The sequence below is a fragment of the Capricornis sumatraensis genome, chromosome 18, assembly GCF_032405125.1.
Source record: "Capricornis sumatraensis isolate serow.1 chromosome 18, serow.2, whole genome shotgun sequence".
Taxonomy (NCBI): domain Eukaryota; kingdom Metazoa; phylum Chordata; class Mammalia; order Artiodactyla; family Bovidae; genus Capricornis; species Capricornis sumatraensis.
In genome coordinates, this window is record NC_091086.1 from 45672420 (window position 1) to 45916212 (window position 243793).

Below are 243793 nucleotides of genomic sequence, written 5' to 3' on the forward strand. Positions count from 1 at the left end.
TTCAGCATCAGTCTTTCTAATGAATGTTCAGGGTTGATTTCCTTTAGGATTGATCTCCTTGCTGTCCAAAGATCTGTCCAGAGTTTTCTTCAGCACTGCAATTCAAAAGCATTAATTTTCGGCACTCAGCCTTCTTTATGGTCCAACTCTCACATCCATACATACAGGACTACTAGAGAAACCTCTGCTTTGACTCTACAGACCTTTGTAGGCAAAGTAATGTCTCTGCTTTTTAATACACTGTCTAGGTTTGTCATAGCTTTTCTTCCAAGAAGCAAGCGTCTTTTAATTTCATGGCTGCAGTCACCTTCTGCAGTGATTTTCAGAGCCCAAGATAATAAAGTCTGTCACCGTTTCCATTTTTTCCCCATCTATTTGTGATGGGATCGGATGCCATGATCTTCATTTTTGAGTGTTGAGTTTTACGCCAGCTTTTCACTCTCCTCTTTCACCTTTATCAAGAGGCTCTTTATTTTGTCTTTTTTTTTTTTTTTTTTGATTTTGATTTTTATTTTTATTTTTATTTTTTTTTTCACTTTTTTTTTTATTAAATTTTAAAATCTTTAATTCTTACATGTGTTCCCAAACATGAAACCCCCTCCCACCTCCCTCCCCATAACATCTCTGTGGGTGATCCCCATGCACCAGCCCCAAGCAAGCTGTATCCTGCGTCAGACATAGACTGGCGATTCAATTCTTACATGATAGTATACATGATAGAATGCCATTCTCCCAAATCATTTATTTTGTCTTTGCTTTCTGGCCATTAGGGGGATGTCATCTGTGTATCTTAGGTTATTGATATTTCTCTTGGCAATCTTGATTCCAACTTGTGATATTACATTTATATATGTGATAAAATGTATTATATCTTATTTTATTCCCCAACCAGCAGGTCATATCAGTTCACTAATTGGTTTGTTGATAGAACCAGACTCTGGCAGTGACTTGGTGAGTCTAACTTTGTAAGAATTCCATAATCTTAGATTTGAAGATCATGATGAAGGGTTTGTTGAGGTTCTCTGTTAACTTGTTCACACTACCAATTACTAAAGGAAATTTTATGAAGTCTATCATGAACAGCCATTTTTGAAGCAATTATTAACACCTGATTAATTGGGAGGAAAATCTGTCTCTACTCAACAGCCTTCAAATACCACCTGCATTGGCTATATTTCGAAAAACATTTCAGAATGGAATCCAGCCTTTCTAACTCTCACTGAGCTTGCTAGTTTCTACGTGACTTCTCCTTGGGGCTCCTCTTTCTGATAATTATCACTGTAAGATATTTGGTCAACATGTGTAGTACTTTTGTTCAGTTCAGTTCAGTTGCTCAGTTGTGTCCAACTCTTTGCAACCCCATGAATCACAGCACGCCAGGCCTCCCTGTTCATCACCAACTCCCAGAGTTCACTCAGACTCACGTCCATCGAGTCAGTGATGCCATCAAGCCATCTCATCCTCTGTCGTCCCCTTCTCCTCCTGCCCCCAAGCCCTCCCAGCATCAAAGTCTTTTCCAATGAGTCAACTCTTTGCATGAGTTGGCCAAAGTACTGGAGTTTCAGCTTCAGCATCATTCCTTCCAAAGAAATCCCAGGGCTGATCTCCTTCAGAATGGACTGGTTGGATCTCCTTGCAGTCCAAGGGACTCTCAAGAGTCTCTCCAACACCACAGTTCAAAAGCATCGATTCTTTGGCTCTCAGCCTTCTTCACAGTCCAACTCTCACATCCATACATGACCATTGGAAAAACCATAGCCTTGACTAGACGGACTTTAGTCAGCAATGTAATGTCTCTGCTTTTGAATATGCTATCTAGGTTGGTCATAACTTTTCTTCCAAGGAGTAAGTGTAGTACTTAAGACTAATTAAAGTTGGGGAAAGTGAATGATGAAGTAACCATCCCAGGGCAACTATTGTTTCCTTCTCCATTCTAGTTGTTCTATTTCACTGTGAGCATTTTCCCCAACCAGCAAAAGTGCCGATCAGATCCCAAAGTGATTTAGAACTCATCAATAGCCTTAGCTATTCAATATAAAACTTACAGTATCTGGGCTCTCTAGATGCATTACTGATGAGTTAACCTCAGTAGACATGGAATATAACCAACTTTGCTTTCAAAATTGATGTGACTTTAAGAATGTAAAGACCTTTATTGGAGAAACTTAATCTCTAATATATTAAAATAGTGTGCACATTGCAGAGATGTATATTGTGAATAAAATAATTATGCTCAAAAACATTATGAAGACCATGAAGTCAGTCCTCGTTGATGCCTTTTCTCTTTCATTCATGAATTACAAGTGAATAAATCTTAAACTAATAAGGTAGAGATGGAAGAAAGCTCAGACTTATCACACCAGTGTGGCCCAGGAATCCAACAACACATTATAAGGATCATGCACCATAATCAAATGGAATTGATCACTGGGATGCAGTAATAGTTCAATATATCTAAATCATTTAATGTGATACATCACATTAACAGAATAAAGGATGAAAATCACAATTGTCTCAATAAATGTCATAAAAGCATTTGACAAAATTTAACCCTCTTCATGACAAATACCCTCAACAAACAAGAAAAGTAGGAAAGTACATCAGTATAAAACAATCCATGTATGAAAAGTCCATAGCTAACATCATAGTCAGAGGTGAAAAACTGAAAGCTTTTCTTTTAAGATCAGGAGAGAAGGCAGGAAGGCCCATTTCTCACCACTTCTATTCAACCTAGTATTGGAGATTCTAGGTGGAGCAGTTAGGCAAGAAAAACAACAAACTACCTAAAAAGGACATCAGGGAAACAGTCTCATTCACAGTAGCACTAAAAAGAATAAAATACTTAGGAATAAATTTAAGCAAGAAGGTGAAAGACTTGTATACAGAAAACTACAAAACACTGATGAAAAAAATTAAAGAACACACAAACAAATGGAAAGATAGCCCATGTTTATGGTGGGTTGGAAGATTTAATATTATTAGTGTCCATACTACCCAAATCAATCCAATCCCTATCAAAATCCCAATAGCATTTTTTAGATAAATAGGAAAAAAAAGTTCTGTGATTCACATGGAACCAGAAAAAGACCATGAATATCCAGATAAATCTTGAGAAAGAAGAAAGAATCTGAAGGCACCAACTTGTTGACTTAAAATTATATTACAAAAGTACAGTGATAAAACATAAAGATAGGCATGTATACCAGTGAAACTGAATAGAAAGCCCAGAAACAAATTCACACATATGTGGTCACTGGTCTTTAACAAGACTTCCAAGAGTACACGATGGGGAAGGGATATTCTCTTCAGCAAATAGTTCTGGGATATCTGGATATTCAAATGCCAAAGAATGAAACTGAGCCCTTATCTTACAGCATACACAAAAATCAATTTAAAATGGATTAAAAACTTAAATTTAACACCTGAAACTGTAAAACTCCTAGAAGAACACATAGAGGGACAGCTTCATGACATTGGTCTTTTCAATAATTTCATGAATATGACACCAAAAATAAACAAATGATACCGTATATCAAACTAAATGCTTCTGCACAGCAAAGGAAACAATACAATGAAAAAGGAGCCTATGGATTGGAAGAAAATATTCTCATATCGGATAAGGAATTAATATCTAAAATTTGTAAGGAACTCCTACAATTCAGTAGCAAAAAAACAAAACAACAAAAAACTAATAATTAAAAATGGGCTAATGATTTGAATAGACATGCTGTTGGAGATGTGGTTTCAATCCCTGGGTTAGGAAGATCCTCTGGAGGAGGATATGGCAACCCACTCCAGTATTCTTGCCTGGAAAATCCCCATGGACAGAGAGGAGCCTGGTGGGCTACAGTCTATAGAGTCGCAAAGAATCGGACACAACTGAACGACTAACCACATACATACACACGTGCTGTGGTGATCCTAAAGGCTGTTTCTTGTATTTTTTATACTGTTTTAGAAAGTAGAAGTTTCTAAGCAGAGAAATTAATTTTGTTTGACATATTAAGCTTTTATTTATTGCTTTATTCAGTCAGGAAATATTTGTTGTGAGCCTGCCATGACCCAGACATTCAGCAAAGTTTTGGAGACACAAAAGTGAAGTGAGACCTCTGTCTCTCAGATGTTCATAATGGTCAAGGCAAACTTGTTTTGAGTTGCAATAATGCAGTAATAATGGTATATACAAAGTAGAGTAGATGCATAGATGAAGCGATGGAAATACTCAAGCAGAGTTAAGAAAACCCTCTATTATATAGTGTACCACAAAAAGGCACTTACAGGGTGCATTTGTTAGGAACAGGCAACCACCAAAGATGTGTCCAACCCTGAGGTTCTAAGAGCTTTGTAAAGTGGGGACTTCTTCTCTGAATCAGAAAGGAAGGCAGCTATTTAGTGTGCAGGTGACATATATTAGGTATTGTCCCCTTTTTCTTAGCATGAATCTATCAGAGGAGCAGACACTGAAGAGTGACATTCCTAGTCTTTGCTTTTTTCATTATAATCCTCCAGGCAACTGGATGCTCCAGCAATAGATGTCAGAAAAAAAAAAGAAACAACCAGATAAGTATTTCGTTGCACTCAGAGTCTGTGCTCTGATACCAGCTTAATGTTTATGAAATCAATTTTCTCTACCTGTCAGATCATGTTAATGTGAGAACTAGCTTTTCATAACTTATCCTATTTGTTCCTGGGTGATTTGATAGGGCTGATATTTTATCAGGAATACAAAGAGATTGAGTGCTACTCTCCTAATATATTCATTACTTGCCTCATCATGCTGGTAAGTAATATGCATATGGTAATTTGAGAAACACAGTGTTCCCATTGCTCTTTTTCATTCTCAGAAATCTCTCTGTCTTTTGCAAATACTCAAAAAAAAAATCAAAGGCAAGATTATTTCAAAATTGAATTTTACATTCCTCCTCTTCTCACTTTCTGGTGCCCACACAACACGTAGAGTACATTCTTTTCTGTTTTGACCGGTGGTTTTAGACTGTGCAACCTCTTCTGCTAATAGTCTTACTGTAGAATGTTTCAGGGAGAAGGCAATGGCAACCCACTCCAGTACTCTTGCCTGGAAAATCCCATGGATGGAGGAGCCTGGTAGTGAAGTGAGCGACTTCACTTTAGCTTTTCACTTTCATGCATTGGAGAAGGAAATGGCAACCCACTCCAGTGTTCTTGCCTGGAGAATCCCAGGGATGGCGGAGCCTGGTGGGCTGCTGTTTATGGGACTGCACAGAGTCAGACACGACTGAAGTGACTTAGCAGCAGCAGCAGCAGCAGAATGTTTCAGAATAACTCAATGAAGACTCATTCACTTGTTGATATACAAATATATATGTTAAGTACCCGGACTTTCCTGGTGGCTCAGACAGTAAAGAATTCACCTGCAGTGTAGAAGACCTGGATTCAATCTCTGGGTTGGGAAGATTCCCTGGAGAAGGGAATGGCAACCCCTTCAGTATTCTTGCTCAGAGAATTTCATGGAAAGAAGAGCCTGATGGGCTACAGTCCATGGGGCCACAAAGAACTGGACATGACTGAGCAACCAACACACATGTTAAGTGTCCACTGTGTGCCTGACACTATACTAGGTCTTAAACAAAGAACAATGAAAAAGATGGAAGCATCTGATTCAGGGGCTGTTTTTATCTTTTTTCAAGCTTTTCCAAAACTGTGTCATCATGACAAAAGCAAACATGAAATAGATGCCTTAAATAGAAGTGGATTAATAATGAATGAGCTAACTCAAAAGCTCTCCAGAACACATATTTCAATCAACAGCCTTAAGTAAATTGATAATCTGGAATCAGATCATCACTGGGCCCATGGATTTGGGGAAGAAAGCCCCATTTTAAACCTGGAATATTGAAAGTAGATACATAGATCAGTTTACTTGGAGAGAAGTGAATAATAAGGGTGTTTTACTGAGAGTAGCACTTAATTTATGTGTATTTAAACTGTCAAAATGTTTTAGTTCTTTATGGTCACTAATTCTCTTATTTATTTACTTAACAAATATTGATTTGCTACTGTGGATAAGTTAGTTGTTATAAGCACTAGGAAGAAAGGGCCCTGTGGGCTTCCCTGGTGGCTCAGACACTAAAGAATATGCCTGCAGTACAGAAGACCCAGGTTCGATCCCTCATCAGGAAGATCCTCTGGAGAAGGGAATGGCAACCCATTCCATTATTCTTACCTAGAGAATTCCATGGATGGAGGAGCCTGGAGGGGCTATAGTCCATGGAGTCACAAAGAGTCATATACAACTAACACATTGTCTTTCACTCACTTTCATCTTCAAGTTTATATTGGATGAAAAAAAAATGAAAACAAATAAATAGACTAAAAAATATGCCAGATATTAGAAACTTACAGCATGTGCTATGAAGAAAACAAATGGTATGTTAATATGAGTGTGTTTAAAAGAGTGAAAGTGAAAGTGAAGTCGCTCAGTTGTGTCCGACTCTTTGCGACCGCATGGACTGTAGCCTACCAGGTTTCTCCATCCATGGGATTTTCTAGGCAAGAGTACTGAAGTGGGTTACCATTTCCTTTTCCAGGGGATTCTTCCCAACCCAGAAATCGAACCCAGGTCTCTTACATTGCAGGCAGACACTTTACCCTCTGAGCCACCAGGGAAACTTGTAGAAAGGTACTTTACATAAAGTGTTTAAACCAATCATGTAAATGGAAGGAAAAGAATTTCAAGCAGAAAACAGAATATTTACTTGCTGTTTACAGAAAAGGCTCTGTCTGGACAAAAACAGTATACAATTATCTAAATCAAGGATTGGCAGATCTCACCTGTCATCTGTTTCTTTAAAAAAATAATTTAGTCTTGTTTTTGTAAATAAGGTATTTTGAGAACACGGTCGTGCCTACTCTTTTATGTATTGTCGGTGGTCCTTTTCATACAACAGATGAACTTTATCATTGCAGAAAAGACCCCATGGCCCACAAAGCCAAAAATATTTATCTGCTTCTTTTAGAGAATAAGTTTGCCAACCCCTCATCTTATACACCAGTTTGAATAATCATTACATTTGTGATCTTTTAAAAATTCTATTGTCTTTAACTCTATGAGATCAAACCAACAGTTTACAGAAACCCTGCTAAAATGCACCTAGTGAGGACAGTTGACATTTATTGAGTGAAATTACATCCCAGGCATTATTTTAAGCACTCTATGTGAATTGCATTACACTTAACGCTCACAACAGCCCTACATGGTGGGTATGATTATCACTCCAGGTTATAGGAAAGGCAACTGAGACACAGAAAAGTTAAGTGACTCACTTGATATCACACAGCAGTTAAAAGGTGGCATCAAGATTCAAAACCAGACAGCCTGGGCCATAAACCCTGTCCTAACCCACATTTGTGACTTAATATCTTGAAGCTGCACCACCATAACAAACCCCATGGCTTAAAACTGTCTATCCCTAATTTGCACAAGTAAGCCAACATCTTGCTCCAAATAATTTAGAACTTGCTTTAGAGCCAAATTTTACAGCTATTCCTTGCTTAGCATCAGAATGTAAAGAAGGTTTCTAAGTGATTTCCTTTCAAGCTTCATTGAGAAGCATTGAGTAAATAATTCTTTTAGGAATGCCTGTACTGGAAATCCAGACTATTTCTCTAATTACCCAATTATGCTCATGACTCAATTTAACAGGTGATTCTGCAATTTTCTCTCTTGATCTGGCTGTAAGAGGTACCATTAGAGCTATTGTCACTTCCCTTTTCTCCCCATCTCCTAAGGATCCAGTGTAACTTAAGCATCCCCTCCCTGGATTTCTGGGTGACTTCCACTAAATTCCTAGATATCCTTAGTACAGCCATGTGTGAACTCACCTGGAAAGCTATATCAGAAAGCCCAAATTTTGTGATGTTCAGTTCAACCTAGGCTAGCAGCCATACCCCTGAGTCTCTATGTGCTGATCTCTGTGAAAGATGTCTGTGTCTCTGTATGATTTTGTTGACAGCCTATTTACTTCTGAAGAGATTTCCCATAAGTTTGTATAAGCTTCCAAAACTCGCTCAAACTGAAACACATACACACCCAATGAAAACACTAAACTTTAGCAAATTGATAGGGGCTTCCCTTGTAGCTCAGTTGGAGAAGGAAATGGCAACCCACTCCAGCATCCTTGCCTGGAAAATCTCATGGACAGAGGTGCCTGGTGAGCTGCAGTCCATAGGATCACAAAGAGTCAGGCATGACTGAGCGACTAACACTTACCTACTTACCTACTTACCAAATTGACATTTTCTCCAAGTCCAAGTCTGGGCTGTGAGTTACCGAGTAACCACATAGTGCTGAACAGTACCTTGTCACATAGATGCCATGATCTTCATCCTTATGGAGTAGTGGAGATAGGTCCAGTAAAGATAAAATGAATAGACAACGTAGTGAGTGTTATGGTAGACAAAGTATAGGATGATAGTGGGGTTCAAAGTCATGGTACCCAACAAGGAGTTGAGGGCAGAAGGCATGGTCAAGGAAGGCTCCCTAAAAGATAAAATTTAGAAGGTAAAATTTGTCAGAATTGAATATAGAAGGGAGAGTACTGGAAATTAAGGAGTCATGAGTGACATCTGGTTTTATCACCAGCACTTTGTTGAATTATTAGCCTTCTCTCTTTTCACACACCTTATGTAGTGTTTCATTGATGCTAATGTGTTTCAATATGTCAAAAGAATCAATCCAGCCTCACTTTGCTAGTAAACAACTGTGGGCTTTTGGACAAAATCCTGAGCTTTACTTGGCCCAGGTCTTTTCACCTTCATAATGATACTGACTATTTTTCTGGGCTCCAAAATCACTGCAGATGGTGATTGCAGCCATGAAATTAAAAGACGCTTACTCCTTGGAAGGAAAGTTATGACCAACCTAGAAAGCATATTAAAAAGCAGAAACATTATTTTGCCAACAAAGGTCCATCTAGTCAAGGCTATAGTTTTTCCAGTGGTCATGTATGGATGTGAGAGTTGGGCTATAAAGAAAGCTGAGCACCAAAGAATTGATGCTTTTTAACTACAGTGTTGGAGAAGACTCTTGAGAGTCCCTTGGACTGCAAGGAGATCCAACCAGTCCATCCTAAAGAAGATCAGTCCTGGGTGTTCGTTGGAAGGACTGATGTCGAAGCTGAAATTCCAATACTTTGGCCACCTGATGCAAAGAGCTGACTCATTTGAAAAGACCCTGATGCTGGGAAAGATTGAGGGCAAGAGGAGAAGGGGATGACAGAGGATGAGATGGTTAGATGGCATCACTGACTCAAGGGACATGAGTTTAAGCAAGCTCCGAGAGTTGGTGTTGGACAGGGAAGCCTGGTGTGCTGCAATTCATGGGGTTGCAAAGAGTCAGACACGACTGAGCAGCTGAATTGATCCGAGTGGCTAGAACTCTCCTTTAAATAAAAATTAACAAGACCTCATAGCAGGGAACTCAGAAAAGCATCACTGACTTCTTACAGGACATAGCAACTTTCCCACTGGAAGGGGCAGAGATGCTGACCTAGAACAGGACATGTGCTGGGTCCCCATCTGTCCAGGGGACCAAATCCTGTCCATTTCAAGTATTTTCACTGATCAAAAGTGCAATCAGACTTTATATGGGTGCAGAAAAGAAGTATGAACTGGTCACAGAAAAGGTGTTTAAATGAGCACACCAGATCACATGGATACAAACCATCTGGATTATTTTCTCAGGGCTTCTGTGGCAAAGTGTCACAACCAGCTGGCTTAAAAGAACAGAAATGTATTTTCTCACAAGTTATGGAGGCTGTAAGTTGGGAACAAAGATTTCCCTGGAGCCTTGCTCCCTCTGAGACTCTGGGGAGATGCTTACCTTGTTTCTTCTTGACTTCCAGTGGTGACCGGCAGGCCCTGGTGTCTCTTGGCTTATAACTGCATCCCTTCTGTCCCTGCCTCAGTCATCACAGGTCATTTTCCTTGTACATCTCTGCTTCTTACCCGTGTGCGAAGTAATTAACTAATCACATCACCCATGACCCAGTTTTCAAATCAGTTCACATTTTGAGGTATTGGGGGACTTTAACATCTCTTTTGAGGGGACATGATTCAACCCAGTATACCATCCAAACAAATGACATTGTGAGAAGGTTCCATTTGCATCTAATGTTGTGACTGGGCTTCCCAGGTGGCCCTAGAAGTAAAGAACCCACCTGTCAATGCAGGAGACGTAAGAGATTCAGGTTCGATCCCTGGATCGGAAAGACCCCCTGGAGGAGGGCACAGCAACCCACTCCAGTGTTCTTGTCTGGAGAACCCCATGGACAGAGGGGTCTGGTGGGCTATACTCCAAGCGATGACAAAGAATTAGACATGACTGAAGCAACTTAGCATGCACACACGCACGTTGTGACCAGGCTCCTGACTTTACATGATGTTAGAGCTAAAAATCCACTTCTGTCTGAAAAGTGAGCCCAGACTCCATGGCCAGTGCTTGCCCCTTCAGAAGCATGTGTGACGTGTTCTCAAGTGATGGGATGCCAATAAGGCAATGATCGAAGGGCAGACTGGAGCTTGCAGTGGGCAGGGTTGCTCAGAATTCATGACTCACCTCCTGTAGCTTGCCCTTGCCACCCTCTCACTTACCCTCTCAGTTCTTCCCCCTCCACCTTGCTCATTCTCTCTGCTTTGCTGGGAAACAACAGCTGATTTGAATCTAGCCATTTTGATTTGGTGGCAAGTGAACAGTAAACCAGATTAAGCCAAATGAAGCAAACCCAATGACTGTTGCAAGCAAGTTGTCCAATTATTGCTTTTTTTTTTTTTTTTTTTTTGCAGTGAGGGCAAAAGGCAGTAAGGGCCTTATATATCATAAGGCAAATACTAATTTGCCTGAATCAGCTTGCCAAAGGGTAATCAGCAAACGGGTTGGTGCTCATCAGAGCTGCACAGACTGGTCTTTGAGGAGGTCAGAGCCAGGAATAAACCCTACCAGAAACTCCCAGTGACTCTAGTAAGTTCCCTGCCTTCTGCATGCTGAAGCAAAGGTCCAACCTTCACCTGACTTGTAGCCTGCCTAGGGTAAGGCACTGGGCTTCTTGGCGGATTTCTGGTGCCACAGGCTCTCTTCTCTCTCTCCCTGGGTGAGGATCGGCTTCTCTGGGAGCGATGGAAAAGTGAAAATGTGTTTGCAGAATCTGTCCCTCACTCTCACCCCACTGCTTGACATTTTACCTGCCTCTGAGGTAGGTCAAGGAGTTAAACCATAACTGTTACTGACAGAGAATAGAAGGTGAGGGAACAGGAAGAAAAGAAAAGGGAAATATGTTTCAAAGGGGAAAAAAATTCGCAGTGGGTAAAATGACCAAGACATCATTTTATGATGTAATGATCTCTGAATGATAGAGGGAGTGGATTTGGCCCAGATACTGGAATATTTCCAGATTTCAGGGCCTCCTCCTGTCTTGAGCCCCAGTTCCACATTTGGCATGGTTAATCCCTTGACCTTTGTGGAAATCCTCCCTGACGTCAGTGGACTAGAGGCCTGGAATGGAAAGGAAGGGGTTTGTCAGAGCTGCATGAATCCACATGGCTCATCTCCTGACAGGAAAGCTCAGTGGAGAACAGGACTCTCACTATTTAGAAACTGGACTAGGATTCCTATCCAGAGGATACAATTTGCCATCGCCTTTGTGGTTTGTACAGTGCATGCATTAAGTTGCTTTGGTCATGTCTGATTCTTTGCAGCCAATGGACTGTAGCCTGCCAGGCTCGTCTGTCCTTGGGGATTCTCCAGGCAAGAGTACTGGAGTGAGTTGCCATGCCCTCCTCCAGGGGATCTTCCTGACCCAGGGTATGAACCTGCACCTCTTAACATCTCCTGCATTGGCAAGCAGGTTCTTTACCACTAACACCACCTGGGAAACCAGTTTGTATGGCCAGTGGCGCAAATCAAGAACACTAAGGAGAGAACATTTTTCTCTTGATGCCTAAGTGCCACTCACAATTGTTTGGAGTTCTCTTAATTGGCATCCCAGGTCTCATCTAACTATTGTTGTAACACACATGTATTGACATAAAAGCTGCTTACATTTCCACCACCAACATCCAAAAAGATGAGGCACCATCTATTTTTTTTCCCCTACGAGTTTCTGGCTATAGGGCGTTGTATTCATTAACAACTGGCTCTGTTCCTTTTGCAGTCTGGAGGCCCTGTTTCAGGTCACCAGTGATTTGGAACACTGGGTCCTTGGAAGTGAAGTTAAGAGAAAGGAAGAGAACATGAGGAAGGGACCAAAAGTAGAGCCAGATTTGAAGGTTTAGCCTGAAAGTTTTACTTAGAGAGCCAGTTATATCTAAAACTCCGACTTCCCAGCCATCAGATAGTTGACAGACAAGTTAAAAGTAAGGACGAGATTAATTATCAAGGCTCTCGGTTGGGAGTGGGGAGAGGAGGAAGGGGATAAATGCTTTCATGTTCGTCACTGTTTACTCAAAAAGAGTGTCATAATAATGGAGGTTGATGAACATGAAAGGATAGCTATTAGTTTTGCAAGTAAGTAGGGGAAATTACACACTAACATTTCTTTTAAATATTTTTATTATATAATTTACATGCCATCAAGTTTATCCCTTTAAAGCCTACAACTTAGTGGTTTTCAGTATATTTACAGTTGTGCAACCCTCATTACAACCTAGTTTTAAAACTTTTCATCAACCACAGAAGGAACTTAGTACACATTAGCAGTCATTCCCCTTTTCCCTTTTTTCCCTACCCCTGCCCCTGGCAACCACTAATCTATTTTCAGTTTCTGTGGATTGGCTTTTTCTGGACAGTTCATATAAATGGAATCATGCTATATGTGGCCTTTCAAGACTGGCTTCTCTCACTCATGATATTGATTTTGAGGTTTGTCCAAGTCGTAGCATATGACAGTACTTCATTCCTTTTTGTTGTTGAATAGGATTCCATTGGAGATGATATACCACATTTTACTTGTCCACTTATCAGTTGATGGACAACACACTTGTGTTTTACTTACAACAGCAAATTGCCACAGTCTCAACGATTTGAGTTGAACAGCTTTTTGCTGAAGGTAGGAGTTAATAAAATAGCTCCTGATCTTAATATGTTAGATTTAAGAGATGAGGTTACTAAGGGATTTAATATTTAGTTTTGATAGCAAAAAAATGATTTATATTCAGGTTTGTGGCAATGTTTGCAAGATAACCTAATGATATTTGTGTAATAAGGTCGTGATATTTGTATTTGTGCTTTTCAGTTATCTCAGTAGAGTGGATCTGTATAGAGAAGTGTTCACTCATCCCTTCTAATGAAATAATTTTAGAATGCTTGAAATCTCTTTACTTCATCCACATGAAATACAGCACCTGCCTTTGTGTTCAGCCAACAAGTGCACAGCTGAGTTTAAGGCCAAGCTCCATAGCTGGTCTGCCAGGAATCTACTGGTTGTACTGTCCTATTGTACTAGTTTTTGTCTTTTCTCTGCTTCTGACTCAGGTGTGAATGAGGAAGCAGGGGAAGGAGGAGCAAGAGGCAGCAAATAAGGTTCCACAGATCTGGAAGTTTGCCTGGGATTCATATTCAAGCAGTTCTTTCTCAAGGTGTCAAAACTCTTCTTACATGGGGAGTAGTGGCCAGACTGCAGGCTCTGGAATATAGGCATGGCCATTTCATATCTTTGTTGGGCAGGTATTTAGTCTGTCTTTCTTGTTCTCATCAGCAAAGTGAAGATAATAATGGTTCTTAGTTCTCAGGATGCTTTGAGGATTCCCATGATTCCTGGCACATAGGAAACTGTTAACCATGAATACTACTAGCATGTATTCACTACTTGCTATTTCCCGGACACTGTGCATGGAATCTTCACGGCAATCTAAAAAGGTAGTGAAGGGTATTCCCACTTTGCAGATGAAGAAATTGAGATTTAAGGAAATGTAAATATATCTTCCTCAAGGTCAGTTGGTTTAAAAATGGCACAAGTCACTTTTATATACCTTTCGGTCTGATTCAGATTCTTTACATGTCCATTACACCAGAGTGCTTATGTGCAATGAATCATGCTAGCCAATATGCTGACAACTGGAAGTTAGCTATAACAACATACACATTTGTTTTAATAAAAATGAATAATGAATGCAATTGGGCCACTTTGGAAAATAATGTGACCAAAACCCATAAGGAGAAATGAGCAGTAAAAGACTAAAACGAAGCTGATAGAACAAACATAGGGCTTAAAGGACCTCAAAGTAAGGCATATCATCTGGCAAGATCTACATCCTCTCAACTCAGGAGAACCAGACCCTGTGGTTTATGGGAATTAAAAGAACATTGCACGTGGTACTTGGGTTAAAGAAGGTAACTGACTCATTTCCATTAGCTAGGGAATTAGTAGTCTCTCGTGCCTGTGTTAATGTTCCAGTTGTCAACTTAATGGTTTAAGGTGTTTCCATTGCCATCACCACTCACCTACCAGCAGCACTTTTAAATTAGCCTTGAGAGCTAAAGAGTAAACAGAGCACAGTTTATCATTGTCAAGTTCAACTACCTAAAAAAGGCAATATCTGATAGTGAAGCAAACAACTAGACTGCAAAGCACAAGTGTCAGCATTGACACAGCATTGATGCATTTACAGCTCCATGAGGGTCATTATCTGCGTTGCCCCAGGAGTCCAGGGGAAGAAAGTTCAAGGGTCAGAAACAAATGATATTTAGATGATCCCCAACTAGCTGGAAACCTTAAGCAGACTTTCCTTCTAACATTCCCTTCTGAACAGCCTTCCTGATTACACAGTGAGAAATAAGAACAGTTTTGGATACTAATCCTAAATAATCCCAAGTTTTGGATTCTAACTCTAGGAAATATTTATTCTCTCATATTTCTGGTTAAAAAGATGTTCTCAATTCAGATTACCACAATTATAGCAATCTGCTCTTTTAATTAAAAGAGTGTGTTCTTTCCCCACTTATAGTATTAGTGGCTTCAAATGCATAAAGAACCTTTTTTAAACCAATTCATGAGGGTTTAGACATCAGGACAAAGGTAACATTTTAAGAATGTTCTTATGTTGCAATCAATTGGGGATTATTTTCTAAATCAATTTCTTGAGAATTCTGGCTAAGGCCTTTTCACCATTGGAAGATTTTTTTTTTAATTGTCCATTTAATTAGGAGTGTAACCCTGGCTTGTAGATGCTACAAGATTTTCTGGGAGGGTGGATTTACATGTGTGGTCTCTGAGCTAGAAAAAGCAGAAAGTCCTTTGGTTCAGGTCCACTTCTGGTGGCTACCTCTTTCAACCCATGGTTGCCCCAGTCAAGATGACCACTGGTAGATTTATGCAGACTCACATTTGGGCCATGGCTATTCATCGGACTAGATCAGCCTATTTTTCGGCGATTGTAATTTGGTGCTGTCAGGCTTATAAAATCCAGCTCTAAACTCTGCCCTTCCCTGCTAGTCTATCAAGACAATCTGGACTTTGGTTCTTTGTAAACTATCGATAGTTCTCTTTATTTTGTTATTGTTGTTCACTTGCTAAGTCGTGTCCGACTCTTTGTGACCCCGTGGACTGAAGCACCGTGCCACGCTTCCCTGTTCTCCACTATCTCTCAGTCTGCTTACGTTCATGTCCGTTAAGTCAGTGATGCCATCTATCCATCTCATCAGCAGCAGCCCTCTTCTTTTTCATTCTATCTTTCCCAGCATCAGGATCTCTTTATTTACTCTACACTTATTCCCGAAAGGATTTAAAAGAACCTTGGTTAGGTATGGCTCTGCTGTCCTGTGACCTGGGGCATGTTACAACAGTCATAAAAATTCTCACTTTTCACAGTGTTGCAGGGACTTCATGAACCTTCTCTTGAGAAAGTGATTACCTTCAGGATACAAATTGACTTTCCGCTTCTGATAAAACTGGCAGATGGAAAATAGCTTGGGCAATAAGGGCACTAGACAAATGCAAGGGTCACCCTGTTAGTCAATGGACTAGAGTTTCAATGAAGAGTTCCAAAGAACAGCAAGGAGAGATAAGAAAGCCTTCCTCAGTGATCAGTGCAAACAAATAGAGGAAAACAACAGAATGGGAAAGACTAGAGATCTCCTCAAGAAAATTAGAGTACCAAGGGAACATTTCATGCACAGATGGGCACAATAAAGGACAGAAATGATATGGACCTAACAGAAGCAGAAGATATTAAGAGGTGGCAAGAGTACACAGAACTATACAAACAGATCTTTATGACCAGATAACCATGATGGTATGATCACTCACCTAGAGCCAGACATCCTGGAACGCGAAGTCAAAGGCCTTAGGAACCATCACTATGGACAAAGCTAGTGGAGGTGACGGAACTGAGTTGAGCTGTTTCAAATCCTAAAAGATGAATCTGTTAAAGTGCTGCACTTATTATGCCAGCAAATTTGGAAAACTCAGCAATGACCACAGAACTGGAAAAGGTCAGTTTTCATTCCTATCTCAAAGAAAGGCAATGCCAAAAAATCTTCAAACTACCACGCAGTTTCACTCATCTCACATGCTAGCAAAGTAATGCTCAAAATTCTCCAAGACAGGCTTCAACAGTATGTCAACCATGAACTTCCAGATGTTCAAGCTGGATTTAGGAAAGGCAGAGGAACCAGAGATCAAATTGCCAACATCCATTGGATCATGACAAAAGCAAGAGAGTTCCAGAAAAACATCTATTTCTGCTTTATTGACTACATCAAAACCTTTGACTGTGTAGATCACAACAAACTGTGGAAAATTCTGAAAGAGATGGGAATACCAGACCACCTGACCTGCTTCTTGAGAAATCTGTATGCAGGTCAGGAAGCAACAATTAGAACTGGACATGGAACAACAGACTGATTCCAAATTGGGACAGGAGTATGTCAAGGCTCCATATTGTCACCCTGCTTATTTAACTTAAATGCCGAGTACATCATGCAAAAATGCCAGGCTGGATGAAGCACAAGGTGGAACTAAGATTTCCGGGAGAAATATCAATAACTTCAGATATGCAAATGACACCACCCTTATGGCAGAAAGCAAAGAACTAAAGAGCCTCTTGATGAAAGTGAAAGAAAAGAATGAAAAAGTTGGCTTAAAACTCAACATTCAGAAAACTAAGATCTTGGTATCCAGTCCCATCACTTCATGGCAAATAGATAGGGCAACAATGGCAACAGTGGCAGACTTTATTTTCTTGGGCTCAAAAATCACTGCAGAAGGTGACTGAAGACACTTGCTCATTGGAAGAAAATCTATTACCAACCTAGACAGCATATTAAAAAGCAGAAACATTACTTTGCCAACAAATGTCTGTCTAGTTAAAGCTACAGTTTTTCCAGCAGTCATATATGTATGTGAGAGTTGGACTATAAAAAGAATTGATACTTTTGAACTGTGGTCTTGGAAAAGATTCTTGAGAGTCCCTTGGACTGCAAGGATATCCAACCAGTCCATCCTAAAGGGAATCAGTCCTTCATTGGAAGGACTGATGCTGAAGCTGAAACTCCAATACTTTGATCACCTGATGCAAAGAAGTGACTCATTAGGAAAGACCCTGATGCTGGGAAGGATTGAAGGCAGGAGGAGAAGGGGATAACAGAGGATGAGATGGTTGGATGGCATCACTAACTCGATGGACTGAGTTTGAGTAAGCTCTGAGCGTCAGTGATGGACAGGGAAGCCTGGCGTGCTGCAGTCCATGGGGTCGCAAAGAGTCAGACATGACTGAGTGACTGAACTGAACTTAAGTGAGAGTTTCAATGTGTTGGTTCAACACAGTGGGGTTTGGAAACATCAAGACAAGGAGGTCAGGGTGGATATCCTGCCAAGGATCCATACAGGGAACATCTTGGAAAGAAATGAATTGAGGAACTTGTCCTAAATATGAGTAGCTGGGAAGGTCTTTAAATATTCCCAAAAGATGATTGCAGGAATATCTAAAGTCTGGAGAAGGGATGACAGTGAAGTGAAAATTGCTCAGTTGTATCTAACTCTTTGCAGAGTCAGACCATGGAATTCTCTAGGCCAGATACTGGAGTGGGTAGCCATTCCCTTCTCCAGGGGATCTTCCCAACCCAGACGTCAAACCCAGGTCTCCCACATTGCAGTCGGATTCTTTACCAGCTGAGCCACCAGGGAAGCTGGGGATGATAGACTACAGCTTCAATGGCAAGACTTCAGTCTCCAGAACCATAGTATAGTTGGAAGTTCCTTTACTTATCTTCTGGGCCTGATCCAAGCCATTAACCCATCTAGAGTTTCATATGGTCTCCGCTTAAGCATCCACAGTGATGAGGAGTTGGTCTCCTATCACAGGGGCTCATTTCATCTTTGGAGCATAATAGTCATTATTTAGAATGCATTCGTTTTAGTCCAGGGCTTCTGCCTTATAATATGGCCCATTCATTATGGTTCTGCTCAATAATGGACAAGTGGAATATCCAGGGAGATGCTTCACTATCCTATTATTGAACTTGAATCTGTTGTTCAGTTGCTAAGCCATATCAGACTTTGCGACCCCATGGGCATGCCCATGGACTATAGCGTGCTAGGCTCCTCTGTCCTCCACTATCTCCCAGAGTTTGCTCAAACTCATGCCCCTTGAGTCGGTGATGATATTTAACCATCTCATCCTCTGCCACCCTTTTCTCCTTTTGCCTTCAATCTTTCCCAGCAACAGGGTCTGCTCTTCACATCTGGTAATCAAAATATTGGAGCTTCAGCATCAGTCCTTCCAATGAATATTCAGGACTGATTTCCTTTAGGATTGACTGGTTTGATCTCCTTACTTTCCAAGGGACTCTCAAGAGTCTTCTTCAACATCAAAGTTCAGAAGCATTAATTCTTCATTGCTCAACCTTTATGATCCAACTCTCACATCCGTACATTACTTCTGGAAAAACCATAGCTTTGACTAGACAGACCTTTGTAGGCAAAGTGATGTCTTTGCTTTTTAATTCACTATCTAGATTGGTCATAACTTTCCTTCCAAGGAACAAGCATCTTTTAATTTCATGGCTGCAGTCACCATCCACAGAGAGCAGTGATTTGGGAATTTGAATCTACCGCTATGTAATTTCCTCCAGTTAGAGGATTTTTCTTCTTGTGCCTTTGAATACACTTCCTCAATGATCATAGCAGCCCTAAATGGTTTCCCAAACAACACACAAATCCCCTGAGTATTGGCACATCTTCCTACTCACAACTTCTCCTCATCTTCTGTGTCTACTATATCTCTTCCTCTCCTCTGATATCTGCACCCAACTCTCTTATGATTCTTTTGGAATCTAAGCATGGACTCAAAGCAGAAGACAGAGACTTCTAGTGGAAAGAGCAAAGGAACTTGCTTTGAGCCCTGGCAAATTTCTCTGAAGCTGTAAATATTCTTATTTAGCTGATGGGGTAGGAAGGGTATTATGATAGAATATAAATGAATGTTCATTATAAATTGCAATGTATTGTAAAGGCCTGAAGACTTTAACATTAAATTCGAAAAGACCTCAAGCATCATGTAGTCCCAGCTCCTCATTTTACACTGGAATACATTAAACAGAGAAGAAAACTGATCTTTCCACGGACCACAGGAACCATTAGAGGCAGGGCTAAAGCAGAACCCATGTTTTGTCACTCACAGTCCCTTGCTCCCTCTACTGCCCCTCTGTTGAACAATGAGGGAAATCAGTGAAATCACTCATGCACAGACCCTAAACAGTACCCAGCATGTATTAGGTACTTGATTGCTGGTGGCTGAAGAAATAGTCTAGGAAACAAATGAATGAATAAATGACTAGTACTTGTTTCTGAGGACATTTTATCGTTTCCTCCAAATGTGTTTATGTTTTTAATCAGTTTTGAAGTAGGTGTCTATTAAGGAGCATGGTTATCAAAAGGCACTTGTAAAGATTAAATGAGACAATGCATTAAAGTGCTGAAAAGCTGTGTCTGGCAGTCAATAAATGTTAAGTCATTATTATCGTCCTCTGCTTTCTAGCCATTTTCTAAGTAAGATTAGGCTGACACTGTAAGGACTCACCAATCTGAAAATCACTGCAGTCTACTAACAAAAGGAATTTTGCAATTGCAAAAGTATTACTGCTGTTTCTCAGTTCTTATCCTATTCTTTTAACTAGGCTATCCATGCCCACCCCTTGTGTTTAGCATCCAGAAAGACACAACGTGCTACATTCTTTCACTTCCTCCTCTGAACTTGTGTTTATTCAGCCCCTGGCCTTTGGGCTCTGTCTCCCATTCCAGCCAGCACTTGTCAGTTGGACCTGACAATTTGGCTTTGCACTGTGTGAACCTTAGCACTCTTGCTCTCTCTCTCTTTCCATTATCAACCTAAGTCAAGGTTTTGGAATTTCCCTTTGGTATGGTCCACTCCTGGGCATCTCAGTAGTTCTCCTCCTTCTAAATAAGACCCATCCCCTTGACCCAAATTGGTGTGTTTTCCTCTCCATATGCTGGACTCCCCAACCTCCAGGATCTAATGCCTGATGATTGGAGGTGGAGCTGATGTAATAATAAAAGAAATAAACTGCACAATAAATGTAATGTCCTTGAATCATTCCAAAACCATCTCTCTGCAACACCCTTGTCCATCAAAAATTTATCTTCCACTCCTGATGCCAAAAACACTGGGGACTGCTGTATTCCGATCAGGTTCTCTCCACATTGTAGCATTTGTTATTAATACTGATTTTTTTTTTATACTGAGAACTGAGAATTAGAATTTTAGGCTCTGTATATTTCTGTGTTTCAGGAAAGGGAAAAAATGTTGCCAAGGTTTTGTTTTTTTTTTTTTAATTATTATTATTTCTATGTTAACCAAACTAGCTTTTCCACCTCTTTTCATCAGTTGCCTCTGGTCTCCCAGATTGATGATGCTCAGATTCAACCTACCCTGGAAGAGTGATTCCTGGGGTTATTTTCCCTTCCAGGGCTTCATTCACATATCTACAAATTGTCATAGTGATCTCTATCAAGTTGCCAAAATGCTTGAAACTTCTTTCTGAAAATCTGAAAGTATCTGAGAATTTGACAAAAAGACTAAACTTCAGCCAATGTCAGTACAAAAAAAGAGCTTGGATAAATTCATCAGTTAGGGCTATACCCGAAGCTCTGATATGGACAGAAATATTATCTGTTTAATCTCTGTGTCTTATGATGAATTATCATTTAACATCTTCTCCTTTGTCAATGATATGTCCATCCCCTTTATACTCCAGAATATAAGTTCCTTTGTCACCTGGATTTGATCTGTTTATAATCGCAGCTCTGTCTTCAGCATCTAAAGTGTTTGGCAAACAGCAGGCAGCCAATCAGTGTTGCTGAATACTTAAAGAATGAATGAGAAGCAGGATAGCCTTGTGGTTGGACCACAGCCTTTGACATCATCTCAGCTCTATTTTTGGTTATGCCACTTACCATCTTTGAGACCTCTCTGAATTTCAGTTTCTTCATCAATAAAATGGGATGATGATATCTCTACCTCATTGGTTTGGGGAGAATTAAACAAGGTAATGCATATAAAGCTCAGCACAGTAGCTGGCATATTTTCAGAACTTGATAAATGTTGGCTGTTATGCCTGCTTTTTTCAGTGAAAATCCTGAATGTTGAAGCTTATTAGAGGTAATTGAACTAATTTGACATGACTAATACTGATGACTGTGCTAAAGACAAATTAGTTTAATTCATCTGTCAGCCAGATTTTCTTTAAAGAGCCAGGTTGACAAAACATGTATTGGTCACACCCAGCGTGTTTTAAAGTAGTATCCTAGGCTTTCAGGAATGGGCAGAATATGGAGATATATATGACACAGCCTCTCTTCTCAAGAATATAAAATCTAGAAGACTTACTGTGTGTGGTACTATGCTGAGTTTACATATATATGAGGTATTTATACCACCCACATCATCTGAGTTACTCTCAGTGCTTTGCAGAAAATTATTCTGTGACACTCAGCTTCTCCTTTGAATACTTTCAGTGACAAGAAACCTACCACCTCTTGAGCCAGCTCATCCTATTTGGGAACAGTCATCACCTTTAGAAAGAGCTTCTTGAAAACTAGCACAAATCTGTTGTTGCTCAGTTGCTCAGTCATGTCTGACTCTTTGCAGCCCCATGGACTGCAGCATGCTAGGCTTCCCTGTCCTTCATTATCTCCCAGAGTTTACTCAAACTCATGTCCATTGAGTCGGTGACGCCTTCTAACCATCTCATCCTCCTCTGCCCTCTCCTCCTTTGCTTTTAATTTTTCCCAGCATCAGGGTCTTTTCCAATGACTTAGCTCTTCACATCAGGTGCCAAAGTTTTGGAGCTTCAGCTTCAGCATGAATCCTTCCAATGAATATTCAGGATTGATTCCTTTAGGGCTGACTGGTTTGATCTCCTTGCAGTCCAAGGGACTCTCAAGAGTCTTTTAAAGCACCATAATTTGAAAGCATCAATTCTTTGATGATCTTCCTTCTTTATGGTCCAACTCTCACACCTGTACATGACTACTGGAAAAACCATAGCTTTGACTAGACAGACCTTTGTTGGCAATGTGATATCTTTGCTTTTTAATATGCTGTCTAGGTTTGTCATAGCTTTCCTTCAAAGGAGCAAGCATCTTTTTATTTCATGGCACAAATCTACCCCCCTACAATTTTTACACATTGATCTAACTCCTGAATTCTGGAAACAACCAGAATAAATCTAATAGTTCCTTTCATATCAGAAGTCAGCAGAATAATGATGACAGGCCAAATTCAGTCCACCATTTATTTTTGTAAACAAAGTTTTATTTTAACACAGTCAAGCCTATTCATTTACATATTGTCCACAACTGCTTTTGCACAATAAAGCAGTTGTAACAGAGAATGTATGGCCATCTAGGCCAAAAATACTTACTATTTGGTCCTTAAATAAAAATTGTTCAACTACTGCTCTATATGACAGACTTCAAGCACTTAGAGTCAATTAACATGTCTCCTGGAGAAGGCAATGGCACCCCACTCCAGTACTCTTGCCTGGAAAATCCCATGGATGGAGGAGCCTGGTAGGCTGCCGTCCATGGGGTCGCTACAAGTCGGACACGACTGAGCGACTTCACTTTCACTTTTCACTTTCATGCATTGGAGAAGGAAATGGCAACCCACTCCAGTATTCTTGCCTAGAGAATCCCAGGGATGGGGCAGCCTGGTGGGCTGCCGTCTATGGGGTCACACAGAGTCAGACACGACTGAAGCGACTTAGCAGCAGCAGCAGCAACATGTCTCCTCTTAAGGTGGGAAGCCCAGAACTGAGCCTAGAACTGTAAATGGAGACAGAATTAAGTGGCACTATCACCTTTCTTCTGGTCACCGTACTTCCAATTATGTGGTCAGGTCAGTCTTTGACACACGATACTGGAGCCTATAAAGGACTAAATCTCTGAGATTTCCACCCCAGAAGCTTCTGGTAAGTCATGCCTCCCCATCCTGCACTGGTGAAGCCTAGTGTTGAACATTGTTCACAAAACTTTAATCTTTGTCCAAAATAATCAGAAAACAATTCAGCATATATTCAAGGGCTGTAGCAGTCAGGGTCAGAAAGGAAAAAGATGACATAATAGAATGTTATAATTTACATACTGGTGGGCAGAGTTGAGAAAACTAATAAGGGAATTTGTCACCAGCCTCTGCCTCGAGAGAAATGGGCAGGGAGAGGTCTTTCCAGGACCCACTGAGACATGGAACCATGGAAAGGGGATGTCCACCTGGAACTGTGACCACAGCGACAGAGACACTGCTGGAACCAAGCTAGGAAGAAGGCAGGAGTGTTGGGAGATAGGTACCCTGATGTGTTCTTCTCCCATTCTCTGCCTGCTGTGGGTGGGAACCAAACAGAGCTGAACAACAAGAGTCACAAGAGAGGAGCCAGCCCACAGGGAGCAGAAGCAGGAGGAGGTGTGGGCGAAGAGTGACAAGGGCTAAATGGTGTGTGTGCATGCATGCTAAGTCGCTTCAGTCATGTCTGACTCTGTGCAACTCTATGGGCTGTAGTCCACTAACCTCCTCTGTCCATGAGATTTTTCAGGCAAGAATACTGGAGTGGGTTGCCATACCCTTCTCCAGGAAATGGTGTGCCAGGCATTTTTTCATTCTGAATGAATAAATAGATGAATGAATGAAGTGAGTCCAAGACCACTCAATCTGTGATTGTTGAACTGCAAAAGTGAGTGAAAAGACTACAATGTCCTTTATATTCTCTTGTCCCAGAATCTTGACTGAATTTCCACCCCCCAGTGCAGCCCTCCTGGGCTCCACTCCTGCACCCTCTCCAGCCCCTGCTGACCCCTCAGGGCTTCCCACCAAAGGGTAAAAAGAGCTTTGATTTAATTTGGGAGGTAACAGAGTAGAGCAGCAGTTGTTCTAAACAGAGTTGCAACATTATCAAGGAGAGGGCTTTAAGTCTTGGAATCATTCCCAAAATCAAAAATACACTCTAGAATGTCCATAATTTTAAAATGAAAAATTCAGTATCACTGTATCCTATGGAGAAAAATGGACGGCTTCTGAGAAAGCTGCCCTGGACAGTTACATGATGAGCACTCATTTGCAGATGCCTTGGGACTGGCCATTTTATGCTCAGATGGCCTCATCACATCATAGGCTTTTATTGCAAAGATATCTGGATTTTCTGTCTGTTCCTCTATTTCTGTTTTATAGATAAGTTCATTTGTATCTATTTTTATTCCACATATAAGTGATATCATATGATATCTGCCTTTGTCTGATGTGCTTCAGTTTACAGTTACCAGGGGGTAAGTAGGAGTGAGGGATAAATTGGAAGATTGGGACTGACATATATACACTAATAATATATATAAAACAGATAACTAATAAGGACCTACTGTATAGCAGACAGAATGCTACTCAATACTCTGTAAAGGCCTATATGGAAAAAGAAAGTAAAAAAGAGTGGGTGTAATATATGTATAGGGCTTCCCTGGTGGCTCAGTGATAAAGAACCCGCCTGCAAATGCAGGAGACATGATGTCTATCCCTGAGTCAGGAAAATCCTATGAGTAGGGAATGGCTACCCACTCCAGTATTCTTGCCTGGGAAACCCCATGGACAGAGGAACTTGGCAGGCTACAGTCCATAGCGTTGCTAAAGAGTAAGACACGACTCAGTGACTAAACAACAATGTGTGTATAACTGATTCACTTTGTTGTACACATGAAACTAAATAACATTGTAAATCAACTACACTTCAATATAAATGTTTAAAAAAAGGATGTCTGGTCTGTCCATTCATTAGGCCAGTAACAATGATGTTGAGAGAGTAGGGTATCTGAGAGAGATTCAAGATGCATAAAGCTGCTGGTAGGAACCCACAGCTGCCGACTGTCCAATTCCTCCTCCAGGGGTTAAGTCAACATGGAGAATACTCAGCACTGGATTCCTCAAACAATAATCCCCAGAAGTCTGGATTCTGAAGACATAGAAATTATTTTTAAGTATTATTTATTCTGCTACTCTGGTTAGATTGTTTTTGCATGGGGTGTGCAAGAGAAAATTGAGCACTAAATTAGGAACTGTTCATGTGTTTGTGTGTGTGTGTGTGTGAGCACAGGCATACACATGCGCTCAGTTATGTCTGACTCTTTGTGACTGCATGGACTGTAGCCCACTAGGCTCCTCTGTCCACGGAATTCTCCAGGCAAGAATACTGAAGTAGGGGATCTTCCCAATCCTGGAGATCGAACCTGAGTCTCCTGCGTCTCCTGCATTGGAAGATGGATTCTTTACCACTGTGCCACCTGGGAAGGGGCTTGTTTATCTATATGCATTTAGCAGCCTATTTTGTATTCAAGTCCTGAAATCTTTTTTTTTTTTTCCTAAATCAGATCTATACTATTATTTATCTGTTTTATTTATCTGTTTGACCACACTGGGTCTTAATTGCAGCATGTGAGATCTAGTTCCACAACCAGGAATTGAACCAAGGCCCCCTGATTTGGGGAACACAGAGTCTTAGCCACTGGACCACCAGGGAAGCCCCTCAGATCTGCTCTATTAGCAATTGTCACTTTATGCCTCATGAAGCCTGGCCAATTAGTCCCCAGAGTTTAAAACATCTTAGACAAAATCTAGAGCCAGATATACTGGAAGGAATGAGATAGGAATCACGATTCCGGATGGCCACAGCCCAGCTGATAGAAGCCCACACCCAATAGCCCGGGGAACAACATGGTTACAACCAAAAATTACTCACATTTCGAAAAGCAGGCTTCTGCCAATGCTCATATGAACCCATAAGAAAGAATCCAACTTGAGCTTTGAGTTGGAGTGGCCAGGTTCCCAGTTCAGTTATGTCTATGACAGGATATGTCAATAAATTTCATTTAGGATCTCCAGGGCCAGATTTGCAAAATCGAATCCCAATTAGGATAACTGACAACATATGACAAAGATCTGTAGATTAGGTAATGGTACTATATCAGTGATTTTTACTATTTGGTAGAGAATATGCCTGCCAATGCAGGAGACACAGGGGATGCAGATTCGATCCCTGGGTTGGGAAGATCCCCTGGAGGAGGAAATGGCAACACACTCACATATTCTTGCCTGGAAAATTCCATGGACAGAGGAGTTTGGCAGGCTACAGTCCATGGGGTCACAAAGAGTCAAACACAACTGAGCATGCATGTACTGTTAGTATCAGTATTAATTTTCTGATTTTAATTAATTACATTACAGTTATGTAAGAGAATGCCCCTGCTCTTAGGAAAACATACTGAAATACTGAAGGGTAAAGAGACATCATGACTTATTCTCAAATGATTCAGTAAAAATAATCACTTGTGTATACAGAAAAGAATAGACCAAATGTCACAAAATATTACCAATTAGGGGATCTGGGTAAAGGATATATAATTTTTTAAATATTTTTTCAAGTTATCTATAAGTTTTAAAATTACTTCATAATAAGGAGAAGGAAATGGCAACCCACTCCAGTATTCTTGCCTGGAGAATCCCATAAGCAGAGGAGCCTGGCTAGCTACAGTCCATGGGGTTGCAAGAATCGGACATGATTTAGTGACTAAACCACCACCACCAAGGTTGCTAGAGGGCTTCCATAGAGTCTCAGATGGTAAAGAATCTGCCTGCAATGCAGGTGACCTGGGTTCGATACCTGGGTCTGGAAGATCCCCTGGGAAAGGGAATGACCACCCACTCCAGTATTCTTGCCTGGAGGATTTTCCATGGATAGAGGAGCCTAGTGGACTACAGTCCATGGGGTCTGTAGTTGAACATGACTGAGCGACTAAGGTTGCTAGAAAACTAATTTTTTTAAAAAAAAGCTAGAGTTGGCTTATGCCATCACTTAAGTGCAGTAATTTCAGTCTTGCTATTGCTGCAAAGTGAGTCAGAAATTGCATCTCCTGTTTCGTCATCTTTGAGTTAAAATGAGTCATTTCCTCTTTCAGCTAAAGAACGCTTCTGTTCATGGAGGCAAATGCTAAGGATGCTTTCCAAGTGAACCCTGAGGTAAGGGGAACTTGACACGTGCCCCTCTGTCACACCACCCATCTGTCCTGCTGTCGCTTCATCCAAGCTCAAGCAGGGACTTTTCTCTCTGGGCTCACAGATAGAATAATTCCAAAGCTGTCAATATCCACGTTGTTGCATTCTGCTGTTCTCAAAGACCTTTTTCAACTCCCTACCCTGTCCTACCCAGAAAACCCTTCTCTGTTTTTCTCAAAGAAAATACCATACCTGTTAACACATGATATCTCCTCAGGGTGCAGTTATGGGAGATTTTAATTTTCTCTGTATAGTTTTCTGAACTTGAGAGAATTTCAACAATGACTGTTTTATTCTTTGTTTAATATAAATGTATTTATTTAAATTGGAGGCTAATTACTTTACAATATTGTATTGGTTTTGCCGTACATCAACATGAATCCACCACGGGTGTACATGTGTTCCCCATCTCTCCCACCTCTCTCCCCATCCCATCCCTCTGGGTCATCCCAGTGCACTAGCCCCAAGCATCCTATATCATGCATGTAACCTGGACTGGTGATTCATTTCACATATGATATTATACATGTTTCAATGCCATTCTCCCAAATTATCCCACCCTCGCCCTCTCCCACAGAGTCCAAAAGACTGTTCTATACATCTGTGTCTCTTTTGCTGTCTCGCATACAAGGTTATCGTTACCATCTTTCTAAATACCATATATATGCATTAGTATACTGTATTGGTGTTTTTCTTTCTGGCTTACTTCACTCTGTATAATAGGCTCCAGTTTCATCCACTTCATTAGAACTGATTCAAATGTATTCTTTTTAATGGCTGAGTAATACTCCATTGTGTATATGTACCACAGCTTTCTTATCCATTCATCTGCTGATGGACATCTAGGTTGCTTCCATGTCCTCGCTATTATAAACAGTGCTGCGATGAATATTGGGGTACACGTGTCTCTTTCAATTCTGATTTCCTCGGTGTGTATGCCCAGCAGTGGGATTGCTGGATCATAAGGTAGCTCTATTTCCAGTGTTTTAAGGAATCTCCACACTGTTCTCCATCGTGGCTATACAAGTTTACATTCCCACCAACAGTGTAAGAGGGTTCCCTTTTCTCCACACCCTCTCCAGCATTTATTGCTTGTAGACTTTTGGATAGCAGCCATTCTGACTGGCATGAAATGGTACCTCATTGTGGTTTTGATTTGCATTTCTCTGATAATGAGTGATGTTGAGCATCTTTTCATGTGTTTGTTAGCCACTTGTATGTCTTCTTTGGAGAAATGCCTGTTTAGTTCTTTGGTCCATTTTTGATTGGGTCGTTTATTTTTCTGGAATTGAGCTACAGGAGTTGCTTGTATATTTTTGAGATTAATTATTTGTCAGTTGCTTCATTTGCTATTATTTTCTCCATTCTGAAGTCTGTCTTTTCACCTTGCTTATAGTTTCCTTTGTTGTGCAGAAGCTTTTAAGTTTAATTAGGTCCCATTTGTTTACTTTTGCTCTTATTTCCAATATTCTGGAAGGTGGGTCATAGAGGATCCTGCTGTCATTTATGTCAGAGAGTGTTTTGCATATGCTCTCCTCGAGGAGTTTTATAGTTTCTGGTCTTACGTTTAGATCTTTAATCCATTTTGAGTTTATTTTTGTGTATGGTGTTAGAAAGTGTTCTAGTTTCATTCTTTTACAAGTGATTGACCAGTTTTCCCAGCACCACTTGTTAAAGAGATTGTCTTTTCTCCATTGTATATTCTTGCCTCCTTTGTCCATAGGTGCATGGATTTATCTCTGGGCTTTCTATTTTGTTCCATTGATCTATATTTCTGTCTTTGTGCCAGTACCATACTGTCTTGATGACTGTGGCTTTGTAGTAGAGCCTGAAGTCAGGCAGGTTGATTCCTCCAGTTCCATTCTTCTTTATCAAGATTGCTTTGGCTATTTGAGGTTTTTTGTATTTCATACAAATTGTGAAATTATTTGTTCTAGCTCTGAGAAAAATACCGTTGGTAGCTTGATAGGGATTGCATTGAATCTATAGATTGCTTTGGGTAGCATACTAATTTTCACTATATTGATTCTTCTGATCCATAAACACGGTATATTTCTCCATCTATTAATGTCCTTTTTGATTTCTTTCACCAGTGTTTTAGTTTCTTATATATAGGTCTTTTGTTTCTTTAGGTAGGTATGTTCCTAAGTATTTTATTCTTTTCGTTCCAAAGGTGAATGGAATTGTTTCCTTAATTTCTCTTTCTGTTTTCTCATTATTAGTGTATAGGAATGCAAGGGATTCCTGTGTGTTGATTTTATATCCTGCAACTTTACTATATTCATTGATTATCTCTAGTAATTTTCTGATGGAGTCTTTAGAGTTTTCTATGTACAGGATCATGTCATCTGCAAACAGTGAGAGTTTTACTTCTTCTTTTCCAATTTGGATTCCTTTTATTTCTTTTTCTGCTCTGATTGCTGTGGCCAAAACTTCCAAAACTCTGTTGAATAGTAGTGGTGAAAGTGGGCACCCTTGTCTTGTTCCTGACTCTAGGGGAAATGCTTTCAAATTTTCACCATTTAGGATAATGTTTGCTGTGGGTTTGTCATATATAGCTTTTATTATGCTGAGGTATGTTCCTTCTATTCCTGCTTTCTGGAGAGTTTTTATCATACATGGATGTTGAATTTTGTCAAAGGCTTTCTCTGCATCTATTGAGATAATCATATGGCTTTTATTTTTCAATTTGTTAATGTGGTGTATTACATTGATTGATTTGCAGATATTGAAGAATCCTTGCATCCCTGGGATAAAGCCCACTTGGTCATGATGTATGATCTTTCTGATGTGTTGTTGGATTCTGATTGCTAGAATTTTGTTAAGGATTTTTGCGACTCTGTTCATCAGTGATATTGGCCAGTAGTTTTCATTTTTTGTGGCATCTTTGTCAGGTTTTGGTATTAGGGTGATGGTGGCCTCATAGAATGAGTTTGGAAGTTTATCTTCCTCTGAAATTTTCTGGAAGAGTTTGAGTAGGATAGGTGTTAGCTCTTCTCTAAATTTTTGGTAGAATTCAGCTGCGAAACCATCTGGACCTGGACTTTTGTTTGCTGGAAGATTTCTGATTACAATTTCAATTTCCATGCTTGTGATGTGTCTGTTAAGATTTTCTATTTCTTCCTGGTTCAGTTTTGGAAAGTTGTACTTTTCTAAGAATTTGTCCATTTGTTCCAAGTTGTCCATTTTACTGGCATATAATTGCTGATAGTAGTCTGTTATGATCCTTTGTATTTCTGTGTTGTCTGTTGTGATCTCTCCATTTTCATTTCTAATTTTATTGATTTGATTTTTCTCTCTTTGTTCCTTGATGAGTCTGGCTAATGGTTTGTCAATTTTATTTATCCTTTCAAAGAACCAGTATTTGGCTTTGTTGATTTTTGCTATGGTCTCTTTTGATTCTTTTGCATTTATTTCTGCCCTAATTTTTAAGATTTCTTTCCTTCTAGTAGCCCTGGGGTTCTTCATTTCTTCTTTTTCTAGTTGTTTTAGTTGTAGAGTTAGGTTATTTATTTGACTTTGCTCTTGTTTCTTGAGGTATGCCTGTATTGCTATGAACTTTCCCCTTAGCACTGCTTTTACAGTGTCCCACAAGTTTTACTCCTTGGAAGAAAATTTATGACCAACCTAGATAGCATATTCAAAAGCAGAGACATTACTTTGCCAACTAAGGTCCGTCTAGTCAAGGCTATGGTTTTTCCAGTAGTCATGTATGGATGTGAGAGTTGGACTGTGAAGAAGGCTGAGCACCAAAGAATTGATGCTTTTGAAGTGTGGTGTTGGAGAAGACTCTTGAGAGTCCCTTGGACTGCAAGGAGATCCAACCAGTCCATTCTGAAGGAGGTCAACCCTGGGATTTCTTTGGAAGGAATGATGCTAAAGCTGAAACTCCAGTACTTTGGCCACCTCATGTGAAGAGTTGACTCATTGGAAAAGACTCTGATGCTGGGAAGGATTGGGGGCAGGAGGAGAAGGGGACGACAGAGGATGAGATGACTGGATGGCATCACTGACTCGATGGACGTGAATCTGAGTGAACTCCAGGAGTTGGTGATGGACAGGGAGGCCTGGCATGCTGCAATTCATGGGGTCACAAAGAGTCGGACACGACTGAGTGACTGAACTGAACTGAACTGAACAGGTTTTGAGTTGCTGTGTTTTCATTTTCATTCGTTTCTATGCACGTTTTGATTTGTTCTGTGATTTGTTGGTTATTCAGCAGCGTGTTGTTCAGCCTCCATATGTTGAAATTTTTAATAGTTTTTCTCCTGCAATTGAGATCTAATCTTACTGCATTGTAGTCAGAAAAGATGCATGGATTGATTCCAATTTTTTTTTAATTTACCAAGGTTAGATTTATGGCCCAGGATGTGATCTATCCTGGAGAAGGTTCCGTGTGCACTTGAGAAAAAAGGTGAAATTCATTGTTTGGGGGTGAAATGTCCTATAGATATCAATTAGATCTAACTGGTCTATTGTATCATTTAAAGTTTGTGTTTCCTTGTTAATTTTCTGTTTAGTTGATCTATCCATAGGTGTGAGTGGGATATTAAAGTCTCTCACTATTATTGTGTTATTGTTAATTTCCCCTTTCATGCTTGTTAGCATTTGTCTTACATATTGTGGTGCTCCTATGTTGGGTGCATATATATTTATAATTGTTATATCTTCTTCTTGCATTGATCCTTTGATCACTATGTAGTGTCCTTCTTTGTCTCTTTTCACAGCCTTTGTTTTAAGTCTATTTTATCTGATATGAGTATTGCTACTCCTGCTTTCTTTTGGTCTCTATTTCCATGGAATATCTTTTTCCAGCCCTTCATTTTCAGTCTGTATGTGTCCCTTGTTTTGAGGTGGGTCTCTTATAGACAACATATATAGGGGTCTTGTTTTTGTATCCATTCAGCCAGTCTTTGTCTTTTGGTTGGGGCATTCAACCCATTTACGTTTAAGGTAATTATTGTTAAGTATGATACGTTGTCATTTACTTTATTGTTTTGGGTTCGAGTTTATACACCCTTGTTGTGTTTCATGTCTAGAGAAGATCCTTTAGCATTTGTTGGAGAGCTGGTTTGGTGGTGCTGAATTCTCTCCGCTTTTGCTTGTCTGTAAAGCTTTTGATTTCTCCTTCATATTTGAATGAGATCCTTGATGGGTACAATAATCTGGGCTGTAGGTTATTTTCTTTCATCACTTTAAGTATGTCTTGCCATTCCCTCCTGGCCTGAAGAGTTTCTATTGAAAGATCAGCTGTTATCCTTATGGGAATCCCCTTGTGTGTTATTTATTGTTTTTCCCTTGGTGCTTTTAATATTTTTCTTTGTGTTTGATCTTTGTTAATTTGATTAATATGTGTCTTGGGGTGTTTTGCCTTGGGTTTATCCTGTTTAGGACTATCTGCGTTTCTTGGACTTGGGTGATTATTTCCTTTCCCATTTTAGGGAAGTTTTCAACTATTATCTCCTCAAGTATTTTCTCATCGTCTTTCTTTTTGTCTTCTTCTGGGACTCCTATGATTCAAATGTTGGGGCATTTAACATTGTCCTGGAGGTTTCTGAGATTGTCCTCATTTCTTTTAATTCATTTTTCTTTTTTCCTCTCTGATTCATTTATTTTACCATTCTATCTTCTAATTCAATTCACTAATCCTATCTTCTGGCTCTGTTATTCTACTATTTGTTGCCTCCAGAGTGTTTTTGATCTCATTTATTGCATTATTCATTATAAATTGACTCTTTTTTATTTCTTCTAGGTCTTTGTTAAACCTTTCTTGCATCTTCTCAGTCCTTGTCTCCAGGCTATTTATCTGTGATTCCATTTTGATTTCAAGATTTTGGATCATTTTCACTATCATTATTTGGAATTCTTTATCAGGTAGATTCCCTATCTCTTCCTCTTTGGTTTCGTGGGCATCTATCCTGTTCCTTTTCCTGCTGGGTATTCCTCTATCTCTTCATCTTGTTTATATTGCTGAGTTTGGGGTGGTCTTTCTGTATTCTGGCAGTTTGTGGAGTTCTCTTTATTGTGGAGTTTCCTCGCTGTGGGTAGGGTTGTACAGGTGGCTTGTCAAGGTTTCTTGGTTAGGGAAGCTTGTGTCGGTGTTCTGGTGGGTAGAGCTGGATTTCTTCTCTCCGGAGTGCAATGAAGTGTCCAGTAATGAGTTATGAGATGTCAGTGGTTTTGGAGTGACTTTGGGCAGCCTGTATATTGGAGCTCAGGGCTGTGGTCCTGTGTTGCTGGAGAATTTGCATGGTATGTCTTTCTCTGGAACTTGTTGGCCCTTGGGTGGTGGTTGGTTTCAGTGTAGGTGTGGAGGCGTTTGATGAGCTCCTGTCAATTAACGTTTCCTGGAGTCAGGAGTTCTCTGGTGTTCTCAGGGTTTGAACTTAAGCCTCCTGCTTCTGGGTTTCAGTCTAATTTTTACAGTAGTCTCAAGACTTCTCCTTTTATACAGCACTGTTGACAAAACATCTAGGTTAAAGATGAAAAGTTTCTCCACAGTGAGAGACACACAGAGAGGCTCACAGAGTTACATGGAGAAGAGAAGAGGGAGGAGGGAGTTAGAGGTGATGAGGATGAGATGAGGTAGAATCAAAAGAGGAGACAGCAAGCTAGCCAGTAATCACTTCCTTATGTGCACTCCACAACTGGACCACTCAGAGATGTTCACAGAGTTATACAGGGGAAAGAAGAGGGAGGAAGGAGACAGAGGTGACCAGGAGGATAAAAAGAGGGAATCAAAAGGGGAGAGACAGATCCAGCCAGTAATCAGTTCCCTAAGGTTCTCCACCATCTGGAACACACAGAGATTCACAGAGTTGGGTAGAGAAGAGAGGGGGTAGGGAGGAGACACAGGAGACCTGGTGGAGAAAAAGGAGAGTCCAAAGGGGGAGAGAGCAGTCAAGCCAGTAATCTCGCTCCCAAGTAAAAATGGGTACTGAAGATTGGGTTCTTAAAAGTACAAAATTGATAACAAATACCAAAGAGCAAAGATTAAAAATCTTGAATGGTGCTTTAAGAAAAGAGTTGATGCATATATAGTATCTGATGCAGTGCCTCAAAGTCACACCAGGAGTGTTCAGAGTCTCCAGTAGAGGGGTGGGTTGACGGTGGCCTGCTGCAGAGTCGGGGGCACTGAGTGCAGCAGTGCCTGTGTGGGACCTTTGGAAGGAGCTTGTCTCTCTTTTAATCTTTTATATTTTTTCCTACCTCCTTTCGAAGACAATGGGCTGCTTTTCTGGGTGCCTGATGTCCTCTGACAGCATTCAGAAGTTGTTTTGTGGAATTTATTCAGTGTTCAAATGTTCTTTTGGTGAATTTGGGGGGGGGGAAAGTGATCTCCCTGTCCAATTCCTCCGCCATCTTAGGACCACCCCTGACTGTTTTATTCTTATAAAATCAGAAAAAAAGAAGTTTCATGTTTGCTTTTATTTTCCCAAGAAGCTCTGCATAAAATTTTTTTTAATATTTATTTATTTGGCTGCACCTGGTTCTTCTTGCAGCATGTGAATTCTTAGTTGCAGCATGTGGGATCAAGTTCCCCTGCCAGAGATTGAACCCAGGCATCCTGTGTTGAGAGCGCAGAGTCTTAGCCTTTGGACCACCAGGGAAGTCCCTTTGCATAAATTCTTGCCATGGCTTTCTGTCCCCCTTTCAGCCCCTGAATATTGTAACAGCTGCATGTCCTCTCCCTCCCAACTCACTAACAGTCCTTATGGAAAGACTGATATATGCTGGGCTCTGCAACTCCCCCATCCACTACCCACAGGGAAAGTCACTTCATGGCCCCATGACCCACTGGCGCCAGGCACAATCTGCTAACTTGGATCTCACAAGTTGCTGGTTCCCTCTCCTCACCTACAATATCCTCTTGCCATTCTGAAGTTGGAGTCGGATAGAAGTACTTACCTCACATGTTCCCTCTTCATGCCAACTCACATACCATGCTCCAATTCCATCTCCCTAAGATACCAGGCCCAGCTGGTATCTGATAATACTTCATGACCTGATAAATAGGTCATGAAGTATTATGAGTCCATTTGACAGATGGAGGAACCAAATCTCCCTCTGTATACACTACAGTAAAATGGAACCTAGACCCTTGGAGACCAGTTTGACCTGGTCAACCTGTGTCACCCTGAGGATGCACTCTATCGTTCAGAGGAAGTTAAGGACTCATGAAAATATGAAACTGACAGTAGGTGTTGTGAGAGGGCATCAGAGAGGAGACACACTGAAACCATAATCACAGAACACTAGTCAACCTGATTACACGGACCACAGCCTTGTCTAACTCAATGAAACTAAGCCATGCCATTTGGGGCCACCCAAGATGGGTGGGTCATGGTGGAGAGGTCTGACAGAAAGTGGTCCACTGGAGAAGGGAATGGCAAGCCACTTCAGTATTCTTGCCTTGAGAACCCCATGAACAGTATGAAAAGGCAAAATGATAGGATATTGAAAGAGGAACTCCCCAAGTCAGTAGGTGCCCAATATGCTACTGGAGATCAGTGGAGAAATAACTCCAGAAAGAATATGGGATGGAGCCAAATCAAAAACAATACCCAGTTGTGGATGTGACTGGTGATAGAAGCAAGGTCCAATGCTGTAAAGAGCAATATTGCATAGGAGCCTGGAATGTCAAGTCCATGAATCAAGGCAAATTGGCAGTGGTCAAACAAGAGATGGCAAGAGTGAACATCGACATTCTAGAAATCAGAGAACTAAAATGGACTGGAATGGTGAATTTAACTCAGATGACCATTATATCAACTGCTGTGGGCAGGATTGCCTTAGAATAAATGGAGTAGCCATCATGGTCAACAAAAGAGTCCAAAATGCAGTACTTGGATGCAATCTCAAAACTGACAGAATGATCTCTGTTCGTTTCCAAGGCAAACCATTCAATATCACAGTAATCCAAGTCTATGCCCCAATCAGTAATGCTGTAGAAGCTGAAGTTGAACGGGTCTATGAAGACCTACAAGACCTTTTAGAACTAACATCCAAAAAAATATATCCTTTTCATTATAGGGGACTGGAATGCAAAAGTAGGAAGTCAAGAAACACCTGGGGTAACAGTAAAATTTGGCCTTGGAATCCAGAATGAAGCAGAGCAAAGGCTAATAGAGTTTTGCCAAGAGAACACACTGGTCATAGCAAACACCCTCTTCCAACAACACAAGAGAGGACTCTACACATGGACATCACCAGATGGTCAACACCAAAATCAGATTGATTATATTCTTTGCAGCCAAAGATGGAGAAGCTCTATAGAGTCAGCAAAAACAAGACCAGGAGCTGACTGTGGCTCAGATCATGAACTCCTTATTACCAAATTCTGACTTAAATTGAAGAAAGTAGGGAAAACCACTAGACCATTCAGGTATGACCTAAATCAAATCCCTTATGATTATACAGTAGAAGTGAGAAATAATTTAAGGGACTAGATTTGATAGATAGAGTGCTTGATGAACTATGGACGGGGGTTCATGACATTGTACAGGAGACAGGGATCAAGACCATCCCCATGGAAAAGAAATGCAAAAGAGAAAAATGGCTGTCTGAGGAGGCTTTACAAATAGCTGTGAAAAGAAGAGAAGTGAAAAACAAAGGAGAAAAGGAAAGATATAAGCATCTGAATGCAGAGTTCCAAAGAATAGCAAGAAGAGATAAGAAAGCCTTCCTCAGGGATCAATGCAAAGAAATAGAGGAAAAGAACAGAATGGGAAAGACTAGAGATCTCTTAAAGAAAATCAGAGATACCAAGGGAACATTTCATGCAAGGATGGGCTTGATAAAGGACAGAAATGGTATGGACCTAACAGAAGCAGAAGATATTAAGAAGAGGTGGCAAGAATACACAGAAGAACTGTACAAAAAAGATCTTCATGACCCAGATAATCACGATAGTGTGATCACTCACCTAGAGCCAGACATCCTGGAATGTGAAGTCAAGTGGGCCTTAGAAAGCATCACTATGAACAAAGCTAGTGGAAGTGATGAAATTCCAGTTGAGCTATTACAAATCCTGAAAAATGATGCTGTGAAAATGCTGTGCTCAATATGCCAGCAAATTTGGAAAACTCAGCAGTGGCCACAGGACTGGAAAAGGTCAGTTTTCATTCCAATCCCAAAGAAAGGCAATGCCATAAATGCTCAAACTACCGCACAATTGCACTCATCTCACACACTAGTAAAGTAATGCTAAAAATTCTCCAAGCCAGGCTTCAGCAGTACATGAACCATGAACTTCCTGATGTTCAAGCTGGTTTTAGAAAAGGCAGAGGAACCAGAGATCAAATTGCCAACATCTACTGTATCATCGAAAAAGCAAGAGAGTTCCAGAAAAACATCTATTTCTGCTTTATTGACTATGCCAAAGCCTTTGACTGTGTGGATCATGATATCAGTGGAAAATTCTGAAAGAGATGGGAATTCCAGACCACCTGACCTGCCTCTTAAGAAACCTACATGCAGATCAGGAAGCAACAGTTAGAACTGGACATGGAACAACAGACTGTTTCCAAATAGGAAAGGAGTGCGTCAAGGCTGTATATTGTCACCCTGCTTATTTAACTTATATGCAGAGTATATCATGAGAAACACTGGGCTGGAAGAAGTACAAGCTGGAATCAAGATTGCTGGGAGAAATATCAATAACCTCAGATATGCAGATGACACCACCCTGATGGCAGAAAGTGAAGAGAAACTAAAAAGCGTCTTGATGAAAGTGAAAGAGGAGAGTGAAAAAGTTGGCTTAAAGCTCAACATTCAGAAAACGAAGATCATGGCACCTGGTCCCATCACTTCTTGGGAAATATATGGGGAAACAATGGAAACAATGTCAGACTTTATTTTGGGGGGGCTCCAAAATCACTACAGATGGTGATTGCAGCCATGAAATTAAAATATGCTTACTCCTTGGAAGGAAAGTTATGACCAACCTAGATAGCATATTCAAAAGCAGACATTACTTTGGCAACAAAGGCCCGTCTAATCAAGGCTATGGTTTTTCCAGTAGTCATGTATGGATGTGAGAGTTCGACTGTGAAGAAACCTGAGCACCAAAGAATTGTTGCTTTTGAACTGTGGTGTTGAAATAGACTCTTGTGAGTCACTTGGACTGCAAGGAGATCCAAGCAATCCATCCTAAAGGAGATCAGTCCTGTGCGTTCATTGGAAGGACTGATGCTAAGGCTGAAACTCCAATACTTTGGCCACCTCATGCGAAGAGTTGACTCATTGGAAAAGACTCTGATGCTGGGAGGAATTGGGAGCAGGAGGAGAAGGGGACGACAGAGGATGAGATGGCTGGATGGCATCACCGACTTGATGGCCATGAGTTTGGGTGAACCCCAGGAGTTGGTGATGGACAGGGAGGCCTGGCGTGCTGCAATTCATGGGGTCACAAAGAGTCAGACATGACTGATCAATTGAACTGAACTGAAGTCATGAATAGATGAGAATTCTGGCCAAAATTATTCTATGATATCCTAAATCTATCCCAGGATACTTACTAGCCTTCCATCATTGAAAATGATGATCTTTTGAGGACCGCTGATGCTTCCCTGAAAGCTCAGGTGGATAAGAATCTTCTTGCAATGTAGGAGACCCTGGTTCGATTCCTGGGTTGGGAAGATCCACTGGGAGAAGGGACAGGCTACCCACTCCAGTATTCTTGGGTTTCCCTTATGGGTCAGCTGGTAAAGAATCTGCCTGCAATGTGGGATATCTGGGTTCAATCCCTGGGTTGGGAAGATCCCCTGGAGAAGGGAAAGGCTACCCACTCTAGTATTTGGCCTAGAGAATCCCATGGACTGTATAGTTCATTGGGTTGCAAAGTCATTCAGACACAACTAAATGACTCTCACAATCTGATGCTTCAGTGTGAAGAATCCAGCCTGGACTTTCCCTCTAGGCCAGAGTTTCTTACTTTTAACACTGCTGATGCTCTGGAACAGATAATTCTTTGTTGTGGGGCTCTTTTGTGCATTGTAGCATGCTTGGCAGCACCCCTTGATTCCACCCACCAAATGGCAATATTCTTCCCTTCACCCCACTTGTAATGATCAACCATGTCTTCAGATGTTGACTAAGGTTCCAGAGAGGACAAATTCCACCCCCTCAAGTAGTGACAATAAAATCACATTTCCAGACATTGCCAAATGTCCCCTGGGTTGGAGGAAGCAAAATCCTCCAACCAGTGCCCATCGGGGGAAAAGCCCTGCTCTTAGTTACCTTGGCCTAGCAAGAACTTATATTTTTCATGCAAGTAGATTGAAATCAATAGTGTTCAGAGAGTAGACATCAGCAAGGACTCGGAGAAGGAGATGCCATGAGTTGTCAAAATGCTTCTGCACAACAAGACCCTGTGGCTGAAAGTCCAGGAATACTTGGTAACATTACAACTGGTGAGTCAACCCAGCCAGACTGCAGGCTTCTCAGTTTCTGCTTCCGAAGCTTCTGCTCCTTGATGCCGAATGCCTCGTGAGATTTGGTTGAGTAAAAGACAAACGAGAGAAGGAAGGATAACACTGCACACTTGAGCAACCCTTACCTTTGGGAGGTCCAGAAAAACACAGTGTGATCTGAGGTGGGGTGGGGAGGGGAGGGCATTGGTGACTCTTCTTTGTTTATATGTATGTGCGTGCATGCTAAGTCACTTCAGTCACATCTGACTCTTTGTGACTGTATGGACTGTAGCTCAGCAGGCTCCTTTGTCCACGGGATTCTGCAGACAAGAATACTGGAGAGGGTTGCCATGCCCTCCTCCAGGGGATCTTCCCAACCCAGGGATCAAACACAAGTCTCTTACACCTCCTGAATTGGTATACAAGTTCTTTACCACTGAGCCACCTGGGAAGCCTGTTTGTAAATATAAAGTGCATCCACCCCTCATTATCGTCACCCTTTACCCAACCTAGTTAGTATTTGACATGAAAGTGTTGGCTTCTGATGCCAGTAGGTATCTGAAAACACAGGCAAGAACTTGAGAGCTGTCCCCTGATTGTCCAAGAGAAACTGAAATGCTGCTCAGTTTCAGGGTGAAAGGAACATCCAAAAAAGCAATGTTCAGAAAAGAATTCAGAAGGAAATAAAAAGGGGGATTGGAATTAAGAGTAGAATTCCAATTCCTGTCTGTGACCCCACTGCAAGGGCCACAGTCCATTTTGTGGCCTTCAGTATGGTTTCTGGTCTTTTCAAACTATTAACCCTTCAAGCCTGTCCCCACGGCAGTGATCTCTCCCTAAGAACCTTTCTCTGACACCTCCCCACCGAGGGTGGAACAGAATGCCACTCTGACGGGCATGCCAGGTTCTTTTGCAAGATCTTGGCATCCTTTGGGCTCTGCCCATTCCAACCCTTCCACCTCCAGTTCTTTCCCAGGCTCCCATCTACACAGCTTTAACCTTAACTCTCTCCAGGCTTTAAGAGACTAGCAGGAACTGCAGAGCAGCCCAGGGCACCGGGGAGGATATGCCTGTCCATAGCATATACTTTGAAGTGAATCTAAAGCTCTAAACCTGTCATCTTTTCACCTACCGGGCTTGCATGCCAGAGTCCTTCAAATGCCTGTCATTTGAGCCTCTGCATTGACTAAAGTATGGCATTGTGGAAAACCTACGCATTTACCTAATAGGAGTAAGATTTTAATTTACTGGTAAGAATTTTGATTTACAATGTTGTGTTAATTTCTGCTGTTTAGCAAAGTGATTTATATATATATATTCTTTTTATATTATTTTTCATTAGGGCTTATCATAGGATGTTGAATATAGTTCCATGTGCTATATAGTAGAACCTTGTTGTTTATCCATTCTATATATAATAGCTTACATCCGCTAACCCCAACCTTCCACTCCATCCTTCCCCCAAGCCCCTCTCCTTGGCAACCACAAGTCTGTTTTCTGTGTCCAGGAGGCTGTTTCTGATTTGCTGATAGGTTCATTTGTGTCATATTTTAGATTCCACATATAAATGATATCATATGATATTTGTCTTTCTCTTTCTGACTTACTTCATTTAGTATGATCATCTCTAGTTGCATCCATGTTACTGCAAATGGCATTATCTCATTCTTTTTAGTGACTGAGTAGCAGTCCATTGTACACTTGTGTTACATGATTTTTTTATTTTATTTTTATGTATTTATTTATTTACTTATTTTTGGCTGTGCTGGGTCTTTGTTGCTACATGCAGGCTTTCTCTAGTTGCGGCGAGTGGGGGCTACTCTTTGTTGCAGTGTGCAGGCTTCTCATTGCAATGGCTTCTCTTGCTATGGAGCACAGGCTTTAGAGCTCAGACTCAGTAGTTGTGGCACATAGGCTTATTAGTTGCCCCGCGGGCATTGTGGGATCTTCCTGGACTAGGGATTGAACTCACATCCCCAGGCTCGGCAGGCAGATTCTTTACTACTGGACCACCAGGGAAGTCCTGTACCACATCTTCTTTATCCATCATCTGCAGAACACATTAATTGTGATGAGAGTAGAAGGACTGAAATGATTGAGGTATTGAGCTCCACACCTGCACAGTTCAATACACTAGCCACTGGCTTCATGCAGCCATTTTAATGTAAGTTTGTTAAGATTAAATAGTATTAAAAACTCAGTTCCTTAGTCACACTGGCCACCTTTTTCAAACATTCGACAATCACATATGGCTGTGGCTGCCACATTGGAAAGAGAATACATAGATCTTTTCCATCATTGTAGAAAGTCTTGTGCCACTTTCCTTTCAGATTTGCTAGTACTGCCAGTGTAGAGTTCTGGGAACCAGAGGGAGCCTGAAATCACCAGCTGTGTAGGGAAGGACAAAAAAGAGTCAGAGAGAGAACAGAAGGTCAAAGAGAAAGCAAAAATTCACCAAAGGCCGACTGCATTTGCTTTGCCAAGGGTCCAGCCCTGAGCAAACGTGCATCCACCCTACCACAAAGCTCTTGGTGTTGACACCAGCAAATAATGCGAGACTGGCATGGGCTTTGGGCCCTATTGCCTCTACCGTATGGACCCCTGGGGTCTGTGGTTCCTTGTGAACCAAGAGACCCTGTCCTGAATCCTGAACTGAGAGTGTCACAGGAGTCACCAGGTCCCAGCCAAAGGGAGATCATCACCAGGTAGCACACAGCAGCCCCTCAGTATCCAAGAGTCCTAAAGCAAGGATGTTTGAGAGTTCCCAAATCAAGACCTTCAGGGAGACAGGAGTACCTTCTCCATCCAGACTTAGACCTCTGCTCATAGACTCTGAGGGACATGGAGGATCCTTATTGACTACTGGGACTCATTAAAAGTGAAAATCCAGTAATTACTCTGCATAGCTGTCTTTGGACACGTGCACACACTGGCAAAGGAAATATGGAATCCAATTGGTTGTTTTGCCTGTATATAAATGGCACTGGCAGTCCCATGGACTACTTTCATAATCTCCATTCATCTCATCCTCACAATAATGGACTGAGGAAAGACAGACAGATGGGTGCCTCTGAACCCTCTCTATTAGAAGAAATTCATCTCAGAAAGAGGAAGAGATGGTCTGACTGAGAAAGAGCAGAACCAGCTCTAGACACCACTTTCTGCTGCTTGCATCACATCTCAGGTGATTGGGGTCACTTTGTACCTGTCCAGATCTGTAACTGTGTCAGCTCCAAAAGACGTGGACTCCACCTGGACCATGCTGCAGCCTCAGTTCACATCTAGTCCCAAGCCCCAACCATCTCATGGGCTCTTTGTTACCAAATAACCCTCCATGCATGAGGTGTGCTCCATCATGTCTGACTCTTTGTGGCCCCATAGTCTGTACCCCTCCAGGCTCCTCTGTCCATGGGGATTCTCCAGGTAAGAATACTGGAATGGGTTGCCATTTCCTATCACAGGGGAATATTTCTGACCCAGGAATCAAACCCCCATCTCCTGCATTGGCAGGCAGACTCTTTATCAACTAATCCTTCAGAACAGCCAAACCAAGGGCTAGACTGAGAACACCGAAGGAACTTTTCCTTGAAGACCCTCCCAGAAAATATCAGAGGAAATGGTGCTCAAGGCAGCCCAGGCACCAGAGCTGTTGACTCTGTTTTCCTGTGCCTGAGACACAGGAAGATACAGTTCTTTTGGCTCCTGAGACTTTGAGTCCATGGTTCGAGACCCTGAAACATGCAGGTGGCTTTTGTTTGCTAGAGAAGAATCCAGAAAACTGAACCAGATGAGTTTATTTATAGGACTTCCAATAGTTGGTACCAAATATTTGTGATTTTTCTCAAATTTGAGAAAATGTCTCATGATGTGGGAATCATTTATATACCAGGCTAAATGACCAGTGGATTCCATATTTCCTTTGCCAGAGCATGCACATTCAAACAACAGATTAAAAGACAAGAGTAATTACTGGATTTTTACTTCTAATGAGTCCCAGCACTAAATATGCCATTGTCCAGAGAACTGAAAAAAAAAATCAAAATGATAATCAAACATATAAAGCAATAGTGAAGAAAGGATTACTTTCAGTTCAGTTCAGTTCAGTCACTCAGTCGTGTCCAACTCTTTGCAACCCCATGAATCGCAGCACGCCAGGCCTCCCTGTCCACCATCAACTCCCGGAGTTCACTCAGATTCACGTCTATCGAGTCAGTGATGCCATCCAGCCATCTCATCCTCTGTCGTCCCCTTCTCCTCCTGCCCCCAATCCCTCCCAGCATCAGAGTATTTTTCAATGAGTCAACTCTTTGCATGAGATGGCCAAAGTACTGGAGTTTCAGCTTTAGCATCATGCCTTCCAAAGAACACCCAGGACTGATCTCCTTTAGAATGAACTGATTGGATCTCCTTGCAGTCCAAAGGACTCTCAAGAGTCTTCTCCAACACTGCAGTTCAAAAGCATCAATTCTTTGGCACTCAGCCTCTTCACAGTCCAACTCTCACATCCATACATGACCACAGGAAAAACCATAGCCTTGACTAGACGGACTGTAGTCAGCAAAGTAATGTCTCTGCTTTTGAATATGCTATCTAGGTTGGTCATAAATTTTCTTCCAAGGAGTAAGCATCTTTTAATTTCATGGCTGCAGTCACCATCTGCAGTGATTTTGGAGCCCCCCAAAATAAAGTCTGACACTGTTTCCATTGTTTCCCCATCTACTTCCCATGAAGTGATGGGACCAGATGCCATGATCTTCGTTTTCTGAATGTTGAGCTTTAAGCCAACTTTTTCACTCTCCTCTTTCACTTTCATCAAGAGGCTTTTGAGTTCCTCTTCACTTTCTGCCATAAGGGTGGTGTCATCTGCATATCTGAGGTTATTGATATTTCTCCCGGCAATCTTGATTCCAGCTTGTGTTTCTTCCAGTCCAGAGTTTCTCATGATATACTCTGCATAGAAGTTAAATAAGCAGGGTGACAGTATACAGCCTTGACGTACCCCATGCCCAAGATAAGAGAAACCCAAGTAAGACGATAGGTGTTGCAAGAGGGCATCAGAGGGCAGACACACTGAAACCATACTCACAGAAAACTAGTCAATCTAATCACACTAGGACCACAGCCTTGTCTAACTCAATGAAACTAAGCCATGCCCGCGGGGCAACCCAAGACGGGCGGGTCATGGTGGAGAGGTCTGACAGAATGTGGTCCACTGGAGAAGGGAATGGCAAACCACTTCAGTATTCTTGCCTTGAGAACCCCATGAACAGTATGAACAGTATGAAAAGGATTACTTTAAATGTGCCCAAATAACACAATACTCCTGGCCACATGCTACTTTGTCTCTTCTCTTCATAGCATCATCCTAATAGTTCTCAGCCAATGTCAACCTTTTCCACCTGTAAGCCACTTGTGTTGAAAACATACCCATATCACCAATTAGACCACTGAGCTGTCCATGCCAACATTTGCTGAAATTTTCCCCCAAGGCCAGATGCCTGGCTAAAACAGGGCTAAATAATGAGCATATAACACTCATCAAAGAAGTCCTGAGAAAACCAGTCCCAGCTTTTCTTCAGCAACTCACAGTAACATCAAGGACCCAGACTCTTTCCATCCGGGGAGACTTTTCCTCCCCACTCTCTCTTTTGGCCAGGGAGGAAGAACATCTTCACCAGTAGATTCCAGAAGATTTCTGCCATGTCTCAGTGGCCAGAACTGGGTGGGATAACCACTCTTAAACCAATCACAGACAAATGAAAAGTGAGATTACCATGGTTCCTATAGACTGATACCTCTTCTTTCTCTGGAACTGGATGGCTAATAGATGACAAAACTGAGCTCTGTGTGTGAAAACAAAGGGGAAATGGTTGCTGGAGAAGCAACCAGGAGCATCCGCCATGCCCAGTTATATGAAGGGCTGTGAATAGAGAAGCAAGTGGGGCTTTCTCTTCCTCATCCCTCAGGCGCTGCCCCAGGGAAGCCCCAACCTTCTTGAGAAGGTTAAATCTGCTCACTGTTGGCTCTCATGGCCCCTGTGGAGTCCTTTTAATACTTGTGTCATTTACACTAAAATGTTTTACTAGCTTTTCTCTTCTCTACCAGCCTGAGTACTAGGAGGATTGCTTTAGCACAAGGCTATATTCTCAGGACGCTGCTTGTGTCTGGTGCGTCAGAGATGCTCAGTGGACATTTGAAGGTGGATGGTTGGGTGGATGAATGGATGGATGGATGGACTGATGGTTCAATGGATGAATGGATTGTTGTTCCAGTCACTAAACTAGGTTCACCTTGAAGCTTTCTGAAAATGCATTAGAAGAGGGTGAATCCTGGTTCCCATTCTCCTCCCTTTTTCTCACAATGAGTCTTCTCTGGGAGTACTTTTCGCTGTCCCTGCAGATCCAGCCAGCTCAGGTCCTTAGCTGTTACATCTTTGATTGGACAGGTGGCTTTTTTTATCGAGAGAGGTCTCCTGAGGGAAGATGAGTAAAAAGAAAAGAATAAAACAGAGTAAATATGAGCCAGTAAGAGAGACAAGTAATTATCCTGCTGGGTAAGTATCCTTGATGCTCTGAATGAAGAAGTTTGAAAGAACATATTGTACAAGAGTGAGAACACGTGATTAAATCATGTAGAGACAAGATGTGCTGGTACGAGAGGGAGCAAGGTGAGGGGAGCAAGAGACTGGCACCGGAAATAGTTTCAGGATATGCTGAGATGCTCAGATTTCTGGCTGTAGGCTTAACCCTTGAACACTTCAGCTGCCCTTCTTCTTAACCATCCTTTGGACTTTCAGATGCTCCTATCTTTTTCACTTTCTTTCCCTCTTTTCCATACTTCAACGTTCCAGTTCCTCTTGCTTTTCATGCCAAGGATGCCCAGAAGCTGAAGGGCCAGGGTAAAACAAGTACCCAGTTTTCCTTAGAGAACCCAAATGAACTTCTTGAACTCTATTTTAATAAGATGACCTCACCATTCTTTGAAGCTCTACAAAAGGAGTTTTTCCATGAAACTGCCTGTCATCCACTTGTTAGAAGTTTAATGGCAAATAATGGCTAGTTGCCCCTGGGAATTTTAAATAACACTAAGATGGACATAGTTCTGAAAAACAGAGCAAGTTCTTAAAAACAATGTGAGCAGGACCTCAGAAACTATTGAAACCCCTCTTTCTTGCCCAAGTTCTTAAAAACAATGTGAGCAGGACCTCAGAAACTATTGAAACCCCTCTTTCTTGCCCAAGTTCTTAAAAACAATGTGAGCAGGACCTCAGAAACTATTGAAACCCCTCTTTCTTGCCCAAGAGATGGGTCATGTGCTCAGACTCACACACTGATTAACACTAGGAAGCTGGCTGTCAACAGCTGAAAATTTTGCCACAACACAGAGAGACAGTTTCTGTACCCCACCCTCGAGGGAACTTCATCCATGTATTTACACCCTAAAATGCCAGGTTTTCATGAAGAGATTGTTTATATGGTGTTAACAGTTTTATTGAAATGTTCTCCCTCAATTATGAAAGTAGTAACTTTTTATTTTATTTAAGTATTTTAGTAATATTTTATTACTGAAATAATATTTTATAATTTTAGAATCTTCCTCCCAGAGATAACCCCTGCAGATATATTGGGTGCATATATTTAAGTATATTCCCAGTTTTTCTTCTGTGCACATGTGGAAACACACATATTGTTAGAATTAAGGTCAAACGCATCCAATTTCTGTACCCAGTTATCTTCTTTCTTCCACTTATTTGCATATAATTAAAGTTCTGTAACATTATTTTAAAGATTAAATAATATTTTGCTGTATATCTATACCATGATTTTTCCTGGTGGCTCAGATTGTAAAGAAACTGCTTGCAATGCAGGAGAACCTGGGTTCGATCGCTTGGTCAGGAAAATCCCCTGCAGGAGGAAATGACAAGCCACTCCAGTATTCTTGCCTTGAGAATCCCAGGGATAAAGGAACCTGGTGGGCTACAGTCTACAGTGTCACAGAAGAGTAGGACACGACTGAGAAACTAACACCACACATGATCTAGTTAAATAAGCCATTATGATTTAATATTTAGATATTTCCTAATATTCTTTTTTATAAATAGCATGAGAGGATTTGTGTCTGTGTGTATAAAAAATTGTTTTTTCATATCTCTGTTCATTTGTGATGAATTTCTAGAAGTATATTTTGTAAGTCAAAGTATATCTACATTCTTAAGGCTTTTAACACATATTACCAGAAAAATTGCACCAGTTTACTCTCAGAAGGAAAGGCACCAGTTCTGCCTCTACTGTTGAACAGCCAGAAGCACTTGCAAACTCAGTGATCCATCTTGAAATCTCATGGGGTTGGTGGAAAAGATAAAATATTTTATAAGAGAATACTTTGAAAATTTTAAATCCAATTAAAACACACATTGTTATTATTATCGATTTTTTAGACCAGCCAAGACAGACAAAGCATTACCTCTCTCAACAACATATGCCAATGACTTGGAGCCGATTAGAGAGTAAAATCCTTCCCAATTTTCCTCTAAATGCAACCAACACCAAGTACATTTCGTTCATTCAAAACCATTTACTGAGTACCTTTTATCCATTGAGTTTTGTATTAAGTATGAGGAATATAGAAGAAAAAACCATGAACACAGTTCTTGATACCCATGAAATACTGGTCTGGGTGGGTTCAGGAAGAATGATAAATCAAGATTCATAATCAGTGCTTGATAGTGTCCAGTACTGGTGCTCTGTGGACTTTGCATCCCCCACTTTGGGGAGACCCAAGGAGATCCCTGCCTCAAGACAGGAAAGCTGAAATTGAAGATGAGGAGGCAGCTGGGCTTTCAAGTGGGCAGCCATGTATCAACCTTTATTGCTTCTGAAACAGCATGGAGAAATCACATTTTCCCCTCAGCCCTATGCCTACATAGAAAGGGAGCCACTTCAGTGGGGGGAAGACTCTAACAAGCCACGTGATGAAAAGGCTGAGGCCCCCCCAACCCTGACTCCCACAAGGCATACTTTGAGGAACACACAATATTTATAATTTCTCTAGAAATCATCCTGGTATTTTAGTCAATGAAACATACAAGCTGAAGAAGAACAACATGGCTTGGGGTTTAGAGCAGAGTAGAAGGAAGATAAAGGGGCAAGTCAAGGCAGCTGGCAGGGAGAGGAACTCTGGAGAGGAAGACGGAAATGTTTCCTAGGGGATTTGGCCAACTGTCTGGAACATGAAATGTGGTTCCTATCTACCCATAGAATCCTTGCTCCTGTTAACCCGTGAAGTGACATGGAGCTAAGTGTGGTGTCCAGAAGGGTAAGTAGGGAGAAGGAAGATGGCGTGGTGGTTGGTCAGCATATAAGTGCTCCTGAAGACTGCTTCTAAGCAGGAAACTCATCTACTGAACTCCACCAGGTATTAAAATGAACATTATCTGCTGCTATTCCCAGCCTGACTCACTGGCCCCACTTGAGCTCCGTGTGCTTGGCACTGGCACAGAGCTTGAAGGCAAAGGTGGGGATTATAATGGGTTTCTGAGCAATCAAGGACATTCAAAAAGGCATTCCAGACATCTAGGTGCAGATCAGACCCTCTGCTGAGGCACTCCCATGAAAAGCATCCATCACTACTTATATTTTGGCTTGTAAATAAGTTGGTAATTGACAAAACTGGAGGCATCAGCAAACCAACAAACTTCCCTTCCAAATTATATTTTTCTTGTCATGTATTAAAATTAATCTCTGTCTCTGAAGCTGAGTTGAGAAGCCTAGGATGGGACATCTACCTGACCAGGGATGAAAAAACAAGATCATTATGGATAACATTCCAAGAAGAGTGTTTACAAAGATAAGGAGAAATTAACTAAGTTTTTAGATGCTGACTTCCTAATCTTTTTTTTTTTTCCCCCCTTGGTAGTCTCAGAGAGAGTTGTCTGCAAGACACACCAACTACATGTTATACAAAAAAAGTGATGTTATTATTGTAAAGCAGTGAGTCAACAGTGATATACTGGGTTCCACCAGGCCAATGTCATGGCAGCCAAATATGCAGATATTTGCATCAGTTCTGTTCAGTCACTCAGTCATGTCCAACTCTTTGTGACCCCATGGACTGTAGCACGCCAGACTTCCTGTCCATCACCAACTCCCAGAGCTTGCTCAAACTCATGTCCATTGAGTTGGCGATGCCATCCAACCATCTCATCCTCTGTCATCCCCTTCTCCTACTGCCTTCAGTCTTTCCCAGCATCAGGGTTTTTTCCAATGAGTCAGTTTTTCACATCAGGTGGCCAAAGTATTGGAGCTTCAGCTTCAGCATTGGTCCGCCAATGAATATTCAGGACTAATTTCCTTTAGGATAGACTGGTTTGATCTCCCTGAAGTCCAAGGGATTCTCAAGAGTCTTCTCCAACACCACAGTACAAAAGCATCAATTCTTCAGCCCTCAGCTTTCTTTATAGTCCAATTCTCATACCCATACGTGACTACTGGAAAAACCATAGCTTTGACTAGACAGACCTTTGTTGGCAAAGTAATGTCTCTGCTTTTTAGTATGCTGTCTAGGTTGGTCATAGCTTTTCTTCCAAGGAGCAAGCATCTTTTAATTTCTGATTTTAGAGCCCCCAAAAATAAAGTCTCTCACTGTTTCCTTTGGTTCCTCATCTATTTGCTATGAAGTAATGGGACCTGATACCTTGACCTTAGTTTTCTGAATGTTGAGTTTTAAGTCAACTTTTTCACTCTCCTCTTTCACTTTCATCAAGAAGCTTTTTAGTTCTTCTTCACTTTCTGTCATATTTGCATAAGCCCACTCTGTTTCCATATGCAAATACATTGCACAGAAACCTAGCAACCAATTGGGAGTTAGGTCTACTGTTTGTCAATGTGCACTAATGGGGTTGTGGACTTATTAAGAAATCTATGGAGGGATTCTTTTATAATTGACAATAGCACTTTCCTTTCAAGATATTCAGCATATTTTATCTGTTTTTTTCTAAGTGCAATTGTCTTACTTTGCACTACAGAAGTGTATCACTAGTCAAGCTCACTTATCCAGCAACTACCTCTCCACTGACTCTGTCACCCATCTTCTCTCCTACATTTCAAATTGATGAACCTGAACAACTTTTTTGGAGGAATCCATAAGGTACCAGAATATATCCCTCAATGATAGGGAATGCCTGTTGATTAATGGGAAGAATGTGTTCTAGAGCTCAAGGTCAAGTGCTCTTTCAGTGGCTCTGTGAATCAAAATAATAAATCATATATGGCTTTGTAAAAGTAGTCAGTCAGCCATCCAACAGGGGATGTTGAACACCTGTGGACACATATGAATGTGACAGTGTAGTGGGTGGGGTTGAACATGCAGAGGAAGCAAGGCAGAGGTTAGTCCGAGACTTTGATGGTGACGTTCAAGACACAGCGGTGACCTTGAGCCAGAGGTCAAAGGCTTCTTTCCTATTTACAGCTCTTCTCCTCAGTTAAATATGGTAATTACCATCTAAGCTAAGTTGCGCTTATTGTCTTTGGATTATCCCTGGATAAGTTATGCTATGTAAGACTAGTCATTATAACACCCAACCTCTGTTTGTCTCAGAAGCTTAATGACCAGAAGTTTGTTTGACACCCAAGTCCCAGTCCAATGGGCGTCAGCAGAAGATGCAGGATTCTTCTATCTGTCAGCTCTACTAAGCCCTTAAGAATGAAGTCTCCAATTTCATTTTTCTCTGGGTAGTAATGGATCAGAGAGAGAATATGTGAATATCTTATGAGACCAGGACTAGAAGAGAAGTACATCTGCCCATATCACAGGCCCCAACTCCTTCACTTGATTCTAACTACAGGGGAGTCAATGAACCAAACTTTAACTCTCTGCCCAAAGGAAAAGGAGAACCAAATTCTGGTGAACACTAGAAGTGTTTGCTACTCCTGTGGTGTCCCAGCATTCTAACTAACTGAGAAAAGGAAAAAGCAGGAATTAGAGAGGAAAAACGCTTTTGCCACATTCTTAAGAATTTCTTCTTAGACATTGTAACTTCCTCAGATGTGTACACAGCCTGCTGTCAGTGCTCTAAAGAGTCTCCCATCAGGCACTAGGCAAAAACACTTCATCTCTCCAGGCCTTAGTTGCCCAGCGTGTAAAAGGGAGACATTAGATCAAAATCTTTTCAAGTCTTTTGGCCTCTTTTGTATCCAAAATGCCCTGCTTCTAGAACTCCTGCTGTTCATTTCCTCCTGAGACAAATAAACAGGGTGCCAGAGAGGTAATGCTAGTTGATCAACAGTGCATTTTTTATTTTATTTTAACTTCTCACTCCCCAAGCCCACCTTTCTAGAAATTAAAATATACATAGTAGACAAGTTTATTACCAATATGAGTGATTATATTTATGGCAAAGTTGTTTTGTGTCTGGATGAACGGTATATTCACAGACACATATGTAACACATACAGAGATCCCTCTGTGAAAAAACAATCTTGCTTGAACAGTCTGGCAAAACATATGTTCTCCTTCTACTGCTCTTGCCCTTGATTAGTCAGTTCTGCAATGATAACAAAATGGTGTTTTCTCAGTAGCTTACAACACGTTTCCTTTTTGCCCACTCTACATAAGGACTGTGGCTTAGCTGCAGGTTGGCCATGGCTCTGCTGGGATGGGCTGGACTGAGCTGGCTTATCTGGGCTCCACCTGTTTTCTCATTCTGAAACCCAGATGGAGGAAGGAGGCACCATGTGGAAAACCTGAGAACAAGAGCAGGAAGGCCTCAGTCAATAAACACAGTAGCTTGCAGTTGTATTTAAGGCTTCTGTTCAGATACAATAAAAACAATCACAACCCTTCCCTCTCCGTTGACCAGAGCTTTTCACGTGGTCAAGTCCAAAGTCATAGAGATGAGAAGTGCAACTCCACCCACACACATGGCGTGCAGGTGATGCCTTAAAGAATGACTCACAATGGAAGAGTTGTGAGTTTAGATTTTCTTCAATGACATTGCTGAGGACTATAACCCAGGAGACAGCCTCTCGGGGAGAGAACTCTTCCGAAGACGTATAAGAGGAGAAAGTTTATATATGAATTTTGGCTGGGAAAAATACATGCAATTCAGCATACAGCTTGCAAAATATTGCTGCTGAAATACACACACTGCTATGTATAAAACAGATAACTAACAAGGACCTACGGTATAGCACAAGGAACTCTACTGGACATCTTGTAATTACCTATAATGAAAAAGAATCTAAATAAGAATATATATGTTGTTCAGTTGCTTAGTCATGTCCAACTCTTTGTGACCCCATAGACTGCAGCACGCCAGGCTTCCCTGTCCTTCACCATCTCTCGGAAAGCTTGCTCAAACTCATGTGCATTGAGTCGGTGATGCCATCCAACCATCTCACCCTCTGTTGTCCCCTTCTCCTCGTGCCTTCAATCTTTCCCAGCATCAGTGTCTTTCCTGGTGAGTCGGCTGTTTGCATCAGGTGGCCAGAGTACTGGAGTTTCAGCTTCAGCATCAGTCCTTCCAATGTATATTCAGGACTGATTTCCTTTAGGATTGATTGGTTTGATCTCCTTGCAGTCCAAGGGACTCTTAAGAGTCTTCTCCAACACCGCAGTTCAAAAACATCAGTTCTTTGGTGCTTAGCCTTCTTTATTGTCCAACGCTCACATCCATACATGACTACTGGAAAAACCATAGCTTTGACTATATGGACCTTTATTGGCAAATTAATGTCTCTACTTTGCAATATGCTGTCTAGGTTGTCACTGCTTCCACTGTTTCCCCATCTATTTGCCATGAAGTGATGGGACTAGATGCCATGATCTTCATTTTTTGAATGTTGAGTTTTAAGCCAGCTTTTTCACTCTCCTCTTTCACTTTCATCAAGAGGCTCTTTAGTTCCTCTTTGCTTTCTGCCATAAGGGTGGTGTCATCTGTATATCTGAGGTTATTACATTTCTTTATCTTTTATATATATGATATATATAAATATATAATATAATTTTTTAAATTATATATAAAATATATAATTATATAATAATATTATATATATATATATATAATCACCTTGCTGTACACCTGAAACTAATACAGCATTGTAAATCAACTATATTTCAATAATAATTGAAAAAATTACTGCTGGTCATAATGAATGGATATCTCAAGTTGCTCTTCTATGTGTGGGAAGATGCAAGAACCTGTATTCATTAAAACCCACCCTGAGCTATACACTAGTGGTAAAGTACCTATCTGCCAGTGCAGGAGACATAAGAGATGTGGGTTTGATCCCCTGTGTTGGTCCTGGAGGAGGGCATGGCAACCTACTCCAGGACTCTTGCGTGGAGAATCTCATGGACAGACGAACTTGGTGGGCTACAGTCCATAGGGTCGCAAATAGTCAGACATGACTGAAGTGACTTAGCATGCATGCACATATGAGCTATACATCTAACTGTCCAAGGGGCTGTTTTTCCAAAGCTGACTGCCTCGTCCTGTTTTCCATCCTGAGTTCTTCTCAAGGTGCACTGTCGGTCATTCACCAACTGTGGCTGGCTACTTCATCTTTGTAGAATTGAGTGCCAAGCAGGCTCTTTGTTCTTCTTCGTTCACACAAGAGTGTGTCCACTGCCAATGGATGAGGGTATAGAACCCTCTGACTGGGAGGGAGCACAGAGGTAGGGACTATAATCCAGTCAGCTCACATCCCCATCGCCTCCACTGAAATACTAACTGTAACATTGCTAATGGAGAGGAAGCCACTCTACCTTAGTTCTGCTGCTGTGGGAAGTTCTTGGGTGGGAGAGAGTTAGGAGGGAGAAGCGGTCAACAGTGGGGGGATGGAGAAAATTTAACAAATATTTGTATAGTCCTCCCTGTAGACTGGGCACTGTTTAAGCCCATTGCAAATACTAACTCATTGAATCTTCATCATAGCTCTAAGGAAGGTTGATCCTTTCTGTATTCCCATTTTAGAGAGACTATGGCACAGAGAATTTAAGCAAGTAAACTGTGATCACACATCTAGTAACTGACAACAAGATTCCAACTCAGATAATTGGTTCCAAAATCTTTCCACTTAAATATTCTGAAAGAAAGAGGGATAGGAAGATTCTAGCACCATGGATTAATTGGTTGCTGATATGCTGTGATTTTAGGGCAGCAGTGAAACCAGTTCCCTCTGGAATGGACAGACATAGTTTCAGTAAGACGTGACATGTTTTCCAGAACATACACAGGACTGAACATTCTGAGACCAGTGGGGTTTAAGCCACTGTCCTAAGCACTATCATGCATGATCTCTTCTCTCGCAGATCTTACAGCCTAGTGGAGAAACAGACACCATCAACAACAACAACAAATAATACTAATATGGAAAAATATCATAGGTCAGATGATGGTATATGCTGTAGAGAACAGTGGAGCAAGGCAGGGGATGAGGAAAGTGGAGCAGTGCTGAAGAGGGTTTGAAGACTAGTCAACAAAGGTCTTGCTGATAAGGTGTCAGCAAGCAATGGCCTGAAGGAGGTGAGGGAGATAAATATTTAATGAATGAATGAACGAATATTCAAGCATATTTAGTCTTCCCAGTGAGACATCAAACAAGTTATCTTGTTACTCGGCCTTAGCCAGGCTGCCTGGCTCCCTGACATAATTCAAACTGATCTTCCGGTTGAATCCCACACCTCTTCCTGTCATGTGGTTGTTTCTGGCTTCGCCAATGAATCTCCTTCAGGGTGGAAGAGGATACAACCATGATTTTCTCTTTAAATGACTGGGGGTTTAGGGTTTTTTTCTGGGAATATGCAGGGATCGTGTGGTAGTAAATGCTCATCTGTTCTGGGCTGGGAGTGGGAGGAAGGGGACTGATTTGGGCTGTTTTTACTAATCTGTGTGGGCCTTCCCAGGTGGCTCAGTGGGTAATGAATCTGCCTGCAATGCAGGAGACACCAGTTCAATCCCTGAGTCAGGAAGATCCCCTTGATGCGGTCATGGTAACCCACTCCAATATTCTTGTCTGGGGGATCCCAAGAACAGAGGAGCCTTCTGGGCTACAATCCATAAGGTCACAAAGAGTCAGACACGACTCTGCAGACATGACTGACTGAGCACACACGCACGCACTAGTTTATGTGCTTGCACGTGCACATTACACAGAACTGAGCATATTTTGATGGGGAAGTGAGCCAGATGTGAAAACAGCTAACAGATTTACTGAGAAATGGGGGAATGGAGGAAATGGGAAAGTGTGAAGCTTTTGGAAATGTGCAGAGATTAATTCTAACTGATATCAAGAATGCAGAGAGGTGTTTTCCAGCTCTCTAAGAATGAGAGCAATCAGACCAAGAGGAACCAGGACCTTGAAACCAATCAGTCCTCCAAGAAGAACAGGAGAGTGGACAGACAGTGAAAAGAACAGCCAGAAGGCAGATAGCTGACCAGCTGAGCTGCAAGGAGGCAGTATGTGGGAATTCTGCCAGAAAGATGGACTGGTCACACACCGTGGATGACTGGGGCTGGCAGAATGTGGGATGCAGGCCAGCCCTAGGAGTCACTGGTCCATTATCTGTGACTCTCCATGCCCACTGATCTGGGCACTGAGCAGAGAATCAGTCTGAAGGGCCTGATTTTGGGAGAACTAGGGTCTTGACTACTGACCAGGCAGGATCCCGGCACCAGAAATGGAATAGGACCCAATGCGAGCCTTCCCTGGGCTTCTCTCATGGATGGGCATTCACCCCAGAACTTCCTGGTAGAGTTCAAGTGGCTCCCCACTGTGGAGAGCTGTGGGCAAGGTGGCCGGGCAGGTCAGGGCATGCTCCAGGCTGAGTGGATAGACCCAGGCTGAAAAGGTTCTATCAGAGAACCCCAGGAGACCGTGGGAGGCACACAAACAAGGGTCAAGGTGAGCCGAGTTCTTAGGTTATGGTTACAGGGTGTTTTGTTTGGTTTGATTTTGGTTTCTGTACCCTAGTAAGAAAACTAACCTGTTAAGCAATTGGAGGTCTCGCTAACCTTAGATTGCAGATGTCAACAGGAAATAGGAAAATAATAACCCCGCAGCCTCAACTGACAGGGGCAGCAATGAGGGGAGTCTGACCAGGGCTCTGAGGAGAGCAGGGTTCAGTCAGCACAGACAGGAAGGAAGATGAGAGGAAAGGGAAGAAGGAAGGGAGCTGGGATCCATGACGTCTCCCCCAGAGAAAAAGCTGTCTGCAAACTGGCATTAAGCTGGCCTGAAAGTTTTGACTACTCCTAAGCCCTCCTCTTACTTGTGGGGACTCCGAGCCCAGGGAGGTGGCGTTAGGGGTGTGCTGCTTCAGTGCTTAACAACTGCTCTCCCAGCAGAAGGAAAGAAGAAGAAAAAAATTCTGATTTTGCCAATTCCCATCATATAAGTGTGGGAATTTATACAATGGCTGCTCTCTCTGACTGATTTCAAGCTACCAACCTGAAGCCCACTGGCTTACAGCATTTCTCAAAATGTAACAGTTGCTTTCTGGTGTGAACCTCCACCCCTGACGGAGAATCCCTTAGACCTCATAGCCCTTCTCATAAGAAACACTCAGTTCAGTGCAGTCCTTTTAGGAAAGTGCCCTTTCCAGGCCCAGAGGATGAAGGAAGATGCAATCCTATCTCCTAACCAGTATCTGCCTTCCCTAGTCCTTTGTGCTAGAACTGAGGCTTCAGAAGGATCATCTAAATGTTTGTTTAAATGCCGGTTCTGGTACCAACTGGCAATCAGATAAATAATCCCTGGAGATCTCATGCACAGAGTAGTGATTATAGATAACCATGTATTATAATGGAGAAGGTAGTGGCACCCCACTCCGGTACTCTTGTCTGGAAAATCCCGTGGATAGAGGAGCCTGGTGGGCTGCAGTCCATGGGGTCTCGAAGAGTTGGACACGACTGAGAGACTTCACTTTCACTTTTCACTTTCATGCATTGGAGAAGGAAATGGCAACTCACTCCAGTGTTCTTGCCTGGAGAATCCCAGGGATAGAGGAGCCTGGTGGACTGCCATCTATGGGGTCACACAGTCGTTCACGACTGAAGTGACTTAGCACTAGCAGTTTGTATTATAATGTTCAGAGTTCCTAAGAGACTAGATTTTAATCATTCCCGTCACAGGAAAGAAATGATTGGTTTGTGACTTGATAGAGGTTTTAGCTAATGCTGCACAATTATGCCGTGCCCTACTAAGTCACTTCAGTCATTTCCAACTCTGCAACCCCGTGGACTGCAACCTGCCAGGCTCCTCTGACCTTGGGTTTCTCCAGGCAAGAGTACTGGAGTGGATTGCTGTGCCCTCCTCTACAGAATCTTCCCAACTCAGGAATCAAACCCACGTCTGTTACTTCTTCTACCTTGGCAGGCAGGTTCTTTACCACTAGTGCCACCTAGGAAGCCTGCTACACAATTATATTCCAAGACAATTTTTTAATTTACAAAAGTACCCCTTCCTAGGTCTCACCCTCCAAAAATGTCAACCCATTATACCTGGGATAAGCAGTGGTGCCCAGGAGAGACTCCAGAAGCAGTGCCCAAGAACATCCACTGCTCTTGAAGGACCAGCCCTAGAGTCCAGCAGCACCCTGAATCAGAGCAGGGTTTGGGAACGGGGTGGGGGTTGCTGAAAGAACCCTTTACTAGAAAGAGAGATGCTTTAGATGGCTCAGAACCCGTGGTCCCAAAGTCCTCTGACCTATCCACCAAGCCATGGCCGGTTGGGTTCTGTGCACTGGAGCTTCTTGAAGGTAGGGTCCACTGCTCCTTTGCAGCCATCAGAAGTGAGAAGCTTAACAACCTCAGATCGTGGAGCCCAACTGCAGAGTTCCTTTCCCTCCATCCACTGCTTGCTGGCTGCATGACCTTAGGCAACTCATGGAGTGTTTCTCGGCCCCAGGTCCTCATTTGTGAAAGGGCCTGGCATGTAGTGCATTCTACGTGAGGGTTAGTCAATTTTATCACCATGCAGTTCTGAGCACACTGGGGGCTTTTAAGATAAGGTTGGTGGTTTAAACCACTTACCCCCATGAACTTCTGTTTCCTCACCTTTTACTTGAGAGCAGTGAGTAGTGGTGGGAACAAAATAGCTTTCCTGGCCACTGCACAGGATTATTCTGAGAATAAACTAAGACTGTGAGGTGAAAGTGCTTTAAAATCTATAGATCACCATGTAAATGTTTTGTCATTTTGTCTTTGAGGTTGTTAATTTGAGGCAGGACTCCCAGTCTACTGAGTGGGTTCCCATTTCTGCTGTGCTGCCTGCACTGTGTGATGGTGGGCAGAGCCTCTCTGAGAATTGGTTTCCTCTCCCATCCAGGGGAGCCTCCCAACAGAGGCATAATATGTGTTAGGTGGCATTAGTGGTTCCTGGCCCTGGCTTTATATTAAAATCATCTGGAGGGCTTTGTTAAAATGTCCACGTGCTTGCGGATCCAATTCTGAATCGATCAGAATTTCTTGGGACAAGATGTAGAAGTTGGTCCTTTTAATAAGCTCCCTTTGTTGTTCAGTTGCTAAGTCATGTCTGACTCTGTGATGTCATGGACTGCAGCACACCAGGCTTCCCTGTCCTTCACCATCTGCTGGAGTTTTCTCAAACTCACGTCCATTGAGTCAGTGATGCCATCCAACCATCTCATCCTCTGTTGTCCACTCCTCCTTCTTCCCTCGGTCTCTCCCAGCATCAGGGTCCTTTCCAATGAGTCAGCTCTTCGCATCAGGTAGCCAAACTATCAGAGCTTCAGCTTCAGCATCAGTCCTTCCAATGAGTATTCAAGGTTGATTTCCTTTAGGATTGACGGGTTTGACCTCCTTGCAGTCCAAGGGACTCTCAAGAGTCTTCTGCAGCACCACAGTTGGAAAGCGTCAATTCTTTGGCGCTCAGTCTTCTTTATGGTCCAACTCTCACATCCATAAATGGCTTCATGGTTCTAATGTGAATCTAATGGCCCCCTACATGGTCCTAATGTGAGTCCTGGATTGAAAACCACTGAAATCTGTGGAACAACTCTGTAAACTGCAAAACATAAAGTACAATTTGTGGATTTTTTTTTTTATTGTTGTTAGTTGATGATCTTGTGAGGAACTAGTTCCTCTGAAAGTCAGCCCAAAGGGCATTTTCCACCATCTGCCTGAAGACTGCACTGACTGGGGAGAATTGAAACTCACTCAGTTCGTGTTCTTGCCTTCAAGCCAAGGAGGCTAAATGAAAACAAGCCTCTCTCAAATCAAAGATCCTGCTGGGATGTTGGGGCCAGTGAGTGGTGTTGGTTTAATTGGATTTGGAAGCCATGCCACCAGCCGTGGGGAAGCATTCAGAATTCTGTTTTATTAAAGTGACTCCTGTGCAAAGGCACATGTATCACCCTGTGCATTTACCCAATCAGGTTAAGGGCCAGAAGGTCTTTCTATGTGCATCCCCAGATGTGATTCCAACCCCTAACTTGGCTCCAGTTGGCATAGTTGCAATCTCTACCCATTGTCTGCCTCTTTCAGCACATGGCCATGCCATGCCCCACACACCCCCTCTGCTTAGATGCCTCTTTACAGACAGAGTCTTCGAGATGTTCTGAGATTCACAAGAGAGGAGGGAGGGGGTGGCTGGAATCAGAGGTGGACATTTTTTACTAGTCTCTCTAATATTTCTAGTAACATCTATACCACCATGATATTCTAACTAAACTGCTGGGTTCAACTGGGATGGTCATTTTATATAGAAGTGATTCCCTTATGGAAGGTGCCAGATGTTCCCCACCAAAGGGTATCTCAGGACAAGGGATGAGATGGCCACCTGTTTGAGAAGCAATAAAATGGAAACTTGATCACTGCAGAGATTAAAAAATAATAACAATAATGGGTGACATATGAGCAAGAGTCTGGCTTGGAAAGCTCACAGACTAATGTGTGAGTCTGATTTCTGGGCCATGGGCTGATAAACTTCATTGCTGTGGGCACACGTTTGCATTGAACCCAGGAAGAGCTGGAAGCTTCATATCCTCACACCCTTGGGCCAGGGCTGCATCTCCAACATTCAATGTCTGCATTTAAGAGCAGCTGCCATGTGGTCCTGAAAATTTCTTCAGGTTCCCCTGTCAAAGACAGGATGCTAAATTCACTCCAAATCCAGAGTTTGTTAATACTACCACAGGACCACTTCCTCTGTGTGCAGAATTTCCTCCTCTATCTTAGATTCTTGTTCTGCTTTTCCAACTTTAAGCCTTCAGTGATACACTTATTCTACAGATATTGACTATTGATTTGGACACATTTTACTTTCTTCAGTTACAAAATTACTGCTGACAATGCCTGCACCCATGAAATTAAAAGATGCTTGCTCCTTGGAAGGAAAGCTATGATGAACCTAGATGACATATTAAAAAGCAAAGACATCACTTTGCTGATGACGGTCCATATAGCCAAAGCTATGGTTTTTCCAGTAGTCACGTATGGCTGTGAGAGTTGGACCATAAAGAAGGCTTCAGTCCAGTTCAGTCTCTCAGTCCTCTCTGACTCTTTGTGACCCCATGAATCACAGCACACCAGGCTTCCCTGTCCATCACCAATTCCTGGAGTTCACTCAAATTCATGTCCATCGAGTCGGTGATGCCATCCAGCCATCTCATCCTCTGTTGTCCCCTTCTCCTCCTGCCTCCAATCCCTCCCAGCATCAGAGTCTTTTCCAATGAGTCAACTCTTCACATGAGGTGGTCAAACTATTGAAGTTTCAGCTTTAGCATCAGTCTTCCAATGAACACCCAGGACTGATCTCCTTTAGGATGGACTGGTTGGATCTCCTTGCAGTCCAAGGGGCTCTCAAGAGTCTTCTCCAACATCACAGTTCAAAAGCATCAATTCTTTGGCACTCAGCTTTCTTCACAGTCCAATTCTCACGTCCATACATGACTACTGGAAAAACCATAGCCTTGACTAGATGAACCTTTGTTGACAAAGTAATGTCTCTGCTTTTCAATATGCTATCTAGGTTGGTCATAACTTTCCTTCCAAGGAGTAAACATCTTTTAATTTCATGGCTGCAGTCACCATCTGCAGTGATTTTGGAGCCCAAAAAAATAAAGTCTCACACTGTTTCCATTGTTTCCCCATCTATTTCCCATGAAGTGATGGGACCAGATGCCATGATCTTCGTTTTCTGAATGTTGAGTGTTAAGCCAACTTTTTCACTCTCTTCTTTCACTTTCATCAAGAGGCTTTTTAGTTCCTCTTCACTTTCTGCCACAAGGGTGGTGTCATCTGCATATCTGAGGTTATTGATATTTCTCCCAGCAATCTTGATTCCAGCTTGTGCTTCTTTCAGCCCAGCATTTCTCATGAGGTACTCTGCATAGAAGTTAAATAAGCAGGGTGACAATACTTGACGTACTCCTTTTCCTATTTGGAACCAGTCTGTTGTTCCACGTCCAGTTCTAACTGTTGCTTCCTGACCTGCATATAGGTTTCTCAAGAAGAGGTCATGTGGTCTGGTATTCCCATCTCTTTCAGAGTCTTCCACAGTTTCTTGTGAAGTCCTTCCACACAGTCAAGGACTTTGGCATAGTCTTAGCGCCAATAAATTGATGCTTTCAAGTTGTAGGGCTGGAGAAGGCTCTTGAGAGTCCCTTGGACAGCAAGGAGATCAAACCTGTCAATCCTAAAGAAAATCAACCCTGTATATTTATTAGAAGGATGGTTTTGAAGCTGAAGCTCCAAGATTTTGGCTGCCTGATGCAAAGAGATGACTCATTGGAAAAGACCCTGATGCTGGGAAGGATTGAAGGTAGGAGGAAAAGGGGGCAACAGAGGATGAGATGGTTAGATAGCATCACTGACTCAATGGATGTGAATTGGAACAAACTCTGGGAGATAGTGAAGGACAGGGTAGCCTGGTGTGCTGCCGTCAATCCATGGGGTTGCAAAGAGTCAGATACAACTTAGCAACAACAGCAGCAACAACAGAGCTTGTATAATGGCCCTAATCTTGAGCCTGGTATGAAATAGCTAAACCCTCCTGATGCTTGCTCCTCCCACCCTGAGCAGATTATCTCCTCTGTTTTCCAAACTAAATGTTGGCATTCGATATTAGAAACAAAAGCCAGATTCCTAGAAATCAAAAAGTACTGTGGGGTTCTCACCATGTTCTGTTAGCCTCAGGCCATCAAACAGGTAGAGCTCAGGCAGGTAAGGAGACCCAGAGTGTAGAGGACCTGACCCAGCAGACCCCAAAGGAAGCAACAAACACAGTTCCTAACATTTCAGACCATGAATGGATGTATTTAAAATTTATTGCAAGAAATGAGATGGTTTGCATTTTTAGGACAAGACAGGCATTTGAAACTTAATTTGCATTTATAATCAAGATGTATGGCAGGCGGTATCCTAACCATTAAAGGCAGAGAACAAAAAGTTGGGAAAGAACATAAAGCAGGTATAAGGTATGTGGGTCTCCTCTGCCATCAGAATCTTGATAAGTCTTAGCAAAATTCAGTTTATCAAAAACTGGAAACCTCAAATGTCCATCAAGAGTAAAATGAGGAAATAAATGGTCTTTCTTTCAGTGTAATATGAAGATGAATGACGTGAACTAAAAATGAATTTTTAGTAAAACTCCATGTAACAACAAAGATGAATCATACAAAAATGTGAAATGAAAGAAGCCAGACACGCACAGTCAAAATATGCATATTGTATGATTCTGTTTCTATAAAGTCCAAAAGTAAGCAGAACTCATCTTCAGTGTTAGAAGTCAGAAAACTGGTTCCTCTTGGAAAGGGTTGGGTAGAGACTGGGAGGAGGCACTGGTGGAATTTCTAGGATGCTATTAGTGTTCTGTTTCTTGACCTGGTTGTAACATAGACGTGTCCATCTTGTGATAATTCATTGAGCAGAATACTTGTGATTTGTGCATTTCACATTTGTGACAGTCCTTCAAGAAATGCAAATCTTGGATGGAGCCCTGCTTGTCTGTGGTAATTAAGCTTGTAAGAGTTAGGTAGGTCCTCCGAACCCCTGCCCTCCATGCTAGGCCCATTTCAAGAGTCAGGGGAGCTCAGCCAAAAATCTGAGTAGAACATCAGAGCAACAATGGCAAATGAGGCAAGACAAGGTGAGAACTGTGTTTGCCTCGGAAGCACCTGACACCCGGTCTTGGGAACAAGTCCCACAAAAGTGTAGCACTGAGATTTCTGGCGTTTGGGTTGGTCAGGGGCCAGATGAACTAGAATATGCAGATAGAGTCTACCTAGGGTAGAGAGTGAAAGCTCAGGTCTGTTATTTTTAACTCTCAGGAGACCCTCCTCCCCCAGCCTTCTCTCCTATGAAATGCTCTCCCTGCTGTGGACAGTGGAATCTGCCCAAGCTACGGGACCATGGCTCTGATTTTGCATCAGGGAGAGTGGGTCTTGTTTCTCAGAAGAGCAAGTGGCCAGGGCAAAAATTGCCAGACTGGGGACTTCCCAGTTGGTCCAGTGGTTAAGAATCTGCCTTCCAATCCAGAGGATAAAGGTTCCATCCCTGGTTAGGGAACTAAGATCCCCTGTGCTGCAGGGCAACTAAGCCCATGCACCCAAATAAATAAACATTAAGGAACAAAAAACTGCCAGACTGCTTTCTCAAGTTTTGCCCTGTGTAGATGAGACTTGGCTTAATGGGAAAGGTGAGGAAGGGGCGCTTTCCAGGCTTAGCATTGATGCACAGAATGAGAAGAAAGGGGAGGGTGGCGTTCTACCACAGTGGGACATACACTGTGACAATGGATATTAGGTAACGGGTGGAACATAAAGATAATAGAATCTTTAAGGATTTGAAAGCAAGGAAGCCAAAGCAGTTTGTCATGGGCAAGGCATGAGGGTGCTGACTTGCTACAGACCTGCTTTTCCATTTTCATTCTTGAATTTTTAAACCACAGTCACATTCAGAGAGCTATTGAGGAATGAGGCCAAGATCATTGTCCTCTGGTGGCGGTATGAGGTTCACTTTTTCCTAGTTGAACTGCCAACATTTGGAGCCATTTACCACTATAACCATCACTGCAAGCAGTCTGTAGACACTCTGGATGTTCCAGCCCAAGTTGGAGTGAATAATCTTGATCAAGATCCTGCTTGCAATGGGGAAGTGAACTCAAACAAAAAAGTTTTATTTAAGTTACTTACACTTTTTCATTGAAGTATAGTTGGTTTACAAATGTGTTAGTTTCTGGTGTACAACAAAGTGATTCAGATTTTAGATCTGAATATAATATCTGATCCAAACATTCAAATATTTTTGGGAGGGTTCTCTTCCATTATAGGTTATTATATGATATTGAATATAGTTCCCTGTACTGTATAATAAGACCTTGTTGTTTATTTTATATATAGGAATGTATATCTGTTTATCCCAAACGGTTAATTTATCCCTTTCCCACTCACTTTCCCCTTCGGTAACCATAAGTTTGTTTTCTATGTCTGTGAGCCTATTTCTTTCTGTAAATATGTTCATTTGTATCATCTTTTAGATTCCACATGTAAATAATATTATATGCTATTTGTCTTTCTTTCTCTGACTTACTTCACTTAGTATGAGAATCTCTAGGTCCATCCATGTTACTGCAAATGGCATTATTTCTGTCGTTTTTATGGCTGAGTAATATTCCATTGTGTATATATACCAGATCTTCTTTGTCTATTCATCTGTCCATGGACACTTAGATTGCTTGCATGTCTTGTCTATTGAATATAGTGTTACAGTGACATTCGGGTATATGTACTTAGATAAATGCCAAGGAGTGAGATTGCTGAATCATATGGTAACTCTGTTTTTAGCATGAGACAAAATTTATCCCCAGCCTAGTGTTCACCATTCATAAAAAAAATGGTCCATGCACAGTGGGAGATGTGCCTAGTGCAGGAAGAGACCACAGTAGGTGATCAGGTTAACATTCAGCATAGCACCCGTAGAAGTGGGAAGTTGGGATTATCTTTCTCTCTGAAGGTTTATTTACTCCAGCACTGTGTTTGCCCTGCTGGAGAGTAAGATGCAGAGTAAATTGGGAATCATTATTGAAACACAGTAATGGGACCGCAATGAGAGTGTCCAGTTCCCAGACACGGCGGTTTCAAGAAAGCAGAAAGTGCACATGGCTACTTACCAGATTCCAGGATATCTTAGGAATAAAATGCTTCCTGAAAGCACTTTTATTGGAAAATGTTATTTAGAAGAGTTTCAAGTTTATTTTAGAACTTTTTCAGTCAGTGGGTAGCACACCCATCCCAGGCCAAGCTGAGATCACAAGATGTGCAGGACAAAGAACTCTTTCAGGCCTCAGTGGACCCAGTGAAACTGGATTAGGGCAAACAACAGTGTTTAAGATCCTCGGAGGCAGGCATGGCCACTCTGCTGTCTCTCTGCTTCATAATTTCTCAACTTCTACCCTTTCTGCTGCTTTCTTTTTCCTGTTCCATTTTCCAGTTTCAATCCCCAACATAAAACCCCGAACCTGTATCATCACTGAGAATTCTATTTCCAAGTATGTCTCAAGGGGCATGATAGCAGGTGGAAAGAACTTCAAGAAGTTGTTTGTTAGGTGATGTCTGGCTGGCAGATGGAGATCCACCCTCTGACCAGGACGAGTTGGCAAAGCCTGGTCTTTTCAAGGCTCATCAAGCAGCATTCAGTATTTTCGAACATCCCTGGATGGGCAGCCTTGCTCCTGCATGCCCTTCCCCCAATTTAAAAAAAAAATGTAAAATTTAAAAGGAAAATGTAAGTCATGGGCTTCCAAGAATTTATACTTACTTCATCAAATCTATTGTTTTCCAAGAGTTGTTTGGAGTCCAAAAAGGCTAATGAGTCTTTTCCAAATGTCTTTCAAAATCCTTTCTTCTTAAAAGGACATTTAGAGGCTTTGAAAATTGTTCCAAGGGTAAAAATAATATTAATAATAAATTTCTCAAAACTCTCAACCCCTGTAGGTTCAAAATTTGCTTAATTCTTCAAATGCAAAGGACTTTGAATTGTTACTGGGAATTGTCATTTCTTGTTTATGAGGCTTTTCCAAAGGGTATGAGTCATCACATGGAAGTCCACTAGAGTTCACTACATGGCTCACAGCCTTGCCCATGACCTGGGACTCTTTGAGAGTCTTCTGAAGCAGAACCTTCAAGAGAGCCTTCCCCCTCTTTCTTGGTGGCATCCATGGGGCCAGGTGGGAGTTAAACTGAAAGCATCAACTTTTCAGCCTGCCTTATTTTTGGCTAGTAGATCCAAGTCCTCCCAGAACAGTTCTATTGTAGGGCATGCAATCTGTATCACATAAAACAGGTGATCTATTATTGGGTGGCTTCACTGGTGGCTCAGACAGTAAAGAATCCACCTGCAATGCAGGAGACAAGGTTCCAACCCTGGGTCAGGAAGATCCCCTGGAGAAGGGAATGGCTACCCACTCCAGTATTCTTGCCTGAGAAATCCCGTGAACAGAGGAGCCTGGCAAGCTACAGTCCATGGGGTTTCAAAGTCAGGTACGACTGAGCAACTAACCCTGTGGGGTGCAAAGAGAACAATTTTTCCTTAGGGTGTGTGCAAAGGAGCCCTTTGTGCTCAGCTGACCTTGAACGTTGTCTTCGGATGACCTCTGGTGGTGGAATTTTTCCCAGCATATGCACAGCTGTGTTTCTGAGCCAAGCTATCCTTGTTACATTTTCCTACATTCCTTTCCTCCTGTTTTGTTATTCACATTCAGCAAGGAGCAAGAATCAGTTGCAAACACTCAGAATAAAGTGGTGCATGTGCCTCACCAGACTTTTGGTGTTTCAAAAACTTGCCTGTGCCTTCTCTTTCAGTGAACCTCTGATATATTTCCTGTGGAAAGAGGAAGGAGCCAACATGAAGGAAAACGCAGCATCCAGAGTGCTTTTCATTCTGCTACTCTTTCTCTACGCCAGCCTTCTGAATGGTAAGTAAGAGGCTGTCCTGTTCTCTTTCACTTCCTGGGTTATTTGTACAAGAGGAGGGGAGAATCCATCCCAGTCCTTTTGCAGCACAGTTACAGGAAATGAAAATGTCCATGGCATTTGCTTCTCTTCAATTATTTACAATATTATGGGGATTAAAATGAAGGCAAAAATTAATGCAAAACTGGATGCAGTTAATGCCACATCCTGTCACCATGCTCTGACTTCCATCCTCATTCTGGGAGTGCAGAGAAACAACCCTGCCAGGGACATATCACAATTTCTGTCCAGGTTCTGTCCCTTACTGGCTGTGCAAGCTTGAGCCAGTTAACTTAGTTCCCGGGATTTACACACTTTCAAAGTGAGGATAATGGTGTTTCCTCCACCTCAGATGAAAAGTTGTGTGAGAAAAATCTTTGAAAACCTGTTAAGAGATCTAAGGGGATTGCTGTTACCTGGTGGAACACAGGAACACTCAAATCTGCTATGCGGGAAATGAAATTCACAAGTAGACTAGCACATGCGAGCCTATGTGTGTACATTTCAGTGTGTCTACCCCAGTCTATTTGTAAGTGTGTATACTTGGGTGTGTCTCTGTATCTATTAGCTTCCCTGTACGTACCTGGTGGAAGATGCTCCTCTGTGTGTACCTATATGCATACCCATTTGTGGGTGCATATTTCTGCATATGTATCTATGTGTGGACCAGTATCTACTTCTGTAAGCATGCAGCTGCGTATATTGTTCCTCTGATCTGTGGGTGTGTTTCTGATATGAGCTCTTCTGTCTGAGCACGTGTGTGTTGGGGGTGGGGAGTACCTCTGTGGCTGTCCCTGTGTTTGTGTGCATTTTACAGGGAAAGTGAGACCGTCCATTCACTGTAACCATCTCTTCTAAAGTGGGTAAAAGAAACATTTGACTAATTACAGTTTCACAGCTTTACCTTCCTCTCTTGAGTTTTCTCAAGGTACTGTTAATAACCAGTGAAATGTGAGAGAGAGAAGCTTTCAGAAAGAGAAAAAGGAATGTGGAGATTGGTACAATCCATATGGAAACTTTAAGTATTCAACTAAGCCCCAAATAATCAACAGTTGCCTTAATTGGCTTCTAAATATGCTCATTATTGAGCTGTAAACTGTGTGTGTTTTTAAAATATAAGCTCTTCCTTCCACCTCACACACTCCTCCCTAGCCACAAGAAAAATCAAACAAAAAATCACTTCACCCTGTAAAATTGTGCTGAAGAAATATTCCCCGGAGGTCAACCAACGTTCCAAAATGGGCGGAGCTAAGCCCAGACTGGCTGGCATGAACGGTTTTCAGGGGATCTAGGAGCTGGCTGGGCTCCAGCTGACTCAGCCCGGGGACCTTGGCCCAGCCTTGTATCCCATCATCCCATTCCATTCAGTTCTTTCTGGCCAGTTTTGCCTAGTGCCCTCCTTCCCACCCATGTCCTCCTCTGAACTCGTTCTTCCTGATGCTGCTTTGCTAGCAGTTATAGCTCAGAAGCCAGCCTGAGGGATGAAGGACCAGTGTGGTGGAAAACAGACAAGCCCCCAAGGTTCAAGGATCACCTCCTGGAAGCGCCCCTCTCTGCTCTGGATTTCCTGAATGAAACACCACGTGGGGTTACATGGCTGGGGATACAGGGACTCTTTCCCTCCCTGGACCCGACAGATAAGGAACAGAAGAGGGGCTTCGGTGGCTAGGCAACTCGAAAACTCCATCCACATTGGGTTTTCCACACCACCTTTTTCAGCCCCACTAGCTTCCAGCTGGGACTAGATAATGATGGTAGCTCCTAACCAGGAGAACAGCTACCCACTCAGCCTCCTCTAGGAGCTCCCATGCCTCCTACCCCCAAAAAGAGCCAAGAATTACAAAAGAACCCTTTGCTGTCTCACCACATAAAGACCCAGGGAGAGAGGGGAAAATATATACAAAAAGGGGACTGAAAACCCAGCTTCAGAAGTGGAGACAGGGAGGATGGGAGCCACACTGTGAGACTGAATCATAGGTCAAAGCTGAACAGAATCAAGGAAGAGTGAAGCAGAAAAGGAAGGGATGGAGAGGATGGGGGGAGAAGCAGCTAGAGGGGGAGCACGGGTGACACAGTGAAAGAGCAAAAGAGCAGAGAATTGGGTTCACTATGTGGGAGTGGCAGAAAGATGGGGGTCAGTGAGCAGAAGACAGAGGTCCAGGGAGCATCGGATCAGCAAATGATCACAGGATGCTTGTGTCTCAAGGCGAATTCTTTTTAAATGATCACCCTGGTGCTGTGGACACATATCTGCTCCACAGACACCTTGGGATTCTGGAAGGGCCAGATCCTGCTCAATCCATGTGTATCCCTTGCACCCTTGCTGCGCACCATTGGTGAAATGTTACAGTTAGTCACCGATCCCGGGTTGCTGGTATCTGCATCTCGCAGTACGTGCACACACACTCACATACACACACACCCCATCACAAAGCTCTCTCTCTCTGAATCCTGCCAACTTCAGGGCAGCCCACAGAAGAATGTTGCAGGATGCTGACATCTTGGCACTTCTGAGTCCTACCTCCCACCCCTAGGCCTACTCTCCCTGAGACCTCATCACTGGCCTGGCCCCATCTACCTGCTTCTGTCACCAAAAGAATGGTCAAAGATTTGAACAGACCTTAATGTTGACTCCAGTACCTTCTGGCAACAGAATGGTCACAGAGTTGAATGGACCTTAATATTGACTCCGGTGCCTTCTTTTTCTAGGACAGTCACCTCCTGAAAAACCCAAGCTCATTAAATGTCGGTCTCCTGGAAAGGAAACGTTCACCTGCTGGTGGGACCCCGGGGCAGATGGAGGACTTCCTACCAATTACACGCTGACTTACCACAAGGAAGGGTAAAATGTTCTCTTCTCTCCTAGCAAAACAAACCCCACATGGGTATCCTCGCCCTCCAGGCCATAGGACCACTGACCCTGGGTTAATTTCCGTGCATCCCTGAATGGACACTGATAACCTCCCACTACTGGGGGCAGGGACTCTAACGTCCATGTCCACATCCTCCTCCTAATGTCCCAGCCGGGCTCCCTCATGTCCATAAACTCCACCACCAATGAGGTGACACCAATCCATCCGTGTTACCATCACCTGTCGTAAGCTTGAGTTGTACCCCAAAGTCACATGTAAGTGTTTCCCAAGTTAATTATGGGTGCTTATCTATCAACCTTGTGCCAGTTGTCATTTTTTTTATAATCATTGCTTTTGTAATCTAAGAGTATTATTATGTAATCCTTGACAACTGTGGTACATTAGCTGTTTGAACTTGTTTCACATGCAAGAAAATAACAAGCCCTACAAGGAAAGGAAGATGAGGTTTTTCCTTAGGAAATCCAAGGACCCATGATCTCCCAGATTGGGTATTGGGAGCTAAAAAATTGCAGTGCAAACTCAACAGGGCCATCTCTGGGCAAGGAGTTTGTCACAGTTACAGTGAGACCCTCCTGGAAATCCAGGGATGGCTTTATATCCTTCCCAGTGAAGAAAACATTTACTTAAGGAACAGCTGGCCTGCCTCCCAGTGACTGCACTTAGTGGTACACGAAGCTGACATCCCCTGTGAGACCCAAAGGGGTGTCAGACACACAGCCCACAGGAGCTCAAAGCGGCAGCATGGTGAAACAAGCCTGCTCACCTGTGTGACAAGTCTTGCGTGGAGCCCCCAGGTCTAAATGTGAGCAGCCTGAGGAGCCTCTGGGACCTGAAGTACCTCCTTTCAGAGTCAGTCTCCTCTGTGGCTACCTGAGTGTAATTGGAAATATACTGCAGTTTGTATCCCTTCAGCTTTTTTAGTCACATGTAATTCAACACATTTGTGCAATAACTGCTGCCTTGGGCATGCCCGCCTCCACACCACCCTGGTTTGTATGATGCAAGAGAAAGTCCTAAGATGACCCAATGGTAATTTCCTGAGGATGGCGGTGCCTTGGCCACGGAAAACTCAAGTGTATATTGGCAGGGGGCGTATAGTACAAAGTCCACAACAATCTGTAGACAGGAAGGGTTGGTGAGAAACAGAGTCACTGGGGCTCTGATGTGACTTCTCCCCCCCTTCTCCAGCACTTCCTCCCTGAGTCACTCCTCGCTGACATGGACAGGGTCGAGAAGCTTGGGGAACCCTTCTCCAGCTCTGTTTTTCACCTGTCCCTCCAAATTCAGTTATATTGACATACTAGGCTCTTTACACCACTTTTTCAAAAAAAACTAGACTCTCTATACCACCTTCTTGGTGGTGGTAGTTTAGTTGCTAAGTTATGTCTGACTCTTGTGACCCCATAGACTATAACCCACCAGGCTCCTCTGTCCATGGGATTCTCCAGGCAAGAATACTGGAGTGGGTTGCCATTTCCTTCTCCAGGGGATCTTCCTGACCCAGGGATCAAGCCCATGTCTCCTGTATTGCAGGCAGATTCTTTACCACTGAGCCAGCGAGGAAGCTCCATACCACTTTCTTACTGACTCCTAATATGTTACTTGTTGCAGAGAAACACTCATCCATGAATGTCCAGACTACAAAACCGGGGGCCCCAACTCCTGCTACTTTAGCAAGAAGTACACCTCCATATGGAAGATGTATGTCATCACAGTAAGCGCCATCAACCAGATGGGAATCAGTTCCTCAGATCCACTTTATGTGGACGTGACTTACATAGGTAAGGGGATGTGTGAAAGGTGAAGAATGTGTTAATTTGATATGAATCTACCGAGAGTTAAACTCAGTTTAAGTCTCCTTGTCTTAGGGATGGATCCCCGAAAGGAAAGATGAAAAAATTCACAATATCCTCACCAACTGAGTGTTTTAAACCCGTTTGTATTCTTGACAGTAAGACAGTAAAGATCCTTGTGCCTTCCCTTGACCCTTCTTCCCACTCCCTTGCACCCAGCAGCAATGTTCTATTTAGCTTCCCTTGTCAGTCCTTCTCTCCAGCCCATCCCCTGCAACCAATGTCCCCTTCCCCCTTGGCAAGCTGGGGTCTCCTTTCTGAGATTTCTCCCCCTGAAACACACTGCTTCGTGGAGTAGCAACTCTTAGAAGACATTCATCTGCTTCTCCACCCACAGGAATTTCTCCAGCTACTTTGCCCCAAATTCAGTTCTCAATATGCATATGTTCCTCAGCAACTGGAGTATTCTTCTCAAAATAAACTATACTTGGGGAGTAAATAGAGCTACTTGAACAGAAGGCTGAAGTGCAAGATCACAACCATGAGGTTTGGAGAACTCATGAGTAAAGTAAAACAAAAATCTGTCCAAGAGCTGCTTCTTGCTTTGCATGAGCAACACTGAGCTTCAGGGCAATGAGGCATAACTGCAGTGGCCTCTGTGGTTTGGTTGTTGTTGCTGAGTCTCTCAGTCGTGTCTGACTCTTTGTGACCCCACGGACTGTATCACACCAGGCTTCCCTGTCCTTCACTATCTCCTGGAGTTTGCTCAAACTCATGTCCATTGAGTCGGTGATGCCATCCAACCATCTCATCATCTGTTGCCCACTTCTGCTCCTGCCCTCAGTCTCTCCCACATCAGGATCTTTTCCAATGAGTTGGCTCTTCACATCAGGCGGCCAAAGTATTGGAGCTTCAGCTTCAGCATCAGTCATTCCAGTGAATATTCAGGGTTGATTTCCTTTAGGATTGACTGATTTGATCTCCTGACAGTCCAAGGGACTCTCAACAGTCTTCTCTAGTACCAAAGTTCAAGGGCATCTTCGGCTTTTGGTTGAGTAGCGATGACAAAGGGAATCTTAGGACAAGAGATGACTTGGCCAGGACTGGATTCAGCCTTCCTATTAGGTTGCCTAAGGAGTAGCTAATTAGGTTCAAGGTCACCAAAGTCTTCCTGACTTACCTAGCACCAACAGACAAAGAAAATCAGGCTAAGGCTCTCAAGTATTGGGCTATATATCATCCTATTGGCATGTTATCAGTGGTTGATCCTTAAAAACTAGAAAAGCTTCTAACATCAGCTAGTACGCATTTCAATACTATCTCTTCCCCCCATCCAGCAAGTGATTACAGTGAGCCTGGGGGTGGAAATAGAATTTAATCTTAGCTTAAGAAAATCAAAAAGTACCACTTACAAATAGGAATAAAATAAATTCCATTCATATCAATAGACTTAAGACATGAAGCCTTTAAAAAGCTAAATGCCAAATAATTCCATTTCCTTAGGCTCTTTCTTATTTTTTTACTGAAGTGTAATTGCTTTACAGGGAGAAGGCAATGGCACCCCGCTCCAGTACTCTTGCCTGGAAAATCCCATGCTTTACAGCGGTGTGCTAGTTTCTGCTGAGTGAATCAGCAATAATTATACATGTATCTCCCGCATCTTGAGCCTCCTCCCACCCCCACCCCACCTCTCTGCATCATCACCGAGCACCAAGCCAAGCACTCCCACTGCCTATGTTTTACACATGGTGGTGTGTATGTCAGTGCAACTCTCTCAATTTGTTCCACCCTCTCCTTACCCCGCTGTGTTCACAAGTCCATTCTCTATGTCTGCATCCCTATTCCTGCCCTGAAAAGAGGTTCACCAGCACCATTTTCCTAGATTCTATATATTTGTATTAACATTCAGTATTTGCTTTTCTTTTCTCTACAGATTCTAGATTCACCCACATCACTACGAGTGATGCAATTTCATTCTTTTTCATGGCTGAGTAATATCCCATTGTAAATATGTATAACCTCTTTATCCATTCATCTGCTGATGAACATTTATGTTGCTTCTGTGTACTGGCTTCAGTGAACCTTGGGGTACATGTACCTTTTTGAATTATGGTTTTCTCAGGGTATATGCCTGGTAGTGGAATTGCTCAGTCATACACTAGCTCTATTTTTAGTTTTTTTCACAGGCTCTTTTTAAAATTGCCTTGCCATCAAATAATCTGCCCTAAAATATTTAATATTTGAGGTCAAAACAGTGAGCAAAAGAAGTTCTGTAATGTACTGAGGCAACTGCCATGAGAAAATTTGCATGCATGCTCAGTCATGTCTGTCTCTTTGTGACTCCATGAACTGCAAAACACCAGGTTTCCTTCACTATCTCCCAGAGTTTGCTCAAATTCATATCCATTGAGTAGGTGATGCCATTCAGCCATCTCATTTTCTGTCACCTGCTTCTCCTCCTGTCCTCAATCTTTCCCAGCATCAAGGTCTTCCAATTAGTTTGCTCTTTGCATCAGGTGGCTAAACAGTATTGGAGATTCAGCTTAGCATCAGTCTTCCAATAAATTTGTTGTTGTTCAGTTGCTCAGTAGTGTCCAACTCTTTACAACCTCATGAACGTAGCCTGCCCGGCTTCTCTGTCCTTCACTATCTGCTGGAGCTTGATCAAACTCTTCTCCATTGAGTCCATGATGCCATCTAACCATCTCGTCCTCTGTTATCCCCTTCTCCTCCTGCCTTCAATCTTTCCCAGCGTCAGGGTCTTTTCCAGTGAGTCAGTTCTTCTCATCACATAGCCAAAGAATTAGAGCTTCAGCCTCAACATTATCCTCCCAATGAATATTCAGGATTGATTTCCTTTAGAATTGACTGATTTGATCTCCTTGCAGTCCAAGGGACTCTCAAGAATCTTTTCCAAAAAGATTCAAAAGCATCAATTCAAAAGTTCAAAAGCATCAATTCTTAGGCGCTCAACCTTTTTATGGTCCAGCACTCACATCCACACATGACTACTAGAAAAACTTTTTCCACTGCTGTGGCCACTGCTGAGTTTTCCCAATTTGCTAGCATATTGAGTGAAGCCCTTTCACAGCATCATCTTCCAGGATTTGAAATAGCTCAACTGTTTGTAGGGATGCTTCCTAAGGCCCACTTGACTTCACATTCCAGGATGTCTGGCTCTAGGTGAGTGTTCACACCGTCATGGTTATCTGAGTCTTTAAGATCTTTCACATCTCTCCTTGCTATTCTTTGGAACTCTGCATTCAGATGGGTTCTGTTCAGTTCAGTCACTCAGTCGTGTCTGATTCTTTGTGACCCCATGGACTGCAACATGCCAGACCTCCCTGTCCATCACCAACTCCCAAAGTTTACTCAGACTCATGTCCGTTGAGTCCGTGATGCCATCCAACCATCTCATCCTCTGTCGTCCCCTTCTCCTCCTGCCTTCAATCTTTCCCAACATCAGAGTCAAATGGGTATATCTTTCCTTTTCTCCTTTGTCTTTCACTTCTCATCTCTTCTTTTCTCAACTATTTGTAAGGCCTCCTCAGACAACCATTTTGCATTTTTACCTTTGTTTTTCTTGGGGATGGTTTTGATCACCGCCTCCTGTACAGTGTTACAAATCTCTGTCCATGGTTCTTCAGGCTCTTCAACTATCAGAGCTAATCCTTGAATCTATTTCTCACTTCCACTGTTAAATTATAAAGGATTTTATTTAGGACATACCTAAATGGCCTAGTGGTTTTCCCGACTTTCTTCAATTTAAGTCTGAATTTTGTAATAAGGAGTTCATGATCTGAGCCGCAGTCAGCTCCCAGTCTTGTTTTTGCTGACGGTATAGAGCTTGTCCATCTTCAGCTGCAAAGAATATAATCAACCTGATTTTGGTATTGACCATCTGGCGATGTCCATGTCTAGAGTTGTCTCCTGTGTTGTTGGAAGAGGTTGTTTGCTACGACAAGTGTGTTCTCTTGACAAAACACTGTAAGCCTTTGCCCTGCTTCATTCCGTATTCCAAGGCCAAACTTGCCTGTTATTCCAGGTATTTATTGACTTCCTAGTTTTGCATTCCAGTCTCCTATGATGAAAAGGACATCTTTTGGGGATGTTAGTTCTGGAAGCTCTTGTAGGTTTTCATAGAGCCATTCAACTTCAGCTTCTTTGGCATTAGTATTTGGGGCATAAATTTGGATTACTGTGATATTGAATGGTTTGCCTCAGAAACGAAGAGAGATCATTCTGTCATTTTTGAGATTGCATCCAAGTACTGCATTTCAGACTCTTTTGTTGACTATGAGGGTTACTCCATTTCTTCTAAGAGATTCTTACCCACAGTAGTAGATATAATGGTCATCTGAATTAAATTCACCCATTCCAATCCATTTTAGTTCACTGATTCTTAAAATGTTGATGTTCACGCTTGCCATCTTCTGTTTGACCAGTTCCAATTTACTTTGACTCATGGACCTAACATTCCAGGTTCCTATGCAATATTTCTCTTCACAGTATTGAACTTTACTTTCATCACCAGACACATCTACAGCTAGTCATTGTTTCCACTTTGGCTCAGCCTCTTCATTCCTTCTGGAGCTATTTCTCTGCTCTTCTCCAATAGCATATTGGGCACCTAGCAACCTGGGGAGTTTGTCTTTCAGTATCATGTCTCTTTGCCTTTTCACACTCTTCATGGGAATAGTAAGGGTTGATTTCCCTTAGAATTGACTAATTTGATCTCTGTACTATTCAAGGGAATCTCAAGAGTCTTCTTCAGAACCACAGTTCAAAAGCATCAGTTCTTCAGCCCTCAGCCTTCTTCTCACATCCAAACATGACTACTAGAAAAACCATAGCTTTGACTGTAAGGACCTCTGTTGGCAAAGTAATGCCTCTGCTTTTTATATGCTGTCTAATTTGGCATAGCTTGTCTTCCAAGGAGCAAGTGTCTTTTAATTTAATGGCTGAAGTCACCATCTGCAGTGATTTTTGAGCCCAAGAAAATAAAGTCTCTCACTGTTTCCATTGTTCCCCATCTATTTGCCATGAAGTGATGGGACCAGATGCCTTGATCTTCGTTTTTTTGAATGTTGAGTTTTAAGCCAGCTTTTTCAGTCTCCTCTTTCACCTTCATCAAGAGGCTCTTTAGTTCCTCTTCACTTTCTACCATTAGGATAGTGTTGTCTACATATTTGAGGTTATTGATATTTCTCCCAGCAATCTTGATTCCAGCTGAAGCTTGATCCAGCCCGGCATTTCACATAATGTGTTCATTTGAAAAGACCCTGATGCTGGGAAAGATTTAGGGCATGAGGAGAAGGGGACAACAGAGGATGAGATGGTTGGATGGCATTACTAACTCAATGGACATGAGTTTAAGTAAACTCCAGGAATTGGTGATGGACAGGGAGGCCTGGCATGCTGTGGTTCATGGGGTCTCAAAGAGTCAGACACAACTGAGCGACTGAACTGAACTGAACTGACCTCTACATTTAAGTTAAATAAGCAAGGTGACAATATACAGCCTTGACGTACTCCTTTCCTAATTTGGAATCAGTCTGTTATTCCATGTTCTAACTGTTGCTTCTTGACCTGCATACAGGTTTCTCAGGAGGCAGATAAAATTTTCTGGTATTCCCATCACTTAAGAATTTTCCACAGTTTGTTATGATTCACATGGTCAAAGGCTTTAGCATAGTCAGTGAAGCAGATCTTTTCAAAATTATTAAAGTGTTCTTAGAATTCTCATTAACCCTGCTGCTTACAGTATTGGTGAGGGGCCACAGAAGTTCATTGAGAACTTACATTTAACCACAGTAAAGTCTATAAGCTTGAATCTCATCAAGTGATAACCTGCAGTACAGAATATTGGTACATATCTCAGAAATATTTAAGTCTGCTGAAAACACTTGAAAGCAATGATTCTCAACTGGGTGCTCTTTTGCCTCGCACAGGATTTTTGGCAATAGCAGGAAAGATTTTTGATTGTTGCAACACAGAGAGGGAACATATCTAATGGAGGAGAACCCAGGGATGATGCTAACATCCTACAGTGTTCAGAACAGCCCCTACCACAAAGAATTTTCTTGTCCAAAATACACATAATGCTGAGGTTGAGAAAGTTTGCTTTCAAGGATTCATCTTGAACATTTTACTTGCACTTTTATACAAAGATGTTTTGATCAGAGGCATTTCTCAATCTTGTGTTCAGCTTAAAACTTATAATAACTGATGTTTATTTAGTAAATCCAGATAAAACCATCTTTCTTAGGTATTTCTGTAGTAATCTACAAGGATTAGGATTAGTGGCAAATTTTCTCAAGTTCATTTTTCAGACAGGTTACAATGCCAAGTCCACTAGAGTTACACTCACTCTTCTCTCACCTGGAATTGAGATTGATTTGAGGAGGTAAGAAATGAATGGAGAAAATGCGACTGGCCAGCAAGACTGAAATTAGGGTAAGGCAAACCAGCACCCTAGGCCCGTCACTCTTTTAAATTAATCTTAGTCAAGTATAGTTGATTTAGAATGTTGTGTTCATTTCTGCTGTACAGCAAAGTGATTCAGGGTGCTGGTTTGCCTTACTGTAATTTCAGTCTTGATGGCCAGTTTTTTATATATATATATATATATATATATATATATATATACACACACACAGTTTTCTAATATTCTTTTCCATTATAGTTTGTCACAGGATATTGTATGTAGTTCCGTGTGCTATACGCTAGGACCTTGCTGCTTATCCATTCAATATGAGTTTGCATCTGCTCACCCCAAACTCCCAATGCATCCATCCCTCATTCTTTTTTCCCCTTGCCAACCACAAGTCTGTTCTCCATGTCTGTGATTCTGTTTTGTAGATAAGTTCACCTGTGTCATATTTTAGATTCCACATACAAGTGATACCAAATGGTGTTTGTCTTTTTCTTTCTAACTTACTTCAGTTAGTATAAGCTTTAGGTCCATTCATGTTGCCACAAATGGCATTCTTTCTTTCTTTTTTAATGGGTAAGTAGTATTCCACTGAGTGTGTGTGTGTGTGTATGTGTATGTTTATGCTGTGCTTAGTCGCTCAGTCATGTCCAACTCTTTGCGACCCCATGGACTGTACCCACCAGCTCCTCTGTCCATGGGATTCTCCAGGCAAGAATGCTGCAGTGGGTTGCCATTTACTTCTCTCTCTCTCTCTCTCTCTCTATATATATATATATATATATATGTGTGTGTGTGTGTGTGTGTTTACATAAATTTATACATATTTATTCTGCATTTATTTATATCTTATATAAATTTATATCTTTATATAATATATATGTATATAAATTTATACATATATAATCACATCTTCTTTCCCCATTTATCTGTCAATGGACATTTAGGTTACTTTTATGTCTTGGCTATTGTGAATACTGCTGCTATGAATATAGAAGTGTATGTATCTTTTTGAATTATAGTTTTATCTGGATATATGCCCAGAGTAGAATTGCTAAATCATATGACAATTCTATTTTTAGATTTTTGAGGCACCTCCATGCTGTTTTCCATAGTGACTTGCACCAACTTACATTCCCACCAACAGTGTAGGAGGGTTCCCTTTTTGCCATACTCTCTCCAGCATTTGTTATTTATACATTTTTTAAATTACGGCCATTCTGACTGGTGTGAGGTGATACCTCATTGTAGTTTGATTTGCATTTCTCTAATAGTTACTGATGTTGAGCATCTTTTCATGTGCCTCTTGGTCATCTGTATGTCTTCTTCAGAGAAATGTCTATTTAGGTCTTTTGCCCATTTTTCAATTGGTTTTTGGTTTTGTTTTTGTTTTTCTTATTAAGTTGTATTAGTTGTTTGTATATGATAGAAATTAAGCCCTTGTTGGTTACACCATTTGCAAATATTTTCTCCCATTCTGTAGGTTGTCTTTTCAATTTGTTTATGGAACCCTTTGCTTTGCAAAAGCTTGTAAGTTTGATTAGGTCTCATTTGTTTAGTTTTGCTTTTATTTTTATTTTCTCGGTACATGCTAGTGGTAAAGAACCCATCTGCCAATGCAGGTTAGATGTAAGAGACTCGGGTTGAATCCCTGGGTCAGGAAGATCCCCTGAAGGAGGGCATGGCAACCCACTCCAGTATTCGTACCAAGAGAATTCAAAGGACAGAGAAGCCTGGAGGGCTGCAGTCCATAGTGTCTCACAGAGTTGGACACACCTAAAGCAACTTAGCATGCATGCATGCAGACTGACCTAAGAAAGCTTTGATATGATTTACATCAGAGAATGTTTTGCCTATGTTCTCTTCTAAGAGTTTTATGGTGTCTGTCTTATATTTAAGTCTTTAAGCCATTTTGAGTTTATTTTTGTGTATGGTGCAAGGGAGTGTTCTAACTTCATTGATTTACATGCAGCTGTCCAGCTTTTCAGAATGTGGTCCACTGGAGAAGGGAATGGCAAACCACTTCAGTATTCTTGCCTTGAGAACCCCATGAACAGTATGAAAAGGCAAAATGATAGGACACTGAAAGAGGAACTCCCCAGGTCAGTAGGTGCCCAATATGCTACTGGAGATCAGTGGAGAAATAACTCCAGAAAGAATGAAGGGATGGAGCCAAAGCAAAAACAATACCCAGCTGTGGATGTGACTGGAGATAGAAGCAAGGTCCAATGCTGTAAAGAACAATATTGCATAGGAACCTGGAATGTGAGGTCCATGAATCAAGGCAAATTGGAAGTGGTCAAACAAGACATGGCAAGAGTGAACGTCGACATTCTAGGAATCAGCAAACTAAAATGGACTGGAATGGGTGAATTTAACTCAGATGACCATTATATCTACTACTGTGGGCAGGACTCCCTCAGAAGAAGTGGAGTAGCCATCATGGTCAACAAAAGAATCTGAAATGCAGTAGTTGGATGCAATCTCAAAACGACGGAATGATCTCTGTTCGTCTCCAAGGCAAACCATTCAATATCACAGTAATCCAAGTCTGTGCCCCAACCAGTAATGCTGAAGGAGCTGAAGTTGAACGGGTCTATGAAGACCTACAAGACTTCTTAGAACTAACACCCAAAAAAAGATGTCCTTTTCATTATAGGGGACTGGAATGCAAAAGTAGGAAGTCAAGAAACACCTGGAGTAACAGGCAAATTTGGCCGTGAAATGCAGAATGAAGCAAGGCAAAGACTAATAGAGTTTTGCCAAGAAAATGCACTGGTCATAGCAAACACCCTCTTCCAACAACACAAGAGAAGACTCTACACGTGGATATCACCAGATGGTCAACACCAAAATCAGATTGATTATATTCTTTGCAGCCAAAGTTGGAGAAGCTCTATACAGTCAACAAAAACAAGACCAGGAGCTGACTGTGGCTCAGATCATGAACTCCTTATTACCAAATTCAGACTGAAATTGAAGAAAGTAGGGAAAACTGCTAGACCATTCAGGTATGACCTAAATCAAATCCCTTATGATTATACAGTGGAAGTGAGAAATAGATTTAAGGGCCTAGATCTGATAGATAGAGTGCCTGATGAACTACGGAATGAGGTTCGTGACATTGTAGAGGAGACAGGGATCAAGACTATCCCTATGGAAAAGAAATGCAAAAAGGCAAGATGGCTGTCTGGAGAGGCCTTACAAATACCTGTGAAAAGAAGAGATGTGAAAAGCAAAGGAGAAAAGGAAAGATATAAGCATCTGAATGCAGAGTTCCAAAGAATAGCAAGAAGAGATAAGAAAGCCTTCTTCAGCGATCAATGCAAAGAAATAGAGGAAAAGAACAGAATGGGAAGGACTAGAGGTCTCTTCAAGAAAATTAGAGATACCAAGGGAACATTTCAGGCAAAGATGGGCTCAATAAGGGACAGAAATGGTATGGGCCTAACAGAAGTAGAAGATATTAAGAAGAGGTGGCAAGAATACACAGAAGAACTGTACAAAAAAGATCTTCACGACCCAGATAATCACGATGGTGTGATCACTCATCTAGATGCAGACATCCTGGAATGTGAAGTCAAGTGGGCCTTAGAAAGCATCACTACGAACAAAGGTAGTGGAGGTGATGGAATTCCAGTTGAGCTATTTCAAATCCTGAAAGATGATGCTGTGAAAGTGCTGCACTCAATATGCCAGCAAGTTTGGAAAACTCAGCAGTGGCCACAGAAAACTCAGCAGTGGCCACAGAAAACTCAGCAGTGGCCACAGGACTGGAAAATGTCAGTTTTCATTCTAATCCCAAAGAAAGGCTATGCCAAAGAATGTTCAAACTACTGCACAATTGCACTCATCTCACATGCTAGTAAAGTAATGCTCAAAATTCTGCAAGCCAGGCTTCAGCAACACATGAACCATGAACTTCCTGATGTTCAAGATGGTTTTAGAAAAGGCAGAGGAACCAGAGATCAAAGTGCCAACATCTGCTGGATCCTGGAAAAAGCAAGAGAGTTCCAGAAAAACATCTATTTCTGCTTTATTAACTATGCCAAAGCCTTTGACTGTGTTCCACAATAAACTGTGGAAAACTCTGAAAGAGATGGGAATACCAGACCACATGACCTGCCTCTTGAGAAATCTGTATGCAAGTCAGGAAGCAACAGTTAGAACTGGACATGGAACAACAGACTGGTTCCAAATAGGAAAAGGAGTACGTCAAGGCTGTATATTGTCACCCTGCTTATTTAACTTCTATGCAGAGTACCTCATGAGAAATGCTGGGCTGGAAGAAGCACAAGCTGGAATCAAGAGGGCTGGGAGAAATAGCAATAACCTCAGATATACAGATGACACCACCCTTATGGCAGAAAGTGAAGAGGAACTAAAAATCCTCTTGATGAAAGTGAAAGAGGAGAGTGAAAAATTTGGCTTAAAGCTCAACAATCAGTGATGGTCCCATCACTTCATGGGAAATAGACGGGGAAACATCAGAAACAGTGTCAGACTTCATTTTGGGGGGCTCCAAAATCACTGCAGATGGTGACTGCAGCCATGAAATTAAAAGATGCTTACTCCTTGGAAGAAAAGTTATGACCAACCTAGAGAGCATATTCAAAAGCAGAGACATTACTTTGCCGACTAAGGTCCGTCTAGTCAAGGCTATGGTTTTTCCAGTAGTCATGCATGGATGTGAGAATTGGACTGTGAACAAGGCTGAGCGCTGAAGAATTGATGCTTTTGAACTGTGGTGTTGGAGAAGACTCTTGAGAGTCCCTTGGACTGCAAGGAGATCCAACCAGTCCATTCTGAAGGAGATCAGCCCCGGGTGTTCTTTGGAAGGAATGATGCTAAAGCTGAAACTCCAGTACTTTGGCCACCTCATCCGAAGAGTTGACTCAGTGGAAAAGACTCTGATGCTGGGAGGGATTGGGGGCAGGAGGAGAAGGGGCCGAAGGAGGATGAGATGGCTGGATGGCATCACTGACTCGATGGACGTGAGTCTGATTGAACTCCGGGTGTTGGTGATGGACAGGGAGGCCTGATGTGCTGCAATTCATGGGGTCGCAAAGAGTCGGACACGACTAAGTGACTGAACTGAACTGACCTGTCCATCTTTTCCAACACCACCTCCTGCAGAAATTATTTTTTCTCCATTATTCATTCTTGTCTCCCTTGTCAAACATTAATTGATCGTGGGTGTGTGGATTTATTTCTGAGCTCTCTCTTCTAGTCCATTGATGCGTATGTCTGTTTTTGTGTCAAGACAATGCTGGTTTCATTACTGTAGCTCTTTAGTATTTTCTGAAGTCTGGGAGAGTCATGCCTCCACCTTTTTTCCTTTTCCTCAGAATTGCTTGGGCAATTTTATAGTCCTTTTGGCTTTTATAGTTCTATATAAATTTTAGGATTATTTGTTCTACTTATGTGAAAAGTCTCAAGGGTAATTTGATAAGGATTGCATTAAATCTGTAGATTGCTTTGGCTAGTATGGCCTAGGCACTGCAGTCTTAAGGAGGAACTCACAGACCTGTACTTGAAGAAACCAGGGTGTAAGTGCTGCCTTCATTTTTTATTTTATTGTGGTAAAATACCTATAACATAGAGCTCACTGTTTTAACCATTTTAAAGTGTGCCATTCAGTGGTATTAGTTCATTCACAATGTTATGCAACAATCACCACAATCTAGTTCCAGAACTCTTTCATCACTCAAACTAAAAGCTTCCTACCCACTCAGCAGTTTCTCTGGATTCCCCTCCATGGCCCTAGCCCCAGAGCAACTACTAATATGCATTATGTCTCTATAGATTTGTCTATTCTGAATATTTCATATACATGGAATCATATACTATTTGGCCCTTTGTGTCTGGCATCTTTCACTAAGCATTATGTTCTCAAGGTTCATCTGTGCTGTAGCTGTAGCAAGACTTTCTTCCTTTTGGCTGAACAATGGAACATTATAAGGATATCATTTATCCATTCATCAGTTGATGGACATTTGGGTTGCTTCACCTACTGGCTCTTGTAAATAGTACTGTTATGAACATTCATAAATGAGTTCTTGTTCTAACACCTGCTATCAGTTTTTCTGGGTATATATTTAGGAGTGACATTGCTGGGTGACATGATAATTTCATGTTTAACTTTTTGAGCACCTGTCAGACTTTTCCACAGTGGCTACACCATGTTACATTCCCACCAGCAATGTATGAAGGTTCCAAAGTCTCCAACATTCTTGCCAACACTTGTTAATTTTCATTTTTTCAATCCTAGCCATTCTAGTGGGTATGAAGTGATATGCCATTGTGGTTTTGATTTGTGTTTCCTGAATGACTAATGACTTTGAGCACCAACAGGTGCTTCTTGGCTATTTTTGCCACCTTAAATGTTGCACCCTATGTGACTCATTTGCTTCAGCCTAATCCCAACTCTGCTGATCAGCACCTGACATCAAATACAAAGTGGCTCATAAACATGGAGGGAAAAGGTAGACAGATCTGCCTCTTAAGTCTTATAGTTCTGGATTCAAATATCCCTATTTGACTAAAGATGGAGTTTCTTTCATATCTGCAGTTGAACCAGAGCCTCCTGTGAACCTGACTTTGGAATTAAAACATCCAGAAGATAGAAAACCATATCTATGGATAAAATGGTCTCCACCCACCCTGACTGATGTTAAATCTGGTTGGTTCAGTATCCAGTACGAAATTCGATTAAAACCTGAGAAAGCAACTGATTGGGAGGTGAGTCAGTTGGAAACTTTTTGGAGGAACTGTGTCCTTTGGCAAAGATGAAGACCCCAACTGAGAACCGGTCATGCCTCCTAATTATTAGGCTGGCATATTTTCTTCCTAATACTGATGTGATCCTCACATATGTGGAAAGGCTTTCTCCCTACATCCATCCATCCATCTCCCTGCATCTCCTGGGATGGATAGGGACTCAAAATCATAGCTCTCCCAGGACTAGATCCTTGCAATTGAACAGCCTTTTCTGCAAGGTTTCCAACCCACCTCTCTCAGGATATCTTAGATCGAAACGTCTATGAGAGTTCTTAAGTGGCACTAAGTTGGAGGAAAAAAATCTCAATGTAATCAGTCCATGGTTAATGGCTTTTTTATTTACTTTTAAATTCTTCATTGTAAAGAAATAGTAAAATAAATTATAGACATTATAATAATCTATTCTTAAATATTTTAGTTGCTGTTGTTATTTAGTCACTAAGTTGTGTCTGACTCTTTTGCAACCCCATGGACTGTAACCTACCAGGCACCTCTGCCCATGGTATTTTCCAAGCAAGAATACTGGAGTGTGTTGCCATCTCTTTCTCCAGGAGATCTTCCCAACCTAGGGACTGAACCCACATCTTCTGCATTGGCAGGCAGATTCTTTACCACTAAGCCACCAGTGAAGGGATATTGCCAAACATAGCCAAAAATAATATGATCACATGTAGAAAATTAATTGAAATTAATTGAAATTCCTTAATATCATCTTTTGTAATTTTTTAATATCATTTAATGGCTAGTCCATATTTTAATTCCCCCAACTACTTCAAAAATATTTCAGTAGCTAGTTTGTCTTAACTAGAATCCACTTCAAGATCACATACTGGCTGACTCATGTACCTATTCAATCTCAACATGCTAAGGAGACCAAGCCACTTGTCTCAAAGAATGTCCCACCTTCTGCATCTGTCTGATTAGTTCTTTATAAGGTCAAGGTCATTTAGCCAGTTTCTCTGTCCACACATTTCCTGTAATCAGACATTAAAAGACTTGATTAGATTCCAGTTGAACAATTTTTGGCGAGGAAATTTCAGAGGTGATGTTATATGCTTCACATTGCATCATATCAGGAGACAAACCCATTCTGATCAACCTACCATAAATGATGCTAAAACTGGTTGCTGGACTGGGGAGGTCACATCCTGATCCCTTGATTGTAAAGTCATGTTTGATTTATGCACAACTGCTTCAGTGTTCATAAATGCCCAGTTCTCTTTCACCTAGGGGCTTCACACCCATGAATAATCCTTGAGTCAATTATTTTATTAGGTTTGGAAAATAACAAATTTCCAATTTTGTTAAGTAGGCATCTTCTATAATGTAGAATTCAGAAGGTAAGGTGTAGGGAGCAGTATAGTTGTCTTTCTGAAATAGTGTTCCAAATGGAAAAGTAGAAAACCTGTTGTTTTTTGTGTGAGCAGTGTTTAACAGGAGGAAGGGATGGATGGAGAGGGTGAAATGGTATGAGCAGGGTATGTAGTGTGATCATCTGGCCTGACTTCTTTGTTAATGTATCTCCTAAAGGAAAAGTTTCTTCACAACACAAGTCAGAGTGACTTCTGTTTTCCTTGGCCCTCCCTAGACTCATTTTGCTCCAAAGCAGACTCAGCTTAAGATTTTCAACTTATATCCAGGACAGAAATACCTTGTGCAGATTCGCTGCAAGCCAGACCATGGATACTGGAGTGAGTGGAGCCCAGAGAGCTCCATCCAGATACCTAATGGTAAGTGTCTTGAAATTCCCCAAGGAAAAGGGAATTCTGCCTGCAATCTGCCATTGTTTTATTGCTAAATATTTTTAAACGGAATGGGTTTAGAAAACTTGTATGTTGTAACTACTAACAGGGAAACTATTTTGAGTCTTAAGCTGAAGAATGAGTAGAGGTGGATTTATCATCTCTCCACTCAATACAGAGACGTCTGGAAGTATAGCATCTTTCCCTGGGCCACTGTGAGTGAGGATCAGTTTCTATTAATAGGATAGGATACATCTGCAGACATGAGCTTGGAGTGTCTCCAAGGGCTTGATGGTGAATTATTCTGCCCTCCACATCTGCCCAATCCCTATCATTCAAGGTCATCATCTAGAATTTGCAAGGTGCTATCCCACCTGACTGCAAGGAGATCCAACCAATCCATTCTAAGGAAGATCAGTCCTGGGTGTTCTTTGGAAGGAATGATGCTAAAGCTGAAACTCCAGTACTTTGGCCACCTCATGCAAAGAGTTGACTCAGTGGAAAAGACTCTGATGCTGGGAGGGATTGGGGGCAGGAGGAGAAGGGGGCAACAGAGAAGAGATGGCTGGATGGCATCACCGACTCGATGGATGTGAGTTTGAGTGAACTCCAGAAGTTGGTGATGGACAGGGAGGCCTGGTGTGCTGCAGTTCATGGGGTCACGAGTCAGACACGACTGAGTGACTGAACTGAACTGAACTGAACCGATCCCACCTGAAAGGCATGTACTGATTTTCAGTCCTTGATGACAATTACATGTTTATCTCATTCAAGGAACAGTGTGTAGAAGGCATCCAATTCTTCAAGTGCCATTAAACGTAGTGGCTGGTTTTCTACAAAGGAATGGTTCGTCTTTCATTTCTAAAGTACTTTACAAAGTCTTTACCTAGTTTGGTCCTCCCAACCATCTCAGGTATTCAGAAAGAATAGAATTGCCATTAGCAACTGCAAGAGAGGAAACTGAAGCTCAGTGGAGTTAGAAGTCTTGCCCAGAACCACATGGCAAAGCCTAGCTCTTGTGACTACTGGCCTGACCAAAATATCAGGGTTTGCACTGGCATAGTGAACATGGCACTGAACTACAGGCCATAAGACTGTGTATCCAGTCCTAGCTCTTCCTAAATAAAAGCACAGGGTCTAGAAGCAGAAGGCCTGGGTTCAAATCCCAGATGGCAACTTTATGACAACCTGCCTCTGAATATACCACTCCTTGAGCCTCAGTTCCTCACCTTTACATACAGCAATGTATGCAAAGCAATGTATGTAAAGAGCTTAACATCATATGGCTTTTACTAGGAACTTAATAAATGTTAGCTTGTTGTTATTTTTACTGTAACTGACCATGTCCTCATGGATTTCCTCTGTAAGTATCACCTAAAATGATATTTTAAAGCACTTTGAAATTTTTAAAATACTGTAAAATATACGCTGCATATTAAAATTTAATAATATTGGGGGAAAAACTAAATCCATCATTAACGCTACTCTGTTTGGATTGCTCTTCAAATCAAAAAAGGTATAGAGGGGCAAGGGACGTATGTTCAAAAGTCTCATTTTCTTTGTTTGTTTTAAACAATGCTGTGTGTAATCAAAGCTTTCTGGCTGTTTGTTTTTAGACTTCCCAGTGAAGGATACAAGCATGTGGATCTTTGTGGCTGTCCTTTCTGCTGTCATCTGTTTGATTATGGTCTGGGCAGTGGTTTTGAAGGGCTATAGGTATTTCACTCTACCCTCCTCTCAGTCATGGTTGTCAGGGATAATGGCCAAAAAAGACAATATAGAAATGATAGAAACCTACAGATTATTCGAGCACCTCGTTTTAGCCATTAGTGGCCATGTGTTCACCATGAAAAAGCTTTTATCAGTGCTAGCAAAAGTACAATAGACTCATTTGAAGCTGATGTTCTTTCCATCAAATGGAGGCTGACAGTTGCGAAATAGTAAAATCTGGCAAGAGTAGCAAACAATCCACTAGTCATTTCAGAATCAGTCAGAGTTAACTAGCCAGAGTTCATTTCAATGTTGGCCTTTATGGCTCAGATGGTAAAGAATCTGCCTGCAATGCAGGAGACCCAGGTTCAGTCCCATAATTGGGAAGATCCCCTGGAGAAGGAAGTGGCTACCCACTCCAGTATTCTTCCCTGGAGAATTCCATGAACAGAAGAGCCTGGCAGGCTACAGTCCATGGGGTCGCGAAAAGTCAGACACTACTCTTTGTCAAACACTTAACACTCTATAGTTATTCATTGTTGTCACCTTAGTAGTTTCATGTAGCCTCAGAACTCCTAACCTCTACCTACCATAGTCCATGTAGCAGCCATTTGGAGATAAGGCTAATCTTTCAAAAATTACAAAGTGGTAATATGTACCATTTCTCTTATCTCATAAATCATTTTATAGCATGGTGACCTGCATTCTCCCACCAGTTCCAGGGCCAAAAATAAAAGGATTTGATATTCATCTGCTGGAGGTAAGTGCCAGGGTGGAGACTGTCTTGTGACTTGCCGCTGTGTACTTGTCATCTTTACACATGTGCACACCAACCGCATCAGTGCAGTCTGGCTAGCTTGGCCATCCATGGCTGGCTGTCCCTCCCTTTCAGCAGGGGTGTTCACAGAAAGATGTGAGAGGCATGAGGGTAGTTACTGTCAGTAAGTGTCAGAGGGCGATGAAAGAAAGCCAAGAAAACATCAGCACACAGGAATGCTTGTTAGGTTTATCAGATCTGTTCATAAGCCCTGTCATAAACATTTTATACAAATAATCAGTTGACAAAGTGGGTGAATATGTGATGAATACAAAAGAGTGACCTTCCACCAGCCCCTCTTCCATCAGACTTTGGTGTAAGCTCTAACTTGAATGTTCTCTACATAAGGCCATAGTAACAGCATATCTTACTGCAATTTTTTGCTCAGTTTGGAGTGCTCAGCTAACACTGGCTCAGTACAAGGGAGCTGGTATTTGCCAGAGCCCAACAAATTCAAGTGGGAATTAAATTTAAGTGTTTCGAATAAAAAGAGGGGTTAGAACATTTTACATTTCTCTGCAGGTTGAAGTACATATTAATAGTTTTAATTTGACCTTCAGCTTAACATGGAGGTATATAAAAGCAGTTACCTACTCATTATGTCACTTGACATCAGCCTCTGTGAGGCCAAAAGCACAAGATTGTGAAAAGTCAGTCCCAGGGAATTTATTCTGATGGAGTTCACTTTGATTGCAGATATCACAGCCTTCTCGCCTTGTGTCTGTGTTTTAATAGAAGGGCAAGTCCGAAGAACTTCTGAGAGCTCTGGAAAGCCAAGACTTCCTTCCCACTTCTGACTGCGAGGATTTGCTGATGGAATTCATAGAGGTAGATGACAGTGAGGACCAACACCTGATGCCACACCCCTCCAAAGAACACATGGAGCAAGGCGTGAAGCCCATGCACCTGGATCCTGACACTGATTCTGGCCGGGGCAGCTGTGACAGCCCTTCGCTCTTGTCTGAAAAGTGTGATGAACCTCAGGCCTATCCCTCCAAGTTCCACATTCCTAAGGGCCCTGAGAAGCTGGAGAATCCCGAAACAAATCTTACATGTCTCCAGGCCCCTCAGAGCACAAGCGGGGAAGGCAAAATCCCCTATTTTTTGGCCAACGGACCCAAATCTTCCACATGGCCTTTCCCGCAGCCCCCCAGCCTGTACAGCTCCAGATATTCTTACCACAACATTGCTGACGTGTGTGAGCTGGCCCTGGGCATGGCAGGCACCGCAGCCACTCTGCTGGACCAAACAGGCCAACATGCTTTAAAACCCTCAAAAACCATTGAGACTGGCAGGGAAGGAAAGACAGCCAAACAGAGGGAGTCAGAAGGCTACAGTTCCAAGCCTGACCAAGACACAGCATGCCCACTGCCCCAAGACAAAACCCCCTTGTTCTCTGCTAAATCCTTGGAATATGTGGAGATCCACAAGGTCAGCCAAGATGGAGTGCTAGCTCTGTTCCCAAAACAAAATGAGAAGGTTGACGCCCCTGAAACCAGCAAGGAGTACTCAAAGGTGTCCCGGGTGACAGATAGCAACATCCTGGTGTTGATACCGGATCTGCAAGCGCAAAATCTGACTCTGTTAGAAGAATCAGCCAAGAAGGCCCCGCCAGCCCTGCCATAGAATCCAGCCAAGGCCAACCTGGCTGTCTCCCCCACAACCCCAGGCAACTGCAGACTCCAGTTGGGTTGGGGACTGGGTCCCACAGGTTTTATGCACTCTTGCAGTGAGAGTTATGGAAAGATGGGTTGAATTGTGATTTTCTTTCAGGTAACACTACAGAGTACGTGAAATGCACTCTACCAGAGAGGGCTCAAGAACAGGGTTAGAATGACACTACCCAACTCCCAGTTCACTCTTCATTCTCTATTTTCAACCAGTTGCCTCTTTTTCCAACAGCTGATTCCAGAACAAATCATTCCATCTTGTGTGATTTGTAGATTTACTTTTTTGCTATTAGTTATCAGATTATATGTTCAATGATATAAAAGCACATTGCCTAGTATTCTTGAGAGACAGTGCCAATAGGTATATTCTCTGGAAAAGGCCTTCATGGTTTCATATGTGACAGAAGGGTATAAGTCAGTCAAAATTGTTTACCATGAGAAGATGGTAGATAGGAGAGAAATGCCATGAAAACCACTCTTGAAGACCAGTTGCTTAACCTTTGCACTCCTCTTTAATTTTATTAGGATTAACAAAATACAATGCACTTAAAAAGTTTCATTCTAGAACACCTGACAAATTGTTTCCATCTGTTCCTATTACCTTAATGACACATGGCCAATATGCAAGTAAACAGGATGCCTCCAGTTTTTTCTTAAAATAGTTTGAATTTATTAAGCATGGATTTTACCCTTAAATTGTATTTCATTCTGAAACTTCTAGAGAATAGGGTTTTAGAAAGTGATATTTTCTTACACAGGAGGCAAATGAGTTTCATGTGGTGAATCCTTCTAAAATGTTTTCCTCTTTCATTTCAGCATGATAGATAATTTATTACACACCCTAGTCTTCTGTTAGTGGGGAAAAAAAGTCCCAAAAGACTAACTTTAATTTAAAATATAATCATAGCAGGATGCTCACAGAAGTACTGCCTTACTGTATATACAAAGTCTACTTTAATATAAACCCGTAGGTTTAACAATGTATTTTTGAAGACTATTTTTCTATCACTTAAGTAAAATAAAAGACTATTTTCTATCTTCCCAGTACAGCCTGTTTACGTATTCAGCAGGTATAGTATTTATATGAGGTTATAATGAGTATTTTCAGTACACGGTGATATATACAGTCCCTGTTTGTGGAATAAAATGCCATACCAAGCCAAAGCCCACTGAGGAATAGGAAGTGGATGAGAAAATTCGATTTCCAGCACAGTGTAGTATAGTTTTTCCAATTCTTTTTATCTCCAGGATACTTTAAACACCAATCAAGAAACTAGAGATTTAGGACTCTCCACAGACTGAAAATACTTCTCTTGTAATTTAGGGCCACTCTGGGGGTTCTGCTCTTGGGGTGAAAATTTTCACTTCTCTGTGAAATTTTTGCTTCTCTGGGTGAAAATTTATAAAGATGAAAAAGGAGAGTAGAAACATCTAACATACTGCCTTAGAGAGAGGGTTGTTGTTTCATTTTTCTGAGCAATCTTGGGCAAATCCATTTGTGTGTTCACTTCTTAAGCTGGAACACAAAGAATCTGAGCTCCCTCTGTGAGTTAAATATTCCAGCCCAATAAGTCCATGTCGACAGAAACGGGACTTAGAGGTTGGCTGATGTGTGAAAGTGAACACACTGCCCGAGCTCCCAGAAATGCAAAAGTAACATGTCTGAGGCTCTATTCTTCTAATACGCACACAACTGGTTAAGAGTGAGGGAGCTGTTGGGGAAGATTGTCCAAGTTTATTCAGTCCCCTAGATCCCTGCTACTCAAAATACGGTCTGAGGACCAGCCACACCCGCATCTATGGGCACTGCCTGAAAATGCAGAATCTCTGTCCTCCCCACCCCCACCCACCAGAATCTGCATTTTGCTAAGATCCCCAGATGATTCAAGTGCACAGCGAAGTTTGAGAAGCATTGCCCTAGCAGATCATTTCCACTAAAGCTGATTTTAGTGCCTGGAGTAGTTCTTTCCTGGAAAGTACAGGTCGAATCTGTTTGACTTGCAGTGAACAGTACTGTCATAAAAAGGTATCATTTTTTAAAATCTATTAGTGGTTTGAGATTCACATAATGGAAGAAAATGATCTGCAAAAGCACATACAACTTCTAAGAGGGTCAGGGAATATACCCCACCTTGAGAAGCATTGACCAAAAACTCGGCCCTTCAAAGCCAGCACAGACCAAATCTTTCTCAGAATAGTCCCATCTCCTCCAAGGCGTGTATGAACCACTCTGATAGTATGAGAATTCAAAAATAGTCTTTTGATGTATAATTTGGCATGTATGAAAAAAACTGTCATGGCTGAAGACTCAAACTAAATTCTTAAAAAAACACCAATTAGTAAGTAGATTACTGTCAATCGTTAACTAAAGCCAAGGCTATAATTCTCAGTCACTTAGCACTCTTTAATGAATTGAGGGGTTTGTTTGTTTTTTTTTCCATGGTCTAGTCTATTTTCCATCAAGGAGTCCTCTAGTTGAGTGGAAGTATGCAAATTAAGGGTCAGGAGACCCAGCTTCTAGTGCTAATTATGTTAGCTTAGCTCAATTCCGTTCTCTGGGTCTCAGTTTGCTCTGAATGAAATGCTAGGCCAAATAATCTATAATGTCCTTTTAAACTGTGAATCCTTAATTTCATGATTCACTCAATAGTGTCCAGCAAAGATGATTAACCAATGCCTTGTATCATAATTAAGCTAACAAATAATTGCCCTTCATCATAGAAACACGTCCTCTTCAGTGATGTGCTCATTTTGTTTCACTTTTTTTTTCTTTTTTTTTAGTTGGAGGACAGTTGCTCTACAGTATTGTGTTGGCCTCTGCCATACATCTACATGAATCAGCCACAGGTTTAAATCATCAGTGCCAACTAATCTTAACATATTGTACATGCATTTTACAAATTACATAGATATAGAATCATAGTCTAAGATAATGTGCAAATATGTGTATAGAGGGAAGCAGAGATTTTTTTAAAAGACATTGAAAGAGGCTTTTAGGGACAAAATGCCTTTCTTATACTGGGCTGCTGATTCTGGTTTGCGGTTTTGCTGTTGTTGTTGTTGTTGTCTTCTTATGGATTATGAGCCACCATTGCACAGTTGGTGTTAAAAGCCTCAAGCTCTGATTTGTAAAAAGTCATATTTTTATAAATAAACACTTCAAGCTACAAAGCACATGGAAATAGGATAGCCAGTGGGTGATTTATGGACGCTTATAACTCAAAGAGCAAAATCTTCTCTAGTAAGTTTAGCAAAGAGCAAAATCTTCTCTAGTCAGTTTACAAGGCAGCTCAGATGAGCACAAGTCATAATCAGTCACGTCACTGACATGTAACTGACTCTGCATTCTCCTAAGTGCCTAAGGCCAATCCCAACTGGATTGGTCCAAAGTTGGTCAATCCCTTACCATCTGTACAAGATGAAGGAGTTTGACTCTGTCCTATAGTGACCCAGCTCAAAGGGAGAATCTGATGAGCAAGCAGAGGCACCTGAGCTCCAGGGTACAGTTTAGCTGGGGAAGGTCTGTCCCCCAACCTTCTCCAGGCTGCCTGCTTCTGCCCATCACTTTCAAAAAGATGTGATCCAGCCAGTCGTAATTTTGTTATCTCTTTAGAGGAGACATGAAAGAATCAGATTTGTACACATTTTACAAAGTGCCTTTTTTTTATTTTTCTGAAGTTTTCTCTTCACAAGAAAAGTGTATTGTTTGGACAGTAAATTTTACATTTTAAGTAAATGAATGAAAAAGCCAGAAAGGAATCATTAAATGGTCTAACGTCCAATCAGCAACCGTTGAGTGGATTTTGATTTATTGTTTAATTAAATTAGCACACAGCTGATGTGAATAGTGTAACTTATTCTGATAAGAAATTGACTCTGGCTAAGATTTTGGAATAAGTCTGCCACCCTGTTACTTGAGACTCTCAATTTAAAAACACATTAATGCACTTTCAATGGCTTTGAATTGCATGCCAGGGCCTGAAAAGGGCAACACGTGTACCATGGAACTTGGCACACATGCAGAAAGACATAAAAGCCTCTGAATTATGGTCGTGAGATTGCTGATGTAGATTTGCCATTGATGAAAGCCTCTAGTGAACCAATTTCTTTTTCTGCCTTTTCAGCCCATGCATCATTAACATAGTTGCTAGGGTAGTGGGCTGAGCACTCAATTTCCGGCTGTCAGTAAACAGGCTGTGTGATTTTAGCAAGTCCTTTAAAAGCTAATCTCTGGTTCCCTCATCTGTTAAATGAGTGGCTTGGCCTAAGATGTTTCTAAGACCCCTTCTGGCTCTAACAGTCTTTGATGTACATGATCTGAGTAAAATCCAGGGTTTCAGTAAATGGTCCAGGGACAGTGCAGGAGAATATTGCTGATGATCCCTTAGCCTAAAGCAGTGGACAGTGTGGCTGTAACAATGCTGAAGAGAAAAACAGTTCTACTCCTGCAAGTCTCATAGATTTCATTTAACATCCTTTGCTCCTCCTCCTCTTCTTAGCTGTCCACCTTGTAGGCTTTTAATGCTCTCACTTAGGGCCTCCATTTCTCCTGAAAGTTCGTTATGTACAGTAGCAACCGTAGGATTTGCAAGAAACTAGATTATTCATAAACAATGACTTTGGCCTGAGTCAAACAATAAATTGGCCACATAGATATCAAGGCCCAAGTTGAAGATCACAACTTATCTTATTTATGGAGCCACGGGCTTAGAGATTCTAGCTCAATTCATCCATTCATTCATTTGTTCAAAGGCCATTAATAAATCCAAGCTACAATGAAGACTGTTGTGGAGGTCTTAAGCAGAAACTTAAAAATGCAAAATGATTGCTCAAGAGTTTTATAACCTAACCAGAAATTCTATTTATAGTTATGGCCTGGACGTATTTCATGACCAGTGTACATATCATCTGCAAATCAAATAGTTCTCTCGCTAGATTTGTGTATTTCAAGGTGATTTTGGCTCTGAGATCTTCACATAGTTACCTATTTCAGTAAAAGGAAACAGATAGAAAATTAGAGTGTGGGGGACTTTCCGGGTGGTCCAGTGGCTGGAACTTCGCACTTCCAATGCAGGGGGCCCAGGTTCTACCCCTGGTCATGGAACTAAGATCCCACATGCCGCAGGGCAACTAAGCCATATGCCACTTGGAAATCCTGCATGCCACAGCTAAGACCTGGCACAGCCAAATTTTAAAAATAAATAAAAATAAAGTATGTTTTTAAAAGAAAGAAAAATAGGATGTTTCTAAATGTCTGGACATCTCAGGATTACACAGAATGCCAAAAGTAACCTGCTAAACTCGGATTTTTTTGGACATAGTGACTCTGCTCAGTGTTCTGAGTTTATGGCTAAGAGATGTACATATGCCCATGACTCTTTTGTCCACATTGATTCTTTTGATTTATGCTCTAATTTCATGTCAGGAAGCACTGAGATATGTAAAGTGGGAAAACGTACACTGTTTATGTGGTTGTGGTCAATGAAAAGAGAGACCTTTAACCATAGTCTGGTAGTTAACTTTTTACCTGCTGCTGATAGAAAGAAAAAAACAACTCTAAAAACTTTAGCTACTTAAGTAGTAATATAAAAACCAGTAGTTTCATATTATGCTCAACGCACACTTCACCTGCATACATTTCATAATCGAATCTGAGTTTTCCATGCAAATTTCACATATCCTAAGGAGGTGGGGAAATCTTGTTATATTACCTGAAATTGAAAATTTGTATGGCAAAGAGTCTCCTGAACAACAATTTGTTTTATGAAATTCCTGATAAAATGATTTTGAAGTTTTAAAAGTAAATATTTCCCTTCTTATCCTAATGTCCTTCTTTCAAAGCTGCTTATTTAGAAATGATGTCACATCTCCCACTTTGACTATTTTCAGTGACATACTTGTGTATTTGCCGTGTGATAATCCTGACTTTAACTGTTCTATGATTTTATATTATATTGGTTTATGTGGTTCAAAAACTCTGTGACACATTGAGATATATAATCCTATTGTGAAACTCACTGTGTACTACAAAGGAAAAAAAATTATTTCATGAGTTAGAATCTATCCATATATATTTCAATGTGATTGTTTCTATATCTGGAAAACAAGACTGAAAAAAAATGTAATCATATCTTTCTGTTGAAACCGTGAATGTGCTAATTTTTTTTCTTAATCTTTACTAGAAGTAGTATGAGTTGCCATTGTACAGCTGATCTGGGGTAAGTGTTTAAAGTACAATCCAACAATTGTTTAAAAGTCAAGTCAACCCCTCGACTTTGCTTCATGTGACCTCTGATACTTCTGGGGTGTTTTTTGCATAATGAGGCTTGCTTTTCTGCTTGATCAGTCATTTCAAACAATTTTTGTGTCTCATGCAGAAACCAAAGCAACCTAGAACTGGCTGTTAGGGATCTATGTCTTCTGTAAAGCCATATTGAAGTGAAGACTACAGGATAGCCAAAGGTTCAATATTTTCAAAGCTACCACTACCTCTGCTTTTTCTCTTCTCCTAAAAAATGCCAAACAAAATTCTTTAACATTGCATAGGAAATTAGAAGTGATTGTTACAAGTTGCTAGGGTCTTGTTTTTTACATGAAAATACACCTCCTAAATTCATCAGTTTGTAAGTTTATGCTAGGTTTCCTCAATAACCATTTTTACATTTTATAAAAACTGACTGATGAATAAGGGCCAGAAAGAATACATAGTAAGTCACCAGGTGAAAGCCAACAAAATTATAGATGCAGATTTTTCCCTAACCAGGAGTCACCACAACATGGTTACCCAAAGCCATGAGGGGGATATTTCTCACAGTTTGATTTCCCTAAAGCCCCTAAAAATAAATTTTTCCTTATTTTATTTTAACCATCAAAGATATTATGGTATGGGAAAAATCAGGCATATATCAGAAATAACCTTGTTTTGATTTTAAAAACTCATTTCTACATGAACTAATTACAATGCCTATTTTTTTTAGTCTTAAACAATTATAGACTATAATCATCTGATGTATCTTGCATCTTTAGTTCTGTAAATCTTTAGTTATTGCACCTTGTGCTTTCTGTTGCCCATGGATTTATTAATTTGTCTCTTCCCATTTTGAGAGGACATCATGGATAGCTAAATCCATATCAAGAGGATGGGAGATGCTGCTAACTGCTATTACCAGAACATCTTCACTTTTTACTCCATGCCAAAAACGATGCTTGCCAAACAAAATCATCCCAGTATAATATTATCATTATATTTCTACTCATGTTATTGAAAATTCCCAGCTCAGTGCCTGGCTCAATAAATGTTTATTCTCCTTGCCTCCCCTTCCTCTATTTATTTTTATTTGATATGTAAATGAAAAAAATAACACATGCCTGGCTGAAACAATATTCTTGATGGATTTTTGCTGCAAAAGGATTTGTAATCCAGAAACTATTTATATAAATTAGACCAAAACAATTTTCCTCCTTCTCTTCACCCTTCTGTATGATTGCAAAGTATAATTTCCCTCCTTTACCCCCATCCCTCACACAAGAAGCTGCTAAAAATAAAAATAAAAATGAGATGGAACCAAGAACCCAGGGATAGATCAGAAAAGCTCATTTAAGTATTATAAAATAAAGGAAAAATCAAGCCATTTGAAAAATAGAATGCTTTTGAACAGTATGATTCATCCATATTACTAACAACATCTCTTCTGACCAAATTCATTGGATTAAGTGTAAAATGCTAATCTTTTAATGGATCTAGATCTAGAAATCTTTACCTGCTGCTTATGCTTGTGTTGCAGAATTATGGGATGGTGTGGGGTTTGCTTTACAAATTCTTCTCTGACTCCTAAATTCTCTATGGCCATGTCTTACCAGGAAATAAGAAATTTCTTACACGAATATCATTCCTTAAAACTTGGCTTCTGTCAAAGACTGACTCCCCCATGCTTACATTGGTGCCATCTGCCTTTAATTATTGGACACACATTTACTTTGAAGCTGGAAAAATTGGAGTGTCAGTCACCAGACACAGCATTCACATAATAATGAGTTGGAGAAGTACTGTGTAGCTAATTTTCCAAAATGACATGCTTTCCTAAAAGGAAACAGAAATTATATGTTGCCACATCTTTCCAGAACCATATCTGAAACCTTAACCCCACCAAACTCTACAACTGACTAATCAACTTTTACACATTCTAAATCACCCCTATTTTGAGGGACTGTGAGATATAATACCTATTTAGCAGAAATCTTGATGTCTTGGGGTTGGAAGATAGGGCAGGATTATAGGAAATGGGGGCTTCCCTGGTAGCTCAGCTGGTAAAGAATCTGCCCGCAATGCAGGAGACCCTGGTTCAATTCCTGGGTCAGGAAGACCCTCTGGAGAAGGGATAGGCTACCCACTCTAGTACTGTTGGGCTTTCCTGGTGACTCAGACAATAAACAATCTGCCTGCAATACGGGAGACCTGGGTTCAGCCCCTCAGTTGGAAAGATCCCCTGAAGGAAGGCTTGGCAACCCACTCCAGTATTCTTGCCTGGAGAATCCCCATGGACAGAGTTGCTTGGCAGGCTACAGTCCATGGGTCACAAAGAGCTGGACATGACTGAGCAACTAAGCACAGCGCAGCACATAGGAAATGGAGTTATTGAAAAACCTCCAAACCTTATCCGTTAGGGAAGCAGATTCTCACAGTTTTATCCTTCTGAAGAGTACAGAAGAGATTAAACCCATTCTTGATATTGTAAAGCATAGTCTACATTGGAGTCTTGACACTTAAATTGGAATTATTTTGCCCATAACCTCACCTACTCCTGCTGCCTTTACAAGTGTTAAGCAATTTTGTCTTAAGATCAGTTTCACACTAAAACTTATACTTACCAATGAACTTGAAACACAGGTACTTTTATGAATGTGATAAAATATTTTTTAAGTAAATCTAGAGGATGTTAGTCAAATGCTACTTAGGTTGTCAGTTGGGGGAACACTGGTATAAGCTAAGGGAGCTCAGGAATTTTTATTACTGTATTTATAAATGTGTTTGAAAGAATTTGTAAATGTCACAGGTACATTTTTAAGGTGATACACATTTGCTCCATAAATTATTAAAAATTAATGAAATAAGTTTCAATGACATTTGGCAGTAGTTTTGCTTCAAGTGATCAATATTGATATTGTTACTGAACTATGTAATCTCATGATACATTTTTCAATACTTTTTCATAGCAACTGCTTTTGCAATGGTACCAATGCTTAATTTAAATTGAATCAATAAATTTCTTCCTAAGCAATGATTTCTGGAGGGTCTTTTACTATGTATGTGAAACATATTTAATGAATAATATAAGCTTGGGAGGTTTTAAATTTGTTTCAAAAAAACTTTATTAGGACATATTTTTTAAAAAGAAGGAATAATATCAGCAATCTAAGCCTCTCTGGAAATAAAAAACGCAGACACATGCTAAAATATTTGGCTTAGAACACTCATCCAAGGCTTTTTTTCCAGGCATGCATTCTTGACCTCCTCTTTCAACATATTCCCTGATTTTATTTTCCTATTAATTCTAAATCAAAACTGACATCTTGCTTCCAACCCAGCTAAATTCTACATCTTCTCTTTCCACTGCCCTCAAGTTCCTGAGTCTTTAGCCATTTGCCAGACTCGAGCTTTAAAAATGCAAACATGTTTGGAAGCACTCAGAAATTCCTTGGGCCTTCTGGGAACAACCAAGACCAATGAAGATGAGGGGTTCCAAATCTAATAAACCAGCTCTCCCAAGTGAGGCTTAAGCCACAAATCTCAGTGCCAATGATATACATTTTCTTTTGTTTACTTCTTTCTATCCCATGTCTTCACTTAAAACTCCAGCTGTGATTGACTTTTCCATTTATAATCTTTTGTCTTTTGCACCAAATATGCCATACACATGAAAATTATAGAGGATGATATAACAAAGATCTCCACTTACCAACACCCAAATTTCACAAATATTACCTCTTTACCAGACATTTTCTTTTTAATAAATGAAATACAATGGATGCAGAAAATGACATCCCTCAATAACCAAATTCTCTATCTTCCTTCTCCAGTGGTAACCATAATCCTGCAGTTGTATATCCATTCTGGCCATTTAAACAATGCCTTTACTTCATACATATGTGTCTATAAACAACATGTACAGTTATTCTCATATTTATGAATTTAACATACATAATAACATATATCATCATGCACTTTTTTTTCATTCAGCTTTGGGTTATGGAGATCCAAATAGATTCAATGGATTGGTTCTTTTCTCCTGCTTTTATGTGTCTATAAACAACATGTACAGTTATTCTCATATTTATGAATTTAACATACATAATAACATATATCATCATGCACTTTTTTTTCATTCAGCTTTGGGTTATGGAGATCCAAATAGATTCAATGGATTGGTTCTTTTTTCCTGCTTTTTATTTTATATTAGAGTGTGGCTGATTAACAATATTATGATAGTTTCAGGCAGACAGCAAAGGGACTCAGCCATACAAAAAAATAAATGCATTCTGCCCCAAACTCCCCCTCAATTCAGGCTGCCACATAACATTGAGAAGTTTCCTGTGCTATGCAGCAGGACCTTGTTAGTTATCCATTTTAAGTATAGCAGTATGTACACGTGATCCCAAACTCCCTAATTATCCCCTCCCCTCATCCTTCCCCCTGACAACCGCAGCTTTGTTCTCTAAGTCTATGAGTCTCTTTCTGTTTTGTAAGTAAGCTCATTTGCATCATTTCTTTTAGATTCTCCTCTGTCTGACTGCCTTCACTCAGTGCTCTCTGCTGCATGTAGTTGTGTACATGTCTAAAATTAATTTGTTAATCCTTGTGTTGATCAACTTTCCATTTCCACTACTATACGTGACTTGTAATGAACATTCTTACCCGTCTCATATTTTAAGTATTTTCAAGACTTTCTCCAGGATGTACGTCTAGAGGTAAATTACTGGATCATATGAGACACATATCTTAATATTTTCTCAGTATCTATAAATTTCTTTCCAATGCAGTTGTACCAATGTCTACCCCAGTCAGCAGTGTAGGAGTTCCCTCCTTAATGATTACCTAGTATTGTCAGATATTTAATTTTTGACAATTTGATGATCATAAAGTAACTTGTTATTGTTGTTTTCATTTTCATTGTCCTAATGAATCCATTCTGGATCTGAATAACTCATCCCTGATCTGCTTTTATGCCATCTTTGTCATCTTCTGAGTCTCTACATAAGCTTTCAGTCCTACATCTGGGTGTCTCTTCCAGTCCAATGATCTGCTTATCTATTCTTGATCCAGTGTCCCCCTCTTATAGCTTAGTTTTATGCAGCCTTTTTACCCAGTAATCAATTCCTACACCTCCCTATCTTCTTCAGAATTATTCTGGCAATTCTGGGCCATTTGTTTATCATATGAATTTTAAGCCTATCAACTTTCCAAAGCACTTCTGTGAGGAATTAAATTATTGTTAATAAAATTTATGTATTAATTCTTACAGAAGTCACATCTTTATAACACTGTGTCTTCTTAATCATCATCATGAAATATCACTTCATTTACTTTTGTATTTAATAAAGCTTTACACTATTCTTCATTAATGTCTACATGTGTTTTACTATATTCATTCCTAGGCACCATAATATTTTGTTGCTTTTGTAAATCATATCTTTTTAAAAATTATCTTATTCTAAGTGTTTGTTGCTTATATATAGAAACCACTGAATTTTTATATTGATCCTATATCCTGAAACCTTCAGTTCAGTTCAGTTCAGTCACTCAGTCATGTCCGTCTGTTTGCAACCCCATGAATCACAGCACACCAGGCCTCCTTGTCCATCACCAACTCCCAGAATTCACTCAGACTCACGTCCATCGAGTCGGTGATGCCATCCAGCCATCTCATCCTCGGTCGTCCCCTTCTCCTCCTGCCCCTAATCCCTCCCAGCATCAGAGTCTTTTCCAATGAGTCAACTCTTCGCATGAGGTGTCCAAAGTACTGGAGTTTCAGCTTCAGCATCATTCCTTCTGAAGAAATCCCAGGGCTGATCTCCTTCAGAATGGACTGGTTGGATCTCCTTGTAGTCCAAGGGACTCTCAAGAGTCTTCTCCAACACCACAGTTCAAAAGCATCAATTCTTCAGCTCTCAGCCTTCTTCACAGTCCAACTCTCACATCCATACATGACCACTAGAAAAACCATAGCCTTGACTAGATGGACCTTTGTTGCCAAAGTAATGTCTCTGCTTTTGAATATACTATCTAGGTTGGTCATAACTTTTCTTCCAAGGAGTAAGCGTCTTTTAATTTCATGGCTGTAGTCACCATCTGCAGTGATTTTGGAGCCCCCAAAAATAAAGTCTGACACTGTTTCCACTGTTTCCCCATCTACTTCCCATGAAGTGATGGGACCAGATGCCATGATCTTTGTTTTCTGAATGTTGAGCTTTAAGCCAACTTTTTCACTCTCCTCTTTCATTTTCATCAAGAGGCTTTTTAGTTCCTCTTCACTTTCTGCCATAAGGGTGGTATCATCTGCATATCTGAGGTTATTGATATTTCTCCTGGCAATCTTGAGTCCAGCTTGTGTTTCTTCCCGTCCAGCATTTCTCATGATGTACTCTGCATATAAGTTAAATAAGCAGGGTGACAACATACACCCTCGACATACTCCTTTTCCTATTTGGAACCAGTCTGTTGTTCCATGTCTAGTTCTAACTGTTGCTTCCTGACCTGCATATAGGTTTCTCAAGAAGAGGTCATGTGGTCTGGTATTCCCATCTCTTTCAGAGTTTTCCAGTTTATTGTGGAACACAGTCCAAGGCTTTGGCATAGTCAATAAAGCAGAAATAGATGTTTTTCTGGAACTCTCTTGCTTTTTCCATGATCCAGTGGATGTTGGCAATTTGATCTCTGGTTCCTCTGCCTTGTCTAAAACCAGCTTGAACATCAGGAAGTACACGGTTCATGTATTGCTGAAGCTTGGCTTGGAGAATTTTGAGCATTACTTTACTAGCACTTGAGATGCGTGCAATTGTGTGGTAGTTTGAGCATTCTTTGGCATTGCCTTTCTTTGGGATTGGAATGAAAACTGACCTTTTCCAGTCCTGTGGCCACGCTGAGCTTTCCAAATTTGCTGGCATATTGAGCACAGCACTTTCACAGCATCATCTTTCAGGATTCGAAACAGCTCAACTGGAATTCCATCACCTCCACCACCTTTGTTCATAGTGATGCTTTCTAAGGCCCACTTGACTTCACATTCCAGGATGTCTGGCTCTAGGTGAGTGATCACACCATCGTGATTATCTGGGTCATGAGTCTCTTTTTTGTACAGTTCTTCTGTGTATTCTTGCCACCTCTTCTTAATATCTTCTGCTTCTGTTAGGTCTATACCATTTCTGTCCTTTATCGAGCCCATCTTTGCATGAAATGTTCCCTTGGTATCTCTGATTTTCTTGAAGAGATCTCTAGTCTTTCCCATTCTGTTGTTTTCCTCTATTTCTTTGCATTGATCGCTGAAGAAGGCTTTCTTATCTCTTCTTGCTATTCTTTGGAACTCTGCATTCAGATGCTTATATCTTTCCTTTTCTCCTTTGCTTTTCACATCTCTTCTTTTCACAGCTATCTGTAAGGCCTCCGCAGACAGCCATTTTGCTTTTTTGCATTTCTTTTCCATGGGGATGGTCTTGATCCCTGTCTCCTGTACAATGTCGCGAACCTCATTCCATAGTTCATCAGGCACTCTATCTATCAGATCTAGGCCCTTAAATCTATTTCTCACTTCTACTGTATAATCATAAGGGATTTGATTTAGGTCGTACCTGAATGGTCTAGTGGTTTTCCCTACTTTCTTCAATTTCAGTCTGAATTTGGTAATAAGGAGTTCATGATCTGAGCCACAGTCAGCTCCTGGTCTTGTTTTTGTTGACTGTATAGAGCTTCTCCATCTTTGGCTGCAAAGAATATAATCAGTCTGATTTTGGTGTTGACCATCTGGTGATATCCATGTGTAGAGTCTTCTCTTGTGTTGTTGGAAGAGGGTGTTTGCTATGACCAGTGCATTTTCTTGGCAAAACTCTATTAGTCTTTGCCTTGCTTCATTCTGCATTTCACGGCTAAATTTGCCTGTTACTCCAGGTGTTTCTTGACTTCCTACTTTTGCATTCCAGTCCCCTATAATGAAAAGGACATCTTTTTTGGGTGTTAGTTCTAAAAGGTCTTGTAAGTCTTCATAGAACCGTTCAACTTCAGCTTCTTCAGCGTTACTGATTGAGGCATAGACTTGGATTACTGTGATATTGAATGATTTGCCTTGGAAATGAACAGAGATTATTCTGTCGTTTTTGAGATTGCATCCAAGTACTCCATTTCAGACTCTCTTGTTGACCATGATGGCTACTCCATTTCTTCTGAGGGATTCCTGCCCACAGTAGTAGATATAATGGTCATCTGAGTTAAATTCACCCATTCCGGTCCATTTTAGTTTGCTGATTCCTAGAATGTCAACGTTCACTCTTGCCATCTCTTGTTTGACCACTTCCAATTTGCCTTGATTCATGGACCTGACATTCCAAGTTCCTATGCAATATTGCTCTTTACAGCATAGGCCCTTGCTTCTATCTCCAGTCACATCCACAGCTGTGCATTGTTTTCGCTTTGGCTCCATCCCTTCATTCTTTCTGGAGTTATTTCTCCACTGATCTCCAGTAGCATATTGGGGACCTACTGACCTGGGGAGTTCCTCTTTCACTATCCTATCATTTTGCCTTTTCATACTGTTCATGGGGTTCTCAAAGCAAAAATACTGAAGTGGTTTGCCATTCCCTTCTCCAGCGGACCACATTCTGTCAGACCTCTCCAGCATGACCCACCCATCTTGGGTTTCCCTGCGGGCATGGCTTAGTTTCATTGAGTTCAACAAGGCTGTGGTCCTAGTGTGATTAGATTGACTAATTTTCTGTGAGTATGGTTTCAATGTGTCTGCCCTCTGATGCCCTCTTTCAACACCTACCATCTTACTTGAGTTTCTCTTACCTTGGGCATGGGGTATCTCTTCACGGCTGCTTCAGCAAAGCACAGCCGCTGCTCCTTACCTTGGATGAGGGGTATCTCCTCACCACTACCCTTCCTGACCTTCAACGTGGGATAGCTCCTCTAGGCCCTCCTGTGCCCACGAAGCCACCACTCCTTGGACGTGGTGTGGCTCCTCCCGGTCACTACCCCTGGCCTCGGGGGCAGGGTTGCTCCTCCCAGCCGCCTTATTGAATTCCAATTATTACTCCTTTCAATTTGTAGGTTTTCTTGGATTTTCCATTTTTACAACTACATCATCAGAAAGTAATAACTGTGTTTTCTCCTTTCCTTACCCTGAAAAATTGTATTTCTTTTTCCTAACCTATTTCTTGGGGTTGGATTACCAGTACAGAAATGAATAGAAAGAGAATAATGGACATTCCTTCTTGATCCTGACATTAAAGAAAGTGCTACTAAAATTTCACCATTAAGTGCAATATCCATTTTTGCAGATACTTTTGGCCATGTTAAGGAAGCTCCTTTCTATTCCTTGTTTGCTAATAATAATTTTTATCTTAAATTGCTGCTGAAGGCTCTCTCAAATTTTTTTCTACATAAGGCTTCCCTGGTGGCTCAGCTGGTAAAGAATCCTCTTGCAATGCAGGAGACCTGGGTTCAATCCCTGGGTTGGGAAGATCCCTTGGAAGAGGGTATGGCTACCCGCTCCAGTATTCTAACCTGGAGAATTCCGTTAATTGTATAGTCCATGGGGTCACAAAGAGTTGGACACAACTGAGCAACTTTTACTTCACTTAACTTCACTGAAACAACTGTCTTTTCTCTGTTAGTTAATATGCAAATTATTATAGAGAATTTATTTAGAGAAAACATTTCAGTGTTAAATTACCCTCACATTCTTGGAATGAATTCTACTTGGTCATGATGCATTTTTTGCAAACTTTGCTGCCTCAGTTTGCTAACATTTTATTTAAGAATTTTGCATTTATGAGAGTCATCTTTTGTGCTGCTTAAGATATAATTTTCTGAGGTATTTAGTAAATAAGTTAAAATCTTGTAGGATTATGGAAATTCTTCTTTCTCCTTGTAATTCTGTCATTTTTTGCTTTATATATTTGGAGGCCATTATTAGGTATATATACATTCAAATATTCAGTCTTCCTAACAAATTATACCTTTCATCCTCCTCTTAACACTCCCTCAATTAAGTGGTCTGTCAGTCATTCGACCATATGCATTGTTGAACACGATGAGCCTTGTGTGCCAAGCATGGTGCTAGGATTTAGGAAGCATTAGAAACATGCTTTCTGCTCTCCGCTCTCCTGGGGACCATAATCTAATGCGAAGGCTGAGGTAAGTATTGTGTCCCCAAGTCTTACCAGACTGACTTTAAAAAATATTAACTCTAGTAATTCCACATGAGCCTTGCTCAAAGAGTTCATCCTAATAATTAAATTGAAGGACTTTGCACCTTTTTTCAAGAAAATCAGTGTTGCCTGAAACTCTAAGGGTTACCATGTCTGAGCCTCATTTCCATGCAGTTCTTCTTCCCGACACACCTGCCAACTCTGCCCCTCAGTCTCAACACCTGCACACACCCTCATTCAGAGTCCATTCACTATGAACAGAGTATCTGTCATTGGAGGTTTCATGTAAATTGGATTTTTTCCGAAATTCTTCCAAAACGTTTCCCTTTCCTTCAATCTGGCACTCCTAAATGAGGAGAGGGAAAAGATCACTTTGGAAAAGCTGTTATCTTACAGACCCTGCTGTTACTGGCAGAAGAATTGGGATCAAAGAGCAAAGTTCACTCAAGATTTAACTGATAAATCATTAGTAAACCTGTGTACAAATTTAAAAGACCCTATAATTATTAACATGACAACAGAATTTCCATGTTTCCTCATTTCTCAATTATCTTTTTCAAGAAGAAATTTCAACATTTTCCTAACTGATGAAATATATTCTGTATCTTAAAAGTAATTCACTATGTGGAAACTATAGATGGCAAGTCCCTTGACTGATGTCCTGATACTCCTATTTACCAGTCATGGGAAGTTCCTCATCTTCTCTGGTCTTATATAAAATGAAGAAAATTATACCTGATCTGCTTAAAGAGAGAACAAAAAGAACCAGAGCAAATGTCTCTTAACATCCTTTATAATTCAATGATAATTTCTATATAATATTCATTTTACCTCTGAACCTAGAAGAAGATCTTAGAGTGTTATTTCAAGTGCCTCCTACATCTGAAAATGTAGTCATGTCCAACTCTTTGTGACCACAAAGACTGTAGCCCACCAGGCTCCTCTGCCCATGGGCTTCCCCAGACAAGAATACTGGAGTGGGATGGAATACTCAGGGATCCAACCCGGGTCTCTTGCTTTACAGGCAGAGTCTTCACTGTCTGAGCCACTCCTAGATCTGAAGGGAACCTAATGTTTCCTCCTCATCCTAGTTTTCAGATTCAGTGGCTATCACTCTTGCTATAAAAGTCAAAAGACCCAACATTTTGGAAAACAGTTTTGTGTCATGTTAGTTAAATGACAAGTCGATGTCATTTCACTGGAGTGCATTTAAAACATATATACATTTTGACCTAGAAATTTCTCTTCAGGCATTTATCCAAAGTAAAAAAAAAAAAAAAAAACAGTTATTCTAGTGCACAAAGTTCTATGCCCTAGGATGCTGGAGAAAATATAGCTGTCCATCTATAGGAACTCACTAAGTAAAATATATGGAGACTTCCAGCTTCTCCAACATGTAAAGGGCTTGGAAGATGTCACTCTCATTTTTACAAGAAACTGAAAACCAATGGCTTTTCTTGAACGCATTGGAGAAGTGAGATTGCAGAGAGAAATGTCACTCTGAAATCTAGAAATACAGGCAAGTCTTCAAAGTCACAGTCAAGACCTTCTTAATCTGAAGCCACAACTGGTAGAAACACAAAACAGCAATGTTGAAAAATTGCTAGAGGCTGAGTGTGGACTAGCATGAGAGTGAGAAACTCCCTGTTTGCCAGAGTTTTAAGAGGATCCTTAATTTTCTGGGCATCACCTACAGTACAGAAACACCACTAGATTTTTATGGTGAAGGTCCCTTTGGCTGGGGAAAAAGTGAATATGTTAGTTGCTCAGTCGTATCTGACTCTTTGCAACCTCATGGTCTGTATCTCACCAGGCTCCTCTGTCCATGGGATTCTCTAGGCAGGAATACTGGAGTGGATTACCATGACCTTCTCTAAGGGATCTTCCTGACCCAGGTATTGAACCCAGGTCTCCCACATTGCAGGCAGATTCTTTACTGTCTGAGCCACCAGGGAAGCCCTTGGCTGGGGAAGAAGAGTAATCATCACGAGATATGCACAGAGACTTCACCTTAACACAGATCTGTTCTCCAGGGCATACTCTGCAGGAGCCCTGTATCAGTTGGCAAAGTGCTCCAGCCACCCCTATGCTTCCTACCTCACCTAAGGGAGAAAATAAAGAACATAGTGAAAAGGAATAAGGGCTTCAAGGAAACAGACTGGGAAAACTGAAGCCAGGGAAGGGAGTAGAGGGCAGATTTTTTTTATTTTTTTAGTTTATACTTACTGAAAATTCATAGATAAATACTTGTGACGATCACCCAGCTCAGAGACATAGGTCCACTAAAAGACTGAGATCCAATCATAAGATTTTAGGGCTCCAGTTTCCTAGTGGCTCAAATGGTAAAGAATCTGCTTGCAATGCAGGAGACCAGGTTTTGATCCCTGGGTCAGGAAGATCCTCTGGAGAAGGGAATGGCTACCCATTCCAGTATGCTTTCCTGGAGAGTTCCATGGCCAGGGAAGCCTGGAGGGCTACAGCACACGGGGTGGCAAAAAGTCAGACATGACTGAGCGACAAATGTAATAACAGAGGATTATAGCTGAAAGAGCTGCCTTGGCTCTATTTAAAGAGAAGGAAGCCCTAAAATCACAGGGGACAAAACAAGGACACTAGAGCAATTTGAATCCTCTGGCACGTACAGCTACAGAAAACAAACACATCCCAGCTTCTACCAGATTAACATAAAACCTCACAGTAAAAACTTGTTTACCTCAGGTCCTGTGACCTAATACAGCACGTCTATCTTTCATTTAAAAGTTTCCAGGGATGCTAAAATGATAGAGGAAAAAAATAATCTGAAGAGACAAATTGAGCATCAGAATCAGACTCAACTATGACGCCAATATTGGAGTTATCAGACAACTTTAAAATAATTATGATTAATATGTTCAATGTCCTAATGGGAAAGGCAGACACTATGTAATATCAGATGGGTAAAGAAAGCAGATAGAAACTGCAAGAAAGAATTGAAAGGAAATGCTAGAAATGAAAAATGCATAACAACAAAAATTTTAAGTGTCTTTGGCTCATCAGTAGACTGAACACAGCTGAGGAAATGATCAGTGAACTCTGAAGATGGATAAGGGAAACTTCCCAGATTAAAATAGAGTGGGGGAAAAAAGAACCTCCAAGAACTTTGGGACAATTTCAAAAGATGCAATATGTGTATAATTAAAACACCAGAAGAAGAGAGAACTGGGAAGAAATACTGAAGTAACAATGGCCAAGAATTTTCCAAAATTAAATAAAACATATCACAGAATACTTTGAAAGAATTAGGAATGATGACTCAGATCTTTATTTTAAACAAAAAGCTATATTGTTGACTATAAGCAGTTTATGAAAAAAATTGTGTATACACAGGTACACACATGAGAACAAATTTTTTCTGTTTTCACAGAGAGCATATATTGTATTATGGTAATCAAAATAAATGTCTTTCCTTTTGAATAATGAAGGTACAAGTGCTCACTGTGAAATAATTCCGAGTGCCATGCTCTGCTTCCCCACCCTAGGCAGCCCCAGATGGGTACCTCTCACCTTAATAATCTTTAAACTTAAAGCCCCCAAAAAATCTCAGATCAAAGGAGTTTACAGTCTGCAGTGTTCACAGAAGCAAAATAGATCACAGCCCAGTGGAGTTGAGGTCATGTGCCAGACTTCAGGAACTCAATGTTTTCTCACCTCAGTTCAACAGTGTGACAGCTTAGGCAGCCCAGTGAGAGGCTATGTTGCAACTGGCCTCATTGACGTGGGTCAGTCCCATGGTAGTTGACAAGCCAGACTGCATAATCATCTTCTCCAAACCCCCAAAGCAGAATGGGGCTGGGAGCTGGGAACTCACACAAAAGTGGGCAATTTACATTGAATTTAAAACAGTTTCTGTGCTTACCTGGTACCCTCACCTCTCCTGGGCATCTGGGATAAAAAGATTGTTTCCCAGATGTTTGTGGAGGATGTGGTCAAGCCAGTGGGTCCTCTGTGAAAGGTGACTCGAGACGTCCACCCTATATGGTATTTCCCCAACCTCACTCTTCTTGAAGGAGGAGATGGAAAGGATGTGACCACTGGTTGAGCCAAGAGCTGGATCCAGGCACTCAGAGACTCCTTGCCCCCTCTTCTGTCCTTGGCGTGTGTGTTCTGCCCATCATTCACACAGCAGGAACTGGTCCAAGGATGCAGGCTTGAGAGAGTAACGTGTACATTACTGGACAGTGTACCTGACTGACCTCACTTAAGGCGTCTATATAAAATTTTAAGGGGCTTCCCTGGTGACTCAGTGGTAAAGAATCCACCTGCCAATGCAGGAGACACAGCTTCAATCCCTGTTCTGGGAAGATGCCACATTCACGGAGCAACTAAACCTGTGCACCATGACTATTGAGCCTGTGCTCTAGAGCCTGAGAACCGCAACTACTGAGCTCACTTGCTACAGCTACTGAAGCCTGAGCACCCTAGAGCCTGCACACCACAGCTCGAGAGTAGCCCCTGCTTGCCGCAACTAGAGAAAAGTCCATGCAGCAACAGAGACTCAGCACAGCCAGACAGAAATTAAATCAATAAAATTATTTTAAAAACACATTTTGAGATTCCGGTGGATGGGATGCAAAGATCTACTCTCCAAAGACAAGCCTCATAAGTAAGTTCCCTAGCTTATGAAATCTGCCACTTACCACTGTGGAGAGACCTGCCTCTTTCTTCTGTCCCTCCTTGCCTTCCATTAACAGGAGCCACTTCCACACCAACACCCCCTTACTGTCCCAGCTCCAGCTGCCTTTGTCACTCTCCCCACTTAGGCACTGCCCTACTCCACAGGCACCCACTCCAGAGCTGCTGGAAGAAGTCTATTCACAGCAACCTGGATGGATTTGAAAAGCATGGCTCTGAGTGGAAAAAAAATAAGTACGCATATTTACATAAATTAAAAATGCGTTCACCCCAAACAATACACATTTTACAAGAATTTGTTGTTGTTTTATCACTTAGTCATGTCTAACTCTGTGACCATATGGACTATAGCTCACCAGGCTCTTCTGTCCATAGGATTCTCCAGACAAGAATTCCGGAATGGGTTGCCATTTCCTTCTCCAGGGGATCTTCCCAACCCAGGGATCAAACTGGGGTCTCCTATATCGCAGGTGGATTATTTACTGCTGAGTCACTGGAAGCCCTTTACAAGAGTACTTATCAAGAAAAAGGTATACATTAAACACACAGAATAGTTACTTATGGAGGTTAAGGGTGCAGGAGAGGCAGGAGTGACGAATAGGAATTTAAGAAATTAAAGCATAGTAAAAATAAAGCCCCCTAACTCCTCAGCTCTCAACTTCTTGCACTATTCTGATACCTAAGGCAGCAGTCCAGGGCCTTCCCTAGCTATTCGATGCTCCTCTGCTTTCCCATGGACCACCCTCTTCCCCATTAGTCCCTCCTGTCTTCCTCAAGACCCCCCACACCAACAGCAATGTCTTTACCTGCTCATTTCATGCATATCTTCCTTCTTTCTCTTTTTCACTGTTTCCTTTCTAAGTCTCTGACCCTTGCAACTATATCCTGGCCCTTCTCCCATACACATCATCACCCTTCTGCAGAGAGATGTTCATCCAAAGAGACCTTCATGGGACACAAAACTAACAAAATAGTCCAGGAGAACCAGAGGGGTAGGATGCTGTGGGAGTTGGGGGTGGGGGGAGGTTCCAGATGGAGGGGACATATGTACACCTATGGCTGACTCATGTTGATGTATGGCAGAAACCAACACAATACTGTATAGCGATTATCCTTCAATTAAAAAAGTCCAGAAGACTTTTGCTTTGCCTACCTGCCTCCTATTTTCTCTCTCCCTCCCTCTCTCCTTCCCTCTCCCTCTTTCCTTTGCCCTTTCTCTCCCCTTCAGGCACTGTTGCCAACCACAGAAGCTCTGCGGCCCCCCGGAAGTGAAGGCAGTAATCCCTCCACAACTCCCCTCTGGAGCTCCTCCCCTTCCTTCCTAATCTCAAAGTCCAGCTGGTCAGTGAGCAGTTGAGTCCTTGCTCCGTGGGAAGCACAGGTTTAGTTGCTCCTGCTTCTGTGGGGACTTGCTTCCTGACTGGGAGAAATGACAGGAGCCTGGAGACATTTGCTGAGAGCTTTGCACCTGAAAACCTTCTCTCTCTGGACCCCCAAGACGTGCTTTTCCCTTAACGGTGAGTGGAAACCAGGGGGATGTGGGTCAGTGGAAGGGTTAGTGAGAGCAGAAGGGCTGAGTTCTGGAGCTTGTTGCCTGAGATTCTGGAATTCCACACAGATCATCTAAGACGTGGGCTAGACCCCACCTTGTCAAACCCAGTGCCCCCTTCTCATGTTTAATATTTGGTAATGCATCCTTTCATCCCAAAATGAAATTCATGGGTAATAAAATCAGACTAGACACAATTTTAAACTAAAAATATTTGCAGAAACATAAAGAAGAAATAAAAGAAAGTAACTCAAATAATGAAGTATTAACTGTAGTATACAGATGCTTGAGGATAACTACTTTAAAAGACATAAAGCATCCTCACAAATTTCTGGCATCCCCCTAGAAGGTGGTACCCCCCCCCCTCAATTACCAACAGGGAAACTAAGCCTCAGAGAAAAGCCTTAGGTAAAGCCTTAAGTGGCTTTACCCAAAGCCACCTAAGCCAGGACTAGACTGTGAACCTGTTCTTCCACGCAGACTCTCCTTTTTCTCCAGCAGGAACAGACCTGGGGTGGCCAGATCTGGTGGTAGCTTCATGTATTCCTGATTTTCACACATATCTTGTTTCACTAGGACCCCACCACCTCCTCACTAATCCCTCTGATGAGATGTGAGCATAAGCAAGCATCATATATCTCATTGATGAGACATAGCAAGACCCCATGCCCCACAGGCCCTGAACAAAGGGGACCCTTTTCCATTGCCCTATGATGATCATTTTTATCTTCATTTTCTCCACATCTTTCCTTTTCCTCTCTCCTGCCTTCCTCTTCCATTTGCTTTCTTCCCCCTTAACAGCTGTGATTCTTTGAAACTTAATATATATCTGGTGCTCTCATCTTCAACCAAACTTATTAGGGAATACTATTGTCCCATTTCACAGATGAGACAGAAGGATAAAGGATCATTTAAAAGTTTGATCAAAGGCAGAAACGTGGGCATGACAACTTGAGATTCAAAGCCAGGTCTGTTTGACTCCAAAGTCAGAGTGATTCCACCAGGCCCTTTCTAAACCACTCTTCTTCCAGTCCTGTTTGGATTTCTCTTTTCCCCCAGTCATGGGTCCTTTGCCAGAACACTATTTAACTCCATCATTTTCTGAGAAGGAGCTAGAGTTACACCCAGAGTCTCATACTCGGTAAAGAAGACACTATCCTAAAAGGACCAGTTGTTGACAAAGCAAGAGGAAATACTGTCTCTGCTGGCCCTTCCCCTCTTCTACTCCATCCCTGAGGGTTGTGGAGCTGGGCTGGGGGTGGGACCAGGTGAGGCTCGGTGCCTAGAGATCTTGATCAACTCAGCGGAGATTCTTCCACCAAGGGCACTGCAGGGAAGTCGTCTTGCAAAAACCCACAACACATAGACATGGGTGTCCTACTCTACCTGGCTTTTCAAAACACTTTGGTGCTTGATTTCCACTTTCTTACCTACTAGTCTTAAATACCTGCCTGCTTGTTTGTTCATCCAAGCACACACTTATTGAACACACCCTTCTTATGGACCTGCTGGCTTCTACAAATAGACATTTAGTCAATAAGTAATTGAGCACTTACCCCTGTGCTTAAACCAAGCCACAGTGAGCAAAACAAAACCTTAGCCCTTATGCGTCTCAGTGGGGGAGACTGAGGATAAACAGAAAAATGCATAAATATATTTTTAAAATATCCAGTAGAGATATGGGCTATAAATTATGGTGAGGGGATAGAAAAATACAATGAGGGGAGGGGAGACAGGGTTCATGTTAGATAGAAAGATCACCTGGTGTAAGTATTGCCAGATGTGCAAAAAAAAAAAAAAAGTGTCACAATCCTTATGTAACACCTACATGTATATTGTGCAATATACGTGTGCACGCAATATTCAGCCTTGCCTCTGTTTGACGGGCACAATCACTTTAAGCTAACTATATCCACAAAGTTACAGAAGCAATTTGTTTTTTGGATGCAAGAGTATAGAAAATATCTTAGCTGTGCCTTTTTTACTAGTTAGCTAAATTGGCGCTTGTGGTAAGGAATTCATCTGCCAGTGCAGGAGATACAAGAGACTCAGGTTCGATCCCTGGGTTGGGAAAATCCCCTGGAGGAGGAAATGGCAACCCACTCCAGCATTCTTGCCTGGAGAATCCCATGAACAGAAAAGCCTGGTGAGCTACAATCCATGGGCTCGCAAAGAGTCCAACACAACTGAGCACACACACACACACACACACACACACAAATTATTGAATGCATAACATATTTCAGGCAAGTGGGTATACACTCAAACATACCATTTTGCTACCATCTGCCTTCTCTCCCACAAGGAGGGGTGCATAGGAGAGCAAATTAATTGCACATAACCCCCATTTCCAGCTGAGAAACTTCCCAAGCCTCCAGCAAAGTCTTTCCTAAGAAAATCACTCAAATTAGCCTAAAAGTAGGTGTTCCACCTACACCACCAGACCATCCTTTCTGCCATCTGTGGACTGATCTAAGCCCAACAGAAGGCTAGGAGGGGCTCAGACTAGGCTTGCCCCCAAAAGTGCCAAAAGGAAGGACAAGAGTCACCAGCCTCAGAATCAGGCAGAGCTCTTGCTAGTGAACAACGTCAACTGGCCCCGGTTCACTTTAAGCAAAAGAACATTTATTGGAAGGGTATGGAGGTGTTTGTAAGGATCAACAGGGTGGTGAGGGGTGGCTCAAAACTGCAAACACCTCACTTTTAATCATGTCCTCAGCTCTAAGGTGAGTGATAATATCTTCCTTTCTAAACCCATTGGCTATGCCAAGTATCAAATGAGACACCCAAAGTGATAAGTTTGTTTTGGTTTTGAATTTTTAATTAAAGATATTTCAGTTTTTGTTTTTTTATTGGAATATAGTTGCTTTACAATATCATGTTAGTTTCTGCTGTACAGCAAAGTGGATCAATGATACATGTACATCCCCTCTCTTTTGGATTTCATTCACATTTAGGTCGCCACAGAGCACTGAGTAGAGTTCCCTGCACTCCACAGTAGGTTCTCGTTAGTTACCTATTTTATACACAAGAGTGTACATCTGTCAATCCCAGTCTCCCAATCCATTCCCCCTCCCGACAACTTTTTTAAAGTGACTTAACATGCTATGCAGAAATAAGGTGTCATTAGCACTTTAATAAACTTCTTTAATATTCTACCAAGTAAGAGCATTGTATATTTTCAAATGTTTTTTTTTTATATTTTCAATTTTTTTTTTTCATTTGAAAGAATCACAAGCTCTTGATAAATTTCCACTCTGTGTTGAAAGCTGGTTGTGAATATTAGAAAACTTTTTATCACTACAAAGAGAATTTCCCCTAGAATTTTCACCTGGAAGTCCTCATGTGCACAATTTCCAGGAGTCTCAGAGAAGCTTTATTAAACTTCAAATCTATGGCATCCTCAAAACACAGGTTATTTTGAATAGAGAACGCAGGCAATTAATTAACAATATATTTAGGTTTTTTCTAGTAAATAATGAAAACAGAAGCATTTTGCTTCTTTTTGTCCACTGATTATTGTATTTTCTGTTTTTGTTGAGTTTGGGTTGTTTAGCAAGAGAGATTTTTAGCTGTTTTAAGATGTTATCTACATTTTTTTCTTTTTTCATTAAAGTACAAACAGCTTAGTTTCATGCATACAAATAGTGATTCAATATTTTTATAAACTATATTCTATTTAAATAATTATAAAATATCGGCTATATGCCCTGTGCTATACAATATATTCTTATGCCTTACTTATTTTATACATAGTGAAAGTGAAGTCGCCCAGTCATGTCCAACTCTTTGCGACCCCATGGACTGTAGCCTACCACACTCCTCCATTCATGGGATTTTCCAGGCAAGAGTACTGGAGTGGGTTGCCATTTCCTTCTCCAGAGGATCTTCCCAACCCAGAGATCTTCCCAACCCTGGGTCTCCCACATTGTAGGCAGACACTTTACCATCTGAGCCACCAGGGAAGTTATGCAGAGTAATTATACCTTTTAATCTCTTACCCATGTCTTGCCCCTCCCCCCATCCTTCTCACAACTGGTAACCCCAGTTTGTTCTCTATATCTGTGAGTTGGTTTCTTTTTTGTTATTAATATAGTTATTCACTTGTTTTATTGTTTGGATTCCACATATAAATATGAGATGTTATTTAGACTTATTTTACTTGTTGACATAATTTTTCCTACTTGATAACTAATCTTTCTTCCTTCTCTCTTCCTTCCTGAGAGCAGAATTCTATGAATTTCATTTTGAGCCCTCATTTCACCATCATATTCCCATGAATTTGGTGAATAAACAGATGAATGATTGAATATACCTACCTTGACCACTTAAAATTCAAGTTTTCTTTATCGAATTTTTCCAACTCCCCTTATTTTCCTCTCCAGACCACTTTCATAATTTCCTGTAGCTTTGGAGTCAAGAGACCTTTCAGTCTCCTCGGTGGGTAGCTTCAATTCTACAGATAGGAAAATGAGACTGCAGGATTGAAGAGAGCTTGAATTTTTAGAAACACTCAGAATTTTTTCCCCATTTCAGAAGAGTAACTAATGTAGAGAGACACAATGAAAAGCTTTTCAAAAGGTGAAATTCTCAGAAAACTTAGTTTTATTTTTGGGTCATTTCTATGTATGGATAGCCAAAGCCATTTGCTTCTAAATTAAGGGCAATCATGACTATTTAGAGCAGAAAAGTGAATGACTTTCATGAAAGAAAGAAAACATATTCAGAGTCATTACTTTCCAGCTCATTTAGAAACACAATTGTTCATTGTGTTTCTCAGGATGATGACCCCATAGCCACACAAAACTCCAACATTTCATCCTTGGATTCAAACTTTCATGCTGAACAAGACAAATCATTTGCCAAGCTCTCTCCACCTGTAAAATTATCTCTATACTGACTTTGAACCTCAAAATTAGCAGCATTCTTTTCCAAGAGTACTTATAAAGTTTCTAGACATCTCTTTCAGCTCCAGTGTTCTCTGATTCTATTATTCCATCCCCTGCTATATAGAGGGGTCAAAATCTGTGACGGAAAATGAGGGTGGAGGTAGCCAGTGAATGAGCAAAATGGTACCAGGCTGGGAGTCAGAAACTCAAAGTTTTGTTCTTCTTCTGTAGCTAACTGGCTTGGTGATCTTAAATTAATTCACCACTGTAGGGTGGCTTCTACATCTATAAAATGAGCATCTTGACCAAAAGCAAAAAAAAAAAAACACCTCAGCTTCCTTCTAGCTCCGAATATTAAGTGATTCCTCTGGCTCCAGTTTATCTTGTGTTTTCCTGGACTTTGAGTTGTGTTTTACAAGAAGGTTTTGTCTTCTAAGTCTCTTTGCATGTATGTATTATTATAGTCCAAGGCCTAGCACCCCTTTTTTGTCCTCCCCAACAATAGTCAACAGCCATTCATTCCTTGTTTATTGAGAGCCAATGCAGTACCAGAAACTGGGATTGGAACTGGGATTGGCACTGGGATTCAGGGACTAGGCAGCCCAAAGCTTAGAAAGCACCTCCATTAACAAAGAGGATGTACTCCAGCAACCCTCCGGCCCTGAGGGAAGTTTGAGCTGAGCAGAGAATTGCCTTCCTTACAGTATGGCGGCAGAGGGAAGAGCCTCCCAAGTTTGTGAGGGACCAAGGCGGGAGAAACCATGACTTTCCCCAGTAACTTCCGTGCCTTCCCTCAGATTCGAGAGGAACTCTTTTTTCATCCAGAAATTCATTATTTTTTATTTTTTATTTTATTGAAATATAGTTGATTTACAATCTTGTGTTCGTTTCTGCTATACAGCAGGTGATTCAGCTATACATACATATATATGCATTCTTTCTCATATTCTTTCCCATTGTGGTTTATCATAGGATATTAAATACAGTTCCCTGTGCTATGCAGTAGGACCTTGTTGTTTAAGAAAATTCATCATTGGGAATTCCCTGACTAGGCAGTGGTTAGAACTCTGCCTTTTCCCTGCTAAGGGCCTGGGGTCAATTCCTGGTCAGGGAACTAAGATCCTGCAAACCTCAGTGCATGGCCAAAAAAAGAAAAAGTTAATTATTAAGGTACCTCAGTCTGTGGCCTGTGCAGGTGTCTGGACACTGGCTTGGTGACATCGGAGGCCAGAAAATTCCATCCTCTGATCATGCTCAGAGCCTCCACTTTGGGTTTTTGTTTTGCTATTTATTTATTTTATTGGAATATAATTGCTTTACAATGTTGTATTAGTTTCTGCTGGACAAATCAATTTACAATGTTGTGTTAGTTTCTGCTGGAAGTAAATCAATTACGCTTAGGCATTTGTAACTGTGATGTTCCCAGGCAGAACACCCATCACCTCGCCTCTTTCCCTACCTCCAGTTGCCTTCCCCCACATCTCAGACCACTCTGCTGGCACCATAAGCACCCCAACCCCTTCACCTTTGGGGAGGCACTTCTGAGACTCATTCTCCTTGCCTGGCTGCCTTGTAATAAACTCTTTCTGAGCTGTTTGTTTAAAAAAAAAAAAAAAAAGATAACTCAGTTTTAAATCCAAACTAAAATTTAAATGATTTTCTCAAAACTAAGAAATAAAATTGCCCTCAGGACTTTGATTTGAGTGACGACAGGTCATTTCTACGAACAGGCCTGTGTGATGCTTAGTTGAGGACATTAACCCACTCCGCTTTCAGCCGGTGCTTTCTGGACATCTGTGACCAGGTGCGGCCTTCATACAAAGCCCAGCATGCCGCCATGTGACTTCACACCCGAAAGATACCAGGTAAGCATCGAGGTTTTAGGAGAACTCCAGTGAGGCAGTTCTTCTCAGGAGGGCCAAGGTAACTGTTTCCTCAAGAAAGACCCACAGACGGCCTTGCCTGCCACTGAGCTATCTCAGATACCGCAGCCTTCAAGTCAGTGGGAGCCTCCAAACTCTCTTACCCGACTTGGTGGTATTGTATGAAGTGTGTGTGTGAGAGAGAGAGAGAGAAAGACAGCGAGAGGCAGAGATGGGGAGACAAAGCAGAGGGAGACAGAGAGTACAAGGAGGAGACTGTCCATGGCCATACATGTATCACAGGGATACAGGTGTACATGTAGACACAAGAAGAAATACACAGGCCACGCATGTGATGGCGCACATTTCATTCCATCCCATCTGTCAGTGCCTGATCTGACCTTCCTGAGTTCGCCATCACAAAGTGTCATTCTCATTTTGCAGTCACGCAATAAATATTGGACTCATTCTCTCTCCTTTCCTCTCTTTCTCTTTCGCTCTTTCTCTTTCTCTCTCCAACCACCCCCCGCCCTTCATTCTACATGACATTCGTAAGTTAGAAACTGTAGAATCGATAAAGTCAGGAGGGACCCACAGAGACGAGAACGATAGGACAGAAGCTTTATGATTAAAGTCATGAACACTACAAGCACTCCGTTTTTTTAATCCGCCAAAAAAAAAAGAAATTAGAGGAAAAAAAACATGATACTTCAGACATTTATTTCAGTCTCTTTTTTCACAGCTAAAATCAACTCAAAGCCAAGGCTTTCTATGGAGAGGTAGAAAATTCCAGCCTCCTTCATGTTTCGGAGAAGGTAATGGCAACCCACTCCGGTACTCTTGCCTGGAAAATCCCATGGAACCTGGTAGGCTGCAGTCAATGGGGTCTTCATGTTTGATGTGGAAAAGGATCAAAGGGCCACATGAATAATTTCCTCCACTTGAGAGGAAGGCTCTGGGTGTATCTTGCAAGGAGGTCCCTGGGCAAAGAGTCACCCTGGTGAGTGAGGTCAGTGGGGAGCCCAGGCGCTGCTGTGTGGACCTGCTGTTGATCTGTAAGCAATGTGGGGGTAAGGACGATGCTAAGCACTTAACTCTTGTCTACTTACAGTCCCTGGCCTATAGCCGAGTCCTGGAGGTCCATAAGCAACATCTCTCTCCTATGCACACAGCCTATTTCCCAGAGCCCCTGTTGCTCCACCAGGGACACATGGAGTGGCTCTTTGATCATGAGGGAAACAGATACCTGGATTTCTTTTCTGGGATTGTCACTGTCAGTGTTGGTCACTGCCACCCGTGAGTATCCTTAAAATTTCTAGATTTTTCACCCCAAGATATATATGGAAAACAGGCTAGGGATCACGTTAGTGACTCAGAACCTCAGTGAAAAACTCTCTCTCTTTAGGCACATGGCAGTTTGTGGCTATCGTGCTCCTTCCTATTTTCTGGGTAACAACAACAAAAATCTTCGCACCATGCTTTGCCTTTTCTTAACAATGTAAGATTTTGTCATCCTCATGGTACATGCAATGGGATGTGTACCATGTGACTGGAGTATGGCTGTGTGTGTGTTTCTCCTCAATAGCAGCTATAGCTTTTCAAAGAGAGGGCACGCACTGAGGAAAGGGCAGTGAAAGTGAAAGTGTTTGTCACTCAGTTGTGTCCAACTCTGTACAACCGCATGGACTATAGCCTGCCAGGCTTCTCTGTCCATGGAATTCTCCAGGCAAGAATGCTGGAGTGGGTAGCCATTCCCTTCTCCAGGGGATCTTCCCGACCCAGGGATCGAACCTGGGTCTCCTGCCTTGCAGGCAAATTCTTTACCACTGAGCCACCAGGGATGCCCAGAGAAGGAGGGCAGAAGAGGAAAGGGCAGAGAAGAAGGGAAAACCTGGTATTCTCAGAGTACACAGGGCAGGTGGGGGAGTGGGGATAAGAGATGATGAGAGATGAGAAATCACTTCTAATCCAACTCTTCTTTTTACCATACTGTATTGGTTTTGCCATACATTGACATGAATCCACCACGGGTGTATACAAGCTCCCAATCCTGAATCCCCCTCCCACCTCCCACCCCATATCATCTCTCTGGATCATCCCCATGCGCCAGCCCCAAGCATCCTGTATCCTGTATTGAACATAGACTGGCACTTCGTTTCTTACATGATAGTATACATGTTTCAATACCATTCTCCCAAATCATCCCACCCTCTCCCTCTCCCTCAGAGTCCAAAAGTCCGTTCTATAACTCTTCTTTATCAACTCTGTGCAATGGAAGAGGAAAGAAAGGGTGATAAGAAGACGATGTAACCGGAGCTGACAATTTACACCACAAGTGGATGACTGCATTAATCTTGAGATTTTCTGTGATTCTGATCATCAGCCCACATGCGGACACCCTGGGCAGGTCCCTCTGCGGTCCTTTTTGTTTGAGTGCAGCCATCTCATTTTAAGATCTATTCTGGCTTGCCTTTAATAATCTGATCAATAAAACTCATAGTACATGGGGCAAAAATAAAGCAGCAAGTCTAAATAAGGTGTGGGCCCTTCTGTGCAAGAGAGGGTGAAAGGTCTTTTCCATGAGCACCTGTAAGTCCGTGAGGAGGGAGTTATACTCCCAGGTCCAGCCCTCACCTGTTCCTCCCTCAGCTGTCTGCATCTTCAGGAGGAACTAGTCCCAAACGAAGGGCTTCCCAGGTGGCGCTAGTGGTAAAGAACCCGTCTGCCAATTCAGGAGATGAAACAGACACAGGTTCGATCCCTGGGTCAGAAAGATCCCCTGAAGTAGGAAACAACTACCCACTCCAGTATTCTTGCCTGCAGAATCCCATGGATGGAGGAGCCTGGAGGGCTATGGTCCATAGAGTCACAGTCAGGCACAGTACATACACACAGTCCCATACCACGTTCTGAGGAGTGTGAAAAATAAATTTCAGATACATTTTAAAACATAAGATAAACATGCATGAAAGAAGTAAAGAAAAAATGAAGTAGAGAGCATTTTTAAACAGTCACATTGAATCCTCCCAATTACGTGCAACATGGTGCCTGTGAATGAACCCCTCCCACTGGCTCCCATGACCTTGGTGCCTCTCCTGGTCACCCACTGACCATTCACCTCATCCCTCTGACCCCCTAACTCTGGGTGTTTCCAGCTCTTTGCTGAGCCCTCCCCTCTTCTCTCTATACTCCCTTCTTCTCTTGTTATTTCCCCCACAGAACTGGTCTCACCCCATCTCCCCACCTTTTCTCACTTAGTTGCTACATTTCAGCAGCCTCACCCAGCCTTTCAGCCTCGGCTCCTCACCAAGCTATGATAACATGTCTAAGACACCCAACGTGGGCAGTAAGATGCCCCATGTCTCCCTCAGCCTCCAGGATACCCCCTGCCCATGATACTCCACCATCAGCTGCAAATCGACATTACAAAGACCAAATCCACTGTGCTTCCCACAAAACTGTTTCTAGTCACATATTCATTTATTCAAGGAGCACATATGAGCCACCTCCTCTGGGTAAGTCCTTGCTAGGAGCTGGGTAGTTAAAACAAGACTGGTTGTGCTTCTCAACCAACCCTGGGGTTTCCCCCGCTATCACAGGAAAGAATACTAAAGTCATCTTGGGCCCTTTTCTGCCTTTCACTCTATATAACCAACCTGATACCAAGATCTAGTTTCCCTCCACTGAAATGCCTTTCCCTACTAGCCCCTCTCAGGAGGTCCCAGTGTCCTAGTTCTGCTCCCCCCACACCTGGAAGGCTACCATGCCTTCCAGGTAACTGGCCTCACCAATTCCAGTCTTCCCTCCTACCTTCATGTGGCTCTCAGATTTATTTCGCTAAAGAATGCTTTTGTCAAGTGTCTCTTCCACGTAAGAGGTTATTAATAATCCACAATTCTCTGAAGTGAAATCTGTGGGACACTGATCACAGGAGAGGTTCATTGTTAAAGGGTTCCATTAGAAAATAAGGTTGGGAAACACACTAAACTCCATCTCTCCCTCCTGGGGAGACACAGGGCACATTAGCCTATTAAAGGTACTGATAAGTCCTGCAGTAAAGAATTTGATCTGGTATTCCTCAAAATTGTTTAACCACTGAACTGATTTGTGTGTGTGTGTGTGTGTGTGTATCAATTATTGATAAAAGACTTCAGCCATTTCTCTTCTTTGGAACAAGTTCACACACCTTGGCCTGTCTTTTCAAGGCATTCCAAGTCAGGTCTCACATATTTATATACCTTTAGTTCCCTCTTTCAGGGAAGGCAATGGCATCCCACTCCACCGAAAATCCCATGGATGGAGGAGCCTGGTGGGCTGCAGTCCATGGGGTCGCTAAGAGTCGGACACGAATGAGCGACTTCCCTTTCACTTTTCACTTTCATGCATTGGAGAAGGAAATGGCAACCCACTCCAGTGTTCTTGCCTGGAGAATCCCAGGGACTGGGGAGCCTGGTGGGCTGCCGTCTATGGGGTCACACAGAGTCGGACACGACTGAAGCGACTTGGCAGCAACAGCAGTTCCTTCTTTCCCTCAAAGTGAGACTTTGGATTCACAGGATGTGATAACAGAATGTTCATAAACACTGACCATTACTAAGACCCAAATCTTGGAATCGTCTTTAAAGGAAAAGTTGTTGATCTTATAAACATGTGTTTGATTGAGCTATAATTCTTTAGAATAAAATGGAAAGACACCCAGGCTTACATGTAGTCTTTTCTATTTTCCAAACTCTTTAAAGCGTAGTTAATAAGAAAATCTAGTTAGAAGAGATTATACCTTCAAAATTCCTTCTTCTCTGGAAATTTATCTTTTAAAATCCCCAGCAATCAATCACTTAGTCCTCTTTTGAACACTTTTCTTGGTCAGGAATTCATTACCTTTTGAGGCAATACGTTCCATTACCAGATACTTCTGGTAGCTAGAGAAGCTCTTTCTTGTGTTTGGTTGACTCTTGAAACTCTTTGATGAATACCCATCGGTTTTAATTCAATGGTCAGTGTTGTGTGGGGAGGAACATGCCCACGACAGTGTGGGTAACTCTGCTTTTCCGTTTATCCAGGAAAGTAAACGCAGCGGCACAAAGGCAGCTGGGCCGCCTGTGGCATACAAGTTCTGTCTTCTTCCACCCTCTGATCCACGAATATGCAGAGAAGCTTTCAGCACTTCTTCCTGAGCCGTTGAAGGTCTGATGCTCATAACTCAAAGGGGCAGGATCCGCTGATCCCAGGGAAGCGGGACAGGGAAATGAGAGTATGGGCAGGGAATGTGGTCTGTGCACTCAACATCTAAAGTGAGTGTACTGGTAGCCAAGAAGAGAGAAACCAATGAATTGCTGCTAAAACCAGCTGACATTCACTTCATCAGCTCCAAGTGGCTGCCTCTCCTGATCATTTTCCTTACCATATCTTTGCAGACATCACTTCAGGGGTGCCCAGCCTTCCTGACGCTCTCCTCTGTGTTACTCAGGAAGTTTTCATCTCTTGGCTCCACACTGCCTCTGCCAAGCCATTGGCATTTCTTCTTTAACAAAGAGTGAAGCCATTTTTTTTAGAAAATTAATATACCATTAAATTCATCTGGTCTGAGATGCAGTTTGATATTTTGCTAAATGGGATGTTTTTCTGCATCTGAAATGATTGACTTTTTTAACTGGATTAAGAAGTTAAAATGTTGGCTAAAATTTGCATTTCAGGATTCAATGAGTTAATATCTATGTAAAACAGTGCCCCGTACCTGGTGTCAGCTATGATTATTATTTTACCATATTGTCTAAGTACCCTATTTCCTATATGATATACAAGAGATGAAGAAATCTGAAATAGCTGTAACCTAAGTTCAGGGCAGGACTCCAAACTCTTGGTTACCTCAGTCAGGAACCCCAACACTGGATTCATGCTCAGTCGTGTCCGACTCTTTGCGACCTCGTAGACTGTAGCCCACCAGGCTCCTCTGTCCAAGGAATTTTCCAGGCAAGAATATTGGAATGAGTTGCCATTTCCTACTCCAGGGGATCTTCACGACCCAGGGATCAAACTGTGTCTCTTCCATCTCCTGCATTTGCAGGCAGATTCTTTACCAACTGCACCACCTGAGGAGCCCGTTAGATGGTGCTATCTAGCCTTAAAGTTCATTTGACGGACCCTAAATGGCAATCCCCTCCAGTACGATTGTCTGGAAAATCCCATGGACAGAGGAGCCTGGTAGGCTACAGTCTATGGGGTTGCAAAGAGTCGAACATGACTGAGCAACTTCACTTTCACTCTAAAACCTAAAATCAGGTTAGGAAGGATCCAGTGCCCTTGAGTGCTCCGCTTTCCTTCAACCAGGATAAGCTGCACTTTTTGTTTGTTTGCTCACTTTTTTTAACATTCACAAACACTGAACAGACAGGCTGGGATATCCTCTGGGGGCCTCTGGGCCAAGCCTTCAGAGTCAAGCAGAATGATTCAGTTTCAAGAGCCAAGAGACGAAGTTCTTTGGCTGCTAACCACTGTACATCTCAACAAGCCTCTCCATCTTAGCACTTCGAAGAGCATCAAGTAATTCTAATGGAAGCCGGGAATGTTTCACAATTTGGGCAATCCCTTAGCCATTGTTGTATCTCTAATGCTCAGCAGCTGCTCAATGAAGAGCTATAGAATCAATAATTAAATGATGAGACTCCATGGGGTCACAGAGTCGGACAGGACTGAGCGACTGAACTGATTGGTATGAAGGGAACTCTTCTTAATAATCAGAGGCTGGGATACACTCTTTCACAATTTCAAATGAATTCAACAATCTGTGTCTCATGACCATGTGTACTTTTTTCCTCCAGGTCGTTTTCTTGGTGAACAGTGGTTCAGAGGCCAATGACCTAGCCATGCTGATGGCCAGAGCACACTCAGACAGCACAGACATCATTTCTTTCAGGTAACCACACCTCAGAAGATTCATTTTAACACTGACTCACCCCAGTATTAAATGTTGACCTCTAAAACATAGCCTAGAGCAGGAGAGAGACTTTCACAGGGGTGTTTTTCTAATTTCAGGATTTAGGGTAGGACCTACCAAATGAATTTTATGGATGGATAGCACCATAAAAATTGGCCTGATCCAAGTAGGGGTCCCTAACTAATAGAGTTTGGAAGCCTAGTTATGTCATAAATTCTCTATGGAATTAAAAAGAAGGCTACAAGGCAGCTTTTTAACTTTAAAGATATGGTATAGAAAAAAACACATTGTTAACCAACTATGTGCTGTGCGCTAAGTCACTTCTGTCATGTCTGACGTTTTGCAGTCCAATGGACTGTAGCCCACCAGGCTCCTCTGCCCATGGGATTTCCCAGCAAGAGTACTGGAGTGGGCTGCCTTGCTTCCTCCAGGGGATCTTCCTGACCCAGGGATCGGGCACACGTCTCTTATGTCTCTTCCATTGGCAGGTGTGTTCTCTACTACTATCACCACCCGGTGTGCTCCAAAACAAAATACAAATTTAAAAAGAATAAATTAAAAGTAAAAATAGATATGATATTGACTGCACCCTATGCCAGATAGTGAAAGACTGGTCTGCACCCCCAGAAACTTTGCCATGTGACACTGGACTCACTTTCATCTTTGCTTATGATAAGAAGCCGTATACTTATTTCACAGCGCCAGTTGTACCATTTTTCACCTTTTCTTCTAAATTCAGAGTTCAGCTCAGTTCAATTGCTCAGTCATGTCCGACTTTTTACAACCCCATGGACTGCAGCACGCTAGGCTTCCCTGTCCATCACCAACTCCCAGAGCTTGCTCAAACTCATGTTCATTGAGTTGGTGATGCCATCCAACCATCTCATCCTCTGTCATCCCCTTCTCCTCCTGCCTTCAATCTTTCCCAGCATCGGGGTCTTTCCCAATGAGTCAGTTCTTCGCATCAGGTGGCCAAAGTATTGGAGTTTCAGCTTCAGCATCAGTACTTCCAATGAATATTCAGGACTGATTTCCTTTAGGATTGGCTGGTTTGATCTCCTTGCAGTCCAAGGGACTCTCAAGAGTCTTCTCCAGCACTACAGTTCAAAAGCATCAATTCTTCAGTACCCCAGCTAACCCTGTATATTTCTGCTCCTTTGGATGACTTTTGAGAATCAATAATTTAATATATTCAGTTCAGTCAGTTCAGTTCAGTCACTCAGTCATGTCCAACTCTTTGTGATCCCATGAATTGCAGCACATCAGGCCTCCCTGTCCATCACCATCTCCCAGAGTCCACTCAAACTCACGTCCATTGAGTCAGTGATGCCATCCAGCCATCTCATCCTCTGTCATCCCTTTTTCCTCCTGCCCTCAATTCCTCCCAGCATTACAGTCTTTTCCAATGAGTCAACTCTTTGTATGAGGTGGCCAAAGTACTGGAGTTTTAGCTTTAGCATCATTCCTTCCAAAGAACACCCAGGGCTGGTCTCCTTCAGAATGGACTGGTTGGATCTCCTTGCAGTCCAAGGGACTCTCAAGAGTCTTCTCCAACACCACAGTTCAAAAGCATCAATTCTTCTGCTCTCAGCCTTCTTCACAGTCCAACTCTCACATACATACATGACCACTGGAAAAACCATAGCCTTGACTAGATGGACTTCTTTTGGCAAAGTAACGTCTCTGCTTTTGAATATGCTATCTAGGTTGCTCATAACTTTCCTTCCAAAGAGTAAGCGTCTTTTAATATATTAATTTATTTATTTATTTATTTGGTGGTGCTGGGTCTTCACTGCTGTGCCGGCTTTTCTCTAGTTGTTGTGAGCAGGGGCTACACTTTTCTCTAGTTGTGGTGTGTGGGCTTCTCATTGCAGTGACTTCTTTTGTTGAGAAGCATGGGCTCTAGGGCATATGGTCTTGGTAGTTGCATCTCCTGGGCTCCAGAGCACAGGCTCCATGGTTGCAGCACACAGACTTTGTTGCTCTGCAGCATATGGAGTCTTCCTGGATTAGGGATTAAACCCATGTCTCCTGCATTGGCAGGCTGATTCTTTACCACTGAGCCACCAGAGAAGTCCCAACATTAATTAGAAATATTTGACGGCTTTATTAGTATTAAAAATGATATAAAAACTAACAATTTTGTTTGTATTTGCCTCCATTGGATAATTTTACATAGGATGTTTACACAGACTCATAATAATGTTTATGTAGAAGATAGGCATGACATAATAAAAATGGATGGAGTGAAGAAATAGTCCCATTCTCCCACTATTCTGGCATGACTTCTGTCTGAATCCAAGAGAAGATTTATTTCTAGAAGATTTGATTACCAAGGAACATCTAATGTTACACATTCCAGATAAAACGTGTATGCAGGGACTACAGGCATGAACATTTGCTATCAAAGAAATACAGTGATAAAGAATTGTGATTTTTTTATACCTAAATAAATATTCTAGTATATGTTCAGCTCAGTTCAGGTCAGTCACTTAGTCGTGTCTGACTGTTTGCAACCCCATAAACTGCAGCATGCCAGCCCTCCCTGTCCATTACCAACTCCCAGAGCCTACCCAAACTCATGTCCATTGAGTTGGTGATGCCATCCAACCATCTCATCCTCTGTCATCCCCTTCTCCTCCTGCCTTCAGTCTTTCCCAGCATTCAGGGTCTTTTCAAATGAGTCAGTTCTTCACATCAGGTGGCCAAAGTATTGGAGTTTCAGCTTCAACATCAGTCCTTCCAATGAACACCCAGGACTGATCTCCTTTAGGATGGACTGGTTGGATCTCCCTGCAGTCCAAGGGGCTCTCAGGATTCTTCCCCAACACCACAGTTCAAAAGCATCAATTCTTTGGCACTCCGCTCTCTTTATAGTCCAACTCTCACATCCATACATGACCACTGGAAAAACCATAGCTCTGACTAGATGGACCTTTGTTGGCAAAGTAATGTCTCTGCTTTTTAATATGCTGACTAGGTTGGTCATAACTTTCCTTCCAAGGAGTAAGCATCTTTTAATTTCATGGCTGCAATCACCATCTGCAGTGATTTTGGAGCCCAGAAAAATAAAGTCAGCCACTGTTTCCACTGTTTCCGCATATATTGCCCATGAAGTGATGGGACCAGATGCCATGATCTTCATTTTCTGAATGTTGAGTTTTAAGTCAACTTTTTCACTCTCCTCTTTCACTTTCATCAAGAAGCGCTTTAGTTCTTTTTCACTTTCTGCCATCTCTTTAGTTCTTCACTTTAGGTGGTGTCATCTGCATATCTGAGATTATTGATATTTCTTCCAGCAATCTTGATTCCAGCTTGCGCTTCCTCCAGCCCAACATTTCTCATGATGTACTCTGCATAGAAGTTAAATAAGCAGGGTGACAATATACAGCCTTGATGTACTCCTTTTCCTGTTTGGAACCAGTCTGTTGTTCCATGTCCAGTTCTAACTGTTGCTTCCTGACCTGCATACAGATTTCTCAAGAGGCAGGTCAGGTGGTCTGGTATTCCCATCTCTTTCAGAATTTTCCACAGTTTATTGTGATCCACACAGTCAAAGGTTTTGGCATAGTCAATAAAGCAGAAATAGATGTTTTTCTGGAACTCTCTTGCTTTTTCGATGATCCAGTGGATGTTGGCAATTTGATCTCTGGTTCCTCTGCCTTTTCTAAAACCAGCTTGAATATCTAGAATATGTATGTCCAGATAAATCATAATCTATTCAGAGCAGTCTTGGTCCTACTAGGGTTCAATACATGTTTGTGTTTCCGCTTTCAGGATATATAACCATTCCTTCGAATAGTCTCAATAGTCCTAAATCCTTTTTGAAGGGTGATTTTGATTTGGGAAGTTGTCCAAACTTATTTGAAACCAAGAGATTAGGATAATTTGTAATAAATATGATTGTTTCAGTTTCCAGAAATAAAGCCTGTGTTTCTTCTATGCTGACTAGGATGGCTTATGAGACACTTGAAGAAAAGTTCCCAAAAATGTTAAGTGACCGCTGCGTCACAGGAACAAATACTCATCTTCTCAAAGAGATTACTTTGCTGACTCATTGAATATATAATTTCTGGTATGTTGCTAAAAGATGAGTCTCATTGCTTAGAGGAACAGAGTAGGGCAGGTCTAAAGTCAGAGCTCTCGGCCAGATGGTCTCCAAAATTCCTTTCACAATTCAAATCTGTGATGCTAGGAGAAAACATGAATAGGTGAATTCATTTGACACGGGCTTAGAAGATTTCTTTGAGATCATTGAGGTTGTAGGTCAATGGTGCTCTTTTTCATCTCCATAGCTTTCATGGATTTTTTTTTTTTTTTTTGGTCCAACCCAGTGTTCCACAGGCCAGTGATCAAATGAAAGCACACTTAACCCAGTCCTCACACTCTGTTCTGTCTGCAGAGGAGCCTACCATGGATGCAGTCCTTACACGCTTGGCTTGACAAATGTGGGCATCTATAAGATGGACCTGCCTCATGGGACAGGCTGCCAACCAGTAAGTTCTGAGATGTTTGCCTTATTTCTCAAAAGACTCCTAGGTGTATGGAATCATGGATCAGATTTTTCCAGTCATCAGGACTAGAAACTATGACGCCTGTGATTAATCAAGGCCTCAATTTGACTTAATCAAATAAAAGACCATTTAAAGGAAACATTTCTTAGACAGACCTTCAGAGTCTGAGTAATACTTAATATTAGAGATGCTTTTACATTTTGTTTTGTTTTTAAGTAAAACTGAGTCAATTACTAATAAATGCATTGAAATAAATTCCCAGAGCCTTGAATCCATATAATTTCCGTATACTCATCCTTGTACTCACCTTCTGTTCTCACCCACTGTACCCACCTTTTCAGCATCAGAATCAGATACCTAATTATTCTCATTCTTTCAGATGCCATTACCCACCAAACTTGAGCCAATTGTTTCCAGGCAGACACGGAAATCAGTTTCCTTTGTAGAGTGGCCTCATATCTGATTTCCAAGAACAAAATTATCTCTTCAAAGCAGAATATCAAGTTTTTGTCCTAAGTGGGAGAAGAGTAAGGAAGGAATCTTAGTATCAAGTTAAGAAGCCCTCTTGCCTTGATTGGTACCATATGTTGCGTCAAATTGACTGTCTTGTGTTCATGTCTTGCCAAACCCCCTCTTTGTCGTTTGCAGACAATGTGCCCAGATATTTTCCGTGGTCCTTGGGGAGGAAGCCACTGCCGAGATTCTCCAGTGCAAACAATTAGGAAATGCAGCTGTGCACCAGGTCCAACTGAGTGGGGAGAGTGGCACGTGGGGGAAGGTCAGGAGGGGGAAGGAATGAGAAGAAAGGCAAATTGGAAAAAGTGGGAAAGGCAAAAGTCAAGTCAAATACAACTAGGAAGTCACTCCTCACTGAGCCAACAGTGCTTATAGCCAATGACCGCAATACCATCAGAGCATCCACCCCCTGTTAGGAAATACATCTCAGCATCTCACGCTTATCAGACCTAAGGCAGAAACACACTGTCACCCAGTGCTTCCTTAGAGGCATTCTCTCAGCTCTCCTAGCAATGGTTCTGCTACCAATATAATAGGAAAACAAGGTTGAGGGGATTATTCATCAGTTCCCAATGGAGGTCACCAATTCCCAATGCAGAAAGGGGAAAGAACACTTTTAGAAATTTCGAAACTCCAGTCAGGAAGTTCCCCAGGGACTCAGAATACCAGCCAAAGAGTATTTGTCAAAACAGAAGGTGGTTCCTGAAGGCTGTTGACATGTCCTCAAAAACTGTAAAGACCTTCTCACCAGGAAAGCTGTTATTCATCAAATGCATTGTTATTTACATTCTTTACCGCTTCCTCACATGAGGGAGAGGAGGCCTGGAAGCAGCCTGAGTTCTTGACTTGTCAGCAAGCCCCACCCCATGCTTGTCATCACAGGGCAGGACCCTTTGGGTGACTGCTCCCAAATAGCACTGGAGAAAAGCATGAAGTTCTCCTGCCAAGAGCTCTTTGATGAAACAGTGTGAGTCACTGGGCTGAGAAGAAGAAGGTAAATGGAAGCCTTAAAAATCTGCTTTGAAAGTAAGAAAATTCAGTCCCCTTAAAATTCAGATGGGATAATGGTGGAGGTGGGAGGCTGAAAGCATGAGCTTTAGAACAAGATGTTATAGTCACAGAACAAAACCGTGAGGAAGTTTTAAACTTCACTCAAATTCTCCTTCTGAAAGATGAAGCTCCTGTTTCTCATCTATGAAATGTAGACAGCAATATCTGCCCCTGTGGCCCCTTATTCCAGGCCTTCATGAGACCAAGGAAGAGAACTTTTAGAACTTTTTCTTAATGGGGATGCCTTTTTAAAAAATCTTTGGGCTGTACCACACAGCATGTGGGATCTTAGTTCCCTGACCAAGGATCGAACCCACAGCCCCTGTGTTGGCAGCATGGAGTCTTAACCGCTGGAACACCAAGAAGGTCCCAGAAAGAGAGCTTTTGTAGAGTCAGGCAGACTGTGGCAATGCCCAGGACTACTATGCCTGCACCTCACCTCCATGTGGCACCAAAAACTAAAATCAGTTGGCTGAACCTCACAGATGTCCATCCACCTGCAAGTGCATCAGCGCAGATACTTGGAGGCAGGAGACATGGTCCTTCCCTTCCCTCCTAGCTCGGTGTCCCTCTCTCTTCATCCTCTGCCTCCTCCCTCTTTTCAGCCTTCTCTCTGCCAGGCCAACTTGAAAATACGACGACCCCAGGGTCATCTCTCTAGTGGTCTCTGGAGGCTAAGTGATAGTGACAGACAGACATTTCTGCCTCTTGGAACTGTGGTCTTCGGCACATCTGAAGTCAGCTTCTTTCTTCACTCATATCTTCAAGAGACAAGACTAATACCCTCTCTTTATACAAGAAGTGATATCAGCCTCCTCTAGAGCTATTAGGCTTGAGAAGCGTTGGGTCTTTGCTATAAAAAAGCATATTTATATATCTTTGTAAATACATCCCAACATATAAATTACTTGGCATAGAGAAGTTTCCAGGTCCTCTTAGAGTTCACTCACTGAACACATAAAGGTGCCAGGTTTGACAGGGGGCATTTTTTTCACCTCAGCAGGATGTCACCTCTCCCCTCATCGGTCTGGGAAAGAATCCAATATGTGTGTGGTAGAGTTCATTCTCTCCTCCACCCCCTCCTCAGGATGTTTTCTTTCCAGCTGTTCATTTCAGTCCCTGAATGTCAGATATAGCTTGGGATGAAAAGCGCCTCTCAACCCACTGCCCACATAATGTTCCTAACCTCATACTGATCACATCATTTCTCTCTTTCTTCTTTTGCAACACAAGCTCCTTTTTCCTTAAAAATTGTTCTTTCTTGGCTCCCCACTCTTGCTTAACTCTTTGTGTGCGTGCATGCTAAGTCACTTCAGTCGTGTCCAACTCTTTTTGACCCCATGGACGATAGCCCACCAGACTCCTCTGTCCATGGGATTCTCCAGGCAAGAATACTGGAGTGGGTTGCTATGTCCTCCTCCAGGGGATCTTCCTAACCCAGGGGTGGGACCCACATCTCTTATGTCTCCTGCACTGGGAGGCGAGTTCTTTACCGCAAGTGCCACCTGGGAAGCCGAACTCTTTCTATCCCACCAGATAAAATGAAAACACTTCCCTCTTTATGCCATTTCCTGGATAAAATCCAGGAGAGCAGTCCCTCTCCACCTGCTTGATGTTGTCATGATGACACCACTACACCAGGTCTCTCTCCAGAGGTGGCCTGACCTGGGCTTACAGCAATGAGCCAATGAAGGAAAAAGCCAGTGACAGCTGATGACTCACATTGCTGAACTTGTGCACAGTGGAGGAAGAATTTATAAAAAGTCTAGCACAGGTTCAAGCAAAATCTTCTTCATGGTTTGTTTTGTCCAAATTTAAGCCATTAGGGTTGATTTTGCTCCACATTTGGATTTCTCAAGTGACAAATGGTCTTGCTAAATTCCCAAATTATATCCTTTGAACATATGTATAATTCATTCTCTAAGGTCATCCTTGGTTGTTTTCTTTTCCTTTCTGAATACAAATAGAAAATTTCAATCTCCAGGGGCACATATTCATTTGTCTACTATATCCTGCCCATCAAACAGTATCAGTTCAGTTCAGTTCAATCACTCAGTCGTGTCCAACTCTTTGTGACCCCATGAATCGCAGCACGCCAGGCCTCTCTGTCCATCACCAACTCCCGGAGTTCACTCAGACTCATGTCCATCGAGTCAGTGATGCCATCCAGCCATCTCATCCTCTGTCGTCCCCTTCTCCTCCTGCCCCCAATCCCTCCCAGCATCGGAGTCTTTTCCAATGAGTCAACTCTTCACATAAGGTGGCCAAAGTACTGGAGTTTCAGCTTCAGCATCATTCCTTCCAAAGAAATCCCAGGGCTGATCTCCTTCAGAATGGACTGGTTGGATCTCCTTGCAGTCCAAGGGACTCTCAAGAGTCTTCTCCAACACATCAATTCAAAAGCATCAATTCTTCGGCGCTCAGCTTTCTGCACAGTCCAACTCCATAAATGATGCTAATAAGTGTACTTTCTGGTTTCGATATACCTTTCATTAATTCCCTTCTTCAAACCCTGAGCCATCGATCCCAGTTCACCAAAGATCAGGGAACGCTGTTGAGCAAGCTTTTCCAAACATCGTATGTAGCCTAAAAGTATGTTTGGGGCCAGGTCATGTTTTTCTCACTTTTTAAGAGCTGAAGTATAAACTATATTTATGCTTCACTGTTGATGGTGATAACTGAAGGTTTCTATTCCTTACCTCTAGCTTTCAGGAGACAGGACCACATCCATGCCTCTCAGCAAGCATCATGATGGTAGATGGTGACTTGCCTCCCTGACTGCTTTCACCAGAGATCCCCATCACACTCATATCTCCCTCTGCCTTTCTTCTGCTATTCACAGATGTGGGTTTAGATTCAGAGATTATGTGGTGCTATCCACCAAACTACAGATGTGGATAAAAATTCTGAAGGTTCTCATATATGGACACACTAGTTCTGGGACATTTGCTATTCCAGAGGGGACTGCTTCCTCTCCCCTGAGACAGTGGATGAAAGTTACATGACTGTAGTACTTTCCTCTTTAGAATTCTCATTGTTCTATAAACATATTTGTTGGTGGTGGTGTTCAGTCACCAAGTCGTGTCCAACTCTTTACGACCCCATGGACTGCAGCAGGCCAGACTTCCCTGTCCTTTGCCATCTCCCAGAGCTTACTCAAACTCATGTCCATCGAGTTGGTGATGCCATCCAGTCATTTCATCCTCTGCCATCCCCTTCTCCTCCTGTTTTCAATCTTTCCCAGCATCAGGGTCTTTTCCAATGAGTTGGCTGTTTGCATCAGGCAGCCAAAGTATTGGAGTTAATATATAAACATACTTACTAACCATAACGACTGAGATACTTTGTAGTTTTAAAATGGTATATCAGATTAAGTGGCAATACAAAGTAAACAGTTATTTCCAAATAAATCAAATCCACATAGCAATTACATCTGAATTAAATCTACTGTGTCAAGAGAACTGGCTTCCTTAGGTGAAACAGCCATCTATCCCAGACTCAATGATGCTCTGGGGTGTTTCTTCCCCAGATGGAAATGACTGAAGTGGTTTGTTTACACCTTTGTGGCTAGGCTAGTCTTGCTGCTCAGAACAAAGCACAAGTTGTTCTGACAATGTTTCCCTTTCAGAAGCCTATATACCCATATGCTGCTTTGCTGTATCTTGAGGGACTCTTGTCAATATACTATCCTGGTTTCTTTTTTCCTATGTTTCCCCCCATTCTTCTGGATGCCTTTCTCACATCTTCAAATACTGTGTTGTGTTTTGTTTGCTTGTTTATTGCAGACTGCTGTCAAGCTAAAGACCAGTATATTGAACAATTCAAAGATACTCTGAGCACTTCTGTGGCCAAATCAATTGCCGGATTTTTTGCAGAGCCAATTCAAGTAAGTGTGTTAACCTTAAACATTAACTGAACTCAGTTGTAAATTATCAGTTTTAACTCATACATTCTAGTGACTTCCAAATTATTTAAGTGATCACTGTTATGTCCCTCTATGCCATTTTCTTCATCCCCTTGAAAAAAAAGGCCCCTGGTTTTCAACTGACCTTTAAAAGTCCATCTTCTGTACTCTTAGACTGAACAGACAGATAGATGAAACTACTGAATTTGTAAATCTGTAAAAATAGAAAACCCCAGCAGTTTTCAGTTGCTTATTACCCACACTGTCAGGGTGAGCCGTTCTGTAATCTTACTAAATCCCCTTAATCTATTTTTCTCTACTCTCAGGAAAGACCACATTTGCAACCATTTCCCAGAAGGCATGGCATTAAGAGGAATGGCTCTTCTTTTCACCCATAGTTGAAACGTTTCTAGAAACGGTTTCAAAAAATGATAGCATCACTAATGCTAATATTGATCATGATCTGTCTTCAGTTGTTTTTTTTTTTTTTTTTTTTTCCAAGGCCCTATGCTGTTATTCTAGGTCTTCTTGGTTTGGTCTTTTGCAGGGGGTGAATGGTGTTGTTCAGTACCCGAAGGGGTTTCTAAAGGAAACCTTCGAGCTGGTGCGCGAGCGGGGAGGCGTGTGCATTGCAGATGAAGTGAGTGGCCACGGAGGAGGTGTGATGGAGCCAGGACAGGAAAAATTCAGGGAGAAACCTCTAAACCCTGCTCTGCAGTCCAGGCAGAAAGCATCTACTTGCAGATTCCAAGATGAGGGTATAAGTTAATCTTTGACTCATTGACTGACTAGTTCATGACTAGACTAGAACATCAATGTCCCAAGTGAAGTCTATCAAATAAGTTAGCAGGCCTAGGACGTTGCCATTCCTCAACATACTTTTAAAATTCCTATTTGACTCAGCTTAAACTTAGTTTAACCTCACAACCAAGTTTTCATCTTAACTTTTGCCAAAATAGTATTAGGCAGACTGGCAGCATTCATCTCACCTTAATAACAAAATCTGTTTGGAAATCACACTTAGAAAAAAAACAAAGTCCAGCCTCTAAGAAGAGGGCCATAATCACAGATATTTGAAAAGTAGTTCCAGGGACTCCCCTGGCAGTCCAGAGGTTGTGGATCCCACCTCAATTACAGGGGCCATGGCTTTGATTCCTGGTCAAGGAACTAAGATTCCACATGTCATGCTGTACAGCCAAAAAAAATTGAATTGAATTGGGGGCAAAAAAGTGAACTGAAGTTCAAGATAGTTAATTTGCCTGTCAAGATCAGGCAGCTAGTAGGGACAGAGCCAGAACTCACACCCAGACTCAAAGACCACACTAACCACTGGGCAACCCACCTTTCAAGAATGATCGAACTGTGGTGTAGAAAGACAAAGGGTGGCAGCAAAGGCGGGAACAGAAGAAACTCCTGAGGGCAGAGCCAGTGCTGCACCCAGGGATCTCACATGCCTTCTTAATCAGCTAACCTTGGCTTTCCCTTCTATAAAATGAGGAATTTGGAATCTTCAATAAGGGCTTCCCAAGGTACTGCTAGTGGTAAAGAAGCTGCCTGCCAATGCAGGAGACATAAGAGATGCAGGTTTAATCCCTGGGTTGGGAAGATCCCCTGGAGGAAGGCATGGCAACCCACTCCAGTATTCTTACCTGGAGAATTCCATGGACAGAGGAACCTGGAGGGCTACAGTCCATGGGGTTGCAAAGAGTCAGACACTACTGAAGCGACTTAGCATGGGGCCATATTGGGCCATCAGTCTTTCCTGGTCTGGCGTGGGCTGGATTTAAGTTTGAAATTGACCGCTTTTAGGCAAGGCATCCGCACACATAGTTCCCACTTCAATTCATAGAGGTGGACCTAGCCTGCTTCTCTCATGGCTATGTGCTTCTTACCTCCTAAGGCCTTTGAGTTTATGAAACTTAGAATGAGTCATCTCTGTTCAACTGAAAGATTCTATGGAACTGACACCTCCTAGATGACTTACATGGTTTATGGCCCTACATAATTTCATGTATTGTCCAAGCAATCTGATTTTTTCTACCATTTATTTATGGTACTTAGATGAAATAAAAAATGAAAATAGACAGGCAAGTTGGATGGATTTGCCATGAACTCTTCTTACATTCTCTCTTTTGGGCAACTTCATCAGCTTGTGTTCAGGGACTCAAAACTAGGAGACTCAGGATTCGAGCCCAGGTCTGTCTGACTCTCACATAAGTTCTTCTCCTGTGTTGCTCACTCTTATCTAATTGTAACCCCCAAATCTGCCTTTGCAACAGCACCTTGGAGAGAGCAGAAAAATAATTTTAAAAAAAAGTCTGAGAAGGACCTTTACTCTTTCAAGAGCATTTCAGAATCAGCTTCAAGTGCCTACACCTCTACCCCAGAAGTGCCGCATGTATAGAGAAAGAGAGAGAGACAGTCCAAGAGACTGAGAACCAGAGGGAATTAAGCACCCATCACCAAAAAAGGCTCTGGCAGAAATTTGCATGGGAATATTTGTGTGCATTTATTTAGTTAGGCACTTCTGCCACATTTTAATTCATTCTACAAACACTTAGTGTCTACTTTTATCAGGCACTCTGCTAGATATTATGGATAAAGAGAAAAATGAGATACAGTCTCTGCTATTAGACATGCGGGTGTATGCATTGCTAAACACTGCAGTCACGTCCGACTCTTTGCAGCCTTCTATACTGTAGTCTGCCAGGCTCCTCTGTTCATGGGATTCTCCAGGCAAGCATACTGGCGTGGGTTGCCATTTCCTTCTCCAGGGGATCTTCCCGACCCAGAGATCTAAACCACGTCTGTGTCTTCCGCATTGGCAGGCGGGTTCGTCACCACGAGCGCCACCTGGGAAACCCTATTAGACATGTACTCTGGTGATAACAGTCCAAGGTGAGAGGTTCTGATGGCAGCCTAGGTGCCTTGTAGGAAATTCCTAGCCCAGATAGTGAGGAAACCATGTTTTGAAGAGCAAGAGGCGTTAGCGAGAGACAGAGCAGGGAAAGGGCCTTCTAGGAAGAGGAAACAGCACGAACAGAACAGCTGCGGTCAGCTTAGTTCCGTCCGGAGTTAACCGGCTTTACTGAGTCCTGCTCACGACTGATTCTCAGGAAGAAAAGGATCCGCCTGTCTGGGCTGAATGGCAGACGCCCCAGCGCCAGTCTGCTTGCTGTAATTACTGCCTCATCCAGCATGGGGCAGACGCAGCCTTCCCACAGAGGGGCCTTATTCAGGGTTGCTAATCACAGCAACCTTTTTCACATGCATTATTTATATAACCCAGTGGCACCCCACTCCAGTACTCTTGCCTGGAGAACCCCACGGATGGAGGAGCCTGGTGGGCTGCAGTCCATGGGGTCGCTAAGAGTTGGACACGAATGAGCGACTTCACTTTCACTTTTCACTTTCATGCATTGGAGAAGGAAATGGCAACCCACTCCAGTGTTCTTGCCTGGAGAATCCCAGGGACGGGGGAGCCTAGTGGGCTGCCGTCTATGGGGTCGCACAGAGTCTGACACGACTGAAGCGACTTAGCAGCAGCAGCAGCAGCACCACAACCCTGTGATGTATTGCTATTAAGTGTTTCCACTCAACAGAGCTAACATAGGTCCAGAGGAGTTAAGAAACATGTCTAGAGTCACTAGCAAATGGCTTTTGGTGCCTAAAAGCTCAGGCATGGTGCTTTTTCCATCATAGTACAAGGATGGTGGTGATGATGATGTTAAGGAGAAGATAGAAGAGAAGGCAAGACACCAGAGGGTCAGGAAAACCAGCATTTCTCAGAAAGTTCCCGGTGATTTCGGATTTGTTTCCATCAGGTGCAGACAGGATTTGGAAGGCTGGGCTCTCACTTCTGGGGCTTCCAAACACACGGTGTCCTGCCAGATATTGTCACCATGGCTAAAGGGATTGGGAATGGCTTTCCCATGGCAGCAGTTGTGACAACTCCAGGTAGGAACCACGGGCAGTTTGTGTCTGCTTCTGGGTCCCCTGCATCCCTAATCGTAGAAAACATGTGTATTGTACCTAGTGTGGGCTGGGGACCATCATGGAAACTACACATGCATTTCCCAAGTAATGTTAAAGGGAAACAGTCTTTTTGCCAGACTGTGGAAGAGATGGAAGAAAACCAGCCCTTTTTGCTCTTTGCTATAGGGAAGACCAATTCTCCCAGCCTCACACTGAGATGTAGGGTTCTACTACATTGACAAGGTCTAGGCAAATATGCCTCGGAGAAGGTGATGGCACCCCACTCCAGTACTCTTGCCTGGAAAATCCCGTGGACAGAGGAGGCTGGTAGGCTGCAGTCCATGGGGTCGCTAGGAGTGGGACACGACTGAGTGACTTCACTTTCACTTTCACTTTCATGAATTGGAGAAGGAAATGGCAACCCACTCCAGTGTTCTTGCCTGGAGAATCCTGGGAACGGGGGAGCCTGGTGGGCTGCCGTCCATGGGGTTGCACAGAGTCGGACACGACTGAAGCGACTTAGCAGCAGCAGCAGCAGGCAAATGTGCCTAGACAAAAACAAAAGCAAAACCAAATCCAACACAAGGGATCATGTTAACCAACCTGAAGCCTGTTAAAGTTTAAAGCTAAAGTTTCCAAGGAGTCATATTCTTGAAGAACACTCCAACTTAGTCTTGCCATCCCAATAAGCTATAGACTCAACCTCCAGAGTGATAGTTTTCTCTGCTGATCATCAACAACTAAATACAATACAATCTCACTTAGCTAAACAGTCTATAAAATGAACATTAGAATTAATTTTATTACCCATTTTAGTGAACTTTTACAGAGAATACATTTATGAACCACTTATTATTGAAAGTCTTAAGATTATTTCATTTATTTTTCCCACCAATAGCAAGCACACTTGAGAAACTCCAAAGGATAATTAAGTGCCTTGTAATATTTCAGTGCTTTTATCAAATGAGGAAAGATGGTGTTGAAGGTGAACTATAATGAACCGAATATATATTTTCACCCTCAAACTGTCTGGAGATTGTTATGAAATCCTTGCTATGAGAGTTTTAAAAAATATTTCCTTCTTAGTCCCAGGAGTGGAAGACAGAAAAAAGGCTAACTAATGAGGATTCATGTAAGTTCCCATAAATCAAGTTTTAAAGTACTTTTCAATTCACACAACACATTGAAGGTTTTATTAGTAAACTTCTCATGGAGTAAATAAGCAATTTTTCCTTCTCTATTGTATTCATCAGCTTGGTCTATCATAACAAGATATTGCAGGCTGGGTAGCTTAAACAACAGACATTTATTTTCCCACAGTTCTAGAGGCTAAAGTCCAAGGTCAAGATAAGAGCCCAGTTGAGTTCTGGTGAGATCTCTCTTGCAGATGACCCTCTGGCTGTGTCCTCGTGTGTCCTTCTCTGCAGTGAGAAAGGGCTCTGGTCTCTCTTCTTCTTATGAGGGCACCAATCCTATTGGATTAGGGCTCCACCCTTATGAACTTAGTTGCCTCTAGGGAGTTGCACTGGGGGTTAGGGCTTAAACATATGAGTTGGGGATCCCTGAGGAGAGAGACAGTTCCATCCACAACATCACTATCTGGTGAGTGACGAATGAATTGGATGCCATGAAATACATTGTAAACACCTTTCTACAACATGAAAGTAAATATAACCCAAGTGGCATGATGAGAAATTATAGATGCGTCACTCTTTATCCACCTTTTATTTTCTCCCCCTAGAGATTGCCAAGTCCTTAACCAAGCACCTGCTTCACTTCAATACCTTTGGAGGGAACCCCATGGCCTGCGCCATTGGTTCAGCCGTCCTTGAGGTACGTTCCAGCAGCTGTGTCAACATCATTCATTTCACCAAACAACTACTTCAAAACTACACACATATTATCAGGACTCTACCACATGACATAATTAAAGTGGAGAGTTAATTCCTAGCCCATGAATTTAAGTTTAGATTTCCAGTTATTATTCTGCTCCCTCTCCCTTTTTTTGAGATTTACTATCAGTGCTTCATGTATTGGATATGAAATAATATATAATAAACCTCACACACATGGGAAACATAAGAATTCCCCCAAGTTTCTTTTGTGATTTGATTGGTGTTTTATGGATGGTGACCAATGGCAATTTTTGATGTCAGCTGAACTTTGGTCCTGTCCTGTATATGCTTCCTTACATTTGTTCTACTGTCGTAAAAGAAAAGACAAAAGAGCAAATGACTTCTCTGCAATTCTAACTAGGTGATTCAGCTGTGGTTCAGCATTAGCCCATTGATTTTTGCCTGTGGTCTCATCTGTTGGAAAAGGTTTGCATAATTATATGACTAATAGCACTTGATGCTAGTGGTAAAGAACCCCCACCCACCCCTGCTAATGCAGGAGACATAAAAGATGTGGGTTCAATCCTTGGGTCAGGAAGATCCCCTGAAGGAAGCATGGCAACCCGCTCCAGTACTCTTGCCTGGAAAATCCCTTGGACAGAGGAGCCTGGCAAGCTGCAGTCCATAGCATCACAAAGAGTCGGACATGACTGAAGGGGCTTAGCATGCGTGTATTATATGCATAATAGTGCTTGCTTAAATAAGTGTAACATAGTTTCTGAAAGACTGCACAAGAAATTATTAACAGTGGTTGTTTGTGGGGAGCGAAACTTAGTGGCTGGAGGACAGGGATCAGTGAGGCTCATTCTGCTCTTTGCTTCTGTACTTTGTGATGTTTGAACAAAGCACGTTTCGCTTATTCAAAAAAAACAAATTTAAAAGTATTTTTCAATAAAAATAAGTAAAAGCTGCTCTTTCTAATTAAAAAGTATATTCAAATATGACTAAATCTCAAAAAAGAGAAAGTGTGGGTAGGATGTGACATTTATTTCATTCTGTAGAAATGCCAACGAGTGTTCTTTAAGTGCTGTGTCCCCTCAAACCATTTAGCAGGTAGGATGGAGGTCAACACGGAGCTCTTAAAAATGTCAAGTTCTGCCTTCAGTCATGCGGTTACTATCGGCTGGTTATAAGTATAGCGGACTGCTCACATGTGGTCCAGAATCACACATCTCTTACTGTATAGCTCAGGGAACTCTGCTCAATGCTCTATGGGAGCCTGGATGGGAGGGGAGTTTGCGGGAGAATGGATACATGTATATGTATGTCTGAGTCCCTGTGCTGTTCTCCTGAAATGATTACAACATTGTTAATCAGCTCTAGTACAAAATAAAAAGTTTAAAAAAGAAAAGAATCACAGATCTCTGCTGTGAGCGGAAGTAGGTGAAAATCCTTTATTATCTCAGGTGCCCTGACTCTGGGCCCACACAGAGCCCAACATTAAGATGACTCTCTTATTTTTCCTAAATGTTTACCCGCTCCTGAAGATGAGAAGGGTATGAGGGAAGCTTTCCCTCTACCAAGCCTTTTTTTCTCCCTACAGCAGATCTTTCTATGAGACGAGGTATGGCCACATGACTTTGGGTTCCATTTGTCTGGTCAAGTTTTGTAAACAGGTCACATACATTTATTTCTCAGTCCCTTTTAAACTGTTTAAATGGAAAGTCATTTGGGGCTTTCTCTCAACAGGTGATTAAAGAAGAAAATCTACAAGAAAATAGCCAAGAAGTTGGCACCTATATGTTGCTGAAGTTGGCTAAGCTGCGGGATGAATTCGAAATTGTAGGAGATGTCCGAGGCAAAGGTCTCATGATAGGAATAGAAATGGTGAAGGATAAGGTAGGTGGTGATCTATCGGTCTCTCTGTAGCTTCTTGGGGCAGCAAGAGTTAAGGCAGGAAGACTTGGCTACAAGCTCATTCATTGAGATAGAGCAGGCAAGGGCTGCAAGACTCAGTGAAGCTCATTAGAATTGAGTAGAGAGTCTTGGGACTTCCCCAGTGGCCCAGCAGTAAAGAATCCACCTGCCAATGCAGGAGGCACGGGTTGGATCCTGGGTTAGAAAGATCCCCTGGAGGAGAGCATGGCAACCCACTCCAGTATTCTTGCTTGGAGAATCCCATGAACAGAGGATCCTGGCTGGCTCAAGCCTATGGGGTTGCAAAGAGTCAGACGCAACGGAAGCAACTGAGCATGACAGAGAGCATTGAGTATAAACATGGAGAGTTCTACAGGAGTAAGGAGGAGAGTTTGAAAAAGAGTAGGCAAAGAGCATCAGCAATGACTGACTATTTCGCATTAGAAATACAAAGAAGGGGAGAATTATTTGGGGAGGGGCAGGAAGCCCAGAGAGCTAGTAGCAGGGAAAAGGGCCAGGAGAAGGCTGTGGTGATGCTTTGGGTGAGAATGTTAAAGATTTATAGGGTTTTGTATTTATTTGTGAATGGACTTTAATCTCTCAGGGAACCAGGTGGAATGTGACTTTCTGATGACATACGCCACTGTGACCTTAAACTCAATATGACGACAACTGAATTTAGTATTTTCCCTTAAGCCAGTGATTCTTCCCAAGGTCACTGTTTCTGTTCCGTATCTCCACTCTTCTCCCAATTCCCCAGCCTCAAAACCACCGAATAATCTGTGGCTCCTTCTCTCTCCTTATTTCTAATGTCAAGTCTTATTGATTCTTTCTTCACCATGTTTCTCAAATCTTTCCCACAGTTCCTGCTGCTGCCCCTAGGGTCCATGTCAGTAGGAAACCGTCCCAATCCTCCATAAAAGTAAAATCTAGATCCTCAGAGGAGAGTGACAGCAGGAGAAGGCTGGCACGGGAAGGAACAGTCAGATTGATGCCTTCCCCCTAATTCTTATCCATGGGAGATGTCTTGCTGTTTGCTCTCACCATACCATCCTACTTTAGAAGGTCTGAAGCTCAATTCTTTCAATGTTCAGCCCAGACCATGGATATAAGACTTTTCCCTTAACACCACACAGCAGAGACAGTACAAGGCTGGAATGTTTAATTAAGATTTGAAAGCTACGGGAAGACAGCAGAAAAATAAGAGTACTGTAATATAAGAGCAGGCCCTCGGGCTCACAAGCTGTGACACCCACATCTTCAGCTTGGGGCCCTGTCAAAGGCTGTTTTAAAGTTCAGACGAGTCCATTCCGGTCCTCTCCCAACCCAGGAGCTCCCTCAAGGATATCTAGTCTCCTCAAAGCCCAGAATCCCCCGAGGAAAGCCCCATGAGAGAGGAGGCACTCCTCCCTTCCCCGCTAGTCCAGACCCAATTACTGTGTGCTTTAAGACTTGTGGACAGAGACATTCATTGTCCTGGTAAAACATCAGAATTCTCCCAAATGGCCATTGGTACCAAACAAGCTAAGTGATGGTACATCCATACTATGTGGCACAGAAATATGTGTGACATGGGAAGATGTGCAGACTGCATTATGGATAAAATAAGACAGGCTATAAAATAGTGTATATAGAATGAGCTCTTTTCCTCTTCTCTCTGCCCTTCAGTAGTTGTAAGCATGGGGTCTGAAGGAACTTCTCTATCGCTAATTCTATCCATTGTCCCCTCAATGACAGTACATTCAAATACTGCTCAAACTTTTCCCCAGTCATGGAATATGGTACTCTCTTCTCTGTATCTAGCTTTGGAAATCATAGCCTTTTTCAAGATCTGACTCTTCCCCACACCTCCTCCTTAAAGCTTGCCTTTGCTTTTCCTGTCTAAAGCGGCTCCAGCCTTCAGAGACTCCCTCTCCTACTCCCTATCTAAAGAGCTCCTTTGAAAGGATCTTTCGAATCATGTACTTGTTGACTCAATTTTCAAGTATCAATATCTTCTTTTCCTATGTAAACTATATGCTTTTGAGGCCAGGAAACACACAGATGGTGAGCACTTTACCAGTGTTGATTGATTGATTTCAGGCCCCTGCAACACTTCAGACCACTTTCATGTAATTGAAACAGTACAGAACTTGGCTTTGATGCTGTATTGATGTATATGATGTCTTGATGCTGTACAATATAACCCAGATTTAAAACTTCCATGTGCTGTTGGTAAGGATGTGAACTGGATACAGCCCTTTGGACAGAAATTCATCTGTGTCTATTAAAAGATTAAATGTATACATTTTGACCTAGCCATTCCACTTATAGAGATGTGTCCTAGAGAAATATTCACAGATGTGTGTAGATATAAATAAGCAAGGATGTTTGCAATATTGTTTATGAGCATAAACAAAAATAGAAAACCACACATATGTCCAAAAACAGGAGATAAAGCAAATTGCTCTACCAACAAGAGACAAAATACTAGGCAGTCTTTAAAAAGACTAGGTCCATGAGGGTGGTATGATTTGAGAGAATAGCACTGAAACATGTATATTACCATATGTGAAACAGATCGCCAGTCCAGGTTCGATGCATGAGACAGGGTGCTCAGGGCTGGTGCACTGGGATGACCCTGAGGGATGGGTTGGGGAGGGAGGTGGAAGGGGGGCTCAGGGTGGGGAATCCGTGGCTGATTCATGTCAATGTATGGCAAAAACTACTACAATATTGTAAAGCAATGTCTCCAATTTAAATAAATAAATAAATTTTTAAAAATAAATAAAAAGACTAGGTCCAGATACATTGACATGGAAAGATGTTCAAGATACATTGTAAATTGTTCAAAGCAAATGCAAAACATTATAAAAGGATGAATTACTTTTAAAATGTGCATTTAAATGCATTTGTATGCATAAAAAATTTGTCTCATTCACACCAAATTACTAACAGGCAGTGTCCCTAGGAGTAGGATTTTAGGAAGAGAAACTTCCAATTTTTACTAAATGCATGTCCATACTGCTTTAAGGAGCTTTTCCCAATAACCATGAATACTTTTATACTGTTTAAAAGAAAACCTACCCTCTCAAAACAAGTTGAAAAACAAAACCAAAATAAACATGAGGCTACATTATATCCTCAAGAAGAGGCTAGTTGCTAACATGCCTATTTGATTATGGGGCTGCTGGAACTTAGGTTCAAGCACAGAGCTGGGTCAGGCTGTCCTGTGGCTTTGCCTTGTTAGATGTTTTCAACCGTGCTTTTCTCTGCATATGGCTACAAGATGGTCAGTTAGCCATGGCAGCTGAGGCTGCTGCTGCTGCTGCTGCTGCTGCTGCTGCTAAGTTGCTTCAATCGTGTCTGACTCTGTGCGACCTCATAGACGGTAGAGAGTGATAGAAAAGGACAGAGGAACAGAGAGGGTGCTGGCTCAGACCAGGGTGAGACTAAAGTCCCTCCCCAGGCCCTGCATGGCCACCCAGACCCCAGCAACCCAGCTGCCCCTCGGAAACCCTTCCTGACCTCTGAACTCTCATCCCCTACACCATTCACGACTTCTTTCTAGTTTTCACGGTTTGTGCTGTTCCGTGCTTAGTTGCTCAGTCGTGTGTGACTCTTGGTGAGCCCATGGACTGTAGCCCACCAGGCTCCTCTGGATTCTCCAGGCAAGAATACTGGAGTGGGTTGCCATGCCCTCCTCAGGGGATCTTCCCAAGCCAGGGACTGAACCCAGGTCTCTCACATTGCCAGTGGATTCTTTACCAGCTGAGCTACCCAGGAAGCCCTTTCACCATTCAGCCCTAAATTATATTGCTGTTTTAGTCTTTCCTCATGAGAGCCTCAGGGACAAGCAGGACAACATTTTGGATCAATGAGGTGATCCTAGTCTTTGACCCCATCACGGGTCCTCTTCTTGTCTGAATGTTTGAGTAATATTTTCCTAGTCTTAAAGCTTCACAACAGACGGAGAATACAGACCTCTCTGGAAGGTACAGTCTGAGTCTGTGCTCAGCCACTGACACCTAACCAGGAAAGGATTCAGGGTGGATGGGGCAAGGGGATGGATACCCAAGCCTAGGGGAAGGCAGATGGGAAGCCCAGAGCAGAAAAATGAAGCTGGGAGCATGGGAGGGAGCCCTCCTCCACCTCACAGGGAGCTCAGGGGCTGGCCCATGCTCCAGGAACATGCCTTTGAAGCCAGAGAACCAGACCCAGTGCGGATGCTTGCAGGGCTGTGCCACAAGGATGCCCGCAGGGCTGTGCCACACGGATGCCCTCAGGGCTGTGCCACAGAAGAGAGGCTGGTGGCGATGTCAGTGCTCAGTGCTCACAACTGAGGGATCAGAGCCCAGCATCTGAAGACCGTTTACAAACACAGATGCCTAAGCCCTGCTCTACAGGCTTCCCAGGTGGCTCAGTGGTAAAGAATCCACTTGCCAGTGCAGGTTCAATCCCTGAGTCAGGAAGACCCCCTGGAGAAGGAAATACCAACCCATTCCAGTATTCTTGCCTGGAGAATCTCCACGGACAGAGGAGCCTGGTGGGCTACAGTCCATGGGGTCACAAGAGTCAGACGTGACTGAGCAACTTAGCACACAGCACATGATGTTAAGATGGGATCGTAGTAAAGTGCTAGTGGTAAAGAACCCGCCTCCCAGTGCAGAAGACATTCAGAGACGTAGATTCAATCCCTGGGTTGGGAAGATCCCCTGGAGGAGGGTATGGCAACCCATTCCACTATTCTTGCCTGGGAAATCTCATGGACAGAAGGGCCAGGTGGGCTACTGTCCACGGGGTGGCAAAAGAGCTGGACATGACTTAACGACTAAACAAAGCCCTGCCCCAAGTAATCAATAGGCCTGACCTGAGGTCTAAACGTCTGTAGTTCACAGTGGCTTCCAGATGATGCAGATGCAGGGGCAGACTTGACTGTGGAGGGAGCATTGGTGTCCCCAGTCCAGTGTCATCAGACAGGTGCTGGCAAGCCTGGGCCCACAAGTAGTGGCCATGTGACCTGAAACAACCACTGGGTTTCCAGAGAGCTTACCTCTCCTGACCCTGGAGTATTAAGTCTTGGGTGAAAAAGAGCAAATTCCACAAGGAGGGAAGACGAGGACACAGGGCCGCACTGTAGCTGCCCCGGCTGTGCTGTGACTCAGGGAGAGCCTGGGCTGTTCGTGCCCTTGTGCAACTTCTGAGCCATATCCTGGACTCTGAAACGAACTTTTTACAGGGACAAAACCAAATGAAGAGATGAGGACAGTTTCCAGACAAATAAAGCAGGCTCCAAATATGGCTATTACAGAATCAACCTCCTGGGGTAACCACCTGCAGCACCAAGATTCACTGGCTATCTGCATTCAACTTCATCTTGTCTTTGGGAATCTGGAATGAATTGGGATAAAAAACAAATATCTTTAATAATGCCGCCCCCCAAAATAAATCCGATCCAGAAATTAACAGCTTTATTCAATTATAGGGGGAGAGAGATTGAGAGGGAGAGGAGAGCATTGATTGCTTCAGTTGCTTTTAATTTCTCTTAGAAATAATGTCTTTAATTGTTCAAACATCAAACATAGAATATTTTTAAAATGCATTTACAGGAGAGCCACCAGCCTCTTCCCCGTGAAGAAGTAAATCAAATCCACCACGACTGCAAATGCATGGGGCTTCTGATTGGCAGAGGCGGCCTTTTCTCTCAGGTAAGATAAAGGCTGGTCTTTACCTAACAGTTCAGGTAGGCCTCTCCTACTGTCCCAGTGCTGACCCCTTTCCTTCACGCCTGTGAGAGGGGAACCCAGATCCACTTCGTCTAGGCTTCCCTGCTCGGTGCTGTGTTTAGTCACTCGGTCGTGTCTGACTCTTTGTGACCCCATGGACTGTAGACTACCAGACTTCTCTGTCCATGGAATTCTCCAGGCAAAAACACTGGAGTCGATTGCCAAGCGGTCCTCCAAGGGATCTTCCCAAGCCAGGGATTAAACCCAGGTCTCCTACAGTGCAGGCAGATTCTTTACCATCTGGGCCACCAGGGAAGCCTTTACAGCTCAGTTCAGTTCAGCTCAGTCGCTCAGTCGTGTCCGACTCTTTGCAACCCCATGAATTGCAGCACGCCAGGCCTCTCTGTCCATCACCAACTCCCGGAGTTCACTCAAACTCATGTCCATCGAGTCAGTGATGCCATCCAGCCATCTCATCCTCTGTTGTCCCCTACTCCTCCTGCCCCCAATCCCTCCCAGCATCAGAGTCTTTTCCAATGAGTCAACTCTTCTCATGAGGTGGCCAAAGTACTGGAGTTTCAGCTTTAGCATCATTCTTTCCAAAGAACACCCAGGACTGATCTCCTTTAGGATGGACTGGTTGGATCTCCTTGCAGTCCAAGGGATTCTCAAGTGTCTTCTCCAACATCACAGTTCAAAAGCATCAATTCTTTGGTGCTCAGCTTTCTTCACAGTCCAACTCTCAAATCCATACATGACTACTCAGATGTTTTCAAAAGAAAGGGACAGTTACGCCTTTAGGCCACTAGAGGGCGCCATGCTAAAGGTTTGGTTCCCGCGGTTCTGCGGGGAATGGACACAGAGGACAGTCTAAGGTGGCCGAAACGGGCTGCACTGACAAACCAGAGGACTTACAGGATGGGTTATAACAGTGTCATAACGGTCATGCATAAATAGCTTGTTTCATGTATGAATTAGTTCTAACCTCTGTAAAAGCAATCCTAGTTATTTTTAACTCAGTGCTGGACTCTAACCCTGTGAATCCCAGGTCTACCAAGCTTTAGTGGCCACTGTGGCCTGGAGCAATGTCACAATGCTGGCAGGCCCAGGTGACCCTGCGGAGGAGGTGAGGGACCACCCTGGCTGGGTCCCTGATGAAGAACTCAAAAGCAGCCACTCCCAGTGCCCTTTACCTTCAGGCTGGGAAAGGCAGAGACCAAGCTCTCCCTGCCCCAAACTCCTGGCAAAGCCAAGCACAGCCCTGCAGTTCGGACCCTGGCGTGGCCCTGCCGTGGGCAGGGGCTGCTACTGCTGTAAAGTGAGCTGCCCACTCCCTCTCTCACATCCCAGGACCCTCTCCAGGAATTAGCTCCAGGACAGAGATTTAAGATTTAGGGTCACGCCTGTTCCTCCCCTAAGTTGTCCTTGGCCTTTGGCCTCTTTCTTTCCCGTTTCAAACATGAGTCATCCTTCCTAGTTTCTCTGCTCCATTGCTGCCCCTCAGTCTATTTCAGCAAGCACTCTTGACCGATGCTTCTTAGAGAAAATGGAAGCTATTGGGCAAGGTCCCTGCAGACGCCCTGCTGTCTGGGAGCCATTTCCCACCTCCTTTCCTAAAGGTTAGGGAGAGCGACTCGTCCCTCCTGTTCAGATCTCGATCTGCCACCTCTGCTCTGGACCCTCCGGACTCCCTCCACTTAAGGAAATAAGTCTGGGTCCTCTTGTTTCTGCAGCTTTTCCTTAGCTTCCCATTAGCTTGTAAACAAAGAAACTGAAAGCTCTCCCAGCCCGAACCAAACCATAGCAAACAAAACCAGAGGAGCACTTTTGCTGGGAAAGGCTGAGGTTTGTCTAGTCCTGGTCCCGGATATTTTTCCATATGAATCAGACAGAGAAAATTAATGTTTGCAATCCCAAGATGGGCTACTTATGAAGATAGGGAACAATTCATTGTTTACTTGCTTTGTTATTCCTTGGTTACCTGACACACACGTAAGTGCTAAGGAGCCACTGGTAGGCTGGATACAAAAGCTACAATGATAAATAAGATTTATCCTTCCCTCCATGGAGCTGGCAGAGGAGAAAGACATAAACAGAAAATTATAATACAATACAGGAAGCTTGCCGATAACCATAAAAAGGGATAGCATAGGAGGAAAGAGAAGGGACTCCTGGGTCAGCTTTTCTGACTAGGCTGAGCCTTGCTGCTGCTGCTGCTAAGCTGCTTCAGTCGTGTCTGACTCTGTGCAACCCCACAGAGGGCAGCCCACCAGGCTCCTCCGTCCCTGGGATTCTCCAGGCAAGAACACTGGAGTGGGTTGCCATTTCCTTCTCCAGTGCATGAAAATGAAAAGTGAAAGTGAAGTCGCTCAGTCGTGTCCGATTCTTTGCAACCCCATGGACTGCAGCCCACCAGGCTCCTCTGTCCATGGTATTTTCCAGACAAGAGTACTGGAGTGGGGTGCCATTGCCTTCTCCAGGCTGAGCCTTAAACAGTGATAAACTCTCAAAGCACACATAGAAACATGGCAGTGTGTGAAAAGCTACACACACAAACACACACATACCATGGGGCTGGAGCAGGAGACGGGAGGCTGTGAGTGGTAAAGATGAGAATCTTATTACTTTTCAGACACTGTTCGAAAACTCTTTGCGTACATTGATTCATTTAATCCTCTCGACACACCTATGAAATAAGTATTATTATCCTTATTTTGGGTTTCCCTGGTGGCTCAGAGTTAAAGCATCTGCCTGCAATGCAAGAGACCCAGGTTTGATCCCTGGGTCGGGACGATCCCCTGGCGAAGGAAATGGCAGCCCACTCCAGTATTCTTGCCTGGAGAATCCCATGGAGGAAGGAGCCTGGTAGGCTACAGTTCACGGGGTCGCAAAGAGTGGGACACGACTGAGCTACCTCACTTTCACTTTCCCTTTCGTCCTCATTTTACAGATGAAGAAAAGGAGGCACAGAGAGGTTAAGTAAGTTGCCCAAGTCGCACAGCTAGGAAGGTGCCCAAGTCACACAGGATCCAGACTCAGGCAGCCTGATTTCTGAATCTGTCCTCTGAGGAAGGTGAAGCTGCGGGGACATGGCTGGAGACAGGGAGTGCAGGTGGGGGCTGATGATTTTGTTTGATCTTGAACAGCAGCAGCAGCGATCGAGGAGAAACTGGGAGAGCGGCCGGGCAGGGAAATGCACAGGGCTTGGGTATGAAGGAAGGGGAGCGTCAAGGATGACTCCCCCGGGTCTAACTTGCTTTAGGGAGTGTGAGGATGAGTGCAGCTTCAGACTTGCTCCCTTTCCTTCTTAGACAAATCTGTAGATCAGAGGAAAAATCAAGGCGAGGATCACAGTTTGGAGGTCATCAACGTAGAAGTGGGGAGTGGAGGAGATCTCCTGGGAAGGGAGTCTGGATGTGAAATGCAGAGGGGTGAGGAGAGACTCGTGGGTCATGTCAGCATTTAAAGGGCAGGTGGAATAAGAGGTACCCAGATGGAGACAAAACACTGGCAGAGAGGGGCTTCCCTGAGGGGCCAGTGCTGAGACTCTTCGCTCTCAGTGCAGGGGGCCCGCGTTTGATCCTTGGTCAGGGAACTAGATGCCACAACTAACACCAGGCACAACCAAAGAAATAAATATGTAATAAACAACAACAACAGGCAGAGAGCTGTGAGGAGAGTGAGAGGTCATAGAAGCAAGAGTGGAGAGGTTTGGGAAGGGCGAGGGACTGGAATGCTAAATGCAGATGAGAAGACCAGGAAGGATAAGTAAGCGCTGGAATGTGCTCATTGGATTCTGCACTCAGCAAGTGACTAGTAGCTTTAGTTAGAGAGGAGTCAGCAGGCTGGTGGGACAGAAACCAGACTGCGCTGGGTTGAGATGTGAATAGAGGGAAGGCAGAGTAAAACCAGACTTTTTATTTATTAAGTATAACAAAAGGAAGGATAATGTTTGTATGGTAGCTAGAAGGGACCAGGAAGGTCAACACATTTTTATTTGTATCCAGTACTCTTGCCTGGCCCCTTCATGGGCCACTGCCTTGTCATGGCGAAGGGCTTGCGAACTCAGTGAAACTATGAGTCATGCCGTGCAGGGCCACCCAAGACAGACAGGTCATAGCAGAGGGTTCTGACAAAATGCAATCCACTGGAGGAGGGAATGGCAAATCACCCCAGGATACTTGCTGTGAGAACCTTATGAACTATATAAAAGGCCGAAAAGATATGACACCAGAAGATGAGTCCCCCACGTCTGACGTCGTCCAATATGCTACTGGGGAAGCGTGTAGGTTCAGTGTTATGCGAACCAAGAACTTCCAGATGTCCAAACTGGGTTTAGAAAATGAAGAGGAACTAGAGATCAAATTGTCAACATTCACTGTATTATAGAGAAAGCAAGGGAATTTCAGAAAAATATCTATCTCTGTTTCATTGACTATGCTAAAGCCTTTGACTGTGCGGATCGTGACAAACTGTGGAAAGCTCTTAGAGAGATGGGAATACCAGACCATCCTGCCAGTCTCCAGTATGCGGGTCAAGAAGCAACAGTTAGAATCCTGTATGGAACAACTGCTTGTTTCAAGAATGAGAAAGGAGTACAACACAACTGTCTGCTGTCGCCCTGTTTATTTCATCTATACGCTGAGTACACCATGAGAAATGCTGGGCTGGATGAGTTACAAGCTGGAAATCAGAATAAGTGGAAGAAATACCAACAACCTCAGATATGCAGATAATACCACTCTAATGTTAGAAAGTGAAGAGGAACTAAAGAATATCTTGATGAGGGTGAAGGAGGAGCGTGAAAGAGCCAGCTTTAGACTAAACATTTTTTCAAAAACTTAGATGGTGGCATTTGGCCTCATTCAGTTCAGTTCAGTCACTCAGTCGTGTCCGACTCTTTGCGACCCCATGAATCAAAGCACACCAGGCCTCCCTGTCCATCACCAACTCCCAGAGTTCACTCAGATTCACGTCCATCGAGTCCGTGATGCCATCCAGCCATCTCATCCTCTGTCGTCCCCTTCTCCTCTCATTACTGCATGGCAAATAGAAAGGGAAAAGGTGGAAGTAGTGACAGATTTCCTCTTTTTTCAACTCCAAAATCACAGAGAACAGTGACTGCAGCCATGAAATCAGAAAACGATTGCTTCTTGGCAGGAAAATGATGACAAACCCTAGTGTGTTGAGAGACATTACTCTGTCAACAAAGGTCCCTATAGTCAAGGCTATGGTCTTTCCAGTGGTCACATACCATTGTGAGAGCTGGACCATAAAGAAGGCAGAATGCCAAAGAATTGATGCCTTCAAACTGTAGTGCTGGCTCCTGAAAGTCCCTTGACAACAAAGAGATCAAACTAGTCACTCTTAAGGGAGAGCAACCCTGAATATTCACTGGAAGGTCTGATGCTAAAGCTGAAGCTCCAGTATTTTGGTCATCTGATTTGAACAGATGACTCATTGGAAAAATCCCTATTGTTGGGAAGGAGAAGGGCATCAGAGGGTGAGATGGCTGGATGGCATCACTGATGCAATGAACTTGAACTTGGGCAGACTCTGGGAGATGGTGAGGGACAGGGAGGCCTGGCGTGCTGTAGTCCATGGGGTTGCAAACAGACACAACTGGGCAACTGAACAACAACAACAGCTCTTACCTGGAGAATCCCATGGATAGGGGAACCTGGCAGGCTACAGTCCATAGGGGCGCAAAGAGCCAGACACGACTGAAGAGACTTGCATGCATGTGTGGCTTGGATTCGATTTACAAGAGCTTTAAGCTTTATTTATAGGCTGAGGGGAAGTTGAGGAGGAGGTGAAGATGCAAGTGAATGCAGAGATGTTTCCTGGAGGGGAGGTGAATGGCGTTTCATGGGCCAAAGGCACAGGTGGAAAATTTGGAGTCAAATACTAGAGACAGCTCATTCTCTGAACCTTCAGGCAAGCATATAAGAATGCATGTGGGAGTGAGCAGATTTACAGAGCGTTCTTGCCTGACAGCCTCTGAGAAGCATGAGGCAAGACTGTCTGTGGAATAGAGTGAGGGGTGTAGGAGTTGAGCCAGGGATGACAGAGGGCCTGAACGTTTAGGGCACCAGCAGAAGCAGCACTCTGCTTTCCTTGGTGTGTCGGTCCACCAGCGGCTTGAGTTTCTTTACCGCTTCTCAGCTGTCTGTTGGAGCAAAGTTCTGTGATAGCTCTGATTGGGGCTGGGACTTTGCTGTGTGAGTACAGCAGCAGAAGGGCAGAAAGGGGCAGGTGAGAGAGTGGTTTATATCCCCAACCCTGTGCTCCGAGCTGGGTCGGAAGGGGAGGCAGAGATCTAAGCCGAGTGAGAGGTGCACAGATCATGGAGGCATGAGGAGACTGCTGAAGTTTCCACGAGAAAGGCAGAGGCAGTGGGGATCAGAAATTGAAGAATTCCTGGTGAAGATGAGGCTTGTGGGGCTGGCCTGGGATGTGCAGGAAAGCAAAGGAGGATCGTAGATGAAGTTTCTGGAAGACGTGGCAATCAAGAAATGGGACTTCCCTGGTGGTCCAGGGGTTAAGACCCCATGCAACTAATGCAGGGGCCTCAGGTTCAATTCCTGGTCAAGGAACTAGATCCTACATGCTGCAACTAAGATCCAGCACAGCCAAATAAGTAAAATTTTAAAAAAGAAATGGAGATGCTTGTTTGTTGGGTTGTACACAGGGAGGCAGAAGTCAACCTCAGTGGTGGCAGAACTGGAGGGTGGATAGAGGCCTAAGACCTCAGTGGAGGTGGTGCAAGGACCAGGAGGTCAGCAGATGACAAAAATGAAAAGAGGCAGAGAAGATGGTACCAGAATTGTTGAGACTGGAGGAGGATTGGCCTGGATACAGCACTGGGTCAGGAGGAGACCAACCCTTGAGGGAAATACAAGGAATGTTATGAAAGCAAGATGTTGGATTCCCAGTCTAGCGCATCTCCTTGAAGTCATAGTTCGTTCTATGGTGACCCTTTCCTCTATTTTCCCTTTGTCTCCTCAGACTTTCCGCATTGCGCCCTCACTGTGCATCACTAAACCAGAAGCTGATTTTGCGGTGGAAGTGTTTCGCTCTGCCTTAATTCAACACATGGAGAGAAGAGCTAAATAAAAATTTTAACAACAAAAACACCACAGGCCTCAAGAACTCCCCACTTATGTTCAAGAGCTAATCTGAGAAATTCCGAAACCACTGGTCTTGGTTGTCGATGGTTGACTGCCTACTAGCCATGTTTGTTAGCAGAGTCCCTATTATCCCCTATTACCTTGAAAAAGCTATCCTTCAGGAAAGGATCTGACTCCCTAGCTCAGAGAATAAATCCTAATTAATCTGGGTTAATTATGGTAACTTGACTCCCCTCTGAGATGAATGTTTATACCTGATATGTGACATGACTCCTCCAGGAAAATCTTCTGGTGGAGGCGCCTTCAGGGAAGTGTTTCTTCATCCTCTGCTCTTCATCTTCAGAAGAGATGTCTTCTTCTTGTACCAGAGCATCAGATGTCAGGGTAGGATGGCTCCAACCACAACGGCCACTTTGCAGCCTTGAGGACAGAGCTTATTTGCTGAGGTCGGAAGGTAGAGGGAAGCTGAGTTCTTAGTGACGTCAACAGGCCGCTGACTTGCCCTGTCCTGGAGCCACCTTACCTTCGGGCGTCTTATTATATGAGAAAATAAATCCAATAGACTACACAAGTCTTTGTAATTTTTCTCTTATTACAATCATAAGCATCCTGAGAAATGAGGCAGAAAATACCCCACATAGATAACCGTCCTGTCCTTTGACTCCCTTAAAATGTCTATCAGAGTTTTCTCATCTCCGCTGCCGTCATCTTACCCTAGACTAAATTCTCATTACTCCTGTTTTTTGATACTATGTCTGAAATTATTTATAACGAGACTTGTCGCAGTCTACACATATTTTTATACATTCTTTTTTTTTAATATTCATTTCCACTGTGGTTGATCACAGGATATTGAATATAGATAGTTCCCTGTGCTATACAATAGGACGTTGTTGTTTATCCATTCTAAATGTAATAGTTTACATCTACCAACCCCCAAACTCCTAGTCCATCCCTCTCCCTCCCTGGTTCCCCTTTGGCAACCACAAGTCTCTTTATATGTCTAGGAGTCTGCTTTCATTTTGTAGATTCCTATTAAAATAGTCTCCAAGAAGTTCCCAAACTTTATCATCATTAGAATGCACATTCATAGCACTTCTTTTCCATACATGTACACCAGTTGTCTTAAAAGTGACTTAATAGGACTTCCCTGGTGGCTCAGTGGTGAAGAATCCGCCTGCCAATGCTGGATACACTGTTTGAAGATCCCACATGCTGCGGAGCAACTGAGCCCATGTACTGCAACTATCCATCCTGTGCTCTAGAGCCTGGGAGCCACACTCCTGAAGCCCAAGCACCCTAGAGCCTATACTCCGCGACAAGAGCAGCCACCGCAATGAGAAGCCCACGCAACGCAGCCAGAGAGCAGCCCCTGCTTGTTGCAACTGGAGAAAAGCCTGTGCCACGATGAAGACCCAGTGCAGCCAAAAATGAATACATTTTGTCAATTACTTTTTATAAAACATACTGGCCAACTGAGACCCTCTCCTTAACACAATCAGAAGAAGATCCATAAAACTGAATGGGAAGTCACTTTCTCAGCCGGTCATTCAGTTTGTTTGAGCTGCGTCCCAGTTTGAAGCGCCGTCCTAATGGTCTACCCCTGAAGTGTTTGTTCCACTGAGAGATGCTGCCCCTCACTGCCAGGCTTGTCTCCCTCAGGCATTGACTTAAAAATGGGCTTCCCTTGCACAAAACCTTCCAGTGGCTCCGCACATTCCTTTAGATAAGATTAAAACGTCTGTACCAAGGAGCTCAATGCCTTCTCATAGCCAGTAGCCAAACAGAGCAAACACTTTAGAAATGCTCTTTGGGCACAATGGAAAGATGATTGGATTATGGGCCAAATAACCTGAATTCTAAACTCAGTTCTCCCATGAATTGGCTATAGATGACCTTGGCAAAGACTTTTCACCTCTTTTTGACCCCCTTTTCCCAGGCATATCAGTACTTGCCCTTCCTACTTTCTAAGTTGTCCTGGGAATCAAGTAAGCTAACAGATGTAAAAGTGCTTGCAAACTAATGAACCAAGCAAATAGCAATTTCTTCTTCCAAGCTACATTCCCTTTCTCTCCTTCACAATAAAATGCCCTAAGAGGAGGTTTTTTTGCTCCAGTGTACTTCCTTGCTTCCTGTCATGCCTCAATAACTAGGACCTCATTCTGTCTGGCCACTTGTTTTTGGGCAGCTGCCTTCTCTAAAGGCCACTAGTGACTTTTGTATGGCCCAAATCTCCTTATGGCCAAAATGCTTCCTTTGAATGTTCTTTCTAAGCAACTGCTGCTTCTTGAACTGATTTCCTTAGATTCTAATTGTGGTCCTTCTATCTCAGATGCCACCTTCTCAGTCTCCCTGGCAACTTCTCCTCTACAGGGTTCTGTCCTGGGCCATTTCTTCCTTGCTAGACTCTCTCCCTATCAGCAACCTCATCTACTTGGGAAATTTCCCCTAACTTGACGATACTGATGACTTGCAAATATTCATCCTGTAGACTCAACTTGTTTGAAAATGAAAGGGAAAGCCATGGACTGTAGCCTGCCGGCTCCTCTCTCCATGGAATTCTCCATGGAAGAATACTGGAATGGGTAGCCCTTCCCTTTTCCAGAGGATCTTCCCAGCCCAGGGGTCCAACTGGTGTCTCCTGCACTGGAGGGTGGATTGTTTACCAGCTGAGCCCCAATTCCAAGATTATAGCTGTCTAGACACTTCCATTTGGATGTCACCAGGACACTTCAAATTCAACATTTCTAACACAAAACACACTAAATTTCTCTCCTACAGTGAATTTCCTCTTGATTAATGAAACTTTTGTCTCAGGCGCATCATTTAGGGCATTATTTTTATCCAAGTTATCTTTTTGCCTTTCACACTGAGACAAGTTGTGACCTGGGACCCTCTGCCGCAGTGCTGCAATGCTTGCACTGGACACATCTCTCCTCAAGCAACAAAATACAAAGAAATTATATGGGACTGAAAATAACTGCAAGCTTACACAGTTGGGGCAAATTCTGGACAAAAGATAGAAAAAGGCCAAAAAGCCCAACTGCCACTTTTGAAGAGCCTGGAGCAAAAGCAGTCTACTGTGCATGCCCCTTGTACACAATACCACCTAATGGGTGAGCAGACCACCTAAGCCACCCACCCCTAGTAGCCACCCACTACTACCCTTACCCCATAAAAGGAATAATCTCACTCTCACCTCAGGGAGCGAGCTAGCAAGGGTTGTTTGCTCTCTTACTCCCCTCTGCTGCAGCAGGGGCCCCATTAAAGACTTGCCTGAATTTCTTGTCTGGCCTCTGATCACTTTCTATTGATTAAGGAGGCCAAGAATCCTCCTTGGTAACAATATAATAACTCTCATAAATACTTTCTTCAATGTAAGTTTTCCGATATGGCCCATTTATACCAAAATTGCCTTAATTTGGGTCATCATCCTCTCTCCTGAACGGTTTCAACTATACCTCCTCACTGATATTCTGGACTCCTTCCCAACCTGTTGTCTACATTGATTCAAAGTCAGTTAATTAAAGGACAAATATGATTGCATCTCTCATCTTATGAAGGCTTTGAGGGCTCCTTATTGCCCATGGAACAAAGTCCAAACTCCAACTATCATGGCATTCAAGAGCTTTCACAGTTTGTCCCCTAAGTTTTCAAGCTCCCTTTTTTATTTCCATGTCATGCATATTGTTGCTTTGCATCTATAGTTCACTCTACTTGGAACATTCTTCTGGTCTTCTTTGTCAGTGAAAATTAAGGGATCAGGGAGTCTGCACAAGAAAGACAACATTTCCTTCTGTGTTCTTCTTCAAAGCCTTCCCATTTCCGATATTTCTTTTCTTTCCAGATAAAGAAAAAGGGGAAAACAATGAAAATAATGTTTATATCAACCATTTAGAAATTTAATAAAATATGAAGAGAAAAAAAAAACACATTTAAAACAAAATACAAATCAAAAAAATTTTTTTTCATGCTTAGGCCAAAATCCCTGCCATGCAGGACGCCCTGTCTTGGAAGAAGGGGCCTCAGGGATTTAATTCATGAACATATTCCTTGTAGCTTCCTAAATCCCACAGGATCTTGTGTACATCTAGGACTACACCTCGATAGTCTCCCACCTCTTGGAGTCCTTGTAGAGGAAAGGCAGAAATGGAATTCTGAACCGTAGCCTGGTCCTAGGCCTCCTTTATTGACTATGAAGTCTGCATGAGTCTATCCAAGTGCTTTGGTCAGGATAAACGGCTCCTGTTTGTTGAAGAGCATTTGGTGATTAAGATGTGTGAGCCATCAGAGGCACTGCGCAGGAAGGGCAAGCATTGTGTCCTTAGAGCAAGTCTTCATTTCTTTCACTGGTTTATGCACATGATGGATTCCTAATTCTTTCCATCTGGAGCCATGGGTAGGAGTTTAGCACCATCATTTCTTGCCCTTCCATTTTCTGCTCTACCCACAGGAGGTGGGATGTAAGCCAGCTTACATAAGGCAAGAAATCCGCATGCTTGCCAACTCTTTTCTATTTCCTTTCTTATTGAAAGTGCCTAAAGAGAAGGTAATGAACGCTCAGCTGAAGTAAACTTTTTTCCTCCACAAGAACATATTGACAGTTAATCATGTGATGAGAATATAATATTAAAATGTTGTCAGCTGTTTAAAACCCTTGAAATGACAATCCCCTCAGGAGGGAGTAATTAAAAAAAGAAAACCCATGAAGCTTTGATTATACCATTAATAATAATAATTTTAAAGAGATGTAAAAGAACACTGATAAACTAGTAATACAGCAATAGACTATGGTCTTCTTTGTGTTTCAATGCTCCATCTTTTACATCAAAGTAGTTTTAACTTTCCAGTAATTCAAAATAACCTCCTAAGGTGTCTGTAATCTATGGGAGGGTTTGATGCTTCTTCCACCTTCAGATCCCACTTAAATCATCGGCATTGGCCACTTCATCACCACTTCACGGTCATGTTTCAAGAGTAGGTTTGAAGTTTCCAGGCCCTGTAGCAGCACATTGCTCTGGTTACTTTAAAGCTGAAGCCACATTTCCAGCAGATGAACAGTAAACGTGGCACAGCTTTGCCCATTAAAACCAGGCACAGTCGTAGAACACAGCACCACAAATTATCTCAGCAAAAACGAAAGGGCCACCTAACTCACTCAGTAAGAGAGAAGATACAGAACCAAAGGCCCAGTTATGCCAACCCCTTTGGGTTTAGTTCAGATAAAGGTAGGCCAACCTGGTCTGACTGGTGACAGATGTAAGGAGTGTTGGCAGAACTGGCAACGTTGTGCTAGTAATCCAGGATGGAGAACATAGAGACGTCAAGAACGTGATTTCATCAAGAACTGGTTGGGGAGGGTCCTTGCAGACAGCAAGCAATGAAAACACAAACTTCTAATTAGATGAGACAAAATGGTGTGACCGAGGGAGACTGCTCATGTTCTCCATGTGTTTTGTCTTGGGCAAATTAAACTCTCTGAGCTGAAGTTTCCTTGGTCCAAAAAAAGAGGATAGTATAATACAGGCACATGGGACCTTTGGGAGGATTTAAATAAGCAAATACACTGGCAGCTGCTCAGTGAATATTAACTCTTTAGCGTCCCTTTCCTTTCGACACAGAACTTGCTTCGTTGCACTTGGCTCACACCATCTGAGAAAGATGTCAAAGCCTGTGGAGACATCTTACCTCTTAACCAGACTCTAAACTGGTGACCTCGTCTTCTCCATCCTCATATACATCAGGCCTAACACAGTGCCCCTCACAGAAAGGCAAAAACCAACACCTGAGGTGCTGTGTGCATTTTATCAACAGATGCTACAATTACCAACAGCTTAAGGCAGCAATTAGCTTATCTGAAATAAACATTTAGCCATCTGATAGGGGCTTGTATGTGTGTATTCAGAAATGTAAATTATATATATTGATGCTGCTGCCAAGTCACTTCAATCGTGTCCAACTCTGTGTGACCCCATAGATGGCAACCCACCAGGCTCCGCCGTCTCTGGGATTCTCCAGGCAAGAACACTGGAGTGGGTTGCCATTTCCTTCTCCAATATATATTGGTAAATATATAATATTTAGAAATGTATATATGAATAGGAGCAAATAATATATAAAGAAATCTCTATTTAGAAAGATATATATATATACACACACACTTAGATCTTGGTAATAAAGCACCAGAGGTAACTTTAGAAAGAAAAAGAAGCCTTGCTTGGATGAATTGTGAGGCTGTACTATCCACAGGCTTCCCTGGAGGCTCAGATGGTGAAGAATCTGCCTGCAATGTTGGAGACTCGTGTTTGATCCCTGGATCAGGAAGATCCCCTGGAGAAGGGACTGGCTGCCCACTCCAGTATTCTTACCTGGAGAATCCCATCGACAGAGGAGCCTGGCGGGCTATAGTCCATAGGGTCACAAAGCGTCAGACGTGACTGAAGTGACTGAACACAGTATCTGCAGGAGGAATCTAGAGGGTCCTTGGGCATCTCGTATTCATTTTCCAAGGGGACTGCAATTCTCTGTACTCTGCTTAGGCCCCTAGTTCACACCCCTGCCCTTCTCATTCTCAGTAAGTGATGGTCCTTTATCAGAAAAACACTGAAATTATCCAGCAAGAATTCTGATCACATCACTCTCCTGCTTAATACCTACAGTCTAATGTCCTCCCACTAGTCTGTCCCTGGCTGGCGTCCAGGCCTGGTGGCCCTGCACCTTTCCCTGACTTCTGCATGCCTGTTTTCCCCCAACAATGCCCCCGAGTCGATCCCGATCCCAGGGCTGCTTCACCATGCTCTCTCTGCCCGGAGCCCTCAGGCTTTTTCACCAGCTACCTCCTCCTCAGCCTTCACAGAGCCAATCATCACATTCACAGTCAGGCTATTTCACACAAAACCTACACCTCTGCTGCTGCTAAGTCGCTTCAGTCGTTTCCGACTCTGTGCGACCCCATAGACAGCAGCCCACCAGGCTCCCCCGTCCCTGGGATTCTCCAGGCAAGAACACTGGAGTGGGTTGCCATTTCCTTCTCCAATGCATGAAAGTGAAAAGTGAAAGTGAAATCGCTCAGCTGTTTCTGACTCTTAGCGACCCCATGGACTGCAGCCTACCAGGCTCCTCCATCCATGTGATTTTCCAGGCAAGAGTACTGGAGTGGGGTGCCATTGTCTTCTCTGCACAGATCTATTCTTCAGGATCTTGTAGCTTGAATTGTTCTTTCTCTTCTGAATTTTCAACTTCTACAATTCTTTTTCTTCTTTCTCTCAGCCTAAAAACATACCTCTCTCTCCATTAAAAAAAAAAAAGTCTTTCAAATGTAGATCTTTTTCCTAAAAAGCTGCTAAGAAAAAATCCCGGGCACTGCTATATCACTCCCTCACTGCCCCTCCCTCAGTACCCCACAAGCTGGCTTCTGAGAAACTATTCTTGCAAAAGTGACCTACAACCCCTGTGATGGTGAATTTTATGTGGCAACTTGACTGGGCCACTTGGTGCCTAGATAACTTATGAAACGTTATTTCTGGGCATGTCTGGGATGGAAGAGATTGGCATTTAGATTGCTGGGTTGAGTAAAGCAGATGGTCTGCCCAGGGTGGATGGGCATCACACAATGTGTTGAAGACTTGAACAAAAAGGTGGAAAAAGATTGGATTTTCCCTCTCTGCCTGACCACTTGTGCTGGGCCATCCATCTCCTCTGTCCTCAGCACACCTGGTTCTCAGGCCTTCAGACCCCAACGGAAATCTATGCCATCAGCCCCTGAGGCTCTTGGGCCTTCAAACTATACCAGCCTGCAGACAATAGACCAGGGAACTTCCCAGTCTCCATAATCACATGAGCCAATACCTTATAATAAATCTAAATTTGGATAACATATGGATATATAGATATATAGCTATATCTCTTTTTAACTACATAGCTGTGTACATTATTATACACTTTAGGTACACTATATACTTTATACACATATGCATATCATTATATACATAGCTATGTATGTATGTGTATAAATATAGCTCCTAGTGATTCTGTTTCTCTGAAAAGCCCTGACTAATATAACCTGTTAACTGCCAAATTCAGCCCTCACCTCATTTAGAATGTCCGTGGCAGCTGAGATTATTGGCATCTTCTCCTATTTTTTTAATGTCTCCATGACCTTCCAATCTCATATTATCTCTTTGGGCATCCCAGATGGCACTATCTGTAAAGAACTCAGATGCCAATGCAGGAGACATAAGAGATGTGGGTTTGATCCCTGGGTTGGGAAGATTCCCTAGAGAAGGGCATGGCAACCCACTCGGGTGTTCTTGTCTGGAGAATCCCACGGACAGGAGCCTGGCGGGCTACAGCCCATAGGACTGCGAAGAGTCAGAAATGACTGAAATGACTTGGCATGCAGGCACTCTCTCTTTAGTCCTTTTCATTCTCATGCATTCGTTTTAGTTCAGTTTGCTCTTGTATGCTGGTGTACCTGCCGGACTTTTATCTTGATCTCTTTTTCCCCTTCTCCATATACTTTATCTGTGTGATTTCATCCATTATCCATGATGGCTTCACTTTCTAGATACTGATGATTCCCAAGCACATGTCCAGGGCCACCTCCTTCTGGCCTACAGATTCACATCGTCAGCAGTTCCTTGAACATTTTTGCTAGGTATCTACTGTGTTTTCTTCCTCCCCCTGGACCACATATACTCTCCTGGCCTCAGGAGATATTGATTGTGCCCACTACCTTCTTGCCATGAGAGCCTGGCCCCAGTAATCACTGTCCCCCAAGACAGTCTTAACAAAACTTCTGATTCTTGCATGCCCCCTGCCATCCTTTTGTGCTGCCCCACTCCCCCTAATCACAGCCTTCTTGCCTCCTCTATCAGCCCATCCCTGGCAGCCATGAGTGACTGGGACTCTCATGGCTGGCCTTTGGCACACCTAGGGCCTTCCTTGTTCTACTCATTGCTCTGCTCCCTTCCTTGTCTCATTGCCCAGCTTGAACATGATTACCTCATCCTCACTTATGAAGAGTTAAGCAGCTGGCCTTTCTGTTATTTAACTCCTCTGCTCCAGCTAAAAAGTCCCAACTTACAGGCATTGTTGATTGCCACTTGAGGCAAATTTTTTTAAAGCAAGGAGGTAGGAGGAGAGAGTGAAAATAATGCCAGAAATAAAATATTAAAAAAAATTTTTCTTTTCTTCCTGTGATGGTACTGGGATGGGGAATGTCAGTGCAGTGAGTGAACTCTAGCAGAGCTGTCATTAAAAACCACTCTTCTGCTGGAGCTGGTGTCTAGCTAGCTCCACTCAGCACTGCCATGTAGCACCAGGGCTTGGCACAGGGGCCTGACCCATGCTCTTGGTGGTCCTGTGCCAATTCCATCAACCTGGGCAGGAAGGTCCTCTTTATTCTTGGTAAAGACTCTGATGCTGGGAGGGATTGGGGGCAGGAGGAGTAGGGGACAACAGAGGATGAGATGGCTGGATGGCATCTCTGACTCGATGGATGTGAGTCTGAGTGAACTCCAGGAGTAGGTGATAGACAGGGAGGCCTGGGGTGCTGCGATTCATGGGGTTGCAAAGAGTCGGACACGACTGAGCGACTGAAGTGAACTGAACTGAACATCCCTGGAGTCAACTACTAGACCCTGGGAGCCATCTCCAGTAAGCTCCCTGCTTCCTTCGTTTTAGCAGCATCCTACACTCCATCCTCTGTTTAGCAGGAGCATTGCTTACCTTCCCAGGGGCATTGCTTTCCTCTACCTGCTCACCTCTTCTCCTACATCTTCAAGCAACATCTTTAAACTCAGAGCCAACTCCTCCCTTACTCCTCTAGCTCTTCCAGAGAGACGGTGGGGAGAGGAGGTGGGTTTTGGTACAAGAAAGCAAGATATATTATCATTCAGCCTTTTTAGTGCAGCAAAGAAAGGAAATATTTTAATTTCTATATTAGAGTTTTAAAGATTCTGACTTTGCCACTCTTGAAAATATCTTTCAGAAATGCATGCTGTCTAGATATGCAATCTAAAAAGAATATATTTGTAAGAAACTAAAAATAGAGCTACCATATGACACTGCAATGCCACTTCTGGGCATAAATCCAAAGAAAAACATGATACATGCACCCCATATTCACTGCAGCACTGTTTACAGCAGCCAAGACATGGAAGCAACCTCAATGTCCATCGACAGAGGAGTGGATAAAGAAGATGTGGTGCGTATGTACAATGGGATATTACTCAGCCATTAAAAAGAATGGAATAATGCCACGTACTGCAACATGGATGGACCTAGAGATTGTCATGTTGAGTGAAGTAAGTCAGACAGAGAAGGAGAAATATCTTATGACATCCCTTATATGTGGAATCTAAAAAGAAATTATGCAAATGAACTTACAAAACAGAAAGAGACTCACAGACTTAGAGAATGAACTACGGTTCCCAGGGGGAAGGCTGGAAGGAAGGGATAGTTAGGGAGTTTGGGATGGACATGTACACTGTTATATTTCAAATGAAAAACCAACAAGGACCTACTCTATAGCACATATAGCTTTGCTCAATGTTATGTGGCAGCTTGGATGGCAAGGGAGTTTGGGGGAGAATGGATGCATGTATATGTATGGCTGAGTCTCTTCACTGTTCACCTGAAACTATCACAACATTGTTAATCAGCTATCCCCCAATAAAAAATACAGTTTTTAAAAAATGAAAGGAAAAAAATTATAAACAAATAAAAAGAATATATTTAAAAAAGAAGAACGAAGTTGGAGAACTAACATTTCCTGATTTCAAAACTTACTATAAAAGCTACAGTAATCAAAACAGAATGGTACTAGCCTGAAGATGACACAGAGACCAATAGAATATAACAGAGAGTCAAAATTAAACCCTTGTGTAAATGATCAATTAATTTTTGACAAGGATGCCAAGACCACTCAATGAAAAGAGGATAATATTTTCAACAAATGGTGGGGGTTGTGGGGACTGGTTATCCACAGGCAAAGGGATGAATCTGAATCCTTCCCTCGCAACACATACAAAAATTAACCCGAGATGAATTAAAGTTAATCAAACCTAAGGGATAAAACTATAAAACCCTTAAAGAAAATATAGGTACAAATCTTCATGACTTCAGATATGACAATGATTTCTTAGATAAAACAAGAAAACTTTAAAACTTTCGTGCATCAAAGTGCACTGTCAAAAAAAAAAAGTGCACTGTCAATAGAGTGAAAAGGCAGGCACAAAATGAGATAATATGTTTGTAAAATCTTATATGTGATGAAGGCTAAATATCCAGAATATATATTTTTAAAAAACTTACAGTTCAACAACAACAAAATGATTCAGCTCAAAAATGGACAAAAAACTTGAATAGACATTTCTCCAAAGATGAAATACAAATGACCAATAAGCACATGAAAAAAACACTCAACATCATTAGCCATTATGGAAATACAAATCAAAACCACAGTAAGGTACCACTTGTACCCATTAGGATGGCTATTATTTAAAAGAATAAAACAAGTGTTGACAAGGATATGTCAAGATTGGAACTCTTGTGCATTGCCATTGGGAATGTTTTCCATTATGGAAAACTGTATGGCAGTTCCCCAAAAAGTTAAACAGGATTACCGCATGAGCCAGCAATTCCACTTCAGGGTGTAGATCCAAAAGAATCGAAAGCAGGATTTTCTAGCATATATTTGCACAACCATGTTCATAGCAGTATAACTCACACAGCCAACAGATGAAAAAAACTCAGATGTTATCACTGGATGAATGAATAAACAACATGTGGTACAATGCAATAGTATTCTGCTTTGAAAAGGAAGAAAATTCTGATAAATGCTATAACATGGATGAACCTTGAAAACATTATGCTGACAAGCCAGTCACAGAAGAATAAATACTGTACAAATATTTATAGGAGGTACCTAGCATAGGCAAAGGGGATAACTTTGGGGGAAGACCTGACTGCATTCTCTCCTGAGGTATGGCTGTGATAATACTGATAGAATTACACTTGCGGTTAATTAAATTTTAAAGAAAATAAGACACTGGGTCTAAGAAGCTGAAGTTTCCATTTGAAAATGGTTCATGGGGTCAAAGCTGAGAGCAGCCTCCACTAGGTGTTCTGTTCACCTCTAGCCCTCCAGTGCAGAGTGATTTCAGAGCTGGCCCCGAGAAGTACAGAGTGAGTTATTCAGTTCAGTTCAGTCGCTCAGTCGTGTCCGACTCTTTGCAACCCCGTGAACCACAGCACGCCAGGCCTCCCTGTTCACCACCAACTCCCAGAGTCCACCCAAACCCATGTCTACTGTGTTGGTGATGTCATCCATCCTCTGCCATCCCCCTCTCCTCCTGCCCACAATCCCTCCCAGCATCAGGATCATTTCAAATGAGTCAGCTCTCCACATCAGGTGGCCAAAGTATTGGAGTGTCAGCTTCAACATCAGTCCCTCCAATGAACACCCAGGACTGATCTCCTTCAGGATGGACTGGTTGGATCTCCTTGCAGTCCAAGGGACTCTCAAGAGTCTTCTCCAACACCACAGTTCAAAAGCATCAATTCCTCAGTACTTAGCTTTCTTCACAGTCCAACTCTCACATCCATACATGACCACTGAAAAAACCATAGCCTTGACTAGACGGACATTTGTTGACAAAGTAATGTCTCTGCTTTTTAATATGCTGTCTAGATTGGTCCTAATTTTCCTTGCAAGGAGCAAGCGTCTTTTAATTTCATGGCTGCAATCACCATCCGCAGCCAAGTTCCATTGTTTTGCTCTTGAGGGAGCAGACAATAAGTGTCAAATGGTGGAGGAGGTCAGGGAAGAAACACTTGCTTTGACTGAGGGAAATCTTCATGGAAAATGAATCACTTAAATAATAGTGCTTGAAAGCAATGGTAATAGGAACTCTTCCTCTGGGACCCCGGTTTTAGAGGGGTCCCAATCTGGTTTTCCTTTGGCAAGGCCACTCTCCAGGAGTAAGGAATCCACAAGATCCCAGAAGGTCCCAAGAGAAGGGGGCAACAGACGATGAGATGGTTGGATGTCATCATTGACTCAATGGACATCAAAGTGAAAGTCACTCAGTCATGTCTGACTCTGCAACCCCATGGACTATATACAGTCCACGGAATTCTCCAGGCCAGAATACTAGAGTGAATAGCCTATCCCTTCTCCAGCGGATCTTCCCAACCCAGGAGTTGAACCGGAGTCTCCTGCATTATAGGCGGATTCTTTACCAGCTGAGCTGCCAGGGAGGCCCTAATGGACATGAGTTTGAGCCAACTCCTGGAAATAGTGAAGGACAGGGAAGCCCGGCATGTTGAGTTCCATGGGGTCACAAAGAATCAGACGTGACTGATCAACTGAACAACTGCCCAAATGGCTCCAAGCTCAAATGCTGGACGTCCTCCTGGTACAGCAGACTACGTGAGCTAGATTCTTGGACAAGAGAGCTGGGATATCTACAGGGATACACATGAAGCAGGATGGAACTGAGGGTGAAAAGCAAGGGGGGCAAGAAGTCAGGTCTTTCCATGTCACCACATACTGGTAGGAAAGGCAAGGAATCTGAGAACTCAAAATCTGAACCTGGACTTTTGGGTCCGTATAAGTCTTAAGGACCAAGGTAGGAGGATAAAGCATATTTAACTCAATAGTTTGTTAACTTGGTATAATTCTGAAACATTTCAACATATGGTGTGTGGGTGTCCATTTGCTCTCCTCCCCCAGGTCCCAGGAACCTGAGGGGTGTGCCTGAGCTTCAAGTATGACTTGCAGGAAGGGTAGGATTAGGAAACGCAGAGAGGAGGAGAGGTCTCAGATGAGTGTGATGCAGAGAACAGAGTCCTGGTTTAGCTCCCTCAGGATGTCATTTCTCCAGCTAAATATTGCTAAGTACCTTTGATTGATTTCCAATATATTCTCGAATCAGTGCTTCCAAACTTTTCGACTCTTCCGGACACTGCCAGCCTCAGTGCTCCTGCCCATGGTGCCTTCCTGTAGGGGCAGCACCTGGAACTGAGCGTGGGGTGGGCAGAGGAGACCCTCACGTTCAGGTCTCTGTCCAGCTATGAACCCATCCTAAGATCAGCAGACATTTCTCTTCACCCAGACTCCATGATGTTGCTGTCCACTCAACCTCCACTTCATTTCCACAACTTTATGGTTGAGTCATGTTTTCCCCATTCTATTTTGTTCCAGTTATATATATTTTTTCTCTGCCTTTGTATTTTATTTTATTTTATTTACTTTATTTTACTTCACAATACTGTATTGGTTTTGCCATACATTCATAGATTTCTCATTTACCTTTTATCTTTTTTTTTTTTTTTTTCCTAAAATTTATCTGTGAATCTGCCTGCAATGATGTGGCTTTGATCCCTGGGTTAGGAAGATCCCCTGGAGAAAGAAATAGCAACCCACTCCAGTATTCTTGCCTGGGAAATTCCATGGACAGAGGAGTCTTGTGGGCTACCTCCCATGGGGTTGCAAGAATTGGACACAACTTAGTGACTAAACCGCCATCTGTAAACATTTCTCGTGGATCCTGAGTCTGTCTCCTATAAAGTAGGCGACGGTCTGAGGAAAATATTAGGAAGCTGGTAAATTTCAAATTTCTTTGAAAAAGAAAATCAAATTGGATGCTTCTGTAATCTCAAAGCTGCATGATTTCGCTTTAGAGGGGTCATGTGGACACAGGAACTTGTGCCTATCCTGAGCCCGAAAGAGAATGCTAGGCTTGCATAAAGCTCATAGTTTTGATTTACAGGAAGTCTTATGGTTCAACTTCTCACCAAATGTGTATAGAGCCAGTGCGGGTCTGTCTTCTGTTTGATGGAGAGTCGGGCACTCTCACTGGATGACTGTTGCATCAGCACCACTGGGACCTGGGTCCACGGAGGGACAGTGCCTGTTGGAACTGGCCCAGCTGCACACAGAGCCACACAGGGAACATGGACTTAAAATATCCGACAAGAGTTTTGCTGATGCTGTTCAGTGGTTCCAGCACTATCCTGGGTATGGTGTAGGACAGAGAAGGAGGACGAGTCCCTCACCACCATCAGGAAGATCATGGTCTACTCAAGACCTAAGACCTGCCAGCAAGACAGCTGTGCAGCAGACTGAGCACTTCCTGCTCCACAGGCACCAACATCTTAGTCCTTGCAATGACCCTTGAGTGAGGAGCCTGTGGTAGGCAGCAGAAAGCACTTCAGGCCCGCAAACATCTACATTCTCATCCCTGAAAACTGTGAATATTTTCTCACAAGGCAAAAAGACCTTTGCAGAATGATTAAGTTAAGGGTCTTGAGACGATTATCCTGGATGATCCGGGTGGGCCCAGTGTGGTTGTTCAGTTGCATCTGACTCTTTGTAACCCCATGGACTGCAGCACACCAGGCTCCCTTGTCCATCACCATTTCCGAGAGTTTGCTCAAACTCATGTCCATTGAGTTGGTGATACCATCCAACGATCTCTTTCTCTGTTGCCCCCTTCTCCTCCTGCCTTCAATCTTTCCCAGCATCACAGTCTTTTCTAATGAGTCAGTTCTTCACATTAGGTGGCCAAAGTACTGGAGTTTCAGTTTCAACATCAGTCCTTCCAATGAATATTCAGGGTTGATTTCCTTTAGGATTGACTGGTTTGATCTCCTTGTAGCCCAAGGAATTCTCATGAGTCTTCTCTAATATCACAGTTTGAAAGCATCAATTCTTCGGTGCTCAGCTTTCTTTATGGTCCAACTCTCACATCCATACATGACTATTAGAAAAACCATAGCTTTGACTATATGGACCTTTGTCTCTGCTTTTTAATACACTGTCTAGGTTTGTCACAGTTTTTCTTCCAAGGAGCAAGCATTTTTTAATTTCATGGCTGCAGTCACCATCTGCAATGATTTTGGAGCTGAACAAAATAAAGTCTCTCGCTGTTTCCATTGTTTCCCCATCTATTTGCCATGAAATGATGGGACTGGAGGCCATGATCTTAGTTTTCTGAATGTTGAGTTTTAAGCCAACTTTTTCACTCTCCTCTTTCACTTTCATTAAGAGGCTCTTTAGTTCCTCTTCACTTTGCCATTCAGTTCAGTTCAGTTCAGTTCAGTCCCTCAGTCATGTCCAACTCTTTGTGACCCCATGAGTCTCAGCACGCCAGGCCTCCCTGTCCATCACCATCTCCCAAAGTTCACTCAGACTCAAGTCCATCGAGTCAGTGATGCCATCCAGCCATCTCATCTTCTGTCGTCCCCTTCTCCTCCTGCCCCCAATCCCTCCCAGCATCAGAGCCTTTTCCAATGAGTCAACTCTTCGCATGACGTGGCCAAAGTACTGGAGCTTCAGCTTTAGCATCATTCCTTCCAAATAAATCCCAGGGCTGATCTCCTTCAAAATGGACTGGTTGGATCTCCTTGCAGTCCAAGGGACTCTCAAGAGTCTTCTCCAACACCACAGTTCAAAAGCATCAATTCTTTGGCGCTCAGCCTTCTTCACAGTCCAACTCTCACATCCATACATGACTACTGGAAAAACCATAGCCTTGACTAGATGGAACTTAGTCAGCAAAGTAATGTCTCTGCTTTTGAATATACTATCTAGGTTGGTCATAACTTTTCTTCCAAGGAGTAAGCGTCTTTTAATTTCATGGCTGCAGTCACCATCTGCCCAAAAAAATAAAGTCTGACACTGTTTCTACTGTTTCCCAATCTATTTCCCATGAAGTGATGGGACTGGATGCCATGATCTTTGTTTTCTGAATGTTGAGCTTTAAGCCAATTTTTTCGCTCTCCTCTTTCACTTTCATCAAGAGGCTTTTTAGCTCCTCTTCACTTTCTGCCATAAGGATGGTATCATCTGCATATCTGAGGTTACTGATATTAGCGTGGTGTAATCTGTGTATCTGAAATTATTGATATTTCTCCCAGCAATCTTAATTTCAGCTTGTGCTTCATCCAGCCTGGCATTTTGCACAATGTACTCTGCATATGTTAAATAAGAAGGGTGACATTATACAGCCTTAACATGAGCTCCTTGTTTCTTGGACTACCCAACAGGGTTCTCTGCCAGAATCTTTGGGACCCCATGGACTGTAGACAACCAGGCTCCTCTGTTCATGGAATTCTCCAGACAAAAATACTGGAATGGGTTGCCATGCCCTGTCTCCAGGGCATCTTCCTGACCCAGGGATCAAACCTGGGTCTCGTGCATTATAGGCAAACTCTTTACCATGAGCCACAACCACTAACTTATGAAATGAGTATTAACCTCTCTACTTTAAAGGAAACAGGCTCAAAGTTTTGGTGGGGGTATGTCCTAGTTAATAAGCCTTAGACATTTGGAGCCAGGGTCTGAACCTATGTAAGTCTAACTTCAAGACTTACAGTCTCTCCACACTGATCTTCTGTGTAAGTGGAAGAAATACCATCTCTGCCTCTTGGTTTTGAGGAACCTCGAAAGGCTCCCTCATGTGCCTACTCCAAGGATTCCATTACCCAGGACCTGAGATGGGTAGGGTCCTTGGGCAGCAGGATTGGGAAGGCCTCGGGAAGGAGCAGCTGGGATGAGGGAGACTGGATCCCCTTGGGCTCACCTCCAGCCAAGTGAGGGCAGAGAACGCTGGAAGCCAAGTGGGGGCGGTGGTGGCTGGTTTAATGGTATCCCAAGGGGCTCAGTAGTAAAGAATCTGCATGTCAATGCAGGAGACACAAGAGACATAGGTTTAATCCCCGGGTCAGGAAGATCCCCTGGAGGGGGGCATGGCAACCCGCACAGTATTCTTGCCTCAAAAATTCCATGGACAGAGGAGCCTGGCAGGCTACAGTCTGTGGGGTTGCGAACAGTCAGAATGACTGAGCATGCGTGCACCAGTGGAGGTTGTGGAAAGCACTGAGCATCTCTCTGTGCAGCGGCACAGCTTTCTCTCAGGCTGACCCAGAACATGGAACACATGTATCTCAGCTAAAGCGTGCCAGTCAATGGGCCTGCCCACTTTGGATAAGCTTTCTCAGTCTCACAGACATCTGCCATCTGCATTGGCCTTACACTTTCAAAACCTGATTCAAGTTTGGAGAGAAATTATATGTGTGGAGTACTGGCTTTTTAAAAGGATGCCCAGTGGCAAGTGGCATGGCTTGCTTGCCAGAGGCCTCATCAAACTGTGGGGCTCCCCTGAACTGCAGGCAGGGAACCCCAGCCCAGGACCCTGCTGTCCCTCAGAGAATCCCCCCACCCCCGGGGCACGCATCCTTCTACGGCATTTCTGGCAGAGAGCCCTGACAGGCGGTCCCAGAAACAGGGAGCTACATCATAAGAGATGGACTCCACTACTGGATAGAACTGTTGAGAATTCTGCTGAGAAATATGCTGAGACTACTGTTACATCCTACAAAGAAGTGTGAGTTACTATTAAATTTGAAAATAAGTACCTGAACAGATAGAGTAGCTATATACCATTTTATTTAAATGTTTGGAAATACTATGACCTTTTCATTTTTGAAATTGCTAGAAACTTTCTCCAAGTGAAATTCAAATTATTTATACTGAAGGGAAGGACATCAACGATGTTGGGGCCCTGACTTATTTTAATGGCAAAGTAATTATCTGTACAAATGTACTGAGTCTTCTAATACCATTAGGATCACTGACTGGCAAGACAGCCTCCATTAGTGTCAAGCGACCACATTGAAATGACATATTTTTAGCTTTAGCCTGTACAAATTGTGTTCTATTTGAGCCAGAAAGAATTCCAATATATAAACTAGTACTTGAAAAATAAATACACCATAGGATCAATGTAATTATGGATTTCTCCCCAAATTACCACTCCATTAGATGATTTCAGAAATCAAAGTGAAGTTAAATAAAGCAAGAAACTTATAAAGCAACAGAGATTCCTCAAAGTAAGTAAAACCTAAGAGTTACTGAATGCCTACTGTGTGCCAGGCACAGTTCTCAGTTGTTTTCACCTTTGCAAATCTGCCAAAGGTTGATTTCACCCCTATATTACAGATTGACAATAAAAATGAAAAAGACTTGAGTTTAAACGCCTTGCCCAAGATCAGTTAGTGCTGCCACTGTAATTCGATCCCAGATCCCTCAGAGCTAAAAGCCCACGTCCTCATTGCTGCTGAAACCATGCCTCTCATATAGGGAGGAATTGTACACATGCTGAAGTAAGAATCAACTGGCTATATTCAATATCCTGAGATAAACTATAATGGAAAGCAATATAAAAAAGGAAAAAATACATATATAACTGAATCACTTTGCTCTACAGCAGAAATTAACACAGCTTTGTAAATCAATTGTTAGTCACTCAGAAGTGTCTGACTCTTTGCGACGCCATGGACTGTAGCCCACCATGCTCCTCTGTCCATGGGATCTTCCAGGCAAGAATCCTGGAGTGGATAGCCATTCCCTTCTCCAGGGGATCTTCCTGACCCAAGGATTGAACTATCTTCGATAAAAAAAAAGGAATCAGGACTTGAGCCACTTGCGACAGGAAATGCAAAACAACAGAGGCTTCAGTAAAGCCGTTTATTTCTCTGGAATGCAGAGGTAAGTAGTCTGGAGGCTCCTAGGGTTCTTCAGAGTGTCAAGGACGGCACTTTCCTGTGAGGATTCATGGTCCCAGATGGGTAGCAGGAAGCTCCTCATTACCTATTCATCTAAGCTGGTGGAGGAAGGAATACGTACCTTCCAGGTCTTTGAGGACACGTTCCCAAAGTTGCTCAGATCACTGGCCAGAACTTACTGACACCTAGCAGCATGAGAGCCTGGGAAGGTAATCTTTAGATTCTAGGTTGCCTGCACCCAATTAAAAATCAGAATTGTAAGGAGGGAATTGAGAGAAACAAGTTTAACAGCCTCTGCCAGTGAGCTCATGGAATACGCCAGCAATAAAATGTAGACCTGAAATCCTTCATCTCCCCTTTCGTGCAAGTGTATTTTCTATTAACAAGAAATGGACCACTAATTTGTACTTCTCTGGATACTTGAAGTACTTAATGAAAACATGGTACTAGAGTAATAAATCCTCATTGCCACCACTCAGAATTCAATCAATGCTAACATCTTCCTTCAGATCTTAATAAGAAGTCTTGGCTCAGATGGGGAGCCTTTGCCCCCACGCTCCCATTCCACTCCTCTCCCTCCCTTTCCGAGGCAACTGCTTTTCTGAATGATGTGTTTTCCACTGATGGTTCTGTATTTTCTCCTTATAAATAACAATCCAATCCCAAAGAAGGGCAATGGCAAAGAATGCTCAAACTACCGCACAATTGCACTCATCTCACATGCTAGTAAAGTAATGCTCAAAATTCTCCAAGCCAGGCTTTAGCAGTACATGAACTGTGAACTTCCTGATGGTCAAGCTGGTTTTAGACAAGGCAGAGGAACCAGAGATCAAATTGCCAACATCCGCTGGATCATGGAAAAAGCAAGAGAGTTCCAGAAAAACATCTATTTCTGCTTTATTGACTATGCCAAAGCCTCTGACTGTGTGGATCACAATAAACTGTGGAAAATTCTGAAAGAGATGGGAACGCCAGACCACCTGACCTGCCTCTTGAGAAATCTGTATGCAGGTCAGGAAGCAACAGTTAGAACTGGACATGGAACAACAGACTGGTTCCAAATAGGAAAAGGAGTATGTCAAGGCTGTATATTGTCACCCTGCTTATTTAACTTCTATGTAGAGTACATCATGAGAAACGCTGGACTGGAAGAAACACAAGCTGGAATCAAGATTGCCGGGAGAAATATCAATAACCTCAGATATGCAGATGACACCACCCTTATGGCAGAAAGTGAAGAGGAACTAAAAAGCCTCTTGATGAAAGTGAAAGTGGAGAGTGAAAAAGTTGGCTTAAAACTCAACATTCAGAAAACAAAGATCATGGCATCTGGTCCCTTCACTTCATGGGAAATAGATGGGGAAACAGTGCAAACAGTGTCACTTTATTTTTGGGGGCTCCAAAATCACTGCAGATGGTGACCGCAGCCATGAAATTAAAAGACGCTTACTCCTTGGAAGAAAATTTATGACCAACCTAGATAGCATATTGAAAAGCAGAGACATTACTTTGCTGACTAAGGTCCGTCTAGTCAAGGCTATGGTTTTTCCAGTGGTCATGTAGGGATGTGAGAGTTGGACTGTGAAGAAGGCTGAGCGCCAAAGAATTGATGCTTTTGAACTGTGGTGTTGGAGAAGACTCTTGAGAGTCCCTTGGACTGCAAGGAGATCCAACCAGTCCACCCTGAAGGAGATCAGCCCTGGGATTTCTTCAGAAGGAATGATGCTGAAGCTGAAACTCCAGTACTTTGGCCACGTCATGCGAAGAGTTGACTCATTGGAAAAGACTCTGATGCTGGGAGGGATTGGGGGCAGGAGGAGAAGGGGACAAGAGGATGAGATGGCTGGATGGCATCACTGACTCGATGGACTTGAGTCTGAGTGAACTCTGGGAGTTGGTGATGGACAGGGAGGCCTGGCGTGCTGAGACTCATGGGGTCACAAAGAGTTGGACATGACTGAGCAACTGAACTGAACTAACAACAGTACTTTAAAAAAAAAAACTATATATAAGTGGCATACATGTCACCTTCTGATATCTTGTCTTCATTCAATATTTTTTTAAGTGCCAGCCACTGATGCTAGATATCAGGTCCACTCATTTTAACTGTTCATTTGCCATCTAATTACCCATTATGCAATGATTTCTTTTCTTGTTCATGGAAATGTAGGGTCCATCTCCAAATTTTCCCAGATACAAGCAATTCAGCTGTAACCAGCCACTAAGTCTTCCTGTCCACCTGCACATGGGTTCCTTAGAGTGCTGCTTCTCAAGCTGCGAGGAGTCACCTGGGAAGTCGTGTTAACCTCACACTCACTCAGCAGTTCTGGGGTGGGTCCTGGGTGACAGTCCCCGTGCTGTGACTCTGCAGACACTGTGAGCCTCTAAGACTACCCTGGAGTTGTCAAGTCAGGGGGTACATCTTCCACTGTCATGGACACCATCACTTTGAAGCAACTGTTCTCATTTCTCCATTCTTACCAACACTTGATTATGTGAGACTTTTTTGCCTTTTGCCCATCTGAACACATGAAACGACTAAGTCGTATTTCCCTGATTATCATTGATAATGATCCCCTTTTTTCATAGTTTGACTACTCAAGCTTTTTCTGGTCATATATTTTACCCATTTTTCTAATGCAGCAGTTCTAAGTGTGGTCTGAGGACCTTGGGAGATCTAGGGACAGCCCACAAGGTCCTTCTTTATCCAATTTCCTATCCACAGGAGGCTCAATTTTCTTCATATACTTTCACCAAAACAGAGCAACAGACTGGCTGCAGAAGCAGATATGAGAACGCAGCTCTTTTCCATTAAGCCAGACGTTAAAGAAATCTTCAGAAATGTAAAACAAATGCTTCTCTTCTCATTAAACTTTCATTTTGAAAAAGTTGCTTTCCATAAGTGTTACTTAACATGTATTATTTTAAATAAGTTAATACTTTAAAAATTCCTCTATTTTAACTATCAATGGATATAACCCCAATGGATATAAGCCCAAAAAACCAATTTGGGTTTCTCAATTGTTAAAAGGAGTCTTGAACTTTCAGAACTACTCCGTATTAATCCATAGCTGTCAACTGCTCACTGACTTATAGGACGTTCTTTTGTCTTTTAATGTATTTGGGATACTAATCCTTTGTCAGTTACATGTATCATAAACATTTTCTCCCAGATTGAGTGAGGCTTGTCTTTTTACTTATGGTGCCTATTGTTCTGCAGATGTTTTTCATTTTGATGCAATCTTACTTTCCTATAGTACTGGGCTTTTGATAAGGATACTGCTCCTATTTTGAATAGGGAAACTCTCACTGGAGTTTATGGAGAACCCAAGCTTTGGTATCATTGAATGGATTATGGGAAGAAAAAAATGGGATTTCCCAAACACTCTCCTTCCAGAACCAACAAGTGATGTATCTTCCATACATGAACTAACTTCAATCAAGATAATAGTTACCACTGGATTTAAATGAGATCAATATAAAATATGAGCTTAAATATTTTTCAATATTCTGCTCTGCCTCAGACAAAACTGAATGTCTGTGAGTCACCAAAAATAACATTTTACCCTTGGCATAACATATGTTTCTATTTTCCTCTTCAGAAGTAGATTGGAAATTCCCTTAAAACTTGAAGCACATTTAATTCAGCACATATACTGCTATCTGCAAATATTTTAACTGGAAAAGGTTTATCCAATTCAACAACATTGTGTGTAAAGTGTTTGCATTTAAAAAAAATTTTTCACATATACTATTGTATTTGATCTTAATAATAATCCTGTGTGATAAATGGAGACAATATTATTATGCTAACAACCGAGTCAGACATAAGCAACATGAAGTTCAGAGAAGTTAAATGACTTAGCTGCAGCACACACAGGATGAGATGTGAAACTTAATTTCCAGTCACAACTGATGAAGATCTCTTAAAAAGTATGGATGATTTTTCACAAGCAGAATAAAACTGACAAGTAACCCCAACCAATCTTCATATGTAGTAGGAATAAATTTAAATACACCTGTAGGGTTGGTAACTGCATGGAGAAAGCAAGGGAGGTCTGAAGGGCGTCTGCAGGACACTATCTGCCTTTCCAGATGACTTCCAATTCTTTATTGACGATAAATGATCTATGACTAATATGCCCTCCCGTTCATTAATATCCCTATTCATGATTACGACCAATTCATTTTGCTCAAATTACAGGAAGGTGGTGAGTGTTCAGATGAAACTTGAGAGGAAAAGACCAAAGACAGAAAATTGCCTGGTATTTCCTCTACAGGGACCAAGAAACGAAGGAAAACAATTAGAAAGAATTAGCAATAAGTTAGATAGAAAGAGGAGAAGGTAAAGAAAATAAACACCTATCTAAAATGAAAAAGATAAAAAATTTAGCCAAAAATGCATATTTTTAAGTCCATCGCACAAAATGGATCCATATCATCAATAATCCATGAACAGTTCAGAAAAACTTACCATCAGGGACCCTGTGTTTTAGAGTTTATGCGTAACTAAAGATTGCTTCATTTGATGATTCAAGGATATATGGAGAGAATTAACCTCACTGTACAGCAAGTATATATTTCAAAGTGAGTGAGTTCAAAATTACTTTCAAGTTCAGCTAAAAACACTGCCTATTTAATCCATCCTAAAAACTGACTCGTCACTGATCCATGTACTCGACCACACTCATAAAGATTCTCCCTATTTCTTTTGATTTAATAGTCATCCTTCCTACACAATAGATGGCATAAATAGCAGCCCTGGAGAACAATCTTTCATTTAAAAAGTTTCTCTCCACTGAATGATGAAAAAACAAAAAACTTCTGAAAACAGTGAAAAAAAAATCCAAGGAAGAACATCATCTATTAAAGAGTCAGAATACATTGTGAACCATGGGCTACCTGAATTCATCATGCTTTATACCTGGCACTGTGCACATTTATGAGGAGGAAGCACCCTATAAATTAATTTGTTTCAACTCTGAGTCAAATCAGGGTGAAAAACCAAAAGATATATCCTATTAATAATTACTAGTAAAATCTCAAGTTAAACAGATATACCTTGAAGAAATACTATTGTTGAAAAACAACCGGATATGTTCAATTCGTTTCCACTTATCATTATCCTCCGGGGGGCAGGGGGAGGGGGGAGATGCATTAGTCAACAACAGGTTATTTAGAAATGGTTTTAAAATCACAACTGGAGTCATGGTATCAGGTGGAAAAAAATCCACTACGATTTTAAAATGATCTGAGTCATCAACAGATCACGAAGCAGGACAAAACACAAAAGCATTGAATCATATAAAAATACTTCATGTGAAATTCACAAAATAAAGCAGAAAGGAGAATTTGTATGTGTTAAAATAATTTAATTCTCCCTGTACATTTCTGTCCACATGAGCCAACAAAAGTCAAGAATGCATACTTTACAATATGTACCTGTCTGGGGACATTCAAGTCAATTTCAGATGGCAAAAGTAGAATTCAGTCACTAATGACATGTTTAAAAAATATATATTAAACCAAAAAAATGTTTTTACAAGATAAAAAATAATTTTCCACAATGCAATAAATTGCAGATCACTGAAATTTTAACTCTTTAGATGATTTCAGTTCAGTTTTTGGTTTCAAAAGCTAGCAACAACTGAAAGAGAAAAGCACGGGCAGAATTTCTATCTGTTTTTACGTTTCTCTTTCTTGTTTCGACTGTTTGTTACACTGTTCAAAGATGCTGAGGATGAAGGTGCTCTTGCATGACCAGTGGCCTTTAGATGATCAAACAGTTTATTCCGGGATGGAAATTCACTATGGCAAGTTGTACAGCTGATAAGCACATCACTCTGAGAAGGGGGGGAAAAATCATAAATAAAAGCAAGTGTTATTATCTGAGAGCAATGTTTTCACGCTGAGATTAAATATCAAGCAATTGCAAAATAACAAGACAGACTCAGCAGAGGCAACTGTTCTTGGAAGCTGAGTTCCATTAACCAATACCATCAACTCTAAGGGTCCTGAGAATTCAAGAGCACATGCCATAAGAATAAGGTCCTGGATTTCAAAGTAATGAAAACACAATAGTAACTGTTCTGGTACAATCTGATATGTTCAGTGTGCCTCTGTTTACCATAAAGAAAAAAATGTCAGTGGCACATATATTCTGAATAAATTTTACATTCATCAAGGAAAACTGCTGATGGAGCCACATGTATGCAGCAGGTGAAGGGTTCACCAGGTACACACTTAAATCTTTAGACTAGAATCAAGAATGTAGATTACACTGTTTAAACAACAAGGTCCACTGAAAAGCTGTCAATATTGTTTGGACTTACCACTGTCTGTGGTTCAGCAGGTACTCTGACAGACTTTTTAGTATCTTTGGCTTTCTTTCCTTTGGGTTTAGAAACACTGGAAGACAAATGAAAGAATTCAGACTAATTCAATAATAACACACTGCCCTTTTAACTGTCATCTAGAACCCAAGAAGATTCAAGAGTAACGTGCATTTTAAAGAAAAATTCATTCATTTTAATGGCCAAGTGAATTAATTTTCACATCTTAAATGTACAACTTTAAAAAACAACTTTAGAGGTAACATTAGATACCAAATTTGATACAAAAAATAAGGAATTTACTTAAAAGTTGAAACACAAGATAAAGCAAACCCTCTAAAATATCTTTGAACTTCTATTCAGCATATTTTTGTAAAAGAAAAAAAGTAAGTACTTAATACTCCATTTACTGAAGCAAACCATCTTCATGGCCAACCTACAGTGCTCACAAATAATCTATGACATTAAGAGACAACTTGTTAAACCTGATTCAGCTGATGATAAACATTTCACCAGTTCCACAGTGAAATGAGAAAAACAGACACTGCAATGCATTTTTCATATAATTAAATTTGTTACATTGTAAAGCATTTTCTTTTATTGAAAGATGATGTCTTTCTGTTCATGCGATGAGTTTCTCTCCCGTGTATTCTACAACCCAGAGACTGCCAGTCAGTATATTCAGTTTCCTCCTGTTCTGCTTAACTTCAGAACATCCCTCCACTTAATCTGCTATGTGAATCTTCATTTTCCTTAGTGCTCTCATACTTTCCCTCATTTGTGCTAGCCAAATTCTTACGGCAAAATCTGAGTCCAACTATGTTTACAGAACAGATGGGATGGGTTATAACCAATGAGTTAAAATGCTGTCAAGCACTTCATAAGTATACAGTTCTTCAGTCAAAACCTAGGAGTCTGGATTAAGTTACGTGGTCTATACACTTAAAAGATGCTGACAAATGGGGCTCCCCTGGTGGCTCAGTGGTGAAGAATCCACCTGCCAATGCAGGAGACATGGGTTCAATCTCTGACTCAGGCGGATTCCACATGCCACATAGCAGCTAAGCCTGTGAGCCGCAACTATTGACTGGGGCTGGGTTCCAGAGCCCAGGAGCCACAACTACTGAGTCTATGTACCGCAACCACTCGAGCACTCTGGAGTCCACGCTGCACAGGCAGAGAAGCCACTCCCATGAGGAGCCCGCACACCACAACTAGAGAGCAGCCGCCGCTCCCTGCAGCTAGAGGGAAAAGGCCGCTCAGCAATGAAGATGCAGCACAGCCGAAAATAAATACAAGTCAATAAAATCTTTTAAAACAAAAGATGCTGATAAGGAGTGTAACAAACTATGTAGTATTCGGCCAGCTTTGAAAATCTCAAGAAAAAGACACAATGACATAAAAGGCAACAGATTCAATATTTACTAATTTACAAAATAACATCAGAGGCCACAAATACATCCAACAACATTTAGCATTTAGGCTAATTTGGGAAAATTTAGGATACTATTCCCAAAGAACTTACCATATTATGAAAGACAGCTACATCTCCGAAGCTAGTATCTAAGACTCTATTTCTAAAATGTACTTTAGAGGAGATATAATGTATTCATATGAATATACTCCAGAAAATTGCACTAATTTTATATGGAGACAGTTAGTAGACTTATTGTGGTATCAATTTGTAATGTATATAAATGTCAAATCACTATGTTATATACCTGAAACTAACATAATGTTGTATGTCAATGTTAATAACAAATAAAAAAGAAGGTAAAAAAATGTACTCCAGACACACACACACACATGTAGTAGGCGGCTAGTGTCCGTGCACCACAGAGAAGCAGCAGAGGGGCCCTGCAGAAAAGCACTGGGCATCAGGCCACTGGGCAGGGGGAGCGCGGGTGGTGGGGTGTCCACCCCAGCTCTGCCACTCCTCAGCAGGGAAGAGGTCACCTGAATTCTGATTCTTTTCCTCACATTATTAAGTGAGGAAACGGCATTTTATTAGTGGTTGCCGAAGTCTGACTGAGCACTAAGTACCCCTTTTCCTTCCCCAGTGAAGCCCACACAGAAGTCATATGGAAAATAAAAAAAAAGACTTCAGCTCTAGATGAAGGAGGTCCTCAGGGGCCTGGAACCCCCCCTTTCGGCCCACCCCTCATGCGCCCAAGCAGTCCCCAAGGGACCTTTACAGGACAGCAGGGCCCCACGGAACTAGCAGAGCTGGGTCCCCCATGTAGTCAGCCAGCCTTTCCACTTAGCAGTTTTTGTTCTGGGGCAAGTCATTTACCCAGACTCAGTTTCCTCGTGTGTAAGATGGGGACACACACCGAGCATCAGAGTGGCTGCAACCCCCTCTTCCAGCTTCCCACTCTCCAGTCTTCAAGGCACCCATACCACTCATCTGAGTGAGACCTCCCCCTGGTCAACCCCGGAGGCCTGGGCAGCACCATGACTCCCCGGCATCCAGAGAGCGAAGGCCCCAAGCTGGCACATCCACCCTGATGCCCTGTGCTGGGGCCGAACGCAGGCTGCCTGGCCGGAGTGCGGAGGTTCGGGCAGTGATGCTCAGGTGAGTGGGGCATGGCCTTGTCTGTAGCCTTGCCAAGGATTACTGACCCAGCACAAAATAAGGACTTCACCAGAATGAGAAAAACAGAAACTCGGTCCATGAAACTCCTTTCGGCTTTGGGCCATGCTGCTGAAACGTCTGAGCACACTGTCTAGCATTCTCCCTCCAACATCATCCTTGGTAGACATACATGGGTACGAATAAGTCACAGATACATCCAACTCCCAGCGTCCATCATGGGAAAGGGTGTTTTACTTGATATATGAAAAGCCATCCTCACTACCAGTATTAAGTAACTAGAAAACAACACGTGACTCTGTCTTACCTTTTAGCCTCAGTTTTGGGGTCATCACACAGTTCCACAGTCTCTGTGACCCCAACGTTTTCTTGGAGACTATCTTCTGATTCTTTGGCACTGTTTTGATTTAGGTTGGTATCTTCCGGGTCAATCTTTACTCCTTCTCCAGTTCCATTTTCATTGAAATTACCATCATAGTTCTAGGTAAGAAAATACGTGTGCCATTATAAAATAAATACTATAATACCACTAGTTTTTTATATTATGTTACCAAACAGCTATAATGAACAATGGTCATGTTCTGTACACTCTAGTAAGAGGATATCTTCAGGGTATAAAAAGGAGAGGCAGAAAAGAAGACTATGAATGTCCATTAGAGAAATGTTAATTTAGGGGGAAATGGAAACAATCCAGATATTCAGTAAGTAAATGGTTGAACAAATGAAGGAAAATTATGGAGCTCTTCAAAGTCACGTTTCCAAAGACACTGATTCAATTATGTGGGAAAAGAGAACACATTACCAAAAACAGAAGAGAGAAAACTATATATAACCTTTGACTACAACTTAATTCAACATTCAGGAATATCCATAGGCAGAATTAGGGATGATATTGATAGTCTTCCATAGTTTCCAAATGATCAGGCAACGAACAACTATTTTACAATTGGAAAAAAGAAAACAGCAACACACAGGCATTATACAAGAAAAAACACCGGACAAATGTATCTTCACTAAATGCAACTGGCTTGCTTTTGCCTTGGGTAATGCTTTGCCACGTTTGTTTTCTCCTTCTCTCCCCTTGCTCCCTTTCTCTGCAAAACGTCCCCCCTGGACTTCCCACCCCAAGAACTACAAAAGCAAGCTGCAGGAAGATATCATGTTCTGTCCTAAGAACATTCTCCTTCCTATCCAGTTCCCTCTTCACACCCAAGAACTTAAGACTGTCGTTATCTGTTACACAATCCATATACGTATTGCAGTAATGTCCTTTTTTGCAGGGCTTCCCTGGTGGCTCAGTGGCAAAGAATCTGCCTGTCAACACAGGAGATGTGGGTTTGATCCCTGGGTCAGGAAGATCCCCTGGAGGAGGGCATGGCAACCCACTCCAGTATTCTTGCCTGGAGAATCCCATGGACAGAGGAATCTGGTGGGCTACAGTCTGTACAGTCGCAGAAGAGTCAGACAAAACAGCGACTCAACAACAGTTACTTCCTCATGATTAAATTCAGGTTAAACATTTCTAGCAGGAATGTTACAGACATAATGCTGTGCCCTCAGTACATTTTATCAGGAAGCATAATGTCACTTTCCATTTTTCAGTGATTAAAGTCTCATCATTTAGTTAAGACGGTTATTGCTGGATTTTTCTACTGCAAAGCATGTTTTCCCTTTTTTAATAAGTAATAAACAGAGTATATCAGTATCTTCTTCCCTAACAACTATTTACCCCTAGGATCTGGCATCTATTGATGATTCTTTTGTGAGCCATTTATTATACTGGTGGGTCCAGAATAGTCCAGCCATTTGCATTTGTATTAATTCACATTCTTGGAGTGATGCCTTCCCATCTGCCTCCTTTTTCCAACTCTCTTTTTTAAAGCTCAATATAGACTAGTGATTTTTTTAAAAAATAAAATCAATATGTAAAATCTGTCACTATTATTCTTTTTGACGACTCAAAATTTCTCATATTTGGCAAGCCCGTAAGCTGACTTCTGGGTATTTCTGATTTATTCCCACAAATGTTTGAATACTCCCTTTATTTCCAGGATTGATAATCCAGGCTCACCTTGTACTTTCTGTCTCGGCCCTAGAATCAGTCATTTTCCCAAGGACCAACTCCTGACTCCTTTTATTAGGGAAGGGGGTTTAGAAACTAAGATGCGTGTACTATAAATCACTGCTACTGGGTATCACTGCTTCAGGGCCCTCAGCGTATACTGAGCATTTGTATCTTGTTTATTTTTTTTAACATCATACCTCCAATTCCAGTAGTACATTAGTGTTCTCCTCTCCTTCCCTCAATCTATACCTGTATTTCCCTTCTCCTACAAGAGAATCTGTTTCCCGACAACATTAGTATATTTACTTATTTGCTTTACCCTATAATACACGTAAAAATAGTTTCCGAAATACCACACCAATATCACTAAAATATCTAAGTAAAGTTTAAGATTTTTTTCTTTTGCAGTTAATTTTGTCTTCAGTTATGTCCCATGGATGGTGTTCAGAGTACTGCATTCAAAGTTTCTTGCATTAATTCTTCCTTGGTGTCAGCAAGAGGGTTTTATTTGTTTACACTCAATTTCAATTTTCTGAGGTTTTCTTTCACAATCCTTGTTGGCTTATGCAATTTTTGACAATACAGAAAACTCCCAACCTGAAGTTTCTTAGTATCTGCTGCTTTCTGCTCCTTTATCTACCTGTATGTGTCTCCACACTATCTTTCCCTTCAAAAAGAGCTTAGAAAAAATCCAGGGAAAGTGCTACAGAAAACTAGATCTGAATTGGGGCTTTCTCCCTGATATAATTAGAAACCATAGGTATCATCAAGGAATACCCCTTTCCCTTTAAAAAAGGGGAAACGTGCTTTACAGTAGAAAAATCCAGCAATAACCATCTTTGGAGGAAAAAAATGGGGTGGTAAACTTAAGTATCTTCCTTGGTAAAAGAATACAAATATATGTGCTTACTGCTGCATTCTTAGGACCTACTGGGTATAAATTCCTCTCTATTCTGTCTTTTCCAGTGGTTCTGGCACACAAGAAAAAATTGTTCTAAACTTATGACTAGCGAGTCTTTGGGTGGAAAATGACATAAGTCATTTTATAAAAGGAACATACAATGTGCTGTGTGGTTTTGTAACTGAGGCAAAAAGTTCCAAGTCACAGCTTTAATAGTGATTAATTTATGTGTGATGATAATTTCTGAAATATAAAACAGCTGTGCTGTGCTTAGTGGCTAAGTCGTGTCTGACTCTTTGCTACCCCTAATGGACTGTATGTAGTCTGCCGGGCTCCTCTGTCCATGGGAATTCTCTAGGCAAAAATAATGGAGTGGGTTGCCATGCACGCCTCCAGGGAGGGGATCTTCCCAACCCAGGGATCAAATCCAGGTCTCCAACACTGCAGGTGGATTTTTTACCGACTGAGCCACCAGGGAAGCCTAAGAATACTGGAGTGGGTAGCATAACCCTTCTCCAGGGGGTCTTCCCGACCAAGGAATCGAACTGGGGTTTCCCGCATTGCAGGTGGATTCTCTACCAGCTGAGCTACCAGGGAAGCCCATAAAACAGCTAAAAGTTATCAAACATAAACCATTTGGATAAACAAGCCAAATCTAAAGTTTTATGAAAAATTATTAGTGCATTACCTAAGTTTTCATAGAAACACTTCCAATTTTAAAAAAACTACAGTTTTTTTAAACAGCACAGAAATCAATTCCATTCCCTGTAGAATCACCAGATATCCTTAGTAAAATGGACAAGTTCATTTTGTTTTTATAGCTTAAAAAAATTCACAAAATTGTGTTACACATATTAACAACATATATATGTGTAACATAGTATGTTGTGTTACAACATACTTTTAGTTAATAATGATTCTTAAGATAGAAATTCAGTATGAACCCCCCAAGTGATATATTTAAATGACTTATTGAGTCATTTAAACATTTTTTTCAAGAATCACAATCACCACAAGTTTCTAAGCAAATACTCCTTTAACCACTTTTAAAAAATTATAGTTAATTCCCAATGTTATATTGGTTTCAGGTTTTCAGTAAAGTGATTCAGTAACATATATTTTTCCAATTCTTTTCCATTATATGTTATTATAAGATATTTAATATAGTTTCCTGTGCTATACAATAGGTCCTTGTTATTTAACTATTTTATAAACAGTAGAGTATATATGTTACTCCCAAACAACTAATTTGCCTCCCCCTACCGCTAATCCCATTGGTAACTATAAGCTTGGTTTCTATGTCTGTGAGTCTATTTTTGTTTAGTTCATTTGCATCATTGATTCCACATATAGGTGATATTTTATGATATTTATCTTTGTCTGACTTACTTCACTTAATCTCTAGGTCCATTCACATTGTTGCAAGTGGCATTATTTCATTCTTTCTAATTATCTGAATAATTCTCCACTGTGTATATGCACCACACCCTATTTATCTATTCATCTATTAAAGGACACTTGCTTCCATGTCTTGGCTACTATAAACAGTGCTTCTATAAACACTGGGGTGCGTAGATCTCTTCAAATTAGAGTTTTCTCCAGATACATGCCCAGAAGTAGGAAAGCAAATTTTCCCTTTCCAAAATTTCATTTACATTGCTGGCACATAAACTTGGATATACCAATGATCAGTCCTTACATTTTCATTTATTTATGAGGTGAATGGCTGCCTTGATTTAAAAATCTTACCATCACGTGTGTCTAGATGTTTTTAATGGGATCCCTCAGTTAATCTGTATTATGAGAATTCCACATGCAAATTTTTTAAACACACAGACAACAGTAACTAGGTAACTGACCACATATATAAGGCCCTGCATGGCAGGTGGATTCTTTACCAGCTGAGCTACCAGGGAAGCCCATATAATGAGGCAAAGCACTGAAAAACCAAAATATTTTCAGCTCCTTTTAATCTGTTTTTCAATCAATATGAAATGAGGGTGTGAAAGTTCCTCTCCTTAATACAGTTTACACTGAATAAACAAGAGCACTCCAACTTTATATTTGATATTGAATGTTAATAAAACTTTTTCAACAGACCTGTGCTGGTTTCTGTTTCTTTTTCTTCTGTTTTTTAGAAAGCCTAAGAACAAACATAGATCAAAATGTCACATATTTAAGTAAAAAGAAAAAATAGCAAAATGCTAGTGATACAAAGAATACCATATTAAAAAATACTGAGTATCATAAAGCATTGAAAGGAAAATACCCACATTATCATTTTAGAAAAATATAATAGTGGTTCAATTGATAGTAATTAGCATATCAATCAGCCAGTTATAAAACTGCTATTAATACAGTCATAATACAGTCTGTAAAAATTATATCTGACATCATGTCTTTATCCATTTCAATAGTTGAAAGTTCTCTTAACTAGAAGAAACACAGACAATATTAGCATAACAGAATAATTTCTCTGCAATAAAACAGCATTTAAATGCAATCTCTAAATGGGCTAAGTAGGTCTAGTGACATTTTTAGAAGTACTTTTGTTTAGGCGCATCCTCCATCTCTTCCTCGGAATTGGCATTCAGACTGTTTTCATCAGTTTGAGGTCCTGAAAAATTTGCTTCCTCCTCCTCCAACTGTTGTTTTAACAAGGCAACCATTTCCCGATGCTTCTTTGATTTTTCATGATTCCTCATACTGAAAGGACAAGTTGAAATGAGTGACTGAAATGGGATTAATTCATAGATGCCCAACTGTGTTGCTGGATGAATACAACCAAGCTAAAATCTACTTTTTTCCCATTAACTAATAAGCAAATCATCAGTGATACTTTAAGGAGACACAGAACCCTTTGGGGATTTCTTGGGCATTTAAGTACACTGGAAGCCCATGACTGTTCCTTTTTTCCTGTATTCCAGCATTCCCCCTCCCTTCCCTTTGTCCTCTTATCTACGTAGTTTCTTCCTTGTTTTTTTTGGTCAAATTCTCCATATTTTTCTTTTCCCATTCTAAGAATTCATACCTTCATCACTGTTTTCTCTTAATCACTTAAGTATGGCTAAGTGGAAAATCACAAAGCAAGATTCTAACATTTAAAGGAAGCCCCCTTGGATCTCAGAAATGGTGATGTGAGGCCTTGAAGTGTAAGAGTAGTTTATGTCCTTTCGCTTTTTTCAAGAAGGGTCTCTCTTCTCACTCCCACTACCCTAAATATAAGTTCAGATGCATCTCTACCATTCTGTGTGAAACTATATAAGCGATATCTATCTCAGTGCTCCCATGGGCCAACTAAATAACACTTAACAAGATAAAACTGACAACACTAAAGGACCAGATCTCATCCTGTTCAGATCTGGATTTTCTAGTGGGGATTGCCTACTTTTCATTCCCACTAAAATTCTCCTTAAGAACGAGATTTTCAGGAGAAACTGGAACATTCTGTGCCAGAAAGTTAAGTGTTCAAAAATATGACTCAGACACATCAAAGGATACAGGAGTCAGGCTGATGGAATTGTCACTGAACACACCTGGGAAATCCTGAGCATGAAAAGGGCAATGATGAATTTAACATGCTGAAACAAAATTCCTAAATTCATTCTGACAACAGACATGCAGATCAACGCTCTCATGTGCAGCAGAAGGTCAACTTATGATGCAGGAGCCCTGGCACCGGAAAAGCCCCATTTTGAGACAATTCTAGTGAAGACTGGCACAAGCTGAAATCATCAGTGGATGCTAAATCTAGGAGGAAAATTTTGATCAAGAGAAAGATTATTTGCAGGGATTTAACATGTCTCCCCACATATTAAACATGCTACAAGGGAAAACACTGCAAGGGAAAAAATACTAATATACAGTGGAAAAATAAAGCAACACCCTGACTGGATGATCAAAATGATCACCAGCCATGAGGCAGGCAGCCGTCTGTGCTTCTAGACAGAAACCCTGAGAGCAACACAGGCGTGCACAGCACTCTAGCTAGGACCGAGCAACCTGAATCTCATCATGAGGAAATGGACAAACCCCAAGTGAGAAATGCTCTGCTTAAAAAGACTTTGGAATGGAAGGTCAGTACTCTTCCAAATTGTCAATGGCACAGACAAGGGAACTGGTCCAGATTAAGTAAGACCAAATAAATAAATGCAGTAATACGTGACCCTACACTAGATCCTATATTGAAGCTGGGAAAATGCTACAAATGACGTTAACAAAGAATCAGCTGACAGAAGTGAAACATGGGTAGTAAATGAAAAGTACTGCATCAGCGTTCTAAATTTCCTGAAGCTGACAGCTGTGATTATGTGAAAGAATGTCCTTATTCTTAAGGAATATATACTGAAGTATTTAGAGGTAAAGGAGCCTTAGGCACATAACTTGCTCTCGGATTACTCCAGTAGAAATCTTGTCTGTGTGTGGAAAGAGAATGAGCACATGCAGACGGGGTGAAATGTGAGCAAAAGGTGGACTGGGCGCTCTATATTCTATTCATGCAACTTGCCAGTCTGACGTTCAGTCTCCAAGTAAAAAATAATTTTTCAAACCTCCTTCCTTGTTGCTTTTGTTTCCCTGTTTGGTTCTAACTTGTCTGCCTCCCACCGCTCCTCCTGACACTATCACTTTCCCCTGGGGTTACACGGTGATACCACTTGGGATTCCCACAGCCCCATTTCCATTGTTGACCTCCGCCTTCGCTACTGCACACGTTCTGCTCCTTCTTCCCTTGCTAGTTCTCCTCTCGTTTTCTCCCGTATTTGCCCCCGTACCTCCTGTGTTAGGACAGTATCCTTTTTAATACTCCTCCCTTCATCACTGCTCCCCTATGACAAAGTCCTGCCACTCCAGCAAATACACTACAGGCAGGACAGATCTGAAGGTCCTGGGTTGGGGGCCACGGCCTGCAAGGCAGTGTGACGGCTGGACGTGAGTGTGCACATGAGTGGAGAGAGGAGACCAGCCTCAGCTCAGCGCCCCCTTGCCTCTGTGACTCTGCCTTCTTCACCGAAACAAGCAACATTTCTTTCTGGAGACAGCATACACGTTTAAAGAGGAACACGGCATGAATGAGAATCAGTACACCAGGCTTAACTGCTGGTGCAGATGGTTCCCCCTTCTCCGCTGGGAAGATATTCCTCCAAGATGAAAGGTGAGGGCGAGCGAACAACTGCTCTGAGCATTTTCTTTAAGGACTTTCAAAGTGTTACACCTCACCTGAAAAGAAGAGGTGAGTGCAGAGATAGTAAACTTACGCCTTTTCGGTCTTGAAAGACTTATCACATGCAGGGCAGTAAAGGCCATCATAAAGTTCTGCGTCCTCGGCCTCGTCACTATCTTTACCTACCAGAGGGAAGCCTACAGTGAGAATCCTGTTTGATTAGAACATAAATCTAAAACATGTTAGCAAGTTACATCTCTTTGGTAAGGATCTAAAGTTGCACACAAATCAGAAATTAAATTTGTTACTTCTTCACCAAGGGAAAAAACATGTTACCAGGATTTGAGTTGGCCTTTTAAAAGCAGCACTGAATTACAGGGGAAGGTGTCCAAATAAATCACTCTATCTTTCAAGTTCTTTTTATAAGTCTACTCAGAAGATGATTCAAAAAATTGTCAGAGTCCTAGATGTGTGTTAAGCTCAGAAAATCAAGTGTCACTTTCATATTTCTACCACAAAGCAGTTTTTTCAACAAGTTCAGTTCAGTCACTCAGTCGTGTCTGATACAAATGTAAAAGTGAAAAAGTTAGTCGCTCAGTCATGTCCTACTCATGATCCCATAGACTGTACCCACCAGGTTCCTCTGTCCATGAAATTCTCCAGGCAAGAATACTAGAGTGGGTAGCTATTCCCTTCTCCAGGGGATCTTACTGACCCAGGGATCGAACCTGGAACTCCTGCACTGCAGGCAGATTCTTCACCATCTGAGCCACCAGGGAAGCCCATACAAACGGAAATACAGTATAGCACCCATAGTATATACCTATAGTATAGCACCTGTAACTGTAATCTACTTTTAATTGCTTAAGTCAGCTTAAACAGCTCATGCTATTCCTTATGAGAAAGATGGTTCATAAAACAGCATATTATATGTAAACTCCAACACTGTCTTCACAGATTTTATAACCTTGAAGCTTTATTACAATGGAATAATTACTATCAGTACTGACCCTTTACAAAATCTAAGCTCTGCTGAAAGTCTTTGCACAATTTCACATTCTATCTTTAGAAGAAATTAAACAAGTAAACTGACTGCTGTTTCAGATTTATTATGGGATCAAGATCCCAAGATCTCTTTCCTATATTTTGTTTTTTTATAATAAGGAATGGTAGTATGATTCTGAAGGACATTCTGAAATAATCAAAATATCACCAATGTTTAGTATAAGATACTTTATAATTATGTGTATGCTTTCAAATAGCTTATTCAAATAGTGAATAAAGAATATTGAATTTGAAAACATAATCTGCACCTAAGAATGTTTTCATATGTTCTCAGACACATACCAGAGCTTCTCAGAGTCCTAATTTCTTCATCAGTAAAACAGAGATAATTACATGAGCAAAACCTACATTTAAGAGGTACTGTGGGAGGACAAAGCAAGACTGTGTGTGTGAAAGTACCTTACAGATTGTAAAACTCTATGTAATCATGTCACCTCACATTTATATGGTACTTTACAGCTCTCAAAGCACTTTTACACACACTACTTCTAATTTATTAAGAAAACATTCCATTTACTAATCATTTGGAGTAAACAAAAGTGTCATTTTACCATGAGCTATTACTCAAGGAAAAGCCACACTTGTAAATAAGGTAAAATTAATTAACCTATGTTTAGATCATTTAATTTTTTATCATGGAATAGCCAGAGACAGTAAAGTCAGGTATATTGACCACTATTCTCAACAATGCCCACTCCTCTCCTTTTATGGTAGTCACATGCCTATGCTCTAATAACAGAGGCAGAGAAAAGACACTTTTCAGCACAAAACAGGAGCCCCGCTACAGGTCAGAAATGAGACAACTTATATATACCGTACAGACTTCCGCACAACACCAGCTTTTCCAGAAAGAGTTACTATTAAAATTTGACCTACTGCTTAATTGCATTTTTAGAAAATAACCAGTTATACCTGATAATATGCCCACTTCTCATTATATTTATGCAGACAAATAGTTTAAAACATAGTCAGAAAATTGTGAATGAAATTACCGCAATTATACTGTGTACTTCCATAGACCACCTTCACTTGGCCGTGCCAAATTGTTTTCCAATTATCTGCCATATTTAAAAACTGGGAGATGGCACATAAAAATCCAATTTCCAGCCTCATTCTTAAAACAAGCATGAAGTTGGCAACAATCGGCCGGAGCCCAGGTGCTCTCTGGGTTTCCACTCGCCCTCCCGTCCCTTGCTGTGTCACACCGGAACCCTGTGCAGGTGCTTGTGAGCGTCCTGAGCACATAATAAAAACATTTCCTATAGTCTTCAATGAATGAAGGAAGTTACCATCCTGTCCGTCTCTGAGCTCCTGGTCTTCCGCTTCGTCTTCACCTGATCCATCTCCAAACTGCTTTTCATACTGCACCTCCATCTCCCTGAGCTCCTTCTCCAAGTCAGCTACCGCCATCCAGCTCTGCTCTCTGTACTGCTCTGCCAGCCTGGATACACACGGCACGGTCTCTGCATTGGTTTCATTTACTTCTGAGGCTTAAACCCCATCCTCCCCAATTGTCCACGCCTACACACTTAAAACCTGTGCTTGGCTGAAACAGGCCAAGTCACTTCAATCTGTTAGCAGTTCTGTGGTTGATTTTCATCGCTCCACTAGATAACAAGTTTTGAAACATCTAACTCTTAGCAACTTACTAAAAGTCTTCAGGTGGTTTTAAATCCTAAGTGTCAACATACGTGCCACTTTCCCAAACATGAGGTGGGTAGAACTTTCAAGAAGTGAATAGTTTTTTAAAGAATGCTATAAAGCTCTGGACACAATGCTTTTATAGTGACTCAAACCAACAGAACTTTAAAGGCACTAAGTCTCTAAGAGTATACTGACAAAGTAGAGTCCTGCATGGGGCTTAAAAGCAGAGTCCTGGACTGACTTCAGGCTCCAGTTCCCACCTCCACAATTTATTAGCTATGTGATCTTGGGCCTGTCTCATTTCCTCAAAAGAAAGAGGATAAAAACTAGAACTTACATCACAGCACTGCTGCAAGAAAAGCACTTAGGATGCAGCCTTATACAGAATGACAATTCAATTAATATTAGTTATTATTAAATGTTATAAGAGTCTGTAAAGGATCTCAAGTGTAAATGGGCCTCTGAAGGAAAACACCCAACTTAAAGGAAAAACTTTCTCGGAGCTGATAAAAAGACATCATCCCAGTGCCAGGACATAAAAAGAAAGGCTGAAGCCAGGGTGAGGATTAAATCCCCATGAAAGCACCAGGTCAGGTATCCGTGACGTTTCTGGGGACCAGCACCTACAGCTAGACAGGCTCCAGCCCGGCCCACATACTTGGCCTGTTTTAGCTTCTGCTGCCGCCTCATCGCCTCAGCTTTCCTCGCCTTCTCTGCATTTTGTTCTTCCACAAGCTTTCGATGAGCCTGCACTCTTCTATCCCTTTTACGGATGAAAGCGACCAGCTGACGGACAAGCTCATTCTTCTCTTTCCTCGCTTTGTCTCGAATCTTTTTGTTTTCTTTTTCCATGGCTCGTTTCTCCCAGCGGTTTGAAGCCTGCCGTGTATCATATTCTTCTTTCCAAGCAAAGTTCTTCTGAGTGCAGAAACTCTGCCAGTAAGCATAGAAAGGGTGGACCACCTAGGGACAAAGGAAACAGGCGGAACACTCGCTTTTTATTTGTACTTTTTTTTTTTTCCAGTAAGGCAGTAAATATTGATGCTGCAAAACATTTAACCTCTTTTCTTTATATATATATATATAATATTACTATTAATCAATAGAGAAGACAGTCCTTTGACGGCTTTACACAGTAACCCTTCAGAATTAATTTGATGAGGAAATTAATGGAATGGGACCATGATCAATAGAAAAAAGTAAAGAGGGGAGGGGATCAGGAAAAACAAAAGAGAGTTACAGTACAAGACGGAGAACTAGAACCTCTTTTTTTAAAATAAAAAGAAAGAAATGGAGAAAGACACCCTGATAAAGGCTAATTACAAAACGGTAGTAAGTTTCCCTTTTACCGTATCATAGTCACTCTGGGAGTCTCCAAAAGTTGGGAAATCTTCTGTGTCCTCTTCTAAAGCAGATTCTAGTTCTTCCTTTGCAATCATTTCAAAAACATTACGGTACACCGTATAAAAGCCCTAAAAAACAGTAACAGAAACACAAATTCTTAACACTTTTATAGTCTACGCATAGAATAAGATTTTTAAATGTCACATGAAAATTTTTAATTAAAAAAAATTTTAAACTGTTAAAAAGATTTACAGTCCCAAGCTCTGTCACTGCAAATACATTTAGGTTTCAACTGAAGGTCTTTACATGCTGACAGGTTAAATATGAAGGCAATGTTTCTCAGTTTTCAAATGAGTAGTCTGTCACTTTCTATTTTTGAATAATTTTAAGAATTCTGCATTCAAGAGTCTTACTTAAGTGCCTGACAAATTATCAGTGAGTTCACTTCTTACCTTTGCGTCATCACCATAACCAGAGTAGCAGGTAACGGTGAAATAGTGAAGCAGATCTAAGCTGTCATCTTGATATTCTCCATCAAGCCCACCTTTAAGCAGAGCCTCTCTATGATTATCATACCTAAGCAAAAAAAAAAAAAAAAAAAATAGCAGTAACAGTGAAGGCTGAATAAATAAGAATTCAAAAGATTCCTTACTGTGAAACAGTCAAAATATAACTTCTTTACACTTTAACGTGGCCAACCTACAACCAAAACCTTGAAGGAAAATATCAACAGGTAAAGACTTAATAGCTTCCCAGGTGGTTCAGTGGTAAAATATCTATATGTCAATACAGGAGACACAGGTTCGATCCCTAGGCTGGGAAGATCCCCTGGAGAAGGAAATGGCAACCCACTCCAGTATTCTTGTTGGAATAATCCCACAGACAGGAGTCTGGTGGGCTATAATCCATGGAATCTTTCACAGAACTGATGATTAAAACTTCAACTGCAATTCCAAGTCCATTATAGTCATTATATGATACTAGCCATATATGAAACTAGCCAACATGAAGAGGGGAGTTTAAGAAGCCAGGGAATTTCTACTCTCCCAGGAAGGTAGCAGCACTTTCACCAGAAAGAAGCCTAAGTAAGACAGTAGTGGACATCATCTGGTCCATAGACTAAATACACTTTTGGGATATGGGAATTTACCAGCATGGACGTGAATAACTCTCCCCCAGTGTTTATGTAAACCAACTAAGAGCTTCACACACATACAACTGACCCTCACTCCATAAAGTCAGTTATTATCCTTGTTTGATACAAGAAATGGAAGCTCAGCAATATTAAATAATGTTATCTACAAACATAAAGCCAATAAGCAGCAGAGCTAGAATTCAAAACCATGAGTCCAGCACCAGAAGGACCACGATCCTCGGCACTGTGCCGAACTGCTCTCAGTTCACAGGAGAATTAACAGGTAGGAGCTTTAAACCAAAGGACAAGGGACTCCTCGGGACAGGAATACCACCTAAGATCTAGAGAAGAGCTAGAGCAAATGGAAGGCAGGAAAGAATCTCAAAGCTTCCAAAGGAAAGAAAATGCATTTCTAAGGCCACATTTTCAAATTCCTCAGGAGGAGAAAAATTTAGTATTCTCTAGTTTTTATAGAAAAGGTAATTTAATAAGAATTTTCTTTATAGCCTTTCTCTCTTAATAAGAGACAAGACTTGCACAGGTGAACTGAACACCCATCTGCTCTCTGTACCAGCAGCATCTTGCATGGTTATGTCCGAGTACAAAACCTATAGTTCCACAGCAAAAAGTTCACTGAGAATCTGGAAACCTTCAAAAGGATTTCAAAAGTAGAAATTTATGTCCGGAAATGGCATTAAGTGATCAGGTTATCAGTAAAGAGTCTGTCACAGATGTAGATGCCTAACTCCTGCATATAAAGAAGTTCCTGGAAAAAATATTACAATTTTTGACAAAAACACTATACCTGTTTTTTTACTTTATTTTTTAATTGAAGGATAATCGCTTTACAGAATTTTGTTGTTCTTTAAGGATAAGTCAACATTCTTCCTTTTCTTCAGCAGCTGCTGCTGCTAAGTCACTTCAGTCGTGTCCGACTCTGTGTGACCCCATAGATGGCAGCCCACCAGGCTCCCCCATCCCTGGGATTATCCAGGCAAGAATACTGATATCAGTTAATTTGTTAGACATCAAAGAGACCTTATTAAATGAGAAGGAGCTTCATAAGTATGAAAATTAAAACTTTTTCTACTACTGTCAAATTTCGTCTATGAGATCAGAGTTGAATAATCATCTCTCAGGTTCTTTCCTACCCAAACACTGCATTTTACATAATGAACAGACGACTGGGCTTCAGAACACACCCCGAACCATTTGATGTATTACATTTCTAAAAAGCCCTCTGTTGACCATTCTTCCCAACCAGATACTCCAGGACGGACAGCATGATACTCACCACGCTCTCTCCTGAGGGTCACTCAACACATCATACGCTGCTTGGATCAGTTTAAATTGTTCAGCTGCTTCTGCGGCATTATCCAGATTTTTATCTGTTAAAATAAAGGACAGAAATTCACTCATCAGAAAAGTAGAGGACAGACTCTAAAAAGGACCGCTTCCATCAGGAATGCCATAAATGGATATGTACAAAACGAAGAAAAACAACTAGCGAAAGGCAGAGAAAGTGGCTGACAGCTGATACTCAGGATCAGTTATAAGTGTCAACTCGAGTAGAAGTTTCATGCTTTTCTCTAAATCTCAGCATGTCACTTAGTACTCAATCTGGATGTCCACAAACAGAAAACCCTGAGTAGTACACGGTTTATTTTTAGAAGGAGCAAAATACATCAGATATAGAAAGACTTACTGTTTCGTGCTAGATTATACTTAAGTGTGTCTTTACCACCATCTTTAAGGTTTTCTTTACCATCAACATACACCAAAATAAATCTCATAAAGCTTAAAAAATATATACTAATTACTTTTCTCTTAGTTTGCCTCTTTAACCATGGAATTCACAAAGCATCTTTGCCTCAGGGCGGTAGCCAGGTTCCAAGATGGCCCCCAAGGACCCCCACCTTCCCGGCATTCACACCTGTGTAATCCTCTCCCCCATCAGCAGGGTCGGTCTGTGTGACTGAAACCAGGAGGCACAAGTGATGACAGGACAGGACAGTACTTGCAATACTGGATTATGAAAGACTGCAGGCTCCATCTTGGGTGCTTGCCCTCACTTGGATTTCTGGGAGTGCCCAGCTGCCATAGCGTGAGGACACTCTGGTGGCCTCTGAGAAGACCATGAGGTGACGAATGGAGGCCTCTGGCCCACCGCCAACAGGAACTGAGGCCTGCCATTACTCTGGGGGCAAGCTTGAACATGGGTTTTCCCAGTGATGATTCAACCTTCGGAGAAACCTTGAGTCAAACCACCCAGCTACACCATTCTGATTCTGATCCCCAGAAAACAGTGTGAGTCCACATCCTGAATATATTTGCTGTTCAAGTTTTTGGTAATGTGTTACACAGCAATAGGTAACTAACACACTCAAAGAGCAAAATATCAGTATCTTGAGTCTACTATGGAGTACCTCAACATTCTTTAGGCTACAATGCAATGTATACTTCTTTAAAAAAATGACAGAAATAGTCTTAAAACAAGGCTCTCAAGTGTATCTGACCTCCTCTTTTTAGATACCACCACACAGTCCCACGTCCTTCAAGCAGCCTTCTGCTCAACAGCTGACACTGACAACACTTTCTCAAGTGCAGCAATTGGCCTCAGTTCTTTTTCTTTAGGTGCTTGGACACAAAAAGCTTTTAGAACCATGCTCCTTTGAAATTAACAAAAAGTAAAAACCAGAAATAAGAAAACTCCATCACAGGTCTAACTCCCCTTCCTTAGAGCAGCCCATGGGTCATCTTCTAGCCTACCTCTTCTCTGGACTAAATCTCCTACTTCTTATGTGCACCATAATATACTCTATGTGTGCACGCTCAGTCATTCAGCATTATCTTTGTAACATTCCTGCTGGAAATGTTTAATCTGAATTTAATCATGAGGAAGTAACTGTTGTTGTTTAGTCATTAAGTTGTGTCTGACTTTTTGCAACCCCATGGACTACTGTAGCCCACCAGGTTCCACTGTCCATGGAATTTTCTAGGCAAGAATACTGGAGTGGGTTGCCATCTACTTCTCCAGGGGATCTTCCCGACCCAGGGATCAAACCTGTGTCCCTTGCACTGCAGGCAGGTTCTTTACCACTTCACTACCTGGGAGGCCCAAGTGTGTGTGTTGGTTGCTTAGCTGTGTCCTATACTTCAAATGCAGTCAAAAGACAGTAATGATCAAGAAGCTATTTATTAATTCCTTAATATTCTACTTTTAACCACTGGAGCTAATTATATTAGTTTTTAGCAACAATATCACATTATGTCATGTTGAATTTATAGCTGACAAAGTTTTAAGTATTTTACATATTAATTACTGACAAGCCAACTGATAACTGTAAAACAGTTTTTTAACCTCAAATAGAGTGCTCAATCCACTCTGTGGCAGATGCTAAAGGTTAGCCGATCCGAAACTTCTCCCTCTTTTCTCTCTTCCAGGCTTTACTGTGGAGGCTGGATGAGCTAAAAATTAAGCAAGCATTTTGGCTTATCCAGCCTCCCTTGCTGCTAGAGAGGGCCATGTGACACAGTTCTGACCAGTGAGAAGAAAGCACTGGTGAAAAGTACTATATTTTCAAAGAAATCAAAGAGGACACTAATAGATGGAGAAATATACCATGTTCATGGATTGGAAGAATCAATATAGTGAAAATGAGTATACTACCCAAAGCAATTTACAAATTCAATGCAATCCCTATCAAGCTACCAGCCATATTTTTCACAGAACTAGAACAAATAATTTCAAGATTTGTATGGAAATACAAAAAACCTCGAATTGCCAAAGCAATCTTGAGAAAGAAGAATGGAACTGGAGGAATCAACTTGCCTGACTTCAGGCTCTACTACAAAGCCACAGTCATCAAAACAGTATGGTACTGGCACAAAGACAGAAATATAGATCAATGGAACAAAATAGAAAGTCCAGAGATAAATCCACACACATATGGACACCTTATCTTTGACAAAGAAGGCAAGAATATACAATGGAGTAAAGACAATCTCTTTAACAAGTGGTGCTGGGAAAACTGGTCAACCACTTGTAAAAGAATGAAACTAGATCACTTTCTAACACCGCACACAAAAATAAACTCAAAATGGATTAAAGATCTAAATGTAAGACCAGAAACTATAAAACTCCTAGAGGAGAACATAGGCAAAACACTCTCAGACATAAATCACAGCAGGATCCTCTATGATCCACCTCCCAGAATTCTGGAAATAAAAGCAAAAATAAACAAATGGGATCTAATTAAAATTAAAAGCTTCTGCACAACAAAGGAAAATATAAGCAAGGTGAAAAGACAGCCTTCTGAATGGGAGAAAATAATAGCAAATGAAGCAACTGACAAACAACTAATCTCAAAAATATACAAGCAACTTATGCAGCTCAATTCCAGAAAAATAAACGACCCAATCAAAAAATGGGCCAAAGAACTAAATAGACATTTCTCCAAAGAAGACATACAGATGGCTAACAAACACATGAAAAGATGCTCAACATCACTCATTATCAGAGAAATGCAAATCAAAACCACAATGAGGTACCACTTCACACCAGTCAGAATGGCTGCGATCCAAAAATCTGCAAGCAATAAATGCTGGAGAGGGTGTGGAGAAAAGGGAACCCTCCTACACTGTTGGTGGGAATGCAAACTAGTACAGCCACTATGGAGAACAGTGTGGAGATTCCTTAAAAAATTGCAAATAGAACTGCCTTATGACCCAGCAATCCCACTGCTGGGCATACACACCGAGAAAACCAGAACTGAAAGAGACACATGTACCCCAATGTTCATTGCAGTACTGTTTATAATAGCCAGGACATGGAAACAACCTAGATGGCCATCAGCAGATGAATGGATAAGAAAGCTTTGGTACATGTACACAATGGAGTATTACTCAGCCGTTAAAAAGAATTCATTTGAATCAGTTCTGATGAGATGGATGAAACTGGAGCCGATTATACAGAGTGAAGTAAGCCAGAAAGAAAAACACCAATACAGTATACTAACACATATATATGGAATTTAGAAAGATGGCAATGACTACCCTGTATGCAAGACAGGAAAAAAGACACAGCGGTGTATAACGGACTTTTGGACTCAGAGGGAGAGGGTGGGATGATTTGGGAGAATGGCATTCTATCATGTATACTATCATGTAAGAATTGAATCGCCAGTCTATGTCTGATGCAGGATACAGCATGCTTGGGGCTGGTGCATGGGGATGACCCACAGAGATGTTATGGGGAGGGAGGTGGGAGGGGGGTTCATGTTTGGGAACACATGTAAGAATTAAAGATTTTTAAATTTAAAAAAAAATAAAATTTAAAAAAAAAAAAAAGAAAAGTACTATATTTTCTTTCCTTTCTCCTTGTCTTATACATGGAATGAGTGCTGGAGCTTCAGCAGCCATCTTGAGACCAAGAAGGAAAAGTCAAGAGATTCACAGTGACATTACTCAGCCACTCAAACAATGCCAGCAAGCATGTACCTCCAAGCCTTCTTGTGGTGAGAAAAATAAGTTCTTAACTTACTCAAACCACTGTGGCTAGATTTTCTATTATTTCCAATGAGTACTATCAACTTTCATCTTGCTGTGGCCTTGTTGCCATCTGGTTCTAAACACAGGACACCCAGTATCCTGTTTCAATTATTTTAGATTTTTATTACTACTCTGTGACAACTACTACTAGTTGCCTACTCAATACCATTCTCCCCTTATTCCTAACAAAACTATGATATTGATCACAGCAGTAATGTACACACTTAAAAACCTTACTTCCTCAGACTTTTTTGAAGTTGGGATTATCAGGTTACCCACTTTCAGCCCATCAGATACAAACACAAATCGATCAATAACTAAGTGAAGCTTCCCAGGAGAAGCACTGTTCTTCCTGAGGAAAGGGATGGCCTGGGTGGCACTCACCTTACGCTCTAACTCACCCTTTGCATCCTGCTCAAAGCCTGGGTATACTGCCTGCCGGCAGATTATGACAACTGAGGCAGAGACTGCAGGTTCAGCCCCTCTTCCAGGAACAAATGATTGCTGATTTTATGGGGGTACTGATCCCCCAAATAAAGATGCCATTTCTAGTCTCCCTGGAAGCCTGGACTGACCACGTGACTAAGCTCGAATCAATAAAATCTATGAAAGTGTTTTATGGCAGTTTTTTAGACTCTTCCTCGAAAGACAACCAGCACACACCCAGTTCCTGCTTTATCCTTTCCTCCTCCATGCTGCTACCTGGGACCCCTTCTGCCATCTCAGATGGTGAGCGAGGCCCCATCTGACAGCTGCTGAGCAGAGTCCAAGGACCTCACGGGAGACCTGCTACCCTGGGCTCACCTGCCTCTCTCTGCACCTCCACGTGACAGCAGTGAGCTTCTTAATTGCTTACACTTGACACAAAGACTCAAGTCTTATGGTCAGGATGACAGAGCAGGTCTTCGATGGCTTCATCAAGCAGCCAGAACTACCAAAATGGGTCTGGTTTTCCTGCTACATGTGAAAAATAAAATGACTTTTTGAACACGACTGCTGGCTTCCTATCATTTGCAGCTGAACACAATCCCGATATGCATACAAGGGTACAGTCCAGCTCATGATTTCTATGTCATCAAATCATTAATAATGATGGTCTGATAAACAAAGAAACATAGTTCACATTAAAGCAGAATGCCAGAAAAAGCCTCCAACTAAATCTCCTGACATGAGACAGAAAAGGTGACTGTTTAGGGGTGGGAGGTGGGTGGGCCTTCTTCACCTTTTAATCTGGACTGTACTTTGTTGTCCTTTTTCTTCCCACTCCCTTCTTGCCTCCCTTAAAGAAGTCTGGCGACAGCTAAAGCTTTTAAAACGAGAAAACCCATCAATGTACCATCTGAAAGCAAGATCTATCGCTTTCTGAATCTTCTTTTTTAAGTAACTTTTTCAATCTGTCTGTCATATGGCTTTTTATTTCACTTAAATATACCTGTGACTGGTTGACTAGGAGGTTGAACTGAGATCTAAAAGATGAGTGTAAAAAGTTAAAAGGCCACTGAAATTTAAAAGGCACTCTCATACAATTCTTTGTGTTTTTCTCTAGATAAATTCATGTCCTCCTCTACTTTCTCTCAAATGATTTTACAGTACCTTATAGAACATTTCATGGACTGTGCATTTTAAGCCCTGCCTTAACTGAAGCCAAGCTCCCTGAGAACACACTTCCCTACAGGCCTCTGGGGCTCTGATACAGCAGGTCTGGTGATGGAGCTGACCTCTTCTCCTGGTCACTGATTCTTATTCACCACTCAGTACAAATCAGCATTCTGTCCATTCAAATGGAGACTCACACAACCTGGCTACCTCTCCTCCTTCCCCTTCTCCTCACTATCCACTAGCCTCCCAACCATTCCCCCTGTTCACTGAGAATTTTAGCATGTGAATCATCTCTGCTCCCAGGTCCTTTCATCAGCCTGGTGATGTCAGTGTCCCTGGTGAGATCTGCTGGTCTCCCTACCTCCTGCCTAGCCTCTCCAACCCAGTCTTCCACCATACAGCCAGAGGAATACTTGAAAAACACAAACCTATCATTTCTCCTGTTTGCAACCCTTCAATGGCTTCCCAAAGGCCAATCTTCCTCATCCAGTTTACCACAACCTTCAAGACCCAGCCCTTGCTCACCTGGGCAGGCTCACTTCTTTCCCTTCCTAGGCTCTGCTGCGCTCTCTCTTACCTCCCACCTCCTGTATTCCCTGCAATCCCACTTGAGGTCTCAACCTAGATGTCACTCGGGGATGCACATCTATCCCACCCTCCCAAAAACCCAATCCGGACTGGTCCAGGGGCTCAGAAGCACCTTGTATTTACCCTCATACTGCCCTTATCTCAGCGGATGGAAAGTGACTGTTTTCTTCCATGTCTCTCCGAAGACAGCAGGGCCAGCAGAGCAGGGACCACTCCTGTCTTGTCCACAGTAAGGCGCTCAGGGAACGGTCATCAGATGAATTACTGAAAGACTGGCTTTCACAAGGAGTGATCTTACTAGGCAGTGCTATTGACCCTACTGGAAATTATTCTCAATTCTTCAATAAAATAAATAAAGGTAATTCCTTTTTTAAACAATGAAAATGGGTGGCCTCTATCTGAGACACACATTAGTCTTTGAAGCACAGCCCGAATGTTAACCTTGGAAATATCTAATGCATTACCTTGCACACAGGATGAAATTAAACATGTGCTGAGTGACGGACTTAACAAATTAATGCGCAAAGTAAAGCACATCAAAATCATGTGTCTTATGGGACAGTATTTATCCTATTCTTCCTTGCACTGATTTCCAACTAATCAAATCTGGTCATTTTTCCTTTGCAACTTCCCTTCAATGCAGTCCTTACCCCTCCCAATGATCCCAAGACTGCTTTGGGTCCTTAAGTGCCCACGGTTGACTCTACCTGACTTTGGTCTCTGGCCCCCCTCAATCTACTAAGCTGCCTTCATACTACCTTTCCAGGACATCTTATTAAAACTGGCCACAACTATCCATTACTGGAAAAACACATTTCACCGTCCTTTGCCATTCAAAGACCTTTACAACCTAATCTCAGATTACTACTCAAAAACATTTTAATATTGCCATCAAAGTTATATGTGCATTTGGTCATAAGTATTAATTCTTTTTCTCACCCTTCCCCACCCAGACAGTTAACAAATTTCCAACTCCATTTCTAACAGTAATCCCTATTACTCTAAGAACATTCTTCTATACTGTTTTTGGACCTATTAATTTTGGATATAGCTCCTGACTTCCTGATGAACACTTAGCTCATTTACCTCTTCCCTTCCAGGATACATCAGACCTTTTTTAGTTCCTTTGACAGTCATCATTTACAGCTTTAAGCAACAAACCCATAGCTTTATTTCCTATTCCATCAACTAGAACCATCACCTTCTAATCTGGGGTTCTAAGCCCTTCCTTCAGCCCTTCTCTCAAAGCCTATTTTCAGACTTCCAATAAACGCTGCCTTTGGTCAAACTGTCCCCTTTTGGCCACCACAGTGCTCTTTCCCATGCAATTAAATTTTCTTCCCCCTCCTTCCTCTAGAGCCAGCTAATGGCCAGGCTCTTCTGCCAAGGGGAAGCCTCACTGCCTTTCAGTACATGGTGAAAACTCCTTGTCTTGAATTCCTGGGGAAGTTATTAATTGTTTTAGTAAGTGAAAGTTAAAGTGAAGTCGCTCAGTCGTGTCCGACTCTTTGTGACCCCATGGACTGTAGTCTACCAGGCTTCTCCGTCCATGGGATTCTCCAGGCAAGAATACTGGAGTGGGTTGCCATTTCCTTCTCCAGATCTTCCCGACCCAGGGACTGAACCTAGGTCTCCCGCACTGTAGGCAGATGCTTTATTGTCTGAGCCACCAGCGAGGTCATTGTTCTAGTAACATGTTCTAGTAACCCACTACCCATGTTCTAGTAACCAAGTCACTGTTCTAGTAACCCACTACCAATTATATGCGTTATGCTATTTTGCTTGCATTTGTATTTACCTTTCCAGTAAGGCATGTTTTCCAAACAAGGCTAAGGTCTCCGTGTGAGCATCCTAACCACTCTATGAACATTTTTATGGACTAGTACTAATATGAAAGCCTCTTATAAACCTCACAAAGTTGAGATTCAAATACTGTCTTCGTTACCCAGTCGAGAAGATCACATGACTTCACCAGTCACACAGGCCTGGACTACAACTAAATAAAACATCCGAAAGAAGCATACTTCTATAGATGTAATCATAACTTCACTAGGGAAGGCACGCAATTAAAATTTTCAATCTGCACAACACCCGAAGTGAAATACAGAATCACTCAACCCACCAAAAGAGAAAAAAAGCATAGCTCTTTAGAAGACATTTGACTAGCCCCTTTGTCTTAATTACACTTAAGTAGCTGGGATTTCCCCCTGAAGTTAAGGGCAGCTTTCCCGGTGAAAGCCCAGGAAAGCTGCAGGAACTGCAGCAAGGGAAAAGCCTGAGACAGGACTGGGTTAAAAGCTCGACTCCTCCCCGCTCGGGGTCATCTACGGAGGGGTGGGAGGAGCACGACAGGTCTCTAGGATGTTATCCTTCCCCATCAAGTGGCCACGCGGGAACCCGGGGAAGTCTAGGACAGAACGAGGTGCTCGGGTCTCGAGTGAAGCCTCGGGGTGGGGGGCTGCGATCGCCGATGGGCTGAGAACTCTCATCGCCAGCGCTGGTCAGGGGCCACCCGGCCGGACGCCGGCACGGTTTACAGGGCGAGGGGAGTTACCGGCGGGCAAGCCCGGGCACAGCCAGGTCCCTGGAGTTACCCTGCGGAGAGGGGTGAGAAAGGTCGCGAGGGCCGCGGCTTTTGAGAGGGGCCGCGGCGGTTGCGGAATAATTACCCGGGTGCCATTTCAGGGCTAGCTTCCGATAGGCTTTCTTGAGCTCCTCCTCGCTGGCGTCTCGCCGCACACCCAGCGCTTCGTAGTGACACTTCATCGCCCGACAGGGCAGGGGGCTCGGGCCGGGGCCGGGGCCCGGGGCGGGGCCGGAGCCCGGACCCGGGCCGAAGTGGTGGCGACGGCCCTGGTGGTCCTCTCCTGCGGCGGGAGCCCGGCGCCCGCACCGGGCCAGCCAGCGAGCGCGGCGGCGGCGACGGCGGCGCGGGGCGACGGCGGCGCGCGGGGGCGAAAGGCGGCGCTGGTTGCGGCACGCGGGAGCGCGGAGGGGGCGGTGCCGGCGGCGGCTCCGCATGGACCCGGGGAGGGCCCTTTTCCGGAAATAGCCGCGCAGGAGGGAGGCGGAGCCGTGGCGGAAAGGAGGTGGGGCCGCGGCGGGGAGGAGGCGGGGCCGCGGCGGGCGGGAGGCGGGGCCGCGGCGGGCGGGAGGCGGGGCCGAGGTGAGACGGAGGTAGAGTCACGGGAGGCGGGGCCCCGGCGGGTATCATTGTGAGGGGCACAGACGACAGTCAGAGTGACACTAACTTGACATCCGACCTGAGATGAGAAAGGAGTTTGATGGGATGAGATTCTGGAAAACATCTTGTAGTTCTGAAGATAATTTCTCAATTTGAGCCACGGTTTTACAGATGAGAAAACTCAAGCCTGAGGAACTCAAGACTTCCCCACTGATTAATGGCAGGATTCGGTTGGATCAAAACCAGGTCTTTTAACTCTTTTCTTCGGTTACCACTTAATGAGATCTCTAATACACCTTGTCCTGACTACTGTGCATGAGCAATAATAATAAATAAAATGACTTATACTGAAACAATTTAAGAGGGAAGCATCAACACGCTTTTATGTTTTACTACCGTGAATAAGGGTCTTCCCTGGTCGCTCAGACGGTAAAGCGTCTGTCTACCATGCGGGAAACCTGGGTTCGATCCCTGGGTTGGGAAGATTCCCTGGAGAAGGAAACAGCAACCCACTCCAGTACTCTTGCCTAGAAAATCCCACGGACGGAGGAGCTCGGTGTGCAGGCTACTGTCCTTGGGGTCGCAAAGAGTCGGGCACGACTGAGCGACTTCACTTCTTCACCATGAATAAAATTGTGGTGATCCACCCATCCATCACTCTTGATGGGTCCATCACATCCATCACTAACTTCCTGGGCTCTAAACTTACATGTCCAAGATAGATTTAGGTTAAGAATGCAGTTAGGACTCTGCACTTTCACTGCTGAGAGTCGGGTTAGATCCTTGGTCAGGGGAACTAAAGATCCCACAAGAAAAGTTCAGTTCAGTAGCTCAGTCGTGTCCGACTCTTTGCAACCCCATGAACCCCAGCATGCCAGGCCTCCCTGTCCATCACCAACTGCCTGAGTCTACCCAAACCCATGTCCATTGAGTCAGTGATGCCATCCAACCATCTCATCCTCTGTCGTCCCCTTCTCCTCCTGCCCTCAATCGTTTCCCAGCATCAGGGTCTTTTCTAATGAGTCAGCTCTTCACATCACGTGGCAAAAAGATTGGAGTTTCAGCTTCAGCATTAGTCCTTCCAATGAACACCCAGGACTGATCTCCTTTAGGATGGACTGGTTGGATCTCTTTGCAGTCCAAGGGACTCTCAAGAGTCTTCTCCAACAACACAGCTCAAAAGCTCAATTCTTTGGCACTCAGCTTTCTTTATAGTCCAACTCTCACATCCATACATGACTACGGGAAAAATCAACCTCGACTAGATGGACCTTTGTCGGCAAAGTAACGTCTCTGCTTTTTAATATGCTGTCTATGTTGATCATAACTTTCCTTCCAAGGAGTAAGCGTCTTTTAATTTCATGGCTGCAATCACCATCTTGCAGTGATTTTGGAGCCCCCAAAAACAAAGTCAGCCACTGTTTCCCCATATATTTGCCATGAAGTGATGGGACCGGATGCTATGATCTTCGTTTTCTGAATGTTGAGCTTTAAGCCAACTTTTTCACTCTCCTCTTTCACTTTCATCAAGAGGCTCTTTAGTTCTTCACTTTCTGCCATAAGGGTGGTGTCATCTGCATATCTGAGGTTATTGATATTTCTCCCAGCAATCTTGATTCCAGCTTGTGCTTCCTCCAGCCCAGTGTTTCTCATGATGTACTCTGCATTTAAGTTAAATAAGCAGGGAGACAATATACAGCCTTGACGTACTCCTTTTCCTATTTGGAACCAGTCTGTTGTTCCATGTCCAGTTCTAACTGTTGCTTCCTGACCTCCATACAGGTTTCTCAAGAGGCAAGTCAGGTGTTCTGGTATTCCCATTTCTTTCAGAATCTTCCACAGTTTATCATGATCCACACAAAGGCTTTTGCAGTCAATAAAACAGAAATAGATGTCTTTCTGGAACTCTTTTTTGCTGATCCAGCAGACATTGGCAATTTGATCTCTGGTTCCTCTGCCTTTTCTAAAACCAGTTTTAACATCTGGAAGTTCACGATTCATGTACTGTTGAAGCCACAAGAAAAGAGGTGCCACCAAAAAAGAAAGAAAGAAAATACAGCTAAGGGATAGTATTTAACCAGCAGGTTTTTGTTGATGTAACTGATACACTGTATTATGGAATGAAAGATCCCTACAACTGTTCAAATATATTTCACTAGAACCTGGAATGTTTACCTATCAGTTGTTAGACTGTCAGCCACATATGGTTAGAAGGGTTGGCTCTGTTGCTAACAAGTCTCTCTTGTACAGGATCAGGGTACCCAAAGTCTATGAAGTTGCCCCTTTCTTCCCTAACATCCTGCCCTCTGCACAATCAAAACAAACCAACTCTTAATTCTCAAGTTTCTAGGCACAACCCTGTCCAACCAACTCACTATAAAAATTCATACATTAGCCTCTTTTCCAAAGAAGGAAAATAATATATGGTCTTGAATTATAAATGATAATAGGGAAGATTGAGAAGTTTGAGTGCAAGAAAAACAGGACATTTCCCTATCTGAGAATGAACTGAACTGAATGGAATTAGGAAAGGGGAGTAAAGTGAACAAAAAAATGACTTTTTTCTTTCTCCAATTCCATCTGGTTTTGCTACTTCTCAGTCACTTGCCTTTTTTTCCCCCTGAGGGAAAGAGGATCCATTTTGCTTGTAATACTGTATCAAAATTTAAAGACAATTACACTGTATGTAAATTTCAGCCTAAAGGAAGATCTAAACAGGCTGACTTCTAAATGAACATAGACTTGAGAAATTCTCATTCAAATGAGGTATCCACATAAATGATTACAATAATATCTTATTTTCATCCTATATTCAATTGCTTAAATAACGGCTTTTTCCCCCGAAGTAAGCGTTAGTTGCTCAGTCGTGCCCAACTCTTTGCGACCCCGTGGACTGCAGCCCACCAGGCTCCTGTGTCCATGAGATTTTCCAGGCAAGGATACTGCAGTGGGTTGCCATTTCCTTCTCCAACAAATTCATGTAACTACCACACAAAAACAGTATTAGTCACAAAAGAAAAACCAATACCCAGCCAAAACACAGTATTCGTATTTTTTACCTATCAAATTGACAGAGATTCTCTCACCATTAACAAGCGTACAAGGAAATGAACACTAACCTCTGGTGAGGTACAATATTTAGAGGAACAAGTTTCTAACTTTTGACCAGGGTTCTTAACTACATATATTGTACAAAATATGTATAGAATGTTTGCTGCAACCATCTATACCAGAAAAGATAAAGCTGAAATACATATCCAACAAGGGACTGCTGAGGTGTGGCAGAGTAGAACACTGTGCAATTACTAATGTTGCAGAGCAAGGACGGGAAAACGATTAGCAGGAAAAAAGTGACAAAACCCCACACGCATGGCCCTACCCTGTCCCCAGCCACCTGCACCCAGAATCCTATTACTAATCGTTCTTCAGGGTGATAAGCCCAGTGCTCTCTCTGCTTCAAATAAAGTTCTTTCATAACAGGAAAAATTCTCATGTTCTGGTGCCCTAACTGTTCCGTTTTTCTTCCTTTTACTGTTAAGTAATTTGCACCCACTGCTTCTCAATTAAATTTGTAATCTACAAAACACTTTCAATACATATATCAACTTATGCAAAACCTAAATGTTTTTCTCATATTTTTTCAGGGTAAGTAAACAAGAGAAGTTGGCTCTTTCCATGCCTTGTGACTCAGGGACTCAAACTTCAGTAAGATGCTTTCCCCTGCTAGCACTCTACCCTCACTGTACCATCTGAAACAATGCCCTCAAAGTGCCTAATACTGTTTTACATAAAATAACAATCCAATAAATCTGCCTGAATTTCAGCTTTAATAAACTGAAAATTTTAATTCAAGACAGTAGGCCTAAACCTTAAGTGTGCTAAGTTTTTAGTAATATGTAAAGCTTGAAAAAGAAAAACAGAAATTAGGTGATGAGTTCTGGTGATATTTTATTTAGAAAAACATAGACCCACCCGGACCAAAGTCACAAAATCTTAAGCTTTTTCTTTTAAATGTCACACTAATTAGATGTAAGGTCATCGCAAATAACAAAAGTATTTACACACTGAACACAAAATAAATATAAAACAACTGAAATCCAATTAGTTCTCCATTGATTCATTTTGCATTCCCACTGCTCATCTTCTGTTTCATTTTTCTTTGTCTTTTGTAAATCCTTTTCTTTCTGGCTTTCAAATCGACTTTTGGCTCTGGTTTCACCCACTGTATTTCTACTGGCTTTTCCTCAGCCGGAGTAACAAAAACATCTGCAGTGGGATCATGGGGTAGAATAGTCTTTGGTTCTTTCTTTCTCAGCTTCTGCACATCTTTCACTTGCTGTTTCTCTCTGTATTTTGCAGCTGTGATGGATCTTATGACACGCCGATGCTAGAAACAAAAAAATATGAAAGGTGCTTTTGAATAAAAATAAACATTTTATACATGGCAAGGACATTCACTTATGAAACCTACTTCCCTTTACCCTGCATCATCAAAAAAAAAAAATAATCTGTAAGACTGGATGCAGCAAAAACCAAATTCAGTTTCACAGTTAACAGAACACTTATCTGACAGAATTACTTTGGCCCAAAAGTTTTAGGACATCAAGGACCAGTGAACAGAAACAGCTTACCATGTTTGGTGACTGGTAGTGAGGATTTTCATACAAAGTTGGTCCTCCAAAACTTCCCTGGAAAATCTTTATAAGATTTAAGACAAAACGGGGTCCTATTTCTACAAGAGCAGCATCTTCTTCAATGATCTTTAATTAAAAAAAGGAAACATTTCATTTTGATTTGAATAAAATACTTCTAAATGGTACACGGGCTATATCCTCATTACAAATGTGCCTAAAAGAACTAACAACCAATAAAGTTAAGGTGGAAGGGAAACTTGACAAATGCCAAATCATCAATATTTTCTGAAATGTATCACTGGTTACAGGTAGCTGTCATAGGAAAATATAAATGTCTTTTCAGTGTGTCTTTAAAATTGAGTCATTTCAATCTGGTCTGTATCTAGCTTCTCACAAAACATGTCTTCTTGCAAAACTAAAATATTTAAAACTGCAACCATGAGAACAAAATGTATTCAAGCACCCTATAAGGCACTCTTTCAAAATTTAAATCAATCCTTGAGTTGTTTTTATAAATCTAATTCAAATTAGATTAAAAGGCATATAAAAGGGTATATGGCAAAATTTATTTTTGAATGGCTACTGACTGTGGAATTAAGGAGCAACTTCTGAACCACAAATATTACTATTTTTTGCTTAAGGTAGGGCTACATTCAGAGGTTAAGAAGGGGATATGTTTAACTCACATCTTTTCTGCTTAACACAAGCAGAAAAAAGCCCAGTTTATTTCACACGCTGTCTGAAATTCTGTCTTGCTGTTTTCATCCACCTCTCCTCCTGAATGAATCACTGTATGACTCATCTGATAGTTCTCATTAAATGTTTTCTACGGGGGCTATGTTTTTCTAAGTCTAAAACCACACCCCAGCCCCAGCAGACTCTAACCTCTTAGGAGAGAAACTTATATTTTACTCAATGTCTAGTGACTTGTGAGAAAATCCATACTCAGCTGATAGCCATGAACTTAGGTTATGAAACAGGGGTTATTTACTACAAGTCTGTAGGGAAAAGAAAGCTATGTAAGAGAAAAAGAGTATCATTTGCCTATTCCATATCATAAACACTATATATCCTAACTTATATAATTAAAAATATAAGCTAACCTGAAAGTTCCGAAACCATATCCTATTATCCAAAATGGTGAATGTAAACACATGGTCCACAAATGGCTGGCTTTTGGGATGATACCGTGGTGTACTGAAGATCTAGTGGAAAAAGGGACATGTTAGTTCTGTACTCTATGACATACCATGTGTGTTTTAGATAAAGTTAAAAGGAAGACACTTATTTATAATATTTTACTAAAAACAGTTTCTAGTAAAGCTATTTACCTGAATTAAGAGCTCTTTTAACAAAGCATAATGTGGTAATTCATCAAAAACCTATAAGAATAAAGTGAACATATTATTTGACAACATTAATTGTGCTTAAAATTGTGTTTTATTAACTAAATTGAATTATACAACTATATCCACTCAAAAAAAACAACCATGCACAGTAAGAAAATTAAACCTCATACACTGAATGAGAAACTTACAGGGTCAAAAGACAAGAGGGGCCGAGAACCTTTTAAACAGTTTCCAGTCATCTTTAGCTCAGCTAGGGTATGAACTAGAAAAATTATAACAACAAAAACAGTTATAACTTTGGCACAATTATCCCAAAAGATTATTTTCAATTTTCTCACACAAAAAAAATTTAAATTGAGTCAACTTACTATTTTGAACAAGGAATTTAGCAGATGGTCCATGAGGTGAATTTGAAAGCCTAAAAAATATAAAAGAAGCTTTTTCAACTAATTAGAATTTAGAATGTAGTAAAAGCTTACTACCAGCTCAATTTAAAAGATACCACAGAGACTTCCCTGGTGGTCTAGTGGTTAACACCCTGTACTTCCAATGCAAGGGAACACAGGTTTGATTCCTGGTCTGGGAACTAAGATCCCACATGCCACACGGTGCAGTCAGAAACATAAAATGCACAGTTTAAAAAAAAGAAAAGATACCATAAAGTGCTAACAGTATTCACATATTCCCAAATTTATTTAATACATTCTCTTTCAATATTGATTTCTAACATAATTTCACAGTTTTGAAAGAAAAGACTCTATGGTTTCAATACCTTTAGACCATGGAATTTTTGCATTTGTTGTACATCCCTAGATATGTTCCAGTGTCTCCTGGTTTATAGTCTCTGGGAACTTGAATACAATTTGTATCCTGCTGTTGTGTGAAAACTAGATAAATCTTAATTATATTAAACTGGTTCACAGTGCTTTTCAGGTCCACTATATTCTTCTACTTTTCTGTCTATTCATTCTATTAATTTTTGAGAGTTTGATATTGAAACTCCAACTAAAAATCATAATTAATCTACTAAAAAATAATTGCAATATATTGTAGAACTATAACTTTTATTTTCCAAGTCTCCTGTAAATGTGTTATACTTTCATAATTTAAAAAATTTAAAAAAAATACATTCTCTTACCACATATAGAGATCTTGTTTTTTCTTAGCTTCAAAATAGATACATTTATTGCAGTTTTTCATTTCACAAACCTAAATGTAGCAAAGTATAGAAAAATAAAGTACATAATAAAACTAAGATCTAAAGCAATTCAAAGAATGAATATTCAGATTCCTCCAAGAATACGTCAGCAGGTTAAGAGGTTACATAGGTCTAAATCAAAGTAGATTTATTTGCAGAAATGTTTAGATTTTCTGCATAAGGTAAACTATGCTCTGCCCACCTCTTTGACGGAAACAGCTACTATTTCTGGTCTAGCATTTTAACTGGCCTCCCTTGGGGAACCTCTTCTTCTGACCATATTCCTGTGTACAAACTACTAAGATTAAAAACAACCCCAGGAATAAAGCATATTACAACCTCACCAATTGCAGAAACAGTCCTTAAAGAACCAAAAACATCCTTTATAACCATTACTTTGATGTTTAACTCTTTTGCTGTTCTATTTTAAGCTCAAGAAATTTATGTTTTTTCTTCCTCATCTGTACTACCATTTCTGTGATTTGGTTCTATAAAATCACTAAGGAGTATACAAAACCTATTTCAAGTTGAAGTAAACGTCAACGTCTTAAAGATTTATAAAGTCACAAGTGAGAAATGCACAAAAGCAATAAGGGAATGAAGTCCTTTATTATTGTAGTATTTATAAATTAATATATACACACTATATATATACACTACCTGAGGCTTAAAGAATTCATCAATTCAATGCTTTTGTTGCTTACTTTCTTGGAATAAATAGAACTACATGCTAAGTTGTGAGCGTTAGTTGCTGCAATCTAGATCCTATTTATGTCTCCTATCTTCACTTGAAATTATACTACCTATTAGAGGCCTGACTCCCTCATTAGAATGTAAGTTCCATGATGACAGGGGCATTTCTTTTAACACTCTTTCTATAGAATAATCTCATGATAGAACAGGGCTTCAAAATTTTATGCTAAATGAATAACAGAAGCCTTTCTAATAACTAGAAAGAAGTATCTAAAACAATTCTAAGTTTTAAAAAAATTTGCTTTAAAAATGAAAGTTTAGTCTTCAACACTACTTTGAAATTTTAACCTATTACTAGTCCATAATACCTTAAGAGCAAATATCATATGCACTGCTTTTAATACTAGCAAAATACTTTTCTCAATATGCTTATTGAAAGAATGACAAATTTAAGAATGACCAAGAAATAATACATACTGAAGCACTAAACTGTGTGAAATAGACAATGAGTACTATAAAAAAATTTAGAAGGTACATAATTAAAGTTCATAAAATTTGCATGTCTTATACAAAACAATTTAAGTCACTGGATAACTGACATTTTTTAAATGATCAACTTCTCATGTTCTAAAATATTGCTTCTAGATAGTGCTGCTAGAATATTTTACTTTACTTTCTTAAATTACCTCATTAATCACAAATAACTTATCTTTACGATCCATTTTAGTATCTGTAAAAAGAAAAAAAAACAATTAAAAAGATTTCAAAGCTACTTCAATCAAATCACTCATACTTTCTAGAAAATAAGTATCTTTATAATTTTGTTTAAATGAGATTTACTGATCTTCAAAATGATTAGAGCTGAAGACACATGACCTCTTTAAAAATCTTGTTCTTTTGAAATACAAAAAGGAGTGATTGAAAATAGTCCTCAGGAAATATAAAGATCTAGGCAGTGTTTCTTTGCGTGCAGGCATACCTCAGAGATTCTGCCTGTTCAGTTCCAGATGACCATAATAAAGAGAATATTGAAAGAAAGCAAGTCATAAATTTTTTTGATTTCTTGCTACTGCTGCTAAGTTGCTTCAGTCGTGTCCGACTCTGTGTTACCCCATAGATCCCCCGTCCCTGGGATTCTCCAGGCAAGAACACTGGAGTGGATTGTCATTTCCTTCTCCAATGAATGAAAGTAAAAAATGAAAGTGAAGTCGCTCAGTTGTGTTCAACTCTTCACGACCCCATAGACTGCAACCCACCAGGCTCCTCCATCTTCCTAGTGCATATAAATGTCATGCTTATACTATACCGTAGTCTATCAGATGTACAAACACATTACATGCAAACAATGTACATGCCTGAATTTAAAAATATTTTAATGCTAAAAATGCTAACCATCATCTGAGCCTCCAGTGAGCCACGGTAGTAACTTCAAAGATCACTGATCACAGATCACAAAATAACAATGAAAAGGTTTGAAACACTGCAAGAATTATCAAAATGTGACAGAGATACAAAGTGAGCAAATAAATGCCATTGAAAAAATGGAGCCAAGAAACTTGCCTGACACAAGGTTACCACAAGTCTGCATATGGAGAAAAAAAAAATTGCAAAAAAGTGAATAAAAGTGAATAATAATAATAAAATAAAAAGTGAATAAAAAGACCACAATAAAATGAGGTCTACCTAAATTTTATGAATCTCTTTCCAAAACAGGAAAGTTCTCACAAACCAATTTTAGGACACAGGTTTTAGAAACACTCACTTAGGGAAACAATACAAATTAAAATTCTCTTTATGTAACTACAGACCTCAGTTTCAGAAACACTGTTATTTTATTCAGAAACACTGTTATGTTATTACCAAGAATTAAAACCTAAGCACCTCCCAACACAGGCACAAAATACAGCTGCATGAGAACACTGTCATGGTTCCAAATCCCATTACTAAATGGTTTTCATTTGCTGGTAAGACATCCCATTATAAAAGAAAAAGCTTGGCATTTAGGAGTAGACTGAGTCCCAACTGAAAGGTGCTTCAAATCATACTCCTGATACATTAAGTTTTTAATAGGAACCATTTTTTGTTTTGTTTTGTTGTAAATGCAGAAAATAATACATGGCAGTCTTGATTCATTTAGAAGGACAAACCAGCTCACGGCCTCTGAGAACATTATAATGAAGTCATTCCCGGACTTTCAAAAAATGTTTTAGAGAAGACAATGCTTAATGAATTTTGCAGAGAATTTCTAAAAAATATTAATTGGAAAAATCTTGGCACTGAACAGATAAAACTTCTGAGAAGTCGTTGTTCTTTACCTGACATGCTGAATGAATAAAGTGTGACTAGAAGTGAAAATATATAAACAAGCAAGTTTACAAATACGAAATTTTAACACATATGATATAAAAGCACCTGCTTTAGAATGAGGCATCAACATTCTCAAGTCTTGCATTAAATGTCTTGTTCTGAAATTTATTCCTCTAGAAGAAAAGATGAGAATCCGTTCCTTATTTTTCCACTTCCCCTAAAGGAAAAAAGTGTGAGAATTTTAACACTTCATGGTGAATCTATCTTGTTTAAAAATAAATGCTTCCAAGTAGCAACTCAAACAATCCCGACCTCAGCCTTTAATTCAATCTCAGTAGCATTTACTGACCCCAGCTGCTACCCAGAAACCTCCTTGGCTTCCTTTCGTTTTTCTTCAATTTCTCCAGTTCCTCCTCCTGATTATGACAGTTCTCATAATCACTCTCACAGCTTTCACTGTCAACTAACTCTACAGAAAGATAAGGAACTCTTTCTAGCTCAAATAATCCAGTATCTGACTTACCTCAAATTCAACTTTAGGATACCAAATCTTAAAATCTAGTAAACATCCTTCCTATTTTTCTGATGATGTCACCATCATTTCAGTCCCCCATGCTTTGAATCTTCCATTTGCCCTTATCTCATATCATAAGTACCAGTAAATGCTGTCAATTTCTCTTTCCAACAACTCTTAGTCCTCTCTTAGTGATACTGCCTTCAAGGTTCAGATTCTTATAATCTCATAACAATTGCAGACCTTCAAATGCTAGTCCTCCCTACCAAGAGCTCCTCCAATAGACAAGGTGGACTACCCCCTGCTTGCTCCAATCACATCTTTATCTTCCAGGGTTTTCTAAACAAAGTTTAAAATGACAAAGCTTTAACACTAGATTCTAAAGTACATTTATATTTCTACCTACACTTTAGCCAATTTGGCTTTTTTTTTCAAATCCAGCATTTCATCCACTTCAACACCTCTGATTAGTTTTTTTCTCTCCCTCTGGACTTATATTGTTCCCTCTCATTTCTGAATATGGAAATTTTGGCCTCACCTTGGGATCCAATTCAAAGGCTGAATCCTTCATGATCCCTTATCTGGTTATTCTAAAGGAATGTTTATCTCCTGCACTTAAATAAAAAATTTCATATTATGACTCAGATGACAGATACCATCACATTTCTTTTTAGCTCCTCTGGGAAGAGTGAGAATACTAACATTTACAGAAAATCTACAAGAAGTCCAGTTTACTCTTCACAAAAAGTAAACTACATTTTCTTCCTTAGTTTGCAAGTGAGAAGTGTTCAAAATGTCCCCGTTAATTAATATCAGGGTTAGAATTCAAGCTAATCTTTCATTCCTCAAAGCTAACTCCTTTCCCAGTGCTTGCCACATATACCCATCATTCACTACGCGGTATATACAGATCTATGCTAAGCTGTGGTGGAGGTGGCAGGAGACGACAGAAGGAAATCACTACATCAGACCAACTGCCTCCACAGTATTTTATCTAGCTTAAGGAGCTCTCAGATGAATGAAAGATTCAACAACTTGTGTTCACCTTCTTCTGAATAAAAACCACCAACTTACATATCAGTTCTTAGTTTCCTTCTAAACTCCAACATTTTAGGAGAAAGTGGTCTTGCAATCCCAAAGCACGGGAAACCTAACTTCTTTCAGTGCTTGGCACATTAAAACTTTGCCAAGTACACCTAAAACTCATAGTATCTACCCTAGTTTTTCGTATCCCTTGAGAGTTACAAACTAAACAAGTCGGGGATGGAATGGGAATGAGGTTCAAGAAAGAATGGATATATGTGTACTTTTGGCTGATTCACGTTGTTGTACATTAGAAAACTGTACAACACAACACTGTAAAGCAATTAAAAGTAAAATTTTAAAAGTCACGTTTAAAGCACAGTCCCAAAGGACAGTAGCTTTTTAAAGAACCGCATAACCAACTTCAACATTCAAAATACGGGAATATTCTGGATATCCCATCACTGGAAGGGATATATACTAGAGAGAGACAAGCAAGTTTAAGGAAGAATTCCTTCCTCCGACAACAACAAAATACGAAGGAAATGAAGACCAAACACTGGGACAGTCCCCGAAAGTCGCTTCTCGGCGAGCCAGGTAACATCTTTGAAATCGGTCAAGTTGCTCAGTCAGCAGCCTGCCAAGAGTGCAGCCACGTGCACTAGGGTTAGACGTAAACGCGGCAGCTGGTCCCGCCGGGAGAGCTGAGACGAAGCTCCCGTTTAACACCCCCAGCATCTCTGAAACCCCCAGAGCGGGAATCAGGTAGGTACCACAACGAAAGCGCGTGGAGCCGCGGCCGCAAAGCCTCCTTTACCTTGCAAACTGGGCCTGGGATACGATCTTTCTCTTCTTCCGCCGCCTCCTCCGATACTTCGTTCTGCTTAGCCGGCAGCTTGCCATCTTTCGCGTCTCTTTTCAGCTTTTTCGCCTGAACCGCCAGGCCTCCACGCCGTTTCCTCTTGGTCGCCGCCATCTTGCCGCGCGCCTTCGCTCTGGGCCTTCCTTCCGGCTCTGCCAGTCGCTCCGCCTTCCTGTCTCTATGGTCCCGGTCTCCAGCTCCACAGTCCTGCAGCTCTATGGTGCCTCCTTTCCGTCTTTATGGTACGGCCCGTTCGGCTCTCTAGGCTTCTATCTCTGTGGTGACGGTGGCCGAGGTGGCCGGCATATCTGAATAGAGTGGCGGGAGCCGCTCCACTTCCTCCGCAGTTTTCTAGGAGCTGCATCCGGGCGCTGCGCAAAGGTAGGGTTTGGGCGCTGGGGATCCCAAGACAAGTCTGTAAGCGGGTCGTGGGCTGGTGAGTGGTGGTGGCTGGTTGTCTGGGTCACTTGGAGGACCTTCCAAGGACTCAAGCCCGCCCCCCTAGCGCATATCCTGTTAGAAGTAAGATTGGAGGCGCGGGACAGCTCTTCTCTGACTGAGGAAGCGGAGCCTCTGTTTGGCTTGGCGAAACTGACCCCCAGTGACCGTGTTAGTTGCGTATTTCTGTCCTTCGTAACTTTTCGTGTTACTGTCCCCTTACTAAAGACGACGAAACCCTAGTTTACAGGGTAATTTCCCCCAAAGTTAGAGATAGTTAAGTGGCAGAGGTGGGGTTTCAGTCCCTACTTCGAGGCTTCTTCCACTCGGCTCAGCGCAGGTTGAAATCGCGGGCCTCGTCAGCCTGGACAGGGAGTTTTATTGTCCGATCTCATCAGGAGCATCCCTCGGGGCCGAATGCGCCGTGGACCATGCCCCTCCTAACCCAGAGGATCCCAGACGAGAATGATTACTGCTTAGTGGCCAGCCTTGACAACGTCAGGAACCTCTCCACTATCTTGAAGGCTATTCATTTCCGAGAACATGCCACGTGTTTCGCTACTAAAAATGGAATCAAGGTTACAGTGGAAAACGCAAAATGTGTACAAGCAAATGCTTTTATTCAGGTATGGAAGTTGGCACCTTTAATCCAGTGACATGTGACATTCTTCACCCAGCTCAATGAATTCCAAGGGTCCTCATTTAAGTTGGAGCACAAAATATCATTATTTGAATTCTTTTTCTCTCCTGATAACAAATCCTTTTCCTACCCTGTTTTACAAAGATAATGGTTAATAATGTCTAAAATATATTAAACTGTAGGTGGGTACTTTTTCTGAGTGTTTTGTGTGTTTATGTGTTTAAATAATTTAATCCTCACAACAATAGTGGTTTAGATGTAGTTTCTTTAGTTCTAGGTAACATATGTTTACTATGAGCAAGGGTACTGAAGTTCCTATGACTACAGATCATCAGCACTTTTTCTCACATAACTCGAAAACTGAAATGATTTGTGTTTGAACTGTCAGTTGGTGTCTGTACTAGAATGAGTGCTTTTGTGTAGAAAATGGCAATGTCCATCATGAGTGCCAAAACTGTCCTGATGGCAGCTAAACTTTGTAAGTGATTTGTCAGCAGTCCTATAGCTGGCAAGTGGCTTGGTTGGGATGAGAACCCACAACATTTGTTTCTGTAGTATATGCTCTTTTGCACTACTTCCCTATTATTATTTTTTCCTCGTCTTGGTTATAATCTGTTTGTTCTTACAAAGTAATAGTTGTGTGGTTCAGATAGGATTTCACATTTAATTTAGCATTTTTTTTGGAACACCTAAGGGTACAGTATGACCTCAGGTATAGAGGGATTAATCAGACATGGTTCCTGTCCTCAAAAGAAATTGAGAGTCAGTTATTACTCATGCATTGTCTAATTTGTTTGGCTCTTTTCCACATGACCTTAGCCCAACTGATGGGTACAAAAAGGAGACAAGGGAGAGTCATGTAGGAGATAGCTTAGCTCCAAGGAGCTAGATGAAGGACCTTTTCATAAAGTTTTGCATCAGACTGAAATCAGCTACACCTTCAGCTACTGAGTAGTAGTATTCTAGTGGATCTCAGTTGAAAAAGTTTTAAGATGTGTTTGATAATCAGAAATTATTTTCATGGATTTAGCACAATATTGTTATTTTAAAAACATAAAGTGAGCTCTAGAATTGTATATGTGCATTTTCATTCTTTAACATACATTTTCACATGTACTTTTTTTTTTATAGGCTGGAATATTTCAAGAGTTTAGAGTTCAAGAAGAGTCTGTTACTTTTCGAATTAATTTAACTGTCCTTTTAGACTGTTTGTCTATTTTTGGATCAAGTCCTGTGCCAGGTGAACTATTTTATTGTCATTATAATAACATAAAAGCATTTCTGGATGGTCAGAAAAACAAAGGAAAATTATTAGAATATAAGTAATATAAACATTTGTTTAAAAAATTAATTGCCAATTTGTTTTTCATTTGCCACAATCATGTATTCTGATTTTTCATAATATTAGTAGATGCTAATGGTTCTTATATTTACATTCACCTTTTAATTTATAAAGCTTTTAGGATTTTAAATTTGAACTAATCAAAAGAATACTTTGAACATGTCTTAAATATGTTTAACATTGAGAAATATATTTTAATTGCTTCTTTTCCCTAATTTGTCAAGAATTATAGTTAGTGGCAGAGAAAATAGATAGCAGTTGTCCTGACTCCCAGTTCACTGTGTTTGACATTTACTCTTTTTTCTTTAAGCCCTATTTATAAATTAAGTTTATTTTCCTAAATGCTTTTCTTTAAAATAGTCATATACTTTTAGAAATAGTTAAAACTACAGGGAAACCCCAGAAGGATGATTTTTACTTCATAGGAAAGGATCAGTTATGGTCCTCTAGAAAATATGTTTTAATTTTGTACTGACAATTCCATTATTATTGGAATTGGTTAAAATTATAATTTTCTAATGCAGTGATCCCCAACTGGTTTTCCATAAAAGCATCTGCCTTCTTCCATTCCTCAGTGTGGTTCTCCACCCAGTAAGAAAGAGGAGTCGCATGTCCTGTCATATTCCTTCTCCTCTTTATTGTTTTGCAGAGCTAAAACCCTAACCTCCATTAATCACCCTTTTTCTCCCAATTAGACCTTAAGACAGAGAAGGCAATGGCACTCCACTCCAGTACTCTTGCCTGGAAAATCCCATGGGCAGAGGAGCCTGGAAGGCTGCAGTCCATGGGGTCGCTGAGGGTCGGACACGACTGAGCGACTTCACTTTCACATTTCACTTTCATGCATTGGAGAAGGAAATGGCAACCCACTCCAGTGTTCTTGCCTGGAGGATCCCAGGGACGGCGGAGCCTGGTGTGCTGCTGTCTGTGGGGTCACACAGAGTCGGACACGACTGAAGTGACTTAGCAGCAGACCTTAAGATGTGGTAAAATATAAAGACTATCTCCCAGTAGAAAATGTTGAGAGGGTCCTTATCACAGCAAATACATTGATGTTATCATAAGACAATATGAAAGCAATTCATTGTTAACACAGACTGAACCTTCAAGAATAGCATAGTCTATCCTACAACAGTTATTATTAATACATGCGATATAGACTGTATAGATTCTCCATCCTGAAGTTGTATATTTATATATAATCACCTAGCTATCTCTGAAGTGTTGTTTTTTTTTTTTTTTGCAACCTGGAAAACTATTTCAAAGAGTATTTTATTCCCAGTTTTTTGCAGTTATTTTTGGAATTGTCTACACACAACTATTATCAGGGAAGATGTGATCCCTTCTCATAAGGATATACAAATATATATGCTAGAAATGGACACAGTATAATATTCTTGAGTTGTAGGCATGATTTGAGGAGAAGCTGAGCCCAGAGCTCTAAAACTAAGCCCAGAGTATGATTTGTTTCCTTTGCAGGGACTTTTACTGCACTTCGGATGTGTTACCAAGGTTATGGTTACCCTCTGATGCTGTTTCTAGAAGAAGGAGGTGTGGTGACAGTGTGTAAAATCAATACTCAGGAGCCTGAGGAGACTCTGGATTTTGATTTCTGCAGCACCAATGTCATTAATAAAATTATTCTGCAGTCAGAGGGGCTCCGTGAAGCATTCTCTGAGCTGGATATGACGAGTGAGGTCCTGCAGATCACCATGTCTCCAGATAAACCTTATTTCAGGTACTTGAAAGCCCTGCAGTCCTAGTTAATGTAGTTTACTCCATCTACCTGCTTACACATTTGCTTAGGATGCAAAGTTTTTGTTACCCAGGATACAAGAATTTTCAGAACTTCAGAGAGCTTCTACTCTTTCTTCATACTTTTATGTGTCAGGACACTAGAAGACCCAGGGAGACTCACTCACTATTGAAAGCTTCATAGGTAGTGTTGGTTTTTAGAAGAGTAGCCCCGTCTCTGAGTTCATAAACTAGTCATTTCAGTGCTGTACTACTTACCATTATAGATCAGTTGCATTGTGAGGAAAATTGGGCTTAAACTTTTGCAAAAGGTGTTTACAGCATGTGGTATCTCTTTTTTCCAAGTTAGTACAGGATGCTGGAGGAAATAGGTGTTTTCTATACATGGTTCATTCACTAAGGGTCATTCACCTAGAGTGTGCATATTTACATTAAGCATTACAGGAAGGAAGAGCTTAAAATCAAGGTGATAAGGATATACATGAAACACCTTAGAGAGAAGAAAATTTCATACCATTAAGATTAGGGAACCAGCACAGGAGTACTTAGGGAGGCATGGTCAAGGTGAGCTTCCTAAGAGGACAATTTTCAGCGGGAATATAGTACCAAAAACTGTGAAGCTGCTTCTCATATTTTACCTAACAAATGAAATGGCAAAACTCTTCAGGATTAAAATCAGAGAATTTACTTATTTCTACTCTTTTGAACTACTTCAGAATATTAGAGTAAAGGAGTTAAATACATACGGTATAAGAAGTGTAATTATTCTTTTTGTATCTACTTTAGAAGAACTGCAGGCTTTTCTTATTGGTTGCTGCTACTGCTAAGTTAATTCAGTCGTGTCTGATTCTTTGCGACCCCATAGATGGCAGCCCACCAGGCTCCCTCCATCCCTGGGATTCTCCAGGCAAGAACACTGGAGTGGGTTGCCATTTCCTTCTCCATTTCCTCCTCCTTATTGGTTAGGTAGTTAAAAAATTTGCTCAAGATTGGTTAAAATGCTAATCAAAATGGAAATGAGTATAACCCTACTTAAGCAGTGATGTGAATTAAAGATTCCAGGCATTTTAACAGAGTATTCCAGAGGCTCCCCATCTAAATGATCTCTCTCAGCATGGGTGACTAGATGAATCATGGTATTTTTCATCTCCCATACAGGAAATGATTTGGTGGTGGGGAACTGGAAGTTGAAATATTTTTTTCTGGATATGTTAAACTTGAGCCTGTGACACTAAGGAGTAGTTGGATAGATAGATGTAGAGTTCAGGAGATCAGTCTAGACTAAAAATATAGATTTGGGAACCATCAGCCAGCAAACACCTAGGTCTTTATCACTGTGCTCACATAGAGCTCACCTACAGTGCTCATGTATGTTAATTCCAGGTGGCTCAGATGGTAAAGAATCTGTCTGCAGTGCAGGATACCCAGGTTCGATCCCTTGGTCAGGAAGGTCCTCTGGAGAAGGGCATGGCATCCCACTCCAGTATTCTTGCTGGAGAATCCCATGACAGAGGAACCTGGTGAGCTTCAGTCCATGGAGTCACAAAGAGTCGAACAGGACTTGAACCACTAACACTTTCACTTTCCAAAACAAATGATCAGTAAGTTAAGTAAACATAAACATTCACAAATTGTCTGCAAACTACTGATATTCCCAAGCAAAGAAAACCATAAAACAGCCTGAAAAGCATCTGAGACACACAAAAGCCCTAATTGCTTGGTGTGGCAGTAGACATAGCTGGCAGGGCCCTGGGCTTGCCGTCGACATAGATCAGGGTTTTCCGTCACTCCTCCACTCTCCTGTTACATGGTTCTGATTTGAGGAAGAGGGAGGGACAATGTCAAAGTAATATTAAGGTAATGAAATGGAGGCAGAGCCCCCTAGATTCCTTCTGTGACTGGCTTTTTGCAAAGTCATTTATTAGTTGCTAGCTCTGTACTGCAGCATCCCACAGGAATCTTTTTATGTCATTGTTACAGTGCCTTGTCTACAGCTGTCTACTTACCGGTTCCGCTCACCAGAATGAGCTTCTTAAGGAAGTGTTTGCTTATTTGGATACTAATGTGGCTTATTGTTGAACCAATGAGTAAATGAATTGCTCATTTTGTACTATAGGTTATCTACTTTTGGGAATGCAGGAAGCTCCCACCTTGACTATCCCAAAGATTCTGATTTGATGGAATCATTTCACTGCAGTCAGACCCAGGTCAACAGGTCAGTAGGTTGCCATTTTGGTGATGAAGGCGAGGTTAAATACTATATTTCTATTAAATAAAATTTTTTAAGATTTTCAATGTATAGATAAAAGTATAGCAAAAAATAAATAGTAGGTTGCTGGGTTTACTTGGGAATTTGGCATTGTGATAGTGAATTAAATTTTCAAAATGAAGAAAATATTAGCAAATTGGACGGCCATTTGATTCTGTTCTTATATTTGCTATTTCGTAGTTCTTGGCTAACTTTTGTCCTTTATGCTTTAAATGTGTCCAAATAACAGCTTTTTGTTTACTTTTCTGCAGATACAAGATTTCTTTACTGAAACCCTCTACAAAGGCATTAGTCCTGTCTTGTAAGGTATCTATTCGAACAGATAACCGAGGATTTCTCTCATTACAGTATATGATTAGAAATGAAGATGGACAAATATGCTTTGTGGAATATTACTGCTGTCCTGATGAAGAAGTTCCTGACTCTTAGTCTTCAGTATGGTGGTTCACCCATTATTTATGTACACATGCATAGTAGGTCATGTTCTCATGCTGAGTGCAATCCCTCCGTGACTTCCTATTAAGATTTTCGAAGGGGAAGAAGCAGGGAGGAGGAGCAGCACAGTCCCTTTCCCGATAGTTGCTGTAGGTTTTGTCAGTGATGTTGACGTAGATTATCCAGTACTGGACTAGTCTGTGGTTCTGTCTTTTGAACTCACGGAAATTGTTGTAAGTCAAGGTGCATAAGTTTTATGTGTTATTCTACTTAAGTAGGACATTCCAAGAGTATAAAAATTTGAAGTTTGGTGAAGCCATATCAGAAATGTTGTTTTATTTATTCACTATTAGAAAAAGCAATAGCATATGGACATCACTTCCTAGTTGGAATTCTGGAGACTCTGTCATAAAACAGTGGTTCTCAGAGTGTCATGCCTAGACCCCCTGGAAACTTGTCAGGAACTCTGGGGGCGGGGCGAGCAATCTGTAGTTTAAACAGCTTCCCCCATCTTCTCCCCCGCCACCCCCAACATTCTGATCCTTGCTAAAGTTTGAGAACCACTGTTTTGAAGGATATTTTTTTTTTAATAGCATTTTAATTGTATTGAAGTGACTGCTTTGCCAGTGTTCTGAAGTTTAGGTGTCACCAAACATGTCTAAATAATTATATGATTTATTTACATTTTGAAGGCATCTATGAACATGATATAAAACAGTCTTCAGAATTACAGATTTTCATCTTGTTCTGAAAACCATTCATTGTAGTAAGTACTTATGAGATACCTTCTATTTGCCTATAAGAGTTCCTCAACCAGGGCTTCCCACGTGGCTCAGTGGTAAAGAATCCACCTGCCAATGCAGGAGACACAGGTTCCATCCCTGATCCTGGAAGATCCCACACTCTGTGGAGCAGCTATGCCCGTGTACCACAGCTGCTGAGCCCGTACTCTAGAGCTTGGCAGCCGCAGCTGCTGAGCTCATGTGCCCTAGAGCCCGTGCCCTGCAACTAGAGAAGAGCTTGCACGCGACGAAGACCTAGTGCAACCAGAAACAATTTTTTTTTTTTTTGGAAATAAGTTTCTCAACCAAACTAAGGCATATCTCAGTGGGTGGGCACATAGGCGCTGCTCCTAGGTACCTGTACGACTCGTGCAGTGCTGGGTATCTAGCCCAGGGTGAATGCCCGATAACTAGTTAAGTCTCTCAGGCAATCTCGGGATGCCCAGCTGGTACAAAAGTCATTGGAGTTTGTAAAGTTACAGTATGTGTTCAAGAAGGAAATGATCGAATCTGCCAAATGTCCAGATTTTTTTTTGTCTCAATAAGCATTAAGAACAAAACACATCTAAAACATAATTATGAAAATACTTAATCAGTAAACATTTCAAGGACTACAATTTTCCTTTAAATTTAAAATTGGACAGTTACTTGGTTTTTTTCCATTGGCATGTCTAGTATCTCAAATAGTGCCAGGATAGAGTAAATATTCATCAGATAATAGGACCTCCACTTTCAGATTGTTAGTCACTATGAAAGTTGAACCTATGATTAAATAAGACTGACATTTTTGCACATTTAAGACTACTATTTCAGCTGAACATATCTTGAGTTACTTAGAATTCAGGAGCTAATAAGTTTAATTCTTTCTCAGTCACTGTAACATCAAGATATGTTTTAATAAAGAATTTGCTAGTTATGTGTGTTCTGTTTGACTCCCTAATTTGCTAGCCTAACTTTGTTCAAGTTCCTATGAGAGACCACTGGGGGGAGCACTTCCTTGGGCAACGCAGATGCTTTGGTGACTATAATTTGAGTTCACGTGTCACAAAAGACTAAGATTTAGCTTTGCCTTTCTGAAGTTTACCTCATAGTCTTTCTAATAAAATTGTACTTAGAGTAGCTATTTTTTTCTATTTTTAGTTAGTTTATTCCCTACTTATGATGTGCTTCCACCTAGAACTGATGGAATGATTCAAAACAAAAATGTTAAATTTTACTGTCTTAATAAAAATGTCTTGTAATATATGTGTTTTGTTTTTTTACAAGAAGCCACACAGTTTCTGTGATACTCTGAAGTCCTGCTAAGCATTAGTTACCATTGCTGAAAGGGCAGCATGTGACAGCCCCTACAGCTTGGGGTGGGGGGGTTCAGAACTACATAGACTCCCTTTTCCCCTTTCCGTCTTCATACAGCTGGCTCTTGTCCCCACCTGAAACAAAATCTGTTGGGTCCTGAGGAATTGGGAAGTAGTATTTTCTCTTTTCCTGAGTTTGTAGTCGTAGCATTTTTATACACGTGTCAGGTTATACATGCTCCCCTGCAGCAGTTAGCAGCTCTGCCGTGGGTTTTCCTGCCCCAGCAGTGGACAGCTCAACCTCTAATCAGAAATGCCCCCAGGCAGCTGGCATGGGTGTTCCTGGCATCCATATCTCAGTCACTTCAGAAACCTCAATAAAAGAGTAAATGTTTGAAGTAGGTTAACTTTTTGAAATTTATAGCTCGTTGACTGGATGTAACTCCTAGTTAATAGTAGTGGCTCTCACTGTTAAAACGAGGTATTCAGGAGATGTGAACTAAATTATTTCAGAGTAGTTCCCCATCACTTTACAGAAAAAAATCTAGTGAGGCCTGTAGTCTGTACCCCTAGGACTCGTGCCTGAGGCTTGACTTTTACTTCCTGCCATTTGTCCACGGATTCCTGTTGCTTGTTGCTGACTGGATTAGGACAGTCCCATCTCTGGAATATTGTCAGGTTTGCCTTAAGTGGACCTTTAATGCAAAGTGATGGGTGAATGCCAACACCTGGAGGTAAGGCATTACTGAACCTCCAGAGCCGGTAGCAGAAACTCTGCTTACTAATGAACATTTATTAAAATTTATATGTGGGAGAGTTTGGGCTGGGCTTGGTTTTGTTTGTTTTCTTTCTAATTCGGTTACAGGGACTGAAAGAAAGTAGCTAACCCCCATCTATCTCAGAAATTTCGGTGCCCGATAACCAAAGGAATGTCTAAGTTGGGTATGACCTTACGGACTAGGGCGGCTGGAAACCGCAGGTGTTGTGATTGGCTGTCCAGATCGCTGCTTCCCACTGAACGAGTTTAAAAAGGAGCTTAGTTCTCAGCTCCAGTTTTCCAAGAGTAAAACTTTATATTAAGTTGTATTGTGCTGAACATTTCCAATGTGGTTTCTTAAAACTTGGGGATTTCACAAAATGGTAACATTTTTAAACTTTTAGAACCAAGATAGATGGCAGCTTTCTATTTTATCAGATAGAAGGATATTAAAACCATTTCATAAAACATTTTAAAATCAAAATCTCAGGGGACAGGTGGGAATTTTGTACTGTCAACAAAGAAAAACGAGATACTAAAAATAATTTCAAATGAGACAACAGGGTTACACAATAATGTTTTATTTTACAATGTAATACTTTATGCTATTGTTTTATTGATAGAGGTTTGTCAGTTTGGAAATGTTAAGACTTTGGGACCTCACAAAATAGTAAAATTTTTAAATTTTAGTGCCACCCAAAGTGGAGTCTGAGTGGCCACTTCTAATACTTTGTTTTTATCACAGTCATTGTTGAAAAACTGTTTTCAACTGCGTGTGTGAAAATAGAAGCCACTCTTCTGAGGCTGCTTTAGTCAACTCAGCATATTCTGGGCAAGAACATCAGTCCCATCTCCAAGAAGGGCTAAAATCTTCAGTGAGTCACTGAGTGACCAGTTCATAAGTACTTGCAGAGAAGTTCAGTGGAATATAGGTGCCTTCGGCCAGAGCTGTAAGCGGAAACCCTACTCCTGGGTGCCAAGCTTAAAGCACTCTTGGAATCAGCTAAGGGAGAGCAGCAGCTACCAGGAGGAAGCCTAGCAGTCTGTGGCCAGACCACCGGATAAACCAGTATATATGTCCTCCTGCCACAGCAGAACACTGCTCACTACTAATACTGTGGATTCTGGCTGATTACTAGGTTTCACAGACTAAACAGAATAAAATGAGAAAATAACCTTGAATGAAGAACCAAGATGTGATTGGATAAGCACTGATGAGTGATAGAAATGTTCTTAGAAACACACGTGGATCCCAAAGACAGGTGTTTGAGCTCCACTAAATCAGCTCAGGTAACTGAGGAGCGATAACAAGGGAAAAATAAAAGCTATGGTACAAACTGAATCTGATTTCTCCTCTGTCTCTCAACACACAAAGGAATATGACTTGAGATTGCCAATTTCCTAGATAAACACTGGTTCAAGGCCTTTTTTTTTCTGAAAGTCGCTCAGTCATGTCTGACTCTGCAGCCCTATGGACTGTAGCCCGCCAGGCTCCTCTGTCCATGGAATTCTTCAGGCCATGATACTGAAAGTGGGTAGCCATTCCTTCTCCAGGGGATCTTCCCAACCCAGGGATCGAACCCAGGTCCCCTGCATTGGAGGCGGATTCTTTACCGTCTGAGCCACCAGGGAAGCCCATTCAGGGCCTTAGGATTTCTTTTTTAACAACCTTGGTGAGCATTCCATTCCCAAAACAAGTCTTTTTAATCCAGTCTGGTAGGGGCAGCATAGTGGGATGGAAAGAGTAGTCCCCTGTGATTCAGGTGACTATCTGCTTTATAGCCACTAGACTGACCATGAATGAATCAACCCCTCTTGTCCCTGTTTTCTTCATTTGCAAAAATCAAAAAGGCCTTATGGCTGTAACATGGTATGACTTCAGTAAACCAGGTTAGGTCAGTGTTCCAGAAGGTCAAACATTTCCTCACAAAGCAATTTTAGGGACCCCAAACAGGTTATGGCTAAAGGTATTTACAAGTACTGTATTAAAATGCTCACTCATAAACTACTTAGGCACTTTGCAGAACTTTTTTTAAAAGTCAGAATGGGAAAGAATGAAACTAGAAAAGGGGAAATGGAAGGGAATGGGAGTCCCAGTGACATGAGAAACTAACCCAAAGCATGTGTCTAAAAAAGATTCCTTCTTCGCAGGTAACAGGATCCTGGTTTCTAATGGCCATACGTATTTTACCTGTAATGCCGTTGTTAAGTGGCCCTTTTTTTTCCCAGAATCCTTGGTTCTGTTTTTGACCTGCCAATGCTATCGGTGTTGGTAAATATATTTTGTGGTCAAGAATGCTTGTTACCAACAGGTTGGCTTTATTGTTGACTATCCTGTATAGAGGTTTTCCCTTTACTGATAACAGAAGACCTAGAAGAAAGGAGAAAACCATTTGTGCATGTTTTCTTGGTTTTTGATGTCTCTCCCTCCTCCTAGCACCAACCGCTGCCTTATTGAGCTAGAAGGCTGAACTCAGTCTGAGGCAACTATTCCACCAAGTGATCATCCACCTAAAATACTAACTCTGCTAAAGGGCCTCCAAAATGGTACTAGAGTCTTAGGTTTTCTCCCTAAAGACCAGGGGACTTCCTTTGATTCAGACAGCAGGTGAGGGGTGTATCTAAGATATCTAGATTGCATTTATTCACAACTGAAAAAAAATTATCTAATTTAGGGCCTTTTATATATTGTTTGTGCTTTTCAGGTGATTCTCCTCATGAGCACAGAGATTTAGAGCCCAGAGGCACTGTAATTGCTAAAAAGAGGATCTGTCATCCTCATTCCCAGCCATTAATATTTCCATACGCTGGTTTCTTGATACTGGAGAAGTTGGCCTGGAATTAGAAGTAATCTAGTCCAAGAGATTTTCTGATCCAGAAACCCGGTTTCTGTTAAGTGTTCCTCAGTCACCTCCTATTTAGACCTCAAGCCTGCAACAAGTGTGGTTTTCACAGCCCCTTTTGCCTGAAAAAAATCTGTTCCACAGAAATATGAGATACAAAATTTTATGAGCAATTGAGGTTTTTTTATATGCAAGCTTCAGTAAAGACTGATTCATTCTGTCTACTACTGGACCATATAAAATACAGAAAGCTATCTGGCACTTTAATTTCCTGATCAGTAAACCAAGAGATAATATGATTCCAAATTTGAAAAAAAAGTAGGCACAAATTAAGTCAGTTGCCCAAGGGTCTCATAAAATCAGGGGTGGGCAGAGATCTGAAAGGGATCTCTGCTAGGGACTACAACTAGATACCAGCCTTGGGCCTCGCTCTCTCTCACCACAAGGTGGCAGGAGTCCCCTTTCCTGAAATCAGTCACTGAAACGCCTCTGGCTGATACAGTGTATACATCATCTATGCATTTAAGAAACTGTGTTAGACTCCTCTATGATACAATGTTTCCAGGGGTAAGCTCTACCTCACTTCTGAGCTGTTAACTGGCAAAATGTTTTCCACACCAGCTTCACAGTGGCTTTTCAGTTACTAGCCCCTGTCTCATTTTCCTTCACTGCCAATGGTATGGCTAGAAGGCGATAAAGTCAAAGCCCAGGTTTCAGTAAGTATGAAAATAATTGCCATTTATTACCTAATAACCACTTTACCTACATTATCTCATTTTTGCAGCAACACTGAGAGATAGGTACTGTTCTCATCCCTATCTTATGATGAGAAAACCAGAATTATGCATAGCTAGAAAGTGGTGGTGCTGGGATCTGAACAGTCCTGTCTCCATGCCTAGAGCTCTTAACCACCATGAATCATAAAGAAAAAATTAGTTCATCAAGATGTGTTGAAGTCATGTTTCTATGATCAGATAAAATAGTTCATTGGTGAGATAGTCATCTTTCATAAAGAATTTATTATGCCCTAAAGCGGGGCCCAAATTTGTTACCAAACTGCCAAAGTATTCATGTACCCTCAGTTCAAACATGTGCTATATTTACCTTTTGCTTTAAATAAAACTAGGTCTAAGGTATTATCTTTGTGGTTCTAAATAAGGTTTTATTTGCCAAAATTTAAATCACTGACCAGTTTACGAAGAATTCAGGTAAATATAAATACAGTGGTGTTTAAAAAATTAATTTCTTCCCAACATGCCAGTGGGGGAAGTTTAGTGTGTAAAAAGTTCTGGGAAGTAGTTCAGGAAGTAAACCTGTGTCTCTTTGTGTAATTCAATTTGGTTTCTTCCTACACCAGTTTCTGCCACAGAGCCTTTCTTCCTCCCCCTCCCTTGGAATCAACATTGCTTACAATACCCTTTAGGAAATGCTGTCCCCTAGAGCAGCCATTAAGAACTTACCATTCCTTCCAAACGCTGCCCTCTGTCAGGCCTCTGTGATTTTGCATAGAGAGTGCCTTCTTCCCGAGATGTCGTCTCTTCTCCATCTGGATGAACTGTTACTCGCCCTTCAAGAAACAACTCGAATGTAACCCTCTCTATGAAGTCTTCTCCAGACTTCCTAGATGGTCTCTCCTTGCTGCTCTTAGTGCACTGAGATTTCTGCTACAGAATCTGTATTTCATATTTTCATTATTTTCATGTTCGTCTCTTGCACTAGACAGTTGTCTCCTTAACAGTAATGGCCATGTTTTATTTATTTTTATTTATTTACCACCCTCAGCTCTAACTGCACCTAGGATTTAGTAGATGCTCACCAGATACATTTGTTGAAGGAATGTTGAAGATGAGGAAAAGTGAGGCTCATAATGTTTAGGCTACTTAAAGTCACATAGCTATCTCATAGCAGAGTTGGGACTCACACACAACACGTCTGGACTCAAGGTACACTGCTCTTTACTCTGTGCGTAAATCACAAATCCGTCACAGAAGTTTAGTCTTTCCCCACCCATGCCCCACTGCAGATGATGATAATAAATCAAACTCCACCAGACCCAGCCTTTTGCTCTGGAATTTCAAGCATCACGCCAGGAAATCACTACCAGAGTGGGCCCAGGTGGTGAAATATACTTGCTTTCCTTGCACTATTCACACTCTACCTTCTGTCATTCCATTTTCGTAGGCATGGCAGAGTGGCCATTGATTAAGTTCCCCTGATGCACTACCAAAGACCAGGTACCCTGAGTTGGCTCTTTGTGACTTAGCAGCCTCTGTTCCCCTGCATGGAGACCCTGGTGTGGGAGCTAAATGCTCCTAAATGTTCACTGCTCTACCTGTCCTATTGTCCTCTACCAATACCTAGTGTTGCTAGCTATTCCCAGAATCCTAATTTGGAAGGGCCATCGCCCCTGGGCACCTGGATGTTAGAGCAGATTTTGCTCCCCACCCACTCATACACCAAGGTCTGGCAGAATATTTTCTCCTTTAATTTTGTAGAGGAGGCATCAGAATATATACTAATGATAGAGAAAGACTATGAATGCAGTAGCCTGGAAACAATCTAGCTTCTGGAGCATAACTTTCATCACTAAGGTCTTGCCCAAGACTAGTCTGGCTGACAGAAAATTTACTGAGCGTATCCACTGTTCTACTTACTGCAATTTTCTCTGGAAATAAACACCCCCAAATCCTTCTTTTTTATCCTACTTTTCTTTGGCTTTCTCTCCCTAGTCCCTCAGCCTGGAAAAGGCAATTTTTGTTCACAAAGATTTTTTTACCAAGAAGACAGGCGATCACTAATAGGTTAATGGGCATTGAGGTACTCTTCCCCCTTTCCCCCCCTATCAAGAGAAAAGGATCCGTCTGTTGTCTTCTACAGCTTAAGAGCCATTGAAAGTTAGTCAAAAGCAATTTTTTACCATGCAGCTCTCCTAGAGATGGCTAACAAGGACAAAGTTGAAGTTAATGATCCATGCCTTCATACTTCCAGTTAAGTATGGATAACCAGCTAGAGTTGCAAAACTAGCTAATATTTATTGGGCAATTACTATATATGAGATGCCGTGCTACATTTTTTATGTGAATAATCTAATTTACTCTTTATTATCTTTCCTTATTATAGATGCTATTCTAATCCTTATTAAAGAAAACTGAGGCTTAGGATAACTGGCCTTATGGCACACAGAAAGTGGAGGAGCCTGGATTCAAACAGAGGTCTGTCTGACTCTCAAGTTCATGACCTTGCATCCTAACAATTATAACTGTCTATTATTGGAAAAGGCCACCTGGAAAGATAATGAGTGAGTTCCTGATTTGTGTGTGTGTGTGTGTGTATTAGTCACTCAGTTGTGTTCGACTCTTTGTGAGCCCATGGACTGTAGCCTGCCAGGCTCCTCTGTCTATGAAATTTTCCAGGAGAGAATACTGGAGGTAGCCATTTCCTCCTCCAGGAGATCTTCCCGACACAGGGATCAAACCCCCACCTCCTGCATTGGCAGGTGGATTCCTTACCACTGAGCCACCAGCAAAGCCCTATCTAGCTAGATATATAGTTATATCTATCAACCCACAGTTCCATCATAGGGTACTAGAGAGCTGGTCTCCCCGTATCTTTGACAGGACTGAGTTTATATGACCTGTACTTTTCATAAATATTCTTGCATGTGTGCTCAGTTGTGTCCAGCTCTTTCTGACTCCCTTGACTGTAGCCCACCAGGTTCCTCTGTCTGTGGACTTTTCCAGGCAAGGATACTGGAGTGGGCAGCCATTCCATTCTCCAGGGGATCTTCCCAACCCAGGGATCAAATTCATGTCTCCTGCATCCTCTGTGTTGGCAGGTAGATTCTCTCTCATGGTGCCACCTGGGAAGCCCCTACCACACAATATAATAGGTTGTAAATATATTTCATTTGAATTTATAAATTCTGTATGAGATTGGAAATCCTGCTTTCTGTTTCTTGGACAATTGCATCCCTCTTCTTTAAACTGCCCCTTCGTGTCTTCTGTGACATTGCTAAAGACCACACCCTTTTCTGAAACTTTCTCCTCCTGTGAGTTCCTTTCTGTTTTTTCCTGACTCGTCTAACTCTCTAAAGACTCTTTCTGAGTCTCCTTACCAGTTCCTCCTTCTGAATGACCCCTGGATAATATAATAATAATAATTACAATAATTGACATTTCACAGAAGCTTACTATGTGCTATACAGTAAATAAAACCTGTAAAACAGAGTTCTCTTATTTGCATTTCTTTAGATGAAGAAAGGAAGATGCAAGATGTCTTTCTCTAAGTGGGGAGCTCACTCTTGAGCCCTCTCTATTTTGATTAAAAAATACCACATATGTTCTCTCCAAACCATGTGTAAATATTCTCCAAAGTTCCTAAGTTTTCTTGTTTGACATACACATGATCCATGGATTTCTTATCCATTCCTTTAACTTCTAATATATCTCGAGTTTCTGGTCCATACAGCCTATTAGACATTGTCAAGTAGATGTATTATGGGCACCTCAAAATTAACACATTCAAAATGGAAATTATCTTCTTCAGGCACCCTAAGCATCCTCCAAGGTGACCTTGTCTTGCCAATATGCTTTCCTTAATAGCACGGCCATTCACCAAGTTGCTCAAGCTGGAAACTTCAAAGCCACCTTTGAATGGGCCCCTGGCTCCATTATACCTCACATATGATTGGTTCCAAGGTCTTGCGAATTTGAGACTCCATCTTCTCCATGTTCCTTCTACTACGGTTTTAGATAATTAAGGCTCTCAACATCTCTTCCTTGCACTATTGCATCTGCCTCCTAAATGGTCTTCCTACTTCTGTGGTCTCCCCAGGTCCCATCCATCCTTCCCAGGGCTGACAGTTAATGTTCTAAAGCCAGTAATTGATCATGGCACATCCTGCTCAAAACTTTGATAGTTATCTTCTGCCTACAGAATAAATTCTAAACTCATCAGCATGGCACACAAAACATTCTGTAACTGAACCCCAATTTATCTTCTCAAACATCTCCAGCATGTTCCTATTGTTGTTCAGTTTCAAAGTCACGTCTGACTCTTTGCGACCTCATGGACTGCCGCATGTCAGGCTTCACTGTCCTTCACCATCTCCCAGAGCTTGCTCAAACTCATGTTCATTGAATTGATGATGCCATCCAACCATCTCATCATCTGTCACCCTCTTCTCCTCTTGCCTCAGTCTTTCCCAGCATCAGGGTCTTTTCCAATGAGTCTTACTCATATACCCCCAACTACAACTCAAGGCCACTTGCTTTTCCTCAGAAATATCAAGCCTGTCCATGGCACTATGCTGTTGGTCGAGCTACATCAAATGCCCACTGCTGGCTTTCCTACCTGTTGATATTCTACTTTTCTTTGAAGACCCAGCCCCCTGCCCACAGCATACACGCAAGTCTCCACCCACATTTCCGGGCTCACAATTTATTACTTGTCCTCTGTTTACATTTTTCTTAAAGCTTTACTGCAGACTAACTTGTAATCTAGTCCGGTGTGTCTGTTTTCTTGGAAAAGGACTGTATCTTAAACATCTGAGTATTTCTAGAGCTTAGAGGGAGCTTGATATATAAATGATTAAAACTGAAGTCCATTTGTGATTTAGGTAAAAGTCAGACTAAACAATCTCAATGTTTACTTCTAAATCAGATTTTCTGCACCTTTTCTATACACTAAGATCTTACTTGAGGCCCATGCAACTAACAAACATTTAACCTTGGAATTAACTCCTAATTCATGCAGCTAGTTCTGCTTTCACTTCTTTGCAGAGGCTGCAGAAGCCAGGAATTTGGGCTCCTGGCAACGAAAGCCCAGTGAATGTTGTCACCGGGTTTCCGGAGGAGGTGGGGTAGAAAGCACAAGAACACATCGGAAAACTAGCAGAGTTCCAGGACATCTGGGGCTGATTATTCCAGCAAGATGCTCAAGCAAAGAGAACAATTCCTGGACTAGGTGTTTTTTTTTCTCTCTCTTTTTTTTTGACATCTGGGCTTTGGCAACGATTGCTATGGCTTTGCTCAGCAGTTCTTGAGGGATGAGATATGGACTTGTTTCAGGGAAACAAACCTTTACTGACTCGACTTCTGCTACAGCAGACTCCTTAAGATCCTTCCCCATCCATGTGCCTTCCTGGTATCTCTAGGTTTCATCAAATTTACAGAGAGAGGAATTAGTCTCCAAGAACCAAAGAAATTCATAGTACCTGGGATCTGAATCGGGTTATTCCACTGCCTCTTAATTTCTCCCCCTCACAACTGAGCGACTTTCACTTTCACACTATGATTCTTTTCAGATCATGGAGGACGAAGAACACTGAGACACTGGAAAGCGACCTCAGGCTACTGAGGCAATGGATCCACTCCAGCTACTCTGACGTTTCTCTTTTTAAGCACAAGCTGAGTAGAACTCTTGCTTTCGGTTTTGAGGAAACATGCATCTCTTGTCTGAAACTACATGTTTCACTCTTTTTGTTTCATTATTACTTCTAAAGTACAAAGTGTACTTTAGTATGTTCAGATTCAAATTCTCAAACACAAACATATTGTAATACTGTCTAACAATTAATCACAATTACAATTTCAAATATTCTGACCCACTTCCCTAGAAGCAAAAGGCTGTATATTACAGTATAATGGAGAGGAAAGGATGCTTGGCTAACATTTACTGAGTACATACCCTGTCAGGCACTAGCCTATGCATGTTATATACATTATTTTATTTAAAGTTCACGATAACTCTATGTGATATACAATTATCTGCATTTAAGTGATGGAGAAAGCAAGGCTCAGAAGTTAAGTGGTTTTCCCAAGGTTGTGTATAGTAAGTGGCAGAGGCAGGTTAAGATGACAGGGCTGACTCTAGCAATGTATACTCTTTACCCATCACTCTTGCACGCTAAGTCACTTCAGTCGTGTCCGACTCTTTGCAATCCTATGGACTGTAGCCCGCCAGGCTCCTCTGTGCATGGGATTCTCCAGGCAAGAACACTGGAGTGGGCTGCCATACCCTCCTCCAGGGGATCTTCCCAACCCAGTGATAGAACCTGTGTCTCTTATGTCTCCTTCCTGGGCAGGTGGGATCTTTACTACTAGCGCCACCTGGGAAGTAATAGGTGATATCTGATCTATTATCTCCAGCATCTCAGAAAGATAATTCTTATTATAATTTTATTCTTATGCCAACATTTACTGAGTACTCAAGACCTGTCAGGCCCTGATCTAAGTGCTGTATTATATGTGATTTTATTAAGTCTCAGAAAAACCC

The 243793-nt window shown here is 41.8% G+C and overlaps 5 protein-coding genes across 9 annotated transcripts; 3 read left to right on the forward strand and 2 right to left on the reverse strand.

Annotated features, from left to right (window-relative positions):
- The first annotated feature begins 67851 nt into the window (after window positions 1–67851).
- Window positions 67852–91732, forward strand: PRLR (prolactin receptor). Of its 2 annotated transcripts, none has more exons than XM_068990565.1 (8): window positions 67852–67921; window positions 70668–70800; window positions 72443–72612; window positions 85629–85798; window positions 87426–87567; window positions 89196–89295; window positions 89980–90049; window positions 90842–91732. In XM_068990565.1, exons 1-8 carry the CDS (start codon window positions 67852–67854, stop codon window positions 91730–91732), a joined length of 1746 nt encoding a protein of 581 aa, XP_068846666.1. The 2 variants fall into 2 exon arrangements, with proteins under 2 accessions (XP_068846666.1, XP_068846667.1); XM_068990566.1 differs by lacking the exon at window positions 90842–91732 and adding an exon at window positions 90803–90838.
- Window positions 91733–114245: 22513 nt separating this feature from the next.
- AGXT2 (alanine--glyoxylate aminotransferase 2) lies at window positions 114246–159208 on the forward strand. Of its 3 annotated transcripts, XM_068990557.1 has the most exons (14): window positions 114246–114383; window positions 121081–121169; window positions 122278–122462; window positions 126227–126350; window positions 127985–128079; window positions 132503–132596; window positions 133263–133356; window positions 137966–138066; window positions 138632–138724; window positions 141909–142041; window positions 143801–143892; window positions 145644–145793; window positions 151400–151498; window positions 158525–159208. In XM_068990557.1, the coding sequence occupies exons 1-14, from the start codon at window positions 114296–114298 to the stop codon at window positions 158630–158632; spliced, it is 1545 nt and encodes a 514-aa protein (XP_068846658.1). In that variant the 5' UTR covers window positions 114246–114295; the 3' UTR covers window positions 158633–159208. The 3 variants fall into 3 exon arrangements, with proteins under 3 accessions (XP_068846658.1, XP_068846659.1, XP_068846660.1); XM_068990558.1 differs by lacking the exon at window positions 138632–138724; XM_068990559.1 differs by lacking the exons at window positions 122278–122462; window positions 126227–126350.
- Window positions 159209–183613: 24405 nt separating this feature from the next.
- Window positions 183614–210964, reverse strand: DNAJC21 (DnaJ heat shock protein family (Hsp40) member C21). Of its 2 annotated transcripts, none has more exons than XM_068990598.1 (12): window positions 210868–210964; window positions 201756–201849; window positions 199779–199902; window positions 199332–199454; window positions 198641–198945; window positions 197628–197779; window positions 195368–195455; window positions 192660–192818; window positions 192213–192255; window positions 187454–187626; window positions 184557–184629; window positions 183614–184064 (listed from the first exon to the last, which is right to left on the reverse strand). In XM_068990598.1, the coding sequence occupies exons 1-12, from the start codon at window positions 210962–210964 to the stop codon at window positions 183897–183899; spliced, it is 1599 nt and encodes a 532-aa protein (XP_068846699.1). In that variant the 3' UTR covers window positions 183614–183896. The 2 variants fall into 2 exon arrangements, with proteins under 2 accessions (XP_068846699.1, XP_068846698.1); XM_068990597.1 differs by having other exon boundaries at window positions 184554–184629.
- A 4369-nt stretch (window positions 210965–215333) lies between these two features.
- Window positions 215334–224076, reverse strand: BRIX1 (biogenesis of ribosomes BRX1). Its single transcript, XM_068990570.1, has 10 exons — window positions 223918–224076; window positions 221669–221780; window positions 219943–219986; window positions 218504–218574; window positions 217734–217783; window positions 217554–217627; window positions 217348–217398; window positions 217120–217221; window positions 216014–216142; window positions 215334–215769 (listed from the first exon to the last, which is right to left on the reverse strand). Exons 1-10 carry the CDS (start codon window positions 224074–224076, stop codon window positions 215500–215502), a joined length of 1062 nt encoding a protein of 353 aa, XP_068846671.1. The 3' UTR covers window positions 215334–215499.
- A 204-nt stretch (window positions 224077–224280) lies between these two features.
- RAD1 (RAD1 checkpoint DNA exonuclease) lies at window positions 224281–231373 on the forward strand. The gene is made up of 6 exons (XM_068990722.1): window positions 224281–224343; window positions 224799–225026; window positions 226172–226280; window positions 227862–228120; window positions 230254–230352; window positions 230658–231373. Exons 2-6 carry the CDS (start codon window positions 224832–224834, stop codon window positions 230833–230835), a joined length of 840 nt encoding a protein of 279 aa, XP_068846823.1. The 5' UTR covers window positions 224281–224343; window positions 224799–224831; the 3' UTR covers window positions 230836–231373.
- Window positions 231374–243793: the final 12420 nt, after the last annotated feature.

What these genes read in the sequence shown, in the direction of transcription:
- PRLR (XM_068990565.1), top strand. Translation starts at nt 67,852, where the DNA reads ATGAAGGAAAACGCAGCATCCAGAGTGCTTTTCATTCTGCTACTCTTT. An exon ending in TGTGGACGTGACTTACATAG is followed by an intron (nt 72,613 to 85,628) that starts GTAAGGGGATGT and finishes TCATATCTGCAG; the next exon opens with TTGAACCAGAGCCTCCTGTG. An exon ending in CTCCATCCAGATACCTAATG is followed by an intron (nt 87,568 to 89,195) that starts GTAAGTGTCTTG and finishes GTTTGTTTTTAG; the next exon opens with ACTTCCCAGTGAAGGATACA.
- AGXT2 (XM_068990557.1), top strand. Translation starts at nt 114,296, where the DNA reads ATGACAGGAGCCTGGAGACATTTGCTGAGAGCTTTGCACCTGAAAACC. An exon ending in ATGGGACAGGCTGCCAACCA is followed by an intron (nt 132,597 to 133,262) that starts GTAAGTTCTGAG and finishes TGTCGTTTGCAG; the next exon opens with ACAATGTGCCCAGATATTTT. An exon ending in GAAATGCAGCTGTGCACCAG is followed by an intron (nt 133,357 to 137,965) that starts GTCCAACTGAGT and finishes TGTTTATTGCAG; the next exon opens with ACTGCTGTCAAGCTAAAGAC.
- DNAJC21 (XM_068990597.1), bottom strand. Translation starts at nt 210,964, where the DNA reads ATGAAGTGTCACTACGAAGCGCTGGGTGTGCGGCGAGACGCCAGCGAG. An exon ending in CCCAGAGTGACTATGATACG is followed by an intron (nt 198,946 to 199,331) that starts GTAAAAGGGAAA and finishes CTTTGTCCCTAG; the next exon opens with GTGGTCCACCCTTTCTATGC. An exon ending in GCTCAGAGACGGACAGGATG is followed by an intron (nt 195,456 to 197,627) that starts GTAACTTCCTTC and finishes TCCCTCTGGTAG; the next exon opens with GTAAAGATAGTGACGAGGCC.
- RAD1 (XM_068990722.1), top strand. Translation starts at nt 224,832, where the DNA reads ATGCCCCTCCTAACCCAGAGGATCCCAGACGAGAATGATTACTGCTTA. An exon ending in AAGCAAATGCTTTTATTCAG is followed by an intron (nt 225,027 to 226,171) that starts GTATGGAAGTTG and finishes TTTTTTTTATAG; the next exon opens with GCTGGAATATTTCAAGAGTT. An exon ending in CCAGATAAACCTTATTTCAG is followed by an intron (nt 228,121 to 230,253) that starts GTACTTGAAAGC and finishes TTTGTACTATAG; the next exon opens with GTTATCTACTTTTGGGAATG.
- BRIX1 (XM_068990570.1), bottom strand. Translation starts at nt 224,076, where the DNA reads ATGGCGGCGACCAAGAGGAAACGGCGTGGAGGCCTGGCGGTTCAGGCG. An exon ending in TCCCAGGCCCAGTTTGCAAG is followed by an intron (nt 221,781 to 223,917) that starts GTAAAGGAGGCT and finishes TTTTTCCTTTAG; the next exon opens with GGGAAGTGGAAAAATAAGGA. An exon ending in TAAATTCCTTGTTCAAAATA is followed by an intron (nt 217,628 to 217,733) that starts GTAAGTTGACTC and finishes TAATTTTTCTAG; the next exon opens with TTCATACCCTAGCTGAGCTA.